At 40.1% G+C, this 256884-nt stretch overlaps 4 protein-coding genes across 5 annotated transcripts; 2 read left to right on the top strand and 2 right to left on the bottom strand.

Moving 5' to 3' along the window:
- Positions 1–15466: 15466 nt before the first annotated feature.
- Positions 15467–109175, top strand: LOC109430734 (high-affinity choline transporter 1). The gene is made up of 10 exons (XM_019706812.3): positions 15467–17056; positions 58084–58917; positions 72657–72764; positions 72884–73338; positions 73762–73891; positions 73963–74284; positions 80045–80087; positions 87178–87407; positions 87498–87609; positions 103816–109175. The coding sequence occupies exons 2-10, from the start codon at positions 58752–58754 to the stop codon at positions 104062–104064; spliced, it is 1815 nt and encodes a 604-aa protein (XP_019562357.2). The 5' UTR covers positions 15467–17056; positions 58084–58751; the 3' UTR covers positions 104065–109175.
- A 5769-nt stretch (positions 109176–114944) lies between these two features.
- LOC109429597 (pro-resilin) lies at positions 114945–144598 on the bottom strand. Of its 2 annotated transcripts, XM_062846394.1 has the most exons (6): positions 144000–144598; positions 117586–118043; positions 117447–117524; positions 117233–117383; positions 116937–117040; positions 114945–116871 (listed from the first exon to the last, which is right to left on the bottom strand). In XM_062846394.1, exons 2-6 carry the CDS (start codon positions 118035–118037, stop codon positions 115698–115700), a joined length of 1959 nt encoding a protein of 652 aa, XP_062702378.1. In that variant the 5' UTR covers positions 118038–118043; positions 144000–144598; the 3' UTR covers positions 114945–115697. The 2 variants fall into 2 exon arrangements, with proteins under 2 accessions (XP_062702378.1, XP_029712981.2); XM_029857121.2 differs by having other exon boundaries at positions 116937–117383.
- Positions 144599–214810: 70212 nt separating this feature from the next.
- LOC134286936 (uncharacterized) lies at positions 214811–216220 on the bottom strand. The gene has a single exon (XM_062848642.1). The coding sequence runs from the start codon at positions 215760–215762 to the stop codon at positions 215064–215066; it is 699 nt and encodes a 232-aa protein (XP_062704626.1). The 5' UTR covers positions 215763–216220; the 3' UTR covers positions 214811–215063.
- A 6268-nt stretch (positions 216221–222488) lies between these two features.
- On the top strand, positions 222489–230565 carry LOC134291244 (uncharacterized). Its single transcript, XM_062858749.1, has 3 exons — positions 222489–222752; positions 229758–229845; positions 229973–230565. The coding sequence occupies exons 1-3, from the start codon at positions 222491–222493 to the stop codon at positions 230430–230432; spliced, it is 810 nt and encodes a 269-aa protein (XP_062714733.1). The 5' UTR covers positions 222489–222490; the 3' UTR covers positions 230433–230565.
- Positions 230566–256884: the final 26319 nt, after the last annotated feature.

Genomic DNA, 256884 nt, shown 5'->3' with positions numbered 1-256884 from the left:
AACTGAAAGAGAATTAAATTTTCTTTCCAAAAAATGCTCGTTTGTTTCTCCCCGAATAAAAAATACAGTAGAAAAACCGAACGTTGTATTGGAACAGTACTATTTAAAACCATAGCTTTACAATATACACCACTGTAAAAATAGAAATACAAAAACAATAAGATGTAATGTAGACACAATACCGTGAATTGTAAATAAGATTTTTACAATATACTATACGGGTTGTTAAGTATCGTAACAATATAAAAAAATATTTTTCTCCATATATATTTTTTGCAAAACCATACATTTTATTGTTAATGAATTGTTCAAAATACTGATACGTGGGTTTAAATATACCGTACATTGTATGATGCATGAATGGTTTCAAACAATAAAACATACCGTGAATAAATTGTTTTTAATTGTAATTTCACTACTGGTTATACATTTAATCAAATGGTTTTGGAATGGTTCTCTTTTGTTATGTTGTATTGTTATACATTACATAAACCATATATTGTTATATTATTTTGTCATTTTCCTCCTGTTTATGGCATCTTACACGCAGAAAAATAAATTGTAAACACAATTAAATTCTAGTTCAAATCAACCGATTTTTCAGTTTACTATAGCGACAAACTGATTTCTAGTTTAAACTGAACTGTTCCATTTGTTTGATACTACAAATATTTTCATTTGTCGAAATTTTTGACAGTTTGTTAAAATAAACAGAGATATGGTTATTTAAACATGAAATAATTGATTGATTCAAACGTGCAGTCACTATTGCCACTAACAAATCCGGAATGTGATTGTTTTGGTGACGGCAGCAACTGCGGCAGCTAGGAAATCTATTTTTAGATCGTCGGTAAGCGGATGGCGAGGAGAACGACTAGAAAAAGACAAAAAAGGCGAAACCGATCAACTTTTTGTGGATGCTGTCGTGAGTACCTGCGCGTTATCCATCACGGCCAAAGCTGCACTTGGAAGTTGGCGTGATGGATTTGCTGCACCTTCTTCACTGTGGCGATGTTTGGGTAAGCATTTTATAGATGTGTGAGTGCTTTCGGACCATGTTTATGGTTTTTATTTTGTTGAAACAAATGAAATTTTTAACATTATATGGAATGATGGTAATCGGTTGTTTTCATCAATAAACTCTGAATGAAAACAATTAAATATAACTTTGGAATAAATAAATTCTCAGTTTGAAAATCAACCATGCGTTTTATTGTTTTAAACAAGCGCCATTTTTCTGCGTGTAGGTTTATTAGATTTATTAGAATGCGTTATGGGAATTCTCCAGAGCGTTTTGGATAACTCTTCATATATAATATAGCCCACGTCTAAGTCTGAGTAGTCTCTGATTGCATTAACAGTTGAAGCTTAGGCTCCCATGCCCCACCAGCCAGATAACCGGGTTTTGCAAACTAAGCATTATTTGTGGCAACACAGTTGATGGAACTATGCCGAGCGCGCTAAGTGTTATTAGACCACTAATGTAGTTGCATGAAGTGGGTGACGAGGCACATAAGTATCATTACAGCGTGCTTAACCATTATTGCAATATTGAGGCACCAGTTTGACTAAAGTTTCAAATACATAACAATTCATGAGATATATAAGATAGGTTAAAAAGCGAACCCGCAGACGAATCTATATTAGAAGTCATTTCAGTGTTCAGTCCAGTCCATATGTTAAACATGGCTCTACGTCAAAGATAAAGTATGTCAATCGCATTTGATTCGATTGCGGTCGAAGGCAAGTTCACATGAGAGAAGAGGAGAAAACTCCCCTAAATGCAAATACAGAAAAAATAGTGTTGAACTCATCCACTGATTTTCGGTAATCTGACCTGCATCTTTTCGGGTTGGCCTACATTCGTATTTCTCTCATCGCACCCTACACACGTAGCCCGCCATATCTACCCCTGCTTGGACCTGCAGTTCTTAGGACATCTGTAGGCGAATTCCAACGTACTTTTTCTTCGAAGAAAAGAAAATTTTCTTGCTGGTGAGCAATGGAAGAAAATTTCTTTTCTTCGAAGAAATTGTGCGCCGGAATTCGGCCACTGGTTTACCACTGATTTAAACATGTTATTAACTTTAAATTGATGTTTCAACTTATTCACCTTTTTCTCTTTCCTTTCCTTTGCATCAAAAAAGTCACAAACATCAACAAAACAAAGCACGGAAAAAATCTTAAACTGAATAAATAATTAAAAATTCACGGAAAAATAATGTTTCGGAAAAGTGAATGGTTCAAACGTAAGAAAAACAGTATAATATGTATATTGTTACATAAAAATCCAATGTAAATGTAGTATAGCGAACCATTTCATTACAATACACTTCATTGTAGCTGGTACACTGTATGGTGCAGGAATGGTTTTCACCATACACCCTATGGTTAGTTTTTATCCGGGTCTACCATTGCGGAATTCGATATAAAAAAGTGAAAAAAGTGCACTTTGCTTATGCTGCGCCATGTGAAATTTTGGAGGAGTCACGTTTTTCATAGGGTTCTCATTCCTGCCACCAGATGCGGAGGGATCGTTAGCTTCCGTGGGATTTACCTATAAAATAAGTAAAATTTGACGACAAAAAATTGACTTTTTTATGTAAACCATATTCTCCTTATCTCACCAAGCGCCTCTACAATTGGGGGTCATCTGGATTAGCCTATGGAGGCAGCGTAGCACGCTTTGATAATTTTTTATTTCTCGCTTTGATATTTTTTTTTATTTTAGATCATTCCAATCTAGTTCTCCAAGTAATAATTTTACGACTTCCACCTCGGAACTTCAAATTTGTTCGAAGATACACATCTGTTCTGTGCTACTATGGACTACATATCTCGGGAATGCAGGTGAGTTCTCATTGAAATAAGATGCAGAAAGAAAGCATTATTGTTTTATTTATGTCCATTATCCAGCATTTTTACAGTTTACAAAAATGTTCAAACTATACCCCACCCCAAGGATGGGATCATTAATTTGCAATCATTTACATTCACTTGCGAATAACTCGCTTCAGAAACATCGTAATGTATGAAGCACTTTTCCATTTTTGTTTTACCTGAAACTTTGTAGAACAATGTACTAGCGTAGCGTCAATAATATAGTCAACAGAAGGCAGCAAACGCAACTCTCCACGGCGTGAATGTAATTTACATTCACCGCGTGGAGAGTTACCTTCACAGCTCGTTCACGAATTTGGTATGCGTGTGCGACCCTCATGCTATTCGGCGTACTTTTAGATAAAACTGCAAGGTTCAATTCATCCATACATAGTTTTTTGATAGAATGCTTCTGAACTGAGATAGTATCAAGTGAATGTAAATCTTTGCAAATGAATGATCCCATCCCTGCCCCACCCTAAGTCGGGGTTGGGTATTAGAGGGTTAAAATTAATTACTGTACTGTCAACATAAATATCAAATATTATCTAATACTTTTCAAAGAACTTTTCGTTCTTTCCCATCAAATATAGCGTTCACTATATTGGTTTCCTGTGGAATGGCTGAATTTCAAAAAAATATGAACTTTTGAACAAGTTCACTTATTTGGCGTTTGGGCGGTGCCATGTTTACACGGCTCCGCACAAAAGTCAATCGACTGAACACGTGCATTGATCCACATTTCTCTTCTTTTTAGCTTAACTAAAAGCTTTACACCTTAACTATTTGATTAAGCTATGTTGTCAATATTGGGTAATCAGTGGCGTAGCTAGGAATTTGGGGGCCCGGTGCGGAAGCAAATTGATAGGCCCCTATGAAAATTACATAATATTTACATATTTTACTATGATAAATCTATACATTTAGCTGTCGTATGATCGCACTGTTATATTTTGTACAAAACGTTGAAAAAAATCGTTTTCGTACACAGCATTATAGTGATGCTGGCAAAGGTGGCCAACGGAAGGTTAAACATTATCTTTTTTATCTTATTTTCTGTATTCCTTTATGATATTTTTCGGGAGCGCAAGATTTTTTTATAAGAATTTTACCGAAAATGTTTTTAACTTTTTTTTTAGGAATTACACCAAATAATCCTTCATAAACCCTTCCAAAGATTGCTTTATTTTTTTCTTTAAGAAATCTTTCTTAAAGAATAATTTGTCTTCAAGAATCTTTTAATTTGTAAATGCAAGGATGTCATTCAGTATTCCTCTAAAAGCACTCCTTCAGGAATGTTACTATTATTATTATTAGCCTTATTAATCAGGCTTTCAGCCCTTAGCTTGTTCACCTCAGACATTCAGGAATGTTTTCAAAAGTACTACAGAGTAATTCAAAAGATTCTTCCAAAGGCTTCTTCGAATATTTCCCGAAATATTAGTTCAGGAATCTATTAATTATATCTCTGAGGATTCATCTAGAAGATCATCTAAAGAATTCTTGTAAAATTCCATAAAAAATACTTTAAAAAAATCGCCAACGATTCATTCAGAACAAGATATTCTTCCAAGACATCACATCGGGATTCCGTCAGAGGATGAGAATCCCTTCTAGAATTTCTTTAATCATTCTTCCGTTTCTTACAGGAAATCTCTAAATTTTCCTTTGATGATTTGCTAAGTATTTCTCCATAGATTCTTCAGGTATTTCTGAATTATTACCTCAATTAACTCTTTCAGATATTTCTCCAATAATGGAATCATAACTTATTTTGGCGTTATTTTTAAGATTTCTTAAGAATTATTTCCTAGGACTACTTCAAAAATCCCACCAAAGATTCCTTTTTCCAAAAAAAAAAAAAAACTGCAAGAATTCATCAAGAGATTCTCTAAGAGATAATCCTAGAATTCCTCCAAGATATTTCTAAAGAATCAATTGAATAATAATTGAACAAAATCTCCACGGATTCCTACAGAAGAAATTAAATTAAAGTTTTAGATGGACCTCCTACAGTAGGAATTCTTTCGAAAAATCCTTCTGAACTTCCTCTAACGAATTTTTCAATATCCATCAACTCTATAGGAGTTTTCTCAAGAGTTTCTTCAGAAATTTTTGCTGGTATTCCTCTGAGCACTTTTCAAAAAAATTCTATTCCAATTTTTGATAAGACTTCTTCAAAATTCTCCCAAGAAACCTTTTAAAAATTATTCTAAGTTTCCATCACGCATCTCAGTCAAGAATTTCTCCAGAATTTATGATTAATTCCTCCAGAATTATTACGTTATTTTTATATCAATTGTGCTCACTTCTAACAAATATATAAAAATAAGAAACAGAACAAAAAGTGCTTCATTCCTTTGTTCTGAGTGGGATGAAAATGGAAGCGTATATGCTTAAATAATGAAGGAACAGATACCCTATCTTATCAAACCAAATAACTTCTCCAGAAGTTTATCCAAGGATTCCTCCTAAGACTATTTAACCACTTTCTACAGGATTTTTTTTTAGGAATGCATAGAAGCATCCTTTAAGTGATTAATGAAAGGCTTAGATTCCATAGAGGATATCCATCGGGAATTTTTCAGGAATCGCTTCAAGAATTCATACGGGTATTTTTCCAAGGATTTCTTAAATATTTCTTCAAAAAACATCTCATGAAATTTATTATAAGATTCTGTCAGCATTTCTTCAAGGATCTTGTTAGAAGCTCCTGCGAAGGTTTCATCAATCGGATAAAGCATTCCTTGCTTAATTTTTTTTAATAATATCTCCAAAGCTTCTACCAACGATTACTTTTGGGATTTTTCCAGTAATCGATTTAGGTATTCTTCTAAGGTTATTCAAAATTCTAAAGAAATTCCTTCAAAGAAGCTTTTAGAAATTGCTCCCAAACTTCCTTCAGGAATTTTACTGTTTCTTCAATTGATTTCATTCATTCATTCTTAAACTGATTTTCCCAGGTATTTTACAAATAATTTTGTACAAAAAATCTTTTGAGATCCTTTCATGCAAGAATTTCTTCATGTATTTATTTAATTACTCCTGCAAGAGTTTTTCGGAAATTCTAACACAAATTCCTCCAAGAAATTCTATAGGAACTCCTCCAGAGATTTTTTAAAGAAATTTTTCTAATATGCCGATTCAAGGATTCATAAATTCCTTCAATGAATACTTTAGAAACTCAAATTAAAAAATATAAAAATTCTTTCAATGCTCACAGAAATTTCCCCAAGAAATTGTATTGGAATTTCTTAATACATTTTTAGGAAATTGTTTGTGATCTCTTCTGGTAATCATCTTCATTTTTTGAAAATTCTTTAGGTAATTCTCTTGAGATTCTTCTCGGTCGTTCCGTTGTAAATTCTTGTTTTTTTTTAATTTGCAAAAATGAATCTTATAGAATTTTAAAAGTAATAACAGACGGAATTCCATAAATAATTAGCAGAAGAAATTTACAGAGGAATTACCAAAGGAACTTTCTGAGGATTTAACAAAGAAGCTTTTAAAAGTTTCCACATTAATTTACAAACGATATGACTAATTAATTTGATTAAATGTACTGGTCGGATGAATTTCGACATTGAGCAATTGAAAGAATTACAAAAGTAATTGGCAAGTTTATTTGCAAAGGGACTGCTGGTGAAACTTTCAAAAAAAAAAAAATGCTGAAATCCCATGATAAATTTCCAAAGCAATTGCCCAAAGAATTTCTGAAAGTGATGTCCAAGATATTTTCAAAAATAATAACCTAATTCCACTTCGAATATTATTGCCAAGAAATTTCCAAGAGTTATCGAACCAGATTTCGAAGGAAGTGCCGAAATAGTTTTCAAAAACATTTGCAAAGAAAACCCCAAGAATAGTTTTATAGAAATATTCGGATCAAATCCATTCAAAGCATTTCCCAAGAATTTGCTGAAAAAAAACTCCGCCAAAAGATATTCGATATTTTTTTCAGGAAAACTGAATGAATTACCAAAAAAAATGCCAAATAAATTACCCAATCAATTCCCGCAGGGATGGGCACAGAAGTTTCCAGAAAAGTGTTGAAGTTATTCCGGAAGTAATTACCAGAGGTTTTCTCAAACGAATTGTAAAAAAAAATCAGTGAAAAGTTGCAGGCGGACTTTCCAACGAAATTTCCATAGAAATAAAAATCTGATGAGTTCGTAGAAATAAAAATCGGAAGCCACTTTTGTAGCATTCCAGAGAAGTTGAAGAAGTTTCCAAAGGAATTTCCTAACAATTAATCAAAAGTATCGCCAAAGGAAATTTTCAGAGCAATTGCCGAATGGATTTCCAAATTAATGTTCAAAGATATCCATAACGAATTTGCACACGGGTTTCTGCATTAATTACTGAAAAAGTTAAAAAAAACCGAAGAAATACTTCAGAAATTCTAATAAATAATGTAAAACTTCTCACAGGAATTTCTCAATGAATCCTTTAGGAATTCTTCCAAGTTTTTCATCAGATTTTTTTCTATTTATACCTTTAAAGGTTTTTTTTAAGCGATAACACCAGTTTCGTTCGGATTTCCTTCACGAAACTTCTCAGATATATTTGTAACGATTTCATCAAGCATTTTTTTCCCAAGTGCGGAGCTACAAGAACTCTTTCTGGGATAACTTTTACGATTCACCTGAGGAATACTTCAAGGTCTTCTTTACAATTTCTTTACAAATTGTGTGGGTTTCGTGGCCGAGCGGTTAGCGGCGTCAGTCGATTAGGTGTCATTGGTAGCATTGCTTTAGTCATACCTGCAGGAATTTTCTCAGAAATTCCTGTAACAATTGCTGAAGGAAATCATCCAAAGATTCCTTAGGCAATGTTTCATGTTCTCTTTCACAATTCGTTCAAGAATCTTTTAAGAAAATGCAGTAAAGAGTTAATCTTTTCTCCAATGATTTTTTTTCAAGCTACGTATAAATATTCGTTAATGGATTTCTCCAAGTTTTCCTTCAGATGACCCTACATACAAAGATGAACACATTCATCCCCTAAGAATTCCTGCACAAATTTCCTCAGAGGGCCTTACAGAAATTCACCCAAGGTCTCCTGCAGAAATTCCTCCAAGGAAATTTATGGGAATTCTTTTGAAGATTGTTTTTTTATTTGCACCAAAGAATTTGGAATTTCGTCATTATACAGGCATTTCATAATTAGTTCTTCCAAAAATCCGTTTGCTTGCAAAATTTCCTCAGGAATTCTTTAAGTAATTACTAATAGTACTCCTAGTACTTCTAGTACTACTTCATGGTACTGTAGTAATCCTTCACGAACATCATCAAATATACCTCCAAAATCTACCCAGTGTTTTTTTCCTAACACATCTTAGAATTCATCTAGGCAATTCTTCAAGGATTTCTTCAGAAATTTCTTCAAAAATTCCTAAAGACATTTCTACAAGGATTCCTTCGGGAATTCATTCAAATTTCTTTAGAAAATATCCCACGGATTCTATCAGGTATGGCTCCAAGCATGATCTCAAAAGATATTTTCCATGCGGAACTCCTGCAAGATTCCTTCTTGAAGAAATTTCTAAAATCATTCTTGGAGAAATTCCTTAAGGTCCACCTGAAGCATTTCTTGAAGGACTTCATGACATCATCCTTGAATGACTTTATGAACGATTTCGAAGAGGTATTTCTGAACGACTGCTTGAAGAAATTCCTACAAAAAATCTCAAAGGAATTCCTGAAGGACTTTTTTTTGAAGAAATTCCTGAATAAATGTTAGGAAGAGTTCCTGAAGGAATCATGGTAAGTATTCGTAAACCAATGCTTAGAAAAAATTAGGCAATCCCTGAAAAAAAGTTCTGAAGTAAATCTTGGTGGAATTTTTGTAGAAGTCTTTGAAGTAACTGCTAGATCAGCGGTTTTCAGATCGTGCACCGCGGTGCACTTGGTGCACCGTGAAGCTATGCTAAGTGCACCGCGTGTCTACCAAATATGTTGCCTTCACAATAATGATTAGTGTGTGTTTTGTAATTAAACCACTCAAAATATATCTTTTAGTTCCGCAGAATATAGGAGGGCTGATTTAACCATCATAAAACCAAAATAAATTGATTTGGATTCTATCGTAGTATTATGTATCTCACAAAAGCTATTTGTTTACTAGAAATGGTTGCTTGTTCACTGGACCTTCAATGAAAGATAATATTTTTTTATAGATTTTAGAAAACTTCAAATAAATTCGGAACAAAGCGATCTTACGGTGAAACTGTAGGAAAGTTTCTGATAAGCCCAAAGAAAAAATCACAGTTCTAGAGATCATTGAATATTTCAAAAAACCACGAGGAAAATCATTAATGGGTCGCGTCGGAAATCAATCAAGGTTAAAGTAAGGAACTTATCTTCAAAAACGCGAGATGGGATCTCTTAATCAATTCACAAGGAATTTACCAAGATTATCTTAGAGAACATGCTCATTATTTTCAATTTTTATCAAATATTCTTATAAGTTTGGCATGAATACTGAGGGAGATCTTCTAAAAATCTTACTAGTTCTTATAAATATAAGTTAATTTTTTGGAAAGAATTTCACCAGGGATCTGCTGAGGATTTCGCTTAGAATTCTCGAAGAGCAGTGGCTAAATCCCGGCGCACAATTTCTTCGAAAAAAAAAAATTTCTTCCTTTGCTCACCAGCAAGAAGATTTTCTTTTCTTCTTAGAAAAAGTGCGCCGGAATTCGCCTACTGGACTGGTAAAAAACATCAGCAGAAAAGTAAAGTTCGACAAGTAATAAAGAAATACAATCAAGTCACAGTCATGATCGGAGAAAGAAAATCTTTTCAACGACATGTGTATACACTATAGTGTATGTACCAGGAAGTGGCATCGAAAAATACACTAGATTTTTGTAACAAACTAATAAAATCTTTCAGAAATTTTGAAAGAGTGCACCGCGCGACGATTTATTTCTAAAAAGTGCACCGCGACGCAAAAGGTCTGAAAACCCCTGTGCTAGATAAATCGAAAAAGATATTCTTGCCCGAAGTAATTCGTTTGGTTCCTAATTTTGATGAATGGGGCCCCTGAATGTCAGCTACTACCTTAACCCTCTAATACCCAACCCCGCCTTTAGACGGGGTATACTTTGAGCATTTTTGTAATTTTTATTTCGTGGAAAATCAAAATTTTTATATTTTTGGCTGATATTTAGGGCTGTTTTGTATATCTCAAAATGGTTTTTGGTGTATTTTCAAGCGTATTTACATTTTTTAAAAATCATTGAAAAAATGATGTTTTGTCACCTTCTAGAAGTCATTGTTAATTTATCATTGAATCGCTTCAATTAACATATTTTAAATTTTTCCCATATCATTCTATTGTAGTTTTATAGTTTAAGTGAATCCAATACACTCTAAAATTATTTTCCTTAAAATTACACGGAAAATATTTTTTTTATGAAAAAAAAATTAAAATTAAAATATTTCAACAATAATCATAAAATCTCAAAATGTTTTCATCGCAAAAAATCCGTACCCCAAATAGGCTTCCAGGAAAAAATATAAAACTGTGGGGATGTTCAAAAATAAAAATTAGAAAAATCAAATACTGAAATTCACGAAATCGAGAATTAAAAAAAATCACCTTCCAAAACATGTTTAAATCGATTTTAGATGACGAAAAATGATATTTAGATCAAAATTAAAAATTTGGGTATTAGAGGGTTAAGCTAAATGAACAGCTATGTTTAGTTCTGTGGTTAGTATACCAGGGACGTTTTCATAATGTTCATGAATTTTACTTCCATATCGGTACTGAAAATCGTTAAATTCAATTTTGATTTCGAACACATTTTTTATTGTATTTTGGGGCTCCTGCAGGTGCAAAGAGTAGTCATCAAACTAATATAAACTAAACTAACTAAACTACAAGAATGAAGAGGGTACATTTATAATTATTAATAATAGTACTTCAAAAAAGCTATCTGTGTTCCCCATTTCAAAAACTCTTGATAATCACGAAGAGGCCTCTACATACCTATCAGCAGATCGGAAAGTAATGAACTTACACTTATAGGAATCTTTCGCTAATCACAGAACTTTATTCAGACTGGGCCCCCAAATTCAGGGGGGCCTCCAAATCAGGGAAGGTTCATAACACTAGACCTACCCTGATTTGGAGGCCCTCTGAATTCGGGGGCCCGGTGCGGACCGCACCCTCCGCACCCCCCTTGCTACGCCACTGTTGGGTAAAATTAGGGAGTTTTTGGTAAGCCAATTTTAAAAGTTATCCTTGGGTTTCTTCTAAAAATGGTTTATTTTTGGCACTTCTTATCTTATGATGGTTCAAGTGAATTTTCAATTTATTAGTATTATACAAAAGATCTAATTTTCACTTTTCAATGACGAAGAAAAAAACATGTTTTTTTTTTGTTTAAGGCGATTAAGTAAATTTTGAGATTATGATATTTTTTATATAAAAATGGCCATAATTATGAAAAAAAATAAAAGGATACGAGATTTGAGTCTTAAACACAAATGTATGATATTACAAGTATTAAAAGTATTCAGAGATTTGTGGAACATTCATTGCTCTATATCAAAAAAAGTTGATAAATTGATCTTAAGAAAAATTTGGACCTCCAATATTAAAAAGAAGTATAAAAAATTTGAAGAAACTTCTACATCTTTGCGTAAATCAAAAACTTATTATTTGGCCGTTATACTTTTCGTCCAGCAAGAAACGGCTCTGTACCATTGTGCACTGCTTATTTTGTTTTTATCTATTACTTTTGTTTTGTACTACAACAACTTGGTTACCTCTCACCTCAGTCGGTGAGACAAAAATTTCTCATCACGTCTTTCTTAGGAAGGAAAGTCTAGCTGTTCGTCCCGGCCCATGTATCAATGGGTACAAATGTGAATGTACAAATGCGAAAGTTCAAGTAATTGTCCTATTCAGAGAGTCAAAATGAATGACCTATTGGAGACTGTGAGAATAGAATTGTGGAATCAAAAGTGAAAGAAATTATTGAGGAAAAAACCACTTTTAAGGGGCCGCCGTTTATAAAAACGTACCGTATCTTGAAAACTAACGGAGTTACGAATTTGGCGTCTTCGACAAAGTTATTCAGAACAGCATTTTCTACAACTCTTGTAAAGACATCAACCCTGTATCTTGAAAAATTCAAAAAGTAAATTTTCTATCTCACTTTTAGGGGGATTGGTTATTTTTACCAACAGGTTATTGTAGTGAAACACTTCCTCGAAGACACCATGATGCTAAACGGCATGGTTAAATCAGCAATTGTACAATATACAGGGGATGGCCAAAATGTTTGGGATAGGCAACATTTTTTCTCCCACAAAATAATTCAACATGCTGTAACTTTTCATAGAGTGCATCGAAAAATCTCAAATTTTGACTGTTTGTCAATCTATTATGTGTGCATCATTGGTACAATTTTGGGCTCGATTGATTAATTTTTCGCGAAGTTAGAACCGTTCGCGTAAAACACTATTTTTTAGACAACTCATTTTTGAGCTGTCATAACTCGGAAACCAGTGAACCAAATTGAATGATTTTTTTAGCGTTTATCAACAATATATTGATACTCAATACGACTTTATAAAAATTAATATTTTCTCACGGCGAATTAAGTTATATCGGGTTGAAATTTTTACCCATATAGAGGAAAATAAGTAAAATTTACAATGCCACACAAAAATTATTAAATGTGTTCTTCCTTCAATCTAAATAGGCTCTAATATATCTGATTAGAGATAACTTGAGAACAGAAGTGGAAAATCTTTGGATATCAACACTAAAATTTATTCACATTAATGTAAAAAAATTACATTTTTTCGAGAAAAGTCCAAAAAGTGTCAATCCATGATAACTTTTTTTAACGTTTAAAAAGTATCTATGTTTTAATAGTTTGTGAAGCATTTACATATTGTTAGTGTACATTCAAAATTTCATTCAATTCGGTTTACTGGTTTCCGAGATATGACAGCTCAAAAATGCGTTGTCTAAAAAAAGGTGTTTTACCCGAACGGTTCTAACTTTGTGAAATAATAATCAATCAAGCCCAAATTTGTACCAATGATGCACATATAATAGGTTGACAAACAGTCAAAATTTGAGATTTTTTGATTTGCTCTATGAAAAGTTATAGCATGCTGAACTTTTTAGTGAGAGAAAAAAAAGTTGCCTATCCCAAACATTTTGGCCATCCCCTGTAAGGACTGCATCGGAAATTAACTATAAACGTTCACAATTGCCTGAAAAATAATCTGTTCGAAATAAATATAACTTTATTTTTGGAGATACTATATAAATCTCTTAAATAAAGAATGGCAGTTCCAATTTTCAAAAAATAATCATTTAACTTGGACTTTTATCTCAAAGATTGCACAAATGTTTTTAAAATTTTGGACACCTCCTAAAAATTAAAATTACGAAAACTGTGGGAAAGTATTCATTTTTTTCTCTTATTTTTGCGCAAATATATTCTTCTCCAGAAGGCTCATAATATAAGAAAATTATTTTTATCAAGAAAAATTCCCTCCGCAGTTTAGGGCAATTCTTAAAAATGAAAAAAGGTCATTTTTCGAGGAACTCTTTTTTTTATGCGTCTTCAAAGAACGATTACGTAAATAAAAAATACATAAAGTTGAAAATTTGCATTTTTTTCGATTGGGTATGTATTTAAATCTATTGAAGAGGTAGTTTTACCAGAGAACGAAATTTTATAACCTCTGAAGATATTTAAAACAAAGCGTCAAAGTTCGACCAAAAAGTAGGTGTTTTTTGGGATAGACCATATTCTTAATGTTGGAGGTTTTTCTATCCAAAATAAGAATTTTAAAAGTCGGTTTGGAGTGATATGTTATGTGTACATAACTGTTAGTAATAATAATTATTTTCCAGATTTTTCCCCGTACAAATTTTGTTTGTTACAAATGTTTGAAACGTTAAAAAAAAATTAAAATAAAAACTGTTTGTACAGATTGTTATTTTGTGTGGTAAACTCATAGACCCATATTTTCTATAATACTAAACATTTTCCAAATTTCTTGAAGCTGTTCTAAACTTAACTATAATGTAAAGATTTCATAGAAGAACCGGTATGAAAAGACCAACCGTGCGTCGAGATAGAGCATTTTGAATGTTTATAGTTAATTTCCGATACAGTCCTTAGTAGTTGGATTCTTTGCGTGCAATCTTTAAAACATCATTTCGTTAAAACACCGTTTCTCGAGAATGGCTTGACGGATCTTCGTGAAATTTTGTTGGTAGTTGCACAACCCCTAAAGCTCCGTGGTCAACCTTTTCCTATTTCGATATCGTGCATTTGGCCAAAATGGCGATCGAAAAACCTCGAAATTTTTCGATTTTTCAAAATTTCAAATCAATGCCCCTCCCCTCTCCCAAGAGGGGGAGGGTCAAAACTTCAGATTTATGAGTTTCTAGTCGGGAGCAATCAGAAAAAGTGAAATTTGGAGCTGAACAAAAAAATTGTCGGACCGTGAATTGGTTTTGGTAGGCGCAATCATTCATAAAATTATGCAAATAGTTAATATTTATCACTTTGCAGAAGATAATGAGGTTCTCAATGACATACAAAAACTGATATTAATGTTTTAGCCCCAAAAATATAGTGTAGTTAGATTAAGAACCCCTGCTAAGGATACTCGAGGGTACAGACGAAAACCTCAGATTAAGATTACTCAACTAATTATGATACATTTTGAACCTAGTGGGGTTCAATTTGCATCCATTTCCATCCATTTTGCTAAAAATAGCCACAGCTAACCCTATTGACATTTTAGAACCCTATTCACTTCTACAAAGTTGTGTATTTTGACATTTTACATAACTTTGTAGAACATTGAATCTTGGCCACGGCTTGAACAAAATGGGCGAATTGTCGGAACATAAGGTGACAAAGATGCCTTTGCTGTAGATTCTTAACGATAAAACGGGACATTGTTGATTCCTAAGAAAAAGGTACAATAAATGTGTCCGAAACGTCGGGTGAAAGCATAAGAATCCGTTTTTAACAGTCGTATCGCTAAGGAAATTAAAACTAAACATTTTAGAGAATACTGAAAAGTAAGAGAACTGACCTAACTCATGTCATATACTTATTTAACTACTCTAATCTTATTCTAGTTTAAAGCATCGCTGATTTAAAGTGCTATCAAAATATCGAGAAAATACCCGCTTTCCCCTACCTCCGCCTGTGCCTGTAGCTTGTTAGGGAATCTAACGGTCTCACTACTCCCACGTGTAATATTTACACTCACCAAAAACGCATTCAAACGAATTATTGAGAAGCAAGCCCACTCGCGCGCACTTGAACATTAAATTTCCACTCATGAAAAATCCCCTCAAGCGCAACCCACAACATTCCCACGCCTGCTGCCTGCAAGGTTGATCAACCCAAGCAGCGCTCCTTCTAACTTTCCTTATGTAGTTCGGTCTCTTATGTGTAAACATAATTCATTGATGGTACCTACTCACTTTCCTTGAACACTCAGAACTCAGTTTTCCCATCTGAAGGGAACAGGTTTGACGTCACTCGGATGGGGTTTCCTTATTTCGGCGAAGGGATAATGGAACGCAATGTAGGGGAAAAAGCTTCATGCACCGATCGATAACACTGATGTGGTCTCTCGTTTGGCTCCTCTGGTTACAGTCTGAATTTTACCGCTGCAAAAGTCGGTCGGGGTTTTCGTTCTATCGGTACATCCAGCCAACCGTGCTCCGGGGGTCCTTGGTTCTCCTGATTGTGAAACTAGTGGGCTTCTGCAGGAAGGTATTGCGCTGAAATGTGCCATTTTCGATCATTTAATTCACAGTTCACGTTGATCTGAGATGCCGCTTTGTGATAATTTGACGAGTTTCTTGCAAATGGATGTGTGAAAAGTTACCAGTCAGCCATTACAATTTTCCTGCGTTTCGAATCGAGTGTGGAAAAATTTTCACCCTAGTGGAAAACCATTTGGAGAGGGGACAGTGCAGGAGAAGACGGAGAGAGCTTTCCATAACCAAGCTGCGGAAGGAGACCAAGGGTCGTTAAGAGGTCGTAGCATTTTCAATCGAAAACCTACTAAAATCAGAAGCGCAAATTTGGATGTGACAAAAATAACCATCGTCGATTGATTGCGAAGGAAATGGTTATGTAACGTATTCAGGATACATATTCATACCTAGTTTCAAAAGCGAACCTGGTCACTGAGTGATGCTCGGGAGAGTTGCATGGAGAACCCCACGGAAAATTGAAAGTAAAACCACGCGAGACAGTGTTAGTCGAATGTGTGCTCGGTTTTCATTCATACTGAACATTTTCGGATAGTTTTGCAATATGTTCTGTGGTATACGAGCGTGATTAAACGACATCATCTGTGACGAGAGTTTATTTAGGCGACACTGAATGTATTGAAGCGACTTGGCGGCCAAAAAAGCTAGTGAGAGAACGAACCTCCCATGCTACGGGTAGGATCGTTGAATCGATGTTGTTTGGTTTTCTTTTGGCCGGAGCAATCTGAGGCTGCATCTCGGTGAAGAGGCACATGTGCGGGTCACGTTTCAGAACAAGAAACTCTCCGTCTCAGAAGACATCCCTACGCTGGGGTGACAGCTGCTCTCCCTACTGAACAGGTGACCTCGACCACGGTTCTATATCACATCAGAAGATCCCACCACAGAGTTCGACTTCATCTTCGCCTTTGCCGTCATTCGTCGCCATCGCCTCATTCATCTTGAACAGCAGGCCAACATCGAAGTGAACACTAGACACTAATACGTAAACAATAGGGTAGCCATTTCGTCGAAACAGTCAAAAGGTCAAATACCAACCGAGAAAAATCCCAATCCCTAGCAAAATGGTCGCTATCAAAGTGTTGAGTCCTAGTTCTAAGTGTAACGTTTTACGCGTAAAATATCTGTGATGTGTTAAAAGTCTACAAATCAATGTTCTAAGATTTCAAATCAAGTGTCGAAAGAAGCGACAAAAGGATAGTCGTTTACAAAGTGTATAATATATAATAAATACCGTCATAGAGTACCCGTAGGGCTCAGTGAAGGAAAGCAAACGGAAGAGCTAATCTTCCCCACCGCCCACACAATTCGTCACACACATAACGAAGCACTCAGATTCATGTGAACCAGCAGTAATTGGAGAGGTCCTTGTGCATCCGTCTTTTTGAAGGTGAGTTACTCGGAATGGAATCTACAACAGAAACAGAAGTACATATTATATACGGATGTGGAAGTGAGTGAAACCACCTGCTCTGATAAGTCCGATAAGCCTCGTTCTGACGTAAGAACGTTCTTTTGGTTTTTCTCTTTTCATTGTATAGTTTTGGGTATTTTTTTGCTGGGAACAGTTACATAACCTTACTTTTGAGTGGTCCGATGGCGCACAGAGTGCTGGAATTTACATCAAGTGAACGTCATGTGATTGGAAAGCATAACGATTAAGCTCTTGGTGGTGAAGCAAATTGATTGATGAACAACACAGCCCACATGATAAATTACTGAGCAGTACTACCGAAGTTCGCATATATGTGCACTGAAATAGCTGTGTATAACTAAATAAATGATGATTATTTGCGCGTTCCTGGGCATAGTGCATTATGTGCTGTGCATGTCACTCAAAACACATATTCGTGCAATGGCAGGTAAAGCGAATGTCAGTATGTTGTTGGGAAAAAGATGTTTGGCAGAGGCTACACGTTTGGTGTGTGAATGCCAGGTGTAAGCTGCCGTTGACCATTCGCTGTTTTCTTCCATAGATGTTAGATTACCACTAGATCTTGCTTCCTAATATAGCAGGCACACCACAATATTTTTATATCACCAGATACATACCAAAAAACGCAGAAATTTGGAATGGCGCTTACGTCACTTCACAGAAGAACGGCAGTAAAGCGATAGATTGTGTGTTGATTACTCTGAAGATGATGTGGCACAGTTCGCTGGCTGCATAACTTGCAAGCGATATCTAAGGACTGTATCGGAAATTAACTATAAACGTTCACAACTGCCTAAAAATTAATCTATTCAAAATAAACATAACTTTATTTTTGGAGATACTATAGATACTATAATAGTTATTTATGCAACGAGTTGCTTACAACTTTTTTTTTGCAATGTCCAAAATTATTCACTAGAATATGATCATTTCCATCAGTATAATTGTGCTTCTCGTGATTGAATGGGAACGACCACGTGCTCCATCACGAAATCTGAATCAAGCAAGCCGTGCTATAATCGTCACAGTTTTTCAAGCTCTTACTGTGGTAACACAGGTTGTCAATCAAACAAATGCATTATTATTCATATTGATACCCAAATGAGATGCATTATGAACCATAATGCATTTGTTTGGATAGTACGGAAAAGTAGGCCGTTAGGATATTGAAACGGCAAGTATAAAATGAATTTTATAGTGCCAAATTGCAAAATAGTAGTTTACGCAACAAGGTGCAGAATGACGGTTTTTACAGCACGAGTTGTACATTTATCCAACGAGGCTTGCCGAGTTGGATAATTACGACGAGTGCTGGAAAAATCGAGTTCTACACCGAGTTGCGTACAACGTTTTTTGCAATTTCATAAATTACCCTTGAGGATAGTTTTCAACAAAACTGCACACTGATGTTCACAGCCAATGTGTAAGGAAATCTGATCATAATAGGTTATACTGTGCAGTTGTCACTATTTTTCAAAACTGCGTCCAGAAAGCATCAAGAAGTTGACCAAAACTGAAAACAGTGCTGTAATGGTTCATTACGCAACGCAAATCAGTGCTGTAATGAACCATTACAGCACTGTTAATTTGGTGTGGGAAAGTAGGCCTTTTCCAGTCAGATTTGCGTGAGGTAAAACAGCCTATTACGATGAGAAATTGCAAAAAAATCTTTTTTGCAACTTGGCACTATAATATTGAATGTTATACTTGCCGTTTTAGTGTCACTACGGCCTACTTTTCCTCACTATTAAAAAGAGTTGCATTATGATTCATAATGCAACTCATTTGAGTTGCATTATGAATCATAATGCAATTGTTTGGGCAATAACCTGTGTTTCCACGTCAAGAGCTTGAAAAACTGTGACGGTTATAGCATAGCTTGCTTGATTCAAGTTTTGCGTCTAGCTTGATGGAACACGTGGGTGATCCCGTTCAACCACCAGGAAGCATGATGATACTGATGGAAATGATCATATTAAGGTGAAATATCAAGAAATCCCATTGCAATTTTTCATACGAACTTTAGAGGCACAAATCTGACGAACAAAGCATCGAGCCAAGCCGCACTTGTTTTTCCTGGCTTTGCTCACTTGCAAAAAGAGGCAGCTTTTACAAATCGAGAGCATTTGTTTTCGAATTTTCTAGATTGGTGCTCTTGAAAACGTGAGTAGGGGACCAAATCGGCCATTGTGGTAGCCATGTTTGTATACTCTGAAGTTTCTCCTTAAAGTGATTTTTGTTCTTATTGCAAAAAATGTTGTATGCAACTCGTTGCAAAACTCGATTTTTACAGCACTCGTCATATTTATCCAACTCGGCAAGCCTCGTTGGATAAATGTACGACTCGTGCTGTAAAAATCATCATTTTGCAACTCGTTACATAAATAACTATTAAATAAAGAATGGCAGTTCTGATTTAAAAAAAAAATTATTTAACTTGGACATTTAACTCAAAGATTGCACATATGTTTTTAAAATTTTGTACACCTGCTATAAATTTAAAAATGCGAAAACTGTAGAAAAATACTCATTTTTGCCTTTCTCGTACACCAAGGTGTACCGAAAGGCTATATGTTCACTCCAAAAACGAAATTTTGATGGAGCCCCCGGAGGGGCAAGTCTTATATACCAATCGACTCAGCTCGACGAGTTGAGATGATGTCTGTGTGTGTGTATGTGTGTGTGTGTATGTATGTGTGTGCGTATGTGTTTGTGTGTGTGTGTGTACAAAAAAGGTCACCTAACTTTTAGATAGTAAACATCAACCGATTTTAATGACCAACGGTTCATTCGACGCGGAATCTGGTCCCATTGTTTCCTATTGAAAATGGTTCGGATCGGTCCAACCGTTCCGGAGTTATGGCCATTTAGGTGTTCCGGACCGGTACCCCTGGAAGTGGCCAGACATGAAATTGCAACAAACCCATACATGCTGCACATCAAACTGCGGCATTTTCGATAACTTGATGAATGGTTAGCAAGAAAATAGTCTCAGACCATATTTGAACCGGTAGTGTTCCGGAACCGGTTCTGGGTGTCCCGTCGGATGTGGCCAAATATAATAATGAGCCAAACCCATGCATGCGACACATCAAAGCGTGGCTTTTTTGATAACCTGATTAAAGATTAGCAAGAAAATAGTCACGGACTATATCTGAACCGGTAGTGTTCCGGAACCGGTTCCGGATGACCCGCCGGATGTGGCCAAATATAACAGTGAACCAAACCCATGCATGCGATACATCAAAGGGCGGCTTTTTTGATATCCTAATGAATGGTTAACAAGAAAATAGCCTCAGACCATATCTGAACCGGTAGTGTTCCGGAACTGGTTCTGGATGTCCCGCCGGATGTGGCCAAATATAATAGTAAGCCAAACCCATGCATGTGATACATCAAAGCGTGGCGTTTTTGATAACCTTATGAATGGTTGGCAAGAAAATAGCCTCAGAACATATCTGAACCGGTAGCGTTCCGGAACCGGTTCCGCATGTCCCGATGGATGTGGCCAAATATAATAGTGAACCAAACTCATGCATGTGACACATCAATTAATGGTTTTTCGAATTACCTAAGGCGCCAGCCACAAATTACGTAACGCTCTAGGGGGTGGGGGGGAGTATGGCCAAGCGTTACGGCCCATACAAAAAATTTCGGGTTTTCATACAAAAAAGCGTTACGGAGGGGGGAGAGGGGGTCGAAGAATTTCGATTTTAGCGTTACGTAATAAATGGATGCTGCCTAATGACTGGTTATCAAGGAAGTAGGCTTAGACCACATTAGGGACTGCTGATAGTGCCGGAGCCTTCGGCTGTCCCTCTGAAAGAGGCAAAATATAAAATTGAACCAAAGCCATGCATTAAAGCGCTGCTGTTTTGATAGGCTTAAGAAATTAGCAAGAAAATAGTCTTATACCATATCTGAACCAGTAAAGTTCCGGATGTCCCGCCGGAAGTGTGCAAATATAATAGTGAACCAAAACCATGCTTGCGACACGTGAATTCACGGCTGTTTAGATAACCCGATAACAATTGGCAATAAATAGTTGCAGACCATATTTGGGACAACTGGTAGTGTTGTGGAACCGGTTACGGGTGTCTCACCGAAAGTGGCCGAATGTAAAAGAGAACTAAACCAATATTCGCGACACATCAATTGGCTTTTTAGGTATCCTGATGAACAGTTAACAAGAAAAAAATCTCAGATCATACTTAGGAAAACTAGTAGTAACCTGGAATCGGTTCCGGGTGTCCTTCCCGAAGTGGTCAAATGTAGAAGGGATCCGAACCCCATGCATGTGACACATCAAACCGCGGCTTTTTCGATAACCTGATGAACGGTTTAGGGTGTTCCACCGGAAATGGACATATACAACAGTGAACCAAATACATGCTTGCGGTACATCAAACCGCTTTTTGTCAGTAACCTGGTGCACGGATAATAAGAAAATAGACAGATTCCACATAAGTTACTTCGGTAGTGTTACTAGTTCCGGGTAACCTGATGAACAGTGAGCATTAAGATAAGCTCACATCACATTTGATACTACTGGTATTGTTCGGGAATCGTTTCCAGGTGTCCCCTCAAAAGAGGCCAAATATAAAAAGAATACCTAACGCATACATGGGACACATCAAATGACATTTCGATAACCTAATGAACGGTCAGCAAGAAAAAAGCCTCAGACTACATAAGACGCTACCGGTGGTGTGGCAGAAGCAGCGTTCAGTGCTTCAGCAAAATTACGAAAGTGAACAAAATCAAGGCTATCTATTGCTTGATATGTGTAAGAGAACCAAATACTTTATAAAACTAAAACTATCTCAACAAATCACATCATTTTAGATTCCTGAGGTGTAAATATACAGTAGGATGGGTCAACATTGTATGGAAAAATCAAAACTTAAAGTTTTTTTTTATTTGGCGTCTAAAATTACTGCGCAAAATTTTGATGCGGCTGGACGGTGAGCTCTATAATGTGGTAGAAATTTGGATGGGATTCAGTATTGGCGACATTACAAATTTTACATGAATCATGTAACCAATGGTAATTAAATACGGCCTAAAGTGTGCAGAAAAAACTTTTTCGAAGAGCTTAAAGTGATCTATGGAAAAAGTTTTATCCTAGCTTGTAGTTGTCATCTTGGTATGGATCGGCCTTCAGTGAAGGTGGTCAAGCAGTCATCTGAGAGGACTATACGTTGAACATAACGTTGGAATAAGTGCCATCAATAAGTTTCCCAATTCGATGATGACTTTGATAAAATTCTTGCTTTTCTGAATAAAGTATTCTCAGGATTCAGAAATTCGTAGGTGGTACAGTCCCAGACCGCTGTTATGAGAATTCCCTCCTTCCCGTCCGTTACCAAAGGACTGATCACTAACTCTAAGGCAAGATTTATTGCGTCGACTGAAAGATTTTGAGAACATATTCGACGAGAAAGGCATTATCACCACTAGGTGGATTAATCTGGTTTTTTCTCTTATTTTTGCACAAATATATTCTTTTCCGAAATGCTCATGATATAGGAAAAATCTTTTTTACCAGATAAAATTTCCTCCGCAGTGTAGCGCAATTCTCAAAAATGAAAAAAGGCCATTTTTGAGGTACCCTTTTTTATGCGTCTCCAAAGAACGATTACGCAAATAAAACATACATAAAGTTGGAAATTCGCATTTTTTTCAATTGGGCATGTATTTAAATTTGTTGAAGAGGTTATTTTTACTTGAGAACGGAAGTTTATAACCTCTGAAGATATTTAAATCAGAGCGTCAAAGTTCGACCAAAAAGAAGGTGTTTATTGGGATATACCATTTTCTACATCTTGGAGGGTTTTCTATCCAAAATAGGAATTTTAAAAGTCGGTATTGAGTGATATGTCATGTGTACATAACTGCTAGTAATAATCATTATTTTCCATATTTTTCCCCCTACATTTTTTTTTCGCTACAAATTATTGAAACGTTAAAACTTTTTTGAAAAAATGCATTTTGTACAGATTGTTATTTTGTGTGGTGTACTCATAGAACCATATTTTCAATAAAACTAACATTTTCTCAATTTTTCAAGCTTTTGTAAACTTAACTATATTGTAAAGATTTCATAGAAGAACCGGAATAAAAAGACCAACCATGCTTCGAGATAGAGCATTTTGACCGTTTATAGTTAATTTCCGATATAGTCCTTACCATAGATTTACACTGTGCTGTGGAAGTTGAAAGGAAGGAAAACGGCCTTTTAACCCGGTTCTGGTTCTGGCGTTGCCTTCAAGTAACATTCCATTACTGTTAGTTTTGTTTGAATTTTAGCAGGGGTTTATTACGGCTATAATCAATATTATAATTGTATGCCTACTGGTTAAGGCTATGGATCGTTGATCCGGAGACGGCGATTCGATTCACGTTCCGGTTGGGATAAGTTTCTCAACTTCTTGGGCATAGTGTATCATTTTCTTTGCCTTACAATAGAAATATTGAATGTTCACGAAAGAATCCAACGCACACAAGTTTCAGGATGTAAACATAGCAAAATAAGATTGAAACTTACAATTTTCGCTTACTTTCAATATCATTATGAACTTTGTATGATTTTCGACATCCTTAAATTGGTTCAAGATGCTGTAACTGTTGGAGGCTAGTCCAACAGGTTCTGGGCCCATAACCTATTGGAGGCGAGTCCACCATGACCACGCAGGCCATAGCAAGGCTAGCCCCATCGGTGACCGTTTCTTAATAATACATAAAAAGAATGCAAGACACCTTCCATCAAACTAAACGGCTGCTGATTGATACCTGAAGGTGTCCAACAGTAACACTGTAGAAAAGTATTCAACAAAGCAGTTGAACCTCTTGGGGCCGGATTCTTTTGCCGCAACCTCGCTGGCGGCGAACACGTTAGTTATGCTCGGTTTCATCTTTGGGGTCATATATGATCTCTCTTCTGCAATCTTCAGTCCTGAGCACCAAAGGTGGTGCAGAGGTGTTACTAGTGAATAATACCTATGCGGCCAGAAGTTCCCTATCACTCCCTTATGCCCTGATTTCTGGTCTCAGCCTTTTGGGGAGCGCTACATCCGCTTCTTTTCTCGAGGTCGACTGTCGACAATAATGAGGGAATGTGGGGCAAATCAGAACGCAAACCACTTTAACACGTTTTTTTTTTCACTTTAAATTAATATCTAACATGGCTCAAAATTCAAGATGACGGCTGTTTAATGCAATGGTTTTTTAGGCTCTAAAACCATGCCAACCAATATGCGTATATTTGGTATGAGGAAGAAGTCTGGAGTCCAAAAATGACGGCCAGATTATCCAAGATGGCGGTCTAAAATCCAATATGGCGACTTCAAATTCAAGGTAGCGGCTCCAATATGGGTATATTTGGTATGGGGAAGATGTCCGTAGTCCAACAGAATATACAAGATGGAGGTCTAAAATCCAAGATGGCGGCTGTTTAATGGTGTTTTAGGCTCTAAAATCATGCAATATGGGTATATTTGGTATAGGGAAGATGTAAAAACGGTAGATAGCAAAATTGTAGATAGCATGAAAACAGAAAGAGAGCAAGAGAGATGCAGATAGAAAATGCATAAATAACAGTAATTCTGTGTACACTTTTATTTTTGAGTGTTCATCAACATGTCACTTGAGTTGTGTTGAAATGAGTTTTCAAAGGCACAAAAAAGGCGCTATCACCGCTAGATGGATTAATTATTTTAGTTCAAAAATGGAGATAGAATAATGGTGTGTTCTGCAAGTTACAGGAAAATGTGTTGTTGCAAAGTTTTGCAAACAAACTATTACGTTAATTGATCACAATTTGAGAGTTATAGTTTTTACTTTATGAATTTTCTAATCGCTTTTTGGGAAGTTTCACGTGTTCTACAACATTGTGCTAGGTGATGAAATACACCTACTTCTACTTTTTGCTAATTGGAATAACGCTCCAAGTGAAACAGAGCCGGCAATTTTGAAGAAATCACTGGAGAAATTTTTGAGATTTTCCAGGAGGGAACCCAGGGTTTTCTGCAGAAATTATTACTAGAATACCTCATGCAGCTACAGCCACTAGCGTAGGCAGATTTTTCCCTTTTTTCTTACTCATTCTCCTTGATATAGGGTAAAAGCACTAGACTTCGCCACTGCTCTGGTCTTCGCCCCCTCCATACTGATTCCATTTTTTATGTATGAAGTGGCGAAGATTAGTGCAGAATTTTAGGGGGGCGAAGTCTAGTGTTTTACCCTACACGTGTTTCTTCTCGTCAGAAATTTTCATAGAATACTCCCAGAAATTCATGTTTTGAATCTACTTGATATTTCTATAGCACTTTCAATTAGCGAAAACTATTTCTACCGACTCAAGAATAGCTGAGATAGCTGGCTGGGACGACCATGCTTCTTGCAGTGTATGAGTATTGATGATTTTTCTAGGCGAGAATGGCGCTTGCTACGTCAGGTTGCAAGTCAATGTGGGGATGGGGAAGGAAGTGATGATTGCAATCGCTTGCTGCCAACAGACCGCGGAGTTCACAGCGTTTGCACAGGTTCATGCGGATTTTAGAGTGTTGTATGCGTTATATGATGAACTGTGCACGCAGAGAAATAAAGTGTAGACACAATTAAATTCTACTTCAAATCAATCGATTTTTTAAGTTTACTTTAGCGATAAACTGGTTCCTAGTTCAAACTTAATCGTTCCATGGCTCAATAATACAAATATTTTCATTTGATGAAATTTTTGACAGTTTGTTAAAACAAACAGAGATTTGGTAGTTTCAGCATAAAATAATGGATTGTTTTAAACGACTGCACTTTGGCCACTAATAAAGCCGAAATGTGATTTTATTGGTGGCAGCAGCTCCAGCGGCAGCTCGGAAATCTATTTTTAAACCATTGGCAAGCGGATGGAATCGAGGATGGAAGGTAACCCGATTAACTTTTTTTGTGAATGCTGTCTTGAGTGCCTGCGCGTTGTCCATCACGACCAAAACTGTACTTGGAAGTTGGAGTAATGAATTTTCTACACCTTCCTCGTTGTGGCATAATTGGAGTAAGAATTTTAAAAATGTGTAAGTGCTTCCGGGCTATGTTTGTGGTCAACATTTTGAAAAAGAAAAGCAAATAAAGTTTCAAACGCTATATGGAATGACGGTAATTGATTGGTTTTATCGATAAACTCTAAGTTAGAACCAAGAAATATAGAAAATAAATTCTCAGTTTGAAATACAACCATGCTTTTCCAATCCATTTCTGGTTCTAGTGATGGCTTTTAACATACTTTTATGAATGAGTATGGAGATAGTGAATAGAAAGATACAAAACAACAGGAAAGAGACGTGCCAGGGATTGAACACACAATTGCAATATTAATATAAAACTATGTAGTTGATAAACTAACAGTAAAAATTTTAAATCTTGTATGTGCTTCACATTTTTGGAAAAGTGATATTTTTTTCTGTCCCAATAATTTTGTCAATCACCTGCACATTCTTGTAAACTCAAATCCCAGGGAAAAGTTCTGAAAAACTATCTCAGAAGAATGTTAAGATTGAGGATTGCTTTCATTCTCAAGGAAGAGTTACATATCTACGTAGGTGACAGTGAACACTCTTCTTAAGCCTATGCTCCCATGTTAATTCTATTCCAAAAACAGATGATTTAATCACCAATGGTTTCATTTCTTTATGTTACCATGCATACTCGCTCCTTACAAAAAATACAAACATAAAAAAACAAAACAAATACCGTTTATGCTTTGTTTTCGATAGAATAAACATGGGAGCACCATGCTGAAGATGGGTTTCGTTCCCCTACGTAGAGTCTCTATAGCTACAGCTGTGTTGGCATTCAGCATGACCATGATGAGGGATGACCGGAACGTGCACGAAAGTTTCGTTCGATTCCGCTTCAGCTTCAATGCTGCAGCCCAGGCCGGAACTCCATACCTCAGAATCGCAGAGGATACTCTCACCAGAAGACGTCTCTTGCTAATACTCGGGCCACCGATGTTCGGTGATCTTATTATTTTAAGCTTGACAGCAAGACAGCAAGTGAGCAAGACAGAATAAAAAATATGCACTGTTCTTTGAAGCTTGCTTCTTGAGATTTGTGCGTATGAAGCTCTGATGCACTGTTGAAGCGGGATTTTAAGACGTTTGTTCTCAACACTTCTACATAAAAGATGCTCCGCTACGTTGGATCACGTATGGATCCCTGTAGCACACCTCCTGTGACTCTAACCAACCTCTGACCCTCGTTTGTCTCGTAGATAGTGTGAACATTACTCAACTCACTATAACAATCCGTTTCCGATATTCTTAGCAAACTGCAGTAGAATCACTTGGCATGATACAGGACCTCGCAATGAGCCATTTTACGAAGTGACAACAATGATGATGATGATTTTGATTTTCACGGGTTATTGGACGCTACCTCGTGTCAAAATTCATTCATAAAATCGGCTCGTAAAATGGACTATTGAGTTGTCCAAAAAAATGTCTCACGAAACCTAATGCAAGCCTATTCATTCATAATACGTGAGAACAAAAGATGTTTACAAAGTTCTTACAGATAGATTAAAACGGGAAATCTGAACACAAACCTCTACCACACAGATATTTGGATTGGTCAATACAGGCGACTGGATCCGCCAAAGTTCCACTCCTCAATGAGGCAGCAACACACTCACTGTCTCGTCATGATGATTACTGTCACCGATGCTTATTAGGGGAAGAACACACAAGGGGAATATCACTAATCATTATTCACACCCCACAGATAGGTTGTGGAAGTAGTTCTTCACGTCTGTAACTACCACTGTGCAGTATCGATTGCCTCTCCTGTTCAGATTTGAGGCTTTCTCAGCATTTGCGGACCCACTGTCGACTTCCCTTTTGGAATCCGCACTGCCTATTGAATAGTCCGATCTCGCTTTCCGTGCACTTCATCAGCCTGTCCATGATGATCTTCTCCAGGAGTTTTCCAAGCGTATCCAACAGGCATATCGGTCGATGCGATGCGATGTTGAGTCTCCTCCAGTGGCGTAGCTAGGAATTTGGGGGCCCGGTGCGGAACCGAATTTGTGGGCCCTATGAATTTTTTTTTATCTGTATTAACGAGATTTTTAGCCCTAGGCTAGTTCATCTCGGGACCCACGCTTTACTTCCCTTCCGAAGGAAGAACCCACATTTTGTGAGTTTGTCGGGAGTGGGATTCGATCCCAGGTCCTCGGCGTGATAGTCAAGTGTTCTAATCATCACACCAGGTCCGCTCCACCCCTTATGAAAATTACAGATGTACATATTTTACAATGATAAGTCTATCCTTCTAACTCTCAAATGATCACGCCGTATTTTGTATTTTGTACAAAACGTTAAAAAAAACTCAACTTTCGAACTCAGCATTAGCGTGATGCTGGCGGTTGAGGCCAATTGACTGACGGAAGGTTAAAAATTATTTTCTATATTCTTTTATGAATTTCTTCGGGGATTTCTGCAAGGATACATCCCGGAGTTCCATCAATGAGCGTAAGATTATTTTCTAAGAATAATGTAAAATTTATTAAAAAATCCATCAATTAATCCCTTAGGAAGTTCTTCAAAGATTGCTTTACCGTTTTCTTAAAAAAAAACCCTTTCTGAATAAAAATTTGTCTTCAAGAATCTTTCAAGTGGAATTAAAAAAAAAAACTTAACTCTCTAATACCAAAATTTTTGATTTTGATCTAAATATCATTTTTCGTCATCTAAAATCGATTTAAACATGTTTTGGAAGATGATTCTTTTTAATTCTCAATTTCGTGAATTTCAGTTTTTGATTTTTCTAATTTTTATTTTTGAACATCCCCACACTTTTATATTTTTCCTGGAAGCCAATTTGGGGATCGGATTTTTTGGTATGAAAACATTTTGAGATTTTATGATAATTGTTAAAATATTATTTTTTTTTTATTTTTTTTCACAGAAAATTTTATTTTCTGTATAATTTTGAGGAAAATAATTTTAGAGTGTATTCGATTCTCTTAAACTATTAAATAAGGATATAATGATTTGAGAAAATTTAAAATATGTTAATTGTAGCGATTCAATACAAAATAAAAAATGACTTCTACAAGGTGACTAAAACATCAATTTTTCAATGATTTTTAAAAAATGTAAATACGCTTTAAAATACACCAAAAACCATTTTGAGATATACATAACAGTCCTAAATATCCGCCAAAAATATAAAAAAAATGATTTTCCACGAAACAAAAGTTACAAAAATGCTCAAACTATACCCCGTCTAAAGGCGGGAGTGGGTGTTAGAGGGTTAAAGGATTTTCAAAGCTTTTGCCAAAAAACTCCGCCAAAGGTAATATGAAAAATGTTCACGGGGTAGCTCACAGAAAATTCGCCGAATGCATTTCTAAAGTAAATGCCAAATAAATTACCCAATCATATTGCGTGGGAATTTACCGAAAGAAGTTTCAAGAAGAGTGTTGAAGTTATTCCCAAAGTAATTAACAGAGGACTGCTCAAACGAATTTTCAAAAAAAAAAAAAACTACGAGAGGTTGTGAATGGAATTTCCAAAGGAATTTCCGTAGAAAAAAGTTTGAAAAGTTTCTCAAAGCTATTTCTTAAGCATTTCCGATAAATGATTAAAGAAATTTCAAAAGGAATTGCCTAACAATTTCTCTCAATGAAACTTATAACCTTATAAAAAATAATCATGAATCTTTTTACCAAAGGAATTACGAACACAATAGCTGAGACATTCTTCAAAAGAATTTATTTAAAAATAATAGAGAATGAAATAAGAAAAAGGAAATCCCAAACCAATTTCCGAAGAAAATTTTCAGAATAACTGCCGAAGGAATTTCCAAATAAATTTTCAAAGGTATTCCTTAACGAATTGCTGCACGGATTTCCAAAGCAATAACTGATAAAGATCCAAAAGAAATTTCCGAAGGAAAATTCTAATACAAATTGTAAGAATTCTGTCACAGAAATTCCTCCAAGATATTTTATTGGAATTCTATCAATGAATTCTTTAGGTATTCTTCCAAGGTTTCCATCTATTGATACCATTCAAGATAAACTCAGCGATAACACCAATTTCGTCCGAATTTCCTTCACAAAGCTTTTAAGAATTTTTTTTACGTTTCCATCAAGCATTTGTTCCAAACGAGGAACTCCAAGAGATATCTTTCACGATTCATCTAGGAATTACTTCAAAGACTTCTTAACAAATTCATCCAATATTTTATTTTAGAAATTCCTACAAGGTTTGTTTTTACAAATTTCTGCAAGGGTTCTTTTAACAATGCCTCAAACGGTTTTCTTAAAGTCAAGTCCTTTCAAGTATTTCTTAGGAAGTATTGTTCAAGAATTTCAAAGATTTGTGAAAGTGTAACAATCAATGTATTATGTATAGGAAAAACCCGTACGAAGGGGAGGGGGGGGGAGGTGGTTCGAAAATTCCCAATTCCGGCGTGACGTATTTAATGGATGCTCCCTATTCTTTTTTTTCAAGATTTTTTTCAAGCTATGATACAAAAATTCCTTCAGGGATTTCTCAAAGTTTTCCTACAGATAATCCTACAAGGGTACATTCATCTCCAAAGGATTCCTGCACAAATTCCCTTAGGGGGTCTTAAAGGAATTCCCCCAAGGCAGATTTTTTTCCACTGAAATCTGTGGGAATTCTTTCGAAAATTTCTTTTATTTGTATCAAAGAAATTGAGAGGAATTTTTTGGGATTCATACCATTGATATCTTTGAATAATAATCTAGGCATTTCATAATTGATTCTTCCAGAACTCCCTTCGCTTTAAAAAAAATTTTCAGGCATCCTTCACGTAATTCCTCATAAAACATCTAGTACTTCTACTACTACTTCATAGTACTGTACTGCCGGTGGACGCATAAATGTCCCATGTGCAAAAACAGACAACCGAGAAAATCGCGTCCAAAGTTCGAAAAAAGTAAATTGTCTCAACTATGAAGTATAAGTGCTGAATCGTGTTCTAACATCAACCAATTTTTAATTTGAGCACTATTTTTTATTTTAGAGCGATTTTATAGTTCCATAGGATTTCCTATGAAACGTGACGCTTATGCGTCCACTTTTAAGAATGTTACAAATCGGCCATGCATTTTTTCAACAATTTTCGGAACAAACTACCTATTTTTATTTCCCAATATGATAGTACCCTACGATACATGGTCATGGGCTGCAAAATCTCAATATTGCCAAAAATGCACATGGGACAATTATGCTTCCACCGGCAGTGTAGTAATCAGTCAAGAATGTTATCAAAGATAGTTCCAAAATCAACCTAATGATTCTTTTCGAATACATCTTAGAATTCATCTAGAAAATTCTTCGAGGCTTACTTTAAAATTTCCTCCAAAAATTCCTGCAAGCATTTCTACAAGGATTCTGTCAGGAATTTCTCCGAAATTCCTTCAAAAATCTCACGAAGAACCATTGAAGAGCCATACCTCAGCATGATCTCAGAAATTCATCAAATATATTCTCCATGAGGAACTCCTGCAAAATTATTTCTTTGAGAAGTCTCTAAAAGGATCCTTCTCCTAAAAGGAGAAATTTCTTAAGGTTCATCTGAAGGATTCGTTGAAGGACTTTATGACATAGTCCTTGAAGGACTTTATGAAGGGATCCGAAGAGGTATTCCTGAAGGAAAAATGCTTGAAAGAATTTGTAAGGTAAAATAATCCTTGAAGGAATTTTTGAAAGATTCCTTAATACATTTTGGAAAAAAAATCCAGAAGAAATTCTTGGTGGTGTCCCTGAAGGAATCAATTCAAGTATTCCAAAATCAATAATGCTTAGAAGAATTTCTAAAGCAATCCATAAAAAAAGTTCTGAAGTAAATCTTAGAGGAATTTTTGTAAAAGTCTTTGAAGTAACTGCTTGATAAATCGTAATACATATTTCCGAAGGCAAAGTATGTAAGTAAATATAATATATAATATATTATAATATATAATATATTTACCTTCCTCGAAAGAGTTGTCGTAGAAACCCTTCAAGGAATACTTGGAAAGAAATACTTGATGAAATTGTTGGAATACGTTGATTGCACTTTTTTTAAACAGAAGCAAAAAAAACGACAAAATACTTTATTACGGTTTTGACTTAGCATGTGTTTCGATCAAAATTTTCATAAATGCGGCCCCTGAATTTTAGCTGCTACCTTAAGCTGAGTCAACAACTATATTTGGTCCTGTCAGGATATCAGGATCAGGATATCAGGGACGTTTTCACAATGCTCATAAATTTTACTTCCATATCGGTAATTTATTTCGTAAAATCCAATTTTAACTTCTAACGCATTTTTCTTGTAATTTTGGGGACATCCATAGGCAGCATCCATTTATTACGTAACGCTAAAATGGACATTTTTTGACCCCCCCTCCCCCATCCGTAACGCTTGTTTGTATGAAAATCCTAAAATTTTTGTATGGGCCGTAACGCTTGACCGTACTCCCCCCTCCCCCTAGAGCGTTACGTAATTTGTGGACGGCGCCATATGCCCCATGATAACCACGAAGGGGCTCCCATATACCTATCAGCAGTTCTGCGAAATGTTTAACTTATACTTATAGGAAACTGTCGCTATTTATAGAACTTAATTCAAACTAGTGTTAGAAACCTTCCTTGATTTGGAGGCCCCCTGAATTCGGGGGCCCGGTGCGGACCGCACCCATCGCCCCACCCCCCCCCCCCCCCTCTTGCTACGCCACTGCTCCTGGCGGCTTTCCTGGTTGTAGCAGCAACACCAGCTTCGGGGCCTTCCAAATATTTGGGATGTAGCTATCCGCCAGCTATTTCTGCTTCGCTGTACTGAACATTTCCGGAAATGTTACGATCTCCGTTTTCTATGTAAAGTTGTGGAGTCATTTAGCTACCTGTATGAAATGCCCATACAAATACAATACATTACAATAACACTACAATGCATCCTTTAACCGACTTTGAATTCTATTGTTGCTGTATCGTTTTAAAACAATACATTTTATTGTATACAAAGTTCAACCAATATCAACAAATAAAATGTATGGTTTGTGTTTCACATTTGTTTAAGAAAAAATAGAGTTTTGTATTGTAACGATACCTGTAGATACGTACCTTCTAAGGCAATGTACAACCTGTACATTATATCGTAAAATGCTCATTTACGGTACATTGTATGGTGCACATCCATACATCATGTTGTTTTTGTATTGTCTTCTGTATGGTATCCACAATCAAATGTATTTTAATGTAACAATATAATACATTGTATTTGTATTGAACTTTTTTATCCGGGTATTGTAAGGATTTCCTCGTTAGACACCCGGTTTTTGCAGGTTCTTCTACCCTGTCGCCATACCTTGTAGATGGCCATGTGGTTAAACTGTGCTTCGGGACGGGCCCGCCCATAATTACCTCATAAGGTTGAAGAATTCGTCACAAATATCATGGTCATTATTGAAATTTCGAATGCAGTTTTCTCTTTCAACACACTTCGAAAAAATCTTGTAATTTTGTGTCATATAAGTCCGACATATAAAAGCAACACATTTGACGCAAAATTATGTGCGATCTTATTTTTACAGGAAACGGAAAATGTTTGACTCATGTAATTTTACCGCAACAGCTCAGCGCGTCGGCTGCTTGTATACATGATTGAGAACTGTGCTATTTATAGCACCGCATGAAACAAAAAAAAATACATAAAGTTCCATTCGGGAATCGAACTTCGATCCTCAGAGTGTCAGTTCTCGATCTTGCTCTCTCGGCTGACTCACCACGTTGAAGAGATGGCAGTCGATGACGAACATCTTCTACCATAAACGAACTTGCCAGTTCGGCTGTCGCGTCGTCACTGCTGGCGTGCATGTATGTACTGAGACAACCGTCATCGCAGCCATGCAGACAAAGCCGCCTTCTGATTGACTGAGCGTGGCTGTTTTCGTTTACCACTGCATCGGCTGATGGCAACGGATTGTCATTTCCAGGTTTGTGGCTCAACTCGGTGTTCAATTTATGAGCGGTTTCCATGCTGTTTCACCTTCGTAATAAACAAATTCCCGATCGACTGCAATCTTCATCTGATTTTGTAAGGTGCTGTTTGAAAGTTCAACATCAGTAATCATTATGTTTCTGTAACATATCGCGTAAATTTACAGCATAGAGAACTAAATTATCAGTTCTGTGATTTAAAATTATGGCTGGACGAACTCAAACAATATAAACTTAATAGGGTTTTGGTTCCCTTATTAAGCATGTGGCTCCCATTTTCATCCCACGAAAAACAAAGGATTGAAGCGCTGTTTGTTTTGTTTCTTATTTTTGTATTTTTTGTTACAAGTGAGCACCCATGAAAACAAAAAGAACGGAATCAATCGGTGCCGTAATCGCTTGTTTTCGAATAGGATGAGAATGGGAGCATGAGATTACTGATGGCACACATACCCTACGTACGTCACAAAAAGTGTAAAAATGTGGCACATTTACGTTTATGTCAAAGCTTTTTCAGGCACTTCGATCAATTGTGTCACTATTAAAATTGAGATTTTTTTAGTGTGAAGGCATAAATGTTTACAAAAAAGGTATACGGAGCAGGGAGGGGGTTGGGGTGGGCTTTTGGTTCGAATAATGTCCATTTTAGCGTTGCGTAATAAATGGACGGTGCTTCAGGACATAATTAGTCCATTTGACAAGCCGGTTTTATAAATGAAATTTTGACAGGATGTAGCGTCACTTCACAAAATGGCTCATAATGATCATTACTTTGCTCACTCTAACCTTCTCCCCCATATAATCGTGACGTAATTTATGGAAATTCTCTATTCACTTGCGCACTGTAGGCGTACAATTGCTTTGCATAAATGTCCTGAATAAATTACGACTTAAATTATACTTAACCTCAATTGTTCCACCAAGGCCAGACCACGTACAAAAACCGAGGATGTCTGTGAGGTAAACAAACGAGGACGTTCTCCACTATCTTTGCAGCATTGATGCCTGGTACGACCAGGTGTGCTGGAATGCCATCATGTGTCATGTGGTAAAATGATGAGCCACAGAGAGAGGCAAACTGCGAGCCGAGAGAATTTCCATCCCCGCCACACCATCATGACGCTACACTCTTAAATAATTTCACATACATAGCGATCCAAAGTTAGTATCTTTTCACTCATTTGAGACCAACATTAGATCCACAATTGCAGTAGAATAAAAAAAAACAAACGAACTTCGATCGCTACATAAAACTTACTCATGGGATGTGAACGCTTATTTGACTTCAACCGTTCTATCATTTCTGTGTCGGAAGGAAGCGGAGAAACCATCAAAAGCTTGCTTCTTCATTCCAGGGTGAACTGAATTTCCCCTTTCTGCCGAAAGCTTCCGAACTCATAGTTGTATCGGTGAGTTACCCAAGTGGGTGGTAATGTCCGATTCATAAAAACAACCATGCTCTCTCGCTTTCTCAGTTGCTAGCGTCGAGAAGCTGTTGTGGGAGGGAAAATCACCACCACCAGGGAGAGGAGAAATGAGTCGAAGTGGGTTTGTTTTCCGCCTGTTTTTCTTTTCGGAAATATAATACGCGCGAGAAGGTTTTGTGCTTTGCAGCGCGGCGATGCGATGGTTGGCTTGTAGTGGCATGTGTTTCCAGCGACAATGGCAGTGCCGAGTGCGTATAGGTAGGTCGGTAGTAGCAAAGAATGTGAATGGCCGAATTACTCAAGGCAATCCGTAGTGATGGCGCGAGAGAATGAATTTAAAAATAGATACTGCTGAAGTTTAGTAATTATTTTTTCTTCCCTTGTCTTACTTACTTTCTGTTCAGGGAGCATGCATAAATGACGCAGCCTTTTCAGCTGTTTTTTGGCACCTCCCATTCGTTGCCATTAATACATACATAATCTACTTATTCTTTATGGCTCGACGTTCTCATTGGAACTTGGCCTGCCTCTCTTCATCTTCGTGTTCTCAGAGCACTTCTCCACAGTTATTATTTGAAGGGCTTTCTTTCCCTGCTATTGCATGAATTTGTGCATTGTTTGGCAAGTACAATGATACATTATGCCCAGGGAGTCGAGCAAATTTTCCCGACCGGAACGGGAATCGAACCAGCCGTCTCCGGATTAACGAACCATATCCTTAACCACTAGGCTATCATCTGGAGACCCAATCCATCCATAATACACACATGCAAAATCAGAAACTCTCCCCTCCTTCCTAAAATGCTACGTCGTTTATGGATGGTCCCTCAAGGTATTGATCTGTAATTCCGTGCTGGTTGTGAATAGTCGATAACAGGAATTCCAACCAATCGAGCTAGTAGCGGTAATTCCTACATGCAGTGGCACAAGGGGTGGGTAGGACAGGTAGGACATGTCTTACCCAGGTAACCAATAAGCATTTCATTAAGCAGTATTTCAGCTTTAAAACTGCATTATATTTGCTTGCTGCTGTAGCATAGCAGTTCGACTGCTGAATTGCCCTATATAAGCAATTTAAATGCTGCTTAAAATTTGACAGCTGTTATGTAGCATTTCAAATGAACGATATTTTTTTGGTTAAGAAGCATCCTAACTGCTATTTTATTGCCGTAAAACTGCTAAGAGATATGAGCGATGCTAAAACTGCTACACATTTCAACTTTTCAATTCATGTGCCACGACTATAGGAGTCATTTCCATTTCGATGTCCTATAATTTATTGGTAGCAACGAAGCAACCCAAGTAACATTTTAAGTTTTGTTCGGCTCTACAAGACATCCTCATGACCAATTTTAAAACTTGCAATAAAACTGAATCATACATCAAAACCTCTTGATAACCTCTTTAAGAGTATCTTCCGGCTAAGTGGACCACTTTCGGAGAGGTTTTGCAAACCGCAATAAGAGTAGCAATAAACCCGTTTTAAAACCTAGTTGAAATATTTCCCATTCTCGATTGTTGTTGTTTTTTTTTCAACAAAAACTATGACAGCTCAAGATGCAGAGAAGCTTCTTCGATGGCACGTTAAGTTCAGGAGGATACATCATTCGTAAGTAGAAAGCGATTATTTCAAAGTAGTATTTTAGTAGTTATTGTGCTGGTAGGCTTATGCGCATTCGAATTTACCGTGAATATTGGGGTTTCAGAATCATAAAATTAATGCGCTTCGAAAATAGTGAATATTATCATCTTGGAATGAAATAAATCAATTTGTGAATTTAGTAAAACTATCCCGAATCACAAGAAAACTCAGCAGAGAGAGTTTATTTATGTGAGCATGTTATGAAAATGGTTGCAAACTACCAATTCATTGCTAATTTAAGCAAAATTAACTATTTTTCATTCACGTTAGCTAATTCTTCAATATGGCGACGACCATAATCAGCGAAAATAAAACGAAAGCGAGTTTACTTTTTTGATGACCGCAATAAACCTATCAGTGTCGTAGTTTCTGCTTTTCCACCAACAGATGTCGTTACTAATCGAACGGATCGCCATCTGTTGAGAGTTTTAACAGTTTTATTGCGGTAATAATGATTGCCAGAAGGTTTACATATCGGAAAGTTTTGTTTACTCTTAAAATCTGTCTTTATGGATATCTTCAAGTACACTATAAAACATTTTATTAATGGTTTTCATAAAAGCAGTCATAAAACTGTGAGTTTTAATTATTGCTGTAATAAAACATTAATAAAAATCAAACAAAACCAATCAGCAATGGAATTGTTACTTGGGGAATCAGTGAGAGAACAAATGTTTTCCAAATAAATCCCATGGAATAAGAAACCAATTCAGTTTATTTTTTTCTCAACAACAACCCTAGAGAATGCCCTAACTAATTAACATGTTGAATTTTATTGGGATTTCCCAAGCGATAATTCCATTGCGAAATGCACAGAAAGGATTTCGATTGAATGCTCCGAGAAAATCGTTATTCTTGGAGGGAAACAAGAGAAGGTCGGTTTGGAAAATTCTGGTGGAATCCAAGGTGAGATTATTCTAGCAATATCTGGAAAATTAACTGTTTCAATTTATGATGTATTTCCTTGAGAAATCCATAGAAAAATCTTTGATAAAGCCCTTGAAGCAGTGTAATTTATGGTTTCCTAATAAAAGTCTCGGTAAAAACAATGGATACATTTCAGGATTCCCAGAAACATTTTTTTGAGAAACTCCTGGAGAAATCGCTAAAGTAATCCTCGGTTCACAGAATCCCTAAAAGCTTTTTGAAGTATTTTGACATTATTTCTTATGGAATCCCAGCTGAATTTCCTATCTACTTCTTGGCTGCTCAATTGCATTTCTAAATTTTTGGAGTTCTTCCAGAAGAAATCTTCAGAGACATCTGGACAGGGAATGTTGCTCAAGATGGTGAAAATCGTAAAAGTTTTTTTGTGAAAAAAAAAACCAGAAGATAAATATTTCTGATAAAATTGTGCCCATTCTACAATATGACCCAGTTGACGCTCCATTTGATTTACACTGTGAGTCACTTTATTCGCGCACATATTTCTCATCTCGGTAAGCGAGTGGAACTGGGTCACGTCACTTCACTCATAGAATGAGCACAAATGCCTACTCATACATGGAAGCTATATCTCAATGGAATTCACTGCGCCATTCCTGCACATATATTTCATGAAATTCTTTTACAGAATTATGTTTTTTTTTATGGAAATAGTTCTTTAATGAATCCATTTATAATGGCAATGTCTCGATTTTACTTAGGCTAGCAAAGCCAAGTGGAAATTACAACGTTCAATCATAATAAATCAATTCTTCTTCTAAACGCTTTGAATGATTGTGAAAAAATGTGATTCAAACTGCGTTGATTCTGTGCGTTCAGAGGGCGGCGATGATTAAGCGGCTCCGTCGATAAAAAGAAAGAAGCGTCCGACAAGCGAATTGGGTGTCGTGGGTTCCATTCCCACCGGAGCACGACGATTTCTTTGCGTAATTCAAGCATCAATTTGTTCATCAAACTAGTGTTTCTGATATTGATAATTGAATGTATTGGCTTTTCTCGGTGAACTTAATACTACTCAAAGAAGGAGGGAGTAACGAAAAGTAATGAGAGAAACGGTGGATAGAAAATTAACAGAGGGTCATAATTGAACAACACAATCACAACGACGACCTCTTTGCCTAACGTCTTGGTTTTGAACGGCTACGTATAGTAGTTTGATTATGACTAATAGCCCTAGACAGGTAAAAACATCGTGGTTATGATCTGTTAAATGTTGTTCGGCTTTGCTTTCGGTTCTATCGATCGGTGACACTTCGACACTGATTTTTCATTAGGGCCTAACTGACATTTTAGATTTCTCTTCATCGATTCGCTCTTTGTGTTATTACAGAATATGTATTAAGTTTTCCCAAAAAATTTTGATTGTAATGCCTAAATCTTGCTATAGAAACAAAAAGAATAATGATTTTGTTCGTTTTGGTCAAGTTAGCGAAAGAGAGAGTCGACGAAGAGAAACCGATGAAGTCAGTTAGGCCCTTATGAAAAATCATTGTCGACTTGTTCAGGATCAGGACTCATATCGAGCGAACGCTGATTTTTTCACTCTTTCATCTCGTATGCTCCTATTGTGTCCAAATGATCTTATTCGAACCGAGTTTCATTCTTTCTTGCCCACTGGATTTAATTTTCTGGGTTTAATCACCGCATGACTTTACGATAATTGAATTTTATTTGCTTTTCTCGGTGAACTTAATACTTCTCAAAAAAGGAGGGAGTAACGAAAGTAATGAAAGAAACGCCCTCTGTCAATTGTCAACTTCTATTCAATTCGACACTGATTCTTCATTTGGGCCTAACTGACATTTTCGATTTCTCTTCATCGATCCTCTCTTTGAGTTATTACGGAAAGTTTATTAAGTTTTCCAAAGATTTTTTTGTTGAAATGCGAAGACGCCGACTACATCTTACTCTAGAAACAAAAAGAATAATGATTTTGTTTGTTTTGATCAAGTTATTAGTGAAAGAGAGAATCGATGAAGAGAAATCGATCAAGTCACTTAGGCCATTAAGAAAAATCATTGTCGAATTTCTCTCGTCGCATACTTGCGATTCTATCCACCTTTTCTTTCATTACTTTCGTTACTCCCTCCTTCTTTGAGTAGTATTAAGTTCACCGAGAAAAGCCAATGAAATTTAATTATCATAAAGTCATGCGGTGATTAAACCTAGAAAGTAAACTCGCGTTTCTGTTGTGTGCAGTTAAACATTGCCATTTAGCACATGGCATTTAGTAATGTTTTGTAGGACCATTGGAAGATTTCTTGAATTAATCTATGGAAGAATCTATAACAAAACAGCTAGAATAATTGTCAAGTTGAAGTAGCGGCGCAGCCGATTTTTTTTCTTCTTCGATAACACAGCACATTATTTTTTTTTTGTCTCAAGAGCAAACTTATATGTCTCTGACAGATTTTGGGCCGCTGTATCCGAATCCGGGCTCAGATTTGCGTCAGCACGTCACAATTTTGAGCTATACCTCAATTTATAGGGCAAAATTTGCAATTTTGGGCTTTTTTGACTGCACGCCATTAAGCACGGAAATATTTTTTTAAGCAACCTAAAGGTAAATTGGTCAATTCAGTAACAAATTTTGAAAACGACGTATAATTAATGGTGTAGCTTTGATTATACGTCGTTTTCAAAATTTGTTACTGAATTAGCATCTAAATTATCGATTCATGCAAAATATTTCGTTTTACCAAATCAAATTTGACAGATTTAAGCATTTTATGTTAGTATGTAAACTTGCATGCAATTTTTGGAGGGTGACTTGTATGGAAAATTTCGTACCTAACTTAAATCGCTTAAAGCTATTAAATTCGATTTGGTAAAACGAAATATTTTGCATGAGTCGTTAATTTAGATGTTATTTGGCCAATTTACCTTTTGATTGCTTAAAAAAAATATTTCCATGCTTAATGACTTGCAGTCAAAAAAGCCCAAAATCGCATATTTTGCCCTATAAATTGAGGTATAGCTCAAAATTGTGACGTGCTGGAGTAAATCTGAGCCCGGCCCAAAGCGGCCCAAAATCTGTCTGAGACACATAAGTTTGCTCTAGAGACAGACCAAAAGTTAATTTTTGTTACGCTGTGTAATATTTCAATTCTTACACATTTTGAGTATTTTTTTTTAAATTTGTACTCGTAAACCTCCATTAAGGTAGAATCCATTTAGGTCCCGCCATTTAGGTATCGTTACTTAAATAGAATCTAATTGTGATCAGTGCAGTTGGAGTGTTTTAGATTGAGGATAAGGTTGGTTCACGGGAAATAAGTAGCGATTTCAGTTAAGGAGAGTTTAGGGCGTGCTCAGGGGTTGAGATATGAGGGAGGCGCGGGGCTGGTTGGGACTGTTTAACCCAGTGGTGCTCAAACTGCGGCCCGCCGGCCGCATGCGGCCCTCGAAGCTCTTGAATGCGGCCCGCAAAGTGCTTTGGAAAGAATAACTGATTGTTCAAAATTATGAAAAACACTATAATAATGCTAAATCTTATGCAAATATTTGTTAGTTTTAATAGCATTAATCTTCACTAACAATATTATTAGTTTTTATTAATTTGCCTTACCGAGACGAGATTGAAAACATTATTTTCTCCTTGATTTTATCCCTTTGGAGCCGGATGGGTTCGCCACTGCTGCTGCAATCTCGTTGGCCTTGAATACGTTTGCTATGTTCTGTTTCATCACCGGGGTCATATTGATCCCTCCGGCTCTAAATGGTTAACGTTGAAGCATTCATCATTGAAATCATTGCCATCATCAAGAATTTAAAAGCAGTTTTCTCGTTCAAAACAAAAGATTTTGCCATAAAAAAGTATTCACTGCATTCCACATGAGGAATGGAATACAGTGAATATATTTTCATGGTCATTGTTTTGATTTACAGTGAAAAAACTGCTTTTCGTTTTCCGAAAAATGATGACGGATGCTTGAGCCTTAAGGCTCAAGCATTCGTCATCATTTTTCGGTAATAGAAAAGCAGTTTTTTCATTCGAAATCAAAACAATAACCACGAAAATGTATTCACTGTATTACATTTCTCATGTGGGATGCATTGAATCCATTTTCGTTGCAAAAATGCTTGATTTGAACGAAAAAACTGCTTTTAAATGTTTGATGATGACGATGATTTCAATGACGAATGGTTCGACGTTAAACAACGTCCAAATCGAATTTCACTCCAGAAGCGTTCTTAACACTCTTTTTACAAAATATTTTGATTGGTCAAAAATTCCTACAATTAGTGGGATGTAATAAGTTTGAACAAATATTTTGATGAATTTTGTTTGTTATACAAAACTAGTACTGTTGAAAAGTTTCTTTTGTAATCTGATGCTACAGTTCAAATATGTGTGGTAGATAATGTATTGTATTTTTTACGAATAATCAGACTTTGGCGACGAATTCAGGCGAAACCAGCTGATTTTGTTATGAAAACATAAACAGCTGGTAGCCGAGAACAATAAGGATGAACGTAAACATCGGTGAACCAGCTGGTTTTGTTGTGTAAACATGACCAGCTGGTGGACCGAGAACAAAAGACCTTAATGGTAAACATTAAGACGGCCGGCGAAAACTGTCACATTATCGGGCGAGTTGCAAAAACTAAAGTGTCTCGAGTATACCAAAGTGGCGAATCCTGGTCGTTTTGACAGGTCTCCTGCTCGATTGGAACTATGGGGATGACAGCAAATCGGTTGTTCCAATTTTGACGTTTCTCCTCTTTGTTATTCCAGACTCGTTAGCAAAAACCATGCGAATGAGATTGACAGCGAAATCGAAAGCGAAATATGAGTACGACGAAATTTATCGCATCAAAGTCTAAGTCGAAAAAAAAATCGGAATAACCAAGTAGAAAATGATTCGCTACTTCAAATGAATCAAATCAGACTTCATGACAACTCATAATTGGACAGAATTCTCGATGAACTAGGGTCTTGTACCATTTAGGCAGGTGTACCAATTTTGGGCATTTGCCGCTATATCTAAGTCAATTTACAACCGATTGATTTGAATTTTTGTTCAGAGTTGGGCACTAGCGTGGTTCAAAAAATCGTTTTTGCTCCACACCGCTTATTCGATTCCTAACCAGATTATATGCCTTCTCCCAAAATTTGAGCTCATTTGGTTGAAAATTGAGACTGCACAAGCCCTTCAAAGTTTGTATGGGAATTACTATGGGAAAACGATGTTTTTCATTCAATCCACCGTATCATTTCCCCAAGTGCCCTAGTGGGTTAGTTGACCCTTGGTAATCCTAGGCTACTCTATCAGCTACAACTTTGCCGAAGACCGCATTCAAATCGGACGCCTCATTAATTAGTTACCGATTTTTATCCAGAATCGAAATCTTCACTCATGATGGTTAAACTATTCGGTGGGCATCACTGCATTTTGCAGTGAAACATAGTAGCCATGATTTCAGTGTGCTATCTTTGGCGCCATATGCAGCAATGTTGCCTGCTGGGAAGCTGGAGGATCACTGTTAAAGTTTTTCCAGTCGGATACAAATCGATAACCAATTAATGAGGCGTCCGATTTGAATGCGGTCTTCGGCAAAGTTGTAGCTGATAGAGTGGCCTAGGATTACCAAGGGTCAACTAACCCACTAGGGCACTTGGGGAAATGATACGGTGGATTGAATGAAAAATATCGTTTTCCCATAGTAATTCCCATACAAACTTTGAAGGGCTTGTGCAGTCTCAATTTTCAACCAAATGAGCTCAAATTTTGGGAGAAGGCATATAATCTGGTTAGGAATCGAATAAGCGGTGTGGAGCAAAAACGATTTTTTGAACCACGCTAATGGGCACGCACAGTATCTAACTCTGTACAAAAAATCAAATCAAATAAATTAACTAAGTTATAGCGGCAAGTGCCCAAAATAGGTACACCTGCCCAAACGGTACAAGACTCTATACATTTTCAATAGTCAAACTGAGAGCTTTGAGGCAACAATATTAAAGTGCCAGAGATACTTGTTGAGATTATCCAAAAATCTATGGTGTTCAAGTAGTAAAATGTCCGCAGTAGAAAAGTTAGAACTCCTAAAATGATATATAAATTCAGTTTTATTTCTTTTCAAATGATGATTTTCCTGCGGCCCGCGGCTTAGACGCAAAACCCTAATTTGGCCCGCGGTATACTTCAACCTGAGCACCACTGGTTTAACCGGGAACGTCCATAAATTACGTCACGCTTTTAGGGTGAAGGGGGGGGGGGGGGGTTCAGCAAAGTGTGACGACCCATACAAAACTCTCAGAGGTCTCATACAAAAAGTGTGACATAGGGGGAAGGGGAGTTGAAAATGGGCCGTTTTTGGGTGCCATAATTTATGGACGTTCCCTAATGTGACCGACAATTTTTTTTTGCTTTTCCTACACTGTGCTTTTTAAATGGGCGCTGGGTACCCGGGTACTTTGTCGGCCACATAAGGGTTAAGGTTGTAACGCCTGAGTAACACCCCTGAAACTCGTCAAAACTCCTTTGAAGCTTTCTGAAATGCCTTCGAAATCCCCCTGAAATTCCATCGAACCCCATGTAACGCACCTGAGACCCTCAGAAACCTCCCGTAAACGCCTACATAACGTCATGTAACGCATCTGAGACCTTTCGAAACCCCCCGAAAACGCCCCTGAAGGCCTCATGCAACGCCTCTGACCCCCCCCCCCCCTCGTGAAACTCCCTGGAAAGCCTTTTGAAACCCCGAATGGCCCCCTTTAAATCTCCAGGCCACTTGCCCTTCTTACACTTCTTTGTAATCTTCAACTTCATTTAGGTAATAATCTGAATCAATTTAGGAAATACAGTCGAGACTCCTATAAGATCACTGGTCGGGGGAGCGCACCTGGGCGTGTGGCCTATTATCTCGGGTGTATTAAGAGGTAGCGCAATATTTTCTTCGGCAAAGTTTAAGGGCTTGAAAAGATCTACCATTTTAAATATTGGTTCATATGATTAGTTGGCAACTTGGCCGCTAGAGGAGTTTGATGCTAAATTGCACTACAGGAACCATATCTGGTTGTCAAGCAAACGTTACGATATGCGACAGCTCAAGACCCTGATAATTTGGAAGGATAGTGTCTTCGGGAAAGTGGTTGGGTACGTCAATAACTTACTGATGATGAGTTGTGAAGTTCGAAATTCCTCCACTGGGCGGGACGCTAGTGAGCATGTAAATTTTCAAAACCTTATATCTCGGAATCCCGATAACTTAGAAAGTTGGTGTCTTCGACAAAGTTTATCAATATGACCTAGACTTACATAAAAATGAACACTTGTTTTGCAATTCTGCCACTAGGCGGCGCAAGTAAACTTGCACATTATAGAAATTTCATAGCTCTGAATCCTGATAACTTAGAAAATTGGTGTCTTCGGCAAAGTTGATCAGTATGACCTAGACTTACATAAAAATGAACACTTGTTAGATATTCTACCACTAGGCGGCGCTAGTGAACATGCAAATTTTAGAAATCTCATAGCTCAGAATACCGATAACTTAGAAAGTTGGTGTCTTCCGCAAAGTTGATCAGCATGACATAGACCTGCAGAAAAATGACCTCTTGATTCGCAGTTCTGCTACTAGGAGGCGCTGGTGAACATGTGTATCTTAGAAATCTCGAATCCTTCCAAATTATCAGGGTCTTGAGCTGTCGCATATAGTAACGTTTGCTTGACAACCAGATATGGTTCCTGTAGTGCAATTTAGCATCAAACTGTTAATGGTGCCTCTAGCGGCCAAGTTGCCAACTAATTATATGAGCCAATATTTAAAATGGTAGATCTTTTCAAGCCCTTAAACTTTGCCGAAGAAAGTATTGCGCTATCTCTTCACACACCCGAGATATAGACTGTTTCAGAAATTATAAATACACTAACGATAAACTGCCATTTTAATTTGAGCACCTTATCCAAAAAAGTTTCCTCTAGCTCTTATAGTAAACATGCTAACGGAGCAAAAAATACCAATTTTGTTGATGTTTCTGGTAAAAGTTAAAAAAATAGGGCTCTGTAAACTAGATGATCAAAATTTGAAGTTGCACAAAGTGGTCAAAAAATGTAGCATAGTAGAAAAGAAAAAAATCTCGCAGATAAAATATTTAATTTCCAAACACAATAAAAATTGCTGTACCAATAATAAAAGATTTTTCTCGATTGGTAAGAGTATTTTTTACTGGAATATTTGATCAAGAACCACCATTACGGGCCTTCTCAAAACAGAAATTTGTGTTTCAAATTTCTCAACAACACCAGTAGCAACAAACGGAAAGCAAACGAATATCTTAATAACTGTTTACTGCATTCGTTTTTATGGTATGACAAGCTTTGCCATCTGAAGGATCGAATGAGCTGAAAAAATAAGTTTGTTTAGATTGAATGCGTTCAGGAAAGCCAAGAAACAGTGTGGTAGTTCTTATGTTCCGTAGAAAACCTAAAAAAATAAGAAAGGGAATCGCGCCACTTGGGCGGTGGCTTCTATTTTCGTCTGTTTTCCACTATAACTCTGTCAAATTTGAACCAATTGACACAATTATTGGAATGCACTGAGTTATAGTGGAAAACAGACGAATATAGAAGCCACCGCCCAAGTAGCGCGATACCCAACTTGATCTCCTAAAAAATGTTGTGGAAATGCCTTTATCGATTTTTCCCAAATTTTGATCAAGGCATTCCTTAGACAACTTGTTGAGAAAGCGAATGTGATAAAAACTTGGATAATTTTTGGTATTTAGTGACAAATAATGTTGAAATCATTAAAAAACACCTTTGTGCAAATGCAAATTTGAAAAACTAAGTTATTTGTTAGAGAACTCGACTGTTCTTTAAAATATCAAGACAATTAAAAGGAAATATAAAAATATGGAGTACAATATGCCATCCTCTGAAAGAAGTTGGTAAAAATAATTAGAACAGTTCATTTAATTTAATAAACAAAGTGTATTTATAATTTCTGAAACAGTCTATAATAGGCCACACCCCAAAAAAAAAAAACGGAAATTCCATAAGCTCTTAGTCTCCTATAACGCTCACCCCTGTCTAGTAGGAGTCCGTTTAATAGGAGACTCGACTCGACTGTAATCTATTTAGGCAGTTCCGACTCATTCAGTAAATGGAGGTTTTGGTGTAGTGCAGATTTCGTTTTTTTTTTTTTGAAGAGGTCAAAATAAGCTTAAGGTGCTCGAGTGATCAGTTTCAGTAAAGTCTTTGTCAAATCTGACGAATGAAGCACCAAACTACGCTGAATTTGTTTGCCCTGGCTTTGCTCACTTGCAAAACGACGCAGATAACCCAAATTAGGCGCATTCTTTACGAATTTTCAAGATTAGTGCTCTTAAAAACATGCCGTGGTGACAGTTGTATTTTCTGATGTTTCTCCTTAAGAGTTTAAGTTAAGTTTGCATGGTTCTAATACAAATTCAACCAGTCTAACTTCATGCAACTAGCCGGGGCCCGTGGCGTAGTTGGTCACACGTTCGCTTCATATGCGGATGGTCATGGGTTTGATTCCCAGCCCCGGCACTTGTGATTTTTCGTCAGTTGCTTTTCCCCCGAGAGCAACTGACACTGACCCTCTTCTGAGCCCCATGGCTCAAACGAACCCGGATACCTGGACATCGGCGAACTGCTACTCATAATGGACCCCAATCGGATTGGAAAGGAACAACGGCCATCCATCATCATCCTTGTGCTCATCATTCTACTAGGTATAAAGTAGAAAAAGTGAAAGCAGCAGAAATGCACCATTTCGATAAAGTAGAATAGAATCTAGGCGCTGTACAAATGTAAGTGCAGCTGTTAATTGAAATTGCTCACGTAGTGCCCCAGTGGACAATAGAGCTGTAAATTAGGATAAGTGATTAAGAATAAAAAAAAAAAACTTCATGCAACTATACACTTATTTTACTGCTATTATATTGAAATAACTTTTGAGCTGTTCTTATTTCTGTTAAATTTCGTATTTTCGGAATTCAGCAGAATTCTACCGAAGTTTGTTAAGAAAAAACGAACAATTTGGAGAAAATCACTAAACGTTCGTTGGTTTCGTCTCAAAATTTGGTATTTTTTGTTGACTGTTGATATTTTATTTTATTTTATTTTTTGAATCTCTATCTACAGCCCTTGGCGTGTAAATCTAACGTAAATAAGAACTGCAAGCAACTACTTGTACATATTTTCCCAGAACAAAAGAAAACCAAAAAAATTTACCAGAATCCTAAACTTTCTAGTTTCAGAATCTATTTCTGAACACAGACAGTAGTTTCGATAATACTGAATACTAATACTTCTAACACATAAAGTTTGAATAGAATCAATGAGAAACCTAATTTCTAGAAATAACTCTGCTGATTTTCCAAGCGAGTATTTGTAAATTGGAAAATGGCTAATAGCATCATTATAGATATCTTAACATATATGTTAATTGAGGTATTTGTTAGAAAATCGTCCAAGCCTTCGTGACATACCAGTGGGTCGCGATCCATAGTTTGAGAAACGCTGTTTTGGGCTCATATCTTCGCCAGTTTATGCTCGATTTCTAAAACCCAGGTCTTATTCAAAAATAATACGATAAAAAAACTTTGAACATGATTTATGTGAAACATTTTCAAACATATTTGAATGTAAACCTAACCTAAAGTAGACGAATTTTCTAAAAAAATCAATTTAAACTTACGACAGTGTCGCTGGAAATTTGGTTGGCCATATTTTAAGATAAGAGCGGCAATATAACCTTTTTTCTATTAGCTTTCAACTGTTTTTGTCAAATTTTGCTCAAAAATCTAGGAAGGAAGTTATTAAATAAATTCACTATAGATGTCATGGGGTCATCCCTCAATTGATGCATCAATCAAAAGTTTGGAGTTACTTTATTAAAACATGGAAAATTGATTTGTTGATATATTTGTAACCTTTCGTTCAATTTTAATTCCTTTCTGCTTATTTTAAAGATAATGAACTAAACTTACTTATAATGTCTTCAATTGAATACTTTCAGTGTCTTTTAGATATAAAAATGTTATGTAAAGTTACCCCATTTCACTACTTTTCCAAAAATGACGCAATTTTACGTTAAGTTTTAAAATATAAGTCTTAACAAATATTAGCGGTTCAAAGTATCAGTAGTATTATTGATTTTATTCAAAGTAAGCCAAGAATAATACCCTCAAACTCTACATGACTTTCGCATTATTGAATCAATGTAATTATTAAATCTACTTATGTCTCTATTGCGAAAGTCTTCTCCCAATAGGCATAATCCATACATATATTTGTTGTCATAAGCTTTATATGGCTGATCAACATGAATAATAAGTAGGTACATACTAGGCACTTCTTTTGTCTAGCATATCCTGTACAATATCACAATAAAAATATTGACACTCAATTCCAAAAATATCGTCACCAGTAACTAACTCGCAGGATAATTGCATAAAATATGTCAAAATGCATCATTGAGGGGTCGGGGGATGATAGCTACTTTTATTCCCCGACCCCGCAAACGATCAATCAATGTCGATGGAGGGCTCCTCCCGATACGAAGTGATGGAAACTGCTGATTCTTGACTTCGGAATCCGCACAGAGTTGACATAGATTGGAGATGAGCGCAGCAGGCTCCTCTCATACCGGATACACATATGTAGCTGTGGATGTGTATGAAGGGGCGTCTTCGGGGAACATCCAGTCATCCGAGCTAATTGGATGAAGCAAGCGATAATGCAACCCGCATGGGGTGGGGTCCTGAATGTGAAGGCACCGGAAAAATCGGCCAGATTGCTGCAGTGCAAGCTTCTGAAGATGATTCACCCATTAGCGGAACTAAAATTAGCCTTATGAGAAAGCGAAAGGGATGTCAGAGATTATTCACTTCTGATATTTACGGGATGTGATATCGATGGTTCCATATTTGATAATGGAGCAGGGTTTGGGTTATCTTAATTATCGAGATTTTTAACCCGGGGCAAGTAGTTTACTTGTGCTGTACTTCCCTCCCCAAGAAACAATAATACTATTGTTGCAATTCTGATCACGGAGAAAAATCAGTTCAGTTTGAAACAACCAACACGTTTGTTGAATTCCGAACCAGAAAATTAGTTGTAAACAAACTACATTTTGTTGATTTAAACCATTTGGATTAGTTAGAAACGAACTACGAATTTAGTTGTTTTACTAATCACTGTTTTCTCAAGAATGGTGATTTCAAACCAATATATTTGTTGTTTTCTAACATGAACTTAGTTTGTTTTAACCGGAATTCAGGTTGTTCCTTTTCAGTTAGAAATTGAAGAAACAAACCAACATGCTGGATTGAACCAACAAATACTGCCGGTTGAAATAAACTAAACTTTTATTTGGAGATGAAACAACCGGACATACCGTTCATTTGAAACTAATATCTCGATTTATTTAAATGTTATAACGCCGACACCGCTCGCACGGAGAACTGCCAATCATCTGAAGGTAAATCGTTTGTAAAACTATAATTGTGCGCGTAAGCAAGCTCGGAAGAAAAATTAAGACGCTCGGAAGATCATAAAGCTTGTTTCGGAAAATAAACCAAAAAGAAAGTAATAGCAAGTAAGTTTTTGATTATTGGGATGATATTCGGCATGATATAAAACTTGTTACTAAATTTAAATTAGTTTCTTCCCATCAGCATAAAACAACAACATGGCGGAGGTGAGCGTTGGAGTTTTTTCCATACAGCGAACAATTTCTCATTTGACGAGAAGGAGAACGTGTGCTTCTGCGAGTGCGGTACCGGAGTTTGACCGGATTCTTCAGTGAGGCGATAACAATATAAACCGGATACATGGTCCGTACTACTTCCGTATCTTCCTGATCCATTTCCAGTGGAATCCTGCAGGCCCCGTCATGCAATTCGAATTCACAAACTCATCTCCGGTGATATCTGGATCTCGGGTGTGATCTTGTTTGTGATCGTTCCCCCCAGTGGGATGAATAAAGTGTAAAGTTTAGTTTAGACATTTAAGCGATATTTGAAATACAATTTTACACATTTTTCTCATTTATTTGGAAATGTCAATCATCATAAAAAGAAAATGCAGAACCCAAAGGTGGAGCAGCGGGTCCAAAAACAACAAACTGGCCGGTTAATTCAACAACTCAACCCCGTTTAATCTAAACTGTATCCCAGTAATTTTAACTGACACATTTTGGTTTGAAACAACTAATATTGATGATCATTTTAGAGCTGTCATATGGAACAACAAATATTTTTGTTGTTTTAAATGGATGGTTATAAAAATAACTGGAAATTATGAAAATCCATCAACATGCTATTTTAGTTTGATTTAACTGCCCATGGCAGTAAAATCGAACTAAACCGTCATTTGCGTCAACATTAACGTTGGATTACGGTTGAATTGAACTAAAATTTGTTTGTTTTTACACATATTTTTTCTCCGTGATGTAATTTCTAAGATAGAATGATAAAACTTAGCAATTGAGTTCATTGTTCTGCAAATCCATGATAAAATAAGCATAAAACATTCATAAGACTAATTTGGCCCATTCTTCAGGAGATCTTCAAGGCTGAGATTTTTTTTTTTTGGTAGTTTCAGTACCAAAATGGCTAAAATAGTAGAGAAATGAACCCCGTTTGTTGGATGGGCCTTTTTTTTCTTTTTTTTTTTTTTTTTTTTTTGTCTGTATTAACGAGATTTTTAACTCTGGGCTAGTTCATCTCGGGACCCACTTTTCACTTCCCTTCCGAAGGAAGAACCCACATTTTGTGAGTATGTCGGGAGTGGGATTCGATCCCAGGTCCTCGGCGTGATAGTCAAGTGTTCTAACCACCACACCAGGTCCGCTCCACGTTGGATGGGCCTGTATCACATGTTATTCTAGCAAAAATGTAAATAAATGGGCCCATCGATTGGACTTCAAAACCGGTAAGCACTCAAAAAACAGTTGATTTTTATTTCTATTTTTTCGTGATTTCTAGAACAAATTTCCGAGAAGTGAAGCGGACCTGGTGTGATGGTTAAAGCACCCCAGGTAACAATTTGAAGCTGTTTAGAAGTTTTTTCAACAATTTTTAAGCAGCCTTTTTGTACAAAAGCTGAGCACAAGAGGTACAATCTTTTATTCAGCTCCTAAACGTCTACTTTTGATGATTTTATTTAACCTTTAGCTGCTGATTTGAAGCTCATTTTAAGACTGATTCGAGGCTTAATTTGCGCTTAATGAGTAATCAATAAATTTCAATTGTTTTGGATAGAAATATTTAAAAAAAGACACATTTGTTAGCATAGTTTACCATTTGCGGCTTTTTCCCTATTTTCTTCTATTTCCCAGAAGAGATGTTTAGAAATGTATAAACGAATCTATGGGAAAATTGGAAATTGAACTCGGATTTCCTGATTTATAGTCACTTACTTTAGCACCTACACCACACACAGTTGTATACATATCCTTGAAAATGAGAGCACTCCTTGTTGTGTCTGAAATATCAAGAGCATAAGTTGAACTAATCTTGTATTAACCCTTCAAGACACGTTCCGTTGTAAAAAGTACAACACCACCAAAAAATCTCGCTTGTCGTATACAGCGCGAACGCGGTGCAATTTTAGGCTCAAAAGGGCGTGCGTTCTGAAAGGTTAAGGCTGAAAAAGCTATGTGGACTGTACGGAAACATTGTTTGGGTCAGCTGACCAAAATTCTTTGATTAAAAGTTGAGCAACAGATGATGAATTCTGCATGTGGGTGTTTGTGTTAAAGCTGGTTACATAGATGAATAATATTCAATTTAACTTGATATTCAGCCATACATGTGTTGCTGTGCTGCTGAACAAGCCATTCTTCAGACCAATATTCAGCGATCATTGTCTTCAGCCACTGACACCACCCTTAACTACCCGGGATGACACTAAAAGACTTCAAATGGCTCGTTCTCTGAAACTAGGGCACCAAATTGCATTCGGTTTCCCCCTTTTTCTGCGGGACGGATCTAAGTGTGACATGATCCATAATATTACCATATCATTACGATTTCGACTGGAAAACAGCATGCTATTGTCGTTGCTAGTGACAGATTATTCTATTCATGTAATTTCGGACCTGATTAGGTCAACGGGTCATTCGGTGGCCACGGAACAGGTTCTGGGGACCTTGGAATCTCCGATAGAAAGGCTCATTTCTCGATTCTAAGTGAACCCCATCATGCAACACCTCAAATTTCGCACAATTATGTGCGTAATCCAATAAAACAAAGAAAAACGATTCTGGCCACCCGGTGCCGTCGGAACAGGTTCTAGAGACTTTGGAACAACCGGTAGAAATGGCCATTTTTCGATTTTAAGCGAACCCCATCATGCGACACCTCAAATTTCGCACAACTCCGTGCGTAATCCAATAGAATCAAGTTAAAATGATTTTGATCGATTCTGGCCATCCGGTGGTCACGTAGCAGGTTCTGGGGACCTTGGGGACCTTGAAATCTCCGGTAGAAATGATCATGTCTCGGTTCTAAAATAATCCCATCATGAAACACCTCTAATTTCGCATAACTCCGTGCGTAATCCAGTAGATCTATGAAGAATTAATTTGATCGATTCTGACCACCCGGTGGTTACGGAACAGGTTTTGGGGACCTTGCAATCTCCGGTAGAAATGGTAATTATTCGACTCTAAAAGAATACCATCAAGCGACAACTCCGATTTCGCACTATTTCGTGTGTAATCTAATAAAATCAAGCAAAATGATTGTGATCGATTATGGTCACCCAGTGGCCACGTTACAAGTTTTGGGAACCTAGGAATCTCCTGTAGAAATTAGCACTTTTCGATTCTAGACGATCTCCATCATGTGACACCTTATATTTTCCACAACTTCATAAGTGATCCAGTAGAACCTCATATTAAATTCACATTGGGCGGCGGCGATATGTCCGCAAGGAGATTTCCGCGATACAGACGCAATGTCGAAATCGAACAGATACTGTCGCCCACTCAGCAGCATCGCAGCAGCCTTCAGGCCGTTCATATCAAAACTAAAGTTAGCATGATGGCAACTCAGGTGGCCAGAAATCGTAATAATATCTATCGCGACATTGTTTCGCTATACGCATACGCATCACCTCGTCGACTTTGTGTTTAATAATCAGGATGTTATTTAGTGATGCTGCAGGAGGATGCGGCGCAATCTTTTCCGGGTACCTTGGAGCACCCGATAGCAATTTCCAATGTCGAGTCAAAACTATTTCTATCATGCGACGTCTCAAAGACTGCGGAAACACCGAGCATATACCCAGTTCAACTGAGATTATCGATTTTGACCAATTCTGGCCATCCAATGGCCAGGAAACAAATTTTGAGGTAGGGTGCCTGTACCAGTTATCGCACTACCTAAGAACAACTATTTCTACAAAAATAAGAAGAAGACCGTCGAATGTCATCGATATGTCAAAATGTCAAATGATTGATTAGTTTACATACTTTACCGGAAAAATATAGAAACGGGTCCAAAACTACTTTTAGTATTTATTACGGCGTGTGACAATGATAGGAACCCTGTACCAGTTATTGATACATGTGTTAATTTGTGTTCCACTTCGCACTATTTACACGCATTCCTTATGGGATTATCCATAACTGGTACACTATGGCGAAATAGGGTGCAAGGAAGCCGAAAATTTAAGGAAAATGATTTTTTTCTATTTGAGCAAATTGTTAAATTTGAATGATTGCAACCATCTTTTGTTATCGTGATCTGTTGTTCACATTTTTTTTCTTGTTGATTTGCATCATTAAAGGTTGAAAATCGACTATGGCGAATTTGAGGTACTATAGCCATAACTGGTACACTGAGCCTACTTTCGGTTTCTTTTAGCAATGGTTAGCTTACGGTTCCACATTATGCGATCTCGGTAAAAAACAATATTTGAGGATCAAACAGGATTCCACAATGCGACACCTTTAATTTCTAAACGTTTCTAAACGTAAATGTGATTCTGAGGGTTTTGGGGTTTCTGGTGTTCAATTTTTAATTCTTAATAAGAACATCACCAAGCGACACCTCAATGATCGCAGTATCCAAAATAACTAAAATATAAAACTAACAAAACATAACCAGCCAATAGCAGTTAATACTCTCACTGTTCAGCATTCATTGTTACTTGCGACTTGACTATCACGCCGAGAACCTGGGAAGGAATCACACTCCCAAAAAACTCGAAAAAATGTGAGTTCTTCCTTCGGAAGGGAAGTAAAGTATGGGTCCTGAGATGAACTAGCCTACGGCTAAAAATCTCGTTAATACAGAGAAAAAAAATCCGAGAAATACTCATTTTTTGGTACTTTTTACCCAAAATTTATGTGGGAAAATAACGCAAACGAGTGGATTTTTTCTCTTGATTAAAACAACTATAAATGATTAATGAACTGGTCATGCTATGATGAAGCTTTAAATAAAAATTAACAAATCTAAAAGGAATTGAAATTGTTAGCTGGGTTTCGAAGGAAGAACTCGCACTTTGTGAGTTTGTTCGAGATTCGATCCCAAGTCCTCGGCATGATAGTCACGTGCTTTAACCATCACACCACGTCCGCTCCACTAAGTGTTTAATATTATTTTTGCTTACTCCCGCACGCTTTCTATGTGAGGAGAATAATCAGCATCAGAAAGCAGTGCCATCAATGTGTAATGTTAGTGAATAAGTAAAAATTATCCTCAGACTATGTAAACATTCAACATGAGCCTAGCCTACCCTACCGTATGCGTGATAATGTTTGCACCATCGTACAAATAAGGTACCCATATCACCTGTACACACAATGTCTTGGTTTTTATTGCATGCACGTAAGCTCTAACTCATCTCACAGTAGGCCGTGGGTAAAAAAATCCGATTTCTTAAGTTTAAAATTTGCACCATGAAGGGGTAGCAGCGGTAGTCAGAACTTGTTCACGCGCAAATGTTGAAAAAGACATTGCAGGAGTGTTCAGGAGAACCGTAAAACAGTCTTATACCGAAAAAAGCAAGGGCAACTATTCCCGAAGGTGTCCACTGGTCGTTCAAAGTTAACATGGATTAAGAAAGCTATCGCTGCCACCAAAAATAAGATTTGGGTGAATTATATGCGCTCAATGAGAAAAATGGCATAGAAACGCGAAATCAGCGACTTAACGGCATGGCATATCGAAAAGGAAAATTACGGTGGCTTTTATGATCCTTCGACCATAGAAAAAAAACTTACATTATTACCAATGGCATCCAGGAGCTACGAGTAGCGCCATATAAGAAAGTCTTGAATTTGCCCGAACGCAACCTCCGTTTTTTTCGATTTCCGAAAAACTATCGATCCGTACCAAATTCCAGAATCAATAGTTATTATAACTTTTGTTTGTGTGTCAATGTCTACACCATGAGGCAATGTCAAAATAAAAAAATAAATTCAAAAATTGTTAATCTTGACTTTGACACTACCACGGATACTTTTCGACATTTGCGCGTGGACAAATCACGAGCTAGGTTGCCACTTAGTCATTATGCAAGTGTTAAACTAAGAAAATCAACACTTTTTATTCACAACCTACTATGATATGAGTTATAGCTTAAATGCCTGCAAATAAAACCAATACATTGTCTTCACAAGTAAAACTGGAATTTTATTTAACGAAACATTATCACGCATACGGTAGACGTAGTGGACAAAAAAGTTATAAATTAGAATAAGTAAATGGAGAAAAGGATTATTGCATGATTTACATTTTCATGGATACTTCATAAAAAAATGTTCGGGCCCATATGTGGTTGTCAAACAGAGGTCCAAAAACATCAATCATGCTATTGTTATAGGCGTACCTAAAGCCTGTAGGGCCCATATAGCACATATTGATTGTTTTATCGGGTTTCGACAGTTATAATATATGGAAATTTGGAAGATGGATAAGCAATCTAGGTGGGAATTGAAAACGAGTTTGTTTAAATCTTTCCCGACGTTTTGATCTGTAGGAGATCGATTGATTGGTAGGTAAAGATTTTTTATTGGTTCAGAAAAACAAGAAATGCATCAATTTACATTGCGCGATAAATTGCTTCGTCAGTGAACAAAAACTGTATCTAAACAGATCGTATGACACCCAATTGACTGTTCATGGCAGTCCACTAATCCGGTCATTACTGGACAACTCTCTGTTCCGAGCTGTGTTTTCTTCTTCGCCGTGAATTTATCGTTTTTTGTTTGCCCTGTGGTACTGACCGGAACATAAGCTCGTTGCAAACAATATTTCCTCACTATATGCTTCCCCTATCATTCATGTCAGGGATACGATAGGCGAACTGTCTGATGTATTTGCCTTTTTCTCATGTGGGTTCAAGGAATGCTCAAAAGATTTACAAGCTTCTGACTTTTGGCTGCTGGTAGACTTTTGCCTTCTATGACCGAGTCATGAGAAAAACGTGTTTTTCGCTTATCCTTTTGTTCTGCTAGCAGCAAACGGTAATGTTCAATAGTTATGTTACACTATTTCTCAATCAATGAAATGAGTTATTGCTAAAATAATTTACGAATCAAGGGCTGTTATGAAACTTACTTAAGTTTATAGTTAAGCCTTGTTTCTATGGAGGTTGCGTGCTACAATGGGCGGAAATTTTCATTCTAGTGCTCCAACATTTATTAAATTTGGAATGTAAATTACCTAGATGGATGTACTTTCAAAATTTTCGATTTTTTTCACCCGCAAGGTATGTAACCCCATCCCATAAAAATGACATTTGCAGCATGAGTCGCACATTTTTTCAACGAAGCTTGTCGAATTTGTTATTAGGATAATAAAGGGTTTTAAAGAAAATAATAATAATAATAATGAATTAATTGTATAGTTTTATAGCCTTTATCATAACATAACACAAATGTATACTATTCAAAAACCACCGACAATAAAATTCCAAGGTTTCTTATTTTGTCCATTTTTGTTTCTCGACTCTGTTTCAGATTACATTCGCCATCTACAAGAAGCGTCCTTAGTCATCAGCACATCCTTTATCCTGTCAACGAAGTAAAAGCCCTGAACAACAATCGGTACAATAAAAACAAATGACTCCTCACACTCGCTGGCTGTTGGTTACTCATGGAGCACTTAAACCAATAAACTAGAAGTCTGGTTAGGCTGGTGACAAATCTTTCCTTTGGCACGTTTCAGGAAGAGCAAAACCCACCATCGTCAAAAGTCCGTTCTCCTTTGGGGACTCTCTTACTATTTCAGCGTTACTTAACTTCACACATTACAAACGTCACAACCATTCCAACTCTCACGAGGAAAAAAGAATAAACACAAGCTTTAAGTATTATTAAGTCAGTCAGAAAGCAAGATACATCGTCAACCATCACCTTCATTATCCGAAAAGGAAAGGCGAATCCGGAGCACCGATTGACTTCCCCTGAATCAGAGTATCAAAAACAAGACAAATCTCCTAGACCTGACCAATTCGCCGTGGCGGCGTCATTAGATTGATAAATCGCATTTTAAGCGGGCCGTCATCAACGAGTGGGCCCGAGGAAGCAATAAAAGGAAGCACGCCATCAGCTGTTGGCTATTTTGGATAGTAATTTGCAGAAGCACTCACTAAAAACGTGTTGGGAGCCACCTAAAAAGCCACACCATGATCAACATTGCCGGTGTAATTAGTATTGTTCTGTTCTACATCTTGATTTTGGCAGTCGGAATATGGGCCGGCCGGAAGAAGGAATCCGGAAACGATTCCGAGGAGGAGGTGATGCTTGCCGGACGATCGATCGGGCTGTTTGTGGGAATTTTCACCATGACAGGTAGGTAGTCTGAGGTAATCGGGTATCTTTGGTAGAGTACAGCTTCCAAAAGAAAGACTAACTTGAAGACATTAAATTCAAATAATCAGATACCTATTCCAAAGTTAAAAAAAAAAATCAAAGTACACGCAAAAACGGCAACGCTCAAAAATGTGTTCGGTCTGCTCATTTTTAGTAGACATCCATGCCGCACATGACTGTGTTGGAAACACACATTTTTTTAAAATTGCTCGTACGCTCACATAAGCATGTGTTTTGCAATAATTTCGACATGGCAACCTCACTGGGTTTATAAACCACCTTCAAATCAGGCCAAACATTTCAATAGGTCCTATCTGCATTTGAGAGGCTCTCTTTGTTCACTTTCTCTTTTAATTATTGCAATGTAATGGTACACTTTTCAACTACTTTTGCAGTACAAATCAAAAGACGATTGTTTTGACCATCGTTCTATGCAAGGAGACAATCATTATTCAAATAAACAGCTGAGATATTAACGAAACAGAGGGAAACCAAAGAGAGCCTCTCTTCTGCAGATTGGACCTTTAGACATGTTTGGCCTGAAATACCGAAAAATATTGATATTTTGCAAAAATGTGAGCGTACGAGCAATTTAAAAAAATGTATGTTTCCAACACAGTCCCTGTGCGGCATGGGCGCTACTCAAAAATGAGAGTTTTTATTTTAGAGAGTACATAGGGTATGAGTGCCATAAGTAACCTCATGCTCCCAAATTCATCGTATTCGAAAGCCATATGCTTAACCCTCCAGCAGTCGCGTCTTCGACCACCTTCAACGATACCACGCTCACGCTATGTACCACAAGCGTGCATTTTTTATGGTGCGTGTACTCAGTACACGACGCGACCGCTCCCGGCTTAATAAGGGAACCAATACCCTACTAAATTTGATGTTGTTCACGCATATGTGCAGTCAGAAACAATAAGGAAGACTGATTGTTCCCCCGTGTTTTCTTGGAATATAAAATAGTTTTCATCTTGTTGAAAAAAAAAAATGTCAGCCTTATTAAGAGGTGAACGCAATTTAACGGTTTATGAATGTGACGGATAGATTTCGTTAACCGTTAAATTGTGTTTGCTCATTAAATGAATCGCCTAAAATAACATGCCAAACCTATAAAACGATGGGCTTCTGCTTGATTTTAAGGAATCAAAGTTTCTAATGCATTCTATGTGACGATCACTTGGACCAATTCCTTTTTCTGAAATCTTATATCCTAAATGTTCAATTGTTGTCATGAATGAACATTTACTTAACTGCAGTGTGGATTATTTTTTTTTTTAATTTTTGAAAATTTTTTGAAAATTTGAAATACCTGCTTCAACTGCATATAAGAACCCATTTCTTTATTTTTTTAATCATTCACTTCTGGTTTTTGACCTTTTTGTTGACTGCAGCCTTACTGTTACGTTTTTCTCCCCGTTCCTGCCTTTTGATCATCGTTTCGGTTTTCTTTTCGGCGCGTTTCTCTTCTCGTTCATTCTTTTTTTTCTTGTTCTTTTGCTTTCATGAATTCAACAGAAGCTTTTTTACTCGTGGAAACTGATGGAGGACGAATAGTTTCTCGTTTCTACCTCTTTTGGGATGGTGCTGACAAGTTGAATGCAGCTACATCATCGAATACCGGCTCAATCATTGCCGAAACTTGAGTACCGTAATCCGGGGTCAAATTGATCACTTAAAAACAACTTTTGCGGATAACATCAGCGCCTGTTCAAATATTACCAAAAGAATATCTGTAAAACCAGTACCCAGTGGATCTCCATGGAAATTGATCAGTATACAATTAAGCATCGGTTGGAAAGGAAAATTTCCTTCACCACTTAATTTTGCTCTTCTAAAACCGAAAAACGCGTTTTAAATCTTACAACTAGTGAATTTATTACATTAAATGCAAAATTAAATTTCGAAATTTCCCCTTAAACGCCTAAAGTTAGGCACACACCTAAAGTCTATCACAAGAAATGACTATTTCTTCATAAAATGAACTTTTTATAACTATTTCATTTCCTGATTAGCTGCATTACATCCCTACCAAGGCTGCACAAAAATGTTAAAACAAAGAATTCACGGGAAGTCCTATTAGCAATTGATTGTTTAGTAGCAATGATTTAAGCTAAATGAGAAATACATTGCAAATTCCTTGAAAAAATAAGGCAAAACTAACATTTTCTAAAAAAAATAAAAGTCTACACTCATCTCTAGACATCTACGAATCAGATGACGTAAAAAGTTTAAGATCATTACGACGCTTAAGAGTTCCTAGTGTGGAATTACAATGTAGTACCCGAGTGATCAATTTCACCCCGCTGATCAATTTGACCCCGGTTTACGGTATCTGCTTCAACTTCATTGTTGGCCTGCGTAGATTCAACGTCTGTAAAGACAAAAGGTTATTTGAATGTTAGAAAATGTATATAGAAAGTATGTATTTACCATTCGACTCTAAAACAGGAACAGCATTGTGTCCACCCTCAGTTGTAGGATTGGCTCGGTGAGATGGTGTGGATGCGGTTACTCCACAACACTGTTTCATTCCTTGCCATAGATAGAACAAACTGGTATCTCCGATATTTCCTTTCCAGATCACGTCGTTTTCAGCCCTCTGGAACTCAGTATTCTGTTTAACAGTTAGGCGGCCTTCAAGCGCTTACAGATGCATGGATTCTTCTGGTGCCAGGGGCTCAGAAGCAACAGCGTTCGTAATTGATGAGACGGTTTCGTGGCCGGCACTGGCGGGTAGAGACGCGAAATCTACTGCATTCGCATAAATTCCACTTTTTCGGAATCCATTCCTGATCGCTAGTTGAACTAGTGTACAGATTCCTGCTTTAGGGATTGTTTGTCCTTCACGCCGGCTTCGTTCGTCGAGAACTACGTCGTCCCAATACCTTTTCAGGGGCGCAAAGAGCTCACGTCAAGAGGCTGGATGAGCTGCGTAGAGTTTGGGTACAGAGCAATCAAAACGATTTGATTCCGCAGACATAAATCAGTACTCACATGGCTCTTATGGCCGTCAACGAAGAGCAAAACAGGAAACGGAATTCTCTCCTTTTTCATCCAGTAATCCCTACATTATAGTCCTTAGGAGCACTTCGAGCGATTTCCCTCGGAAGCCGATGCTTGTATGGAAACAATACCAAAGGAGGTAGCTGCTGCCCAGCAGCACTTCCTGCAAACAGCGCTGTATTACTCTCCTTATCACTGTTGCCAAACACGGATTGAACATGCTTAATATCCTTCGGGGCCAAGAACTTTTGGTTTTGCACTACCAGATGGAAAGCAGTTTCGTCCAGGTTGAAAATTAGATGTGGCAATTTCAACAAATGTTCCATTCTTTCGTCAGTCGGCTGTTTGAATACTTCTTTAAACCAATTCCTCAGTTGGTGTTCTTCTACCTCCGCCCGGTTATTAAAAACGTTAGATTTCCTGGCGGATATTCCAGGGTGTCTTTCCATGTCCTACCTGGAATCCCGTTTTTGGACGGAGTTTTTAGCTTTCGCAGTCGGATAAATTGCCCCATAATCATCCGAATCCCTTTTTCGTGATTGGGAATCCCCTGTGAGCCGAGTTTTTAGTCCATCCCACAATGTTTCCCTCGTTATGTGTGGATAGCACTGCAGTGCCACCAGCTTGTGCTCCAATCGCGTATTTATCGTGGATTTTACCACGAAGAGTCTGTTCCGGAACTCGAAACCTACGGCTAACCAACCTCACTGGTGATCCGCACCGGATGGCATCAAGTGCTTTCTCTAGATCGTCTTCGGAATAGCGTTTCTTCTGGTCCATCCTATTCAAACAGTGCTGTAAACAAATGCACGGTGAATGGCGACCACCGAATTTTAGGGTTACCCATTTATCGTGCACTTTTTTTTATCTGTATTAACAAGATTTGTTGTAGCACTAGTCTTCTTTCATCGTTCATTCATTCATCTCGGGACCCACACTTTACTTCCCTTCCGAAGGAAGAACTCACATTTTGCGAGTTTGTCGGGAGTGCGTTAATGCATAATGCATACCTTTTATGTGAATTTGTCAGATTCTTGGTGGAATTAAATCGTAACTATATTTAGTTAACCGCTTAAATCGCGAAAGCGCACTTTACGTTTTTCTACTAAGAATGCAGTGGACGAGCTGGTTTACGCCAAATGTAAACAATCTTTAGTGTCAAAATAACATTGTAAAATGTTTCAACCACCGTTTTGACACAGAAGCAGTTTATTAGTGTTATACACGGAGAAAAATCAGTTCAGTTTGAAACAACCAACACGGTTGTTGAATTCCGAACCAGAAAATTAATTGTAAACAAACTACATTTTGCTGATTCAAACCATTTGGATTAGTTAGAAACGAACTACGAATTTAGTTGTTTTTACTAATCACTGTTTTCTCAAGAATGGTGATTTCAAACCAATATATTTGTTGTTTTCTAACATGAACTTAGTTTGTTTTAACCGGAATTCAGGTTGTTCCTTTTCAGTTAGAAATTGAAGAAACAAACCAACATGCTGGATTGAACCAACAAATACTGCCGGTTGAAATAAATTAAACTTTTTTTTGGAGATAAAACAACCGGACCGTTCATTTGAAACTAATATCTCGGTTTATTTAACCGTTATGTGGCCGGCAAACTTTTTGCTTTTTTCTACACCGTGTTTTTTAAATGGGTGCTGGGTACCCGGGTACCCTGCCGGCCACATAAGGGTTAAATGTTGTATCGCCGACACCGCTCGCACTGAGAACTGCCAATCATCTGAAGGTAAATCGTTTGATGAAACTATAGTTGTGCGCGTAAACAAGCTCGGAAGAAATATTAAGAGGCTCGGAAGATCATAAAGCTTGTTTCGGAAAATAAACCAAAAAGAAAGTAATAGCAAGTAAGTTTTTGATTATTGGGATGATATTCGGCATGATATAAACTTGTTACTAAATTTAAATTAGTTTCTTCCCATCAGCATAAAACAACAACATGGCGGAGGTGAGCGTTGGAGTTTTTTCCATACAGCGAACAATTTCTCATTTGACGAGAAGGAGAACGGGTGCTTCTGCGAGTGCGGTACCGGAGTTTGACCGGATTCTTCAGTGAGGCGATAACATATAAACCGGATTCATGGTCCGTACTACTTCCGTATCTTCCTGATCCATTTCCAGTGGAATCCTGCAGGCCCCGTCATACAATTCGAATTCACAAACTCATCTCCGGTGATATCTTGATCTCGGGTGTGATCTTGTTTGTGATCGTTCCCCCCAGTGGGATGAATAAAGTGTAAAGTTTAGTTTAGACATTTAAGCGATATTTGAAATACAATTTTACACATTTTTCTCATTTATTTGGAAAAAACCAAAAACAACAAACTGGTCGGTAAATTCAACAACCCAACCCCGTTTAATCTAAACTGTATCCCAGTAATTTTACCTGACACATTTTGGTTTGAAACAACTAATATTGGTGATCATTTTTAGAGCTGCCATATGGAACAACAAATATTTTTGTTGTTTTAAATGGATGGTTGTAAAAATAACTGGAAATTATGAAAATCCATCAACATGCTATTTTAGTTTGATTTAACTACCCAGGGCAGTAAAATCGAACAAAACCGTCGTTTGCGCCAACATTAACGTTGAATTACGGTTGAATTGAACTAAAATTTGTTTGTATTTACAAATATTTTTTCTCCGTGTAGTGAAAGTGATGAAATATTGTTTCATTATTCGATGGTAATATGTAAATATTGTAACGGTGACTGGCGCCTTGACGGTACTTGGCGTTTTGACAAAAACCTTAACGAAAAAGTTGAGAAAATCACGATTTTCTATCGCCTGTGACCACCGCATTTGAGGGGTATAGGGCACTGCATTGTTTTGATTTTGTATGGAATTTTGACGTTTCTTGGCCTTGTTGTTTACAAAATTTCTGTAAGAGTGAAAGAGAAGGCGAGAATTCCATGCAGTGCCCTATAAGTGATCTAAAGACTGCCCCAGAAAGTATGGACACGCCTACTCTTCAGTTGTCTGGGCCCGATCCATGGTTCTTGTTTCGGGCTTCGTTTTGGCTGTTTTTTGGCTTACTATAGGATTGAATATTCAAACGTTCCATGCCACGATGAACGTTGGAATTTGAAAGTTTTTTCTTGTGCTCAAATACCTCCATTATACTTTTATCCATACGAGGGTTAATAGGATCTTTATTTTTTACCCAATTTTTGTGTATGCTTAAACGCGAGACGGGCTTGGTAGTCTAGTGGCTACCGCTTCTGATTCGTATGCAGAAGGTCATGTGTTCAATCCCTGGCACGTCCCTTTCCTCCTACTTTGTATCTTACTATCTACTTTCTCTTTTTTCTCTACATATACAAAATAATTTCCATTACTGAATTATACTTATGAAAAGACAGAATCGTTAGGAGTCGTGGGTCTTGAAATCCATGGATTACGTTTTTATAACGGCAGTTTACTGTGGTTGATATTTTTCCGATAACCATAATTTCATACACGAACTTTTAAAAATCCTCTTCGGGAAACTTCATTCGATTCAATATAAATACACTAGAACTTCAATGGCGCTGTAATCACTTTTCCTATTCAATTATTTTATAAGCTTTAACTGCAATAATTATCTATTTTTAAGTGTCCATCTTGTGAAGGGTTCTTTGTTTTGGTAAACAAAATTTATTTGACACTTCTAGTACCATTAATGACGCTGTAAGGGCGTTTCAAACTAGATGTTAGTCACACGAACGGTCGCAACATTGGACTTCTGTGGCTAATTATTCTAATTTAGATTCCTTAAACGGAAATGGACGTCTGCTTCTTCCAGCTAATTCATTGTTGTATGTTGTATTATTCCAAATCTTGATCGGATAGCTCCATACCAAACTGCATGATGAAGGATGGTATGACTCGACAAAGAGTAGAGTTTCTTAAAATTTTCTATATTTTCTATCCATGATTTTGATGTGACTTCATTCGTATTGAAAAGTGAAATAAATTTGTTGACATCCGGCGGGTGTATCGGAAATAGGCTCCTAAAGTCCTATCGGGATTCTTGTTTTAAACCACAATATATGGTTCAAGAGTACATATTTACTCATTTTTTACGTTTTTATTAACCGTAGTTGAAAATATATATTTTTTATTTTTTTAGCATTTTGTCTCGTCCCTAGCTTATTACACATACTTTGAGTGATTTTTTTTCACCGTGTATGTCAGATAGGAACATTTTTGAAATCCCAGTGCGAAAAATGTCGAGCTCAGTCACACAAGGTTGACCTCAAATGTCAAAGTAGAACTATTTACTATTTTTTTTATTTCGAATTTTCTCATTATTCCTTTGTTTTTCAAGTTCGAGTAAAGTACAATTCCGATTAGAATACCATGCTTGATCGTATTATTCAGTATAAGCGAGATTTCGTCTTTAATTTTAGGACCCTATTGATTGATAAACGCTTCTTGAATTACAGCGTTTGAAAAATGAACGATGTTTTGAACTCCCTCATTTTCAATTTAAAGCAATCTGACAGCCGTCCTGGACTACTGGCAGTATGACGTGCATCTCGAATTGTTTTGGTTTCCACGATGGAAAAATCGTTGATCCCACTTCTGAAGTTCCCGAGCAGAAGAGCATACCTTACAAATACCATGCGAAGAGCAACATGTGCTCTAATACCTAAAATTGTTATTTCTGCGTTATTCTACAAAATGTCATGAGAACATCATAATAACATTTGGAGGTACTTGAGCAGAGTTAATTTTAGGTATGCATTAATTATTGAAATAACAAGACTTGTTATTTTCTAGGTGTTATTTATACAAAATTTTGATATTCGTTTTTGTTATTTTGCCTCTTATTACCACCCAATGAAGGGCATATCAAGGTATGGTAGTATTTAAGATAAATACCTTGATATGTTATTCTCTTGTTATTTTCTTCTGCTCGGGTTGTAGAAGTAATCTAGTCGATGGTTGGGAACAGAATGTATTTATTGACACAAGGTATTCCTAACTGTCCAACCCTAGGCCTACATAACGGAAACGGAAATGAACAACGTACTACTACAGTAGTATGGGACACGCTTGTATGGAAAAAATAAATCCTCGCTCCAGTCGACTTTTTAGATCCCATTTAGGTCCCATATGAACTGTACAAAATTTCAGCGCAATACCTGATACCTTGTTGGCTACAAAGTAACTTTACTCCAATGCCGAGCGTATAGTAGAGCACCATCTTCGTCGGTCTTGGGCGATGTTCCTCCAGTTTCCCCGAACGTGTAGGGATCGTAGATCTTCTTCAACCGCGTGCAGCCAGCGAGTTCGCGGCCGCCCACGAAGTCGCCTACCTCTACCGGGTTCTTTGCTGAATATTATTTTCGCTATTCTTTCTTCCGACATTCGCACTACGTGTCCAGCCCACTGAAGTCTGCCGTATTTTATACGTTTGACAATATTCGCATCTTCGTACACTTGGTACAACTCGTGGTTCATGCGTCTGCGCCACACTCCATTTTCTTGTTTCCCACCGAGAATTGTCCGCAGCACTTTGCGCTCAAAAACTCCAAAAGCTTTTCGGTCTACCTCCTTTAACGCCCACGCTTCGTGACCGTAGAGGGCAACCGGAAGAATCAGCGTCTTATACAGAGCGAATTTTGTTTGCGTTTGCAAGTTACGGGACCTAAGCTGGCTACGCAATCCGTAAAAGGCCCTATTCGCAGCTGCAATACGCCTTTTCACTTCACGGGAAACGTCATTGTCACATGTCACAAGTGTTCCAAGATAAACAAATTCTTCAACAACATCAAACACTTCCCCATCAATCACTACCTCAGCACTAACACCACTAGGCCTACTTCTGTCTCTACCCGCTATCATGTACTTCGTCTTGGTAGAGTTAATCGTCAAGCCTCGATGCCGATGAGATCAATATCGTCCGCAAAACCGAGGAGCATGTGCGACCGTGTGATGATAGAGCCATTCCTCTGCACGCCTGACCTCCTAATCGCTCCTTCGAGTGCAATGTTGAACAATAAATTTGAAAGAGCATCCCCCTGCTTCAATCCATCCAAGGTCACAAACGACGTAGACACTTCGTCCGCGATCCGAATACTTGATTTTGATCCATCCAGCGTTGCGCGTATCAGCCTAATTAGTTTCGCCGGAAAACCATGTTCTGACATTATCTGCCAAAGCTCATTTCTTTTCACTGAATCGTACGCTGCTTTAAAATCAATGAACAGATGGTGAGTCTGCAAGTTATATTCCCGAAATTTATCTAGGATCATCCGCAGGGTAAGCATTTGATCCGTCGTTGACCGGCCCTCACGAAAACCAGCCTGGTATTCGCCGACGAAGGACTCCTCAAGAGGTCGCAGTCTGTTGAACAGGACACGCGACAGTATCTTATACGCCGAATTTAAAAGGGTAATCCCTCTGTAATTGGCACACTCCAGTCTGTGCCCTTTCTTGTAGATTGGGCATATGAGGCCATCCAACCAACTGGTGGGCAATTCTTCATCCTCCCAAATCTTTATAATAATCTGATGGATTGATTGATGTAGCTGCTCGCTTCCGTGCTTAAGAAGTTCGACCGGGATCTCGTCCTTCCCAGCAGCCTTGCTGTTTTTCAGCTCCTTAAGGGCCTTTTTAACCTCATCCAGTGTTGGTGGTTCCACTGCTTGACTGTCATCCATTATGTTAATCCTGTTCCTGGGTGCTCCTTCACTGCTACCATTCAACAAATCTTCGAAGTGCTCCTTCCACCTGGCTGCCACCATTGTTTTGTCTGTCAGCAAATTTCCTTCCCGGTCATTGCACATGGCGGGCACTGGCGCAGTCTTGTGCCGCGCGCCATTGACAGTTGCATAAAATCTCCGCATATCGTTCCTGTCCTAGGGGCGCAGTCTTGTGCCGCGCGCCATTGACAGTTGCATAAAATCTCCGCATATCGTTCCTGTCCTAGTTCATGTCCATACTTTCCTGCGCTTCAGCAATAACACTCTCTTCGTGTTGCCGTTTTTTCCTGCGGTGGATTCGTTTCTCTTCTGCTCTTGCAACCCTGTACCGCTCTCTGTTCTGCCGGGTACCGGCCACTAGCATTCGACTTCTGGCGGCATTTTTTTCGTTCGTCGCTCGTTGGCAGTCCTCGTCAAACCAACCATTACGTTGGCGTCGCTGAGCGGTACCAATCACCTCTTGCGCTGTTGTTGTCACTGCTTCGTGGATACTTCCCCACAAGCTGTTGACATCTCCAGATCCGTTGGTCTCTCCTCAGCGCAATAGGTGTAACTATAATTTAGCGCAAGCGGATCAAAGTTTTCATAGTATTTACTATGGGAGAAGTTACACTTTCAGATAAAAAATCCCAGAGGTCGCCCCTTGTCTCTTTAAGGTGACTCCCCGTATCACTCCTATTTCAGCACTTCTTTTTCGATTCTTATTTGTAACAATCATCGAGCGCAACAGTAGTGGTGTTGCCTTTTTACATTTGTTTTATAAACAAACAAACAAAAACAGCACCTCTTTGTCTCGCTTTCACCAATGAAAACATTTCAAGATTATTAATCATTTAAAAGCAAATCAAGCAGTAGACTACTCTGTTTTGCTAAATAACAATGAAGCATGTCTCAATATTACGAAAAACACCGAATTTTATGTGTAATAAGCAAAAATGATCGAATACTCTTAGTATGCTCTTCCGCTGTTGATGTTTGCAAGCAGCAGCAGTGTTGGCAGACAGCGCGGAGGAAATTTCACAAATAACAAATATTTGCTTTTATTACTATCATATGTGATTCAAAGTACAACAATTATCATTCGAAGAATAGTTTTCGATTTTACGACGTATAATCGATAAATTTGAGTTGACCATTTCAATGATTTTGATTGATTTTATTGATGAATTGGCCCGCAAGATCGACATCACTGCGTTCAATGATCGATGATTGTGCGCTGGACAGCACCGTCGCGTCGCGCTGCTGCCGTCGTCGTTGTACTGTGGTGGGTGGTAAACATTGCCATCGAACTCTTGGTGCGGTTGAGACAAATTTGAATAATTGAGACAAATTTGAAATATCTTGCGTGAAGTGGAGAATTTTAGAGAAAAGGTAAGCGTCGATTTTCTTACGTAAATGTATTAGTGCAATACTGTGTAAAGTTGAATTTGGATGATGATTCTGAAGAAGCCATTTTGTGATGACACAAGAAAAGGCCTTAATTCAAATCGATCAACGCTTCTTGTAGAAAAATCATTTATAAAACTTCCCTTCAAAGACCGCAAAACGATTGGGTGCATGTGGAAAAAGTTATTGGTTTATTACCGATTAGTGATCCAACGCACGGCTTTTTGTTGTTTTATTAGCAGCACTGCTGCCGTTGTTGAATGGGGTGGCGGGAGGCATCACCACCCCCAGAAACAGCAGCAGCCAAGGCAGCAGCTACAGTGCTGCTAATAAATAAAAACAAAAAGCCGTTTGTTGGATCACTAATCGGTAATAAATCAATAACTTTTTCCACAAGCATCCAATTGTTTTGCGGTCTTCGAAGGAAAGTTTCATGAATGATTTTTCTACAAGAAACGTTGATCGATTTGAATTAAGGAGACAAGGAGCGAAATCTGGGATTTTTTATCTGAAAGTATAACTTTCCCATTAGTAAATTCTATGAAAACCTTGAACCGCTTGCGCTAAATTATAGTTTCAGCGATTGCGCTGAAATTTTGCACAGTTCATATGGAACCTGAATGGGATCGAAAAAGTCGACTGGAGCAAGGATTTGATGTTTGTCCCATACTACTACTACAGTACCTGGTATTGGTATGATGGCCGCACTAAGGAAGAGTGCTGGAGTTAAAGCCTGTATCCGCAATAATCGGAACACAGAAATAAAGCTGTAACTCTGCTACGAATAAAAAAAAACGGACAAAAAAATTTACTAAATGCTCAATGATGTTGGTTTATTATTTGTGCCAAATTTCATAAAAATCGGTGCATTACTTTTAACTGTAGCTCAAAAACAAAACGATGTGCGTTTAACTATTTTGTACAGTCACGACCAATTTTCATCTGCATGACAGATGGTTATTTTGCGCTACCGACCAAAGTACAGCAAGAATAGTAACGAAATTTCGTAGGCAGTTGTGATACATACAAAGGCACTTTCATACAAAATTTCATCAACTTTGATCAACTGGTGTGAGAGCTACCAGCTTTGATAGGCGTGAGTGTTTGTGAAAAGTTTCGTGTTTTTCATATGTGATGTTAGCCTATTCATAGCTTTTAAATGCCTCGGTCAATTTCCATGAAATTTTCACAGAATATAGGTAATTAAGTGCATACTATGCCTGCAAAATTTCATGATTTTTGGAATTGTACTTTCAACCGTACAATCTGAAAAATAAGGGGTGCTCACTAATTACTGTCAAAAGGGGTAAAATCAGGGTTAGTCCCAATACATGTTTTGGCTATAAAATTTTTGATAATACGACGATTTTTTTGATATTTTGCCCATGCAAGAAACGTATATTGAGAGGTTTGTGTTTGTGTTTCAGCCACATCCTTTTTCAATTTCAAAAGTTAAAGCGATGACAAGCAAATCTAGGTGCTGTACAAAATTCAAATGCCCACGTTCTACTATTTCATTGCTACAGCAAAAAGTACTGCCCTGATTCAGATGAAATTTTGCAGGTGAAATCTACACATCTTAAGATGTTCCCAGGTGAAATTTGAGCAATTTCAAAGAGTCCATTGCAGAGTTATTGCTGTATTTCTGTGTCCCGATTATTGCGGATACAGGCTTTAGTGGTGACAGCCCACTGATGAGGTTATCAATTACTTATGCTATGTTCAGACTGGAAACTATATAACATGTTATTCAAAGTATCACCATGAAAACACGTTTAAGAAAGTGAGATTAGCTTGATGACTTTTTTTTTCTCAGAATGAATAGATAACATGTTTTTTAGAAAGCAGTGTGAAAATATCATATTAGACGTGTTAGCCCCTTGGTACCTATATTGAAAACAGATGTCATATGTATGTACGTCTTCTTCTCTTATTCTTCTTGGTGTAATGTCCCAACTGGGACAAAGCCACCTTCTCAAGTTAGTGTAATGTTCTATGAGCACTCCCATATACCTTCCTGTGCCAATGACCATTTTGCATGTGTACATCGTGTGGCAGGCACGAAGATACTCTATACCACGGTTTCGCAACCTTCGTTTCGCGCTTGCAGGCCGGGGGTCGCGAGAGCCCTATATTATACCGCGATGCTCTATACCCAAGAAAGTCAAGGGAACTTTCTTTACGAAAAGTTCCTGGGCCGACTGGGAATCGATCCCGGCAGCCTCAGCACGCCTTTACAGCTGTGGCTATAGGGGTCGTGTGGGAGTTAAATGACGAAACGAGACAGTATTGTTCAATGTCTAGTATTATTATACAGCCCGTACTTACCCGTGATTGTGAATAGACGTCGACGTAATCGAAGTGCGTGTAATTATTTTCAACAAGTTAACTGATCCCGGGATGTTAATTATAATTGTCTGGTCGATTGTCCTGGTTGCTCTTGTCCACTGAGCTGCCATACACAACGTAGTTTACCTAATTACCATGTCAATAGTAATGCCTACCGGTGCGTTTTATATTAACTTTCTATATACTATTGCACCCCACTGCTGTAGCTTTGCAACAAGAATTAACGAGTATTATTCTCCCATTTCTCCCTCTATACAGCCACATGGGTCGGCGGCGGGTACATCAACGGTACAGCGGAGGCAATCTACACATCCGGCCTGGTCTGGTGCCAGGCTCCGTTCGGCTATGCACTTAGTTTGGTTTTCGGTAAGTGAATACTTGTGTGATGCCTCGTTTTACCAATTTTCGGCACAAATAGCAAAACTGTTGGAGTTAACAAAGTAATTTAATCTTTGAAATTTAATTCGATTTTCTTCCTTTCTCAGGTGGAATCTTCTTCGCCAATCCGATGCGAAAGCAAGGTTACATCACCATGTTGGATCCGCTGCAGGACAGCTTTGGAGAGCGCATGGGAGGACTGCTGTTTTTGCCGGCTCTGTGCGGAGAGGTGTTCTGGGCTGCCGGTATCCTGGCCGCCCTCGGCGCTACCCTGTCGGTCATCATCGACATGGAACAGGAGACCTCGGTTATCCTGTCCGCGTGTATCGCGGTATTCTACACCCTGTTCGGAGGGCTGTACTCGGTGGCGTACACCGACGTCATACAGCTGTTCTGTATCTTCATCGGGCTGTGGATGTGTATTCCGTTCGCTTGGTCCAATGACCACGTCAAGAGCTTGTCGGGGATGGATGTCGACTGGATCGGCGAAATCGGCGAGGGTTATCATTGGTATTATGCAGACTATGGACTACTGTTGATATTCGGTGGCATACCATGGCAGGTGAGTGAGTTTTTTTTTTCATTATTTTCAAAAGGGATCCTAGCTAGAAAAGGTGTACATATTATTTTGGGAGCTGACAAATCTATGCCAGTTTGGTTTCTAAGCGAAAATGGTTTTAAAATATTGTTCTTAGTAAACATGTTTGTTTCTAAGCAGGATTATGATTCGTTTCTGATAGACAGATTTTAACACATTTTACTTTTTGAGAAGTTTGCTTGACATATGTAATACACAAAATACTTGAGATGTTGCTCCCAAATTACCTAGGAAGACCATTCCTATTGTTCAGCAGAGCGCTCATATTTTCATCTTTCTCAAAACTAAAGATAATAGCACTGTTTGATTTGATTCTTATTTCTTTATATTTTGTTAGAACAGTAGTTAAGCGTTATCAACTTTAAAACAAACTTTTTCACCATTTAGGTATATTTCCAACGTGTTTTGTCGAGCAAAACAGCTGGACGGGCCCAAATCTTATCCTACGTGGCCGCTTTTGGCTGCATCCTAATGGCAATCCCACCAGTTTTGATTGGAGCCATCGCGAAAGCAACTCGTAAGTATCTTAACTTTTATACACATTCCATTCGTTACCATAATTCTTGAAACGTTGACCCAACCGCACAGCATGGAACGAAACTGACTACAAAGGCCCCTGGCCGCTGACAGCCCAGGAGACCAGCATGATTCTGCCGATGGTGCTGCAGTACCTGACGCCGGACTTTGTGTCATTCTTCGGCTTGGGGGCCGTGTCCGCTGCGGTCATGTCCTCGGCCGATTCATCAGTATTATCCGCGTCGTCCATGTTTGCCCGGAACGTGTACCGACTGATCTTCCGCCAGCGTGCCTCAGAAATGGAAATTATCTGGGTGATGCGCGTATCGATCCTGGTGGTGGGCATCCTCTCCACCATAATGGCCCTAACGATACCCTCCATCTACGGTTTGTGGTGAGTGCTCTTTTCCTTTGCTTTACGGCTTTCATTGTTTTCCGGGAAAGTGGTTTTGCACTACATGTAACTGTATACGCAATGATGACTATTCGGAACTTTCGTGCTGATGACACATCGAAACAAATGGAGTCTCATTCCCTTTATTTTAATGGACAAGCGGACAAGCACATTTTGTGTGTGATTTTATTTATGTATGTAATGCTCATCCAGTTTTCTGATTTAGCAAATCCCTCTGGCTAGAAGCTTTCTCTGGCCAACGTTTTCAAATTATATCGCTCGTATAATTACTCTCATATTGATATCCCGACTAGAAAACTAAATTAATAATACATGACCCGATCAGAAAGGGATAACAAAATTATAACCGATTAAGTTATTTATTTCAAAGATTTTTCATAACAGAATGAGTTATAAAATGAGTTACAAAAATTATAACTAAAATTGCTCTAGTCATAACATAATTATAACAGGTCTTGATACAATTATAACAAGCTTATAACAAAATGAGATATAAAAAATCATTCAAAAAATATCACATGTTGTTATAAAGCAGTTATAAATATATTGGGTAAAAATTAAGTAGTGTAAAAATTAACTCATTTTTGGGTAATCAATTTTTAGAGTGAAACTTTATTTTTAGTAAAAAGTTACTGGCATCAAAAAACTTCTCCACATAGTATACATAAAACCCAGGGATTCGAACCTACGACGGCTAGAACCTAGAACAGGAACTCGTCGTTTTTACCAGTGTGGCCATCACAGCACTTGAAGTGAGGGGCGACATATGCTGAAATGGTTCTTCATATTGGTAGCTCCTCTATAAATAGACTCGCTGATCCAACATACCGAAGAGGGAAAGTATGACGTCACCATACCCAGTTATGACGTCACCATGCACGTTACTACAGCCCATTTAGTCCCTCATCTTCAATGTCGTGTGCGCTCGTTGTGCACTAGAGCCAGCGTTCACTACTTCGGAGCTGGAGCCCACATCGCTGTGCCTACGCGAATGGACGTCACACGAAACTGTTTTTAATACAGTTGATAGCAATTATATCTTCGTGTTATTAACTAAGTTGAACATTTAGCTAATAACTTTCAAATAGTGAAAAGCGTGGAACTAAGCACTAGTTGCACCAGCGTTTGTTTGAATGTTTAAAGCGTTTTTTTTTTGGCATGTTTTATTTCATTATTATTTAATGATATTCCTTCTGCCAAGTTGTTCAGTAGTATTATGGCGCTTAAGTGGTGAATGTTTCGGTAGGAATATCCACCGCAAATTCTTGCAGGAATGTTCCCTTGGAGGAATTTATGAATGAATTTTTAAAAGGATAAAAAAAACATTTCCCTAATGAGTCATTGGTGTAATTGTCGATAAAATTTGTAAAGAAACCTTTTGATAAATACTTGAAGTAATTTGTTTTCGAACACAGAGTGGTCAGGATATCCAAAGGAATATCAAAACACTTCGTTTCGCTGTTGAACTAAATATTTTATTAACTCAGTACATAACTACTTCGATCGGCAGATATGCATACACAGATTATCCATGCGGAAAAAAGCTGTAGTTAATTGTAGTGATATTCACAACAGAACTAAGAAATTGGAATTGGATTGAAAAGTTTAACTTTAAAACTAGAACTTCAATAATTACTGAGATCCTTCAGAATTTCTGATGGATTTTTCCTGATGGAGTATCCTTTGAGTAATTTGTGATGCATAGGCTGAAGTAATTTATTAAGAATGTCTTAAAGTTTTTTTTTTTGAATCTCTGAAGAAGCTCTCAAGGGAGGAAATGTATGTGGGGTTTTTAACTTAAGTTAAAACTTGCGGCAAATCCCTATTACGAATGATCTGTATACTGTACAATTGTATACATATCAGTAATTTGAGCTGAGCGCTCCGACAGATCAAAGGCGACATGATCTGGTCAGTGAAATATAATTGGTGAATTGGAATGTGTTTTCGTGTTCTATGATCATAGATGATGGCTCATAGGAGTGGTTTACTTGGGATCCCAACATGTATACGGAATATACTTTCAACAAATCCTTGGGGCAAAATTCTTAGAAGAATTCAAAGAGGAGGCCATGGAAAAAATCATGGAGGAATTGTTGAAGAATTTCTAAGAGGATTACCCGGAAGAATACGTGGAGGAATTTCTTAAGGATTTTTTGCAGAAATTCCTGGAGGAATGCTTTGAAAATAATTGGAAAGAATCTCTAGAGGAATTTCTTGGAGGAATTACCGTAGGAATCTTTAGAGTAATTTTTTGAAGGAATCTTTGGAAGTCTTTCTTAAGAAATCCTTGGAGAAATTGCTGAAGAATTCTCCAACCAGAATTTCAAGAGGAACTCTAGGGGATATCTCTTTAAGCACTTTTGGAAAAATATTTGAATATTTGCCTGGAGGATCGTCATTAAGAATTCACGTAGGAATAGTGGAAGAACTTCTAGTGAGCTCCCTAGAAGACCTACAAGAGAAATACTTTTAATATCTCTAGAAATATTCCCTGAAAGTACTCCGTGGCCATCCATAATAAACAGACAACCTGTAAGACATGTATAAAATCCTGTAAACAAATGTAAACACCGCCGTTCAATTACATATAACATTTTTCGCTTGAGAGCCAAGGACTTCTCGACAACTTTGCTGATGAGTGATGATCCGACCTTCCTAGGACAGCAGAATAATGAGATTTAACATATCAAATAGCTCGTAATAGTGAAATTGTGCAAAAAATATTACACCGATTCGAGGATTTCAAGAATCATGAACAACTTTGCTGAACATACGAACTGTGCAGGTGATCTGGATCATGATAAGAAATATTTAAAATTACCCAATATCATCACGTAATGGTGGAGTTGCTTACCTTATTTTCCACCTTCCAAAGACATAAGATTTCTGTACAAATTTGATGAAGATATGAGTTGTTTTGGTAGTTAATACAATAAAGGATATAAACAATTTTGTATTCTCTAAACACAGTGGCGCCCATACAGCGGTTAATTTACGCACGAAACACTACCAAAAAATATTGATTAGTTACACATTGCATTTTAAAAATTATTACAGAGTTTGTTATAATGTTGATGTAATGATGATCAAATCACATATTCATTTATTGTAACTGACTTTGTTAGAACCTTGAAATAATACAAACTAGTTTTCGTACCGATTCCAACAAATATATCTAAATATAACAAACCTTGATATAGATATCAATCGTTGATATAATTTGGTTATGTTTTTGTTATGCCTTTCTCATCGGGGATGGTGTTAAAATAACTAAAATTGTAACAAAAAGTACACTGGTCTAATCAAGACAATAACTTATTGTGTTATAATCAAATCAAAATTATAATAAAATTCGATACGAATTTAAGCTTCAAGATTACTATCAAAGTTTGATACAGTTTTGTAACATTACTGTGTAAATGTCGAAGAATCAAAACTAAATTATGAGTTATAAAACAGCATTTATAACATAATGTGATAAAATTGAGTTAAAGTATTTAAAATACGCCAAAGATATTAAATATGATTATAGCACTATGAGTCATGAATAACATGGTTTGTTATGATTATGTTATATTTTTGTTACAATTTTCTAGTCAGGTTGGTTGGCTCTAAATGTTAAAAATTCGAAGATTTGAAGTGAAACACGACACTCACATTTTCATTCGCGTTTCGTACCATTCATAGTCGTCTATTTTTTTTATTCTATTCCCTCTGCCATACATATTTTTTTACACAACGTCAAATGCCTGGTGACAAATGTACAGTTTGACTCAATAAACGCACTTGTAAATCTTGAAATTGATAGTTTGTTTCTTAAGAATATAATCATTTCAATTTCCTAGAAAAGTGTAGCATGTACCACCCTTACTGTGCCCCTCACAATGGATACGTTTGCGTTTGCATAACAGTAGTTTGACAGATTTCCCATGGAAAAATGCAAAAAAACAAACTTTGACGGAACGGACGCTATGTGTTTCAGGTTTAAGAATCAAATCATCTTTGATCACAAGACAGAGCTGACATTTCAGCTTGCATTCTATTTGGGAACTGGGAACTCAAATGGTGATGAGCAAGCCATGGAACGCCGTGTTCTCGGAGAAACGAGTAAGAATCGACCATATCTTCATTAGGGCCTGTCCATAATCTACGTAGACTCTGAGGGGGGACGGGGGGTCTGGCCAAAGTCTACGCTCCATACAAATTTCGAAAATTTTGTATGAGCAAAAGTCTACGAGGGGGAGGGGGGGGGGTCTCAGATGGCCGAAAAAAAGTCTACGTAGTTTATGGACAGCGCCTAGACGAAAATGGTGGCGGATCCTTTCTGATGTGCGGAACAAGTGTAGATGAATCGACAGGAGGAGCCAAAGCCAATCATCGAGTACCGGCTCCACCCACACCGACAGGAAGATGCTGCGGTGAAAAAAAAAAAGTTCGTCGAGGAGCTGGAGAATCGTACTGCAGATATTCTGGAAGGCGACAATCAGTGAGCTACGCTCTGAGAGAAAGCAGTGGATAAGAGATGGTATAAGGAGCAGAATAGAAGAGCGAAGGAACACCACGCTTTTCAGCTCTTGAAAAGGAAGTGATTCACTCATGTGATAATAGAGATGGGACAAAATATGAGCAGATTCCCTAGCCGGCGAAGACGAGAAAGCTGCAAATACCAGTGACACTCGTCTCCTATGCAATTCAATTACCTGCCTTAGTAAGACTTAGATGAATGCTACGATGCTCGCGAAAGATATGTCTGAACAGTTATTGAAACGCTTGTCTGGGCACTTTGGAAACCTTTCATAAGTGTAAATCATGCCATCAACATCTCAGCATGATCCGCCAAAGGATCGACGCTTTACATAAATAGTCATCCGTAGCATGAAATCAAACAGATCCTCGGGGTTTGGGTGGATTACATATTGACTAAGATGCTCAAAGCCTACCGTAGTATCTGCACAACTGCTGCATCAATCATTGTGCAACATTTGCCTCTTATGTAGATAAACTTTGTTGCAACATCGTGGTAATAAAATAATCTGTATGAACCAAATGAATACACGTCATTAAATGAATTTATGGTTTCAGAGGGTATGTTGAGGTGTTGTATTGCGAGTTATGTTGTATGGTATGACGAACATATTTGTTCAAGCAATTGGTTTCTTTGGCCGTGTTGAGGTAATCCCAATTTCTGAATCTGTGAAACTGGGCAAAATCCTTATTTTCATGGATTTTGATGCCCGGGAGCCTATTTAAAAATCAATTTGAAAATAGTATAGGAGCTATTTGTTGAATCACCTTGTCTGTTAGACTGTTCTTTCGTGTTATACTGATGTGGAGAACAGTGGCACGATCATTTAAGATCATCATTCCTGTTTCGACCAATTGGAATTCGCCAAATAACCCTTACGACCAAATGGCGTTCGGTCTAACGGTATTCGGCCAAATGACATTAGGCTAAATGACTCGGAACCATTGTACAAGTTGTTTGGAGACTAATGCAAAATGTATGCATAAATTCAAATTCACGGCTCTTAGTTTTCTTGGTATTTGACCAAGAATACTACTGTTTGATTTATATTTTTAATTGATTTAGAGCAAAAAAATACTGTTGTAATGACTTGTAAATAATCAGTTTCAAACTTACGCAAAACCTTTCCGATAAACAACTCACTGTGATCCCAGTACTGACTAGTTAAGCATAATTGATTCAGCCATTCTTTTTCCATCTTTTCTTCACAGGTCTATGTGTTCCGATTTGGTGTACTGCATTCTATTCCCTCAGGTGAGTAGCTTTCTCGAGAGTTTTCTTATCAATTATGTATACTAAGGTAGCATCCATTAAGTACGTCGTGCCAAAATTGGGAATTTTCGACCCTCTAAATACGGATTTCTCCTATATGTACCTTTTGCAATGCTTGTCACATTTTCACAAACCCGCTTCTTCCTATTAAAACCGTGACGTACTTAATGGGTGAACCCTAAGATAAATGTATAACTGCTATACTATAGCATTATTCGTTTACAACTTCTTCGGTATCGATATCCCTAGAAATAAAAGTTACATAGAACAAAAATGTTTCCCTGAAAGTCCAATCCTGAAGTTTCACAGTCTTCCAACCATAAATAAATAAATATGCATTAGCTCGTCGTCATGCACCGCCATCTCAAGCGTACGACTGCCGTTCGCTGTGTGCCCCGTTAAAGTTTTGCTTTCGCTGATGGACCAACCATTAATATACATTACCTGGGTGTTCGACCCATTTCACTGTGGACTTCTTTTGGAGAGAGTCTTCCTGCTTTCTGAGATTGAGTGGACAATGACCTTTAGAAGTCAAGTGGTTGTGGATGCATAAGGGTACGGCCAGAGTGGACGCGTCACGCGACGCGATGCGGATTTCCCATACGATTTGACAGCTCCTTATTATTGATTGTTATTCCTTTGCGGGCAAATTTCCGCGTTGCGCCGCGTGACGCGCCCACTCTGACCGGCACGTAATATTGCGACTGCTTTGAGGAATAAGTCGTCCTGAAAATTTCTTCATCCGACAATCTTGTAACATTTCGAACCCTCTACGCTCTACGCTGAATACGCTCTCCAATTGAGTGCGATTATTACTGTTGTACCTTTTAATTCCGCCCTCTTATCCTTTAACAGTTATCGCGTATTTAGACTACCACTTGCGGTCTTCCTCAATGTCAGTAATCATCTACTGACTGAGGAGGATAACTGACACCGTAAGAGACTGCAAGTGGAAGTCAAAGGACGAGAAAGTGGAATTAAAAGGTACAACAATGAACAATCATTCGACTCAATTCAAATCCGTTGATTTTAATGATTTTGCAAAAATGCTCAAGTATTTCTTTTTACCGAATTCATTCATAATTTAGCACTTCTTTTAAGACAACAAACGTGTACATCCTTAATTTAAAAAGTTATTCGTGGTTTCTTTTAAAAATGTGATATTTTTCTTGGAAAAATTTGTGAAAAATGAGCGAATGCGTACATCAGCTTCAGATTTCGGTGATATAAAAATTTCGAAACACTGACAAATTCAAATTATACATATAGTTCAACAATAGCACAGGGAACCACTTTCAACATCCTTCGACACGAACCCGTAGGCGAACCGAGACTTTTAACAGCCTTTTGTGCAAGCAATCAGCATTGTCATATCCACCTCTACCGATGTCAACCACTCCACCATTCGCGTAGCCTAGGCCGCCCTGTTTTCACGTAACAGGATACCCATGCCGAGAGCTTTTCCGGGCAAGTGTTCTCGTGTGACATTGAGCATTCAATTCGCTCGTCTTTCCGCGGCGTAACAGCCAGCAGTGCGGACTGGTGGAGGAGGAAAAAGGGATGCTTATTCTCTCGAGTTTTTCACTTATCGTCGGCTTATGAGGATATAGAAATATCATGCGTTGGGTTAAGGCTATGCTTGAGCAATCGTGTGATTTTGTTACGTAAAGCCTTCCTATGTGTTCAAAACAAAAGATAATTTAAATAAAAAATATGGGTTTCGAACGGCATCTGAAGGATACTGATGAAATACTATATTATGTGTCGTGTTAATTAAGAAATTAGCAATTGTTATGGTTCTTCGTTTTAACCAAACATGTTTGAAAAAGGGAAAATCCTCTTCGAGGGGTTTCAAGCAATTTGTGATGTTATTCTTTTACTTATCTATGGCTTCAAATCTATATAGGTAATGTACTTAAAAATAATCTCATCATAGATGAAAATGATAACATTCCTCTACAAATTGGTCAAAAACTATATTTGAGTTGTCTTCGCATTTCCCAAAATCAGCCTTGTTTTATCATAAAAAAAAAAACAAATCAACGAAACTTATTCACAACTAAAACTTCACCCTGATTGGCACCGCCCAAATTGTCATGATTAATTGATTATGTTTCCGTCAACGACCTTGGCTGATTTTCCCCCTTATTGTGTGGTAAGTCCACGTGGGATTCGAATTTTACTCTGACGTCATTCTGGAACCCTCCACCATCCGTTGTTAGTTAGCGATAATGTTCCACTTCTAACCATCCTTCACTGTCAGTGTCATGCCAGGGGTGATGATAACTGTTTAACGTTTTCGAAATGCCGAAAATGCCGAGAGGAAGGAGATTCTGGTTCTCTTGCTTGTGTTATTCATCATGTTCACATGTATAGAGAGTATTTCCAGCACAAAACTAAATCCTAACAAACTATTTTTCCGGAGAGTGAGCAAGAAAAAAGAAAAAGCTGGCTACGCCGTTGTTTCCGATGCAAAAATTTTAACCATTCAGGGCCAACACTTATTTCACTCAATCGAGCAATAGTCGTGTCATCTGCAAAGCAGAAAAAATGGCCGGATTTTGTGAAGATCGTACTTCGGTTGTTGAGCCTGGTTCATCGTATTTCGTATTACACCTTCCAGAACGATTTCGCATACTAAGTTGGAAGGTCCATCTCCTTGTCGCATTTCTCGATGAGATTTGAATGAACTGGACAATTAACCTGAAATCCTGTATGTAGTTTAGAACAGCATTTACCGTTCGTTGCTATTATCAGTCTGGTGAACTTCCTCGGAAAGCCTCTCTCATCCACGATTCAACAAGAATTATTTTAGTTTGCAGATAATAGTAGAGCAATTCAGGCCAATCATTTCTATAGGTCCTAAGTGCAGATGAGAGGCTCTCTCTAAGTCTCCTCTCTTTCGATTATAACGTGCTTGTATTTATAAATTTTGATTTACTTCTTGCGTCTTAAGGTAGATTAAACAATCCTTTTCCGATCTTACTTACTTGATACTTGATGGGCTACAACTCGTAGCGGTGAGTCTGCGCCGAATGAAGTATCCGCCTCCACTGGCCTCGGTCCTGGGCCAATCGCTTCCAGTCGCCCTGAACGTTTAGAGTCCTTAGGTCCTCCTCAACTGCCAAAAGCCAACGTGTGCGCGGCCTCCCACAAAGCCGACGACCCCTTCCTGGCTCTCTGCTGAATATAATTTTAGCTTGTCGTTCCTCCGGCATACGAGCTACGTGTCCAGCCCTCCGCAGCCTGCCGTGTTGTATTCGCTTCACTATATCCATCTCTTTATATACCTGGTACAATTCGTAGTTCATGCGACGCCGCCAGATGCCGTCCTCCAGTTTACCGCCGAGTATTGTTCGCAGGACTTTAAGTTCGAAGACTCCAAAGGCTCTCCGATCAACTTCTTTTAACGTCCACGTTTCATGGCCCTATAAAGCGACCGGGAGAATCAGAGACTTGTACAACGCGAGTTTTGTCTTCGTTTGCAGCCTGCGGGACCTCAGCTGGTTTCGCAGACCGAAAAAGGCCCGATTTGCAGCCGCAATCCGTTTTTTCACCTCGCGGGTAACCTCATTATCGCACGTCACTAGAGTACCAAGATAAACAAATTCATCCACAACTTCAAACTTTTCCCCACCTAGCACCACTTCGTCACCACTTCCACAGCCGGACCGACGTTGAACACCAGCAATCATGTACTTAGTCTTTGTGGTGTTGATCGTAAGTCCAATCTTCGCAGTCTCCCGATTAAAAAGGTACGAACGCCTCTTCCACGGCCCGACGGTCGATTCCGATAATGTCGATATCGTCCGCGAAGCCCAGGAGCATATGCGACTTCGTGACAATGGTTCCGCTCCTGTGCACACCAGCTCTCCTTATCGCTCCTTCCAGTGCTATGTTGAACAGTAAGTTCGAAAGAGCCTGCCCTGCTGCAGTCCGTCAAAGGTTACGAACGATGACGAAATTTCATCCGCAACCCGTACACTTGATTTCGATCCGTCAAGCGTCGCACGAATCAGTCTAATCAGCTTCGCCGGAAAACCATGTTCGATCATAATCTGCCATAACTCGTTTCTCTTCACTGAATCGTACGCCGCCTTGAAATCACTAAACAGATGATGGGTCTGCAAGTTGTACTCTCGAAATTTATCGAGAATCTGCCGCAGGGTGAACATCTGGTCCGTCGTTGATCGGCCCTCACGAAATCCTGCCTGATAATCTCCGACGAAGGACTCCTCAATCGGCCTCAGCCTGTGGAACAAAACTCCGGACAAAATTTTGTACGCTGAATTGAGGAGTGTTATTCCTCTGTAATTCGCGCACTCCAGTCGATGCCCTTTCTTGAAAAGAGGGCAAATGAGACCATCCAACCAACTAGCAGGCAGTTCTTCCTCCTCCCATATCTTCACTATAATACGGTGTAAGAGTTGATACAGCTGCTCACTACCGTGCTTGAGAAGCTCGGCCGGGAGTTCGTCCTTCCCAGCAGCCTTGTTGTTCTTCAGATTCCTAATGGCTGTCTTGACCTCGTCTAGCGTTGGAGGTTCCACAGCTTGTCCGTCGTCGTCGATTTGAATTCTGTCCGTCGCTCTTCCACTCCCACCGTTCAACAATACCTCGAAGTGCTCTCTCCACCTGGCAGCCACCATTGTCTTGTCTGTCAGCAAGTTTCCATTACGGTCGTTGCACATGACGGAAGAAGGCGCTGTTTTTCTCCGCACGCCATTAACAGTTTCGTAAAATTTCCGCATATCATTCTGTTGCATATTCTCTTGCGCCTGAGCAATCACATTTTCCTCGTGCTCTTTTTTCTTTTTGCGGTGGATTCGTTTTTCAGCTGCTCTTGCTTCCCTATATCGCTCCCTGCTCCGCCGGGTCCCCGACACCAACATCCGGCTTCTGGCTATCGTCCGTTACTCTCTGGCACTCCTGGTCAAACCACCCGTTTCTAGGTCGTCTTTGAGCAGTACCTATCACCTCCCGCGCTGCTGTACTCAGTGCTCCGTGGATAGACTCCCACAGAGTGTTGAGATTATCGTTCTCGTTGATCTCACTTATCCGCTCGTCCAGCTTCTGGTGATAGTCAGTTACCGTACCGTCTGCTGAAAACCACTGGATGTTGAAACGCATCGATCGCCGGTTCCTAGAGTCCGACACGGTTGATAACCGAGCTCGAATCTTACTAACTACGAGATAGTGATCTGAGTCGATGTTGGGACCTCGACAAGTTCTAACATCAATTACGTCCGAGAAATGTCGGCCATCTACCAGCACATGGTCGATTTAGTTGCAAGTCTCGCCGTTTGGGTGTCTCCAGGTGTGCTTTCGGATATCCTTGCGTGCAAAGTAGGTGCTACTAATGGCAATCCCCCTGGCTGCAGCAAAGTTGACTAATCTCAGGCCGTTGTCATTAGTGACGGAGTGAAGGCTCTCCGTACCGATGATTGGACGGAAAAAATTCTCTCTTCCGACCTGTGCATTGGCGTCACCGATGACAATCTTAACGTCGTGTTTTGGGCATTCTCCATAGGTCTTGTCAAGACATTCATAAAACGCATCCTTCACATCATCGGTTTTCTCGTTTGTCGGTGCATATACATTGGTCAGGCTGTAGTTAAAGAATTTGCCCCGGATCCTCAATACGCAGATCCGCTCGTTGATCGGCTTCCACCTCATAACTCGCTTCATCTGTTTCCCGATCACTATGAATCCGACCCCATGTTCTGCCTTGTCGCTGCCGCTGTGGTGCAGTTATATTTGAACGATGTGTTGGCGACAGGATCCACCGCCCTGAATTCAAGTTCACCAGTTTTGGGCCACCGCACTTCCTGTATAGCAGCCACGCACACACCAACTTTCTGCAATTCACGAGCCAAAAGGCTCACTCGTCCAGGTTCATTCAAGGTCCTGACGTTCCAGATACCGAGTTTCCAATCATATATGATAGTCCTTATTTCGTTGTCGGGTCGGTTTCCGAGAGTATCTCATATTCTATTTCTTACTTCATTTTTCGTAGTGTTGAAAGGCTTCGACAGGCTACCTTACCGGGGTCGCGCTGCCTACATCGCGTTGGTGGGGCTGCCACCTTAGGTATAGCTGACGCGGTACAGCGTTTCATATTCAGCCGCTGTTTGAGCCGCACCTCCTTGGTGAACAGACGCTCGGGTCGTACCTCCTCAATCTAGCTGAAGTCAGAAGGACAACAGTGCCCAGGCTGCACTACCAGCCAAGCACACAACTCTTAGCTGGCGGTCTTTGTCATCGTTTGACCCGTGGAAGCATGAGGTAGGAACTTGTGAGGACCAGAGCTATGTTGGACGCTCTCCTTATCGACTCACCGTTTTGCAGCCCCCTTTTCCGATCTACACATCACAAACTGTTGTAATTCCCACTGTGATATCGTAATAATTTGAAGAAAATCGGAACCAAGAGAGCCTCTCTTTTGCAGATTGGACCTTTAGATATGTTTGTCGCCAATTGCTTAGAAGAGGGTTTCAGGTGGCTCCAGTGTCGATCGATGATTTGTTTCACTGTTAAAAGCTAGCTTGGACCATTTGGACAGGTGAACCTATTTTGGGCACTTGCCACTATAACTAAGTTAATTTCAAACCGATTGGTTTGAATTTTTGTAAAAAGTTAGGCACGTACAGTATCTAACTCTATACAAAAATTCAAATCAATCGGTTTGAAATAGACTTAGTTATAGCGACAAGTGCCCAAAATAGGTACATCTGCCCAAATGGTACAAGTCCCTATTGTACCGGATTTGGGAATCAAATCAAAGGTCTTCCGCTGACCAATATGTCAATCTTGTGATTTTTCAATCATTGTCAAGAAATGGTTTCTTTTCGATTTGAGCTGGAATTGCTCTGTACAGCATGGTTCGTATTTCATCAGGGCTTACATCTTATTTTTCTGTATCATCGTTAAAGATGCGTACCTTGATGGTGGAGCCCCCCAATCTATGTAATCAATCGTCAGAAGTTATTCGGAAACACTAATGGTCTGCCTGATTGGATTTTGATTTTGCCTAATTCAAGGGTTTCGTTCTCTTTCTCCCTCACATACACAGCTGCTCATGGTGGTTCACTTCAAGAAACACTGCAATACCTACGGGAGTCTGGCTGCATACATTATCGCGTTCCTGGTGAGACTGTCGGGTGGTGAAGCGATGCTCGGTCTGCCGGCGTTGATCCACTATCCGGGCTACAACGAGGAAACCGCCACGCAAATGTTCCCCTTCCGTACGATGGCCATGATTATGAGTCTGGTCACGCTGATAGGCGTCTCCTGGTGGACAAAGTAAGTGAAGCTAATGGTGAAACCGAAATTAAGTTATTGGACTAGAAGCAGAATTATTTTACAAAATGCCTCTTTTTATGTTATTTGCAGATGGGTCTTTGAAACTGGTCGTTTGGCACCGAACTACGACTACTTCCGCTGTGTGGTCAACATTCCGGAGGAGTTGCATCGAGTTGGAGAACCCTCCGACTCAGGAGAACAGGTATGTTTACTAGCTTCTCAGTTAAGCTTTAGCATTGTGATTGAAAATTGTCGAAATAACAACCATAGTTAAATGGAAGGGATTTTTTTCTGATACAAATTTTCAAAGCTAAATTGTGTCAACAATTTGCAACACCTTTACTTTTAAGAATAGCCAATGCTAAAAAGAAGAGAAAATTCATTATTGGGTTATTATTTTCTTGGTACTACCAACTACTATTCAACATTATTTAAAAACAACACCTCAGTTATAAAAGACGGGTCTGCAATTGCATACTGCATCTGCTCAAAATCAATCATTCAGGAGACACGAGCATCGTCTTCATCCAAAGACCATACAGACTGAACATCATGTAAATTGTATGCATTGGCGTAGCTAGAAGGGGACCTGGCCTATACAAATCAGCGTGATGCTGGCACCGGTGGCCAATTTCTGGAGGCTTAAATATTTTTCTTTACTTGCGCAATGTTTCTTCGGGAGCTTGAAATATTTTTTTTGGTAATACATACAAAACTATCGCAGCCAATCATAGCTGAACTCTTTTGGAAATTACGAACGCTTTTTACGACTAACCAAGAATTTTCTTCATGATTTGCTTCAAAATTTGCTCCAGTAGCACATAACGGAAACCCGTCCGGGGATTTTCAGAACATGTCTACATGAGCTCTTTTACTTTTACTGGAGCTTGTTTAGTAAATAATCATCCAATTTGTCTAATCTTATTAGCAATCTTGAAATAGCATGGATCTCCATTCCTCTAAGAATAAACCTTGAGTTGTATTGTCCCGAGTACATACTTGCCGTAATTTCTTTAAACACAGCTTTATATAACTGCATTTACTTATCTCAGAACATAATCTTATACAAATGCCAATTGACGTATTCCCGGAAGCATCCATGGAAGAGATTTTAGAGGTATTCTCGCGAAAGCCTCGAGGTATCCTTGGAGAAATTCTTGAAGAATTTGTTTTGGGGTATTATTAGAGAACTCTCAAATGATGACATTCTTGGAAAAATCTTGGAATTCACCTGCAGATATTCCTGAACGAATACCTATCTGGAATACATTTAAAAAAAATATCTAGAGAAATTTAAAAAGCAATTTCTAGAGGAATTCGTGGAGCATTTTATAGAGAAATTTCTGGAGGAAATCCTGGGAGAGTTCCGAAAGAGTCTTCTCTGAGCTAATTTCTGATAAATATCCGAAATGTCTGAAAGCGATTAGTGATTGCTCAGTCTGTGCAACCTATGGTTGAATACCATGTAGTGTCTTTTTTATGAACCTGTTAATGAATTCCTTAGAGATTTCTCGGAGATAATTATGAAAGAATTCATGGAGAACTTTTTGGAGAATTTCCTGACTCCTGTATCCCTCTAAAATTATCTTAAAGTATTCCAATACGAATTGCTGGAGGAATTCCTCTAGAAATCCTACAAGTAATTAAAAAAATCTTCAGGTAATTCTGGAAAAAATCTTGGGTGAATTCCTGGAAAAGATGATGAACAGATTTCTGAAATTTCTGACTGAGCCCCTGATATAAATTTTGAAAAGATTCATAGAGGAATTTCTGAAGCAATCACTACAGGAATTCCTGGAGCAACCCCTTAAGGAATTCCTGCAGAAATCCCTAGAGGAATTCCTGGAGAAATCCCTAAAGGAATTTCTGCAGCTATGCCTAAAGTAAACCTTGTAGGAATTCCTGGAGGATTTTCTAAAGTATACCTGGAGGAATTCATAGATCAAATATGGGAGGAATCCTTGGAGAAATTTCTTAAGATATCGCATGAAGAATCTGTGGATGAATTCCTAGACAAATTTCTGGAGGAATATTTGGATGAATTTTTGGACGAATTCCTAGAGGAATTTCTAAAGGAATTCTTGGAGAAAACCCTGAAGGAATTATTGAAAAAATCCCTGAAACAATTCCTAGAGGAATCTCTGGAGAAAACCTTGAGAAATTTCTAGACAAATTCCTGGCGGAATCCCTAGGAAAAATCCTGGTGGAATCCCTGGAGAAATTCCTGGAGAAACCGCTAGAGGAATTCTTGGAGAAATCACAGAAGGAATAATTGGAGGATTTCTCGGAGCCATCCCTGGAGAAATTCCAGAACGAATGCCTGGAGTATTCCCTGGATAAATTTCTTGAGTAATACCTGGAGGAATTCCTGGAGAAATTCCAGGAGAAATTCATGGATGAATTCCTGGAGCAAACCCTGGGAGAAATTCTAAAGGAATCCCTGAATGAATTCATGGAGAATTCCCTGTAGCTCTTCTGGGTGGAATCCTTTGAGAAATTTCTGGAGAAAACCTCTTGAGAAGTTCCAGTTGGAATCCTTAGAGAAATTTCAGAAGAAATTTTTGGAAGAATCTCTGGGGAATTTAGCGAAAAATCCCCGGAGGAATTTCTGGAGGAATCCCTGAAGGGGTTTCTGGAGAAACCTCGGGAGAAATGCTTGGAGGAACTTCTTGTCAAATTCCTGGCGGAATTCCTGGAGCAATTCCTGGAGAAATCCCATGAGGAATTTTCGGGATACTTCCTAGCAACTATCCCTGGAGGAATCCCTGAATGAAATTCTGGAGGAATCGCTGGAGAAAATTCTGAAAAAAAAATCCTAGAGGAAATCCCAGAGGAACTTCTGGACGAATTCCAGGAAGAATTCATGGAGGAATATAGCATAGCATAGCATAGCATAGCATGAATACTTGCACAAATCTTGGATGGAGTTGCAAAGTTGAATTTCCATTGACATTGCTGATGTCGCTACTATCTACAATGTCATAGATTCACTCAATTCCACACACCTAGCCAAGTCCTTGCAAGCATTTATAAATCCCTTCATCAACTTAGAAAGAGCCCAGAACTGAAGCATCTTCCAATAGATGAAAGGATGTTGAAAATAGCGAATTTTCAACTTATATGCAGATACTGAAGTAGAATTATTTATAAATAAATCAATAATATTGGAAAGATCTCACCAATTGTTGTGGGGTTTTTGTGGTTCAATGCTGATCATCTAATTGTCTTGATTAATCAGGAAGAATTCATGGAGGAATTTCTGCATGAATTCCTGAAGGAATCTCTTGAAGAATTTTTGGAGGAGAAATTCCTGGATAGATTTGTGGAGAAAACCCTGAAAGAATTCCCTGAGAAATTCCTGGAAAAAATCCTGGAGGAAATCCTGAAGGAATTTCTGATGGAATCCCTGGAGGATTTATTGGAGAAAATCCTGGAGGAATTGCTGCAGGAATTCCCGAAGGAATTGCTGAAGGAATGCCTGGCTCAATTCCTGGGGTATTTCCTGGATTATTCCTGGATTATTCCTGGATATTCTTGGTGGAATACCTGGAGGAGTCATTAGGGAAATGCCTGGAGGAAATCCTGGAGAAATGCCTGGAGAAATATCTGGAATTATTTCTGGATGAATTTCGGGAGCAATTCCTGGGGGAATTTTATTCGGAATCCCTGGAGGATTCTTGAAAAAAAAACCCTTGAAGGAATTCCTAGAGGAATCTCAGGAGGATATCTTGGAATAATGCTTGTATACACTCCGGGAAGAGGATTTCCTGGAGAAATTACTGTAGTAATTTCTGAACGAATATGTCTGGACGAATTCCTGAAGGAATTTCTCCAGGAAATCCAGGGGTAATTTCTGGTTGAATTTTTAAATGTACTCCTGGAGAAGTCCCTAAAATAAATCCGAGAGGAATGCCTGGATGATTCCCTGGAGGAATCCCAATAGATATCCCTAGAGGAGTGCGTAGAGGTATTCCTAGAAGAATTCCTGGATAAATTCCTAGAGCAATACCTAGACGATTCCCTAGAGGAACTCCTGAAGGAATGCCAGGAGCAATTACTGGAGACATGCCTGTAAGAATTCCGAAAGGAATCCTTAAATAGAGAAATTCATTAAGAAATCTCCAGATGAACTCCTGAAGGAACTCCTGGAGGAGTCCCTGTAGAAACCCCTGCAGGATTTTCTTGAAGAATCCCAGGAGGAATTCCTGGAGGAATCCCTGAAAAAAATCCTATAGAAATCCCTGGTGGAATCTCTAGAGGAATTCCTAGAGGAATCTCTAGAGGAATATCTTGAGGAATCTCTAGAGGGATACTTCTAGGAATCTCTGGAGGAATTTTTAAAGGAATTCCCGAACGAATCCCTGTAAGAATTTTTAGACGAATCCCTGAGAGAATTCATAGAATTCCTGGAACAATTCCTGAAGGAATTTCAGGAAGAAATCCATGGATAAATTTCTGAGGGAATTCTAGAAGGAGTTTCTAAAGAAATCCGTGCAGGTAATCCTGAAGAAATCCTAAAAAGAGTACGTAGAGGAACTCTTGAAGGAACCCCTGTAACAGTTCTTGAAAGAATCCCTGGAGCAGTTCCTGAAGAAATTGCAGAAGGAGTTCCGAAAACAATGCCTAGAGGAATTAATAATGGAATCTATAAACAGTCCCCGGAAGAGTCTCTGAAATAATTCCAGGAGGAATTCCTAAAGGAATCCCAAAAAGAATGCTTGGAGGTTTTTTTTTTCAAATAATTCCGGAAGTTGAGGAATTCTTGGAGGAGTTTCTGGGAGAAGCCCCATGAGGACCCTTGAGCAATCCCATGAGGAATTCTTTAGGGAATCACAAAAGAGTTTTCTTAAATAGCGAATTCCTAAAAAAAACATTTGAAGAAATCCATGTTGGCAGTAATTTCTAGACGATTTTATGAAGGAACAATAGAATGGACTTCTAAGGCATTTTTTGTACAAAATTATTAGCAATTACTGAATTAATACTGAATGAAATCTCTGAAGGAATACTTGCAGAAATACCTTAAAGGATATCTGCAGAAATTTCCGAAGCAAACCGCGAAAACAGCACTGGAACAATCACTAGAGGAACCTCTAAAGATATCCCAGGACAAATCCCCAAAGAAATGTCTGGTAGAATCCCTAGATGCATTTTTCAAGGAATCTCTGGAAGAATCCATGATGAAATCACTACAGCAAACTTTGGAAAACTTCCTGGAGAAATTGTTCATAAACATATAGTTTACGCAACTAGGAACAAATCTAAAACAACCATTCTCAATGCTACAATGTCGATTTGCATATTTACATATCGGTCGACCATGCCGCTTAAAAGTCTGGTCCCTCTCCAGAAAAAAATTTCCAGCATCGCCAATGATTGTATGATCTATAACTCCTCCCGTCGTTACAGTCTGCCTTGGGCGCTGACAATAAACTACCATCTTAGACACCCCTTCCCCCACATGGACTTTTCTGCCCTGTGCAGCATAGTTGTCCCATCTTAATAGGGATTTCCATGGAATAGGGGACAACTAGGGAAGTGGAACCACCTCGGCTGGGGTCCTATTTTGGGCACTATTCTGCTGTAACTCAGCCAATTTTAAACCAATTGACACAAGTTTTGGAACGCGATGAGATACGTACAAAAGTCAAGTACAAAAGTCAAGTCAAGTCAAGTCAATTGGTTGGGATTTTACTGAGTTATAGCAAAGAGTGTCCAAAATACCGGCCGCTGCCCAAGTGGTTCGCTACCCTGTACAAGACACGGAGCTTTCGTACATGTAAAATTTTCGAAAATTGTATGGACCATACGCTTTGGCCAGATCCTTCATCCCCTTAGAAGTCTACATAGTTTATGGACAGATGATAACTTTATAGAATTTCATTGCTTCTTTTCAAGAAGTACGACTTAGTTAGGGTATGCCCTATTATATCTGATAAACTTTCATCGAAATCGAATACACTGGAGCTTATTTTTATGACATAGGCGTAAACTGGAAATATGGATAAATAAAGACAGAGCTTTAATAAGGAAACTAAATTAGCGAGAACAGATCTTGGGGTTCGTTCAAATATTACGTAACGCTTAGAGGGGAGGGAGGGGGTCTAGCGCTGTGTTACGCTTCATACAAAATTTTAAAATTTTCCATACAAAAATTGTTACGTGGGGGAGGGACGTTACGTAATATTTGAATGAACCCTTGCTCCTGTTGTGTATACTAAGCAACATGCGCATTCGAATATCCGACGATCGATCCGAGCGTCGTTACGGTTGTTCGTGCTTTTCCGTGCGATGTTTACATGTTGAGTGGTTTCCTGAAAGAACGTGAACATAAGATCTGATTTGTGACACCAAGTATCAAAAAGGCTCTTCGATTATCACGGACATTAAAAAACAGGACAAAGAGGCATAAAAGTGTCGACGGAGAAAAAGTTCTATTTCGCGTGAAAGTTAAAAGTGTAAAGTGGGCCCGAGGTGCCATTCAATCATAAACGTGGTGCATCCAAAGGAAGTGGTCGAAAATGGTAGTGGGAGAAACGAGCGCGTAAGGCAAGGTCAGCAGAAGGACATTGGACTTTTCTAATTGTATAAGCTGCAGGATTGATCGCCAGGAGAGAAACAACGGTTCCGTAGGAGAAGCCTAGCGAGGTTAAGTGATCATGAGTTCTAATGTGATGATAACACTTAGTGGGCCAGCTATATTCGCGGAAATCAGATTATTATATAACATGCTTTTGAGGGTCTGGTTGCCAAATTGAAGAATCGACTGGACAAAACTGACCCTGATTTGCTACAGCAGCGGTACAAATTCAATGCAAGGCCTCAGCATCCGGATGAAACAATGGAGGATTTCATCCTAGCAATCTGCGATTTTTAAAATTTCAAAGAGAAGGCAATAGGGCACTGCATTGTTTTGATTTTGCATGGGATTTTGACGTTTCTTGGCCTTGTTGTTTACAAAGTCTCTGTTAGAGTGAAAGAGAAGGAAAGAATTCTATGCAGTGGCCTATAGGGCAGTGCATACTGCGGTTGCTACGGAAAATATTTCTAAGTCTTTGACGTTTCGTGGTCTTGTTGTTTACGATTCGGACTTAGAAAAGTTTTAGCAACTTTAGTTGGTTTCTGAGGACGGCATGATCGTGAACTTGGGAGTGAAAATGGACATTAAGGAACATATAAGGAAAAAGGATGATTTTATGCATTGATACGCTAGGGAAACACGATTCAATCAGGTAAGAGTGGTTCATGTAAATTGATTTTCAACTCCAACATGCCAAACATCCACAAAATCCTCGTTTCAGGAATCAAACCAAGTTCAAAAAGAGCTGATGACCTTGGCCATAAGGAAAGGGTTTGCAAAACCTGCATTGAGCAAATTTAATTCGGGAACAAGGCGCCTACAATGGGTCGTTTGGGAAAGTTCTACGCTACTTTTGGATTACCCGCAGACCGTCGGATTACAAGAGTTGAACTACTGAGCATGTACTGATTGCTCTACAATGACTTTCAATCACTGCGGTGCCGATATTAGAAAAGACAAGGACGCTGGCTGTATCTTTCCCGCAAGGCCAATTTGAACCTTCCAGTAATGCCAACTCTGAGCCATTATGTTTGCCGATTAACAAGCACAAACATCGTCATGCCGAAATCTTAATAAAAGAGAAAAAAAAACTCCATGATTTATTTTCTAAGGTTTACCAGGAGTTCCTGTTGGGACCGCTTCAGGTGCTCCTTCTTGAATTCCTGCAGGGGTTCTTTCATGGATTCCTCAAGGATTTCCTCCAGCGTTTCCTCCAAGGGTTTCTTCTGAATTTACACCAGAAGTTCCTTCTTATTCCTTCCAGGAAATTCAACCGGATTTTCTAACGGAATTTTTCTAGAAGTTCCTTACAGGATTCCTCTAAAAGTTATTCCGAAAGGGTTCCTTCCGGGATTCATTTATAGATTCGTTCAGGAATTCGTACCGGAATTCTTCCAGGACTTCATACCGGAATTCTTCCAGGAATTCCATCCAAAACTTCTTCAGGAGTTCTTTCTGGAGATTCTTCTGGTATTCAATCTAAGAATAATACATAAGTTCCTGCTGAAATACATTCAGAAATTCCTTCTGGGATTCCTCTAGCAGTTCTGGGATTTCTTCAGGAATTCATTCTGAGATTCTTCCAGGAATTCCTTCGGAGATTCCTCCAGCAATTCTTCCTGGGTTTCTCAAAAAACTAATTCTAGAAGTCTGCTAGGAGTCCTCCGGAAGGAATCCCGGCAGGAATTCCCAGAGGAATCTCGAAAGTAGTGCCGAAAGAAGTTCCTGTAGGAATCCTAGGAGTTCCCGGAAGAATCTTGGACGGAGTTCCTGGTGGAAGCCTGGGAGGAATTCCTTAAGAAATCCCAGAAAGAACTCTCTGGAGGAATTTCTGAAGGAACTTCTGGGGAAATCTCGGAAAGGACTTCTCTGAAGGAATTCCGGAAGGAACTTCTGGAGGAATCACGGGAAAAATCCCGGATGGAATTCCTAGAGCAATTCTAAAAGAAACTTCTGGTATAATCTCAAAAAAAAAAATCCTGGAGGAATCCTTGAAGCAACTATGGGAGGAGCCCGAGGAGGAACTCCTGGAGAAATACTGGAATGAGTTCCTGGAGGAATCCCCATAAATATTTTCTGGATGTATCTCAGAAAGAATTCTTGGATGAATCCCAGCACGAACTCTTTGGGGCTGTCCATAAACCACGTGGTCATTTTTTTGGGACTTCTCAACCCCACCCCCCTCCCCCCCGCGTGGTCATTTGACCACACAAATTTTTTTTTTCGTCCATACAAAATGGTCATTGGCCGAACCCCCCCCCCTCATGACCACGTGGTTTATGGACAGCCCCTTTGAGGAATCACAGAAGGAACTCCTGAAGGAATAACAAAAGGAACCCAGTAAGAAATTCCTGGACGTATCCTCAAAAGAACTCCTGAAGGAATCTGGAGGAACTGCTGGGCAATTCTTAGAATGAATACCAGAAGAAATTCCAGAAAGAGCTCTGGGAGAAGTTTTGGATGGAACTCCTGGAAGAATTGGCGGAATCCTGTAAGACACTTCTGGAGGAATCCCGTTAGAAATTCCGGTTGAATTTCCTGGAAGGAATTAGAAGGAGCTTTTGATGTAATTTCAGAAGAAATCCTTGGAGGAAACCCTGAAGGAACTCCTAGAGGAATCCATGAGGGAGCTCCTGAAGCGGTCTCAACAGGAACTCCTGGTTAACCTTAGAAAACAAATCATGGAGTTTTTTCTCTCTCTTTTATTTAGATTTCGGCATGACGATGTGCTTATTTATCTGTAAACATAATGGCTAAGAGTTGGCATTACTGGAAGGTTCAGATTGGCCTTGCGGGAAAGATACAGCCAGCGTCCTTGTCTTTTCTAATATCGGCACCGTAGTGATTGAAAGTCATTGTGGAGCAATCGTAAATCTTATTCAGTACATGATCAGTAGTTCAACTCTTGTAATCTGACGGTCTGCGAGTAAACCAAAAGTAGTGTAGAACTTTCCTAAACGACCAATTGTAGGCGCCTTGTTCCCGAATTAAATTTGCTCAATGCAGGTTTTGCAAACCCTTTTCTTATGGCCAAGGTCATCAGCTCTTTTTGAACTTGGTTTGATTCCTGAAACGAGGATTTTGTGGATGTTTGGCATGTAGGAGTTGAAAATCAATTTACATGAACCACTCTTACCTGATTGAATCGTGTTTCCCTAGCGTATCAATGCATAAAATCATCATTTTTCCTTATATGTTCCTTAATGTCCATTTTCACTCCCAAGTTCACGATCATGCCGTCCTCAGAAACCAACCAAAGTTGCTAAAACTTTTCTAAGTCCGAATCGTAAACAACAAGACCACGAAACGTCAAAGACTTAGAAAAATTTTCCGTAGCAACCGCAGTATGCATTGCCCTATAGGGCACTGCATGAAAATCTCTCCTTCTCTTTCACTCTTACAGAAATTTTGTAAACAACAAGGCCACGAAACGTCAAAGTCCCATACAAAATCAAAACAGTGCAGTGCCCTATATGCAATACAGTAAGGACCCGATTTTGTCAGCCCCATTTTGCGACAAACTTTTGGCTCTCGTTATCCTACGGTCAAACTTTAATCAATTCATTAATGTTTACCATCAAACTACAGCTAAGGTGCAGAACATACGAGAATAGAAAGTATAAAAAATTGTTTAGGCTTTTGAGGAGAGCAAAAATGTATTCCGAAAAGGGGCTGACAAAATCGGGTCACTTATGTACTTGATCGTTTGATCGCAGGGATTCTTAACAAACCTAAGACAAAAGCTTCTTAGCGAAGAAAAATTGACTTTGGCTGCAGTTGAAGATCATAGCTACTTGGGAGGCCGCCAAGCCGAATGCTTATATGACGGATAAATATGGGGATAATCCAAATATGGTTGCAACTGTTGCAAATCAACCCGGAAAGCTATGAAGAAACTGCCAGGTATGTTTAAGGTGGCCAGTAAGTACCAAGCAAATGATTTTAATGTGGGGGACTGGAAGCAACAGAGGTCCTGTGAAGAGCAGATTAGGTTTCAGACCTTACAAAAGCGGTAACATCATCAAGTAAATAGAGGAGATCGTCAGCGATGGGGACCGCGTAGAAACAACTATGGCGGAGAACGTGATGAAACTCATGGGCAGAGTCATCGTCCGGACTACTCGCAGGTGGTTCGCAATTATTGTGGAATGAAATATTTAAGCTAAAAAATCTCCAGCGTGACACGATAAACTTGGTGGATTCGGGGCTACTCAGTAAAATGAAGACAGTGAATTCGGATGATAGCGACTCAGATACATATTGGAAACGTGGTAGCAATGGCTTATTGTAATCAGATAAAGATGTGTAAAAAGAAATTGGTCCGGAATGCACCGAATATTGTGGTAAGAGTACGAAATGGAACAAGCTATATAAAGTGATGAGAGAGCAAGTGACCGAATACAGGTTCAACACTAAAAATACAAACACATGATCCGTTGAAAGTCCACGTGTCGTCAGGGTGACATACATGCAAAGGCGGTTCTCTGTTAGTGTTTGGGCTGGTATTGTAGTTTGTCAACTACGACTAGAAGTCCGTGTTTTACCCCACTTGATTATCATTTGTGGAGTTGGAAGATATGGTACATACCACCAGGGTACGAGGCCGCCATTTTTTAGAATCCAACATCTTGTATGTAAACATTTGTGTATCCACAAAGCATTCCATTGTGGATACACGATAGATGTTGGCTCCTGTCAGATGCATTAGGTCGGATTAGGGTTGCCACATACGTGCACATTAGTGTGGGACAAATCTCAAAACCTATATGAACTGTACAAAATTTCAGCGCAATCGGTGAAACTATAATTTAGCGCAAGCGGTTCAAAGTTTGCATAGGATTTACTATGGGAAAACTTACACTTTCAAAAAAAAATCCCAGAAGTCTCCCCTTGTGTACTTAATTCAAATCAATCAACGTTTCTTGTAGGGAAATCATTTAAGAAACTTTCCTTCGAAGACCGCAAAACAATCGGATGCTTGTGGAAAAAGTTATTGATTTATTACCGATTAGTGATCCAACGCACGGCTTTTTGTTTTGTTTTATTAGCAGCACTGTAGCTGCTGCCTTGGCTGCTGCTGTTTCTGGGGGTGGTTATGCCTCCCGCCACCCCATGCAACAACGGCAGCAGCAGTGCTGCTGATAAGACAAAACAAAAAGCCGTTCGTTGGATCACTAATCGGTAATAAATCAATAACTTTTTCCACAAGTATCCAATCGTTTTGCGGTCTTCGAAGGAAAGTTTCATAAATGTTTTTTCTACAAGAAACATTGATCGATTTGAATTAAGGAGATAAAGGGCGACCTCTGGGATTTTTTGTTTGAAAGCGTAACTTCCCAAAAAAAATGACCACGTGGTTTATGGACAGCCCCCTATGTGGGGCACGAAGCGAAAAAAAAATAAAAAATGTATTTTTGTTACGTTGGCGCCCAACGTGAGGTCTAGTGCATTTGAAAGGTTCCATTTTACATTTGTTGCCACATTGTGAACCATAATGCAGCTGATCAAAATATTGAAGAAGAGGCCGCTGTGATACTAAAACGGAAAGTAGGGTATGAATAGCATTTTATAACATTTTTTTTTTCATGGGCACATTCCTCGCGTTAAAAAAAAGTGAACCGTGCCATGTCCTAAGGGTTCATTCAAATATTACGTAACGCAAAATTAGGCAATTTAAGACCCCCTCCCTCCCCCACGTAACAAATTTTGTATGAGTGATTTCGAAATTTTGTATGAAGCGTAACACAGCGCTAGACCCCCTCCCTCCCCCCTTAGCGTTACGTAATATTTGAATGATCCCTAATACCGAGTGCCTCCTAATACCGTGTATTGGACAAAAAAAACTCAAATATTTTACTTAGTGTATTATTTTGTTAACTGAGTAACTAATTCAATCACTAAGCATATTAAACCTTCTCAAGTTAGGCGTGATAAACTTGGCACATATTTACAAAAAACAAGCAATCAAAAATATTTACAGAATGTGAGTGCAAAGTACCAATACACGGTATTAGGGCATGATTCCTTTTGTGTTCAAAATACCGTGTTTCGGCTAAAACTTGCAAAATGAAAATATTACAGTTGACTCTCTACATCTCGATATTGAAGGGACCATCGAAATAGGGAGAGATCGAATTTAACCTTCCGTCAATCGCGCGGTTAGTCACCCCCGTCAGCACCGCGTTGATGCTGAGTACAAAAAGCGAGATTTTTTCAGCGTATTGTACAAAATACAACAGCGCGATCGCTCGAAGGTTAAGAACCAATTTGCATTGCACACTAGATTGAAAAATCGTCTGTAACTAGGAAAAACCGTCAACAAACAGATGACACTCGCTTTCCCAGAGTGTTTTGCACCTAAGAAACGAGATATAGCAACCTGTAAAAACGGGCACATCGACATATGGAGAGAAAATCTAGAACATAAACGAACGAGATCGCATCGAGATAGAGAGATATCGAGATAAGGAGATATCGAGTAGAAAGGTAAAATGTATACAGATTGAACGGACCGAACAAACCATCGAGATAGGGAGAGATATCGAGATGTAGAACATCGACATGTGGAGAGTCGACTGTATTGATACTTTTTACTTTATGAATCAATTGCACAAACCTCTAGGGAACGTTTGACGTACAGGTTCTTTTAAGTATGAACTTAGTATGATTGATATAGTGATGAGTCAAAGGACCACCAATGTATGCGGGTCACATACACGGTATTAGGAACAATTCTATGTTTTAAAATTTTGATTTTAACAATGGATTAAACATTTGGAATTCCATTAAACATATTTATTATGCATAATACACGCATTAAGCAATAATATATCGTTTGAAAATTCAAGAAACATGGATTATTGATTTTCACAGGGCTCTTTGGAGTGAAGAGCATCCTTAAGGTCACGGTATTAGGGCATGGCACGGTATTTAGCATCCAAAATGCATTTCTTCCAGGCGATTGGGCATCATGATTATCTCAGTTTAAATAGTTTTCGTTGAGGTTTTTGTTGCGTTGCGTTGCGTTGCGTGGTAACGGAGTAATTCGTAGATTGCATACTGAAAGCTGTCATGTTAAAACTTTAATACTCCTATTCTAATTACTTATGGAATGCTATTCAGGAAGGAACAGCTATCCAACCAGAAGTTGAAGTAAAAAAGACATGAGAACTTCCATTGCCGGCCACGACCATCTTCTCCGTTACGAGGATAGGAAAGGATGTGATGATATGACACCTACTCAGTGAATCAAAATTCAACCATCGCGCAACAATAACGACAATGTCGCAACCTGTATTTGTTGCGACAAAACAACCCATGCGACATAAGTTTGTCCCAACTTGAAAATAATGGGATTAACATCGTACACCACGAGTTTAGAGATTTTTAAGCCTTGCATTGCGATTTTCGAACGGTAACTTCGAGTCGGTAAACACTGCTACTCTGGTGAAGCTCTATCATCAAACAGTTTCGACTTTGGGTTAGCAATAATTGATTATTCACGAGTTGAAAAGTACGCAACAAATTCAGCTTCCGTTTTGTCTGCAACAAAAAATTTCGAGATCATGTCATTATCTGTCTCCAGTAGGGATAAAGACTAATCACAGACAAACAGACGTTACACTTGCAAAGTTTCCATCGATCACGCTTTTAACGATCATTTTAAATTTTCATAGTTGTGGCTTTCACAATTAGAGGCGCACGCATCGTTTTTCTATGTGTTTGACGTTTCACACTAGCGCCTTCTGTTGACGATATTACACAACACAGTGATTCACGCAACTTTTCCACCAGGTGATGGTAGTGTGAAGTGAACGATGGATTTCCATGAAAATCGTTCAAGGTGTTACGTCTGTTTGTCTGTGGACTAATCGTCGCACCTTCTTTGTTGCTTGTTTTGTGCCTCTTTTGTCTGACAATTCTCTTCACTGCACCTACTTTACAAGAGGTCAGCGACTCACCGACACTCCCATAGGTGTCAAGGAGTTGGATATTTGGAATGGGGTGATTTGGGAATCACTATAAGCGAGTGATGCGACCAGATTCAGATTGTGTAAGTGTATTTGAGTAATTCATGTAGATGTGTTGGAGTTAAAGTGTTTTAGTGAAACGTTGGGAGTGACATAGCTAAGAAATTTTGTCACTCCATGGGCCTTTTGGATTCCGGGATGGGCCACAGGCATTTACACTGTGTCCTGGCTAACAAGCCTAGGCTTAAGCGCCATTGCTCGCTCTCTGAAACGATAAGAAACACGTTATGTGGATGGGAAGGGATAGTAGGAAAGGGATAACTATTTATCGAGATGCCAGCGACTCACCGACGCCCTCGAAAATAGAAAGGAAATAGGATTTTGGTACAGGAATGGTCAGGAATTCAGTATGATAATGGCGAATGTTCAATAAATATGGAATCAAAACAGATATGTGGTACATTTGGAAATATTCTAGGATATTAAAACTTTCATTTACTTTAATTAACCTGAAAAGAAAAATTATTCAAGTATGAGCAAAATGGGTAGATCTCACCAAATTAAAACATTTAGAAATCATAGAAATCAGAAGAACTTCTGATAGCTTTAATCAAATCCTTTAAATCGGCGTCGAGATCGGCGTGCTTTTGCTTCTCAGCTGATAACCGGTCTTCGAGAGCTGAAACTCGACTATTTGGTTCATCAAATAATCTTGCTAGCACATTTCACTTTCCGCATAGTTACGCAGAAGCACATTATAAAAAATCTTGAACGCATGGCGTTTTGGGCCCTCAAGTACTGGGTACTGTTCCTGATCGTAAATTTTCACGGTTACCACACGTTTACGGAGGTTTATTTTCATGTTCACTTCACTATAAATGCTTTGAAAATTCAGCTTCTACACTACACCAGAAGGAATGAAAATCATCGGTCGAATTGAAATTTCGTAAACACGAGAAAAACCGCGACCGAAAATTTTGAACGTCACTCCGCGCGCACAGCTTGCTGCGATCTCAGTTTTCGTTAACGTTGAACAATTCGTCATTGAAATCATAATAGAAATACACTAGAACTCCAATGGCGCTGTAGTCTCTTTTCTCATTTAATTATTTGAATAACGTTAATTGCAATAATTTACTATGTTTTAGTGGCCATCTTGTAGATAACCTTTTGTTTTGGTAAACAAATTTAACTTGACACTTCTAGTACCACTGCTGACGCTGTAAGGCCGTGGCAAACTAGATGTTAGTCACACGAACAGCCGCGACATTGGACTTCTGTGGCTAGTTATTCTACTGAAATCATCGTCATCATCAAATATTTGAAAGCAGTTTTTTCGTTGAAAACAAAAATCTTAGCTATGAAAATATATTCACTGTACTCCACATGAGGAATAGAATGCAGTGAATATATTTTCATGGTCGATGTTTTGATTTGCAGCGAGAAAACTGCTTTTTATTTTCCGAAAAATTATGACGGATGCTTGAGCCTTAAGATTTTTGTTACCAGAAACTCAATGTACAGTCATATTAAAAGCGTTTAAGTGACTTTAGGGAGCATCTACGTACGTCACGCTTAAACTGGGAATTTTCGACCCCCTCCTCTCTCCTCCTTACGGATTTTACCTATACTTAATACCTTGCTTGTCACACTTTCACAAACCCCCCTCCCCCCTAGGACCATGATGAACTTAATGGGTGGCCCCTTATAACATAACCGAATAGTTGAAGCAAAGCGACATTTTGCTGGTGTTTTGCTCAGCCTGCCAAAAATATTTTGAATTGACGAAATGCTTTTCCAATCTCGAAGACCACTCACCACAACACTTTCCCATTTATCCACATTCTTTTTTCCGCAGCTCTCGGTAATGGCCGGTGGAATGACCCGAATGTATGGAGCGGCCACCATGGTCGGCAAAGACGAACGAAACGGTCGGGTGAACCCGGCCCTGGAAGCGGATGACGATCTGCCAGTGGTGGAAGCGAAACGCCAAATAGAGCAACAACAGCAACAGCAGTACGGTGGTGGAGCAACCGGTGGTGGCGGGGGTGTATTTTTGAGCGACGGTAGTGTGGTTCCCGGAGCTCAGGCACACACGGCATTTTGAAACCGGATGCAGCAGTAAGGAACTGCTCTCACGTTACATAGAAAGGGGTTGGGGTTGGGATGGGGTAAGGTTTGCACACAGATGGGATGCTCCCATACATCAATTATTAGCAGCAAAAGGAACAGATGTTCTCCGGGTTTTTAGGTTTTGCTAGCGTTATTAAAACTAATGGTTCAAAAAGAAAATATGCGATGAAAGATACGTTTTGGAGGGTGAAAATTGAATTTAAATTCATTATGTTAACGAATTAGTTTCAGTCTAACTGGAACTATTGTTTATTGGTTTATTTCGTAATCAGAGATGACAATTTTCTCTTCATGAAGTAACTCGCGAGTATAAACCAGTCAGTATTCGCACCCACTTGAGTTGTGAGCCTGAAAAACATAAAGAACGAGAATAAAAACAAAAACACTCACGGGTTTTTGTTCGGGAACGACTAGTGAGAGTGCATTTTAAAGTGGTTTTGATATCAAATCAGTGAGCGTGTACGCGGCTGGCTTCAAAAGATGTTTTATCTGGATTGTAGTAAGTCATAAACATTTTTTGTAAGGAAGTTCAAACACCTTCAAATCTGCTTTGCAGCATAGTTTTCATTTTAGGAGAAAAAATCACAGTTTTTAACTATGATGATTTTTAAACTTGAAAAGCATCTTCTTTCGTATATTTTCTCTCAGAACCATTGTGTATTACACAATTACGGGTCATTCACTATTATGGGCCAATTTCATTTGAATAGTACATAAATAGCTAACAGAATGGCCAATAATTGTGACAGAGTAACTCAGCATTGTGCGGTGAATGTGACTGTGGAACTGGTTTCCACTGGGCCAACCCGAGCACTAGATTTTGGGTTCCACGTGAGTTACATTTTGCATATACATACATAGATGAAAAAGGGGTGCACAGGAAAACCCGCAGCTAACCTACAGCAAACGATACATATCAAACAGTATGACTAGTGTTTTAAGTGTTTAGTTTCCTGGGACTAACGCAATCGATACATATCAAACTAGGGCTTAATGAAAACCAAAAAAAAAGAAAAATTATAGGCAAGTGGCAAATATTCCTAGGCCACATTGTGTAATCATACAAGGAAACAACATACGTGACGTGAATCCGAGTGGTATATTTCAAAACAGTTTAATTTTTGCGATGAAGATCAGAACAAAGAAAACGCAGCAATTTTAGTAGCCAATAAGATGCTTATCTACTTGTTTTGTATATGTTCGTTACTATTTTATATTGTTTACAAGGGTATGAAATGATTAGGTGAAAAGTGAGATTAGGGAAGCTATTAAATATAGTTTATGTTGTCAGAAATGTATTCATAATTGTACTCAAACAGCAGGAACCATGGAACCAATTGTACAAATCTTTGTTGTTTAGTGAGATGATCAAAAGTATTATCGTTTATCCACCACAAACTCTGTCAAATAGTGTAAAAGTTTCCCTCGAATGCTGTACAAGATAAAGAGAGCCATTCTAACTTTCATGTTACTGTTTTGTAAAAGTTTATTTGCATGTTCTTCTCCAAAAAAAAAGTTTTAAAGACACGAAGCTATGTCAAGAAGGGAATGTTTTTGTTGAGATAAAATGCTAACAACAAGTAAAAATAACTCAAAATATCAGACAATGGTGCTAGAGAAAAAAAAAACAGTTATAACCCGGTTGTTGCGTCTGAAGAAATAGGCAATCGTATAAGTACGAAGTCAAATAAAGTGATTGAAGAACTAAGTTTTGATTAAAGATATAAATTGGGCAATTAATTTTATTTACAATGTACATCAATTCTCTTAAATCAGTTATTGGATTGTACTGCTTTGAAAAAGGATAACAACAAAAATGAATAGAACTGATTAATAAAATAAAAGCTATAATAGAAACTGCACTACACAGTTTACTGTAGAGTAATCAAACTAAACTGTACTTGACCGTAGGTGTTATATTTAAAAAGAATACCAACCAATACTGAACATAAGTTGAAGTAACGAAACAGGCATTTGAAATTCTCATACATATCAATAGACATAATCCAGAACATGCGATGGTGATTCAAGCCCCCAAATACATATCAAAAGGTGTCCTTCCAAATTGAAAAGGAATGTGAAGAAGAAAAAAACGATGAGTGTGAAATTAGTTTATTGTACCTAATAATTTTAGAAATGAATGTGATTTCGAGTAAGTTACGGCAATGTGTCTCAGTCTCAAATGCCTTCGATTGCTACTTCGCACTGAAACGGGGAAGATCGTTTGGTTTGTTGTTCTTTTCATTTAAATGTATTCTTTCAAGAATTTGTTTTGTTTTTGTTTTTAGAGATACCTAAGTAACACATCATGTTTAAAGGCAAATGCTCTTGATTTGTGTCTCTTCATTTCTATTAAATAATATTTTTGAAGACCTACAGGGGATAGACAAAATGATCGGGACAGGCAAAATTTTCACTTTCCAAAAAATGTTCAACTAGCTGTTACTTTTCGAAAGGTGCATCAAATATTCTTAAATTTTCACTGTAAGTTCTTCAACTAGTTGTGTATCAGTGGACACAATTTGGAAAAGATCGGACAATTCTCCACGAAGTTATAAAGATTTTTGAAAAAGATAAAATTATCCGATAGCCAACTTTGAGCTGTTATATCTCCGGATTCAATGAACCGATTGCAATAAAATTTTGACCATTTATGACTTATATAATGAACTCTGGAAAACATTTGACTTAACTTAAAATTTTTAACAAGCAAAAAAGTTATAGCGATTTTATTTTTTTCACGATTTTTTAGTAAATTGGTCTATTTTTGATATGCATCCCATTACTTTTTCAATTTATTGGCGGTTATTTTGTTACTTTCCTTCAAAACGCATTTATATATAAGTCAATTAGAGGGAAACTAAATGAACTATACATTGCATCTTGAATTTTGAAACGATGTTGATGTTTTGGATAATTTGGTGTTTTATTAGAAAAATAATCTAATCGTTATAATTTTATGCCGTGTTAATAATATTAAGTTAAGTCAATGGTGTTTCATAGCTCATTATATAAGTCATAAATGGTCAAAATTTCATTGCATTCGGTTCATTGAATCCGGAGATATAACAGCTCAAAGTTGGCTATCGAATAATTTTACCTTTTCCAAAAGTCTTCATAACTTCGTAAAGAATTATCCGATCTTTTCCAAATTTTGTCCACTGATACACAACTAGTTAAGGAACTTACAGTAAAATTTTGAGAATATTTGATGCACCTTTCGAAAAGTTACAGCTAATTGAACATTTTTTGAAAAGTGAAAATTTTGCCTGTCCCGATCATTTTGTCTATCCCCTGTACGTTTTTCTGTCGTTTGCTTTCAAATCAATATAATTCTAACATTTTAAAACCTACATAAAATATGTATAGTTTTGTAGGGTGGTCTACAATTTTGGGTAGGTGTGTCCTATTTTTGGCACTTTCCTCTTCTGACTCAGTCAACTGGCATAAAATTGACCAAGTAATAAACGGAAAGTGCCCGAAAAAAAGGATCCCCTGAGCAAATGTTCCCACAATCTTTAAAAATATAGTTCAAAATGATCGACTTCAACATGCTCTAATCTTGTTTCCCCATAAAAAGATGAGTAAAACCAAAACAACAGGAGGTTCAAAATATGCTGTATGTTCGTACTGTGCAGGAATTGCGCAGTTTAATTTGACATACAAAACTCCCACGACTTTCAAAAAGTCGGCTTTATTAGTTAATTTATAGCCAACAATCCCAAACGATCCTAGCCGGAAATCTCATCTATGTGAGGCGTTCCTCGAACACTTTCCATCTATTGTCATATACACGAATCTTTTCACCAGTAAACAAACGCAGTTCGACTGCGAAAATCAACGTTCATTACTGTTTCATCCTGTTGTTATTCTAGTGTTACTAATATACTACCACACATACATTACATCAAAGAAAAGAGAAGAGAGTATAAACTACTATTGCATATATATACAACCAAGAAAACAAAGCTAAAAACCAAAAATTGATTAGAAATATTAAGAAGCGATGGCGACACAGAAACGACCAGGAAGAAAGTGCAGCATATTGTCATATAGTGTACAGGGCAAACTATGAATGTAGGGAAAGGCGAACTTTTGAGTATGCTGAAAAATAGTGTACTGCTTCTGGGTGGAAAAATGTTGTAATTAATAGATTATATATACACACAAACACCGTTCGAGGGATATTACAATTAAATGGAGATTCTTATGCTGATACTACGGGGATCTGTATTAACGACAAAGTGCTAAAATTGTTGTTGGTCTTATTTGATTTTGACTTTTCTACAAATGATGCCGAAGCTATTATTTTAGATTCACAACGGCTGAAATTAAAGCTAATAATGCTACAATTCGATGAAGTTAGTCAAAACACACAACTCAAAAAATTTCAATAAAAAATGCTGGAATAAACTCGCATTTTCTTTGGACAAATAACAATCAAATGTGAACACACCTTCAGTAGTTTCTGATACATACATATTCCATTTTACTCAAGGTTTCCTTCAGGATACATGTTTTGCCAGGATATGAAAAGTCTTTGTCAAATAATCGCAACAATCAGTTAGAATGCTTGTGTGAGCTGAAGTATAGTATCAATAGCGCATTAGAATTCCCGTTAAAAACCTAGATTTGAAGCGGTGCGATAAGTTTAACGATTGTTATTGATTGAAGAGAGCTAGATCATCTGTTGAACGCTTCCATGCTGGAGTGGTTAAGAGTTTCATAACAGTTATGGGATTGATAGTTGAGATAGAAAAAATAATGGGGGTGGGGGTCCAGATGCTTAGGAAAAAAATCACACCCATACATATCATAGAAGAGGGTTATCAACAAATACCGAGAGAAATAGGTAAACGCGTGTGCAATAAAAAAAAACTAATCTGTATTATGACTAAAGGAAATTATATACATATATGTATGTGTAAACTAAAACATGCAAAAACCCAAAAACACAATGAATGCAAATGGAAAACCAGATACATATCAACTATAATAGGACTTAAAATCTAGACGAAACAATTGTTGTTAAAGTATTTAACGAAACGAAAAAAAAATGAAAATATATGAACACATATCATGGAAGTCATAGTTTGTATTATTTATTCGAAGTCAGTTTATATGCTTTAAACATTTCTCAGAAGTTCATATGCTAGAAAACCCGGTTTCCTTCTCAGTGACTGAGCAGAATCGAACCTATCGTTTGTTCGATGAGTTACACCGGAGAATTCTTTAACTTCTCATTTCAGGAAATCTTCCAGCTAGCAATCCTTTCCGGTAAATCCTGCACCAGCTGCATCCAAGAGTTTGTAGTCAATTTCTACAGCCAACGATTACTTCCGGGGAGTCCTCATGCAATATGTCGAGGAATCTTTCAGCAATTCCTTCTTTTCTCCTGAAAAATATTCCAAGAATTTCTTCTGAGGTAGGTATTTTCAGCTATCCTTACTGGAAAATTCTCTGACAGTTCTTTTCGCTGAATCCTACAGCATTTCTTTTTTTGGTATCTCAACCGAGCATCCGCTAGAAATTTTATCACTCGAGCAGAATCAAGCCAGCTGAATTCCGATGTTGATGGCCATTCCTACTCGATCTTCGATTGATTCCTTCTCATCAAAACCACCCATCAGGCTTTTGGCGAGATTGCCAACAGCAGCCTACCAGCTATCAAATGTGTGCTTCCTATTCCTTTCATTCTCATTTGTTGCTCAACAGTTCACAATGATTCGCCTTACGATGGGTTGTTGAGCTGCCTGGTTGATTCAGATGAAAACATATCGTGCATGCAGTGTGACATTGTAGTACCTTCACCGCATCGGTGCCACTCAACAAACAAATGATAGGACCGATTAACAACACCCAAAGGAAATCCAACTGGAATTCCCCAGAAGGAATTTCTGGTGGAATTCCCGAAGAATTCTCCAGGGAGAATTCACGGCAGAATCCCCAAAATAAATTCCCAGTAGATTCCTAAAAGGGAAGGCAAATTCCAAGAGAATCTACAGAGGAAATCCCCAGGGGAATCTCCAGAGGGAATTGCCGGGCGAGTCTTCACCGAGAAGTCCCGGGGGAATCTCCAGAGGGAGCTTTTAGGGAGAAATCCCTAAGGAGTTTTCTTAGCGATTTATCCAGAAACGGTACCTGGCCAAATCCTCAGAGGGAGTTCCTGGCGGAATCTGCAGAAGGAATTTCCTGGAGATTGAATTACCGGCAGAATCTCCAGACGGAATTTCCAGCGGAATACGCAGCTGTTCAGAACTGGATAAATCGTTACTGAGCCAGGTAATAATATTTAGATGCACCTGCATCTCAGTCTGTTTTGATAATATCCGGGAAAACAGCCATTTTTATGTTATATATTAATATTCCTACTTGTCGGTAAATAAATGGGTATTTTTCATTTTCCGTGCAATTTCCATTCAATCAAGCATGCAACACTTGAATAAATCATGCGCAACTTAGTGCTGACAGCGCAACTAATCAAAAATCGCTCTTTGCTGTTTTCCAACTCAAACAAGGAGGCAGTAAACGACAGTAATGAAAGAAATGGTGGATAGAATCGCAAGGGTGCAACGAGAGAAATTGAATAGAAGATGACGTTAAGGACAGACTTGTTAGAATCCCAAAATGGCCGCCACAATGGCCGACTTTGGCACCTACTCACGATTTCGGGCGCACAAATCTCTTCGTAAACAAAACCAGCACACCTGAGCTTCTTATTTTAAGCTTTTTACAAGTGCGCAAGAACAGAATAATAAAATGCACTGTTGTTTGAAGCTTGATTCTTGAGATTTGTGCGTCTGAAGTTCTGATGCAATGTTGAAGCGGGATTTCAAGACGTTTGTCCTTAACAGAGGGCTATTCTTGAACAACATATATAAGTTCGATTATACCCATTAACCCTAGACAGTAATGATATGAATACGAAATAAGTTATACATACCAAACTGCTGCATTATACTCATTAAATTCTTTGAACTACTGGTCTAGTTTTCGGTACAATACTTATTGCTTAGCTCTAGTAAGATGTTGAGGACAATTTGATCCAGACAGGCACACTGAACGTGCACTACGCCATCGTGGAGCGAAAAACCTAACATCATAGGATAGTTAACGATGAATTTACACATTTTGTATTTTTTATTCCAGCGAGTGACACTTCAGTGGGCTTCATGGCCGTGCGGTTAGCGGCGTCAGTCATTTAGGCGTATTGTGAGAGCCACGGAGTGAGGGTTCGATTCCCGCTCCAGCCGAAGGAAACTTTTCGTCAAACGAAAAATCCTCCACTGGTCCACTGGGTGTTCCGTGTTGTCCGTTGTCTAATATTAGTGAATGTTCAGTCTGTGCAACCTCTGGTTGAAGACGGTGTAGTGTCTTTTTTTTCACAATAGAGCAGTTGTTGCATTCATATGATCAAAAACAAACTGTAGATAGGTATAGTATCTACACGGGTAGATACTATACCTATCTCACCACAATCCAAAAGTTATGTCAATTGATTCAAATTTGACTGAGTTATAGTGGCAAACAGACGAATATAGAAGCCAACGCCCAAGTGGCGCGATTCCCTAATTCACTTCGAGATTTTTTTTCAAAATCGGTAATTATCATCATATCTGCATCGTTCTTTTTCACCACATCACTAACAGCCAGTTGTACAGCGTGAGCTACACATCGAGCTACATTCAGATGAGCAGCAATTACTTGGCTTACGGATTCCAGGAACACGTCATTGTCTCCGGTTTCCGTTACTTCCGAATTAGCTTAGATTTCTTCCATTTTTTGCAGTTGCTTAATAGCATTGCTTTGCACCGTTTTTCGAGGTAGCAGAATAGATCTGAGCAATGTCCACTTCGTAGCCCTGCAGTGTTTCGAGGATTATGTTCTTCCTTGACTTCGGGCACGGCTAAAAGTAGCTAACAGCGAACAACACCGATGTTATTTTCAGTTTGAAGGATTTTTGGAAAGGTGGTAGAAAAAACTACACAGGAAAACAAAGAAGTTCAATTTATTTTTTTGATTATAGGTACCTACCTATTTACCAAGTGTTTTAACCTCCTTTTCTGTACCATGTCGCGGTTATGTTTTGATGTAGAATCAATTATGATTGACGATCAATCATCATCTCATCTTTATTCGCCTCTTTGATTTTGTGTGCTGTACCGAGTTTAAATTTTTCATTTTCAATGAGTGTAATTCAACGTGAATTTTGAAAATTTCTCAATAAAATTCATTTTGGTGAATGAATTTTTTCACCTATTCATTCATTTTTCTGTCACTGACAATTTTCACTGAGAAATAAAACTGGACCGTAACTCCCGATTATACTTCCAATCACCTCAAAACTTGTGTATAGTAGTTAATTAAAATATTAATTATGTTCTCTATTTGTCCATCAAGCCGAATTGTGCGTCTTTTCACAGAAATTTGACATTTTACGACGTACGAAAAAGTATTCGTGACAGAGAATTGAATGAAAAAATAGAGGCTTTCAGCTGACAATTAATGTGGCCAAACACGAATGAAAAAATGAGAATGTCAATCTTCACTTTCAATCTTCGATTTTTTTACTCTCTGGCTGCAGCGCTTAAGTGGTCTTTGATGCTGTGTTGGTTTATTATGAATTTGAGAGCACAACGGACAATACTTCGTTCAATGTGAACCTGTACTCAAGATCCAAACCAGTTTGAAGTATAGATAGCTTATCCATCGAGAAATTCTGAAAATACTGACTCAGAACTTCATCCTTAAAGTGCCTGGAGTCGAACACGACGATGACAGTGGGCGGAATAGACCGATCGGACCGCTTAGACGACTTCTCGGGGATTCTGAAGCAATCAATAACACAAGTTTACAAAATAAAACGAAAGTCGTGAACTTCTGTCAACGACCAACATTTTTGAAGCACAATTTAGTGCTGATTTCGAAACCGACCTTCAAAAAAATTAAAGTAGAACAGTTTTTGAGTGTTACCTCAATATAGAGTTTTGTAACTTTTCAAAATATGTAATTTACTAAAATTCAAATATAATGCGTTTTGTTCAACCAATTTTAAATATTTTTCCATAAATTAAAAGCTGAATACAATACCATTCGATCATCTGAATACAGGTTTTGCGTTAGATTGATGAAATTCGAGATATTGGCGAGTTTTGGGGACGATCTTCTAAAATTTTAGCAAAATTCCCAAAAATTTTTGTAAAAATGTATTTTTTTCAATAAGAAAAAAACAACTTAAAAATTCTTTCTCGACGTTTATTTGACATATCATATGTAGGTAAGTTACAGTAAAAAATTCAGCTCAATCGGTGCATTGATTACGGAGAATGAGAAGTGTGAAGTGAGCGACGTTGCTTAAAAATAGAACAAAAATCGATTTCAAATCATCAACGTTGTATGGGAAGTCGAAAAATTTTCCGCTCTACTGTAATTTTTTTCCTACGCGTTTTCGAATTCAGGGCATGATTCTACACCAAAAATGATCATCAGCTTACCGAGTTCAAAAATGCTGTAAACTAGTGTAATGTGCGAGTCTGCTTCGTCAATTCCTAAAGAATGGAGGGCGCTCTTCACCACAGTTTTGACATATTCACCTTTGCGAAACGAAATCTTGGCAATGGTGAGGCCACCATGCATGAATAATTAACCGCAGGCATCTACTGATGAAGACCTGCGGCCGTTGAGTGTTCTCCACTGATACACACCAAGTTTCACTGGCATACAGCAGCACAGATTTCACGTTCGAGTTGAAAATTCGGATTTTGGTGTATAGACTAGACTGATTGTACACTCAATCCTGAATTTCCAGTTCAGCACTTTTTTTTACGAAAATAGAACAACAGAACTATTTCGGTAGCTTCGGTAATCGATTTTACTGAGGCTCAGTACATCAATTATCAAAACCGGGTGCAAAAGGTAAACAATGCAGTATAGCTGTAGCTGTTCCATTTTCGTCAAAAACTCGCAAACTCGCAAAAGCAGCCCTCGTCCTCTTGACCCGTGCATCTATGTCGATCTTGATGCCGCCATTTGGCTACCAAGGTACATATTGGAAACTTTCCACATTATCCACTGCTTGCCCAGCTTCCGTAAAGCTGGAAGGGTTGACCGTATTTACATTCAACCTGATTGACGTTGATGGCCGCCGAGGAGACAGTGACAAGATCATAGAGTTTGGTCTGCATATCAGAGCGCCGTTGAGCTAGAAGAGCAACGTCATCAGCCAATTCGAAGTCATTTAGGTGCTCCATGGTAATGGACTGCCACAGCAATCTACGATTTGGATCACGATCAATCGCACCTACCAGGATCTCATCGATTACGATGAGGGACAGTAGCGGTGATAGCATACATCCTTTGCATCACTCCACTCACTCACACAATAGGCTGCAAAATGGTGAGAAGACAAGGAGCGTCCAACATAGCACTGGTCCTTACAAGTTCCTACCTCTTGCTTCCACGGGTCGAGCGATGACAGAGACCACCAGCTAAGAGTTGTGTGCGCAGCTGGTAGTGCAGCCTGGGATGTGCTGCTAAAATGATGTGATAACTCGAGAAATGTTACAAATGTGCAGTAATGAGTAGCAAAACTAATCGCCTATTCAACATTTGTAATTTTCTCACTTACCATTGACCACACCGCTCTGTTGAACCAGTTTGTGAAAGGATTGGTTTACGTTGGATGTTATACGAAATGTTTCAAATTATTGTCGCAAGCTGTTGTGTATGAAACCAATGAACTGTTCATGGTTCGCAAAAAAATGCCCTGTCGGATGGTGCATGCATGCCGATTGTACAATAATAATAAAGCTTGGCTTTTCGGATCAAGGTCAATCAATTAAAGTAAAAACCCACTTATGGAGGAAAATGATGACCGCAAATGCTTCATTTTTATTTCCACATGTTCGTCGTTCGTTCGTTGTTTATCTTCTTGCTTGTTTTACCTCTCCTACTATGCTGGCAAACGTTATCCAACTTTGTGAAACAATTTTCATGATGAAAACTAATCCAAAATTTTGGATAAAATACTAAATTGCGTTCGCATCAGCTGTGGCTGGTTTGTATGATTGAGAAAAATGCATTACGTATTACAGTGCGCACATCCACATCCAACATGTGTGTCGTGTGCGACGTGAGTTCATTGGGTGACACAGTACAAATCGTGTAAGCTAGTTTGCTTGAATGAAATCTTGCTTTCAGCATTCGTACCGTATGTGTTGATGTGTTTTCTGCTTTTGTTATTATTGTCGGCAAAGCTTTTGCTTGGTTCGCAATCGTTTTCAAAACAAATACTTTTTGTCATTCCTAGCATACAAAAACATTAAATTAAGCTATAATATAAGAATAATTTAAATTAATTAACCATAAACAGTTAAAACATAGTTCCGTTTCGAATTTTCACAGTTTCGTTGACAGCTCGGCCTACTCAGATCATTTTGGGAGTATTTTGTTAGATGAGTGTTCTAATATTGGTCGAAAGGGTAAATCGTAGAATTTTGCTTGATTTGGAACGTTGGGTAACGAAAAATATATAAATTATATCGTTTAAGGCACATTTATGATCAGGGCGCGTCTCTTTGTCTGAGTCTCAGTGTGTTTGGTCAGTGCTTAGTAGTTGTAGCCTCCGGTTTGAGTGTATGACTGTGGGAGGGTGGCTGGAACGGATGATTGCGGACCGCCGGAGCTATAACCTCCGTTGGCAGCGTATCCACCGCTTCCGTTCGAGGAGTGGCTGCTAGCCGAAGCTTGCGCGAATCCACTTCCAAACGAGGCGCTGGCATGGTGTCCACTGCTACCGTGTCCGTTTCCACCGCTTGGGGCTCCGTACTGCTGGGATGGAGCAGATGGGGCACCATACTGCTGAGAAGGAGCGCCTCCACGAGATGGAGCTCCGTACTGCTGAGATGGGGCTCCAGCTGATGGGGCTCCATATTGCTGGGATGGGGCACTAGCGGATGGGGCTCCGTACTGCTGAGATGGGGCACTGGCAGATGGGGCTCCGTACTGCTGCGATGGGCGTCCACCGAATCCACCGCTGCTAGCTCCTTGAGATGGGGCACCATACTGTTGGCTTGGACGGCCTCCGAAACCACCGCTTGAACCTTGAGATGGGGCACCGTATTGCTGGCTTGGACGACCTCCGAATCCACCGCTTCCTCCCTGGGATGGAGCTCCGTATTGGCTGGATGGGCGGCCTACAGCAGTAGAGGGGGCACCGTATTGCTGAGATGGGGCTCCAGCAGATGGAGCACCGTATTGCTGAGATGGAGCACCGGCAGATGGGGCACCGTATTGTTGGCTTGGGCGTCCTCCGAATCCACTGCTACCTCCCTGAGCTGGGGCACCGTATTGGCTAGATGGACGTCCAGCGCTTCCGCTTGATGGGCCAGCTGGAACTCCGTAGCTAGTAGATGGGGGTCCGGATTGACGAGATGTGGCCGAGGGGGCACCGTATTGCTGAGATGGAGCACCATATTGTTGGGAAGGAGCGGATGGGGCACCGTATTGCTGAGATGGAGCAGATGGAGCACCATACTGTTGAGATGGGGCACTAGCGGATGGGGCGCCGTACTGGGATGATGGTGCACCTCCGGAAGGAGCTCCGTATTGCTGCGATGGGGCACCAGATGAAGGAGCTCCGTATTGCTGAGATGGGGCCTGTGGACGAGATCCAGCTCCTGGGGCTCCGTATTGTTGAGATGGAGTCTGGGGACGAGATCCGGCACTTGGAGCTCCGTATTGTTGAGATGGAGCACCATATTGCTGAGATGGGGTTTGCGGGCTAAAGATGGCATAAATTGAGTTATTCCACCCAGAACGAAATACCGAGTTATTATGAAATCTTACCGAGATCCTCCATTGGAGCCATGTCCGTTACCGTGTCCACTGCTTGGAGCTCCGTATTGCTGGGATGGAGCACCGCCGGATGGAGCGCCGTATTGCTGAGATGGAGCACCACCGGAAGGAGCACCGTACTGCTGGGATGGAGCACCACCTGAGGGAGCACCGTATTGCTGGGATGGGGCACCGCCGGATGGAGCGCCGTATTGCTGAGATGGGGCACCAGATGAAGGAGCACCGTATTGCTGGGATGGAGTCTGTGGGCGAGATCCAGCTCCTGGAGCACCGTATTGCTGAGATGGGGCACCACCGGATGGAGCTCCGTATTGCTGAGATGGAGCACGAGATCCGCTACCACCGCTTGGGGCACCGTACTGCTGGGATGGAGCACCGTACTGTTGAGATGGAGCACCGGCCGATGGGGCACCGTATTGCTGAGAAGGCGCTTGAGGGCTGTTGGTACAATAAATTGAATATAATTTCAAGAAGGAAAGCGATAACAACATTGACTCTCACCGGGAACCACCGTTAGAACCATGTCCATTGCTTGGGGCACCATATTGTTGAGATGGAGCTCCATACTGCTGAGATGGGCTGTCAATATAAAATATCGAGATTACTAAAGCACAAAAGGACAACAATTATAATGCCATACCGAGAGGCACCGTGTCCGTTGGAACCGTGACCATTTCCGCTACCGTGACTTGGCGCACCGTATTGTTGGGATGGAGCCTGTGGGCGTCCTCCGAATCCACTTCCGCTTGAAGGAGCACCGTACTGCTGAGATGGAGCTGATGGGGCGCCATACTGCTGCGATGGAGATTGTCCACCGAAGCTACCTCCTTGAGATGGAGCACCGTACTGCTGTGATGGAGCACCACCAGCACCAGATGGATAACCGCCAGCACCTCCTCCACTGCTTGGTGGACCGTAGCTTCCGCTCGGGGGACCAGCGGCTGGGTAGCCACCAGCACCTCCACCGCTCGATGGCGGCAGATAACTTCCACCAGGAAGAGGCGCCTCTCGTTTGGTTATTGAGGCGGCGAATACTGGCCCGAGGGCACAGCACAGCACCATGAGGGCTGTAAGCTTATGCTGAGATCTCATGCTCGTCTGAAAAAAAAAACAAAGGAAACGATTGCAACATAAGAATTTTGCTCCATAGCTAGCAGATCTAACGAGGTCATATAGTTTTGTGCGAAGACGTGTGATGCTGACAAGTGATGGATTGAACCTTTCCATCTGCCGTGTGGCCTACAATTAATCGTCACGACGAATGTGTAGGAAATAATCGCCAGATTAGAATCTCGCGGGAACCTGCGCTTTTCTTGTAAAGATTACAATGTAATCTGTCGGTCTGCTTGCGGGGGCTGTTCATGTATCTTCTCACTAAACGAACAATTCTGACGAGTGGTGTCGGATATTTACGATCGTAACCTAGATGCCAGAGAGCGTTTACATGTGCTTTGTTGTTCGTTTTGCGTTTTTGCATAACCCCTCCGAAAAAATGCGGCAAATATCGACATCGCCAGCGATTTCAAGATCTTGCACGGCTTGATTCGTTAGAGACATGTGACGAGAGTGGCTCATTACCATGTGCTCTGCCACCCACTTAGCGGAGCTGCAACAGTAGCTCTAGAGATGTCGCAATTCGAGCGCCAAACATGAAATTGATGAATTATTAAGCCTTATGCAATTTTAGCGCCCGCCACTCGGTCTCATCTTCTCGGGGTTCTTTTCTCGACGGGGCCCAATCTTAACAATCATCGAGACAAATTTTCGCAAACCGAAGAAAACGTACGGCCATCGGTTTGATGATGCCGGAGCTGAGTGCGAACGTTGCACTATAACAGAGCCGTCGTCGTCGTCGTCGTCGCAACTCCAGCTCTGACTGACTGCGTCTCGATCGTTATCGTCGTGAGCCCCTCCAGATGCAGCAATGTGCAATTATGCTGTCAAATTGAATTATTTTGCGCTTTGTTTTGCGTTTTGTCTCTTTTAGTAACGGTTCGGGTGTGCGGATGGAATGGACGTATCGGTAGGTTGGTAGCTGCCACCACTAGACAGCTGCAGTAGCTGCTGCATGTCTGCGCTGCTCGGCGCTCTGTGAGGTTTGATTCGTTCGGTTGAAGGAAGACGATGGGAAAGAACCTCGACATTCACACCTTCATCTGTGGGGAGCCTGCCTGCGGCATCAGCTCATTTGTTTGGTGTTTTGCTAGGTATATTTTTTCTTCTGTTCGCGTCGGCGTGCAATTTACCGCGCTATGGGATGCTGCGTGACGCTGCTAACGATGGGGTTTTATGGTGGCAAGTCCATTGGGATAATCGGTACAGAGTTGTACACTTGATGTTAAGCCTTGAATGGGTAGTTGATAGCAGTATGCTCTATGGGGTCTCCAGTTAGCCTACCAGTGGATTAGACTTTGGATTGCCAATCTGGAAACGGTGGGTTCAATTCCCCTTCCAGTCGTGAACATTTTATCTAACATGACCTCTGACACGTGTAATGCAGAACTATTAAAACAAACCTTTTCACTTAATGCTGAAAATTATAACTGGCAGCTAGGGGTTCCGCGAGTAAGTTGAAAATTCCTGTGGATGATTATTCTAAAGTTAAATTCAGACGGAATTTGTTTAACCATACTAGAGATTCCTATCACACTCAAAACAGATTCGCGGGCTCGGCAAGATCACGCACAGCCGTCTGCTCAGCAAAATCTTTATTTGGTATCTCAGCAAAAAGTGACGATTGTTAGCTGATTCTCAGCAAAACGATTGCCGACTATCAGCAATGAACTGTCAAAATTGCTGAGATCCCGGAAAAATGATTGTTTGCTGATTGCTCGGCTGTGCGAATCTCGGCAAAAGTTTGAAAAAATGCTGATATCCCGGCAATCTGAATTAAGTGTGAGATCAAGTAGATATATTCGACAAGGAGCTATTCCGATAAAACACTGCCCATTCCAAATGGACGTGGATAAATCTGGTGTTCTTCCTGGGATTTCCAGTAGTTGTTGTTAGAATTTCTCTTAGAGATTTTCGTGGTATTCGTCTCACAGTTATTTCTGGGATTTCTTCTAAAGCTCCTTCCATGATTTCTGCAGGAACTTTTGGTGATAACTGTGGTCCAGACTGTGGAGATCTCCTCGAGATTTCTGACAGAGATTTTTAGGATTAATCCCGTACAGTTATTTCCAGGATTTCATAGAAATTTTCCCGGGCTTACTGCCAGAAGTGCAGTGTCATATAATACATTTGAAATAAATCAAGGAACGGCGACATCTCGTCAATCGTAAAGTTTAGTACCATCTTACCCCGTTTATTCGACATGGTTTGAAATGACACTTTTTAATCCGTACACCGCTAATTCGACATTTGTCGAATTAAAAAGTGTTCAAATGTCACAGCGATGTACACCGCATATACGAAACTATTCAATATTGTGCTTATTCCCGCATTCGCAGCAGCTCAGCAGCACAACAAAGTTTCCGTTTGCTTTACCACAATACTTGTTGAAATTGTTATTGTACACTAACAAATTCTAAAATCAAAACTAAAACAATAATAGATTTGCCCAGATTTCAATGAACTAGGTGGCGTTAGGCGACCAATATGTTGAATTAAAAGTGTATCCTGTTAATTCGAATGCAATCATTATCGAATTAGCGTTTTTTTGGTATGTGTTATAATGAGAAGTAAAGACGTTGCGAGTGACGTTGCTAAGAAAGTCATCGTCACTCCGATACCTATGCTCTTCTTTGAGAGCAACTGCGGAAGAAATCTTGAAAAAACTGTTCGTGACAAATTCCATGAGAAAAGGCAGAAAACTCACTAGAGGAACTCCATAGAAAAACTTCTGCAGAAATCTCACAAAAATTCCCGGAAAAACTGGTAGAAGGCTGTTCCGAGAAAAAAAAAAACACTTAGAGAAATCTCTAAAGGATGTTTGGATAAATTTTGGAAGGATCTTCGGAAGAATTCCCTCAAAACTTTGGGAGTAAATCCGGGAAAACTTCTACAGAGAACCCGTGAAAAACTTCTGCACAAATGGAGGAGAAATATTTCGAAAGAAACTCCGGAAGTCAACCCAAAGAAACATCTGAATAGAACCTTAGGAGAAACACAGAAGAATCCTTCAGGAACTGAAGGAAGAACTTCAAAAAAACCGTTTGACGAATTCTTTTAAAACGGCAGACGAATAAAAAATGCACCACATATTCAGTACACATAGGAGAACAACCGGGATTACATCTGCTTCATAACAAGGACTTCCTGAGGTTGTCCCAGGATAGTTGCTGACGAAATTCTAGGAAAACTCTTAAAAGGGGCTCCCTGCAGAATCTCGGGAGGAACTTTGAGCGAATCATTAGGAACTTCAGGAGTAATCCCAGGAGGAGCTTCTGGAGATATCTAAGAAATAAAACCAGATGAATACCAAAATGGAATTGCGGGACAAATTGTAAGGAAAACCTCTTAAATAAATCCCAGAACAAAGAATACATCCAGGAAACAAAACTCCGAGAAATCAGGAAGAAACTCCTAAGATGAAGTCCATGAGAAAAATAAGAAGGAACTAACATGAAAGGAGTTCCAAAAGAAATCATGGGTGCATTCCTGGAGAAAAATCGAAAAACTCTCAGAAAAATCCAAAGACAAACTTCTGAAGAAATCCCTGGACTGCCGTAATTCTGCAAAGTGACGTAAGCGGCATTGCTAGTTTTGGCCCATCTTTTGGTTATTATGCATAAAACTCTTGGTCATCCTCTAAGTTTCCTTCCATAGATGATAGATTACGACTAGATCTTGCATTCTAATACAGCAGGCATGCCACAGTGTTATTTTTACACCAGATAGGGTATTGGTTCCCTTCTTAAGCATGTGGTTCCCATTTTCATCCTACGAAAAACAAGGGATTGAAGCGCTGTTTGTTTTGATTCTTATTTTTGTATTTTTTGTTAGAAGTGAGCACCCATGAAAACAAAAAGAACGGAATCAATCGAAGTCGTAATCGCTTGTTTTCGAATAGGATGAATATGGGAGCGTGAGATTAATGATGGAACACATACCTTATTATATAATATACCAAAAAATATCGAAATTTTAAATGGCACTTAAGTCACTTTGCAGAATTACGGCAGTGGAAAAGTCCTATTGAAACAACTCCAGTTTCCAGGAATCAGTTCACAAGCATGTTGCAGGCGTATTTTGAATCCAGCGGTTCATCACAGTCACCAATGTCCCCAATTGGGAACATTTTTACCTCATCGTCATTTTATGTCACGATTGATTACTGAATTTGCAATCACTGCACACTTCTCACCAGAAGATCATCAAACATTTTATTACCTAACATTACACAAATCAACTAGCTATTGTGGATTGCATAAAACACCTAACTAACTGAGTGCTTGCACGTCATCGCTGCGCTAGCTGGTTTGTCCCCAAACGAATCAATCCGACATCAAAGTCTATCATTTTCCAACATCAACATCCAAGCCGTTGCCATGGATGATACATCTCCTCCTACTACTCTTCTCTGTTCGAGTTCGACCGAACAACATCAACCAAATCGTGAGTGACACCTTCATCCCTTATTCGAGCTACTCAATTAGGTGTTAATCTGATGTGGGATTGTAGGTAGTAGCTAGCCACACCATTCCACTCTGCAATGTCGTCGCGTTGGTCTGGCTGAGAGAGGTGCTTGCCCGGGTGTCAAACCTATCTGATCCAACAATAGACAAGGTATAATTAGAAAATTAGTTAGCTTAATTTAATTTGTACCGTCCTCTCCCCCCACAATTCATCGTCCACTGGGTCTTACGACCACTTGGAAGTGTTCGGTTGGTCATCGACGACGACGCGACGACGAGGTGATGTTGACAACGACAACAACAACAACTCCTACAGAGAAGTATCTAGCGATGCAAAAATATCGACACTTCATGCTTGTGAGCACTTTGTTTGGCTTTTGCACTATGCAGGCAAGAAACTAGTACCGTGAAGTGGTGGAACAGTGATATGTAATTTGAATATGCCTTTGACAATAAAAAAAAACTACAAATAATATTGGATTCAGGGATGGAAATTTACAAATATTGCCGCTGAACAGAAACAGAGAATCAGACACAAAACAAAGCAACTCGTCAACAACAGAGGCCCGAAAGTACTCGCACTTCTTCGTTCGCGAATAAGTAAAGCATGCATTCGCGAAGCAGCTCTGAGCTGTTTGCAGTTTCAACAAAACGGGTCTACAGTCCTGCTTTTCAGGAACAATGAAGCACAAAACAACGGAAACTTGTTTTTATATTGACACCACAAAAAAATGCGCTTCCGCTAGTTGTTTTTGTTTTGGGTGGTATTCACGAATAAAGTGGATGCAAGACTAAAGCCAGTAAGTACACAGGGTCAAATATTTGACACGGAAAGAACTCAAGAAACAACATCAGTTTGACACTAATGAAAATTCGATCGAGTCAAACAAGATGTTTGAGCATTGGTTTCTTTTTGGACAAATTTTGACCCTGTGTACTAGCAGCTTAACTACGCTAATACGTATCATACGATCACACGTAGGGTCAAGAGGGGTAAGATGCCATTTTTCAAACTTTCATCGTTTTCAATGATAATTAGCCTCATTTGTTATTATTATTATTAATTTATTTTAAGGACCCTTTAACTGACCTCATTTGTTAGGCTTTCAAAGTGGTAACAGCGACTAGACAATATTTGCTCGATACTTCAGCAATAAACTATTGAATTTTTATCGATTTTTAGCGATTTTAAAAACGGAAGTGGTGCAAAAAGACCATCTGCCATGGGGTAAGATGCCACTTCATGAAAACATTCAAAAATTACGTCCATCAGTTTTCGGGCATTTCCGACTCCTTTTCCCCCCTCTGTCCCGCTGTTTTCGTATACTTAATTAATGGAGTGTTGCCCCCCTCCCCACAAAACGATGCACAGTGTACAAATTCGAGCAAAAAAAACGGACGCAATTCAGTTCCGACCGCTAAGCAAACGGCAGATACCCATTCCTAAGCAAAAAACTCCGGGGAATCGAATGGCGCCAACCCCTTTCCAGAAAAACGTCGCCAAGTGTCTCATTTTGACCATTTTCCCCTAAATTTGTCAAAAATATTTGAATATATCAAACTGAAATCCAAAAAAAGTTTGGAGGCACCCTGAATATTTCAAAAAACTTCATGTACCAATACTAAACAACTTGGTTTAGTAAAAGTTTTACACTTTTGATCACAATAAGTGTCTCATTTTGTCCAATATCCCCTATAGAATGAAAATATTTGAGAATTTCGGATGAATTTGAACAAAAAACCATGCAAAGTCGTAAAAAAATCATGCTACTGCATGGAGAAACACCGAACGGGTTGTGTCTTGTCCATCACTTTCAGAGATGATGTCCAATTTTGTCCAATATCCCCTATAAATAAGGAATATTTGAGAATTTCGAATGAATTTCAACAAAAACCCATGCAAAGCCATTCAAAAGTCGTGATACACTCCGACCTTATTTTACGTCCACTTTTTTTACGCCGAATTAGTTTACGTCCACTTTTTTACGTCCAAAATTTAGATTAACGTCCATTTCAATCATTGCTCAAATTATCAAATAGTTTTTCTAAATAGACACAAATAATGTTCTGTAAAGTTTGAAAGGACAACAAAAGCTAACCAGTGATAGCTTCGGTTGTTATTATTTACACTTTTAGATGGCAACACTGTTCTAATAGAGTCATATATTGCTAAATATATACATATGAATGTGCACAATATATCAGACTTTTCAGCATAACTTATATGGGTGTCAATTCATATTTTCGACAATATTGTAGTACACCTCGTTTGCAGTACATTGTTTCACACTCCGACATAACAATTCTGTTATTGCTGGCAACACTGACCATGCAGATTTAAATAATGCTCAATATCTCAAATCCGGTGTGAGATAGGCAATTCGAATGTTCGACAATGTTGTAGTGCACCTCATTTACAGAGCATTATTTCGCACTGTGATACAAAAATTCTGTTATTGCTGGCAACACTGACCATGCAGATTTATATAAAGCTCAATATCTCAAATCCGGTGTGAGATAGGCAATTCGAATGTTCGACAATGTTGTAGTGCACCTCATTTACAGTGGATTATTTCACACTGTGATACAAAAATTCTGTTATTGCTGGCAACACTGACCATGCAGATTTATATAAAACTCAATATCTCAAATCCGGTGTGAGATAGGCAATTCGAATGTTCGACAATGTTGTAGTGCACCTCATTTACAGTGGATTATTTCACACTGTGATATAAAAATTCTGTTATTGCTGGCAACACTGATCATGCAGATTTAAATAATGCTCAATATCTCAAATCCGGTGTGAGATAGGCAATTCGAATGTTCGACAATGTTGTAGTGCACCTCATTTACAGTGGATTATTTCGCACTGTGATACAAAAATTCTGTTATTGCTGGCAACACTGACCATGCAGATTTAAATAATGCTCAATATCTCAAATCCGGTGTGAGATAGGCAGTTCGAATGTTCGGCAATGTTGTAGTGCACCTCATTTACAGAGCATTATTTCGCACTGTGATACAAAAATTCTGTTATTGCTGGCAACACTGACCATGCAGATTTATATAAAGCTCAATATCTCAAATCCGGTGTGAGATAGGCAATTCGAATGTTCGACAATTTTGTAGTGCACTTCATTTACAGTGCATTGTTTCACACTGTGATATAAAAAATCTGTTATTACAGGCAACACTGACCATGCAGATTTAGAAAAAGCTCACTATATGAAATCCGGTGTGAGATAGACAATTCGAATGTTCGACAATGTTGCAGTGCACCTCATTTACAGTGCATTATTTCCAACTGTGATACAACAATTCTGTTATTACTGGCAACACTGACCATGCAGATTTAGATAAAGTTAAAAATATCAATTCAGGTGTGAGATAGGCAATTCGAATGTTCGACAATGTTGTAATGCACCTCATTTGCAGTGCATTGTTACACAAAAATATATTACGAGGGCCTCCTTTTCAGATCCTTCGGTCATTGAAAAAAAACCTCACATGATTACAAATCACATCCGAGAGCTACGAGTTACGCCACGCAAGGAAGTCTTGAATATCGTCCATTTTTCCTGTTCATGAGCATGTTTCTCATCGGTCAATTACCAAATTCCAGATCGGATCGCTATGTAAAATTTCGTATGCGTGATGGTAACTACACCATTAAGAAATGTAAACATGAAAAATCTCAAAAAATCGATTTTCACCGGGATACTCACACGGTGATTGAAATAGCTTTTTTCGACTTCTGCGCGTGGACAAATTACGAGTACCAAAAAACAAAAGCTCGTTTTTACTCCCAGCCTACTATGGCATGAGATACTGCTTACGTGCATGCAAATGGGGTCTCCAGTTACCCTAGTGGTTGAGGCTATGGATCGCCAAACCGGGGAAGGTGGGTTTGATTCCCGTTCCGGTCGGGAAAATTTTCTCGACTCCCTGGGGATAGTGCTGTGCTTGCCTCACAATATACAAATTCATGCAATGGCAGGCAAAGAAAGTCCTTCAATTAATAACTGTGGAAGTGCTCAAAGAACACTAAGTTGAAGAGAGGCAGGCCAAGTTCCAGTGGGAACGGACTGATGCGGACTGAAACGGTCTACGCTTAATGGATGTTGGAGAGCAATTTGACCCACATGTGTTTCCAAGAACGAAACAGAAGTAGATATGGATGCCACAATCCTCAAAATCTGCCATGCTGTAGGAAAGGAAGGATTTGAGAATCTTGAAAAGAAAGATTTGGAGGAACTGATGATCGACAACCCTCTCGAACTGATGGAGTTACTGATTGAATCGGAAGAAAATTTTGGAGACGCAGAAGAAAGCGAGGTATGTGGGCAGGAATTCAACCAGACTAAGCTTGGCGAACTTCTTGAAATGTCAGAAAAGATGGGCGACATGGCCTTGGATGAGGACCTTGATGTTGAACGAGCCGTGCAATTTCGGGCTGATTTGCGGAGAGTGAGCTTCGGTATAATCAGCTTTTCAAACAGCAGTCAGTTACTGTTTTGGCTGCCAAAAATTGCTCGGTCGATGAAGAGAGAATGGGTTAACTAAAATAAGGGCAGTTGTACGATTAAGTTGTTTTTATTTTCTGTCAACACTGGATTTAAAACGAAAGAGAACAATAAAAGAAATTTTCCATTCATATTTTTTGCTTCACTACTTAATACACCTTGAAACGTATACAGAAGGCATCACGGTCAACCGATAAACAAATAGTTCTTATCCTTCTGAACAAGGTATTCGAAGACGGCACTTTTCTATCTACTCTCGACCCCAAAATTTGGAAGTCTGGAACTTTATTTGATGATCACCTTTTTAATTTTTTTGTATATTTTAACTACTGCTAATTCTACACTTTGATGATTACCACCACCTAGCGGCGAAATCACCAACTAATTGGTAAATCAACAGAATGCTCTTATCCTTCTGAACAACTTTGCCGAAAATGGCACTTTTGTATCTGCTTTGGATCGCGAGATAGAAAAGTCTCAAATTCTACTTGATAACTAGCGCCACCTAGCGGTGAAATCTCCAACTAATTGATAAATCAAGAGAATGCTTTTATACTTCTGAACAACTTTGCCGAAGACGGCACATCTATCTGCTTTGGATCACGAGTTAGAGACGTCTAAAACATTACTTGTTAACTAGCGCCACCTAGCGGCGGAATTTCCATCTAATTGGTAAATCAACAGAATGCTCTTATACTTCCGAAAAACTTTTCTATCTGCTTTGGATCACGAGTTGAAGAAGTCTAAAACTTAACTTGTTAACCAGCGCGACCTAGCGGCGAAATTTCCAACTAATTGATAAATCAACAGAATGCTTTTATACTTCTGAACAACTTTACCGAAGACGGCACATTTCTATCTGCTTTGGATCACGAGTAAGAGACGTCTAAAACTTCACTTGATAACTAGCGCCACCTAGTGGCGAAATCTCCAACTAATTGGTAAATCAACAGAATGCTCTTATACTTCTGAACAACTTTGCCGAAGACGGCACTTTCTATCTGCTTTGGATCGCGAGATAGAAAAGTCTAAAACTTCACTTGATAACTAACGCCACCTAGCGGCGAAATCTCCAACTAATTGGTAAATCAGCAGAATGCTTTTATACTTCTGAACAACTTTGCCGAAGACGGCACTTTTCTATCTGCTTTGGATCACGAGATAGAAAAGTCTAAAACTTCACTTGATAACTATCGCCACCTAGCGGCGAAATCTCCAACTAATTGGTAAATCAACAGAATGCTCTTATTCTTCTGAACAACTTTGCCGAAGACGGCACTTTTTTATCTGCTTTGGATCGCGAGATAGAAAAGTCTAAAACTTCACTTGATAACTAGCGCCACCTAGCGGCGAAATCTCCAACTAATTGGTAAATCAACAGAATGCTCTTATTCTTCTGAACAACTTTGCCGAAGACGGCACTTTTTTATCTGCTTTGGATCGCGAGATAGAAAAGTCTAAAACTTCACTTGATAACTTGCGCCACCTAGCGGCGAAATCTCCAACTAATTAGTAAATCAACAGAATGCTCCTATTCTTCTGAACAACTTTGCCGAAGACGGCACTTTTCTATCTGCTTTGGATCACGAGATAGAAAAGTCTAAAACTTCACTTAATAACTAGCGCCACCTAGCGGCGAAATCTTCAACTAATTGGTAAATCAACAGAATGTTCTTATCCTTCTGAACAACTTTTCCGAAGACGGCACTTTTCTATCTGCTTTGGATCACGAGTTAGGGAAGTCTAAAACTTCACTTGATAACTAGCGCCACCTAGCGGTGAAATCTCCAACTAATTGGTAAATCAGCAGAATGCTTTTATACTTCTGAACAACATTGCCGAAGACGGCACATTTCTATCTGCTTTGGATCACGAGATAGAAAAGTCTAAAACTTCACTTGATAACCATCGCCACCTAGCGGCGAAATCTCCAACTAATTTATAAATCAACAGAATGCTCTTATTCTTCTGAACAACTTTTCCGAAGACGGCACTTTTCTATCTGCTTTGGATCACGAGTTAGGGAAGTCTAAAACTTTACTTGGTAACTACGTTTACCGGTGCCTTGAAGCAACACCCCCAGATAATGGACTATTTTATGTAGATCGATCAGTGTTGCCATCTGAGGTCAAAATTTCGAACAGTGAATGGCCACACATGATAGCCCTTGGTCAGTACTCAAACTTTGCTGAACACATGGAGAAGGTAAACTTGCATCTAACATTGGTATTTTGACGAAATTAGGTAAGTACTGTGATTTTTTTTTACGTCCAATTTGATTTACGCCCCCCCGATAGTGGACGTAAAATAAGGACGGAGTGTACTAAATGGAGCTGAAAAAAAAAAGCTTTAACGGAGCCTGTGGGGTACCTGGGCACCCCCCACAGTAAGCTGTCCCTTACCGCGTTAATGCAGGGCTCTGGCGTGGTGGACATTCTTTCCCGTGCTACTCGTGGGATTTAATCATGAAGTCAAATAAAAATCAGAATCTAGGTGGAAATAGTGGTGGGATCAACCCCTTCGCAAGAAGCGGGTTGATGAGATCTCCGACAAGGAGAAGTGAGGAGATAGGCGCTGGGAGTTGCGTACGCAGCTCAAGCGTGGGTGCTCCAGTCCACTTCCCGGCAAGCCAGCCGGTGGAGGTTATGGACGGAGCGTGGTTATTGAGGGCCGTCAACCGAGGATCCAAAGGACGGTCCGCAATAGAGGTGGCTGAGCAGCAGCTTGGCAAAATCATCGACTTTGCGTCCACTAAGTCGAACATAAGCAAGGACCTGAAAACGGCCTTGCTTAGACTTAGGGCGTCGATCGACGATGCCAAGCAGGAGCACGCGGCACTCGCGTTGCTGACTGCTGCAGCAGCGGAGCCTGCAAATGAGAAAGTGCCGAAGTTTACCCAAACGGAGGCCTTCTCCTTCGCAGGAAGTCCGAATAAGGCGGAAGCGACTGCTCGCGACAAACGGGGCAAGCAATCGCAGAAGCGGGCGAGGCAACCGTCAGGCGAGGAGCTGTCTGGCGGTGCCCGCAAGGCCAGGCGAATCATTACCCCGAAAGTCGGTAATAATGCCGGAAGGTCGGACCCCAGCCAGGGTTCCCGGAAAGCTGGGAAGGGTGGGCCTGAAAAGGCTGGCCCGTCCCGGAACGATGGGAACAAGGGGTTGCGACCGCTAGTGGGCCCTCAACAGCCACAGAGTAGGGCGATCCAAGGGGAGGACCCCCCTTGGACGAAGGTAGAGCGGAAGAGGAAGAAGAAGGCGAATCCGCAGGTAGTAGCGCAGGACGCCAAGCCAAGGCGTAGGAGGGCAGGTGCCAAGCGCGAGAAAGGCGACGCTATCGTCATCAAGACGGAACAGTCCAAGTACTCGGACGTCTTGAAGATGATGCGAAGCGAAGCCAAGCTTGAGGGTCTTGGAGCCGACGTACGCAGTATTAGACGTACTCGTACGGGCGAGATGATCCTGGAGCTGAAGCGCCAGAAGGAGCACAAGGGCGCCGCCTATAAGAGGCTGGCAGAAGAGGTCCTTGGTGAGGGTGTGCAGGTGAGGGCTCTGACACATGAGGCGACTCTGAAGGTCAAGGACATCGATGAGATCACCGAAGTGGAAGAGCTCGTCACGGCACTGCGGCAACAGTGCGATGTGCAGGTGGCCGCCGCAGCCGTTAAGCTACGGAAAGGGCCAGCAGGGACACAGATAGCTTTGGTTCAGCTACCTGTGGCGGACGTCAAAAAGTCCGTTAAAGTAGGGAGCATAAAGGTGGGTTGGTGTGTATGTCACCTGACATTCCACGAGCCACCAGAGGTTTGCTTCAGGTGTCTGGAACCAGGACACAAGTCGTGGGACTGCAAAGGCCCCGACAGGCGCAAACTGTGCAGGCGATGCGGCGCTGAAGGTCATAAGGCCCAAAGCTGCACGAGTCCGCCCATCTGCATGATCTGTACCGGGAAATCCTCGAACAACAGACATCCGATGGGTGGCCCAAGGTGCCCGGCCTTCAAGAAAGCTGCAGTGAACAACAAATCACAGTGCAGGTAACGCAGCTGAACCTGAACCACTGTGATGCGGCTCAGCAACTGCTTTGTCAGGCAGTTTCTGAGTGGGAGACGGATATCGCCATCATATCGGACCCATACCGAGTACCCGCCGGCAACGGCAACTGGGTCGCGGATGGGACCAGAAAAATGGCGGCGATATGGACGACGGGTAAATACCCCGTTCAGGAGTTGGTGTCTACTACCTATGAGGGATTCGTGGTCGCCAAAGTAAACGGGGTCTTCTTCTGTAGCTGTTATGCGCCTCCGCGGTGGCCGATCGAGCAGTTCACGCAAATGCTGGACCGCTTAACGACCGTGCTAACAGGGCGAAGGCCGGTGGTAATAGCGGGCGACTTTAATGCCTGGGCCGTGGAATGGGGAAGCCGTTTCACGAACCAGCGGGGTCAGATCCTGCTAGAAACACTGGCCATCTTAGATGTCGACTTGGCTAATGTCGGTACCAAGAGTACCTTTAGTCGAAACGGAGCGGAGTCAATTATTGACGTGACCTTTTGTAGTCCTGGCCTAACAAGTAGTTCGAACTGGAGAGTAGATGATGGCTACACTCACAGTGACCACCTGGCGGTTCGCTACAGTATCGACTACAATAACAGCAGACAGCGGATAGAAGAAGAGGCGGCTAGGCCAAGGCCAAGCCCTCGCAGGTGGAAGACATCATACTTCGACGAAGGGGTATTTAGGGAGGCGCTCCGCCGTGAGCGAAACTTAATCGGTTTAGACGGCGACGAGCTGGTAGCGGTGCTCTCACGTGCGTGTGATGCGACCATGCCTAGGCGAGTCCACCCTAGAAATGGGAGGCCACCGGCTTACTGGTGGACCGACGCGATTGCGGACCTGCGCCGCGCCTGCCTACGGGCTAGGCGGCGGATGCAGCGAGCACGATCAGAGGAAGAGCGAAACGAACGGCGGGTGGTGTTCGCCGCTGCAAAAGCCGCGCTTAAGACCGAGATAAGAGCAAGCAAAAAGGCCTGCTTTGAGGGTCTCTGTCAGAGTGCCAATACGAACCCGTGGGGTGACGCCTACAGGATCGTTATGGCCAAGACGAGAGGTGTGATGGCTCCTACAGAGCAATCTCCAGAGATGTTGGAGGGGATCATTGGAGGACTTTTTCCGCGTCATGATCCTAGTCCTTGGCCTCCTTTCGTAGGACAGCCGGGGACTGGGGCTGGCGATGAGGAGAGGGTCACCGATGTGGAACTTGCGGGGATAGCTAAGTCCCTTAGCGTAGGTAAGGCCCCAGGTCCGGACGGAGTTCCGAACCTGGCCTTAAAAGTAGCTATTGCAGAGGCTCCCGAGATGTTCAGGTCTGCTATGCAGAAATGCCTGGACGAGGGAGTCTTCCCAGAAGCTTGGAAGAGGCAGAGCCTGGTACTATTGCCAAAGGCGGGGAAACCACCCGGAGACCCGTCGGCATATAGACCAATATGCTTGATTGACACGGCGGGGAAGGTGCTCGAAAAGATCATCCTCAATAGAATGTTGCGGTTCACCGAGGGCGACAATGGTCTTTCGAGTAACCAGTACGGCTTCCGGAAGGGGAGGTCCACCGTAGACGCTATCTTGTCGGTTACAAAAACCGCCGAGAAAGCACTCGAGCCTAAGAGGAGGGGAATTCGCTTTTGCGCGGTAGTGACTCTGGATGTAAGGAATGCGTTTAATAGCGCCAGCTGGTCTGCTATTGCCAATGCGCTCTTGCGTCTGGGGATATCGGAGTACCTGTACAAGATTCTCGGAAGTTACTTTCAGAATCGTGTATTAGTCTACGACACGGAGGTGGGTCGGAAGTGCTTTCACATAACCTCAGGAGTCCCGCAAGGTTCCATCCTGGGTCCGGTGTTATGGAATGTCATGTACGACGAGGTGTTGAGGTTAGAGTTTCCAGTGGGAGTGGTGATTGTCGGATTTGCCGACGACATTACGCTCGAAGTCTACGGTGAAACGATCGAGGAGGTAAAGTTGACTACCAACCACTCGATCAAGGTTGTGGAGGCGTGGATGCGGTCCAGGAAACTGGAGCTGGCTCACCACAAGACAGAGGTGACGGTTGTTAACAACCTGAAGTCGGAGCAGCAGACGGAGATCAGTGTAGGAGACTGTACTATCCTGTCAAAGCGCTCCGTCAAACACTTGGGCGTGATGATCGACGATAAGCTTACCTTCGGTAGCCACGTCGATTATGCCTGTAAAAGAGCCTCCACAGCTATTGCGGCACTGTCCCGGATGATGTCCAATAGCTCTGCGGTGTACGCCAGTAAGCGCAAGCTTCTGGCTAGTGTTGCTACATCCATACTTAGGTATGGCGGCCCGGTGTGGGGCACCGCGCTAAGTACTAAATGCTACCGACGGAAGCTGGAAAGTACTTACAGGCTTATGTGCCTGAGGGTTGCGAGCGCGTACCGTACCGTGTCACACGACGCTCTCTGCGTCATTACTGGTATGGTGCCTATCAGCATTCTTATCAGTGAGGACATGGAGTGCTTCGAAATGCGCGGCACAAGAGGCATACGCAGGACTGTCAGGATGGCCTCTATGGTCAAATGGCAGCGCGCGTGGGACAGTTCCACCAAAGGAAGGTGGACCTATAGGTTGATACCGAGGGTAGATAGTTGGATTAATAGGCGCCATGGGGAAGTCACATTCCACCTGACACAGGTCCTTACAGGTCATGGTTGCTTCCGACAGTATCTACACCGTTTCGGGCATGCGGATTCTCCCGAATGCCCAGTGTGCAATGGTTTAGAGGAAACGGCGGAACACGTTTTGTTCGTGTGCCCGCGTTTTCGCACAATGCGTGACCGCATGCTTGCCACATGCGGGGAGGACACAACTCCGGACAACTTGGTCCAGAGGATGTGTAGGGATGAGTTTGGCTGGAACGCCGTTTCAACGGCTATTATCCACATCGTCTGGGAGCTACAGAGGAGGTGGCGCGTGGACTCGGAGAATGGCTAGTCCAGATGCAGTACAAGAGGTGGTCCAGGGGTTCGGAGTCGGCTTCGTAGGTCATACCGGTGCCCTGCGGTCGAGATCGACCCTTACAACGATTAAGTGGCCGCGGAGAGGAAGTCCCGGTAGTGGTGCTGTCGTGGCGTCGGTCTACTGGGTTGGATCCGAGCCCGCGGTTGGAAAGGGGTCCCCGGCAAGGGTCGGGGTAGGTGAGATCCTGCTGTCTGCAACCTACGGGTGCATCTGATAGGGCCTGAAGGGTAGTGATACCCTTCCTTTGCGGGCAGGTCAGATCGGGTTGCACGTGGGCATCAGTTCTTGATGTCCGCTCAGCAGTAGGGCGCGGGCGGGGTTGACCCTGCCCGCCTTCCGAGGACAAAGGGAGTGGCGAGGACCACTCGGGAAACTGGCTAAGCGCCAGCATGCTACCGTGATGGACTCTCCAAAGCGAGTCATCGATGTTCGTTGCTGCAGGCTACGCAGCTAACCTTGTGGGTGCGATGTGCACTAGCCCCTCTCTGAAGCAATACCTTCTTGGTGGTTCCGGAGAGACGTAGGGTTTGGCGACCATAGGAATGGTTTAGTGGGTACGAGGAGAGAGTAGTCCTGGATTTTACTTTTGTTGTAGAAGACGGCCTGTCAGACCTACACTACCCTAACCTTCTGTTAGGGTGTCTGTTGAGCAGATTATCCCCCTATGGTTCAGAAGGAAAAAAAAAAATACTAAATGGAAAAACCCTAAACAGATCATCTCTTGTCCATCGCATTTAGTGATGTTGTCTTTTTTATCCAATATCCCCTATAAATTAAGAATATTTAAGATTGTCAGATGAATTTCAATAAAAAAAAACCATGCAAAGTTGTTCAAAAGTCTGATATTTTTGACTTTGAATATTTTTATGTATTTTTAATTTGTAGGGGAAAAGGGACAGAATGAGACATCATTTCTGAATAGAATAAAGAAGAGATGATCTGTTTGAGGTTTTACCATTAAGGCGAAACTGGAAGCATTTTCTCATTTTTTCGGTTTTTTATTTTTTATTAAATAACGAAGTAATATTTACAAAATCGGTTTTCGTACACATGTAGAGTATGGATCAAGGTATCTTCTGAATTTTTTTTGAGGTGGAAAATGTTTTCCATTTTCGCGATGGTCGTCATATTTGAATGACCCCTAACATGGAAAACGTAGACATCAACAACCATGCGTCTCCATGTGCGCCTTAATCTCGTTGGAAACACTTGGCTGATAATAAAATCACCAGAAAACCTTAATTGCAAGCACGAAAAACCGGAAGTTGCCAATTTTCATTTGGAAATCAAACGGTTTTTCGTGGGTTTGGTGGCCTAGCTTCTAGAAGAATGTTCGATGCAAACATATCTTGACACCATTCACCTATAGTAATGATCAAGTCCCATTCAGGAAGATTTTATGAGCTGGGCCATTTTACCCCATCTTGGCATTTTGGGCTCTGTTCCCCTACTCCTGGCAGTCGAGGAACCTTTTGCTTCTCTTGAGCTCCGATAGTCTTGGCGCAGAGGGAACTTTGAACACTAGTGAAATGTGACACAATGAATTGCAGCACGCTGGTTGATAAAGCGTTAACTGGCATCTGCCAACTTATTTGTATGAATCAAATATCCCACATGGAGGATAACGTGCTTCTTAAGCCAGCTTTCTGATACGTGAACCCCGCAGAGAAGCATCCCATTTTCTCAGCGTAAATCGTTATCGTATCGTGAGAAATGCCACCTAACCAACGTCACTCCTCTCTATGGTGGTAGGTACCGGAAAGGCCCAACAAAAGTTCGTGACACGCAGCCTGCAAAGCACAACTCGATCTCGGAGTGCATTGTCAGCCGCGCTTCCCTCCGGCTCAATTTGCGAATTTAAAATTCAAATAAATTACATCTTTACGACGCGGTGGGCGCCTTTTTCGTGGTCTTTGGCTTCGAATCGTTCGATCGGTGCGCGGGTGGGGAGGGTATAGGATTGTGATGACGTAAATGACGTGATCATCAAACATAGGTACAAGCAAGCGATGATGCCCCGTCGGTTGGACCGTTGGACCTACTCACCTACTGACTCGAGTGGAGCGCTGGCTGCTGTGCGGTTGAATAGGGCAATAAACAAGCGTGTCGTCGCGTCGACAAGCATGGGTCGCTCGGTTGGACGTCACCATCGGTAAAGAGAGAAGCGAGCGCGAAGCCGCCAACGACGACGGAGACGGTGAGTCTGGCGCTTAGCTAGAAACCACTGACTGCACTGACTGCTGGAGTGGTTGTCGTCGCTTGTCGGAAGAAATTACGGTCGTGATGAATTGGAGGTGCATTTTTGGAAGGTTTTGAATTTTTTTTTCTTCAATATTACATAATAGGTAGTTGTAGGTACAATGCCATCAGAGGGCATACCATCCAGGTGCTCATAACGTAGTTCGTAGGATACAAACCATCTTGTTGGATAATGACGTGGTAGCTTTTGAATAACCATTGTCTGACTTCAGGAGCTTCAGGATGCTAACCAGAAATTCTTACATGGTTTCCCGTCTATCTAAGTCAGGACCAATAGTGATCGACTTTATTCTTGCACCTCGCCTCAAGGCCAATTAGGTATCTATCAATTACTAATTTATAAATTAGCTTCTACATCATGTGTAAATGTTGTTAAGGAACTACAATTCCCTTAAAATAATAAGATTGAATAATTATCCCCTAAATTCAGTTTCCGTCTAACCCACATATATTTCGGGCACAACCTGAATAGGGTCCTAAAATTAAAGACGAAATCTCGCCTATATTGAATAATACGATCAAGCATGGTATTATAATCGGAATCGGAAAAACAAAGGAATAATGAGAAAATTAATTAATTAATGATAAATAGTTCGACTTTGACACTTGAGGTCAACCTTGTGTGACGGAGCTCGACATTTTTCGCACTGGGAATTCAAAAATGTTCCTATCTGACATACACGGTGAAAAAAATTACTCAAAGTATGTGTTATAAGCTAGAGACGAGACAAAATAAAAAAATAAAAATTATATACAGTGACCCCACACCGATGAATCACCTTAATTTTTGTACACTATTTATGAATCACCATGTTGATCAAATGGAGTGATCCATAAACTGTGGTCATTTTTGCCGATTCATAAATTGTGGGGTTACTGTATTTTCAACTACGGTTAATAAAAACGTCAAAAAATGAGTAAATATGTACTCTTGTACCGTATATTGTGGTTTAAAACAAGAACCCAGATAGGACTTTAGGAGCCTATTTAAATCCCGGTACATCTTCTACGTGACACTACGGCACATAGGATGGTCAAAAATTATATTTTTACCGTAGGTGTTCATTCAAAAAGTCGGCCAAATTCCAGATCGCAATACGCCATCACAGCGAACCGAAAAAATCTTTCACTGTGGTTGTGAAATACGATGTTTCGTATGTAGAAAATCCACGCACACATTTGCTTGCATCCTCCCTTCCCTAGGCAAAGACAACTTATTGTTTACATTATTGAACGCTGATGAAGAACAATTCGGCTGACTGCTGCTTTGGCGCGGTTGCCCTCAGCGTACGGTTCGCAAAACAAGAAAAACTTTCAACTCATAAGTGGAGTGAAATTGAAACGTGAAATTTCGCGTAATTATTCGATTTTCAGAGTGATATGGGGGCTGGTGGCAAAGGTGAGTTGGAATATATTTAATTATTGTCTATTTTCCGTCTGATATTGTCGACTTTTCCCCTTATCGAACGCGACAATTTGAATCCGTCACGGGAGAATCCATCGCCAGAGTCGTCGCCAGCCAATCAGCTGACGGGAGTCTGACGTTTCTTCGTTCTCACTAACACAAACAGCAGCAGAAGTGGTGCTTGATTCGTCGCGATGATTTGTTGTGAAAGCAACATACAATATGACGGGAATTAGCGCAAATGATGAAGTGAATTTGTTCCCTACCTTTTACTTAAAATCCTTAGACTTAACCCATTCGGATGTAATACAAAATGTTTCTTCCATTTCTTTCTTGAAATTTCCAAAAATAAATCGTTAATCCATTGAGACTGAGATATCCGTTTCAACGCAACAAAATCTAAAAAAAAACTTTTTAGATTTAGAATTTATTGAGGGGATTCACTTAACAGTTGATTAAATATTTTCAGGATAGACCAGTTCGATCCCCAAGGTAATTTTTGATAATTTCATTCGCAATTTCATGAAACATTTGAAATAGCAGAAAATCATGGCTTACGCAGCAATTAAATCTGTTTATTGCGGGATGATTGACCCATTAAAGATTAAAATCCCCGATAATAAACGAACAACAATCTGTTTATTGAGTCCCCTTCTCGATTTCGATCTGAATTCATTTCTAGGCAGAACATTACAAAAGATTCAGCGATGCAATTTCTGTAGATTTGAACTTAAAAATACATAAATAAATCTGCAAGCCTATTTGAAATATTTAATGGAAAAAGTTCTTTTGGTTTAGTTAGTCTGGGAGCCAATTTCATTAAAACAGTGACCAAATAATGACTTAGTTTGCTGAAAAGTGACTAGAACGTGACTTGGGACAAACACAAACATCTTACTGACGATCTTGTACCGACTTTTCAAACCTTCTAAGCAGAATACCCTCTTCGAATGAGTGCAATCACTCATGGATGACTGACACTGAGAAAGATTACAAATGGTAGTCAAAATATGCGTATCTGTCAAAGGATAAGCAAAAGATACAAAACTCCTTACACTCATTCGAATCTTACTGACGGTTGAAAATGAACCACCATTCCAAAAGTCTTCAAAATTTACATTTTATGTATTTCGGAACGATTCCGATGAAATTTGTAGGAAAATACTTGATGAATTTCTCTAAGAAATTTTCATGATGAACCCTTTGATTCTTTGTGGAATTTTTGAAAATATTCCATACACAGTCATGGATCACACACAGTTGCGGAACACGTTGATGTTCAAAGTCGAATGTCCTGCTTAACACATTCAATTAGGTACCATTTTAATATTGGTTGCATTACTTTATTTGTATCCTTTTAATTAAGTTAAACTTCGACTCCGCTGGTTAAGCCGCAAAAATTGATAATTAATTAAATAATTAGAAGTGATTGACATAAATTTGAACTGAAAATAATATTAATGTTATGACGAGGTGAAGCTCATTTTTGAAAGAATATTGATATAATTTATTGTACATTCGCCCTATAGGAGGATTTTTTTGAAATTGCTTGTAGAAATTCTTGTGGTGAAACTCCAGAAGCATTTCTGATTAAGTTTGCGAAAAAATCCGTGTTTTTGTGTTGTTTATATCTGGTGAAAATTTCATCATTTTTTTTTTTCTAGTTAGTTTAGTTTGTATTAGAAGAAAAAAAATCATGGTGATTTTTGGAGAAAAAATGGGGCAAATTTCCAAACTCATGATAAAAACCATATAGTAAAATATCAGTAAAAATTCAAGAAATGTTTTTATGTAAAAAATCACAGCTCTAGTATAACTCTTTGTAAACAGACAAGTTTCAGTCGCTGTATGACCAATCATGATTCATCCACTCACATTCATACCCTTAACAGGAAACCTGGAGTGTAATGTTCCTAAAAGCGGCTACACAAACTGAACGAAACATAACTCAATTTTTTTTTGTGAGATTCTATGGCAAAAATATTCGAGGTTGGAAACCTTGAACACATACATATTTGAGTTTGTTTGGAAATCCCTTGAACAATGTCAAGAGCATTCTTTGATGAGTTTTCAATGAAAGTTTTCTAATAACAAACGTAATACCCGAAATGTTTTTGACACCACTTCTATAACAATTCCGAAAGAAATAATCCGGATATGTGGTAGAAAAGTATCTTACAAAAGGAATATGTAAAAATTTTTTGTTTGGGAATTGCACGTAAAATTGTTAGAAAATGCCCTAGATAAATGTACCTTCTATCATCTCCGTTAATTTGTTTGGCATCATATGCAAACTAACGGAATTTATTTACAGTTAAACTTCTCGTAACCCTCCCAAGTAACATTTTTTAGTCGAATTGACTGGAAAAGGCCCATAAAAACAATATAAAATGTATTCGGTTTTATGTCGAATTTGAAAACCTCTATAAGACGACCAAAAGTCCAAAAGTGACCAAAAGTCATCGAAATGTTACTTGGGCTGTACATGTGAGGAAAACGTACTTATGGTCAGGCATGGAATCCTCCTCAGAGCAAAACAAGAGAACAAAAAATCTGCTCCGCGCTCCCGCATTCAAAGCTAGAGCGTTTTCTCTCGTTTTGTTTCAGCTTCCTGCTTGAAGCTTGTGACTCCGAAAAACGTGCGGTTTGACTGCTCAAAAAAGTGCGTTTCCTCAAAATTGAGGCACTTTGTGTACGCCGGGAGTAAACATGAATATGTTTGTGATAACAAATCATTTATTAACAATTGCACAAGTATTTATATGTGCAATTATGACATACCACCCGATCGGCGAGCTCATACTGCGAACAACGCCATAAAAATAGTCCACCAACTTACTGGGTTCCTCAAAAATGAGGCACAAAAAAGTTACACTTTGTGTTGATTCAAGTGGCTCGAAGTTTCTCTTTGTCTCGCTCCCGTTCTCTCTTTGTGCATCGCTCCCGCACAAACGACTTCGGTAGGAACGCACAAAGATAAAGAGAGCAAAAACGTTCATTTGAGGCACATTGTGGGAGCAAATAACAAGCCTGCTTATGGTTTCCTACTCGCGCGGTGTAAGACCACTGGCAATACTGATTGGCATTAGTTTCCGGTAGGTTTTTTTTTGTTTTGAAATATTATTTCTAAAATCTGAATTATCACTATTGGAATTGACTGAATCAATGTGGTTAGACTATTGAAAATTCAGGCCTTTTTTCGTGATAACTTCCTCGATTTGAAGTTAATTTCGCTTTTTGGCGATTGAGAATAGCTAGGACTGCATAGGGTCGTTTTCCTTCAACGGTGGAAATATATTGTAAGTTTAATGTTGTCAGAAGAATAGGGTGACCAATTGTTATGAATTTTAACTATGAACATTGACAACAAATACATGCAGATTTTAGAATATATCCACAAAATATCCGACTCAGTGTGTGAAACTTTTAGTTTGTGTACTTAGTGCTAACGTAAGAACAAAAAAAATCTCCTATATACATATAGCGAGAGTACACGGTGAAGATTTTTTTGATTGAATGTCGTATATATTTGCTGACAAAATTGTGGAAAAATGTTGCGGTTCAATTTTTGAAAACCAAAACTTTCAAAAATGCATAGATGTTTATCGGATTCGTAAATAATGTGTGATCAATTCCACAAGAAATTTGAGTAGAAATTTTCCAAGAGTTCAACAAGAATTTTAAGCATGATTTTTTTTTTCCTGGAAAATGTCAGGGATCCATGAAATTATACATCGAAGAATGTCTCCAGAATACACATTATAAATCTCAAGAAACATCTTAGCTTTTTCCGATATATTTTTTATGATTTTCACCAAGATTTCCAGAATTCTCAAAAAGAAGTCTGGACTTTTGAGAAGTACCAGAAATTCTACAACAACCCCTTTGCCCCTTTAGTAATTATTTACAACAAATGGGCTGATTTTCCACTACTTAGAAAAACCCTTCTTCGAGGGCAATTCTAAATTTTCAACTTAAGTTGAAACGTCTCGAGAATAGGAACTTCTTAGTCGCTGGCTCGAAAATAGTGAATAAGCTACTAAATAGATAATTGGCTCCAGGCCTGTAATTGTAATGTTCGTTATGAAACTCCACGCATGTTATATCGGATTGCAACTTAAAAAATAACCAAGAGTTTAATGCACAATAAACAAAAAATGTGGCAAAATCGCCAATGTCACTTACGTTACTTTTCAGAATTACGGCAATGGAGTACTAAGTGAACAAAGAGGGTTATTCTATAAGCCAGTGATCCAAAGAAAAAATGTCTTTGCGGGCAGGCACAAATGATTTATTGACGGTTTTTCCAGATTTTTATTATTTTTTTGCTTATTTCATTGTTAAGTAATTTAGTAAATTTCAGACTTATTATTAAAAGTCGCACAGAAAATATTCGATAGCGATCCTAGTTGACGCTAGAACAATATGGATGTTTTCAAGACTTTTGTGATGAAGTTCACAGACATTGCTTGCCATTTGTGCGGGAATTTCTTAAAAAATCTCTGGGATAAATTTTGTAAGGTTGTATCTTATCGCATCATTGGAAGCTCATAGAAGTCTTTATTAAGAAAAAAAAAGTTTAAACTCTGAGATTTTTTTGTGTGATTTCTGGAGGATCTTGAAAATTTTCTGAAGGAATTTAAGAATTTTTTGAAGGTGGAATTTTATCTTAAATTTCCTAGAAATGTTTTTGTGTAAATCATTGAGAGAATTTTTAAAAATTTATTCTTTTTTTGTGGATTTTAGGAAGCCAATGAAATTGTTTGCTGAAAATTTTTCGGGAAAATCAAGAATTTGTAGTGAAATTTTTAGAAATAAATAAGTTTATAGCAGTTTCCTCAGAAAGCACATCTAAACCAACTTGTGTAGAACATTCTCAACGCATCACTAGGGAATTCCTTTAAAGAGTTTCTTATCCAAACTCTTACGTTTTCATAAAATTGTAGGTAAATGTGTTGGAATTATGTTTACCTAATACCTTATATAACTGCTTAATATATCTCCAAAATTTTAAGAATTATGAATATTAAAATATGGTAAACTTCTGGATCGTCATAATGGAACCCATCAACAAACAACAATTCGCGGGCCGCACAAAACCTTCTTAAGGTTTGCACTGCAGAAGGCTGAACTCGGAACATGAAGCACTTTAAATAAATGTGGAAGGGAATCAGACTAAACATGTATTTTTTTCTGATGCTTCTGGATATTTCCGTTGTGAATTACATAGGCAATGTTTAGATATGCTGCAGAAATAATACTTGGAATACCTAGGTGAAATTATCAAAAAACTTCTTGGAGAATGCATGACAAAGTTTAAAAGGAGATATTGAATAATTAACATCGCATATAAAAATTGAATTCATCAGAAAAAGTCACTTCCAGTCTATTGAGAAAGAAAAACTTGAACGAAAATCACTGAGCTATTATTAGAATCGCTTTTGTCCAAAAAATATCACTATGCGATGGACGATATGGGAAGAAATGGCACTCACTGGCCAATTTGAAATTTACACAATTTTGTTAAATAATTTGGCTTATGTTTGTTCTTATTTATTTATGAAAATTTTCAAACAATGATGTTGGGTAATCTTATCACAAATTTGAACAAATGATCGAATGTCTGATCGTCTCTACAGAGTACAAGATTTATTTCACCCACTTCACTGTAATTTGTTCCTGTAAAGCACTTCAAATCTGTAGAGCACATCCTCTTCCTTCTTTTCCACAAAAACAGCAGTCCTTTCAGTCCATGTGGAAAATTTAAGCTGAAATTCACCAGCGATTGTAACACAACACAGCATCCACTAATTGGCGTGCATACATCAGTTCCTGTTTCTGTGTCTGCTGGTTGCAGGATAAACTTTTTCCTACTTTTCAATCACCAAGAGTCAACAGCGGGCGGGTATTCGCACCGAAGAACGAAGCCACCCAAGTCACTTTCAAACTGTAATTTTATCATCCATTATCATGGATGCTGCTCCAACACTCTTTTCTATTTTTTTTTTGTTCTTGATACTGCACTATTCCTCTGGTGGTAACAGAACGTAAAAGTTGGTCGTCGCAGGAAAAATCGTTCATCTCATCCATGCACAAATTTAATTTTCCGTTTTTCGTAAATCCACTCGTTTTGTTCCCGTTTTCCCGGCGCATCCGGGAAAAACTTTAACACTGATCTCACGCTTGCACAAAACTAAAATCCCTAAACTGAGCAGGGACGACTCTGGAAGATCACATTTGGTGGGGGAGGCTTACTTCGAGTACTCCTGCGGAATCGATGGGACTACGATGGTATTGACGGCTGCTGTGTTGCTGCTGACGCTGCTGACACACGCTCTCGGAACACGGGGATCACGGATTTGGACCACTACTCAATGGCAGTGAGCGCGGTTCGCTTAAAAACTAATGAACCGAACCGATGTACTTAACTGAATGATATTCAAATCGGAGTAATCGTCACTTTTATACCGAAAACTAAACAAAAGTGCAATTTTCGTTTGTTTAGAGGAGGCTCGCCGGGCGACCCGAGAAGAGCGCACCAGCCAGCAGCAGCCAGAATCGGGGAGAAGAAGCACCCGCCGTCGACCGTCAGGTCCCACACATGGACGTGAGAAGTCCGCCTGCCTGCATACAGCCGCGCAGGTGACAGACGGCGGACGGGAGGAGATTTTTTCTGCTACTTGCTCACTTCTAGATGAGGCCCCTTCTCCACACGCGGCGAACGAGAGTGAAACCGAATCAAGCACGAAGCCTACCCGGTGGTGGCTCAGCGCCAAGGAGATTCCCCTGCTGTAGGTGTAGATTGGTTGCTTCTCCAGCTCCAGCCAGCCACCTGGGCGGCAGACGACCCGACGCAGCGCGCGATCTGGCGAACCACGTGAGAGCGAACGGCGACGGTGCCGCCACATCATTCTCTTCATCAAAAGTGGCTGCGGTGTGGAGATGATCAGATACCTAGATTGGCGAGTTTTTGTTTGTGCTTTTCGCACACTGTGTTCTGTTAGGCTGTTGGTACACGCATCTTACTTTGATATCGAGGGAGCTTTTCAAGCGATTACGTTTTAGAGGTGCTTGGAGATTGGTTGAGATTGAATTGAGAAGCCACTGCAAAAGAGCTTCAGAGCGAGCGATCCTGTCGATTGCCGCATACGGAAATGGGTTTATAATTTAATTCGGTTAGTCGCAATTGAAAGATCGTTGGCGGCTGTGCGTGCGGTGATCTATGGTTGGGTAACGATGTAATCTCTGAGTGTTCCGAATTTCTTGAAGAAAGGATCTTTCCATTACAATTTAGATCATGATTAATTGAACGAGGATTCATTATATTACGTTCCAGCTACGCCACAATCGTATTTGAAACCTGCTGAACCAAAATAGTTGGATATGTAGGCAACATCGATATTTTTTATGATCAGCTTACATCATCAGCTGTTTTAAAAAATCCACTATACAGGTGACTCCTAATTCATGGCGTGATGGGGCTGCCTAACGTAAGGCTCGGGAGCTGTATAGACTACATCAGAAAAATATTAAAAGGATTCAGCCTAGAATCATGGTTAAATTCTGGTTTATGGTGGTACATACATTGAGGATGATAAAAAAAAGTGATTTTTTTTAAGTTTACTATCTAGACAATACACTACTCTCCAAATTTCATGATGATTGGAGCACTAGAACAAAAGTAACAGAACATTGTGGCGCGTACCTTCCAAAAGGACAAGGCAAAGGGCGCAACTTTAAACGTATATATAAAAAGGTCAATTGAAGTGATCACGATTTCTTTAAAACAAGTGGAGTGAACCAGGTTGAAATTTTCAAATCAAGTTGAACAAAAAAAAAGTCGTTGCTTTAGAGGTACAATGTTTAAACATCGTATTATTTTTAGTCAGCTAGGTTTTTTTTTTTTAAATGTGAACCGTTCAGTAACTCGAATATAAAAAACACCGTCTTCAGCCAGAGATCGTACAGACTGAACACTACTAACTTAAGACAACGAACAACACTCGGTTCGTGGCTGCAGTCCTTCCTCCTCGGCTGCGTCCTACACGTTCTGTACCTGGTCCACACACCTTGTAGGCTGCCCTCCAGGTCTTCATGTACCATCCGGATCTGTTACAAACACAAGTTTTGCAGGGTTGTTTTCCGGCCTTCTCAAAACATGCCCTTCCCATCGTATCCTTTCAGCTTTTGCAACCTTTTGGATTTGGTTCGCCGTAGAGTGCTGCAATCTCGTGATTCATTCTTCACCGCCACACACCGCCAAAGATGGTCCTAAGCACCTGTTGTGGCGCGGGAAGTGATTCAATCACGACACTAATTTTTCGTAGCAGATACAAAATCGTTGTTTGTTGATCAGCTCAAACTGAAACCAATTTCATTTATTATTTATAATTTCTCTTAACTACAAAGTAAGTTCACTTACAAATCTTAGTGTTCCTATTCCACTAGGTTTCAAACCATCTACGAATTACCATCTCGATCTTCTTCTCCGTGAAACTACTTCTAAACAATGCATTGCCGCATCTATACAGACCTATTATTTACGCTAAGTTATAGATAGGGTTACCAACCGTACTTGGCACGCCAACAGCACCCGTCGCTCGAACCCTTCGAGTGCTTGGATGTCCTCCTCGAGCATATTCCAGGATCCGTGCCCGTAGAGAACCACCAGTCTTATCAGCGTTTTGTACATGGTAGGTACATTTGGTGCGGGGGTGAATCTTTTTCGACCGCAGATTCTTGTGAAGCTCATAGCGGGCCCTACTTCCACTGAAGATGCACCTTCGTATTTCGCGGCTAACGTTTTTTTTTTTTTTTTTCATTTATTTGATAGGCTCAAGCGCTATAAAGCATAACAGAGCCGAAAACCAATTGCATTGTTACAAAAAAAATACAATAAATTAATGAAAACAAAATCAGAACTTATAATCGGCTAACGTTGTTGTCTGCCGTTAATAATGAGCCGAGGTAGAAGAAATCCTCCTTACCTTACCTTACCGATCAGGCTAAGGCTGAGGTGGCCTCTGATGTACATAGTAGCCGCCTCCATTCCACTCGGTCCATGACCGTTTGTCTCCAGTTCCGCACTCTGCGTAGGGTCCGCAGATCGTCCTCCACTTGGTCGACCCACCTAGCTCGCTGCGCGTCGGATGACTCTCGAGAACCATTTTAGTCGGGTTGCTATCCGACATCCTGATGACGTGACCTGCCCACCGTAGCCTCCCGATTTTCGCGGTATGGACGATGGTTGATTCTCTTAGCAGCTGATGCAGCTCGTGGTTCATTCGCCTTCTCCAAGTCCCGTCTTCCATCTGCACTCCGCCGTAGATGGTGCGCAACACCTTCCGTTCAAAAACTCCAAGGGCGCGTTGGTTCTCTGCACGTAGGGACATCATCATGCTCTTAAGATTTCAATCTGTGATGATTTTTTATAATATGATGTGTTTTTCAGGGCACTATCAAAGTTACCCCAAAATGAAAATCTTATTCTCGCTCATATGAAAAACTAAAAGTCACCCAAAATATTTAAAATTATCGGATCTATCAATTGCAATTGATAACCGATACCCCAGTACTTGTTTTAAAAATATAAAACTAGGGAAAATACTGTTACATAAAAAAATAATGAGAAAATTTGCTGAAAAACTATCAAAGTTACCCCGTTTTACGGTACGAAAAATAAAATTACATTCGTAAGCTTTTATTTACTTGAAATCTTGAAATGTGTCAGATACTTATTATTTTGGTACGCATCATGAAAAGGGGGGTCAAGTCTCCCTAATTTCAAAGTACAGCATATTTGAATTTGAAATACACTACACGCAACCTGAGATTGGCAGATTCTAATACAATTGGGTATGAAACATATACAAATATTGTATTAGGGCCTTGCAAATACAAAAATTGGTAGGTGGCAGTATACCAAAAATTGTATTGGCTTCCTAGAATCTGGAAAAGGAAAATTTCGCATGTATGCGTGTGCTCTGTCGCACTGGTTTCTCATTATTTGTTCTATTTTTAGACTGTTCATGGCAGCAGCAGCGGCATCAAATACCAATGCATGTTTAAAAAGAAATACGGGCGGCAGCGGGAATCGAACCGAGACACTATCATGGTGATACACAGTATCCTGTGCTCCCACCAGCACGGCTATAACTGCACATGGATAGACGAGAGGCTGAAAGCCATCATCATCAACACAAACGTGGCTTGGTGATGGAAGTGATACAGCCGCCACACTGCACAATGGGTCCAGAGCCGTATTTGCGAAGACAAAACTGTTTAAGCTTCAGCTTTAAGTTTTTAGACACATAATGTGTTTAAGAAAGTTTATTTTCAATTGTTGACCCTATTCCCTATTATTGTTATGTTAGGGTGGTTCGTCTGGTTAAACTGATTCAAAAATTTTATTTGCGATGCCATGATGGATGGTGATGGATCGTTTAATTAGAAATTCCACCAATAATAAACGGCAAATTTTAAATTTCATATATCTCAGGACTCTCACCACTTAGAAAGTTGGTGTCTTCGACAACGTTGTTAAGTGAGTCAAGGGCTTACAGTTAATGGTCCACTAGGCGGCGCTAGTTACACATTTGCAAAATCATTCAAATGATTGATATTTTTTCGTGAAGTAATCAACTAGCTGTAAGTTTGTTTTCTTTGAACGTGTCTAAGTCAAGTCAAAGGTTTTTCAAAGAGCTATATATTAGTCATAACTGTGCAATGTCGCATTTCATTCGGTTCACTTGATCCAGAGATATAGCAATTAAACGAAGAACACTCAAATATGAACTACTTTATTAGAGTTGTTCCAATTTTATGTAAAGTTATATATTAAGTAATAAATTTAACTTAAATATGTTCACAGAAAACTAAATTACAGATTTTTGATTGCTTTACGAAAAAAACATTCATTTCCATAAATTTGCAAATGTGTAACTTGCGCTTCCTTGTGACAAAATTTCGAAACAAGTGGACCATTAACTGTAAGCCCTTGACCTACCAAACAACATTGTCAAAGACACCAACTTTGTAAGTGACCAGAATTCTGAGATATATTAAATTTAAAATTTGCTTGACCTCTAGTACCGCCTAGTGGTATATACAAAAGCATGCTCAGTTTTAAAAATTGCCTAAAACATTTTTAGCAAGTTGTATCCTTTTATAAAGTCCACCAAAACTATTCAAATTTTTATTACTTGTTCCTCAACGAGTTTGATTTAATTGGTGCAAATTTGGGCTTGATTGATTATTCAACTTTACACGAAATTAGAGCTCTTCTATCTATATCTAGTTTTTGACTTCCGTTTATCAAATTACTGTACCTTAGGACTAAGCGAACCGAATTAAATTAAATATCGTTGGACTCGACTAAAATATGACCAAAGGCAAAAAAGTTGCAATTTATTGAAAACTTTTCGAAAAGTTCTAATGATTCGAATGTTTTATCCAAGGGCTGAAAGTCTCTTTAATAAAGACAAATCAATCAAATCAATCGAATGTTTTATTTTTGAAAATTTGCTATAACTTTGTAAAACATTCTGATGTTATATAGAGAATAATTAATCAGCAGATTTTTGGATAAGCCACACTTGATTGACCGTAATCATTTCACAATTGAGGAATTCCACGGAGTCATGTCAGTCGATCCTGAGCGACCATTTCAAAAATATCTGAAACTTTGCACAGTTTTTCAATTTCATCTAAATCGTCATTTTTCGATATCAAACCTTCATATTCACTCACGACTAACTTTTCAGAAGGGTGTATGCTAAAACAGCTCAAAAATATTCTAAAAGCTGTACAGCAAAAACGGATTTTTCGATTGTTATGAATTTTTCAGCAAAGTTAGATAACTAAATGATGATTCCTTAGAAAATATACACTGTAAAAAATTTATTTTTTTACTTAAAAAAAATATTATTTTTGTCACAAAAACTCAAATATCTCAAAACCCTATCTTTTTACCAACGTTAATTTTTTAGGGGAAATGGCCCTTTATATCAGCTATCTACCATAAAATTTTGGTGATGGTAAACTGATAAACAAAAAAGTTATGACATTTCAAACATTTCACAATTTTTACATTTAGTAACAAAAAAAATTTTTTTTCTGTGTAAATTATTTTGAGAATTATTTTTTGATGCTGATTTTATTGTAAAGGCTACCGCCTGAATTAAACAAGTTGTTTTCATGATACTTTTGTTTGATTATTCATAATTTCTATAGTATCTATTTGAAACTTAGACGCGATCCAGTGTTTTGATCAAAAATATTGAGAGTGTCATACTTTTTATTGTACGTGACTGGTGAAAAAATCCCTTGATAGTGTTGAAAAGCTGTTGATTATAAGAAAAATGGAATTAAACTTATTTTTAAGACAAAAGCTGTATAATAAAAGTTTTATATACGCGTATACGTCTAGTTTATCTTCAAAAAAAATACCTCTTAGAGAACAGACTTTATGATCGGAAGAATGCGAGTAACTTCAACAACAACAAATGCATGAGAGTTACCTACCACGTGAAAATCCATCGCCCAGTTCACACTACCCCCACCTGGTGGAAATGTTTCACGAAATACTGCGATGTGCAATATCGTCATCAGAAGGCGCTAGTGTGAAACGTCAAACGCAAAGAAAAATGATGGGCACTCTTCTGGTTATGAAAGCCACAACCAAGATTCAAAATGATCGTTAAAGGCGTGGTCAATGAAAATTTCGTCAGTGTTACGTTTGTTTGTCTGTATACATACCTGACAATGCTCACGAAAAAAAAACAAAAAAATACTACCGCTATGAATATTAAAAATTGTATAGTATTTTTTTTCTTCAGCCACCAACACCAAACAAGTAAGTTAAAATTAATAAGTGATTTTGTTTATTATAATCTAACGAACAAGATGAACAGTCGCTTTCTCAAAGGTCTTCAACTCAACGCTCTCTTGTAGACCGTTTGATGAAAAAAAATGTTCAAAAGAGTTACGAAATCTCACCGAAAGCACCATAGATAAACTGAAAGAGACTGGTTATGCCCAAATGTCCACATTGTGTACAAAATTACGCATTTGCACGTCCTGCCGTCTAGAATTTGACAAACGAGCCATCTGTATATCATCGGTAAAGCAGGGCGCAGGAAGTTCGAAAACGACAACAACTGAGAAATTGCCATCAGCGACATCTGTTTAAACAATTTAATTACGCCCCTTTTCAAAAATGCCCTGTAATATTCTTCAACATCTATACCCATTTCAATATTTTTAACGTTGCAAAACACGCTTTCAACATTCATCTTGAAGAAGAGGGAAAACACTTGTCCTCAAATGTAACAGCAAATTAATGAATAAACGACTAATGCGCGGAGGGCGTGATAAAATCGGAACATTACTGTACATAGTATATTATATGTATATATAATATATAATAAAAACAACTTGTTTTACTCACGCAAGGCCATTAGAGCGATTCCAAGCAACAGCATCAAAATTAAGGAAAATTTTTAATTCATGATTTTCTATTGAACTGAAACTTTGCACAGTTTTTCAGTTCCATCTAAATCGCCATTTTTCGATATCAAATTTTTATTTAGAGCCACGACTAACTTTTCAAAAGGGTGTATGTGAAAATGGTTCAAAAACATTCAAAAATATGCACAGCTAAAACGGATTGTTCGATTGTTATGAATTTTTCAGCAAAGTTAGATAGCTAAATGGTGATTTCTAAAAAAATATACACTGTGAAAAAAAATCTATTTTTTCATTGAAAAACATCATTTTTGTCACAAAAACTCAAATATCTCAAAACCCTATCTTTTTACCAACTTGAATTTTTTAGGGAAAACGGTCCATTGTATTAGCAATCTACCATAAAAATTTGGTGATGGTAAACTAATAAACAAAAAAGTTATAACATTTCAAAAATTTCACAATTTTTACATTTAGTAAAAAAAAATTTTCTGTGTAAATTATTTCGGCCGGGAATCGCGATTTGATGCTGATTTTATTGTTCAGCAAAGTTAGATAACTAAATGGCGATTCCTAAGAAAATATACACTGTGAAAAAAATCTTTTTTAACATTAAAAAATATCATTTTTGTCACGAAAACTCAAATATCTCAAAACCCTATCTTTTTACCAACGTAATTTTTTAGAGAAAACGGTCCATTGTATTAGCAATCTACCATGAAAATAAACAAAAAAGTTATTATTATTACTATTTATTAACGACACTTTACCATACAAAAAAGTTATGACAATTCAAACATTTCACAATTTTCACATTTAGTAATAATTTTTTTTAGTGTAAATTATTTCGGCCGGAAATTGAAGTTTGATGCTGATTTTATTGTTAATGGCCTTGCGTGAGTAAAACAAGTTGTTTTTATTATATATTATATTTACATATAATATACTATGTACAGTAATGTTCCGATTTTATCACGCCCTCCGCGCATTAGTCGTTTATTCATTAATTTGCTGTTACATTTGAGGACAAGTGTTTTCCCTCTTCTTCAAGATGAATGTTGAAAGCGTGTTTTGCAACGTTAAAAATATTGAAATGGGTATAGATGTTGAAGAATATTACAGGGCTTTTTTGAAAAGGGGCGTAATTAAATTGTTTAAACAGATGTCGCTGATGGCAATTTCTCAGTTGTTGTCGTTTTCGAACTTCCTGCGCCCTGCTTTACCGATGATATACAGATGGCTCGTTTGTCAAATTCTAGACGGCAGGACGTGCAAATGCGTAATTTTGTACACAATGTGGACATTTGGGCATAACCAGTCTCTTTCAGTTTATCTATGGTGCTTTCGGTGAGATTTCGTAACTCTTTTGAACATTTTTTTTCATCAAACGGTCTACAAGAGAGCGTTGAGTTGAAGACCTTTGAGAAAGCGACTGTTCATCTTGTTCGTTAGATTATATTAAACAAAATCACTTATTAATTTTAACTTACTTGTTTGGTGTTGGTGGCTGAAGAAAAAAAATACTATACAATTTTTAATATTCATAGCGGTAGTATTTTTTTGTTTTTTTCGTGAGCATTGTCAGGTATGTATACAGACAAACAAACGTAACACTGGCGAAATTTTCATTGACCACGCCTTCAACAATCATTTTGAATCTTGGTTGTGGCTTTCATAACAAGAAGAGCGCCCATCGTTTTTCTTTGCGTTTGACGTTTCACACTAGCGCCTTCTGATGACGATATTGCACAACGCAGTGTTTCGTGAAACATTTCCACCAGGTGGTGATAGTGTGAACTGGGCGATGAATTTTCACTAAAATTGTTCTAGGCGTTTCGTCTGTTTGTCTGTGGTATGTACCTCTTATGCATTTGTTGTTGTTGAAGTTACTCGCATTCTTCCGATCATAAAGTCTGTTCTCTACACACTTAATTTTGATTACCGAGTTCGGTAATTTTTTGACGAGATTAAAACTGCTGAGCACCGAACTCGTTCAGCAAAAATGCATTGTTTACCTTTTCATTACGATTTTGACAGTTGTTTTACTGAGCCTCAGTAAAATCGATTATCGAAACTACCGAGATCGTACTGCTGTTATAATCTCGTCAAAAAAGTACCGAACAGGCAATTCAGAAATAAGTGTGTAAGAGGGATTTATTTTGCGGATAAACTAGACGTATACGCGTATATAAAACTTTTATTGTACAGCTTTTGTCTTAAAAATAAATTCAATTCCATTTTTCTTATAATCAACAGCTTTTCAACACTATCAAGGGATTTTTTCACCAGTCACGTACAATAAAAAGTATAACAATCTCAATATTTTTGATCACAACACTGGATCGCGTCTAAGTTTCAAATAGATACTATAGTACAGCGGTTTTCAGATCGTGCACCGCGGTGCACTTGGTGCACCGTGAAGCTTTGCTAAGTGCACCGCGTGTTTTCCAAATATATTGCCTTCACAATAATGATTAGTGTGTGTTTTGTAATTAAACAACTCAAAATATATTTTTTAGTTACACATAATTTATGAGGCTAGATTTAACCATCATAATACCAAAATAAAATGATTTGGGCTCTATTGTTGTATTTAGGGTAATTTTCCAATTGTTGCACAGCTAAAAATTCGCCAATTGTTGCACACCTCATAAGAATAACATGGAGTGTGCAACAATAGGCGAGTTTTTAGCCGTGCAACAATTGGAAAATTACCCTATTAAGTAACTCACAAAAGCTCTTAACTAGAAATTGTTGCTTGTTAACTGGACCTTCAATGAAAGATACTAAATATTTTTTATAGATTTTTCAGAACTTCAAATAAATTCAGAAGAAACCGATCTTACGGTGGCACTGTAGGAAAGTTTCTGATAAGACCATAGAAATAATCACAGATCTTTAAATATCTCAAAAACCTACGAGGAAAATCAACAATGAGTCGCGTCGGAAATGAACCATAATGTTTAAGGTTGAAGTAAAGAACCTATCTTTAAAAGCGCGTGATGGCATTTCTGTATTAACTCACAAAGAGCTTACCAAGTTAATCTCAGAGAACATGCTCAATATTTTCAAAGAAAATTTTATCAAATATTTTTATAAGTTTGGCATGAATACTGAGGGACATCTTTCAAAAAATTGACAAGTTCTTATATAATTAAATTAATTAATTATCGATTTTTGCGGCTTAACCAGCCGAATGGAAGTTTTACTTTATTCCAAAAGCTAGACTTTACATATACTGGCGTGAGTGAGAAATGGACAAATTGAGGTGAAATTTGTGAAAAAGTTACTCGTCCTCTCGGTGAGACTCGAACTAGTAGGAGTCGTGAGTTCGAGTCTCACCGAGAGGACGAGTAACTTTTTCACAAATTTCACCTCAATTTGTCCATTTCTCACTCACGCCAGTATATGTAAAGTCTAGCTTTTGGAATAAAGTAAGTTCTTATAAATATCTCCAGGAATTATGAATAGAAGTCTTAGGAGCGATGTAACAAATCTGTTGTGTACAAAAGCAGAATTTTATCGAGTCTTTCAACAGCAGTCCTCCAAAAAATGTTATATTTTTTGGAAAGAATTTCACCAGGGTTCTGCTGAGGATTTCCCTAAGAATGCTCAAAGACCTGGACTGGAATTTCAAAAAAAAAAAAAAAAAAAGAAACATTTTCAACAACATGTCTAGGTATGCACCAGGAGGTGGCATCGAAAAATGCATTCAAGTTTTGTAACAAACAAAAAAAATCTTTTAGAAATTTTGAAAGAGTGCACCGCGCGACGATTTATTTCTAAAAAGTGCACCGCGAAGCAAAAGGTCTGAAAACCCCTGCTATAGTAATTACGAATAATCAAACTAAAGTATCATGAAAACAACTTGTTTAATTCAGGCGGTAGCCTTTACAATAAAATCAGCATCAAAATATAATTCTCGAAATAATTTACACAGAAAAAAATTTTTTTTGTTACTAAATGTAAAAATTGTGAAATGTTTGAAATGTCATAACTTTTTTGTTATTCAGTTTACCATCACCAAAATTTTATGGTAGATAGCTGATATAATGGGCCATTTCCCCTAAAAAATTGAAGTTGGTAAAAAGATAGGGTTTTGAGATATTTGAGTTTTTGTGACAAAGATCATATTTTTTCAAAGTAGAAAAAGAAATTTTTTACAGTGTATATTTTCTAAGGAATCATCATTTAGTTATCTAACTTTGCTGAAAAATTTATAACAATCGAACAATCCGTTTTTGCTGTACAGCTTTTAGAATATTTTAGAACTATTTTCACATACACCCTTTTGAAAAGTTAGTCGTGAGTGAATATGAAGGTTTAATATCAAAAAATGGCGATTTATATGAAATTAAAAAACTGTGCAAAGTTTCAGATATTTTTGAAATGGTCGCTCAGGATCGACTGACATGACTCCGTGGAATTCCTCATTAACAATAAAATCAGCATCAAACTTCAATTTCCGGCCGAAATAATTTACACTAAAAAAAATTATTACTAAATGTGAAAATTGTGAAATGTTTGAATTGTCATAACTTTTTTGTTTATTTTCATGGTAGATTGCTAATACAATGGACCGTTTTCTCTAAAAAATTACGTTGGTAAAAAGATAGGGTTTTGAGATATTTGAGTTTTCGTGACAAAAATGATATTTTTTAATGTTAAAAAAGATTTTTTTCACAGTGTATATTTTCTTAGGAATCGCCATTTAGTTATCTAACTTTGCTGAACAATAAAATCAGCATCAAATCGCGATTCCCGGCCGAAATAATTTACACAGAAAATTTTTTTTTACTAAATGTAAAAATTGTGAAATTTTTGAAATGTTATAACTTTTTTGTTTATTAGTTTACCATCACCAAATTTTTATGGTAGATTGCTAATACAATGGACCGTTTTCCCTAAAAAATTCAAGTTGGTAAAAAGATAGGGTTTTGAGATATTTGAGTTTTTGTGACAAAAATGATGTTTTTCAATGATAAAATAGATTTTTTTTCACAGTGTATATTTTCTTAGAAATCACCATTTAGCTATCTAACTTTGGTGAAAAATTCATAACAATCGAACAATCCGTTTTTGCTGTGCATATTTTTGAATGTTTTTGAACCATTTTCACATACACCCTTTTGAAAAGTTAGTCGTGGCTCTAAATAAAAATTTGATATCGAAAAATGGCGATTTAGATGGAACTGAAAAACTGTGCAAAGTTTCAGTTCAATAGAAAATCATGAATTAAAAATTTTCCTTAATTTTGATGCTGTTGCTTGGAATCGCTCAGCTCTATTGTCCACTTGGGCACTACGTGAGCGATTACAATTGACAGCTGCACTTACACTTTGTACAGCGCCTAGATGTGTTCTAATCTATTCTTCTATATCGAGTTGCCTTCGTGCTTCTTTCACTGTTCTACTCTATTCATGGTAGAATGAAGAGCACGAGGATGTGTGACTGTTTGTTGTGCCTTTTCCAGTCCGATTGGGGGTCCATTATGAGTAGCAGTTTGCCGATGTCCAGGTATCCGGGTCCGTTTGAGCCGTAGGCTCAGAAGAGGGTCAATGTCAGCTGCTCTCGGTGAGAAGAGTAACTGACGAAAAATTGCAAGTGCCGGGGATGGGAATCAAACCCATGACCATCCGCATATGAAGCGAACGTGTGACCAACTACGCCACGGGCCCCGGCTCCACCGGTCTTATCAGCGTTTTGTACACAGTACATTTGGTGCTGGGGTGAATATTTTTCAACCGCAGATTCTTGTGAAGCTCATAGTAGACCCGACTTCCACTAAAGATGCGCCTTCATATTTCGTGCCTAACGTTGTTGTCTGCCGTTAATAATGACGATAGGGGGGTAGGGGTTTTTGATATGCTACGTATCTTTCTACTAAGCCTATAAAAAAGGGATTTCGTAATTATTGATTTTTTTACTTGTATATTATTATTTCCAAGTAAATCGATAAATATATATTGCATTAATCATTTTGTTTTTCATTTACATAAATGTAAATAACAAATTATGGAAATAAATGCCGGCTTCCTTTCATAAGAAATTCGGTTATCGGACGCAACAACTGTATCTGAGAAAATGGTTTTGAAATCCTGCATAAAGAATCATGCATGCAATCATGTGTATGCAGACAAAAAACAATTTAGCTCAAATGCGTCACACTTCGTTGCGTGCTATTTTTCTAAGTCTTCGAAGTTCCGTGGTCATTATGTTTACGTTTCGAACTATCTTTCGGAATTTAATCGGTTTTCCTTGGGTAGTGTAATTGAATTCTAAATGTGCGGTTGGTCCGTGTAGAAGAGAGTGGGATTGCATTGAGATCCTGGCTGCCCAAGTAACAGAACTAACTGAATAACAGTTTATTAAGCTAAAGTTTGCTTAAGAGTAGTTTACTCCACTCTTTTACAGCAAACATGTTTGTTGGGTGTAAAGCGTGATAAGAGGGAGGTTCAGCCTTCGGTAGTAAGAATTTTTATGGGATTCCTAGGGAAAATTCGAAGGGAATGTAATTTATATTGACGTAAGTATATGTATATAGTAATTGTAGGAGAGATCTGATGCAAACCAGATCAATATTTGATGCGTTTCGGAAGTTTTTTTTTTGGGAAAATGAGTAGAGGTTTTTGTGTTACATATAGCTCAAGTGAGGACTCTAAAAGGGTTTATGGTGGGAGTTCTTTGAGGTTAGGGGCTGGAATCTGGTAAAAATAGGTTTATATAGAAACTTCCCACGGGAATCCTCTCGGAACACCTTACAGGATCTTTGCAGAAACTCCTTCTGGGACTCCTGCTGGGATTCCTTCAGGAATTCTTTCAGATGTTCCAATGTAAATCTTCCTAAAGTTTTATTGCTCCAGAATTTTTTGTATGGAATTCCTTATGTCATTATATTCCAGGAGTTCCTTATATAACTTCTACAGTGCTTCCTTGAAGAAATCCACTAAAAATTTTGTAGGGAGTTTCTCATGGTGTTTCTCCTAGGTTTCCTCAAAAATTTCCTTATAGGAGAAGGATATCATTTCCACAGGAGTTCTCTCTGGAAATAAAAAAAATCTTTTGAAAACATTCCAAAAGGAACTGGAGAAATGGCAGAAGGAATCCCTGATGTAAGTTCCAGAGGAATTTATTTCAGAAGGAACTCCTGGAGCAATCTTGAAAGAGATCATAAAGAATTCTCAAAAAATCCCGTGAGGAGTAACTGGAGCAATATCTTGAATAAACTCCTGAAAGAATTCTAAGAGATCCTTAAGGAATCCTGGAAGGAGTGAATGGCGGGATGTCGGAAGAAGTTTCTGAAAGAGTTCCGGAAAAAAAAATCTAAATCTATCCCAGACGAACTCCTCGGGGACTTCCAGAAGAAACTCCTAGAAGAATCCAGGAATGAATTCTTGAGGCAATCCGAAAAAAAAACAAGCTCTTGGAGGGGCTTTGAAGTAATGACAGAAGGAATTGCTGCAGAAATCTCGGAATGAATATCTGAGTGAATTTCAGAGTGGATTCCTTTGGGAGATGTCTGAAGAAATTCCAGGTGTAAGAGAGGGGAAGAAAACTTTGAAAGAACACTTGAAAGAAACCATGGATTAACTTCTACAAGAACTTTTGAAGGAAGATTAGAAGGAACTCCGGAGAGAATTCTTGGAGGAATCACTGAAGCAACCCCTGAAGGAATACAAGGATTGCTCCTTCTCAAATGGAATCGTGAAGGAAATTCTTTGAGAAATCCCAGAAGGAAGTGCTGGAGAAATTCAAATAGAGAGGAATTCTCAAAAATGTTAATCCCAAAAGGAACATCTTGAACAATCCTAGAATGAACTGCTGAAAGAATTCCAGAAGAAACTCCTGCAGGATTCTCCAAATGTCATGATGATTTTCGAAAAAGCTCCTAGGTTAATATCGTATTTATCTGTATAAGTTCCCAATAGAATTTCTCGGCATCAAGCTGATTTATCAGGTACTTAGGTTTGGTGGTCATCTTTACTGGTTGCACCTATGGTCTCAAAGCCGGCCATCTGAACCTAGCAGTCGGCAATGCAATGGTTTTAGATCGATGACTAAGAAGAGTTAATGGTTACAGACGAAGATAAGCGACGGATGCTGTCCGGTACTCAGATACACGAATTGAGATGGTGTGGTCTAGTGAGGCCGATTGAAAGTGAACGGTGGAGAGCAGTTGAAAGAGACGGCATACCTTTGTTTTCTTGCTATTGCTGGTTTTCCATAACATTCATTAAACATATAAGTTGAAATTTAAATTAGAACTAAGTTTTATTTTTTTTTTTTTTGCTTTTTAACATGAAAATTTTGTTAAGGGAGGGGGGTTTGTTTAACAAGCTACGTCATTTATAAGGGGGTATCTGAATTTGTGACGCAATGCTTCGAAAATCGCTTAAAAAAGCTACGCCATTTGTGGATGGGGCGATGTTGAACAGCAGACATGAGAGTTCATCACCTTGTCGCAGTCCCCTTACTTACTTACTTACCGATCAGGCTAAGGCCGGGGTGGCCTCTGCTGTATATAGTAGCCGCCTCCATTCCACTCGGTCCACGGCTGTTTGTATCCAGTTCCGCACTCTGCGTAGGGTCCGCAGATCGTCTTCCACTTGGGCGACCCACTTGTCGCAGTCCCCGGCAAGATTCAAACGAACTAGACAGATCGCCAGAAACCCTTACGCTTCCATCGTCGATCAATCGAGCTTCACGGAGAAGCCGTTTTCGTCCATGGTTTTCCATAGCTCTCTGCGGTCGATACTGTCGTACGCCGCCTTGAAGGCGCTGAACAGGTGGTGCGTCGGGACCTGGTATTCGCGGCATTTTTGGAGGACTTGCCGCACGATGAAGATTTGGTCTGCTGTCGAGCGGCCGTCAACGAAGCCTGCTTGATAAGTTCTCACAAATTCATTAACTTTGGGTGAAAGACGACGGAAAATTATCTGTGATATCACTTTGAAGGCGACATTCAGAAGTTTGGGATATCACTTTGAAGGCGGCATTCGGAAGTTATCGCCATCCAACTTGTCACGTTTCTTGTAGGTGGGGCAAATGACCTCTTCCTTCCACTCCTCCAGTAGCTGTTCGGTCTCCCAGTTCCGGACTATTAGCCAGTGCAGGCAGATGGACAACTGTTTCAGTCTCATCTAGCTGAGTTCAGTTCCGATACCATCCTTACCAGCTGACTTAATGTTCTTAAGCTGCTGGATAGCTTCCTTAACGTCCCTCAAAATGGGTGTTGATCCGTTATTGCTCCCAGCTCTACTGACGTAATCCTTTCTCCGCTGCCTTGATCCTCCATGTCTGCGTTCTCCGCACCATTCAGGTGTTCGTCATAGTGCTGCTTCCACCTTTCGATCACCTCACGTCCGTCAGTAAAAACGCTCCCGTTCTTATTCCTGCACATTTCGGCTCGCGTCACGAAGCCTTTGCGGGATGCGTTGAGCTTCTGGTCGAACCTCCGTGTTTCTTGTGAACGACACAGCGGTTCCATTTGTTCACATTCCGCATCTTCCAGGCGGTGCTTTTTCTCCCGTAAGAGACGGTTCTGCTGTTTCCGCGTTCTTTTATTTCACTCTACGTTCTGCCAGGGCTGCAATCCGGGTCGTTGCTGGAGTGAGGCAAGAATGTATACTATCACCGCTACTGTTCCTCATCGTAATCTACGAGATCCTGGTAGGTGCGATTGACCGTGAACCAAATCGTGGATTGCTGTGGCAACCCATTAAATGACTTCGAACTGGCTGATGACGTTGCCCTCCTAGCTCAACGGCGCTTTGATATGCAGAGCAAGCTCGATGATCTTGCCAATCGCTCCTCAGCGGCAGGTCTTACCATCAACGTCAACAAGACCAAATCGTTGGAACACGGTCAACCCTTCCAGCTTTACGGTAGCTGGGCAATCAGTGGAGAATGTTGAAAGCTTCCAATATCTTGGTAGCCAAATGGCGGTCGATGGCGGCACCAAGATCAACATAGGTGCACGGATCAAGAAGGCGAGGGCTGCTTTTGCGAGTAAAACAGCTGCTTTTGCGAGTAAATGTATGGAAAAACAACCAGATCAGTCGACGCACCAAGATCCGAATTTTTAACTCGAACGTGAAATCTGTGTTGCTATACGCCAGTAAAACCTGGAGTGTATCAGCGGAGAACACGCAACGGCTGCAGGTCTTCATCAATAGATGACTGCGGTATATAATTCGTGCATGGTGGCCTCACAATTGGATCTCCAACGTGGAGCTCCATCGTCGATGTCATCAAAAGCCGATAGGGGGTCATGCACAAATTACGTCACGCTTTAAGGGGGGAGGGGGGGGGGGTCGTTCGCGTAACGTGACGACCCATACATTTTTTTTGAGGTTTCATACAAAATGTGTGAGGGGGGTTTGAAAATGGTCGATCTTTGTGTGGCATAATTTATGTATCACCCCTAGCGACAAAAATTTGGGAGCGAAAGTGGAGGTGGGTCGGTCACACCCTACGCAGGGGCGGGGCGGAAACGAAATCTGCAAACAAGCGTTAGACTGGAATCCAGTAGGACATCGCAGCAGACCCAGAGGTTCATGGTGGCGCAGCCTTAACAACGAAATCAAGCAAGTCGACAGAAATTTGACCTGGCCACAGGTCAAGGAATGGTCAAGGCGATGCGATGGCTGGCAATCGCCCAGGATGGAGATCTTTCAATTCGGCCCTCTGCACCATCGTGGGTCTTCGGGACTGAATGTAAGTAGCTTCGTAGCTTCTCGATATATAATTTTCCACCGTCTATCGTAATCTTCGTGTTCGATCTTTGCTATGATGAGACAATAGCCTATGTTAAGTGGGCCGTAGTCGTTGTAGTGAAACCCTCTATAATGGGCAAGAACGGAAAGAACAAAGTTTATTTAACATCTCTACTTAGTAACATATAGACTAATCATAGCTTTCTTGGAATTTCCCAGTCGCCTTACTTCCAACATTTTAAATACTATTGCAATCAACGAAACAAATACCTTTATATGTCAGCCATTTACGCGAACGTGCGTCTTCATTTGGAAAGTAAACCCATTCGGGGGCTTCTCTTTTGCAATCGACTTTGTTGTCTCAGTAGGGCACCTCGTTATCACGACCGACCGTCGCGTCGGTGTTTGTATGGTTGGATAAATGGACACACATGACAGAAAGGTTGGTTGGTTGACTATGCACGCCGAAGAAGCTTGTGTTGTGCGAAATCTAGCTGGCGCCTGGGTGACAACTGCCGCCAGCCAGCAGCGCCAGCGTCATGAACAACAGAACGGACAGTAGTGATGGCAACAAAGATAGTGCTCACCAATGCATCGTCGGTCATCGGCGTTGATTGGGCCTCTGAAGTTTTTTTATTGGAATGTCGTTATCAACCGGAGGAATCATCGAAAGCCGCATTTCGAATGGGTTTTGCGAGCCCTCTTGAATACGTGGGTATACACATTTGATAACTATGCGTGAATGACGGGGTGCTGCTGCAGCAGCACAGGCGGATTATGCAACGACTTGTACCGTGGCATATGCATGTTTTCCAGTGACAGGTACATCTTCTCGAATGGCTCAGTCACAGAACTGCTGTATGGAATCTTATTTCTTCAGCTGCTTCAATGATCAGGGGATGCTCAACATTTCAAAATTTGGTTTGATACACCGAAATTGTGCATTAAATGGAAAAGACGGCTTCGATATTCATTCTATTTTCGGCCAAGGGTGAGTTCAATCGTTGAGGTCTAATGCTTCTACAGAATGAATGATGCACTTGTGTATGGTGCATTCATTGAATTTACCTTTGCCGGAAATAGGATGAAAAACTTACCAATGTTTCGAAACTATACTGTATACATAGTATGGATTAATAGGTCCAAACAACGGTTTTAGAAAATATTTTTTTCGGAACAGTTAACAGTTAAAAGGGACATATCTTGTAAGTGGCAACTCGTTTTGAACATTATCTGGTACATCCAAAAGTAATTAAAGTAGTTAATTTTATATTTTTCATTCAAAATACTATAAATAAGTATCGTTCTTACAAGTTCACGACATTTGTATGTACAAGTCAAACCACAGCCGATTTAAAGCGTACCGGTTCTATAATTCGCATACATGAACTCGTGTTACGTTTATCTCACCACAAATTGCTATAATCAAACATGGAAGTGCAAACTCTTGAGTTGATAGATCAACTTAAGCCTGTAATCGGAGTGTATGAACAGCATGTAATCCATACAACGAGGTGTTGCATGGTGAACCACACCGCTAGCTCTTGTTACCACAACCTCCACGAATACGACTATACGGTCAGCAAATTTCGTACACGTGGTATCCCCGTACTGAATCACGCGACTGAGGGACAAACAGATGTAAGGCACGCAGGTCTCATCGTCCCATCAGCCAGCATCACCGTCGCGTCGTCGTCGTTGGTTTGGTTGGGGACGCCACGAAGTGCTCATTATTGCAAACTTAAACACGAAAGCCATCTTCGCAAGAAAATATGATACAGCATCCGTGCCATCGACAATCTCGAAGCTCGCTCTTCTCTTGAGCACACCGATGATCGTTGGTCGGTCGCGCCGCGGTGCAGCAAATGCAATTAGCTAATTCGGTTTGCGATTATTGTTCCCTTTCATTTGAGATCAAGAAGCACCTCTGCCGCTTGTAACGTGGCTGGCTAGAGTTTTTTCCGCACACGCTAAAACTGTATCGCTCAAAATGGAGCGAGGTTCACTCTGGGTCTGGAATGAAGGTTTCCCAGAACACCCAAAGTCTACGACGGGGAAGGGGATCTGAGATTAGCAAAACATTGTTTATGAACGGTCGATTGCGTACCAATATGTAATATTTAAATTACTGAAATTTTAACAGGCACTTGAATGGCAAAAACTATAAATATATAGGTACCAGTATTGATCCGTACGGCAACAATAACCAATTCTTCTAAGAATTTGCTCATATAAAGTATAGATAGTAGAGTAAACATACATCCGTGTTGATGAATCCGTTGTATCCAAACGAACTGTCAAAATCTGTATCCAAACGAGCATGACGTCACGGTTTGGACAACATCAATGGAGCGCATGACGTCATATTCAACCGTCACACTCTTGAAAATTACTACTTACACGCTTGAAACATTTTAGTCAGCGGTGTCCGCGGATCTATGTTTACTCTACTATCTATAATATAAAGTATTCGGCGGTTTTGTTCAAATTTATCGTAATTTTCGGGGACGTACGTACATTTTCATGGATGAGCAGTACAGGTATACCTCGATTTAGTGGACCCTCGATTATATAGACCCTCGATTTTATGTACTTCGATTTTATGTACATTTTACCTCGATTTTATGCACATTTTTTTAATGATAAAATTTGTAATATTCAATCAGTTTAATACTTGCAGTTTGTATCATGATGACTTATAATGCAGGGATTTTCAGCCCTTTTGACTCGTGGAGCACTTTATATCAATAAATTATTTTGTGGAGCACCCATATTAGACCCATATGACAAAATGTGTCATAAAATATTTCTAGTGCTGTAATGGTAGAATCAGAGCTAGTTAGTCAAGATTCCCTGATTCCAGCATCCCTACACGTGTACATTTCCAAGGATGAATTCCTGGAGGAATCTCTGAAGGAACTGCTCGAACAACTTCTGAAAAATCCATGGAACAACTTTTGAAGAAATTCCTGCCGAAATTTCTGAAGTCATTATAGTAATATTCAAGAAGTAAAGTAAAGTAAAGTATCGCTGAAGAAATTTCAGATGGAATTTCAAAAAAATCTGAAGAAAATTCTAAATAAATTTCTGAATGAATTTCTGAAAAAGGAATATTTTTAAAATCCATAGATGGATTTTTTGAGGAAGTTCCGGAAGAAATAACTGGAAACTCCCAGTGGAATACCTTACAAAACCTCTTGAGATATTGTTGAAAAAAAAAATCCTGGAGAAATCCCCAAACAAAAATCCTAAACATTTTTTAATGAATTCCTTGATAAATCCATAGAGAAATTCTTAGAGGTATGCTTGGAGGAAATTCTGGAAGAGTTTCTGAGAAAATACATACAGGAATACTCGGCGGAATTTCTGATGAAATCTCTGTGTCAATTTTTGCAGAAATCTCTGCAACAATGTCTTTCAGCCTTTCCATAGCAATCCTCTGTAGAAGTCTGCAAAATCTGTAGGAAATTTTCTTTGAGGATTTCCAAAGACTTTCTTAAGAAATCCTTGGAGTAATTTCTGGAAGAGAAATGTTTGAAGGAATACCAAAAGGAATGTGAATAAATTTTGGGAATTTCCTTAATAATCTCTTGTATAGAATTCCTAAAGCAATTCCTAGAGACAGTTCTTTAGAAAGTTTCTAAGGAAATTTGGAAAGAGCTTCTGATTCTCAATGTATTCGTGAAAAATGGAATATTTTTAAGAAATTTCATGAAAGGTTTTCTAGATGAATGCTTTGAAAAAAAAATCGGGAAGAATCTCTATTAAAGAAATCCGAAAAAATTCGTAGATAAATTTCTGGAACAATCTATGCAAAATTTTTTGAACCCATTTTTGGAAGCTATCCATGCAAGACTTTCTTAAGGTGTTCGTAGTGAAATTTCCAAATGACATTCTAAAGTTTAGGGGAATCTCTAAAAGAAACGAAAAAATGAAAAAAAAAAATCTGACTGAACTTCGTAAGGATCCCCTGGATGATTTTTTGAAGTAAATCTACGAGCAGTTTCCAAAGAAGTCCCTGGCAGAATTTGTTTAAAAATCTCTGGAAGATTTTATCAGGAGCTCGTGAAAGATTTTTAAAACAAATCCTAGGATTGATTTAAGCAATAGTCCATGGAAGATTTATCGGAAAATCTGTAGAAGTTCGTTCAAAGTCATCCTTGGAATCCTTGGAAATCCTTAGAAATTGGAAGTTACTGTGGGAATATTTGGTGAAATCCTTGGAAGAATTTCTAAAGTATCCCAGTTCAAATTTTTGAAGGAACTTTCGAAACATTTTCTGAAAAATAGTTTCTGAAGGCATCGCTGGAATCTCTGGAGAAATTTCTGAATAAATGTCTAAAGATATTTCTGAAGGAATCTCTGAACGCATTTTGTATAAAGGAATTTCTACTCATATTCATGGATATATTTTTGAAAAAAAAAAGTGGAAAAATTTCAGAAGTAAATCAAGAAAGATGCTTTGAAAGAATTCTTTGTGAAATTTATAGAATAGAAGGAATTTCTAAACAAATCTATAAAGAACGTATTCATGAAAGATTTTTTGAAAGAATCCGTGAAGAATACTTGGACAAGTTTCCGCAAATAAAAATAGAATAGAAAAATTTCTGAAATTTTTTTGTAGATTTTCTAATGAAAGCTCCAAAAGATTCTCGTACGAATGCCTAGAGCAATTTTTTTAATTAATAACTAAAGGAATTTCTGAAATAATCCCTGTGTAAATTTCTCAAACAATCTCTGGAATAATTTTGTGAAAAATCATGGAGGAATTGGTGAAGCAAATCTTGCCAAATTTCGTTAAATAATTCTACTCTGACTCTTTGTGACATGGAAGATTTTCTAAAATATTCTGTAGCATGATTTGATGTGGAAAGTTTTATTCGGAGATCGTCGTAATAAAGCTGATAATTCCGCGTTCACCTAATTTAATTTAACACCCCAGAATTGCAACAAAAGGCGACCAAGCAGATAGCGGCACAAACCTACACTACTCGTACAGAAAAATTGTTCGGCAAATACAGCACAACCAGTAATCATGCTCTATCAGGTGCTTGTCATTGTCACGAGTCTCTAAATTTCCGAAGGAACCCTTTGAGGAAGTTCAGATGGGATCCCTGGAGGAATTTAGAAATGTTTTATATTTTTTTGGACATTTATGCAAATAACGTTATTGTGTATGTCCATTGCTCAAAATATTAGCTTTTGAATCAACCATACATAGTTTTGCAGACAAAAGATTCCGATCGTACCAAAAAAGCGAGATAGTGGTTTATTCGTTAGTTAGCGAGAATTACTAATAAATGCCAAAAACTCCGAGCCTTTCCTCCTCCTCTTCTTGGCGTAACGTCCTCACTGGGACAAAGCCTGCTTCTCAGCTTAGTGTTCTATGAGCACTTCCACAGTTATTAACTGAGAGCTTCCTCTGCCAATGACCATTTTGCATGTGTATATCGTGTGGCAGGCACGAAGATACTCTATGCCCAAGGAAGTCAAGGAAATTTCCTTTACGAAAAGATCCTGGACCGACCGGGAATCGAACCCGTCACCCTCAGCATGGTCATGCTGAATACCCGTGCGTTTACCGCCTCGGCTATATGGGCCCTTATCGAATTCGAATTTTATCGAATCGATTTTCATGCAATTTTTATATGTTTTGGTACATTTTGGTATAAAATTTACATAAAAATAAAATAAAAAATTTGCTTCGGTTTTATGTAAAATTCGATTTTATAGACATTTCAAAAATTGAAATGTCCACTAAATCGAGGTATACCTGTAATAAGTACGTTCACGGTAGAACTTAACTCTATTTTCAACAGTTTGGTTTTAGCGTGTTGACTGGTACGCTGTCGGTGGGTATGCCCGATGTCTCATACTGCACTCAGCGCCTATCATCATTATTCCTATCCTAATGCAGCATTGAATTGTTCAAAAGATTAGTCTTCGCGTGTAATTTACAGGGACATCCACAACAGAACGGATGCCAACCTTCGAAAATGATGCGATACAGGGATAGACAAAATGATCGGAACAGGCAAAATTTTCACTTTTCAAAAAATGGTAAAAGAGCTGTAGCTTTTTGAAAAATGCATAAAAAATCTGAAATTTTTACTGGATGTTGTGTATCAATGGTCAAAATTAGGGAAAGATCGGAATAATCTACATGAAGTTTTAAAGATTCTAGAAAAAGTCACAATTATCCGATTGCCAACTTTAAACTGTTATATCTCCAGATTCAATAAACCAAATGCAATGAAATTTTGAGCGTTTATGGCTTATATGACAAGTTTTCAAAAACTTTTGACATAACCTAAAATTTTCAACAAGGAAGAAAATGACAGCGTTTAGGTTATTTTTCTGATATAAGACCAAATTATCGAAATTTTCAACATCGCTTCAAAATTCGAGATGGCAATTATAGTTAATTTGAGTTCCCTCCAATTGACTTCCACATCAATATGTTCGCTCAGGTACCCGAGCAGAAGAAAATAACAAGTGAATAACATATCAAGGTATTTATCTTAAATACTACCATAACTTGATATGCCCTTCCTTAGGTGGTAATAAGAGGCAAAATAACAAAAACGAATACCAAAATTTAGTATAAATAACACCTAAAAAATAACAAGTTTTATTATTTCAATAATAAATGCATACCTAAAATTTCAAGTGCTGTATTTGTTATCCCAAAGTTATTGATTAACAAACTAATAACATTTCTTGTTATTAAATGTTTCATTTGTTCGATGACTTCATGTTGTAACAGCAAATCATGTTCTTCTGTTATTTTCACTGCTTAATCAACAAATACCACATCAATACCAGATTCTGCTCAAATACCTCCAACTGTTATTGTGATGTTCTCATAACATTTCGTAGAATAACGCAGCAATAATAATTTTAGGTATTAGAGCACATCTTGGTCTTCGCATGGTATTTGTAAGGTATGCTCTTCTGCTCGGGTAGGCCAGGAGGAGGAATTCAGACCGACGATTGGGAAGTTCAGCGCCCACCAGCAAACGAACGAAAATGGCCTACGCCTCATCGATTTCGCCGCCTCCAAGAATATGGCCATTCGTAGCACCTTCTTCTAGCACAGCCTCCCGTATCGTTACACCTGGAGATCACCACAACAAACGGAGTCGCAAATCGACCACGTTCTGATTGATGGACGGCACTTCTCCGACATGATCGACGTCAGGAACTATCGTGACGCTAACATCGACTCTGATCACTACCTGGTGATGGTTAAACTGCGCCCCAAAACTCTCCGTTATTAACAATGTACAGTACCGGCGGCCGCCCCGGTACGATCTAGAGCGACTGAAGCAACCGGATGTCGCCACCGCATACGCGCAGAATCTCGAGGCAGCGTTGCCGGACGAGGGTGTGCTCGATGTGGCCCATCTAGAGGACTGCTGGAGTACAGTCAAAGCAGCCATCAACAACGCAGCTGAGAGCACTATCAGGTACGTAGAACGGAGTCGACGAAACGATTGGTTCGCCGAGGAGTGCAGAGCGGTTCTGGAGGAGAAGGATGCAGCGCGGGCAGTAATGCTGCAGCATGGAACCCGACAGAATGTGGAGCGATACAGACAGAAGCGGAAGCAGCAGACCCGTCTCTTCCGGGAGAAAAAGCGTCGCCTGGAAGAAACGGAGTGCGAGGAAATGGAACTTCTGTGCCATGCACAGGAAACACGTAAGTTCTACCAGAAGCTCAACGCATCCCGCAAAGGCTACGTGTCGCAAGCCGAAATCTGCAGGGATAAGGACGGGAGCCTCCTGACGGACAAACGTGAGGTGATCGAAAGGTGGAAGCAGCACTTCGACGAGCACCTGAATGGCGAAGAGAATGTAGGCACGGAGGACCAAGGCAGCGGAGGAAATGACTATGTTGGTGCAGCAAAGGACGGGAACGAACCAACTCCCACGCTGAGGGAAGTTAAGGATGTCATCCACCAGCTCAAAAACAACAAAGCGGCAGGTAAGGACGGTATCGCAGCAGAACTCATCAAGATGGGCCCAGAAAAGTTGGCCACCTGTCTGCACCAGTTAGTAGTCAAGATCTGGGAAACCGAACAGCTACCGGAGGAGTGGAAGTTACCAAGCCGGTTTCATCGACGGCCGGTCGAAAACGGACCAGATCTTCACCGTACGGCAAATCCTCCAGAAATGCCGTGAATACCAGGTCCCAACGCATCACCTGTTCATGGACTTCAAAGCGTCGTACGATAGTATCGACCGCACAGAGCTATGGAAAATTATGGATGAGAACAGCTTTCCCGGGAAGCTGACTAGACTGATAAGAGCAAGGATGGACGGTGTGCAGAACAGCGTAAGGATTTCGGGTGAACTATTTAGTTCTTTCGAATCTCGACGGGGACTACGACAAGGTGATGGACTTTCCTGCCTACTATTCAACATCGCCCTGGAAGGTGTTATGCGACGAGCCGGGCTCAACAGCCGGGGTACGATCTTCACGAAATCCAGCCAATTTGTCTGTTTTGCGGATGACATGGATATTATTGCTAGAACATTTGGAACGGTGGCAGAACTGTACACCCGCCACTAAAAATTTTAGATTGTTTTAGGCATTTTTTTTTTAAAGTTACAGTTTTTTTACCATATTTTGAAAAGTGAAATTTTTGCCTGTACCGATCATTTTGTCTATCCCCTGTATGTCCCTCCAAACAGTCATGCTGTTGCATAAACACCGACACTAAAGCTAGTAAGGACTGTTCATTAAAGAAAGTGGACACCTACTGATCGGGATTGATCACCGTGGAATTTTACTAATTTATGTGGGTTGGCTCTTTTCGGTGACATAAGAAAAAGCAGCATAATTCGCGTTACGCGTTTCGGCTTACTACTCTTCAGCCCTCTTCAGACGCAACATGCTGAATGTGACCATCAGCTCGGTCTGTCACAGATAAACTAAAAAAAAAAAAAGTTTTTTTTTAGTTTATCTGTGACAGACCGAGCTGATGGTCACATTCAGCATGTTGCGTCTGAAGAGGGCTGAAGAGTAGTAAGCCGAAACGCGTAACGCGAATTATGCTGCTTTTTCTTATGTCACCGAAAAGAGCCAACCCACATAAATTAGTAAAGTGGACACCTGTTTTTCAATAGAAAATATGTATTTTCGAACAAATTCAAAGGTTTATGTTTTATAAATGACAATCAACATACATGTGGCCGAATTCATGTGAGTTTGAACATTTGCTTCGCTTTTCGGAAGAACGCTCGGACTTTCCTCTTGATACCTCCCATTAGATTCTGCACAACTTTCTCTGTAATTTTTCGTTGTGCCGCAGACCAATTTTTTTTGAAGCAATCAACAGAACTTGCTTCTCTTCCATCTTTCTTGAGATGCCGCTTAATTATTGTCCAGTATCTTTCCACAGGACGCTGTTCAGGGTAGTTTTGTGGATTTTGCCATTTTTCGACAAAATCGACTTTTTCCGTCTTGAGCATCTCTAGTGTAGAAGAAGCGTAATAAACGGATGACAGATCCGCCTAAAACAAAAGAGGATCCGTATGTTTTCGGTAGATGGGTAGAAGTCGTTTTTGATGCATTCCTTTTTGTTATTTTTACCGTTAATTGTTCCCGTTGTGAAATACGAAAAACTCTTTAAGCCACATGAACAATTGGCTTGCCACACCAAAAACTTTTTTCAGTTCTGATGTACCCTACATCATCTGGCACATCTGTCCCGTGCTTATCGTTAAAAAATTGTGGTCCCGGAAGTGTATTAGTAAGCTAATTCTCGAAACGACAACTTTTTGGAACACCATTTGTGCAGAATTAATCTGCTAGTCGCAAAGCTAATACGACCTATCGCTCGAAATTTCTTACTTTTTCCGTTTTCTTTGAGTGTGTTGCCAAAGTGAACAATGTTTTTACACACTGAGAAAGAATTCACAATTTTTTGTTTAGTTTTAACTCTAAACTATTGGTAAACAGATGTCCACCAGGGGACTGTTATGGTCTTCTTGTTTTCTTACCCCGCATTAAAATTATGCTGCTGTGTTGAAAGATAGGTTGTCAGCTTGAGCCCTACGCTTGAGCCGCTGTTAAGCTGACTACGAAAACATTGCATTGGTGGGATAGGGATGCCAATTCCTTGATGTCCACTTTCTTTAATGAACAGTCCTTGACACTCTTTGACCAATGTCAAATATTTGACCACTTTTGACAGTTAAATTTTGACCAAGGTGTACCTGGCAAACAGAAATATTTGTCACTCTCGAAAAACTAATAGGGACAAACTGAGCCAAACAACCTGCCAAAATTTATCTGTCAAAAGTGGTCAAATATTTGGCGTATGGGCAAAGAGTGTAATAGCACCCTAAGTATGCTCTCAATTTTGTTCGATAAAATCCCTTACGGCAGTGCAACTGACGATCTCTTAACTTCATCTGGAGCACTCGCCGATCTACTGAAGGACCGCGGACTCCACATCGTAGAACTGCAGGAGGTGGTTGAACAGGATCAATTGTTTACCAGAGCTGCGGAAACGCGCTTTCATCGTGATGCACGATACAGGGGGATTCGGTTTAATACGCGCCACCGGTGTAAATCGACCCACATCAGTATCTCCCTGATAATATAATTTTTCATATGATAGGGCTTCGAACTACTTGGGCGCTCGCGTCAATTCCCGGCACCTCACAGCAAAACAAATCAAAATATCACTTGCCGCATATTTTCCAAACACACTTCCGCAACGGGATCCACAGTCAATGAGCTACATTTTCACTCTGAAGCCGCAAAAGAACGCAAAACAACTATTAAACGCAGACGAGTGCACTTCGTCAGCACAAAGATGGGTGCCGAAATGGTTTTCCCATTTGATTTTGCTGCAAGTTCGGCACTGCTGCAGAGAATTGGCGCTGGACTAGGTGCAGTAAACTCGTTCAAAATCAACTTTCCGGCAGAAAATCTTCACAACAATCACTGTTAACACCAAATTCACGAAATAAGGTATCTGATGCAGATGGAAGAAGTGGACGAAAACGATCGTTTACTTGTTAATTTAGGTAATGTACAATTTTGTTTACCTGTAGTGTCGGAAATGGGGCCAAAAACCCTATGCTTACACTAATCGATAGCATTTTTTATTTTCAATCAATAGAACTTGAAATTTTACAAACTAATAAAATATTAAAATTGAAAACAGATTTTAGCTATTTCTGTTGTAAACATTCGAAAACTTTTTTTCGCAGATTTGGAGGAAAAAATGGAACAAAGTTGCAAAACTTGATATGAAAATGTCTTTGCTCTCTCGCGAAATTTATGATTTGAGCGAAAGATGTGCCGTTTTAAGTATGAAAACGCGTGTTTAAGGTGACACGGGGCGCCGTGCTAAATTTTCTTTCTTTCCTCTCTTTCTAACAATTTGCCTCGCGATTTTGAAGATGGTTATTTCGATTTCTATCGAAGAGGCCGAAAAACAATCAGCATGTACACTGCAAGTGAGCATACGCAATGATAAGTTATTCCATAATATGAAGTAGAATTTAAGATGACCAATGACCATCTTTAGTAGCAACAGAGCAATGGCGCATATTACCTCGACCGTCCCGTTCGCCATACATACAACAGTATTTTCACATGGCCTTTTGAGGATACATTACCTTTTTGTGTGAAAAATAAGCAAGAGAAATGCATAAGTATCTACTTTTTGTTTGCAGATTTGTTCGCTCTTGACCACGGTATTCAAATTTGGAATATCCTAGAATCGTGAAATTTTCACAGATAATTGCACATGAGGAAATTATGGTATTCGGTCTCATATTCGAGAAATTACGCATAATACGCCAAAAAGCCAGAAATGCTCTCTCTCGTGAGAAGCGTGACCTCAGACCTTACACTGAAAAACAAGAAAACTCAAATTTGAGTATTTTTAAAATCACTTTTGAGTTTTTTTTTGCATCCTATTTCATTCGCTCTCGTTGTTGTTGTCAAAGAGTAAATAGCAAAACAACCCAACTTTGGTGTTGGAATCATGACTGTTGTTACACAGAGACGAAAATCAGAACCTTTTAAATGTGCATTAATTGCGTTATCAACTGCCGCACAAACGTCAAGTAAACGCCGTGATGCATGCAACACCCAAATCACGTTATTTCTTGACGTGTTACATTTAGTGGCGCATTTTTCCCATAATATGAGCGGCGCGATTTACCTGTCCTTCTGTCACGCTTTTAAATGTTTCATTGAAATGTTTTATCATAGTTAGAAAGTTTCGAGAACTTTCTGGAAATTATTGGACTCTAAAGAAATAATAATAAGGAAAACATTCTGGAACTCTGGAAGTTCTGAAATGTTCTGCACTTGAACTTCTAAACCAAACTAAACTAAACTAAACTAAAGATCTAGAAGTTGCTTTCATGAATTAGAACCCTACAACAATCATATACTAACTAAGGTTTGATACATCATAGTATACTTTCTGGCGCTTTCCAAAGAAATGTGGTGTCTTGTAGGTGTAATGTATTCACTTTAGTTTTAAAGACCTCTTCACTATTTCTTAAAATTACTTTTAAAGAAGGTTCTTTCTTGGCGTTTTAGACGTATTTGAAACGAACGAATATGTGTTGCTGTTACCAGATCACAGAACTATTCTGCTGTTGGGTTTATTTCAGAACCATTTCTAACATACAATTAATCGATCGGCCATTTGCCCGTATAACGAAAGGGATTGTACCTTCTTCCGAACGCTTAAATTTAGAAAATAAGGCGTTACGCTACAGTAGGCACCATTTGGGCAGGTGTACCTATTTTGGGCACTTGCCGCTACAGTATCTATAAACTCAACTATAACTCACTACACAAAAACTCAAATCAATCCGTTTCAAATTGACTTAGTTATAGCGGCAAGTGCCCAAAATAGGTACATCTGCCCAAATGGTACAAGACCCTACTATGCTGAGTGAAATATTTCTCATGTGCATTGACACATTTGAAGGCTAAGGCAGCTTCTAGAAATTTTCCGTCCAGAAGGTTCTAGGAAAGAGGAAACTCCTTTTTTGAACGTGGCTTGCCACGTTGGGACTGCTAGTTCTATTAGAGTTATGTTGTGATTACTGAATAGCTCAACAATCAAAATTAGGTGTTATGGAATGAGAAAAAAATAATAGGGGATTGGGACCCTAGAAGTGTCATAGTGAAAGAATTTTTGGAAAATATTGGACTAGGCCTTCACAGTTTATGACCGAAACTTTGTATGGAAAACTTGGGGTGTCCAATTGATATGCGCATTAGAACGTGCCGTGCATATATTTAGGCGTATATAAGAACAGCTCGTTCAAATGCACATATCAATTGAACACCTTAAGTTTTCCATACAAACTTCGGTCATAAACTGTGAGGGCCGGGTCCAATATTTTTGAAAAATTATTTCACCATAATTCTTCTAGGGTCCCAAACCCCTGTTCTTTTTATTTTTTTCTCATCCCAGTGTTGAACGGTGTAGTTTGTTCAGGATTCATCTTTCGCGGCCGAATGAGTTTCCGTTAAAGTTTGGCGTTTTTCTCTTGAATTCGAGCTTTAATCACATGTAGACGAAGTTCTCGAGACCACAGGTTCAAGCATTTGACCGGCATTTTTGTTAAACTGGCATTTGTCGGATTTCCAAGCGGGGCCCTTGGCTGGCATCGCTTTTATCCTTGTTAAATCCACCGAACAATTAACGCTCACCTATTTCGCGCAGCCTTATTCTTGGTTCAACCTCCAGCCTCCACGAAGTTACTGTTACTTACCTTACCGGTCAGGCTAAGGCCGGGGTGGCCTCTGCTGTACATAGTAGCCGCCTCCATTCCACTCGGTCCATGGCTGTTTGTCTCCAGTTCCGTACTCTGCGTAGGGTCCGCAGATCGTCCTCTACTTGGTCGACCCACCTAGCTCGCTGCGCTCCACGTCTTCTTGTACCGGTCGGATGACTCTCGAGAACCATTTTAGTCGGGTTGCTATCCGACATCCTGATGACGTGACCCGCCCACCGTAGCCTCCCGATTTTCGCGGTATGGACGATGGTTGGTTCTCCCAGCAGCTTATGCAGCTCGTGGTTCATTCGCCTTCTCCACGTCCCGTCTTCCATCTGCACTCCGCCGTAGATGGTACGCAACACCTTCCGTTCGAAAACTCCAAGGGCGCGTTGGTCCTCTGCACGTAGGGTCCATGTTTCGTGCCCATAGAGGACGACCGGTCTAATCAACGTTTTGTAGATGGTTAACTTCGTGTTACGGCGAACTTTATTCGATCGTAGAGTTCTGCGGAGTCCAAAGTAGGCACGATTTCCTGCCACAATGCGCCTCTGAATTTCTCTGCTGGTGTCGTTGTCGTCGGTCACCAGTGAGCCCAAGTACACGAATTCTTCAACCGCCTCGATTTCATCACCGTCGATATGAATTCGGGGTGGCGGGCGCGGTGATTCCTCCCTGGAGCCCTTTGCCATCATGTACTTTGTCTTCGACACATTAATGACTAATCCGATTCGCTTGGCTTCACTCTTTAGTCGGATGTACGTTTCCGCCATCGTCTCAAATTTACGAGCAATAATATCAATATCATCGGCGAAACCAAGCAGCTGAACGGACTTCGTGAAAATCGTCCCACTCGTGTTTATCCCCGCTCTTCGTATTACACCCTCCAAAGCAATGTTGAACAGCAAGCACGAAAGACCATCACCTTGCCGTAACCCTCTGCGAGATTCGAAGGGACTCGAGAGTGTCCCTGATACTCGAACTACGCACATCACTCGATCCATCGTCGCCTTGATCAACCGTATCAGTTTATCCGGGAATCCGTATTCGTGCATAATCTGCCATAGCTGTTCTCGATCGATTGTATCATACGCCGATTTGAAATCGATGAACAAGTGATGTGTGGGCACGTTGTATTCGCGGCATTTCTGCAACACCTGGCGGGTGGCGAACATCTGGTCCGTTGTAGCGCGTTCACCCATGAATCCAGCCTGATATTGCCCCACGAACTCTCTTGCAATCGGTGATAGACGGCGGCATAAAATTTGAGAGAGTATCTTGTAGGCAGCGCTCAGTAGTGTGATCGCGCGGTAGTTCCCGCAATCCAACTTGTCGCCCTTTTTGTAGATGGGACAAACGATACCTTCCATCCATTCCTCCGGTAATACTTCCTCCTCCCAAATCTTGGTAATGACCCAGTGTAGTGCTCTCACCAGTGCTTCTCCACCGTATTTTAGAAGCTCGCTTGGTAGTTGATCTGCTCCAGCGGCTTTGTTGTTTTTCAACCGGCCAACCTCCTCCTCAATCTCTTGAAGGTCAGGGGCCGGAAGTCTTTCGTCCTGTGCACATACTCCTAGATCTGTTACCACGCCACCTTCGGTACTTGCAACGTCGCCATTGAGGTGCTCATCGTAATGCTGCCGCCACCTCTCGACCACCTCACGCTCGCTCGTGAGAATATTCCCGTGATTATCTCGGCACATGTCGGCTTGTGGCACAAAGCCTCTGCGCGAGCGGTTCAGCTTCTCGTAGAACTTTCGTGTGTCCTTAGCGCGGTACAGCTCTTCCATCGCTTCGCGATCTCGTTCTTCCTGCTGGCGCTTCTTCATCCGGAAGACTGAGTTCTGCCTGTTCCGCGCCTGTTTGTAACGTGCCTCATTCGCTCTCGTACGGTGTTGCAGCATTCTCGCCCATGCTGCATTCTTCTCGTTTTTCAACTGTTCACATTCGCCGTCGTACCAGTCGTTTCTGTGATTCGGAGTCGCGGAGCCTAGAGCTGCAGCCGAGGTACTACCTATGGCGGATCGGATGTCCCTCCAGCCATCTTCAAGTGTAGCTGCGCCAAGCTGCTCTTCCGTTGGTAGGGCCACTGCTAACTGCTGCGCGTAGTCTTGAGCCACTTCTACGTTACGAAGTTGCTCGATGTTGAGCCGCGGCGTTCGACTTCGACGCGTGGTGATAACTGTCGAAAGTTTTGAGCGCATGCATACAGCGACTAAGTAGTGCTTACTGTAGTAGCGAAGTTACTGTAGTTGCTCGCTTTGACTGGGGGTTGCTCCTCTTCCTGCTCATCTTCATCATCATCCTCGTCGTCGCTTTTAAGTTCATCCGTTTACCGTCAGTGTTACCCATGGCCGGGATCGCAAGAGAAGCAGCTTCATTGCTGGCAGGTTCCATCTTAAGTTCTGTGTCGGAGTTCGACGAATCTACGCTGGAGGATTCTGTTTTTGCAAGTTATCACAATAGAGTTCTTCACAGGTTCTTTCTCCTCTTTAATCCAGCCTTGCACCGGTCGCTTGGCAGCCACGGCAGCAACAAATGATTATAGCAGGCGAGATAGCAGGTTTATTATTGTCACTGCAAGAGTTTCTTCTGAGACGCTTTAATCGACACAGCATCAAGTCAGTCAGTAATAGCCGTTGCCAAAGTTGGACGGTCAAAGGGCCTGTCCTTAAACTACGTAGACTCTTAGGGGGGCGGCGAAGTGTGATTAGTCTACGCTCCTTACAAATTTCGAAAATCGAAAGAACAAAAGTCTACGTGGTGAAAGGGTCAAGAATGGGTCTACATAGATTATGGACAGTGCCAAATTCAAGCGGGCTGTCGTATCGTGACCAATTTGTGGAAAAATTCCTACAAACAGGATAAAAATATAAAAAACAAATAGTTTTCCATTTGAACGTGTATGTAATTTGGACAGGCACGGTATTGTATACCTTGTTCCGAATAGCTAAAAAAAAGTAGATAATTCTCAATATCGATTAGACCCTATTCTATTGACTTTAGTTGAAAATACGCTTAACAATTAAGAATTTACTCAAAATTATCGAAAATGTAAACTGTGTCACTAAAACCCCGCAAATGCGCATGTATGCTTTACGGTCACATACAATATGCACCTCAAAATCGTTGAATTTAATCTTGAGCAGTAGCGTCATCGACCACCCTCAGCAACACCACGCTCACGCTGTGCACTACAAGCGTGCTTTTTTCATCATGCGTGTACTCAGTACACTATGCGACCGCTCCCGGGTTAATAATTGTAAGAAATTTGAAATCCTTATTCTGCCATGTGTAGCAATAGTGTAGCATAGCTGTCCCGTGTTAATAGGGATTCCCATAGGACATGGGACAACTATGTTTGCTGCACACGGCAGTATTGCAATGAGAAGTGTTCAATAAAGAAGCATTAGGCAGCCAATTTCTTAACATTCATCTGGATCCCTTAGAATAGGTGGTGTCCAAAACCTACAGGCTTTCTACTATTAATACATTTTGGTCATTTGATAATCTACATGGGGATGCTGAGCGATTGCATACTTGGAGGCGTATTCGGTGGGTCTGGCGATATTTTCCAAATTTTAACAAAAACTGTATTATAATTACCGTAAAACGGGGTAATTTTGATAGCTTTTCAGCGAATTTTCTTAATATTTTTCCACGTTACAGTATTTCCCCTAGTTTTATATTTTTAAAACAAATACTGGGGTATCAGTTATCAATTGCAACTAAAAGATTCGATAATTTTAAATATTTTGGGTGACTTTTAGTTTCCCAATTGAACGAGAATCAGAAAAACACATCAAATCTTCAAAAATAATCAGAGATTGAAATCTCAGGAATATGAACATGATGAATGAAGCCTTGTAGAATATACCAGATCGAATTTTCATATCAAAGCATTGATTTTTTTTACCAAATTCTACATGGAAAAAAGAGTTTGTGGAGTGCTGTGTAAAAATACAGTGAATTTAGCTATCAAAAATAATTATCTTTGTAAAAATAAATGCTTAACGGTACATCAACATATGATTACATGCTATTCATGGTGAGTTTCCTTTTTTTTTTTGAAATTTTTGAATGTTTTATGAACAAATTTTAAGCAGAACATAATTAATTTCATGAAATCACAAGGGCATTGCATACTTTCAGGCGTTTATCGATGTATGGAGATTTATGTCCCAATTTACAAAATTTCTTCCATTTCGTGAAAAACACACTTCGTTAAGAGATTCAAGGCTAGATTTGGAATCTGCTATGATGAACCTATCGAAAACAAGAGTCTATTCATTGAAAAAATAGTTGAAACGACGTCGTATAGCAGATTGTTTGAAGGGGTTTAGAAAAGACAAAAATTTCAACAATTTTTATTTTTTGTTCAAAAAGTTGTATGTAAACTAGGTTTTAATCAAAATACGTCTAAGATGAACTTTCATATGTACAGAATTGATCTACGTTTGCCTTTTTCTTAACTGGTTGAAGAAATCATAGTTATAAGCTAAACTATACCATGCCTGTCGCACTATCAAAGTTACTCGCATTATCAAAGATACCCCGTTTTACGGTACCAAAATAGATGCCTGGTAAACGAAGAAATTTGATTATTTACCAGAAAATATTTGTTAATTTATTCTAATTCCATGATTTAACAGTATTGATGGCGCTTATCATTGAGTAATAGCCCTATCCAAATTATTATTAAGCAGTCCCAAATGGTATCGAGAGAACCGCATATGATCTGGGTGGCCAAACGCTTCAAGAAAGGAAATTATTATTTTGTTATCGACAGAATTGTTGTACCCTGCGGAAGCTCGTCCGAGCAGTTTCTTCAAATCATTTCGTGTCTTCGGAGTGAAAGTCCCAGTTTTGTTGCGAGAACTGGATTCAATCATCGCTGCAAATGTATGGCGCACCACAACCAGCAAATACAAGCCTGTCACAAGATTTGACCATGCGCTTGCAAGAATTTCTGAATAATCCCGAAACATGAATGAAAACATGGGTGAAACATTCTTTGCCAAATTTATTATTTTTGATTCGTTACAATTTTAAACTAATTTTTTAAAACTTATTTTGATAATGAATTTGTATTCAATGGCATCGATTATGTTAAATAAAAAGCAAAGTAAAACAAAAACATAAATCTATCCACCTAATATGCAAGAGATTTTAAATTATTTGATAAAAAATGTTTTTCAATGAGGACATTCTTAAAGATGTTGTTGATTGATTAACTAAATCTCTGGCTTAAGAAATGGATGGATATTTTTTTATATTCAATTCTACCTACAAAAGCTTCACGAATCCTTTCCGATTAAGTTTTTGAAAATCTAGCTTAATTCGTCTCGCAAGGTATACTATGTTATAAATCATTTATTCCTTAAGATTTTGATAAAAAATGCTGAAAAAAGCACTTTTCTTTTTGAATGAATTTTACCCAAATGTAGGTATATTTTACTCATATTGAAATGTTTTAAGAGCGGTTTAATTTACCTATCGGAGACTATCGGTCATTTGCTCACAATAAGGTAAATCCACTTATACCCAAAATTGGCTTATTGGGCCGAAATGCGATGATGGGTCAAAACAACCCAAAATTTAGTAGAATCGGTTTTCCGTACAGAGTTAAAAAAAATCTTGCTTGATCATTCACTTACAGCTTTCTCTAAAATAGCGCGTTTTGTATCTTCTCCAGTACTTTTGAATGCGAATCCCGCGAGTCACAGCTCCTGTTGCCAGCGAGACGACGAGTTGAATTATACCTTCATTCCCAAATAAAAATAATATGCATTTACGAGGTTTGGTGCGTTTCGGAAGTTTCCGGCGTTTTGATGGCATCGCGAAATCGTTTTAATAATTTAATTTGCAGCAAAAAAATGCACGTTTTCTTTCTTATATAATGTAGGGCAGTTACCGAGGGGTGCTCCAGCAATGTATATTTGCATACCGATCGAAAATAGAGGTTAAATACTTTCAGAAATTTTTATTGCGGATCCGAATTGTGAAGAGAAGAAATCCAACGGAATTGACTGACATACATTTTCAGCACAAAAGACGATTGTTGGACTCATTAGCCTTGTTAACTTTCTCACAGGGGACAAAAAACGTTGTGACAATTCCCACATAGGCTATTGGTTCCCATACTGAGCATGTATCCCCTTTCAATTACGTCCTAATCAACACAAAGGATTGAAGTGCTGTTTGTTTTGTTTCTAATTTTTTTAACTTTTTGTTGGAAAAAAGCACGCATAAAAACAAAAAGAACAAAATAACGGTGCCGTAATCGCTTGTTTTTGAACAGGATGAATGTGGGAACGTATGGCACTCAGTCCTAGTAACATAAGGGACGAATGACCGAAAGGTTAAAGTCCCTCTAAAAATCAAATACACACATACCCTAGTAACATTCGTTTTTTTTCGTAAGACCTTCCCGGGTAGAGGTGAATGGCAAACCAAAAACAAAAGAATAACAAATTTTATTGTCATAACTTATTTTGTCATTCATGAGTTCTTCATGAAGAGCTTAAAACAACATGCGAATAGCATAAAAAAATATCATATCAAAATATGCCATTCGCTTGTCATTTATCAAATTACTTAATAGAATAGCCTTGATCTGTCTATCTGTCCTTCTGTCTATCTGTCCTTCTGTCTGTAATGCTTGCATGCAAGTTGGTAAAATTTGCAAACAAGTGCTTGGTATTGAGATGATGACCAGAGGGTTAGGGTAGAGGGCTAGGGTAGAGGGTTAGGGTAGAGGGTAGGGTAGAGGGTTAGGGTAGAGGGCTAGGGTAGAGGGCTAGGGTAGAGGGTTAGGGTAGAGGGTTAGGGTAGAGGGTAGGATAGAGGGTTAGGGTAGAAGGTTAAGGTAGAGGGTAGGGAGAGGGTTAGGGTAGAGGGAAGGGTAGAGGGTTAGGGTAGAGGGTAGGGTTAGGATAGAGGGTAGGGTTAGGGTAGAGGGTAGGGTTAGGGTAGAGGGTAGGGTAGAGGGTTAGGGTAGAAGGTAAGGTAGAGGGTTAGGGCAGAGGGCTAGGGTAGAGGGCTAGGGTAGAGGGTTAGGGTAGAGGGTTAGGGTAGAGGGTAGGATAGAGGGTTTGGGTAGAAGGTTAGGGTAGAGGGTTAGGGTAGAGGGTTAGGGTAGAGGGTTAGGGTAGAGGGCTAGGGTAGAGGGTTAGGGTAGAGGGTAGGGTAGAGGGCTAGGGTAGAGGGTTAGGGTAGAGGGTAGGGTTAGGGTTAGGGTAGAAGGTAGGGTTAGGGTAGAAGGTAGGGTCAGGGTAGAGGGTTAGGGTAAAGGGCTAGGGTAGAGGGTTGGGGTAGAGGGTTAGGGTAGAGGGTAGGGTAGAGGGCTAGGGTAGAGGGTTAGGGTAGAGGGTAGGGTTAGGGTAGAGGGTAGGGTTAGGGTAGAGGGTAGGGTAGAGGGTTAGGGCAGAGGGCTAGGGTAGAGGGTTGGGGTAGAGGGTTAGGGTAGAGGGTAGGGTAGAGGGTTGGGGTAGAGGGTTAGGGTAGAGGGTAGGGTAGAGTGTAGGGTAGAGGGTAGGGTAGAGGGTTAGGGTAGAAGGTAAGGTAGAGGGTTAGGGCAGAGGGCTAGGGTAGTGGGCTAGGGTAGAGGGTTAGGGTAGAGGGTAGGATAGAGGGTTTGGGTAGAAGGTTAGGGTAGAGGGTTAGGGTAGAGGGATAGGGTAGAGGGCTACGGTAGAGGGTTAGGGTAGAGGGTTAGGGTAGAGGGTAGGGTAGAGGGCTAGGGTAGAGGGCTAGGGTAGAGGGTTAGGGTAGAGGGTTAGGGTAGAGGGTAGGATAGAGGGTTAGGGTAGAGGGTAGGGTTAGGGTAGAGGGTAGGGTTAGGGTAGAGGGTAGGGTAGAGGGTTAGGGTAGAAGGTATGGTAGAGGGTTAGGGCAGGGGGGCTAGGGTAGAGGGTTAGGGTAGAGGGTTAGGGTAGAGGGTAGGATAGAGGGTTTGGGTAGAAGGTTAGGGTAGAGGGTAAGGGTAGAGGGTTAGGGTAGAGGGTTAGGGTAGAGGGTTAGGGTAGAGGGCTAGGGTAGAGGGTTAGGGTAGAGGGTTAGGGTAGAGGGTAGGGTAGAGGGTTAGGGTAGAGGGCTAGGGTAGAGGGTTAGGGTAGAGGGTAGGGTTAGGGTAGAAGGTAGGGTTAGGGTAGAAGGTAGGGTTAGGGTAGAGGGTTAGGGTAGAGGGCTAGGGTAGAGGGTTGGGGTAGAGGGTTAGGGTAGAGGGTAGGGTAGAGGGCTAGGGTAGAGGGTTAGGGTAGAGGGTAGGGTTAGGGTAGGGTTAGGGTAGAGGGTAGGGTTAGGGTAGGGTTAGGGTAGAGGGTAGGGTTAGGGTAGAGGGTAGGGTAGAGGGTTAGGGCAGAGGGCTAGGGTAGAGGGTTGGGGTAGAGGGTTAGGGTTAGGGTAGAGGGTAGGGTTAGGGTAGAGGGTAGGGTAGAGGGTTAGGGTAGAAGGTAAGGTAGAGGGTTAGGGCAGAGGGCTAGGGTAGAGGGCTAGGGTAGAGGGTTAGGGTAGAGGGTTAGGGTAGAGGGTAGGATAGAGGGTTTGGGTAGAAGGTTAGGGTAGAGGGTTAGGGTAGAGGGTTAGGGTAGAGGGTTAGGGTAGAGGGTTAGGGTAGAGGGCTAGGGTAGAGGGTTAGGGTAGAGGGTTAGGATAGAGGGTTAGGGTAGAGGGTAGGGTAGAGGGTTAGGGTAGAGGGTAGGGTTAGGGTAGAAGGTAGGGTTAGGGTAGAAGGTAGGGTTAGGGTAGAGGGTTAGGGTAGAGGGCTAGGGTAGAGGGTTGGGGTAGAGGGTTAGGGTAGAGGGTAAGGTAGAGGGCTAGGGTAGAGGGTTAGGGTAGAGGGTAGGGTTAGGGTAGGGTTAGGGTAGAGGGTAGGGTTAGGGTAGAGGGTAGGGTAGAGGGTTAGGGCAGAGGGCTAGGGTAGAGGGTTGGGGTAGAGGGTTAGGGTAGAGGGTAGGGTAGAGAGTAGGGTTAGGGTAGAGGGTAGGGTTAGGGTAGAGGGTAGGGTAGAGGGTTAGGGTAGAAGGTAAGGTAGAGGGTTAGGGCAGAGGGCTAGGGTAGAGGGCTAGGGTAGAGGGTTAGGGTAGAGGGTAGGATAGAGGGTTTGGGTAGAAGGTTAGGGTAGAGGGTTAGGGTAGAGGGTTAGGGTAGAGGGTTAGGGTAGAGGGTTAGGGTAGAGGGTAGGGTAGAGGGTTAGGGTAGAGGGTAGGGTTAGGGTAGAAGGTAGGGTTAGGGTAGAAGGTAGGGTTAGGGTAGAGGGTTAGGGTAGAGGGCTAGGGTAGAGGGTTGGGGTAGAGGGTTAGGGTAGAGGGTAAGGTAGAGGGCTAGGGTAGAGGGTTAGGGTAGAGGGTAGGATAGAGGGTTTGGGTAGAAGGTTAGGGTAGAGGGTTAGGGTAGAGGGTTAGGGTAGAGGGTTAGGGTAGAGGGCTAGGGTAGAGGGTTAGGGTAGAGGGTTAGGATAGAGGGTTAGGGTAGAGGGTAGGGTAGAGGGTTAGGGTAGAGGGTAGGGTTAGGGTAGAAGGTAGGGTTAGGGTAGAAGGTAGGGTTAGGGTAGAGGGTTAGGGTAGAGGGCTAGGGTAGAGGGTTGGGGTAGAGGGTTAGGGTAGAGGGTAAGGTAGAGGGCTAGGGTAGAGGGTTAGGGTAGAGGGTAGGGTTAGGGTAGGGTTAGGGTAGAGGGTAGGGTTAGGGTAGAGGGTAGGGTAGAGGGTTAGGGCAGAGGGCTAGGGTAGAGGGTTGGGGTAGAGGGTTAGGGTAGAGGGTAGGGTAGAGAGTAGGGTTAGGGTAGAGGGTAGGGTTAGGGTAGAGGGTAGGGTAGAGGGTTAGGGTAGAAGGTAAGGTAGAGGGTTAGGGCAGAGGGCTAGGGTAGAGGGCTAGGGTAGAGGGTTAGGGTAGAGGGTTAGGGTAGAGGGTAGGATAGAGGGTTTGGGTAGAAGGTTAGGGTAGAGGGTTAGGGTAGAGGGTTAGGGTAGAGGGTTAGGGTAGAGGGCTAGGGTAGAGGGTTAGGGTAGAGGGTTAGGGTAGAGGGTAGGGTAGAGGGTTAGGGTAGAGGGCTAGGGTAGAGGGTTAGGGTAGAGGGTAGGGTTAGGGTAGAGGGTAGGGTTAGGGTAGAAGGTAGGGTTAGGGTAGAAGGTAGGGTTAGGGTAGAGGATTGGGGTAGAGGGTTAGGGTAGAGGGTAGGGTAGAGGGCTAGGGTAGAGGGTTAGGGTAGAGGGTAGGGTTAGGGTAGGGTTAGGGTAGAGGGTAGGGTTAGGGTAGAGGGTAGGGTAGAGGGTTAGGGCAGAGGGCTAGGGTAGAGGGTTGGGGTAGAGGGTTAGGGTAGAGGGTAGGGTAGAGAGTAGGGTTAGGGTAGAGGGTAGGGTTAGGGTAGAGGGTAGGGTTAGGGTAGAGGGTAGGGTTAGAGTAGAGGGTAGGGTTAGGGTAGAGGGTTGGGGTAGAGGGTTGGGGTAGAGTTCTAGGGTAGAGGGTTAGCTTAGAGGGTTGGGGTAGAGGGCTAGGGTAGAGGGTTGGGGTAGAGGGTTAGGGTAGAGGGTAGGGTAGAGGGTAGGGTAGAGGGTTAGGGTAGAGGGTAGGGTTGAGGGCTAGGGTAGAGGGCTAGGGTAGAGGGTTAGGGTAGAGGGTAGGGTTAGGGTAGAGGGTTAGGGTAGAGGGTTAGGGTAGAGGGTTGGGGTAGAGGGTTAGAATAGAGGGCTAAGGTAGAGTGTTAGGGTAGAGGGTAGATGAGATGAGATGAGATGAGATGAGATGAAAATCTTTCAGGGATCCCTAATGGAGCTCCTCCACCGATTCTTGCGGGAGTTTTTTCAAGGATTCCTGAAGAATTTGCTCCTACAGGAGTTCTTACGGAGATTCCACTTAAAATGGCACCAAGCATTCCTCCTGGGATTCTTTCTAGAATTCCTCCTGTTGTTCCTACAGAGAATCCTCCAGGAATTGCTTCAGGGCTCCTCGAATTACTTCAGGAATTCCTCCTAGAATTGCTCGACGATTTCAGAAACTGCTTCAGGAAGTGCTTCTTTAGGAATTTCATCGGAGATGTTGTCACGAGTTCCTTCAAGGATTCTGCCTGGAATTCCTTCTAGAGTTCCAAGAGTTCTGTCTAGAAGTTCCTTCGAGTTTCGTATGAGGGATTACCCTAGCAGCTCTCTCTGGGATTAGTCCAGGATGGATTATTTAACGAGCTCATTCAGGGACTCCTTTCCAGGTATCTCTTCAGGAATTTCTCAAATATTAACTTCTGAAATTCTGTCTGTGATTCCTCTAAAATTTCAATCAGATTTATCTTGAAACTTTTTCGGTGATCGCTCCATGAGTTCCATCAGGATTATCTCCAGAATTTACTCAAGAGATTAGTTTAGGAGTTCCCTAAGGGATTAGTCCAGGACTTTATTTAAAGATTACTCCAGGACATCATTCAGGGGTTTGTCGAGAATTTTTTCAGGGATTCCTCCACGAGTCACTTCAAGGATTATTTTACGAGTGCCTTCAGGTATTCCTCCTGGAATTTCTTCTAGAATACCTCTTAAATTTCAATCAGAGAACGAGTTTCTTCAGAGATTTCTCCAGAAGTTTCTTCATAGGGTCCTCCAGGAGGATTTTGTATTTGCTCCAGGAGCTCAATCAGGGAAGAAGCTTATTCAGGGATACATATAAGAGTTCATACAGTAATTTCTGCAAAAGCCCTTAGACAGATCTCTACAGATGTTCCGCCATGGATTCCTTTAGAAGTTCGTTTAGAGATTACTTCAGGAATTCTTTCAAGGAATCCTGCAGGATATTTTTTTAGAGATTCCTCCTGGAATTCCTTTGGTAATTTTTTTCAGAAATCCTCCTATCTATTCCATCGGGGATTCCACCTAAGGAATTAGGCGATTCCTAATTCAAAATATGTCAAACTTTAAATTCTCCGCTATTCACAACTACCGACAAACATGCGGCGAAGCCGCATATAGAGGATTGAGGAAACAAGGCGGCAGCAGGCCGCCGAAGTTTCCGATATCCGACGCGCCGTGTTTACGTCGGTTCGGTTCTAGGCAAACCACAGATCCAAGATTTTGCTCGGTATAATGCAAACAGAGATGTTATCCTTATTTTTAGTCCGACGAGCGTTAGCGAGTTCGGACAGCAAGCGATTTCTCGGTCTATTGCACGCATAGTTTTAAACGTCTCTCCAATCATTCTATCATAGCTTCGGCATTTTTTGTCGGATGCACGGATTAACGGGTTATATAGTAATCTCTTAATATTTTTTTTTCGATGTTTTCCTCATATGAATTTTCAAATATGTTTGTCAAAAATATAAATTTTCTTGGTTGTACTATTTTTTTCATGATAATTGCAAACATTTTTATTTTATTGTTCCCATTGCTTAATACTCAATTATGTATGGTTTATTTAAATTCTATTTTGTATTATTTTTTAATTTGTGTTTGAATTTTTTGATTGTTTCATGTATTACTACCACCCGTATTTCCTACAAATCCAACAGTTTTTCATGCAGTTTTAGGAAAGGGATTAGTCGAAAATAGTTTAATCCAAAAGTGCACACAAAACGCCAATTGGAGAAGCAGGCTAAATTCCAAGGGGAGCAGTATGTCAAGAAAAAACAGTACTGATGATTAAATTCTTGAAACAAAAAAAAAATGATAAAAAAGAGCATATGTACTGCTGACGGGCGCCACGGCGCCTTCATACTCACTAGTTTGGAAGAATAACTACTGAATATCTTATTTTGCTATCATAACAAATTTTGCAATTGGTGAGATATTGTTGACCTCTTACGAGTTTGATGAACCATCGCAGTTTGGCACTTATCAAGAACAACATAATGACTGTGAATACCGGGCAACTCACTGGAACAATCCGTTCCCAGCCATCCCAGCAAACTGCAGTAGAATCACTTGGCATAATACGGAACCTCACGGTGATGGCGTCTTGCTCCGCCAACAGTCCACTCGTCAATGAGGCAGCATCACACTGACGACGACCCCGTCATGGTGCTGGCTGTCACTGATGCTTGCTAGGGGAAATACACGCATGGGAAATGCTACTCAGCTTTGTTCATACCCCATAATGACAAAATTTGAATTTTGGTTATTCTAATGGTAACTTTTGATGGTTTTTTATTTGACTGGCGAATAACTAATTTTGATATTGTTCTGTTTTCAATAATGGTATATTTTGCAATTCTTAACCTTATCTTTTTTTGTTCTTGGTTTGCCATTGTGATGTCAAAATTTGACATTCTTCAGTTATTTTATAGAACAATGTCAGTTATTATTTTTGCCCTTTTGTCACTTATTTCAAACAAACCAATGGCAAATTTTACCTTTCAGTAATTATTTTTGAATGGTAAAACTTGCAATTGTTTTGTTATTCTTTTCTGCCCGGGTTTGATCAACTTAACTTCTTCTTCTTCTTATTTATGGCTCTACGTTCCCACTGGAACTTGGCCTGCCTCGCTTCAACTTAGTGTTCTTAATGTCATTCACGTTTTCCAATGTTATTCGAATGCCTACCTACCGTATTATTTTTATTTCCAGCATGTACAACAAAAGCATGCTACTGATAATAGAATGTCGACTACAAAGGAAGACAATATTGTCGTTGAAATGCTTCAAAAAGGGGCTTTGCACAAAAGTTCACGCGGTCTTTCGTTTTCGAAAGGAACAGTAATCCTAAGATACCACTGGATCACACCTTGACATCATTGTTAAAGTATCACATCTTGATACTATTCTTAAAGTATTATGATGGTATTGGTTCGCATATGTAGACTACGCTACCCGTTTTGTTTTTTGTTGGCTGGCCAGTTTTAGCCAGTGCTGATCTTCTTCTTCTTCTTAGCGTTACATCCCCACTGGGACAAAACCAGCTTCTTAGCCGTTTTTATCCGAGATTTTTCTGATGATGAATATTTTTCATGTGTAGGGGGATTAGGGGCATAATGGACACCCGGGGCGAAATGGACACCCCTGTTTTTGCCGAAACCGTTGACTTTTATGTAAATTTTTTAATGCATAAGTGTAAAGGAACAAGTCATTGTTCTATTTTTCAAAAGTACCATTTATATACCTTTAAAATAACCAAAATATCATAGAAACTGAGGTATGTTTTTTATATGGTGGATTTCTTATAATATTGAAGCAGTAGCAAATAAGGTATTACGAGTGACTGAGTGTGTCCACCATACAAACAAGTGAATTGTTAGCTTATCTACATGTATACGTAGATTTAGCAATGGATGAAGTATTATATTATTGATCAGAACACACTGGAAATAGCAATTTCAATTCTGTAGTCTATTCGGGGCAAAATGAACACTGGCAATTACGAATGGATGTATGCACATTGCATACTGTTAGGCGTTTTAGAGAGTTTGAAAAAATTCAATCCGATTAGTTTAGCCTAAAAATGAATTAATTAACTTTGAAGTTATGTAAACTCGTCTAAGATGGAGAATTATATCTGTGGTATTGATCTCCGTAGGCAAATTACGTAACTGGTCGATATTCTCAAAGATACAGCATAAAATATGCAGGGGTGTCCATTATGCCCCGATTGGTGTCCATTTCGCCCCGTACCTTTCCTGCCAGCCCCAAAAAACACACGGTTTTTAATTCATTATTTCTTCACAATAATGACATTCTACCAGGTGTAAATGATTAAAATACGTAGGAAACAAGTTAAAATTGTAAGCCAACTGATAATATGTTAAGTTTTTGTCTGTTATACGTGCCTAACATACTCATTTGCTTAGGGTGTCCATTATGCCCCTAATCCCCCTATATCGTGTGGCACGCACAAAGATACTCTTGCTCAAGGATACCAAGGAAATTACCTTTATGAAGTACGAAAAGTTCCTGTATCGACCTACATATAAATGTGTAATAGACACTTAGTTACAAATGAGTGGAATATGATTCGGGCCCAATCGATCAACTTTTCAGTATAAACTTACATGTAGAGGTCTTTCAAACTGTCAATTAAAAAAGTTTAAATCGCAGAGGAAATTGTCTATGATTAATTTAAATTAAGGTATACCGGGGCAAGTTGAAACGGGTGGGGTAAGATGAAACAGCGGGTTAACGTGATGTTTTCTAATGAGGATAAACAATTTGATTGCCATAACACATAGTTCATTTATTCAAACAATCTTTCAGCGAAGGATAAATTTCCAAATTTAATTTACATCTATTTCAAACCTTCGCGTTTCATCTTGCCCCACCCGTTTCAACTTGCCCCGGTGTACCTTAATTAAGAATAGTTGATTATTTTACAGCAACATAAGCAATCAGGGTAATTGTTCAAGCACATCTAACCGTTTCCACCAAAGACTTCTTTCATAGTATTGATGAAACATTTTTTTTAACGAAAGGTCGCCTTTCATATGATTTACATTTTAATCTTATGAAACGAAGTGTGAATGGAGCATGAGAAGTAAATGGCAACCTCACGGTATATAAAAATTACTCGAATCAAACTTAATCACTGCATGTAATCGTACACTACAGCGAGCTGTTCCCAACGTGATGTAATTGGAAGGTTGAGCAATCATTTAAGGACAAACGTCTTCACTTCAACAGTGAATCAGAACTTCAGACGCACAAATCTCAAGAAGCAAGCTTCAAACAACAGTGCATTTTATTATTCCATTCATACTCATTTGTAAAAGACTTAAATAAGAAGATCAGCTACGCTGGTTTTGTTTACGAAGAGATTTGTGCGTCAAAATCGTGAGTAGGTGCCAAAATCGGCCATTTTGGGATTCTAATAGGTGTGTCCTTAAGAAGCATTCATTAAGTACGTCAAAATATTTTTTGTCACACTTTCACAAACCCTCATCTCCTCTAAGCGTGGCGTACTTTATGGATGATACCTAAGGCACACTTTAATCATGCTATAATTTGACAAAATTTCTGGTATATTTGCAAAACTTGGTAATAAGAACTACAAAATTGAAAAAAATGTTGAAAATTAGCGTTTTGTTGTTCCTGTGCATCCGTCATAACATTCAAAGTCGTAGTCTATTTCAGGTAGTGAAGGTAAAACTAGTTTAGAATTTTTAAAAGATGTTAGTGTTCTGATGAAGTAGTTGAGAAGGTTTGTACGGATATGAGTAAGGCTTTTGACGTCGTGAGTATTAACAGCATAATGAGTGCAGTGGCTGATTTCGGGATTAGTGGAACGTTATTTGAGTGGATCTTGTCATATCTGCAGAAAAAAGTACAATTTGCCAAGGTGCTCAACAACACGTCCAGTTCGTTTAGCGTGCACAGGGTAACCACCTGGCCCACTGCTGTTCGTTATGGTTATGAATAAGTTGCCGTCATTCATGACAAAAGCGATTGTGTTAATCTATGCAGACGACGTGAATATATTTCTACCGGTGAAAGTTTGCACTGATGAACTGATTTGCACAATTTTGAGAGATTCGTCGGAGTAAACGGATTGAACATCAATCCTAGTAAATGTTCAATTGTTACATACTGCAGAAGACTTCAACCGGTAGCATTTGACTACAACTTGAATGACACGGTTTGGCAGCGCGTAGAAAATGTTCGGGATCTTGGTGTGACAATGGATCAGTGCTTGACATTCAATGATCACATCACCAGAGTTGTTAAAGAGGCGTTACAACTCTTCGCAGTCACTCGACGTTTTGGCAGAGACTTCACCGATCCTCATATGATCCTGACAATTTATGACAATCTTGTTAGGACAAAACTTGATTTCGCGAGCGCTGTGTGGCGACCACAATATGACATACACGTCCAAAGGCTAGAAGGAGTGCAAAGAAAGTTTTTAAGGTATGCACTATAAAACCTCGGATGGACCGCAGCAGAACTTCCTCGATACAAAGATCTTTGGTGTCTCGTTGACCTGGATACCATTAGTAGCAGACATAAGATCGCCGATATTGTGTTTTTCTGTAATTTTCTAAGCGGACGAACGAAGAGTCCTTTCCTGTACGACCGACTCAGCTTCAACAACAGTCCAGTATCACTTCGCCGGAGAAGGGTATTCGATCCTCCATTGCGATCGAGAAATTATACGCAGCATGAGCATACTGTAAGATTCATGAGTGAATTCAACGGACTACAAGATGTAATTTCTCTTAATATGACTACAGAAGTGATTCGAGATAGATTAAGATCATTTTTTAGAAATCGATGGACAATATAAAGAAGAATGTTTTATCTAGTCTTTAAGTAGGGTAACGTACTTGCAGCCTATAGTCCAAATACAAATACAAAAGGTATGATTGAAATTGTTTCTATTTGCTATAACAAAAGTATTTGGAATTAATGTGTAGTTATTTTGTTCTTTTGTAGGATCCTAAACTAATTAGCAGGTACCTACCTAACTGTTAATAAATTACCTCCAGCATGAAAATTTTGCTATTTTTTTGAAGCCGTTTCTTCTACAACACAAGCTTTAAGCGGACGTTTAATTAGTTTTACTTGAAGATACTACGTGTCGTGTTATGGCAATTTGCTGTTGTGTTGATAGCGCTGATCGGTGTAAAATTCAACAAATGAAACAATTTTCGGATACGACGCCTGTAGGTTTTGTCTGCATCCGGGAAGTCTTACTGAGAGCAATCAAATAAGATATAATTCCAATTTCAAAACTCCGTGTGCTTGCAGGTCCTCCTCGAGCATGGTCCATGTCTCATGCCCGTAGAGGACCACCGGTCTTATTAGCGTTTCGAATTTTCAATGATGACGATAATGTCAATGGCAAATCCTTCAACCTTAAAATCATTTGACGAATATTTCAGATCACCACATAAGATAAGCGTCAGAAAAGTTTGGAAGGCAGAAGAATGGCAAAATTGGTTGTCATTTACAGTTCACCTTGCTTGAGAAATATTTTACCAAAAAAGTACTATGACAATTTTAAATTATCAAAATTTGTGACAGAGAAGCTTTTGGGAGCAAATTCTAAATCTTACAGAGGCCGACGTCATAGAGGGTGAACAAACAATCGACATATTTGTTAGAGATTTCGACAAAGTGTATGTTCTTGACGAAATGAAGTACATACAATGATCACTTACTACCAAATATATACTATTGTGTTCGAAATGTTGGCCCATTATGGACGTTTATATTGTTCTGCTATGAGGACCTGGATGGTGTTCTTAAAAATGGATAAAAAGCTCGAACCAACCTATTATTCAAGTAGTGAATCTTTGCGTGATGTCTTCACAAAAAAATAATTTAAAATATGGTTCAATTCATAATGACAAAGTAAGAGCGTTTTTGTGAATATTTGCAATTTAAAAACTACCTATTTCGACAAACGTCGTACTACCTGCCTACTGTTTTTTTTTACATTCTGGTCAGTGATAAAATGAAGTTTATTTTTTTTTTTTTGATTTTATTGCTTTTCCGAACACGGTGGAGCCCTGCAGGAATGTTTCTCGGCAAAAGTATCGAAAAATACTGATATCCCAGTGTCGGAACGGTTATCCGCGGGACGCTTGTCCGCGGAACGATTGTCCGCGGAAAGGTTTTCCGGACGCTTGTCCGCCATCTTTTTTTCGTCGCGCAAAAATTTCACTCGTCCGTGTGCTACAACTATCGTTAACGTAATCCCGAACGAGTCTCTTGGTCAAAACCTCAAACCCGACGATGTACTCGAACACTCTTGCTCCCGCTCGTATTCTCTCATTGCTCTTTTCCAATCGATCTCGCAGTTTGGTTGGGCTCTATTCAAGGCAGTGGTGCTATACATGCAGATTGGTCTGTAATTGAACACATCTTTGTACTGATAATCATTTAGAAATCTAAAAATGAAGATTTCCGGATTATTTACACACTTACATATTTGCATGAATTTACAGAGCTTTATACAGAGTTCCATCATAACATGCATAATCTATGTGGCTCTTTCGAACCAACGGTCAAGACTTTTTTTTATGGAGGGTGAAAATAGATATGAAAATATGACCACACTGATTCTACGCATTCCAATGCTTTGCTCTCAGACCGCGATTCAGGACACGAACGAAACCGAAAGTTCTTGTCAGTGATGCCATATTTGATTATTTTTTTTTGACGTAGGACTACGTCTCTCTTTTCTATACCGGGTGTCATTCTAAATTTTCAGAAATCGGCCGCGTTACGCTTAAAGTGGAGATTTTGAGCGTTAATAACTCAGTCATTTCTTGTTGAATCTTCAAAATTTTGGCACCAATCGATTGCAAATCTTTACACCAATTATGTCCAATAATAATATTTGCTGTTTTTCAATAACAAACTATTGAAAAATTGGGAAAAGTGAACCCATGTTTATTCCAGCCAATCACGATCGAGCACATTTTGGATGCTCCCGTCGAATATAAAAGCTACTGCTTCTTCGCATCATCCCTCATTTGCCTTTGTCGTCTCGAGGTGAACGCATCGAACGAGAGCTGCCCACTTTCTTCGTTTTCGCTCATTCTTCTTTGGCGGCCGTGTCGGCTCGGTATCGATGGTTGTCGGCAAGGTTGTGTTGCACATTCACCTTCTAACCGTCTAACGCGGCAGACCAGAGAAGTGTTTCGAAAATTGGATTGATCGACGGTGGTGGCAGAGGCAGCAGCAAAATACACAGAAAGACCCGCCGTGACGGACGAATTTGCGAGTTGCGTCGCTTTTCTTTCCTCGGGGCCTCGATTTGGATTGAGTGACAGCGGCGCATTGCTGATAGCATCAGGATTCGCATCCACGGCAGCAAGCGGCGGGCCAATTTTCGACGGCGTTCAGCATTCAACAAGGAATAAACCAACACGCATTGCGTGGCATGATGAATTCATGTCATTTTCTGCTCAAAATCGTTCAATATTTAAACGGTTCTTTTCAGGACCATCGAAAATTATTCCTCAAGAGTTGTGAATCAGATAATTATTTCATTCCATCGAACAGGAAAAGTGTGGTGTGACCGAAAAGTGAAAGATTGAATGCGGGGAATGTTGCGGGGCCATCATTGGTTCCATCCGGAATTTAGCAACGCTTTATCCTATCCGGACCATTTTTAGTGGAACATTGTTTAATTATAGCATTTTCGAGTTAAAATGATCTGAATCTTCTAATATTTTGGTTACTTTATTCGTTACATGAAACTTTTCTCATTTCTCGGTTGATAAATCGTTTCAAGCGTCTGGTGCATGTGGGGCGGGGCATGCAAACGAAATAAACTGGAAGCCAGCCAAATGGGAGGAGCTTCATCTGCCAATCTAGGGGTATAAAAGCTGTACCCTCTGTTTTCTTTCGTCATTTTCGTTGGATCAGTCAAGGTGGTTGGTGTCACCTCCAGCCCGGCAGCAACACACACGAACACAGCGACGACTCTGCTCGGCCAGGAATTTCATCCACGGCAGCAAGCTGCCGGTTAGTGTTCGAAGGCATTCAGAATTCAACGCGGCGTAAACTAACATGGCAGGATCACATCAAAATCGTCCATAATACAAACGGTCCTTTTCAGGACCACAGAAAATCTTTCCTACAGAGTTATGGAAAGTGAAAGACAGTTCCGCTTCGCAGCAAAAGTGAAGCCGACCATTAATTTTATCCATAGCAGCAAACAGTGGGTCAGTTTTCGGTGGCCCAGCATTCACCGCGCAGAAACCCAACACGCATTGCGTGGAATGGTGAATTCATGTAATTTTCTCCAGATTCCAGGCCTAATATCATCGATCGGGAAAAGCGTGGTGCAACAAAAAAGTGAAATATTGAATGATTGATGGCTCAGCCAATGATAAAGCCGGCCACTAATGATTCCACCTGGAATTCCACAACGCATTTTCCAAATAAGACCATTCGTATATTTCATTTCTGGGATGATTAATGGTTTGAAGCGTCTGGGTGCATGCGGGCGGGGCATGCAAACAAAATAAACTGGAAAGGCAGCCAAATGGGAGGAGCTTCATCTGCTAATCTAGGGGTATAAAAGCTTTGTCCTCGGTTTTCTTTCGTCATTTTCGTTGGATCAGTCAAAGAGGTTGGTGGCGCCTCCAGTACGACAGCAGCACACACCAACCCAGCGACGGCTCGGCTCGGCTGGAAATCTCATCCAAGGCAGCAAGCGGCGGGTCAGTTTACGACGGCTTCCAGCATTCAGCATGGAGAAAACCAACACGCATTGCGTGGCGTGGTGAATTCATCAAAATCGTCCATAATATAAACGGTCCTTTTCAGGACCAAATAAAATCTTTCAAAAAGAGTTATGAGTTTGACCGGCAGTGGACTTTGGCAACGCATTATCATATCCGGACCATTTTGCGTGAAAAGTTTTTCAATTCTAACATTTTTCAAATTAAAATGATCTAAATCATCTAATATTTTTATTAAATTATCCGTTCAATGGAAATGTTCTCATTTCTCGGTTGATTAATCGTTTGATGCGTCTGGAGCATGAGGGGCGGGTCATGCAAACGAAACTAACTGGAAAGCCAGCCGAATGGGAGGAGCTTCATATGCTAATCTAGGGGTATAAAAGCTGTGCCCTCTGTTTTGTCTTCATTTTCGTTGGATCGGCCAAGGAGGTAGGATGTCATCTCCAGCAAGCAGCCGCATATCGACTGCGATGACTCTCGGCTGATAGCACCAGGAATCTCATCCACGGCAGCAAGCGGCGGGCCAGTTTTCGACGACGCCTAGTATTGAGCGCGGAGGAATCCAACACGCATTGCGTGGCATGATGAATCCATCAAATTCGTCCATTATTCAAACGGTCCTTTTCAGGACCATCGAAAGTGATTCCTCAAGAGTTAATTGGAGAAATTTCCACCCTCGATCGAGAAAGGTGTACTTCGTTGCCAGCAAGAGTGAAGCCGGTCATTAATCTCATCCACGGCAGCAAGCGTCGGGGCAGTTTCAGGTGGCGTCCATCATTCAGCACTGAGAAAACCAACACGCCTTGCGTGGCATGGTGAATTCATGCCACTTCCTTCCTAAAATCGTCAATTAATCAAACGGTCCTTTACAGGACCACCAAAAATTATTCCTCAAGAGTTGTGAATTAGATAATTTCATTCCATCGAACAAGAAAAGTGTGGTGCAGCCATCCAATATTTTGGTTACTTCAGCCGAAAATTTTCTCATTTCTTGGTTGATTAATCGTTTGAAGCGTCTAGAGCATGCGGGACGGGTCATGCAAACGGAATAAACTGCAAAGCCAGCCAAATGGGAGGAGCTTCATCTGCTAATCTAGGAGTATAAAAGCAGTGTTCTCTGTTTTCTTTCGTCATTTTCGTTGGTTCAGTCAAGAAGGTTGGAGGTGGATGTCACCTCCAGCAAGACAGCAGCACACCAACTCAGCGACTACTCTCGGCTATCGTGCTAATGATAGCACCAGGAATCGCATCCATGGCAGCGGAGCGGTGGGCCAATTTTCGACGGCGTCCAGCATTCTCCGCAGAGAAAACCAACACGCAATACGTGGCATGGTGAATGCATCATAATCGTCCATTATTCAAACCGGTTCTTTTCAGGACCATCGAAAATGAATCCTCAAGAGTTAATTAGATAATTTACAACATCGATCGAGATGTAGTGCAACCAAAAAGCAAAACACAGAGCATCGTTGCCAGCAATAGTAAAACTGGTCATTATTCTAATCCACGATCGCAATATGATGTTTGGGAAGCTATGGCTTAACGCCTTTCAATATTATAATCATTTTAACCTTTTGACGAAAATTCTTTCAAACAACGGTTGAACATTTATCTTCAAAATGAAATAATGCTCAACCCGCAAGTGATGGCCAACCACGCGAGTTACGGAAGGTTTAACTAATTAACATCTTATGAATGCGTTCAGTGAAATGGATCACATAACAACTTTAATCAACACATCACTCCGCCGATTTGAATTTGTATAGGCCTTTTATGTGATAAATCCGTTAGGCATTTATTTACGAAGGTCGGACAACAATGACCCGAAAAATCAGCTGATGTAAGACTTCAAATGAAAGAGCCCATTTTAATATATAAAAATCAGAACTTCATTCCAGCCTTTGTCCTACGTCAACATTGCGGTTATGTCTCAGACATTACCCACCCCTAGTTTTATTTAGAAAATTCACTATTAAAATTATTATTATTACTGATTTAATTTAAATATTAGTATCAGTATTATACAGGGTGTTAGGTTCCTGAGTGCAAACTTTTTAAAGGGTGATAGGGGACCATAAATGGTGAAAAAAATTGTTCTACGCATACGGTCAAATCTCAACCGTTACGTAGTTATTGAACTCCCCATGCGTTTGACTCCTATTGCCTTAACTGGCTATAACTTTAAAATGGTCAAACTTATCGCACTTTTTTAACCCTTATTCGAAAGATTATTGAATTTTCTATCAAATGGCATCTTTGAACCGATCGGTTTAGGTCAATAACTAAGTTTTCTAGAGCAAATAGCCTAAAAGTTGTGTGTTTTAATTTGTTTTTGTCAATTATCTTTGAAAAATGCGTAATAATTTAAAATTCTTTATTTGGCAAAATTGTGACCCCTGTTTCACTCGACAATTCGTTTTTTGGCATCAAACTTCTATCTCTTATCGTTTTCTTGCGATTTCGATTTAAACGTCGCATTTCAGATCAGAAATTTGCAATCGTCATGGAAAGCACTTTTTTCCGCACTGTGCCGCACATTCAAATCAAAATTGCAAGAAAACGATAAGGGTTAGAAGTTTTGCGTCAAAGAACAAATTGTAGAGTGGAACAGGGGCCAAAACTTTGCTAAAGAAAGAATTTTAATTTATTACGCATGTTTTAAAGATAATGGACATAAACAAATAAAAACACACTATTTTTAGCTATTTTGCTCTAGAAAACTTAGTTATTCAGCTAAACCAATCGGTTCAAAGATGCCATTTGATAGAAAATTCAATAATCTTTCGAATAAGCGTTAAAAATTTGCGATAAGTTTGACCATTTTAAAGTTATAGCCAGTTAAGGCAATAGGAGTCAAAAACATGGGGAGTTCAATAACTACGTAACGGTTGAGATTTGACCATATGCGTAGAACATTTTTTTCACCATTTATGGTCCTCTGTCACCCTTTAAAAAGTTTGCACTCATGAACCTAACACCCTGTATATGCTCTCCATCCACCACATTACTTCCCTTCTCTACTCTCAATCCGGACACTTTGGTGTGTCAAATTATAACTGATATCTAATGCCTGGGTCTTCCACCTTCTCTCTATTTTACACATATTCTGCATTGTTAAAAATAATGAACACAATGCAGTTATTTTTTTTTCTTTTTAATTTGAATTTGGAGCACTATGTATGAATTTGTCATATTGGATTAAATCGACCCATTGTTCTATCGTCATCGTTCTACAATTCATAATATAGAAGGGCATCAAGCATTGAATTTCATCACATTATTCTTTCCGTGCGTTGAATCGGTTCAATCGGTTTGCATGTGGCACAGACCTGTTTATCCATATTTATCGAACTGATCGAAACCGACCGACCGAACTGAAGCTGACAGAGCAAGTCTGTCATAGTCCGTGTTTACGTTTCGTCACGAAACATTTTGGATCATTTTCATTTCGAAAAGTTCTTTTTTTGCAATTATTGCCATACTTAGTGCCATAAGACTAGCTGTAATCGAGGAAACCCTGTTGCATAAACGATCGAATCGTAGACAGGACGACGTTAAAAACACCGACAGCAACAAACAGGTAGGGTAGTTGATTTCAATGTTGCAATTTTTTTTCTACTTGTCCTACCATCAGATGTAGGATGAAGATTCTACAACGATTTCAGACAAGTAATTTCAACTCATATTTCAGCCAAATCGCTGCTGGTTTTGGTGTGGTTCTTGGCCTACTAATCGACGCTCCGAAGAGTCACATCCCAGAGCACACATCAAATTTAATGCGGGTAACGGTTTTAAAGAAGAAATCGCCCAGACGTTGTTTCTATGCTACCAGCGACGTTGTACTCACGCATGTTGAAGAATATCATCCTATTTGGAGGCGGCCACGTAAAATGAGATAAATCATAACAATGTTGGGGCATCCAGCTGAAGGCCCTTTCATCGAATGGCCTGACACCATCCATAACTACGACAGTTGTATTGATCCAAAACTGGGAATGCAATTCTAAAACGAGTCCGACAGCGCAACTTGAACGTGTGTACATTTGAAACCCAGGTCAGCAAATTTTTCATTTATAATCAAACTTGTTGTGTACTACCATTTACTACTTCATTTTATTTTGATTTCTTTTGTGAACAATGTACATTATTAAAAATAGTGATTAACTGTAAAACGCCATTCTTCCTTCACTCAAACACATTATAAATGTAGTCGCTGTTGTACCTAGATGGTTTCCTTAGGTTTGAACGAGTACGTAGATGAGGACTGCTTCCATTTGCACTTACTTCGGTGTTCGTTTGTACGATTTGAGTGTCAGTAGGATCTGGCCTATCTGGCAGACTCTCGTTGGCCGGTGGTTCTCCAGTTTCCATCTCCGTGCCAGAAGCTCTTCTGACGTCCTGTACGTTTCGTGCGTATTGGATTCCACTTTTGCTCACGACCACTACCTTTGGCCCCTCTCTTGCAACGACGGTATAGCGTTCCGATGAAAAAGTCGGATCAGTTTTAGTTTTTCGTTGCTGGCTTAGATGTACGACGTCTCCTACGTTGATGTCCGACGGTTTCGCGCCTCGAGTCTTATCTGCGTAGCACTTACTGATAAGCTTTTCTTCCGCGTCTTTCTCTCGTACATCAGTGCGATCTAAGGTATGATTGGAGCCCCAAAGACAAGGGAAAGTTCCTCGAAACTTCCAACCAACCATCAATTCAAATGGTGTGACATTTAATCTGGCGTGAGGTACTAAAGTGTTGTGGTTGTGCACGTATTGTTCAAGTGCTTTCTTCCAGCTCTCTCCCTCGATCTTAGACGCAGCTACCGCTTTTATGATACCCTGATTCTGCCTCTCTACTGCTCCATTCGACTGGGGGCTTAGGGGTATCGCCTTGCGGACTTTTACGTTCTTTTCCTCCCAGAATTTACAGAACGAGGAACTTTGGAACGGGGGTCCATTATCGCTTTGGATGATTCGTGGAAAACCCCATCGTTTGAAAATGTCACATAACGCTGCATTTGTACTGTCAGCGTTTGTTCGACGCATTTCAACGACTGAGAGAAACCGAGAATAAATGTCAACTACCACTAGGAACTCACCTGATCCACAGCTAGGAATTTCGAGAAAGTCGATCTGAATCACTTCCCATGGCGCGTCTGGCAGTTCACGAGACGAAAGCGGTACCGGAGGGTTCTTCCGGGCTAACTGGCAACATGTTGAACACTGCTTCACAAACTTCTCAGTTTCGGTTGGCATTCCAGGCCATCAGAAGAACTCACGCATTATTATCTTCATTGCGACTTCCCCGATATGCCCGGCGTGTGCTGAGGTCAAAGCTTTAGTTCGAAGTGAATTTGGTAGGATGATTCTTTCGTCGTTGATTATTAGTGATCCAAGCGTGTGTAGAGTCTTCTTCTGGGCCTCATATTTTCGCAAATCTCGGGGCCAGCTTCCGTACTTCAAAGCCTTCCGCAACTTCTGTAGTTCCTCGTCGTTCTCTGACTGGACTTCGATGTCAGCTAGTGTGATGTCCATATATCCGGCGTCTAGCGCGAACAAGTAGTGGCCTTCGTCGTCATCCTCGAATGGAATTGCTTCTTCGGATGCTTTGATTAGCCTCGATAAGGCATCCGCTATATTGTCCGATCCTGGCACTCTTTTAATCGCGAAATCGTACGGTTGAAGCCGCAACGACCACGCTTCTGCTCGGGAAACAGCCCGCTTTCCAATCCGGTGTTCGCTTTGGAAGATAAACTCATTTGCTTCCGAGTCTGTTCGGATGACAAACGAAATTCCTAATGTGTGAAAAGATATTATTTGCTTATGGCGTACATAAATTTCAGCATGATTTTTCATCTTACCAGTCAAGTAGAACGTGAATCGTTCAACTCCCCAGACGACAGCGAGTGCCTCCTTATGAGTTTGAGGATACTTCTGTTCTGTGGTCGTTAAAGATTTAGATGCACATGCCAAGATTCGTGGAATACCATCCTTGTTAAACTGGACTAAAACCGCTCCGAGGCCTATTGCTGAGGCATCAACGAACAGCTCAGTTTTATCTGTTGCACAATAGTAGCCTAGTTTCTTGATGGCATGCAGTGCATTGTGGTGGATGGAGAGCATATATAATACTGATACTAATATTAGTATCAGTATTATATATGCTCTCCATCCACCACACCCAGCAATCTGGATCAAGTGTGAATACATGTAGATCCGATGACTTATGCACCAGAAAGTTTCTCGGGAACCTTAAATTGTTCAAATATTCGAATCAATTTCAACAAAAAGTGCACCTACCATTAACATGTTTGTAGAAAAGTGAGTATTTTGGAATTAATCGCGCATTTTCGAATAAAATTGCATACTGGTGTTTTCGTGAGGTTAATCAAGGGTAATCAAAACTTTAAACATAAATAATGAAATGAAACAGAGAACACATAGTGCATTATGGTAGAACACATAACTACCTGGGATTGAATCCCCCTCCCGACAAATTCACCAAATATGGAACATTGGCATTTGCTACAGATATAAAAAAGCTGTAGATTAATTTGGTTATTTTGGAAACCCTGAGTCGGACAAGATATGATTTTTAAAATATCTATAGCCAAAACAAATGCGTTAAGGAAGGATGACGGTCAATGAAAGCTGAATGCACGCACTCTTTGCATATAGAAGCTGCTCACATCCTACCACAAATGATATCCCCTTCAAAGTGAATGCCTGACGGCTCATCCCCGTCGCTTTTGTGGAGCACCCGTAGGTGGACGAGCATGCGTTGTCGCGAGGGGCTTTGCCTGTCAGCAGGTATTCATCATAAGGGTCGCGCGTTCACCTTCCCGCTATTATTGGGCAATGAATATTTTCACGGTTGAACGACTGATTGCAATCGATTTGCTGGCGATGTTCGCTGGCCGTTTCTCGTGGATCAGGTACGCTCGTATGGCAACGACTATGTGGGACCAACTATTTGTCCACTGATGCGATGTTTTGTGGCCAATTGAATGTTTATGGTTTGATTGTATCGAATCATCGTCGTAAGCCGTCCGCACTTTAGTAACTCAAATCATTGCTAAAGAGCACACATTTATTCTCGGATTGCTGGCTCTTTTGTGCACATCTCCATTCTCCTGCAGAAATGGAATCTACATATGTGTAAAAACGTGTGGCATCGTTGATTATTACACCACTAGCTGACCCGACGTGGCTAGCCACGTTAGCTAGAAAAAAGATTGTTTTTAAAAGTACACTTCTTCAATGAAACTGTTTTTGAGAACATTCCAGAATCCTCCTCCAGAATGCTTCACTCTTGAACGTTTAGTAATCTCCAGAAAGTTCTCAAAATTTAATGAATTCTGATTTTCCAGAACTTTTCAGAAGGTCCATTTGACATTTTTTTTTCTTGAACGTTGACAAACTCCCCGAATCGGCATTAAAAAATTTGTTCCAGAAAATTCCAGAAGGTTAGGTTTCTTGTTCTTTCTGAAACATTCAGTAACTTCTGGAAAGTACCTGGGAAGTTTAATGTTCCAGAATATTCTAGAGATTTTTTTCTGTTTTCATTTGGAATGTTCAGTAGCTTTTCTCAAACATTTCATGAATTTGGTTGTTCCAGAACCTTCTTGAAGGGTAATTTTCATTCTTTCTGGAACGTTCACAAACTCTCAGACACTTTTCGTAAATTTAAAAAAAGTTTGCAGAAGGCCTTTGTCTTGTTTTAATCCAGTAACTTCTCGAAAGTTCTAAGAATTTTGATTATCTAGAACATTTTCGTAGATTATTATTCTTCTTTCTGAAACATTCAGTAATCTCTAGAAAGGTATCGAAATTTAATGAATTTTGGTGTTCCAGAACATTTTAGAAGGCCCTTTACTTCTTTCTTGGACTTTCATTAACTTCCAGAAAGTTCTTGAAATTAAGAATGAAAAGTGTACAGAACATTCCAGAAGGTTCTTCTCCTTTCTCTGATTGAAACGTTCAGTAACGCACAAAAAGTTTTTGATATCTGAGGAAGTGTGATATCCAAAATATCTCATATGATTGTTTTACTTTTGTAACGTTCAGTATCTTTCAGGAGGTTTCTGGAAATTTTATGGATTTTTATGTTCCAGAACATTCTAGAAGGTTCTTTTTTGGTTCCTTGCTCGTTCCCTAACGTCCATAACCTTTTCCCAATATAATAAACTTTCATGCTCTCTAGAACATTCTAGAAGGTTATTTTCTAAAACGTTTAACAACTTAAAGTGATTATTAGAAGCCGAAGTTCTCAGTTAATAACTGAGCTCATAGACAATAAGCTGAGGGTTTGTCCCAGTTGGGACGTTACGCCAAAAAAAAGGATGTTCCATAATGCTGCCGAAGGTTCTTCTTCTTCTTTCTGAAGCTTCCAGAAACTTCAAGGGGAATCTCGAAAATTTAAGAAGTTCCATATTTTAGTGCATAGAACGTTATTTATTTTCTGAAACTTCCAGAAAGTTCTTAAAATTTTTAGAATATTGATGTTCCAGAACATTCCAGAAGGTTCTTCTTATTATTTCTGGAAAGCCAAAAAACATCCAGAATGTTCTCGTATCTTTTAGAAATTTGATACAACTATGGTGAAACATTTCGATGAAACATTTCAAAGCGTTACGGACAGACAGACAGACAACGCTGGGATTTTATATATATGATTCCTCGGATAAGCCCCATTACCTTCGAAATCGAATTCAAATTGAATTTCATGTATGGCATACCGGTTAAGATAAAGGTTAGCAGTATGATTTTTGCTTTTATGAAAGCGGGAGAGTGCAATGTGTATGGACTCTTCTTTCTTACCAATAAGCATCACTACACGCTGCCAATGATGATCCAGAAAACCGACGTCGACGCGGTGCAGTGCCGTTAAAGTGTAAAAGTGTAAAGTGTAAAAGAAAAGCTCTGCAAAAAATTCTCCAGAGTACCGTAAACCGGGGTCAAATTGATCAGCGGGGTGAAATTGATCACTCGGGTACTACATTGTAATTTCATACTAGGAACTCTTAAGCGTCGTAATGATCTTAAACTCTTTACGTCATCTGATTCGTAGATGTCTAGAGATGAGTGTAGACTTTAATTTTTTTTTTAGAAAAAAGTTAGTTTTGCCTTATTTTTTTAAGGAATTTGCAATGTATTGCTCATTTAGCTAAAATCATTGCTACTAAACAATCAATTGCTAATAGGACTTCCCGTAATTTCTCTGTTTTAACATTTTTGTGGAGCCTAGGTTGGGATGTTATGCAGCTAATCAGAACATGAAATAGCTATAAAAAGTTCATTTTTTAAGGAAATAGTCAATAATTGTTATAGAAATCACTTATTTCAAATGAAATTGCCTACCTTTAGGCGTTCAAGGGGAAATTTCAAAATTTAATTTTGCATTTAAGGTATTAAATTTATTAGTTGTAAGATTTTAGACGCGTTATTCGGTTTTAGAAGAGCAAAATTAAGCGGAGAAGGAAATTTTCCTTTCCAGCCGATGCTTAATTGTATACTGATCAATTTCGCCCCAAAGTGGCATTTCCAATATTTTGAAATTTGAAGTTATTTAACTTAAAGTTTAAATTTGTTGAACAAAATTCTGTCACATGTTTTAATGGAGATCCACAGGGTACTGGTTTTACAGAAATTCTTTTGGCAATATTTGAACAGGCACTGATGTTATCTGCAAAAGTTGTTTTAAAGTGATCAATTTGACCCCGGATTACGGTACAAGGAAAGGGAAACGGTGTATACGTCCTCAACTGAAAGTCTACGAGGGGGGTTCTGGGATGGTCAAATTTTGGATTAAGTGGTTTATGAACATCCCCAAAATGATATGCCTTGCAATTTAATTTTGCATGAATCTTACATTTATTTCCAAAATAAAACACCGAAGTATACACGAAGTCATGTAAATACTCTCAGTTGTTTTCATTCACATTTGTAGAGTTCTCGTACCTATTTACATTGCTATTTACATTGCTTTTATATGGCCCAAAGTCACCCCCAAAATGAATTATTTGTACTACAGCTCGAATAATTTATATTTTCATGCAAAATAGCATACAAAACCAAAAAAAAATGCAAAAAAGCATACAAATGTCAAAATTAAATTTTTTAGTAAATCATTTTTAGTGTTTAAATATATTTTTAACGGTACATCAACATATGTTTTCATGCTATTCATGATGAATTTTCTTTTTTTGGATTGTTGAACTCAATTTTGAATTTGAACCCAATAAAATTATCTACATGAAATCACAAGGGCATGGTATACTTTTAGGCGTTTATTGATGTATGGAGATTTATGTCCTAATTTACAAAATTGATTCCAGTTTGTAAAAACATACTTCGTTAAGAGATTCAAGGCTAGATTTGGAATCTTCTATGATGGATCTATCGAGAATAAGTGGCCAATCATTGAAAAAAATAGTTGAAACAAAGTCGTACAGCAGATTATTTGAAGGGGTTGACAAATGACAAAAATATTAACATTTTTTTTTTTTGCCCAAAAAGTTTAATTTGTACTTGGTTCTAATGAAAATACGTTCGAAATGGACTTTCATATGTACAATTCCAAATCGATTTTTGGTGTGTATGCATTCTATCATCCACGGTGGTGCGTCGGGGGCCCGCGCATCGGACCTCCTCCTATCCACGTGTCTGGCTGGGGTACCAGTTCGGATGTGTTGTAGTGAATAGTTTTTTATGTTGAGTTCAATGATTGCTTTATTAGGGCACTTGTATGGAATGTGTATTATGTGTTTGTAGTGTACTTACTTGATTGATCGACCAGCGGGCGGGGCCTTCTTCGGGGGGACGATGTTCTCCTCATCGTCCTCGCTGCTGCTGCTGGAGTTAATGTTCACTGTTACGAGCGGGGTCGGAGCGCTCTTTCTTTTCGATCCAGCGGGCTTGCTGCTACCTTCCCTGAGCGGTTCGGGTTTCTTGACTTGTGAAGTGACTCGTCGCGCCTCCGGCACAGCTTTGGGCGGTACTATATACCCTTTCTTGGTATCCTTCCTGAGCATTGCCCGGGCCTTGATGGCGGGTATGCCCTTATCCACCATCATCCGGTTAATGCTCATCTCTTGCTTATAGACCTTACATTTTTGATCGGTAGGATGGTGTGCCCCCCCCCACAGTTTCGGCACTTGAGTGGGGGCATCGTCCCTCGTGGTACTGGCCGCATGTTTCGCACGCTGGATAGTTCCTGCATGAACTCGCTGTGTGCCCAAACATGTAGCACTTCCGGCAGATCATCGGGCGCGGGTAGAATGTGCAGACCTTGGTTGTGAGGACGCCGACCTTTATCTCCTTCGGCGGTTGCGGAAGGTCAAAGGAGAGGATAAAGATCCCGTTTTCCCCTCGCGCCTGCACCCTCGTGACCTTTTGGGCCTTCAGGTGGTCCAGGATCTCTTGTTCAGTCTTGGTGCTTATTGCTGGGCACTTGATTACTCCTTTGCATCCATTTAGGGATGGATGCTGGATGACTTCGACCTCCGTGCCATCGTCGATCCGTATCAGTGTCAGGAGCCTCTCTGCCGTGTCCTCGTCCTCAGTTGAAATCAGATATTCCCCATTCTTTTGTTGTTCAATTTTGGTTATTTTTAGCTCTAAGGTTTCGATTGTTTCGACCCAGGGGTCAATTTCGCCCTCCTGCTTGGCTTTCACGGTGAGATAGTGCTTCATTTTTTATTTGTCACTTTCCTGTGGGAGAAGAAGGGAGCTTTGTGTTAGTGCTCTTAGTGGTTTTCTTGTTTGTTCATCTACACTGGGTAGATGATTCCATCCCTCCCAGTCACATGCTGGTGTGCGGCTGTGGGGGATGGTTGTTTGCTTTCATCAGCATAGTGGATACTAGCTGATGGTGCGCGTTCTAGTTTCGACCAGTCCGATGATGTTCTGGCACGCTCGCTTTGTTAAGTCAGGTGGTGCTGACTTGTTTGCGTTCGAGGTCTCCGTGATGGGGACCCCCCCCCCCCTCTTCCGCTCGCATACCTTTCTGCAAAGGTATCCCACCAGGTACCGCGTGGAGGTGGAAGTAGGAGTAGCTCATACTAAGGCTTTCGACCCTAGTATGTGCCTTTACCCGGCATGCGCATTTAAGCGATTTCCCGGCCCTTTCGGGCTAGGATACGCGTTGCTGCGCACATTGTAGCGCGCGTGCAGCCCAAAACATCTAAGGGCATCACGGACCTGATATCGCTCAATCTCATTTTGCTGAACACAAATTGTCCTATTAAGCAGAAGTCAACCACGATGGGTTGACGTAGTATCAGGTCACACTACACCGCCGGTCGAGCGCGAGCCGCGAGCGACCGTTGCCCGAACCGTCGGTATCAAACATCTCAATAAGTTCGAACCGGGTAAGTTTTCCCGTGTTGAGTCTAATTAAGCCGCAGGCTCCACTCCTGGTGGTGCCCTTCCGTCAATTCCTTTAAGTTTCAACTTTGCAACCATACTTCCCCCGGAACCTAATTTTGGTTTCCCGGAAGCTACTGAGAGCACCATAATGTAGCGTCTCCCAATTGCTAATTGGCATAGTTTACGGTTAGAACTAGGGCGGTATCTAATCACCTTCGATCCTCTAACTTTCGTTCTTGATTAATGAAAGCATCCATGGCAAATACTAAATGCGAGAATTGAACATTGCCATAAAAAAGACACTACACCGTCTTCAACCAGAGGTTGCACAGACTGAACATTCACTAACATTAGGCAACGGACAACACGGAACACCCAGTGGACCAGTGGAGGATTCTTCGTTTGACGAAAAGTTTCCTCCGGCTGGAGCGGGAATCGAATCCTCACTCCGTGGCACTCACAATACGCCTAAACGACTGACGCCGCTAATCGCACGGCCACGAAGCCCACAAGATTTGCTTTACCACCCATTCGGGATACAGTTCGAACAGTATGTGGTATTGTTCAACCGTCTACAATTCGGTCCGTTTATTGTTTATGTTTATTAGGGTAGTTTTAGAGTGTATTGAGCAATTGTTTTGAAAAGTTATATGAGTTCTTGCTAAGCCAAATAGGCTGTTTGTGCTGTTGTGCAAATGAATCGTTTTGGGTCACACAAAAGCAGAAAATTCTGTTAAAGAACTCTACAAATGTTAAATTAAACATATGTTAGCATTGGGCATTGGGCATTGTGCAAAACTTACGTAACGCATTAATCTGCAATTTCACACCACATTCCTCCCCTTGTTCCGCCTTTTGATATCTTTATTTATTTTATTTATTTATTTATTCACCGCCTTCAACATTTAATGGGTTGCACAGACTGTATCTTATTCTAATGTCCTTAACCTATGTTTAAAAGTTGTCTTGGAAATATTAAAATCAAAAGAAGTGGTCGCGTTGTTGAAAAGTCGGAAGCACGAGATCAGAGGGCTATTACTACCATACGCTGTACGATGGAATGGAATGTGAAGCAAAGCACGGTGACGTAGAGTTCTACTGGGAGCATAGAAGTTCACTTGCTGCAGTAGGTTGTTGCAGTTGATCCGATTCGTGATTCGGTCGAAACAGAATAGAGTTTGCAAAAAAATCCCCCTGAAGCTCAAGAGTACTGAGGCCTATGAGCTTGCAGCGGTTTTCATAAGGCGGAAGCCTAACTCGATCGTTCCAGGGTAGCCTTCTCAAAGCGTAGCGAATGAAAGATCGTTGTACTCGCTCGATTCGATCAACCTGAACCCGATGATATGGTGCCCAGACTTGCACTGCATACTCCAACACACTACGAACAAAGGCACAATATAGTGACTTGAGGGCATAAATATCATTAAAAGATGCAGTGATCCTACGTAGATATCCTAGTAATCTTCTTCTTCTTCTTCTTGGCGTAACGTCCTCCTGGGACAAAGCCTGCTTCTCAGCTGAGCACTTCCACAGTTATTAACTGAGAGCTTCCTCTGCCAATGACCATTTTGCATGTGTATATCGTGTGGTAGGCACGAAGATACTCTATGCCCAAGGAAGTCAAGGAAATTTCCTTTACGAAATATCCTGGACCGACCGGGAATCGAACCCGTCGCCCTCAGCATGGTCATGCTGAATACCCGTGCGTTTACCGCCTCGGCTATATGGGCCCTATCCTAGTAATGCGAAGGCCTCGTTGAAGTCTACTTTGCTGTCGATCATAATACCCAAGTCCTTGATGATAGTCACTCGCTCTAAAGCCTGTGCTGACATAGAATAATCGAAACTGCAGGGTGAATTCGATCTGGAGAACGATATGATTTTGCACTTCTTTGCGTTAACTTCCATTCCGTTAAGGCGGCACCACTGCAGCAGCTTATCAAGATCACGCTGAAGTGCACAGCAATCCAGTTGCGAAGCGATATGTCAGAAGATTTTCACATCATCGGCGAATAACAATTTATCGGATTCAATCAGATCGCACAAGTCGTTTATATAAAGCACAAATAGTAGTGGCCTCAAATGGCTTCCTTGAGGCACTCCGGACGGAATATTAAAACGATCTGATGCACAGCCATGGATTCTAACTGAAGCACAACGATCAGTTAAATACGAGCGCAGCCAGGCAATTATCCAACTAGGAAGTCCCATTTTTTGTAGCTTTGCCATTAACACATTATGCGGTACTTTATCGAACGCTTTGGCGAAATCCATGTAAATTGCGTCCACCTGTCGGGTTTTCTCCATGTTTTGCCTCAAACTCGTCACGTCGTTCCTGAACCTTAGACAAACAGTTCAGTATTGAAATACCGCGATAGTTTTCTGCGTTGTGTAGGTTTCCAGAATTATGGATTGAAGTAATCGATGCTACCTTCCATAGTTCAGGAAATTGCCCAGATGAAAGAGATCGGTTGAAAATAATCGATGCGGGCATAGCCAATATTTCGGCACATTGTTTAATAAACATCGGTGAAAGACCATCGGGTCCAGTACCTTCAGAAGAGTTCAGATCCGATAAACGCCTGTAGACCTCGTCAACAGAAACATTGATGAGGGGCATGTTTAGATCATATTCAACAATTCGGTTAGTCACCTCATCTGTTAACATAGGTGGATCATTGTTGTACACCGTTTTGAAGAACTCCGCCAATACATTAGCGGATTCTACGGCAGAACTTGCAACAATGTTTTTAAAATGAACGTCACGCGGCACACCATTTGATTGCCGACGCTTTCGTACGTAGGACCAAAATGCTGCTGGGTTAGTTTTGGCATTTTGCTCCAGGTCAGAGAAATACTCACGAAACGCGTCCCGTTTTGATGTAGAGTAAAGTCTGCTTCCTGAAGTGCCGGAAGACTATCTTCCGATCGATGCTTCAAATACCGCTTCCGTGCTTTACGTAACCTGTTTCGAAGAGCGCGGAGATTACTGCTCCACCACGGCTGAATACAACGAGCTACAGTAGGTGGTTGTATCGTGGTTGACTTCTGTTTAATAGAACAATTTGTGTTCAGCAAAATGTTGATCTGGACTCCACACGCGCTACAATGTGCGCAGCAAAGCGTATCCTTGCTGGAAAGGATAGGACCGAAAGTCTTAGCATGAGCAACTCTGGTGGGATACCTTTGCAGCATGGTAGCACACCCGCACGTGACTGGGGGGATGGAAACATCTACCTAGTGTAGAAGAACAAACAAGAAACCCACCAAGAGTACTAACAGATATCACTCCAATGTAGGCTCGGGGTGAGAATGGAACTTTTGTTCTTACCTTTGACCTTCCACAGCCACCAAAAGAAGTCAAGGTCGGGGCGCGAATGGCGAAGGTCGCCACCTTCTACCCCCGGCCTATGATATGCAAGAATTGCTTCATCTAAGGTCACACGGCCGGAGCATGCCGCAACAATAACCATGGAGGTAATCTTGCAGTCAACGACCGGAGCAAGGCTGATCATCTTTGATGTTCATGCCATGCTGAAGGAGATCGCCATCGCCAATCCAGAAGCCAGACCGGTTTTCCGGGACCAGTCCCGAATAATCGTGAAGGCGAGCAGCAAAGAGGAGGTTGAGGTGCTACTGGCGGTTGACGAAGTCAACGGCACCCCAATCACTGCACATCTTCTGCAGGACAAGAATGCACTTCGGTGCATCATAAAGTGCCCATCCCTAGCGGGGCTGGACCCAGCTAGGATCAAAACGGAGATGGCGGAGCAAGGGGTGAGGGAGGTGGAACCGAAAGGGGACACTGGGACCTTCATCCTGGGTTTCTCTACCAAACCATCCAAAATGGTTGAATGGGTCCGCTCAAGGTGGCCACGCAACCCTTTGTACCTCGGCCGTACTGTGCAGGAAGTGCTTCTGCTATGGGCACACGGAGGGGGAGTGCACCAATAAGGCGGCTTGCGGGACATGCGGCAAAGAGCACCTGGGCGCTGCCAGGGGCAACCGCAGTGCGCTAACTGCGAGGCGAAACTTGGGGGAGGGGGTGTCTTGCTTGGAAGCAGGAAATCGCCATTCGCAGAAAAGCAGTCACTAAAGGGATCAGCATCCAGGCGGCCCGGGCGCAGCACAAGAAGACGAACAAAGATTACCTCCCACTGCGGCGAGGAACATCGGCCGAAGCGGTGGAAGGTGTTGCGGGCCCCTCGGGGATCTTCCCAGTACCGCCTAAACGCCCGGTGACAGTGGTGCTGAGAAGCGAGTCGGATGACTCGGCAGCGCAACGCGAAGCCGAGAAATCGAAGAACAGCGAGTAGCCCGCTGGAAATCGAAGAACTGGAAGATGGAACAAAGGTAAAGGCTGAGCTGCACCCATCGATGAACGAGTGCAAGGGGGTGATCAGGTGCCCGGCGCTGGCAAACCGACCTGACGATGATGTAAAAGAAAAGCTTAACCTGCAAAAAATTCTCCAGAGTACCAGGAAAGGGAAACGGTGTATACGTCCTCAACTGAAAGTCTACGAGGGGGGTCTGGGATGGTCAAATTTTGGACTAAGTGGTTTATGAACAGCCCACATACATGAAGGTATACATGAAGTCATGTAAATACTCTCAGTTGTTTTCATTCACATTTGTAGAGTTCTCGTACTATTTACATTGCTTTTATATGGCCCAAAGTCACCCCCACAATGAATTATTTGTACTACAGCTCGAATAAATTATATTTTCATGCAAAATAGCATGCATAACCAACAAAATTCACATTACTTTTCAAAACAACTGCTCAATACACCGAGAAAACAGCAATTCATTACATATTCGGTGTTCTGCTATTTTGTACGCATTTCAAAACAACGATATTGTATTCTACGCCTAACTATAAAATTCTTAGCACGTTTGAAAAAAAATTGAGCAAAATTGAATTTGTGTCAATCCGCCTTACTGTATTTCCCCTAGTTTTATATTTTTAAAACACGTACTGGAGTATCTGTTATCAATTGCAATTGAAAGACTTGATAATTTTAAATATATTGTGAGACTTTGAATCATATTTTCATTTTGGGGCAACTTTTATAGTGCCCTGAAAAACACATCAAATCCTTGAAAATCATCACAGCTTGAAATCTTAGGAGTATGAACATGATGAAAGAAGCCTTGTGGAGTGTATTAGATTGAAATTTAATAAGGAAATATGGATTTTTACAAAATTCTACATACACAAATGAGTTTATTGTGTACTGACTGAAAAAACAGTGAGTTAAGATATCAAAAATCATTTTTAGTGTTTAAATATATTTTTAACGGTACATCAACATATGTTTTCATGCTATTCATGAAGAATTTTCTTTTTTTGGATTGTTGAACCCAATTTTGAATTTGAACCCAATAAAATTATCTACATGAAATCACAAGGGCATGGTATACTTTTAGGCGTTTATTGATGTATGGAGATTTATGTCCTAATTTACAAAATTGATTCCAGTTTGTAAAAACATACTTCGTTAAGAGATTCAAGGCTAGATTTGGAATCTTCTATGATGGATCTATCGAGAATAAGTGGCCAATCATTGAAAAAAATAGTTGAAACAAAGTCGTACAGCAGATTATTTGAAGGAGTTGACAAATGACAAAAATATCAACAATTTTTTTTGCCCAAAAAGTTTAATTTGAACTTGGTTTTAATGAAAATACGTTTGAAATGGACTTTCATATGTACAATTCCAAATCGATTTTTGGTGTGTATGCATTCTATCATCCACGGTGGTGCGTCGGGGGCCCGCCCATCGGACCTCCTCCTATCCACGTGTCTGGCTGGGATACCAGTTCGGATGTGTTGTAGTTTTTTATGTTGAGTTCAATAATTGCTTTATTAGGGCACTTGTATGGAATGTGTATTATGTGTTTGTAGTGTATTTACTTGATTGATCGACCAGCGGGCGGGGCCTTATTCGGGGGGACGATGTTCTCCTCATCGTCCTCGCTGCTGCTGCTGGAGTTAATGTTCACTGTTACGAGCGGGGTCGGAGCGCTCTTTCTTTTCGATCCAGTGGGCTTGCTGCTACCTTCCCTGGGCGGTTCGGGTTTCTTGACTTGTGAAGTGACTCGTCGCGCCTCCGGAGCAGCTTTGGGCGGTACTATATACCCTTTCTTGGTATCCTTCCTGAGCATTGCCCGGGCCTTGATGGCGGGTATGCCCTTATCCACCATCATCCGGTTAATACTCATCTCTTGCTTATAGACCTTACATTTTTGATCGGTAGGAAGGTGTGCCCCCCCCCCCTCCCCCACAGTTTCGGCACTTGAGTGGGGGCATCGTCCCTCGTGGTACTGGCCGCATGTTTCGCACGCCGGATTGTTCCTGCATGAACTCGCTGTGTGCCCAAACATGTAGCACTTCCGGCAGATCATCGGGCGCGGGTAGAATGTGCAGACCTTGGTTGTGAGGACGCCGACCTTTATCTCCTTCGGCGGTTGCGGAAGGTCAAAGGAGAGGATAAAGATCCCGTTTTCCCCTCGCGCCTGCACCCTCGTGACCTTTTGGGCCTTCAGGTGGTCCAGGATCTCTTGTTCGGTCTTGGTGCTTATTGCTGGCACTTGATTACTCCTTTGCATCCATTTAGGGATGGATGCCGGATGACTTCGACCTCCGTGCCATCGTCGATCCGTATCAGTGTCCGGAGCCTCTCTGCCGTGTCCTCGTCCTCAGTTGAAATCAGATACTCCCCATTCTTTTGTTGTTCAATTTTGGTTATTTTTAGCTCGAAGGTTTCGATTGTTTCACCGATTGCCCAGGGGTCAATTTCGCCCTCCTGCTTGGCTTTCACGGTGAGATAGTGCTTCATTTTTTATTTGTCACTTTCCTGTGGGAGAAGAAGGGAGCTTTGTGTTAGTGCTCTTAGTGGTTTTCTTGTTTGTTCATCTACACTGGGTAGATGTTTCCATCTCTCCCAGTCACATGCTGGTGTGCGGCTGTGGGGGATGGTTGTTTGCTTTCATCAGCATAGTGAATACTAGCTGATGGTGCGCGTTCTAGTTTCGACCAGTCCGATGATGTTCTGGCACGCTCGCTTTGTTAACCTTCGCGTACCCAACGTCAATTTTGGATGATTTTCGAATCTAGAATCAGCTATGAAAAATTCATTTCCCAACCGATTTTTTTGAAGTCAATTGCATTCGCTCCAGATTTGTCCAAATTTTCAAGGACCACCATACGGGACCGGTTCACCCTTCCGTTCCGGAGTTATTCCAGATTCCGTTGGGGTCATGACCGGCCGGAAAATGACACATGAATGCATTTTACTCTGCATCTATTGTTATTTTGGAAATTTGCACATATTATACGCCAGGAATACAGAAACTATATAACTGCAAGGAACCATTGACTTGAAATGAGGCAATCAAGCAGTCTCATGAACCGGATATGTGCCGGGTGCCCCCAGGGAAGTGACCAAAGTGGCCATTCTAGGAACATTGTCAGAATCAATCGTGCGGCACATCAAACTTCATGATTTGTCGAAACATGAAGGAAAATAGTCCTTCCAGGCTCCTAAGACCCCCTCGGAAACGGCCTGGCTATACCTGGAATGTTCCGGGTGCCCCCAGGGATGTGACAAAAGTGTCCATTTCCTCAATGTTATCAAAATCAACCGTGCGACACCTCTAACTTCATGATTCGTTGAAACACAAAGGAAAATAGTCCTTCTAGGCCCTTACGGCCCCTTGGGACCGGTCTGGCCGTACCCGGAATGTTCCGGATGCCCTCAGGGAAGTGGTCATTTCTCAAACATAGTCCAAATCAACCGTGCGGCACCTCTAACTCCATGATTTGTTGAAACATAAAGGAAAATAGTCATTTTATGCCCTTATGGCCCCCTGGGATCGGTCTGGCCATACCCGTAATTATACGAATGCCCTCAGGGAAGTGGTCATTTCTCAAACATATTCAAAATCAGCCGTGTGACACTTCAAACTTCATGATTTGTCAAAACATGAAGGATTACAGTCTTTTTAGGCTCCCATGACCCCTTAGAGTGGTTGTGGCCACACCCGGAATGTTCCGGATGCTCCCAGGAAAGTGGTCAAAATTGCCTTTTCCACGACGTTGGTCAAATCAATCGTGCGGCCCCTTAAACTTCATCATTTGCCAAAACGTGGAGGAAAATTGTCCTTCTAGGTTCTTATGACCCCACGGGAACGACCTGGCAATACCCGGAATGTTCCGGGTGCCCCCTGGGATGTGTCAAAAGTGGCCATTTCCACAACGTTGTCAAAATCAACCGTGTGACACCTCAAACTTCATGATTTGTTGAAACATGAAGAATAACAGTCCTTTTAGGCTCCCATGACTCCTTAGAATGGTTCTGGCCACATCCGGAATGTTCTGGATGCCCCCAGGAAAGTGGTCATTTCTAAAACGTTGGTCAAATCAATCGTGCAACACCTCGAACTTCATGATTTGTCGAACCACAAAAAATATTCCTTCCAGTATCTTCTCACCTCTCGGGAACGGCCTGGCCATGGTATGTTCCGGATGCCCCCAGGTAAGTGACCAAGTGCCCGTTTCCACAAAGTTGTCAAAATCGAACGTGCAACACCTCTAACTTCATTATTTGTTGAAACAAAGAGGAGAATAGTCCTTCTAGGCCATTATGGACCCTTGGGATCGGTCTAGCCACACCTGGAATGTACCGGATGGCCCCAGTGATGGGGTGATTTCGCAAATGTTCAAAAATCAACCGTGCGATACCTTAAACTTCATGTTTCGTCGAAACATGAAGGATGACAGTCCTTTAAGGTTCCCATGACCCCTTAGGATGGTCCTGGAATGACCACACCCGAAATGTTCCGGATGACCCCAGGAATGTGGTCAATATTGTCATTTCCACAACGTTGATCATTCGTGCGATATCTCAAACGTCATGAAAATAGCCATTCTAGGTTCCCAAGGCCCCTTGGAAACAACTTTGCCACACCGGATATGTCCCAGAAGTCCTCCGGGAGGCTGTGGAAACTAATAGTGTGATACCTTGGACTTAACGATTTGTCAAAGCATAAAAGAAAATAGTGAGTCTTGATCCTTTGATTGTTAGAAATGTCCAGTATTCCCCGTGAGGAAATGGTCGAGGATAGCATTACCCTAGGCATTACTACAACGTTGTCGTCATCAATCTTGCGACATCTCAAAGTGATGCTATGAAAATAATCATCCTGAAGACCTTTGACTATTTGAGACCTCACAGAGTTCGTTTCGGATTTACCACGGGAACTACTGTAAAGGTTCCATTACACATGACAAATATTTGGCCAAACAAGCTCGACAAAAGGCCAACACAACGTGAATCCTGATGAATGTCGGACTACAATGACAAATATTTGGCATTACGACAAACAGTCTAATGGCGCCTTAATTTTCAGGACAAGGCTGAAAAATCGACGCCAAAGCCGAATGTGGATCTGCTTTATAATAAGTTGAAAGGTGGTGTCGCATGTAAACGCAGAACAGACAGGTGAATCATTGACAGTTGCAGCCACAATGCATATTTTCTGCTCACATCAGCAACCCTAGTTACTACCGCAACGATAAATCCAGAAAACGTAAATTTCTGGACTAGCTTGCAAAGGAGTTGGCCCTTGAACACTCAAAACAACGACAAAGAGCGTTCGGCCTAAAAGGACTTGTTGCGAATAGTTCCTATACGTTAGGGTCTTGTGGAACTGGCAACCCTGAAGAAAGAGCGACGTTCGATACAGTAACTGCCTGTTGGAGGTAGCGTACAAAGAACAGTGCGTTTTAGTTCGTGAAAGATAGAACAACGATGAAGTGTGCACTGCTGTTGGGAGATTAGTGCGTGAACTAATACTATAGCGTAATGTCGTTAAATAATGTAATTACTTACTGTTAATTTATTAATCATTTAATAAATTGCAGTTTTTGAAGCTGCTTGGAATAGAAGCTGCTCTCAAAATGGTATTCTAGTTCCGAATGCATCACACGCGCCAACAGGACTGTTTTCTCTCATGTTTTGACAAATCATGAAATTTGAGGTGTCGTACGACTGATTTTGACAATACATATTTGAGAAATGACCACTTCCCCTGGCCGGATGAGGCCAGACCGGTCCCAAGGGGTCATAAGCAGAGCTGCGAAATATCAGACATGTCATTTGACAACTGATTTTGCACCACCATCACTATCACTGTAGGCTGATCAATATCAAAACGATAGTGACCGGTAACGACTTGATACTGACCTGCACTCCAGAGTGCTATCATAGCAACTGAACTGATATTTTGGCGATTTTATACAAAACTCAAAATTTTTAATGACCAACATACAAAACTTGTAATGCTGTACCACATATTCAAATTTCATCACAGTAAGGGTTTATTTTAATTTTTAAAAGAATTTTAAAGATCAGTGATATCTACCCGCCATCGCAATCAGTCCAGTTGTAATGGAAAAAGAAAAGTGACGGTGACACGCTGACTTGGATCGCAGTCAGTCTATCAAAATCGGCGGTTTGCCTACCATTGATAGTAACAGGGAACAACTCTGGTCATAAGGGCCTAGAAGGACTATTTTTCTTTATGTTTCAACATCATGAAGTTATAAGTGTCGCACGGACGGTGACGTTGTGGAAGTTTCCACTTTTGTCAAGTTCCTGGGGGCACCCGGAACATTCCGGGTATGGCCAGGTCATTCCCGAGGGGTCATAAGGGCCTAGAAGGACCATTTTCCACCACGTTTTATAAATCATGAAGTTTGAGGTGCCGCACGATTGATTTGACCAACGTCGTGGAAAAGGCAATTTTGACCACTTTCCTGGAGACATCCGGAGCATCTCGAGTGTGGCCACAATTACTCTAAGGGGTCATGGGAGCCTAAAAGAACTGTTATCCTTCATGTTTCGACAAATCATGAAGTTTGAGGTGATTTTGAAAATGTTTCAGAAATGATCACTTCCCGGGGGACATCCGGAACATTCCGGGTATGGCCAAACCGGTCCCAAGGAGCCATATTGGTCTAAAAGGACTATTTTTCTTTATGTTTCAACGAATCATGAAGATAGAGGTGTCGCACGATTGATTTTGACTATGTTTGAGAAATGAACACTTCCCTGCGGGCATCCGGAACATTCCGGGTATTGCCAGGTCGTTCCCGTGGGGTCATAAGAACCTAGAAGGACAATTTTCCTCCACGTTTTGGCAAATGATGAAGTTTAAGGGGCCGCACGATTGATTTGACCAACGTCGTGGAAAAGGCAATTTTGACCACTTTCCTGGAGACATCCGGAGCATCTCGAGTGTGGCCACAATTACTCTAAGGGGTCATGGGAGCCTAAAAGAACTGTTATCCTTCATGTTTCGACAAATCATGAAGTTTGAGGTGATTTTGAAAATGTTTCAGAAATGATCACTTCCCGGGGGACATCCGGAACATTCCGGGTATGGCCAAACCGGTCCCAAGGAGCCATATTGGTCTAGAAGGACTATTTTTCTTCATGTTTCAACGAATCATGAAGATAGAGGTGTCGCACGATTGATTTTGACTATGTTTGAGAAATGACCACTTCCCTGCGGGCATCCGGAACATTCCGGGTATGGCCAGACCGGTCCCAATGGGCCATAAGGGCATAAAAGGACTATTTTTCTTTATGTTTCAACAAATCATGGAGTTAGAGGTGCCGCACGATTGATTTTGACTATGTTTGAGAAATTACCACTTCCCTGAGGGCATCCGGAACATTCCGGGTATGGCCAAACCGGTCCCAAGGAGCCATATTGGTCTAGAAGGACTATTTTCCTTTATGTTTCAACGAATCATGAAGATAGAGGTGTCGCACGATTGATTTTGACTATGTTTGAGAAATGACCACTTCCCTGCGGGCATCCGGAACATTCCGGGTATGGCCAGACCGGTCCCAAGGGGCCATAAGGGCCTAGAAGGACTGTTTTTCTTTATGTTTCAACATATTATGGAGTTAGAGGTGCCGCACGGTTGATTTTGACTATGTTTGAGAAATGACCACTTCCCTGAGGGCATCCGGAACATTCCGGGTACGGCCAGACCGGTCCCAAGGGGCCGTAAGGGCCTAGAAGGACTATTTTCCTTTGTGTTTCAACGAATCATGAAGTTAGAGGTGTCGCACGGTTGATTTTGATAACATTGAGGAAATGGACACTTTTGTCACATCCCTGGGGGCACCCGGAACATTCCAGGTATAGCCAGGCCGTTTCCGAGGGGGTCTTAGGAGCCTGGAAGGACTATTTTCCTTCATGTTTCGACAAATCATGAAGTTTGATGTGCCGCACGATTGATTCTGACAATGTTCCTAGAATGGCCACTTTGGTCACTTCCCTGGGGGCACCCGGCACATATCCGGTTCATGAGACTGCTTGATTGCCTCATTTCAAGTCAATGGTTCCTTGCAGTTATATAGTTTCTGTATTCCTGGCGTATAATATGTGCAAATTTCCAAAATAACAATAGATGCAGAGTAAAATGCATTCATGTGTCATTTTCCGGCCGGTCATGACCCCAACGGAATCTGGAATAACTCCGGAACGGAAGGGTGAACCGGTTCCGTATGGTGGTCCTTGAAAATTTGGACAAATCTGGAGCGAATGCAATTGACTTCAAAAAAATCGGTTGGGAAATGCATTTTTCATAGCTGATTCCAGTTTCGAAAATCATCCAAAATTGACGTTGGGTACGCGAAGGTTAAGTCAGGTGGTGCTGAATTGTTTGCGTGATGGGGACCCCCCCCCTCTCTTCCGCTCGCATACCTTTCTGCAAAGTTATCCCACCAGGTACCGCGTGGAGATGGAAGTAGGAGTGGCTCATACTAAGGATTTCGATCTCATTTTGCTGAACACAAATTGTCCTATTAAACAGAAGTCAACCACGATGGGTTGACGTATTATCAGGTCACACTACACCGCCGGCCGAGCGCGAGCCACGAGCGACCGTTGCCCAAACCGTCGGTATCAAACATCTCAATAAGTTCGGACCTGGTAAGTTTTCCCGTGTTGAGTCAAATTAAGCCGCAGGCTCCACTCCTGGTGGTGCCCTTCCGTGGTGCCGATGCAGTTGGAGCTCACCCTGAGTTGGCCAGGTCGCACCGGTTGTAGCCGATAGTGGTGCCGGTAGCACGTTCGGGGGGGTGTCCTGCTTGGAAGCATCCAGGCGGCCCGGGCGCAGCACAAGAAGACGAACAAAGATTACCTCCCACTGCGGCGAGGAACACCGGCCGAAGCGGTGGAAGGTGTTGCGGGCCCCTCGGGGATCTTCCCAGTACCGCCTAAACGCCCGGTGACAGTGGTGCTGAGAAGCGAGTCGGATGACTCGGCAGCGCAACGCGAAGCCGAGAAATCGAAGAACAGCGAGTAGCCTGCTGGAAATCGAAGAACTGGAAGATGGAACAAAGGTAAAGGCTGAGCTGCACCCATCGATGAACGAGTGCAAGGGGGTGATCAGGTGCCCGGCGCTGGCAAACCGACCTGACGATGATGTAAAAGAAAAGCTTAACCTGCAAAAAATTCTCCAGAGTACCAGGAAAGGGAAACGGTGTATACGTCCTCAACTGAAAGTCTACGAGGGGGGTCTGGGATGGTCAAATTTTGGACTAAGTGGTTTATGAACAGCCCACACACATGAAGGTATACATGAAGTCATGTACATACTCTCAGTTGTTTTCATTCACATTTGTAGAGTTCTCGTACTATTTACATTGCTTTTATATGGCCCAAAGTCACCCCCACAATGAATTATTTGTACTACAGCTCGAATAAATCATATTTTCATGCAAAATAGCATACAAAATCAACAAAATTCACATTACTTTTCAAAACAACTGCTCAATACACCGAGAAAACAGCAATTCATTACATATTCGGTGTTCTGCTATTTTGTACGCATTTCAAAACAACGATATTGTATTCTACGCCTAACTATAAAATTTTTAGCACGTTTTCTTTTTAACTATATATGACTTTTTATACGTCGGATGGTCAACGCATGTTATAATTAACAAATACTATTCACTTTTTACTATGATAAATCTTACTATTTTGAGCGAAACATCTTTCCTGATTTTTGTGTCAATCCGCCTTACTGTATTTCCCCTAGTTTTATATTTTTAAAACAAGTACTGGAGTATCTGTTATCAATTTCAATTGAAAGACTTGATAATTTTAAATATATTGTGAGACTTTGAATCATATTTTCATTTTGGGGCAACTTTTATAGTGCCCTGAAAAACACATCAAATCCTTGAAAATCATCACAGCTTGAAATCTTAGGAGTATGAACATGATGAAAGAAGCCTTGTGGAATGTATTAGATTGAAATTTAATAGGGAAATATGAATTTTTATAAAATTCTACATATACAAATGAGTTTATTGTGTACTGACTGAAAAAACAGTGAGTTAAAATATCAAAAATCATTTTTAGTGTTTAAATATATTTTTAACGGTACATCAACGGTTTTCATGCTATTCATGATGAATTTTCTTTTTTTGGATTGTTGAACCCAATTTTGAATTTGAACCCAATAAAATTATCTACATGAAATCACAAGGGCATGGTATACTTTTAGGCGTTTATTGATGTATGGAGATTTATGTCCTAATTTACAAAATTGATTCCAGTTTGTAAAAACATACTTCGTTAAGAGATTCAAGGCTAGATTTGGAATCGAGAATAAGTGGCCAATCATTGAAAAAAATAGTTGAAACAAAGTCGTACAGCAGATTATTTGAAGGGGTTGACAAATGACAAAAATATCAACAATTTTTATTTTTTGCCCAAAAAGTTTAATTTGAACTTGGTTTTAATGATAATACGTTTGAAATGGACTTTCATATGTACAATTCCAAATCGATTTTGGTGTGTATGCATCCACGTTGGTGCGTCGGGGGCCCGCCCATCGGACCTCCTCCTATCCACGTGTCTGGCTGAGTACCAGTTTGGATGTGTTGTAGTGAATGGTTTTTTATGTTGAGTTCAATGATTGCTTTATTAGGGTACTTGTATGGAATGTGTAGGATGTGTTTGTAGTGTATTTACTTGATTGATCGACCAGCTGCGTTGGCCTTGCCCTTTCCTTTCTTCGCGGGCGAGGCCTTCTTCGCGGGACGATGTTCTCCTCATCATCCTCGCTGCTGCTGCTGGAGTTGATGTTCACTGCTACGAGCGGGGTCGGAGCGCTCTTTCTCTTCGATCCAGTGGGCTTGCTGCTACCTTCACCGGGCGGTTCGGGTTTCTTGACTTGTGGAGGTACTATATACCCTTTCTTGGTATCCTTCCTGAGCATTGCCCGGGCCTTGATGACGGGTATGCCCTTCTCCACCATCATCCGGTTAATGCTCATCTCTTGCTTATAGACATTTTTGATCGGTAGGATGGTGTGCTCCCCCCCCCCTCCTCCCTCAGTTCCGGCACTTGAGTGGGGGCACCGTCCCTTGTGGTACTGGCCGCATGTTTCGCACGCCGGATTGTTCCTGCATGAACTCGCTGTGTGCCCAAACATGTAGCACTTCCGGCAGATCATCGGGCGCGGGTAGAATGTGCAGACCTTGGTTGTGAGGGCGCCGACCTCTATCTCCTTCGGCGGTTGCGGAAGGTCAAAGGAGAGGATAAAGATCCCGTTTTCCCCTCGCGCCTGCACCCTCGTGACCTTTTGGGCCTTCAGGTGGTCCAGGATCTCTTGTTCGGTCTTGGTGCTTATTGCTGGCACTTGATTACTCCTTTGCATCCATTTAGGGATGGATGCCGGATGACTTCGACCTCCGTGCCATCGTCGATCCGTATCAGTGTCAGGAGCCTCTCTGCCGTGTCCTCGTCCTCAGTTGAAATCAGATATTCCCCATTCTTTTGTTGTTCAATTTTGGTTATTTTTAGCTCGAAGGTTTCGATTGTTTCACCGATTGCCCAGGGATCAATTTCGCCCCCCCCCTGCTTGGCTTTCACGGTGAGATAGTGCTTCATATTTTATTTGTCACTTTCCTGTGAGAGAAGAAGGGAGCTTTGTGTTAGTGCTCTTAGTGGTTTTCTTGTTTGTTCATCTACACTGGGTAGATGTTTCCATCCCTCCCAGGTTGTTTGCTTTCATCAGCATAGTGGATACTAGCTGATGGTGCGCGTTCTAGTTTCGACCAGTCCGATGATGTTCTGGCACGCTCGCTTTGTTAAGTCAGGTGGTGCTGACTTGTTTGCGTTCGAGGTCTCCGTGATGGCGACCCCCCCTCTTCCGCTCGCATACCCTGTTACCAAGGTATCCCACCAGGTACCGCGTGGAGGTGGAAGTAGGAGTTGCTCATACTTAGGCTTTCGACCCTAGTATGTGCCTTTACCCGGCATGCGCATTTAAGCGATTTCCCGGCCCTTTCGGGCAAGGATACGCGTTGCTGCGCACATTGTAGCGCGCGTGCAGCCCAGAACATCTAAGGGCATCACGGACCTGTTATCGCTCAATCTCATTTTGCTGAACACAAATTGTCCTATTAAGCAGAAGTCAACCACGATGGGTTGACGTATTATCAGGTCACACTACACCGCCGGCCGAGCGCGAGGGTATGTTGTATTTATTTGGATGATCGACCAGCTGCATTGGCCTTGCCCTTTCCTTTCGGGCGGGTGGGCAGTGCCCTCTTCGGAGGGACGATGTGTTCCTCCTCATCCTCGCTGCTGCTGCTGCTGCTGGAGTTGATGTGTACGGCTACGAGCGGGGTTGGTGCGCTCTTCCTTTTCGGTCCGGTCTTGCTGCTGCCTTCACCGGGCGGTTCGGGCTTCTTGGCTTGGAGACTTGAAGTTACTCGCCGCGCTTCCGGCGCGGCTTTGGGCGGTACTATATATCCCTTTTTGGTCTCTTTTCTGAGCATTGCCCGAGCTTTGACGGCCGGTATGCCCTTGTCGACCATCATTTGGTTAATACTCATTTCCTGCTTGTACACTTTGCACTTTTGGTCAGTAGGATGGTGTGCCCCCCCCACAGTTTCGGCATTTGGGTGGGGGGCACCGTCCCTCATTATACTGCCCGCATGCTTCGCACGCCGGGTTGTTTCGGCATGCGCCCGCCGTATGCCCATACATGAAACATTTCCGACATATCAGCGGGCGTGGGTAAAACGTAGAGACCTTGGTTGTGAGGGCGCCGACCTTTATTTCCTTCGGCGGTTGCGGAAGGTCGAAGGAGAGGATGTAAATCCCATTCTCTCCACGCGCCTGCACCCTCACAACCTTTTGGGCCTTGAGATGATCCAGGATTTCTTGCTCAGACTTGTTCCTTATCGCTGGGCACTTAATCACCCCTTTGCATCCATTTAGGGACGGGTGCCGGATCACTTCCACTTCCGTTCCATCGTCAATTCGGACCAGCGTTAGGAGCCTTTCCGCTGTGTCTTCATCCTCGGTCGCGATGAGGTATTCCCCATTATTTTGTTGTTCGATCTTTGATATCTTTAGCTCGAAGGTCTCAATTGTTTCGCCGATGGCCCAGGGGTCAATTTCGGCCCCCTGGACTTTGGCTTTCACGGTGAGATAGTGCTTCATACTTTATGTTTTATCACTTTCCTGTGGGAGAAGAAGAGAGCTTTGTGTTAGTGCTCTTAGTGGTTTTCTTGCTTGATCATCTACGCTGGGTAGATGTTTCCATCCCTCCCAGTCACATGCTGGCGTGTGGCTGTGGGGGATGGTTGCTTGCTTTCATCAGCATAGTGTATACTAGCTGATGGTGCGCGTTCTAGTTTCGACCAGTCCGATGATGTTCTGGCACGCTCGCTTTGTTAAGTCAGGTGGTGCTGACTTGTTTGCGTTCGAGGTCTCCGTGATGGGGACTCCCCCTCCCCCCCTCTGCAAAGGTATCCCACCAGGTACCGCGTGGAGGTGGAAGTAGGAGTGGCTCATACTAACGCCGTTTTCGTTTTTGGTTCAGTTCCAACCTGGGTTGGAACTGGATGAGATCACAGTTTCAACCCCAACCCGACTTCGGTTTCGCTTGTACTAAAGTACCGTAAAACGGGGTATCATTGATCAGTGGGGTAACATTGATCGGCTTGGCCGACTTCATAAAATGTTCAAGCAAGCATTTTACATTGAATCAATTTCTGCTATCGAATGGTATATCGTAATCTGCAATCATTGAGCTATTGAAAGACATGCAATTCATAAAAATTGAATTTCATAAACATTGAAATAAATCGATTTTTCTATAATTGTGTTTCGTAACGCAATGAGATACATTGACAAACATTCATGCATGGCATGAATACTAGATACAATATGAGGTTCGAAATCACTATAATACTTCAATATGATACCCTAGAGTTAGATTTAATAACCGAAACTTCTATGAAAGTCTACTTTTCAATAAAATTTACGTTTTATTAAAAGCAGGCTATCAATTCTTTAAGCCATTGCCTAACTTTAGGCGTTATTCGCGGTTTGGAGAATTTTAATCCTAAAATATCTCAAAAAGTACATAACTTGTAAGAATTTGGACAACATATTCGAAATCAGCAACTTCGAATTTGGTAAGTAAAGGTATTTTCAACACTAACGAACATTGATCACTGACATGATCAATGTTACCCCAAATGAACAAAATCAAAAATTAGATGAAAAAGCCAATTTAAACGTGTTTCAAAGTTTTAAAATACTTTTTCGAGTAGCTTAACACATACTCAGAGGGCCAGTACTTGTTTTAAAAGTATAAAACATGTAACGTTTGCTTTCACAAGAGAATTATTCAAGAAAAATCGAAAATTCTGACCAATGTTACCCCGGATTACGGTATGTTTGACGTTTGTTTGTTTACACATTTTCCGCCAATCCAGTTCCAACCCAGGTTCAAAAACGAATTCGACATAAGGTTTTCGACCCTAGTATGTGCCTTTACCCGGCATGCGCATTTAAGCGATTTCCCGGCCCTTTCGGGCAAGGATACGCGTTGCTGCGCACATTGTAGCGCGCGTGCAGCTGACATCTAAGGGCATCACGGACCTGTTATCGCTCAATCTCATTTTGCAGAACACAAATTGTCCTATTAAACAGAAGTCAACCACGATGGGTTGACGTATTATCAGGTCACACTACACCGCCGGCCGAGCCGCGAGCGACCGTTGCCCAAACCGTCGGTATCAAACATCTCAATAAGTTAGGACCTGGTAAGTGTTCCCGTGTTGAGTCAAATTAAGCCGCAGGCTCCACTCCTGGTGGTGCCCTTCCGTGGTGCCAATGCAGTTGGAGCTCACCCTGAGTTGGCCAGGTCGCACCGGTTGTAGCCGATAGTGGTGCCGGTAGCACGTTCGAGGTGTTTTGGGCAAATACCCAAGCAAGCAGGGCCGACGTCAGTTTCTGGTACGAAAAACCTTATGCGCAAGCAAGTGGGTTTGCCACTATGTTGCAAACAGCTCGCTTAGGAGCCGCAGCCATGGGTGACCGTGATCGACAATACAAGAAAATGAAGAAGGAATACCTGCCACTACGGAGAGGTACAGCGGCAGTTGTTTTAGATGTCTTAGTCGTCCTCCACCGAAACACACCGAGAGATCATCCGATTATTGGTTGTATTTCCCGGAATAATCCGGAGAGAAATCCGGTTAAAAGAAATCGATCATTGTAGGATCAGCGAAGGATACGCCCGTATGATACTAAATGCGAGAATTGAACATTCTACATGTGATGAATTACTACCCGCATAAACGATAACCATAAGATTTGCTTAACCACCCATTCGGGATACAGTTCGAACAGTATGCGGTATTGTTAAACCGTCTACATTACGGTCCGTTTATTATTTAGGTTTACTAGGGTAGTTTAAGGGTGTATTGAGCAATTGTTTTGAAAAGTTATATGAGTTCTTGCTAAGCCAAATAGGCTGTTTGTGCTGTTGTGCAAATGAATCATTTTGGGCCACACAAAATTAGAAAATTCTGTTAAAGAACTCTACAAATGTTTAATTAAACATATGTTAGCATTGGGCATTGTGCAAAACTTACGTAACGCATAAATCTGCAATTTCACACCACATCCCTCCCCTTGTTCCGCTTGTTGATATCGTGGTTGACTTCTGCTTAATAGAGCAATTTGTGTTCCGCAAAATGAGATTGAATAGGTCCGTGATATCCTAAGTTGTTCTGGACTCCACACGCGCTACAATGTGCGCAGCAAAGCGTATCCTTGCTGGAAAGGATAGGACCGAAAGTCTTAGCATGAGCAACTCCTACTTCAACCTCCACGCGGTACCTGGTGGGATACCTTTGCAGCATGGTATGCGAGCGGAAGAGGGGGGCCCATCACGGAGACCTCGAACGCAAGCAAGTCAGCACCACCTGACTAAATTGCGAGCGTGCCAGAACATCAACGAACTGGTCGAAACTAGAACGCGCACCATCAGCTAGTTCACACTATGCTGATGAAAGCAAATAGCCATCTCCCACAGCCGCACAACCACATGTGAATGAGGGGGGTGAAAACATCTACCTAGTGTAGATGAACAAACAAGAAAACCACCAAGAGTACTAACAGATATGTCTACCCTTCCACAGAAAGTGATAAGTGACAAAAAGTGAAAAATCGAGATGATCCAATACTTTACTCTGCGAGCTAAGCGCGTCATAAAATGCCCTGCCATTCGGAACAAGAAAGAAGACGTGATCCCGAAACACTTTGAAGCGCAGAAGGTCACTCCAATGTAGGCTCGGGGTGAGAATGGAACTTTTGTTCTTACCTTTGACCTTCCACAGCCACCAAAAGAAGTCAATGTCGGGGCGCGAATGGCGAAGGTCGCCACCTTCTACCCCCGGCCTATGATATGCAAGAATTGATTCATCTAAGGTCACACGGCCGGAGCATGCCGCCACAATAACCATAGAGGTAATCTGGCAGTGCACCAATAAGGCGGCATGCGGGACATGCGGCAAAGAGCACACTGGGCGCTGCCAGGGGCAACCGAAGTGCGCTAACTTGGGGGGGTGTCCTGCTTGGAAGCAGGAAATCGCCATTCGCAGAAAAGCAGTCACTAAAGGGATCAGCATCCAGGCGGCCCGGGCGCAGCACAAGAAGACGAACAAAGATTACCTCCCACTACGGCGAGGAACACCGGCCGAACCGGAAGAAGGTGTTGCGGGCCCCTCAGGGATCTTCCCAGCACCGCCTAAACGCCGACAGTGGTGCAGAGAAGCGAGTCGGATGACTCGGCAGCGCAAAGCGAAGCCGAGAAACCGAAGAAAAGCGAGTAGCCTGCTGGAAATCGAAATCTGGAAGATAGAACAAAGGTAAAGGCTGAGTTGCACCCATCGATGAACGAGTGCAAGGGGGTGATCAGGTGCCCGGCGCTGGCAAACCGAACTGACGATGATGTAAAAGAAAAGCTTAACCTGCAAAAAATTCTCCAGAGTACAAGGAAAGGGAAAGGGGGAAAGTCCACGAGGGGGAGTCTGGGATGGTCAAATTTTTAACTAAGTGGTTTATGAACAGCCCCAAAATGATATGCTTGCAGTTTAACTTTGCATGAATCTTACATTTATTTCCAAAATAAAACACCGAACATGAAGTCATGAAAATACTCTCAGTTGTTTTCATTCACATTTGTAGAGTTCTCGTACTATTTAGGGGGATTAGGGGCATAATGGACACCCTAAGCAAATGAGTATGTAAGGCCTGTATAGCAGACAAAAACTTAACATTTTATCAGTTGGCTGACAACTTTAACTTGTTTCCTACGTATTTCAATCATTTACAGCTGGTAGAATGCCATTATTGTGAAGAAATAATTAATTAAAAACCAAAAACTAGGGGTGGGTAATGTCTGAGACATAACCGCAATGTTGACGTAGGACAAAGGCTGGAATGAAGTTCTGACTTATATATATTAATATGGGCCCTTTCATTTGAAGTCTTACATCAGCTGATTTTTCGGGTCATTGTTGTCCGACCTTCGTAAATAAATGCCTAACGGATTCATCACATAAAAGGCCTATACAATGTATACTGGCAAAATTAAAATCGGCGGAGTGATGTGTTGATTAAAGTTGTTATATCGTCGGTTTCCTGCAATAGGGGCACAACTCAAAATTTGTCATTTTTGAGATTTTGATGGCAATTGATGAAAAACTATGTAAACTATCATCTCACAAAGACCCGTTCCGAAATTCGTTGAGAAACGCGAGATTTGGGCATTTTCGCCAATTTTCCGCAATAAAGGCACAACTCAAAATCAGTCAACTTTTTCAATAATCGTTGAAAAATAGTAATCCAAAATTCATGAAACCGATAGTCTTTCAGTCCCCCTCCATGATACAACAGTCGAAATTCGTTTACTTTTGTAGAATAATGAGATAAATAAGTGAACTTGCCGATTTTAAAACGCTCACTCTGAAAATTCACATTTTTTGAGTTGTGCCCCTATTGCAGGAAACCGACGATATGAGTCATTTCACTGAACGCATTCATAAGATGTTAATTAGTTGAACCTTCCGAAACTCGCGTGGTTGGCCATCACTTGGAGGTTGAGCATTATTTCATTTTGAAGATAAATGTTCAACCGTTGTTTGAAAGAATTTTCGTCGAAAGGATAAAATGATTATAATATTGAAAGGCGTTAAGCCATAGCTTCCAAAACATCATATTGCGATCGTGGATTAGAATAATGATCAGTTTCACTATTGCTGGCAACGATGCTCTGTCTTTTGCTTTTTGGTTGCACTACATCTCGATCGATGTTGGAAATTATCTAATTAACTCTTGAGGATTCATTTTCGATGGTCCTGAAAAGAACCGGTTTGAATAATGGACGATTATGATGCATTCACCATGCCGCGCAATGCGTGTTGGTTTTCTCTGCGGAGAATGCTGGACGCCGTCGAAAATTGGCCCACCGCTCCGCTGCCATGGATGCAATTCCTGGTGCTATCATTAGCACGATAGCCGAGAGTAGTCGCTGAGCTGGTGTGCTGCTGCCTTGCTGGAGGTGACATTCACCTCCAACCTTCTTGACTGAACCAACGAAAATGACGAAAGAAAACAGAGAACACTGCTTTTATACTCCTAGATTAGCAGATGAAGCTCCTCCCATTTGGCTGGCTTTGCAGTTTATTCCGTTTGCATGACCCCTCCCGCATGCTCCAGACGCTTCAAACGATTAATCAACCAAGAAATGAGAAAATTTTCATTGAACGGCTAAAGTAACCAAAATATTGGATGGTTGCACCACACTTTTCTCGTTCGATGGAATGAAATTATCTAATTCACAACTCTTGAGGAATAATTTTTGGTGGTCCTGTAAAGGACCGTTTGATTAATTGACGATTTTAGGAAGGAAGTGGCATGAATTCACCATGCCACGCAAGGTGTGTTGGTTTTCTCAGTGCTGAAAGATGGACGCCACCCTTGACGCCACCTGAAACTGCCCCGCCGCTTGCTGCCGTGGATGAGATTAATGACCGGCTTCACTCTTGCTGGCAACGAAGTACACCTTTCTCGATCGAGGGTGTAAATTTCTCCAATTAACTCTTGAGGAATCACTTTCGATGGTCCTGAAAAGGACCGTTTGAATAATGGACGAATTTGATGGATTCATCCTGCCCCGCAATGCGTGTTGGATTCCTCCGCGCTCAATGCTAGGCGTCGTCGAAAACTGGCCCACCGCTTGCTGCCGTGGATGAGATTCCTGGTGCTATCAGCCGAGCAGAGCTGCCACATTACCTGTATTCCGTACACGAAAAAAGTTGGCACCCCCTCGTTTATTTTGCTACCTCAAAGTATTTTACTAGGACTGAAAGCTTAAAAAATAGTTCCAAAAATATACTATTTTTTGAGTTAACAAACTTGTTCCATTGCCTTGCGGTTTCAAAATAAAAGGAGGGGGTGCCAATTTTTTTTTTTCGTATACAACCCTGTATGTGGCAGCTCTGCAGCCGAGAGTCATCGCAGTCGATATGCGGCTGCTTGCTGGAGATGACATCCTGCCTCCTTGGCCGATCCAACGAAAATGAAGACAGAAAACAGAGGGCACAGCTTTTATACCCCTAGATTAGCATATGAAGCTCTTCCTATTCGGCTGGCTTTTCAGTTAATTTCGTTTGCATGACCCGCCCCTTATGCTCCAGACGCATCAAACGATTAATCAACCGAGAAATGAGAAAATTTCCATTGAACGTATAATGTAACCAAAATATTAGATGATTCAGATCATTTTAATTTGAAAAATGTTAGAATTGAAAAACTTTTCACGCAAAATGGTCCGGATATGATAATGCGTTGCCAAAGTCCACTGCCGGTCAAACTCATAACTCTTTTGGAAAGATTTTATTTGGTCCTGAAAAGGACCGTTTATATTATGGACGATTTTGATGAATTCACCACGCCACGCAATGCGTGTTGGTTTTCTCCATGCTGAATGCTGGAAGCCGTCGTAAACTGACCCACCGCTTGCTGCCTTGGATGAGATTTCCAGCCGAGCCGAGCCGTCGCTGGGTTGGTGTGTGCTGCTGTCGTACTGGAGGCGCCACCAACCTCCTTGACTGATCCAACGAAAATGACGAAAGAAAACCGAGGACAAAGCTTTTATACCCCTAGATTAGCAGATGAAGCCTCTCCCATTTGGCTGCCTTTCCAGTTTATTTTGTTTGCATGCCCCGCCCGCATGCACCCAGACGCTTCAAACCATTAATCATCCCAGAAATGAGCCAATTTTCATTGAAAAATACGAATGGTCTTATTTTGAAAATGCGTTGTGGAATTCCAGGTGGAATCATTAGTGGCCGGCTTTATCATTGTTGCTGAGCCATCAATCATTCAATATTTCACTTTTTTGTTGCACCACGCTTTTCCCGATCGATGATATTAGGCCTGGAATCTGGAGAAAAATACATGAATTCACCATTCCACGCAATGCGTGTTGGGTTTCTGCGCAATGAATGCTGGGCCACCGAAAACTGCCCCACTGTTTGCTGCTATGGATAAAATTAATGGTCGGCTTCACTTTTGCTGAGAAGCGGAACTGTCTTTCACTTTTCATAACTCTGTAGGAAAGATTTTCTGTGGTCCTGAAAAGGACCGTTTGTATTATGGACGATTTTAATGTGGCCCTGCCATGTTAGTTTACGCCGCGTTGAATTTTGAATGCCTTCGAACACTAACCGGCAGCTTGCTGCCGTGGATGAAATTCCTGGCCGAGCAGAGTAGTCGCTGTGTTGGTGTGTGTTGCTGCCGGGCTGGAGGTGACACCAACCACCTTGACTGATCCAACGAAAATGACGAAAGAAAACAGAGGGTACAGCTTTTATACCCCTAGATTAGCAGATGAAGCTCCTCCCATTTGGCTGGCTTTCAGTTTATTTCGTTTGCATGCCCCGCCCCACATGCACCAGACGCTTGAAACGATTTATCAACCGAGAAATAAGAAAAGTTTCATGTAACGAATAAAGTAACCAAAATATTGGAAGATTCAGATCATTTTAACCCTCAGAGCCCCAGGACAAACTACTTATTTTTAATCGTCTGATACTCAGGGTCTTTAAAATATAAAAATAAGCGGTTTTCACTATGATCGATGGGAAAAGTCGTACTTCATGTAAGAGTAGTTGTCAAACCGGAAGTCCATGTTTGAACCTGCTTTTGCACCGGAAACAAGTGTTCCCTGGTGCAATGTTTTGGCGAGTCGTCTATGAATCTGGTATTTTATAATACTTCTGAAATCTTTAACAACTTGAAATGGTAGGCCAACGCAAGAACACAATGCTGAGGCTGCTTTCTAGCATGAGTTGCATCTGAAACTTGGTCCCAGGAGTGTACTTCCGGTAGGACTCCCTAGACCCAATTTCGTGATCATAATCATTTTGCACCTGAAAAGATGATTTTAGAAGTTTGGTTTCTATGAAGAATTTGTTTCGTATATTTGAGCCCTTCTTTTAAAAGTATCACTCATGTGAAAATTCCACCTAAAATTAAAACACGGGTCATACTTTTAGCCAACGAATTATTACTAGATCATTGCATACTTTTAGGCGTTTATCGGTTTCTGTCCCAATTCACAAATTTGTTTCCAATTTGTAAGAGCGCGCTTCGCTAAGAAATTAAAGACCAGATTTAGATTCCACCTTGATTGATCTACCGAGAATTAACAGCTAATTATTGAAACAGTAGCCAAAAGGCAGCTGTAGAACACATCGCCAAACATAGCACCAGGGAACACTTATTTCCGGTGCAAAATCAGGTTCAAACATGGACTTCCGGTTTGACAACTACTCTTACATGAAGTACAACTCTTCCCATCGATCATAGTGAAAACCGCATATTTTTATATTTTACAGATCCTGAGAATCAGATGATTAAAAAAAAGAAGTTTGTCCTGGGGCTCTGAGGGTTAACTCGAAAATGCTATAATTAAACAATGTTCCACTAAAACTGGTCCGGATAGGATAAAGCGTTGCTAAATTCCGGATGGAACCATTGGTGGCCGGCATCATCATTGTTGCGGGGCCATCAAGCAGTCAATCTTTCACTTTTCGGTCACACCACACTTTTCCTGTTCGATGGAATGAAATAATTATCTGATTTACAACTCTTGAGGAATAATTTTCGATGGTCCTGAAAAGAACCGTTTAAATATTGAACGATTTCGAACAAAAAATGACATGAATACATCATGCCACGCAATGCGTGTTGGGTTATTCCTTGTTCAATGCTGAACGCCGTGGAAAATTGGCCCGCCGCTTGCTGCCGTGGATGCGAATCCTGATGCTATCAGCAATGCGCCGCTGTCACTCAATCCAAATCGAGGCCCCGAGGAAAGAAAAGCGAAGCAACTCGCAAATTCGTCCGTCACGGTGGGTCTTTCTGTGGATTTTGCTGCTGCCTCTGCCACCACCGTCGATCAATCCAATTTTCGAAACACTTCCTTGGTCTCCCGCGTTAGACGGTTAGAAGGTGAATGTGCAACACACCCTTGCCGACAACCACCGATACCGAGCCGACACGGCCGCCAAAGAAGAATGAGCGAAAACGAAGAAAGTGGGCAGCTCTCGTTCGATGCGTTCACCTCGAGACGACAAAGACAAATGAGGGAAGATGCAAAGAAGAAATGCTTTTATATTCGACAGGAGCATCCAAAATGTGCTCGATCGTGATTGGCTGGAATAAACATGGGTTCACTTTTTCCAATTTTTCAATAGTTTGTTATTGAAAAACAGCAAATATTATTATTGGACATAATTGGTGTAAAGATTTGCAATCGATTGGCGCCAAAATTTTGAAAATTCAACAAGAAATGACTGAGTTATTAACGCTCAAAATCTCCACTTTAAACGTAACGCGGCCGATTTCTGAAAATTTAGAATGACACCCGGTATATAAAAGAGAGACGTAGTCCTACGTCAAAACCGTGTGTTTTTTGGGCCTGTTAGGAAAGGTACGGGGCGAAATGGACACCCATCGGGGCATAATGGACACCTCTGCATATTTTATGCTGTATCTTTGAGAATATCGACCAGTTAAGTAATTTGCCAACGGAGATCAATACCACAGATATAATACTCCATCTTAGACGAGTTTACATAACACCAAAGTTAATTAAATTAAATTTAGGCTAAAATAATCGGATTGAATATTTTCAAACTCTCTATAACGCCTAACAGTATGCAACGCGCGTACATCCATTCACAATTGCCAGTGTTCATTTCGCCCCGAATAGACTACAACAATGAAATTTCTATTTTCAGTGTGTTCTGATCAAAAAATATAATACTTCATCCATTGCTAAATCTACGTATACTTGTAGATAAGCTAACAATTCACTTGTTTGTATGGTGGACACACTCAATCACTCGTAATACTTATTTGCTGCTGCTTCGAAATTATAAGAAATCCACCATATGAAAAACATACTTCAATTTCAATGATATTTTCATTATTTTGAAGGAATATTATTGATACTTTTGAGAAATAGAACAATGACTTGTTGCTTTACACTTATGCATTAAAAGTTTTACATAAAAGTCAACGGTTTCGACAAAAACAGGGGTGTCCATTTCGCCCCGGGTGTCCATTATGCCCCTAATCCCCCTACATTGCTTTTATATGGCTCAAAGTCACCCCCACAATGAATTATTTGTACTACAGCTCGAATAAATTATATTTTTGTGCAAAATAGCATACAAAATCAAGAAAATTCATATTACTTTTTAAAACAACTATTCAATACATCGAGAAAACAGCAATTCATTACATATTCGGTGTTCTGCTATTTTGTACGCATTTCAAAACAACGATATTATACACCACGCCTAACTATAAAATTCACATCACGTTTTCTTTTTACCTAAATATGACTTTTTATACATCGGATGGTCAACGCAAGTTATAAATAACAAATACTATTCACTTTTTAGTAATCACTTTGATAAATGTTACTATTTTGAGCGAAGCATCTTTTCTGATTATTGGCCCAAAGTTACCCCCAGGCCCAATGTCACCCGACTGACAGAGTTTTCTATGACCGCGATCGTGATCGATAATATCATTTCCTGATCTTGTGTAGAAACAAAAGCATACCGTAAAACGGGGTAACTTTGATAGTTTTTCAGCGAATTTTCTTAATATTTTTCAATATTTTTCCATGTTACTGTATGTCCCCTAGTTTTATATTTTTAAAACAAGTACTGGAGTATCAGTTATCAATTGCAATTGAAAGATTTGGTAATTTTAAATATTTTGGGAGACTTTGAATCATATTTTCATATTAATATCTATCGGCGACACGAATGCACAATTGTGTAAAGTGTCGATAATAAACAAACAAACAATCATCTTTTCATATTGGGGTTACTTTGATAGTGCCTTGAAAAACACATTAAATCCTTAAAAATCATCACAGCTTGAAATCTTAGGAGTATGAACATGATGAAAGAAGCCTTGTGGAATGTATTAGATTGAAATTTAATAATAAAATATGGATTTTTACAAAATTCTACATATACAAATGAATTTATTGAGTACCGACTGAAAAAAAAAAAACAGTGAGTTAAGATACCAAAAATCGTTTTTGGTGTATAAATATATGTTTAACGGTACCGTAAAACGGGGTAACTTTGATAGTTTTTAGCGAATTTTCTCAATATTTTTCCATGTAACAGTATTTCCTGTAGTTTTATATTTTTAAAACAAGTACTGGGGTACCGGTTATCAATTACAATTGAAAGATTCGATAAACTTAAAAATTTTGGGTGATTTTTATTTTTACATATGAGCGAGAATCAGATTTTCATTTTGGGGTAACTTTGATAGTGCCCTGAAAAATACATCAAATCTTAAAAAATAATCTCAGATTGAAATCTTAGGAGTATTAACATGACGAGAGAAGCCTTGGGGAATATATCAGATAAAATTTTCATATCAGAACATTGATTTTGTACTAAATTTTACATATAAAATGAGTTTGGGGAGTACTGGGTGAAAAACACAGCTATCAAAAATCATTATTTTTGTAAAAATATATGTTTAACGGTACATCAACATATTATTACATGCTATTCATGATGAGTTTTGTTATTTCGGGTAGTTTTTGAATGTTTTATTAACAAATTTTGAACAGCACAGATTTATCTACATGAAATTACTAGGGCATTGCATACTGTTAGGCGTTTATCGGTGTATGGAGATTTATGTCCCAATTTACAAAATTGCTTCCATTTCGTAAAAACACACTTCGTTAAGAGATTCAAGGGCAGATTCAGAATGTACTATGACGAATCTATCGAGAACAAGAGTCCATTTATTGAAAAAATAGTCTAAACGAAGTCATATAGCATATTGTTTGAAGGGGTTGTCAAATGACAAAAATATCAACAATTTTTATTTGTTGTCCAAAAAGTTGTATATAAACTACGTTTTAATGAAAATACGTCTAAGATGAATTTTCATAAGTATAGAATTGATCTACGTTTTCCTTTATCTTAACTAGGGGTCGCAGTACCGAGCACTTTTGGTGAGTACCGGTATATCGGTACTGGGGCTTACAGTACCGGTAGTACCGATAAAATACCGGTACTGGAAAATTTTCACTAAAATAAAAGTAATCTACATATTTTGCACAGACAATCTACAATTAACCATGCGTTTGTGAATTCCAGTTTCTAGGGATGTCGTAAAATCTAACCAGAAAATACTAAATTAAACAAAAAAATATGGACAGATAAAAATATAAAAAGAAAATAGTTGTATGAAACTGTTTTTGGAACTATTGTTTAGCTTCTGCACAGTTTCACAGGCAGTATCTTGATAAGTCGAAAATGAAGCAGGAACAGCCTTACATGTACCAAATTCAGATAGATAGCTGCTAGGTGAAGACAGAAGAAGGTTTAGCTGATTTTTCCTTTGATGATGCAAATGAAATCTAAAAACTGAAGAAATGACAAGAAACCTTTATTCTAAGCTTACAAATCCATTTCCAAATTTTAACGTTCATTAAACCTATCATTGCTATGATATACTGGATTTGCAGAAAAGTTTAATATATGAAATGTTTGTTTTAAATGTTGTACTTAGTTTTAAAGATTTTCTTTTAATTCTATTGCATATTGGCTATACTAATGACAGGATTTCATCACTTCAGAAGAGATTTCACGGTACCGAAAGTACCGGTATCCAGGTTCAGTCAGTACCGGTATTTCGGTACCAAAAATTGGTCGGTAATACCGGTATTTTCGGTACCGGTACTACATCCCTAATCTTAACTTGTTGTAAAAATCATAGTTATAAGATAAACTATACAATTCCTGTCGTACTATCAAAGATACCCCGTTTTACGGTACATCAACATATGTTTTCATGCTATTCATGATGAATTTTCTCTTTTGGATTGTCCTGACAACAAGTTATGAGCCCAAAAAAAAATATCTACATGAAATCACAAGGGCATTGCATACTTTTAGGCGTTTATTGGTGTATGGAGATTTATGTCCTAATTTACAAAATTGATTCCAGTTTGTAAAAACATAGGGTATCGCGCCACTTGGGCGGTGGCTTCTATATTCGTCTGTTTTCCACTATAACTTAGTCAATTTTGAACCAATTGGCTTGAAATGTTGTACACGGTAGATACTATACCTATCTTATGGCATTCCAAAAGTTGTGTCAATTGGTTCAAATTTGACTGAGTTATAGTGGAAAACAGACGAATATAGAAGCCACCGCCCAAGTGGCGCGATTCCCTACTTCGTTAAGAGATTCAATGCCAGATTTGGAATCTTCTATGATGGATCTATCGAGAATAAGTGGCCAATCATTGAAAAAATAGTTGAAATAAAATCGTACAGCAGATTATTTGAAGGGGTTGACAAATGACAAAAATATCAACAATTATTATTTTTTGCCCAAAAATTTTAATATGAACTTGGTTCTAATGAAAATACGATTGAAATTGACTTTCATATGTATAGTTTTGATCTACGCTTGTCTTTTTCTTAACCGATTGAAGGAATCATAGTTATTATACATACTATACCATGCCTGTAGCACTATCACAGTTACCCGCATTATCAAAGATACCCCATTTTAGCCGTTAAAATGTGCTGTAGTAAACAATAATTGAACAATTATTGAACATTCGACATGTGATGAATTACTAGTTTTAGAGTGTATTAAGCAATTGTTTTGAAAAGTAATATGAATTCTTGCTAACTAAATAATTCGTGCTGTTGTACAAATGCATCATTTTGGGCCCACAAAAGCAAAGAATTGTTAAAGAACTCTACAAATGTCAAATTAAACCTACGTGAGTATTGGGCATTGTGCATAACGTATGTAACGCAAAAATCTGCAATTTCAGACCACATCCCTCCTCTTGTCCCGCCTGTTTAAATCGTGGTTGATTTCTGCTTAATAGAACAATTTGTGTTCAGCAAAATGAGATATGGGTAGGTCCGTGATATCCTAAGTTGTTCTGGACTCCATACGCGCTACAATGTGCGCAGCAATGCGTATCTTTGCTGGAAAGGATAGGAAAAGCGCTTGAACCTGCTGCACCGGGAAAGTCGGGCATAAGGTCACCAGGAAATCCTCCCGACAACTCCTACAGGGGATGGCCAAAATGTTTGGGATAGGCAACTTTTTTTTCTCTCACAAATAAGTTCAACATGCTATAACTTTTGATAGAGCGCATCAAAAAATCTAAAATTTTGACTGTTTGTCAACCTACTATATGTGCATCATTGGTACAAATTTGGGCTCAATTGATTAATATTTCGCAAAGTTAGAACCGTTCGGGTAAAAGACTATTTTTTAGACAACTCATTTTTGAGCTGTGATATCTCGGACACCAGTGAACCGAATTGAACGAAATTTTGAACGTACACTAACAATATGTAAATGCTTCACAAACTATTAAAACATAAGTACTTTTTAAACGTTGAACAAAGTTATCATAGATTGACACTTTTTGGATTTTTCTCGAAAAAATGTAATTTTTTTACATCAATGTCAATAAATTTTCGTGTTGATATCCAAAGATTTTCCACTTCTGTTCTCAAATTATCTCTAATCAGATATATTAGAGCCTATTTAGATTGAAGAAAGAACACATTTAATATATTTTGTGTGGTATTGTAAATTTGACTTATTATCCTCTATATGGGTAAAAATTTCAACCCGGTATAACTTAATTCGTCGTGAGAAAATATTACCTTTTATAACGTCGTATTAAGTATCAATATATTGTTGATAAACGATAAAAAATTCATTCAATTTGGTTCACTGGTTTCCGAGATATGACAGTTCAAAAACTAGTTGTCTAAAAAATTGTGTTCTAACATCGCGAAAAACTAATCAATCGAGCCCAAATTTGTACCAATGATGCACATATAATAGGGTGACAAATAGTCAAAATTTGAGATTTTTTTGATGCACTTTATGAAAAGTTACAGCATGTTGAATTTTTTTGTGGGAGAAAAAAAAGTTGCCTATCCCAAACATTTTGGCCATCCCCTGTATCTCCAAAAATACATACCCGAAAGATGATACCCAGAGTGGGTACCAAAAGTGCGTACCTAACCTGGGTACATATGAAAGGTATAGCAACAAACATGTACCTAAACCACAGACAAACAGACGTAACACTCTGATAATTCTCATCGTACACCGATTTACCGGTCTTTTTCAAAATTTGATAGTTGGCCAACTGCCCAACCGTGGCGCTCGCATAGTTTTTGTTCGAGTTTGACGTTTGCTCACTACCGCCACCTAGTTGGTGGTCGGCCAAACTTAGTCCTTTTAGCATTGGGCGAATATGTTTCCGTGACTATGATTTGAATCGAAAAATGTTCGAAGTGTTACGTCTGTTTGTCTGTGCCTAAACCATACATATACGAGAAAAACCGAACCATCAAATCATAACACAACAACGCTGCCACAAAGGAGGTTGTATGGAAAACGTCCAACGGATCCCAGCTGAACATCTTTGATGTCCACAACGCAATGCTGGAAGCGGGCATCGCTGCACCAGAAGCCCGTCCGATCTTCCGGGACCCGTCCCAGATTGTTGTGAAGGGAGCGAACAAGGATGAGGTGGAGTCCCTTCTGGCAGTTGATTCGGTCAACGGGAACCCGGGCTGGACCCGGCTAGGATCCTGGCGGAGATGAAATCGCAAGTGGAGGCAAAGGGGAGCGCAGGGACTTTCGTCCTTACGTTTGACTCCAAGCCACCAAAATCCGTTAAGATGGGTCCCATGAAAGTTCTGACTCAGACCTTCGTCCCGAGACCGATTTTATGCAGAAACTGTTTCTGCTACGGTCACACGAGGGAAGAGTGCAAGAACAAGGGGGCCTGCACAAATTGCGGAAGGGATCACGCAGGGCGCTGTCCGGGGCAGCCTAAGTGCTGCAACTGTGGAGGAAAACACCTACCCACTTGGGGAGGGTGTCCTGTCTGGAGACAGGAGCTTTCTATCCGCAGGATTGCAGTTGCAAAGGGCCAAGCAGCCCGGATCATGTATAAGAAGAAGAAGAAGGACTACCTATCACTCCGGAGAGGAACAGCGGCAGAACCGGAAGAGGGCGTAGCGGAACCTTCAGGGACCGCAACACCCCAGCAACGCACGGTAACAGTGGTACTAGAAAGTGACACTGAGGACTCGGCCATCCCAAGCGAGGCTGAGAAACTCAAGAAGAAAAAACTGAAGAAGGTAAAGAAAACGCAAATGTAATAATGTACCTTGAAATGTATCCGAAACTATATAAATAAATGAATTCGATCTATGGTAAAACAAATCTTATTATTTCTCGTAAAATTGGTTCCCCATAGCTCGCCGAAACTAGAAAATCCACAACAGTTGGTTGGAAACAATGAATCTTGGAAGATGCGGAAGCAAATCCCGAATATAATGGCCGCAAGACCCAATCCTAAGGCGTACTTTCCCGTGCCGAGAGGATGAATGGCGGAGGGTCTCTAAACATAGAAGTCGCTAACGGAAGCCTGCAAGGCACCAGGGCGAACCTTGCAGTAAGCAGCCCTTATCGCATGAGGTAGGTGTAGTGCGATGGACAAATATTTACCTACATAACACCAAAAACTTGCATGGAATTTAACAATATGACATAAAATGGAACGAACAATAATAACAAGTCCCGAAAAAGGACCCACACTAGCATGTCGAAAAACAACAAAAGGCGAAAGGTGGAAACACCAAACACTAGAAGAAAGAATAGGAAACAAACCAACCCTAAAAACACTGACAAATACAACACGGTGGTCCAATGGAATATCTGTGGACTAAGAGGGAAAATACCGGAGTTGCAGCTGATGGTGAACCAGCTCAACCCAAAAATACTAGCATTACAGGAAACGTTATTTGATGATACCAAATACGTAGACAAACTTGATCAACAGAGATACAAATGGTACATACTACCCGGAGCCAATGCATCTAAAAATGGAGTGGCACTGGCAATAGACAAGAATACACCGCACAAACAAATTAAATTAAAAACAAAGCTGCAAGCAATAGCATGTAGAACACTCGGTAAGAACAAAATGACATATGTATCAATATACATCCCACCAAGGAAAATCACACCAGCAAAACTAATAGCTGAGCTAACAAAACTGATCAAACAGCTGCCAAAACCATTTATGCTACTGGGAGACTTCAACTCACATAGCACAGGATGGGGCAGCTTAAAACAGATAGATGGGGAATGGCGATCCAACACTTAATAAATAAACAAAACCTATGCCTACTGAATAATGGTAAAAGTACGAGGGTAGGCAAAAACTACACATGTATGTCAGTGGTAGACCTTACCATAACATCACACAACAGCAAAGCAATAAAATGGACAGTGGACACTGACTGCAGAGGGAGTGACCACCTACCAATAATAATAACAGAAAAAAAAACAATACAAAAAGGATGAGACGAAACCACGATGGGACCATCCTAAAGCAAACTGGGAAGTATTCCAAACACAAGTAAATGAGAACATAAAACAGAGAACAATCACCTCAACAGAAATGCTAACAGAGGAGATACACAAAGCAGCCACTGCGAGTATCCCTAAAATAAACACAAAAAGACAACAAAAAGTCCCCTGGTGGAACAATAAAGTGACCAAAGCCGTAAAGCAAAGAAGTATAGCCCTGGCAAAATTCATCAATAATTGATAGATATTGATAGATAGTTACTATACCAAAATAGACCTCACAAAAAGAATTCTCGCTAAGAAACTCCGCATAGCGAAACACAACGCAACAAGATTAATACGCAAATCAAAGAAAAAGAGCTGGGAAGACTTTATCAAATCACTTGATAAAGATGAAACAGACTCTAAAACACTATGGAACAAAATACACGCCCTAAGCGGGAAAAAAGCAAGGTTGTTAATCGATAAATTATCGTTATCGACGATAAAGTTAACGTCTGTTATCGTTTATCGTCGATAACGATAACGTCTTCAGGCGGAAACGTCATCGGCGATACAGTTAACTGTGGAAATTATCGACTCGATAACGTCTCCGAAAAATTTTCTTCGCGAACTGAACCGTTGTTGATGCCGTCACTAGGGTAACTAGATTTATCGCAAAATTATCGAAGGTACGTTGATCTGCGCGATGATTCATCGTTTGATTATCGTTATCGAGAGATTATCGAGTATTCTTTATCGTTATCGAGTTTGCGTTGAGTTAACTGTCGATAATTTATCGGTTAACAACCTTGGAAAAAAGGAAGCAAAACATAATACTGAATGATGGCTCAACGATAACAGAAGACTCATCAAAAATAGCAAACAAACTAGCAGAGCACTACTAGGGTAATTCATGTATTTTGGACAGGCTGAGGACAATGTTGGAAAAATCGTCCCCTAGCTTCCTTTGAAAACAATTGATTATCGTGCAAAGCTACTTGTACGCTTATTATATGATTGTACTTTGCGTTCCTGGTGACGAAAACCTTAACGAAAGCATTTTAAGCTGAGATAATTACAATTTCCAACCCCCTGTTAGAATTGCATTTTAGACACCGAATATATGTTTTGGACACCCTCAGGTATATATAATTTGGACAGGGCAATTATCTCCATGTTTAGCCATGAATATTGCTTTATCATGAAAGTAGCATAAATTAACAAATATTTTCTTGTAAATAATCAAATTTCTCCGCTTAGCAGGCATCTATTTTGATAACTATTACAGTTTTTGTTAAAATCGAGGAAATATTGCCAGAACCACATAATACGCCTCAAAATATGCAATCGCACAGCATCTCCATGTAGTTCGTCAGATGACCAAAATATATTTACAGTAGAAAACTTGTAATGTATTTTGGACACCACCTATTTTAGGCGTTCTAGATGAATGTTAAGAGATTGGCTGCCCAATGCTTCTTTATTGAACAGTTTTCATTGCAATAAGGCTTTTAAATTTCTTACAATTATCAATTCAACGATTTTGAGGTGAATATTGTATGTGACTATGAAGTGTATGTCGTCTTGCATACCTGTGCATTTGAGGGGTTTTAGTGAAACATTTTACATTTGCGATAATTTTGAAGTAAATTCTTAATTGTTAAGCGTATTTTCAACGTAAGTCATCAGAATAGGGGCTGTTTGATCCAATAATCGATATTCAGAAGTATCTACTTTTATTAGCTCTCCGGAACAAGGCATACATCGCAGTGCCTGTCCAAATTATATACATGTCCAAATTATATGTTTTACCCTATGATCAATCTGCCACAGACCAACATAGTAGATACCGTATCCCGGGGTCAAATTGATCAGCGGGGTGAAATTGATCACTCGGGTACTACATTGTTATTCCATACTAGGAACTCTTAAGCGTCGTAATGATCTTAAACTTTTTACGTCATTTGATTCGTAGATGTCTAGAGATGAGTGTAGACTTTTAATTTTTTAGAAAAAAGTTAGTTTTGCCTTATTTTTTCAAGGAATTTGCAATGTATTTCTCATTTAGCTGAAATCATTGCTACTAAACAATCAATTGCTAATAGGACTTCCCGTGAATTCTCTGTTTGAACATTTTTGTGGAGTCTTGGTTGGGATGTTAAGCAGCTAATCAGAAAATGAAATAGTTATAAAACTAGGAGTGGGTAATGTCTGAGACATAACCGCAATGTTGACGTAGGACAAAGGCTGGAACGAGATTTCGACTTTTATATTTCAATAATACAATGCTTGTTGTTATGATAATACAAATGGTGGACTGATGTGTTGAGTAAAGTTGCTGTGTGATCGCTTTCGCTGAACGCATTTATAAGCCAACAAACATTTTTGCTGTATAAGAGTAAAACAAATCACTCTTAAGCTAACTTTAGTTCAAGCAGCTGTTATTCAGCTGATTCGATTACTTGGAAAGATGTTGACTAGTTCAAGAGTTATTTCGTTTTGAAAAGAAATGGTCAAATTACTGTTATACGAGAGAATTTTCATCGGGCGGATAAAATTATTAGATAATTGAACGGCGTTAGATAGATCTTTTCAATTAAAGTTTAACGAGAAACTCATTCGACAATACGATAGCCGAGAGTCATCGTTGAGTTTGTGTGCTGCTGCCTAGCTGGGAGGTGGCAACTCCCCTCTCCTTGACTGATCCAAGGAAAATGACGAAAGATAACAGAGGAAACAGCTGTTATGCCTCTAGATTAGCAGATGAAGCTCCTCCCATTCGGCGCGCTTTCCAGTTTATTCCGTTTGAATGACCCGCCCACATTGTGTCAGACGCTTCCAACGACTGCAACCGTTCTTTGAGACAATTTCTAATCGAACGGATAAACTAATCGATGTATTGAATAGTTAAGATCATTTTAATTCGATATATATCAGAATGAAACAATGTTTCAGGTACAATTGCCGAATAAGATAACGCGTTGCTAAATTTCGGGTAGAAAGATTAGTGACCGATTTTGCTGTTCTGAGCCACCAAGCATTCAACCATTCACTTTTCGAATGCACTACACCTTTACCGATCGTTGGAATATATCTGAAAATTATCCGATTCATGACTCTTAAGCAATAATTTTCTCTGGGCCTGAAAAGGTCCGTTCAAATAACGGTTGATTTTAGAAAGACAATTGAAAATTATCCACACTGAATGCGGGAAGCCATCGAAAACTGCCGCCGCCTGCTGCCGTGAATGAGATTCCTGGTTCTATCAGATAGATAGCCGACAGTCGTCGCTGGGTGGTTGATGCGCAGCTACCCAGGTGCGGAGGTAACTTCCATTGCCGGGCCCACCGCAGCCGTGATCAGTCAGTGGATGAGATTCCTGGTGCTATCACTTGTCGCAGTTGACGTGCTGCTGCGTAGCCGTGGAGGTGATATCCACCTCCACCCTCCCTGACTGATCCAACGAAAATGACGAAAGAAATCAGCGGGAACAGCTTTTATGCCACAAGATTAGCAGATGTAGCTCCTCCCATTCAGCTGGCTTTCCAGTTTATTTCGATTGCATGACCCGCCCGCATGCTTCAGACGCTTCAAACGACCAAGAAATGAGATAAATTTTCATTTAACAAATAAAGTAACCAAAATATAAAAAGATTTAGTTAATTTTAATTCCAAAAATGCTAGAATTAAACAAGGGATCGTCCTTAAATTACGGCGCACAAAAATTAGTCATTTTCAACCCATCCTCATCCCTATGTCACACTTTTTGTATGGGACCTCTGAAATTTTTGTATATGGGTCGTCACACTATGCTGACCCCCTCCCCCCCCACCATTTAAACGTGACGTAATTTCTGGACGCTCCCCAATATTTCACGAAAAATGGTTCTGATAGGACAATGCGTTGCTAAATTCTGGGTGGAACGATTAGTGGTCGGAATTCAATCTTTCATTTTTCGATTGAACCAGTTTTCTCGATTGATGGAATGAAATTATCGGATTTACAACTCTTGAGGAATTATTTTCGGTGGTCCTGAAAAGGACCGTTTGATTAATTGACGATTTTAGGAACGAAATGGCATGAAAACATTATGTCACGCAATGCGTGTTGGTTTTCTCCTTGCTAAATACAGGATGCCACCGAAAACTGGTACGCCGCTTTCTGTCATGGATGAGATTGTCCTGGTGCTATCCGCACGATAGCCGAGAGTTGCGGCTGGGTTGATGTGTCACTGCACAGCTGTGGAGGTGACACCCACCCTGCCTGACTGATCCAACGAAAATGACGAAAGAAATCAGGGGGAACAGCTTTTATGTCCCTAGATTGGCAGATGAAGCTCCTCCCATTCGACTGGCTTTCCAGTTTATTTCGTTTGCATGTCCCGCCCCGCATGCACCAGACGCTTGAAACGGTTAATCAACCGAGAAATGAGAAAATTTTCATTTAACGAATAAAGTAACCAAAATATTGGAAGATTTAGATCACTTTAATTCGAAAAATAATTAAATTAAACAATGTTTCACAAAAATGGTCTGGATAGGATAAAGCGTTGCTAAATTCTTGGTGGAATCATTAGTGGCCCGCATCATTATTGTTGCGGAGCCACCACACTTTTACAGAGCGATGGAATGAAATAGGGTATCGCGCCACTTGGGCGGTGGCTTCTATATTCGTCTGTTTTCCACTATAACTCAGTCAATTTTAAACCAATTGACTTGAAATGTTGTACACGGGTAGATACTATACCTATCTCACCACATTCCAAAAGTTGTGTCAAATGGTTCAAATTTGACTGAGTTATAGTGGAAAACAGACGAATATAGAAGCCACCGCCCAAGTGGCGCGATTCCCTAATTATCTGATTCACAACTCTTGAGGAATAATTTTCTATGGTCCTGAAAAGAACCGTTTGAATATTGGACGATTTTAGACAGAAAATTGACATGAATTCATCATGCCACGCAATGCGTGTTAGATTTCCCCGTGTTGAATGCTGAACGCCGTCGAAAATTCGCCCGCCGCTTGCTGCCGTGGATGAGATTAGTGATCGCCTTCACTGTTGCTGAGCCACCACCAAGAATTCAATCTTTCACTATTTGGTTTCACTACACTTTCTCGGTCGATGCAGGAAATTTATCCAATTAACTCTAGGAAGCATTTTCGATGGTTCTGAAAAGAACCATTTGAATTTTGGACGGTTTGAGGTAGAAATTGAATCAATTCATCATGCCACCCAATGCGCATTGATTTTATTCGCGCTGAATGCTGGACGCCGTTGAGAATTTGCCCGCCGCTTGCTGACCTGGATATTCTTCCTGATGCTGTCAGCAATACGTCACCGTCAATCAATCCGTGAAAGGACCGAGCCCCGAGGAAAAGCGACGCAACTCGCACATTCGTTGTGGCGGATCTTTCTTTGGTGGATTTTGCTGCTGCCTCTGCCACCACCGCCGAGCAATCGATGAAAAATATTCCTTCCTTGGTCTGCCGCGTTAGACGGTTAGAAGGCGAATGTGCAACAGCTCCCTTGTCGACAACCACCAACGCCGAGCCGACACGGCCGTCAAAGAAGAATGAGCGAAAACGCAAACGGAGAAAGTCGGCAGCTCTCGTTCGATGCGTTCACCTCGAGACGACAAAGGCAAATGAGAGAAGATGCGAAGAAGCAGTAGCTTTTATATTCGACGGGAGCATCCAAAATGTGCTCGTTCGTGATTGGCTGGAATAAACATGGGTGCACTTTTCCCAATTTTTCAATAGTTTGTTATTGAAAATTAGCAAATGTTAATATTGGACATAATTGGTGTAAAGATTTGCAATCGATTGGAGCCAAAATTTTGAAAATTCAACGAGAAATGGCTGAGTTATTAACGCTCAAAATCTCCACTTCAAACGTAACGCGGCCGGTTTCTGAAAATTTAGAATGACACCCGGTATAGAAAAGAGAGACGTAGTCCTACGTCAAAAGTTCATTTTATGAAGAAATAGTATTTTTTGTGATAGAAATCACTTATTTTAAATGAAATTGTCTACCTTTAGGCGTTTAAGGGGAAATTTCAAAATTTAATTTTGCATTTATAGTAATAAATTCACTAGTTGTAAGATTTTAGACGCGTTATTCGGTTTTAGAAGACCAAAATAAGCGGTGAAGGAAATTTTCCTTTCCAACCGATGCTTAATTGTATAGGGGAGACTGGGGAGACTTGATCCCTTTTTCTTAATTTACCTGAAACTTGAAGAAAAATACAAAACAAGATCCGACTTCCGTACAAAATGGCAGGTAAACATCTATTGCAAGTTAATACACAACGGAAGGCCTTTAAATTATTGTTAAAGTTTTCAAAACTGTGTTTTTATGGAGGCATGTCTTATGATGTATTTTTCAAAAATGGGTTACACTTGATCCCCCTTTGATCACATGGTTTATTTAAAGGGAAAATAATTCCAGAATCTTCATATTCATTGTATTTTCGAGTTTTCTTGTATTTTAGATGAATATGGAGTGTTTGAAATTGTAAGATTTCCTTAAATTTTTAAGGATATGCCGTATTTTTAAAATGGGGAGACTTTATCCCCCTTTTCTTGGTTTGTACTAAAGTTATAATTATCTGACACATTTTATTGTTGAATAGATTAGAATTCCAAGTAAATAGAGGCTTCCGAATAGAATTTTATTTTTCACATGTATAATGTGTGTGTAATCCTCGAGGGATCAAGTCTCCCCATGTCACTGTTGTGAATACTAAGCAGAATTAATTAAAATATGTTAACAACAACCTCATTTGGATAAATAAGTTTGAAAGTACTTTATTTAAACTATGTGCTGTAAAATTTTAACACGATTTGGTTCAATTTTCACAAAGTTATTGAGATTTTTCGAAATTGCCTAAAAGATTTCTGAAGGATTGAAAACAAACCATCAGCCGTTAAAAAATAATACAATGTACAATCAAAATCACTTGTAGCCAAAACATAGTCGTTTGTCCAGGAGTAGTTTTGGAAAAATTATGCTAGAAGAAAAATGTTTTTGATTCCGAGCAAATATGGGGGGAACAAGTCTCCCCAGGGATCAAGTCTCCTCAGTCTCCCCTGATCAATTTCGCCCCAAAGTAGCATTTCCAATATTTTGATATTTGAAGTTATTTAACTTAAAGTTTAAATTTGTTGAACAAAATTCTGTCACATGGTTCCATGGAGATCCACTGGGTACAGGTTTTACAGAAATTCTTTTGGCAATATTTGAACAGGCACTGATTTTATCCGCAAAAGTTGTTTTAAAGTGATCAATTTGACCCCGGATTAGGGTACTTTAAAAAGATAAAAAGAGATAAAGAGAGGAAGAAGCTAAACCTCTTATATACTAGCGACAAAAACTACAACAAAGAGTTTACAATAGAGGAACTCAATATTGCCTTAGAAAACTCAAGTGGCAAAGCCACAGGCAATGACGAAATAAGCTATGAGATGCTGAGACACCCACCAACTGAAGCAAAAATCACACTACTAGAAGAGTACAACAAAATATGGACACAGGGGAGCATACCACAAAGCTGGAAAGTAGGCACAGTGGTACCCATCCCAAAAGATAACAACAACCCTCACGATACTAAGAACTATAGACCTGTCACACTCCTAAGTTGTGTGGGAAAGGTACTAGAACGAATGGTCAACACCAGACTAATAACTGAACTTGAAGAAAAACTAGTACTAAACCCAAACCAATTTGCCTTCAGGCCTGGGAAAAGTACAGATGAGTACTTCACGGTGCTCGAAGGGAATATATCACCGGCAATACAAGATGGTAAACATGTAGAGGTAGCTCTGCTAGATATATCCAAAGAATACGATAGGGCTTGGCGAAGACCCATAATCGAACAATTGCAAAAATGGAATATTGATGGAAACATGATCAGATACATTGAAGACTTCCTCTCGGATCGAAAATTCCAAGTAGAAGTGAACAACCAAAAATCAGATATCAAGACACAAGAGAACGGCATACCGCAAGGAGCAGTATTATCAGTAACGCTGTTCCTCATAGCAATGAACTCCATAATGAGAACACACAAGAAAAGCAATAAGAATGTGCATATCCTAGTATATGCGGACGACATTCTTATCATTATAATAGGCGAAATCAAGTACAAAGTCAGAATACAACTACAAAAGAAAGTAACAAGAATATATCAATGGGCGAGAAACAGAGGTTTCACTATAGCCCCACAAAAGTCAAAAGTACTGCACATTTGCAATAAATACAAGCATAGCAAAAATATACCGGACATAGTGATAGAGGGACAGAAGGTCCCCCAAGTAAACTATGCGAGACTACTAGGAGTAACAATAGATCGAAGACTAGATTTCAAGCAACGCTGCAGAGAACTACGAAAAGAAACTAACAACAGGTGCAACATGATTAAAGGTATAGGTGGAAGATACAAGGGAGCGAATAAAGCCACAATGCTCAATGTATTCAAATCCCTAGTATTATCCAAAATACTATACGGTGCCCACTTCTACTCGAAAGGAGCACAACAAAACTGGAAACTAATAGAACCAGCATACAATCAGACAATCAGATCAATATCAGGAGCACTCAGAACCAGCCCAGTAGAATCAATACTGGCAGAGTCTGGTATGCTACCACTAAACCTTCACATCAAACTTAACACAATCACAAAGGCAATAAAATGGCTTGAACTACACGATATAACGGAAGATGTAGGTAAGCCATTGATAGAAAGGGCAAACAAAATTCTCACAAGAAATAATGAATGAAAAACTACCAAACATAGAGAGAAGACCCAATGCACTGGGAAGGAAATGGTATGAACCCAAAGTAAAGGTCGATACATCCACAACTGAGCGATTCCAAGCAACAGCATCAAAATTAAGGAAATTTTTGAATTCATGATTTTCTATTGAACTGAAACTTTGCACAGTTTTTCAGTTCCATCTAAATCGCCATTTTTCGATATCAAATTTTTATTTTGAATCACGACTAACTTTTCGAAAGGGTGTATGTGAAAATGGTTCAATTCATTCCTTACCGATCGTTTGAAGCAGCCGGTCGTGTGTACCGTGTCTGAATCGCAGTCAATCGCTTTGTAGCCGGTGGAGTTTTTTTGCCCACCTAGTGGTTTTTTATATCGCGAGTTATTTATCCTACCGAGGACGAAGACGATTGTCTTGGGCGATCCGCGATCGCGGGAAGGAAGCAGGCATTGGAATAGTGCACTGTGCAACGGAAATTTAATTACCCACGCCATCAATAGCGGGCCCGACAACAACGGCGGCGCGCGGCGGCGGCGGTGACGAGTGTGACGGGTGATACAAAAGCAGCAGCAGCGTTTTGTCTGTGCATCCGAGGCATCACCAACAAACAGCTATCTATACACTCGATAAGTATAATCGATATTCGATCTCGTTTTGTGTTGTCCCATTCCTCCGCTCATCACGTCATCACGTGTTAGTTGTTTGTCCACTTTGCAATAACAGTAGGCTGAGGCTCTACAGTGGGCGGAGGCTCAACAGTGGGCTGAGGCCAGAGTGAGCAATTGTAAAATTTTTTTCTCTTTATATTTATATTTTTTCTTGTGAATTTTTTTTTTGCCGGTTTTTTTTTCTTCTTATTAGCTAACGTTCCACACAGAGTGTGTTAAAATATAAACCAATTTTGTATTAATTCTTCTCCTGTGCATGGATGAATCCAATGGAGGCGAAACGCCTCCCAATGATATCATTGCTCGTACGCGGTTTTATCAGCCATCTTCGCCTGGGCCTTGGGTTGTCTATTTCCGGCGCAAATGCAAACCATTGAATATGCTTTCGATTTCTCGAGAGCTGACGCGTAAGTATCCTGGGACCGTTATTCACCAAGTGAAAGCATCCAAGCTGCGTGTTACCGCACCTAGCTACAAAGCAGCAAATGAAATTGCTCAACACGAAGCGTTTACTGTTGAATACGTGGTCTATGTGCCAGCACGAGAAGTGGAGGTGGAGGGGAAGATCCTCGACGAAATGCTGACATGTGAGGACATCAAGACCGGCTTTGGTCGATTCAAAAATAGGTCAATTCCTGATGTGGCTATCCTAGACTGTAAACGCTTATCTAAGGCTTCCATGGAAGGAAATAAAAAGGTGTACTCGCCTTCAGCGTTTTTTCGAGTGACTTTTCCAGGTTCCGTCCTCCCGGAATTTGTTGTAATCGATGGTGGTTTTTACCCAGTGCATCTTTTTAGGCCGAAGGTTTTTAATTGTACCAAATGCAAGCAGTTTGGTCACAGTGATAGCTTTTGCGACAACAAGCCCCGTTGTGGCAAATGCAACCAAGCTCATTTGGAGGACTCTTGCACACAGGAAGCGGAAAAATGTAGCTACTGTGGTGGAGATCCACATGACTTGCAAGTTTGCCCGGCTTACAAAAGACGCATTCGAAATGAGAGTCGCTCTATCATAAGGCGCTCCAAACAGACATATGCGGAGATGGTGAAATCTTTTAAAACACCAGATTCCGTGTCTGAATCAGCTGTCCCAGTTGAAAATCCCTATCAGGAGTTGTCTTCCGATGATCAGGACGATGGCGAAACTGATGAGGGTGGATCTCTTTCGGAGGTACACACACCTGGAAAAAGGAAGTCATCATCTTCCCCGGGATTGCGCCGAAAGGTCTTTTTAAAGTCTTCCCTCAAAAGTTTGCCTAATGTCAAAGGAGGCGGGGTAAATTTAAAAACTCCGAATAATCAGGTTCCCTTAGCTTCAGATCCATGTTGTAGCAAGAATCTGTCATCCCCGTCTCCGCCTGTTAAATACACTTCAAAGACAAATATTCGACAAGGTAGCAAGAAAAAAGCTACCAAAGTTCCTCGCACTTCAAGCAAGCCTCCTAGACCCAAGCGAGGACTGTTTACTTTTAGGGTTCTCGTGGATCGCTTATATAATGCCCTCAGCCTTCCAGAAACATTTAGAGGCATTATTGATATGTTTATACCTACAGTAGAAGAATATCTTCGGAATCTGACACAATCATGGCCCCTCCTTGCTGCGATCATATCTTTCGATGAATAACTCATCAAGTGAGGTACAAGATATGATCACTGTGCTACAGTGGAACTGTCATAGTCTAAAACCTAAATTAGACCTGTTTAAGTTTTTGATTCACAACTCTGACTGTGATATATTTGCCCTTTGTGAAACATGGCTTTCTTCTGAAGATGAATTCAACTTCCACGATTTTAACATTATACGCCAGGATCGAGATGACCATTATGGAGGGGTTCTTTTGGGGATCAAAAAGACTTACTCATTTTATAGAATTCCAATCGCGACTCATCCTGGCGTAGAAATCGTCGCTTGCCAAATAAACGTAAAGGGTAAAGAACTTTGCGTAGCTTCCGTTTACATTCCTCCAAGAATTTCAATTAACCGCCGTCATCTTTGGAATGCGGTTGCTGCACTATCACATCCAGTTTTAATTCTGGGTGATATGAACGCACATGGTACAGGGTGGGGCGAACCATGTGACGATAATAGAGCGGCCATTTTCTATGATTTGTGCGACGATTTCAATTTGAACATTTTAAATACAGGTGAAGTGACACGTATTGCATCTGACGGCAAAGAAAGTCGTCTCGACCTATCACTGGGGTCAAGTTCACTATCATTCGATTGCTTGTGGAAGGTAATCGAGGATCCTCATGGTAGTGATCACTTGCCCATTATAACCACCATAAAGCATAATAGTGAAAGGTCAGACCAACCAATTCAGGTTCCTTTTGACCTCACAAGGAATATCGATTGGCAAAAATATGCAGAAGCGGTATCTTTTGGCATCGAATCATTCAACCCCCTCCCACCTCTGGATGAATATCGATTCCTGTCAGAACTGATATACAAGAGTGCATTAGAATCACAAAAACGACGAGTTCCAAGTGCAACTTTCAAAAGAAGACCCGCCACACTAGGCTGGGATGATGATTGCACCCAGTTGTATCTTAAAAAATCTGATGCTTTCAAAGCTTTTCGTAGGCATGGTACTTCAGATCTTTTTCAAGAGTATGCTAAGCTCGAAAGACAGCTGAAGAACCTGCTGAAAGCGAAGAAGCGTAGTTATTGGCGACACTTCATTGAGGGCCTCTCTAGAGAAACTTCAATGACAACGCTTTGGAGAGTGGCTCGCAACATGCGAAACCGCTCTTCTTCTAATGAGAGTGACGAATACTCCAACCGTTGGATATTTAGCTTCGCGAAAAAGGTCTGCCCAGACTCAGTCCCAGCACAACCGATTTCTTGGGAAACATCCTCAGGAGACGGTTCTCTGGACAGACCCTTCACTATG

This window comes from Aedes albopictus, chromosome 1 (assembly GCF_035046485.1).
Source record: "Aedes albopictus strain Foshan chromosome 1, AalbF5, whole genome shotgun sequence".
Lineage (NCBI taxonomy): Eukaryota > Metazoa > Arthropoda > Insecta > Diptera > Culicidae > Aedes > Aedes albopictus.
The sequence above is the reverse complement of the archived record's forward strand: the minus strand, read 5'-3'. Positions and strand labels throughout refer to the sequence as shown.

What these genes read in the sequence shown, in the direction of transcription:
- LOC109430734 (XM_019706812.3), top strand. Translation starts at nt 58,752, where the DNA reads ATGATCAACATTGCCGGTGTAATTAGTATTGTTCTGTTCTACATCTTG. An exon ending in ACTGCATTCTATTCCCTCAG is followed by an intron (nt 80,088 to 87,177) that starts GTGAGTAGCTTT and finishes TCACATACACAG; the next exon opens with CTGCTCATGGTGGTTCACTT. An exon ending in CCTCCGACTCAGGAGAACAG is followed by an intron (nt 87,610 to 103,815) that starts GTATGTTTACTA and finishes TTTTTTCCGCAG; the next exon opens with CTCTCGGTAATGGCCGGTGG.
- LOC109429597 (XM_029857121.2), bottom strand. Translation starts at nt 118,037, where the DNA reads ATGAGATCTCAGCATAAGCTTACAGCCCTCATGGTGCTGTGCTGTGCC. An exon ending in GGTTCTAACGGTGGTTCCCG is followed by an intron (nt 117,384 to 117,446) that starts GTGAGAGTCAAT and finishes TTGTACCAACAG; the next exon opens with CCCTCAAGCGCCTTCTCAGC. An exon ending in GGCTCCAATGGAGGATCTCG is followed by an intron (nt 116,872 to 116,936) that starts GTAAGATTTCAT and finishes TGCCATCTTTAG; the next exon opens with CCCGCAAACCCCATCTCAGC.
- LOC134286936 (XM_062848642.1), bottom strand. Translation starts at nt 215,762, where the DNA reads ATGCAAAGGAGTAATCAAGTGCCAGCAATAAGCACCAAGACCGAACAA.
- LOC134291244 (XM_062858749.1), top strand. Translation starts at nt 222,491, where the DNA reads ATGACTCGGCAGCGCAACGCGAAGCCGAGAAATCGAAGAACAGCGAGT. An exon ending in ACTGAAAGTCTACGAGGGGG is followed by an intron (nt 222,753 to 229,757) that starts GTCTGGGATGGT and finishes TTACTCTGCGAG; the next exon opens with CTAAGCGCGTCATAAAATGC. An exon ending in GCGCAGAAGGTCACTCCAAT is followed by an intron (nt 229,846 to 229,972) that starts GTAGGCTCGGGG and finishes ATGATATGCAAG; the next exon opens with AATTGATTCATCTAAGGTCA.